The sequence below is a fragment of the Halichoerus grypus genome, chromosome 5, assembly GCF_964656455.1.
Source record: "Halichoerus grypus chromosome 5, mHalGry1.hap1.1, whole genome shotgun sequence".
Taxonomy (NCBI): Eukaryota; Metazoa; Chordata; class Mammalia; order Carnivora; family Phocidae; genus Halichoerus; species Halichoerus grypus.
The window spans coordinates 173,695,091-173,920,924 of record NC_135716.1 but is presented as its reverse complement, the minus strand read 5'-3'; the positions used below and the strand labels follow the sequence as shown (position 1 = coordinate 173,920,924).

Below are 225,834 nucleotides of genomic sequence, written 5' to 3'. Positions count from 1 at the left end.
GCAGGGGACCCCACAGCTGGGGTACATTTCATCCAACCACTTAGGGGGCAGCATGCGGGCGGAACCAGTCGGGGGCTGAGCCAAGCCGAGGATTCAATCATTCATTCGTTCGTTCATTCAATCTTTTCAGATCTACCACCCTAAAGACCAAGTTCTCCAGCCTCCTGGAGTCTCTTGAACCAAATCGCAAATATCTATCATTATTTTCTTAATGATAATAATAGCTCTCATTATTGAGCGCTTCCTATATGTCAGGTGCCATACATAGTTATTATCCCCATTTTACAGAGCAGGTCACTGAGACCAGAAGAGCAACAAGCCATCCCAAAGCACATGCTCTAACCCGCAATCCTACACTGCCGGCCTCTTGTGCATTTTCCCATTTGATCCTCTCCATAAACCTCAGAGGGGAGGTGACCCACAGCTTTGAATGCCTGTGGCTTTCGCTGTGTATACTTAATCAGACATGTGGCATGTTCCAGATTCTTCCAGCTGCATTTTTTGAATTGCAATTTAATTTTGTCTTACTAACTTTTGTGTTTTATCTCCTGTGTAAGCTTGAGGGCAGGTACAATCTTACAGGGACAATGGTTTGTTTGGTGTTCTCAGTGACAGAAGAGACACAAAGGAGACTTGGGTTTGCTCCGGGATGAGGCTGTGGTTGGTGTGTTCATCTGATGCTTTTGATTTGGTCTCAAGAGCAAACCCTCCCCGTGTTTCCTTCCCTCAACCACAGCTCCTTGCTCCCTGCCAAAATGGGTTACCTTTACAACACTCAGCACCGAAACTCACCTGTCTTAAAACCTTCCTCCACTTTGCCCAACCCAGTGTGGTCACTGTTCTTCACTCTTTGTTCTCTCAGCTCTTGGGGATTTTGGTCCTCTAACCTAAAGAATCAAACCCCCTTGGCCTTAAAGCAGGAGTTCCGGACCCCCCCACCCAAGAATTCATGACACTGAGATGGACAAAAGTTATATCTTTATTTTCACTAATCTCTAAATGGTATTTAGCATCTTCTTTGATCATGAGTGCAGGCAACCAGTAGAAGTCCCTGAAATTTTGTCACTAATAGAAATCAAAGATATTTTCCTATCAATAACTACGGTTACTGTAGATATCTCAAAATTCCATTTAAGCTATCACAACTCTGAAATTAAGATCGTATTAGACTCACCGCTAAATCTTATTATTTAACGTGTTAGTAAAGAAGCACATATGTTACTATATCACAAAATTTTTTAAAAATATTTTAGTAAAAAAATTTTTTTATTGTAATCCTAACACTGTTTTTTTTTAATTATTCTGAAAAGAGGTCCACAGGCTTCACCAGTCACCCAAGGGGCCTGTGGGACGGAAAGGGTTAAGAAGCCACACCTGGGGAGTGGCTGCCCTACAGTCCTGTTCCAGGAAGGATATGTCCTACCCAGCAGCATTGCCCTAGAGTTGGGGTGTCGGGGGGGAGGGGCACCCAGCCCTGTCCTGGACATTGGAGAGATTCAGACATTCCATGATCATCCGCTGAGCACTTGCTTCAGCACAGACCCTGCGCTAATAGGAGGCAAGAGTTTAAGGAGTCCCGGGAGAGCTAACGAAAACAACCAAAAAGATCCTCCTGTGGCGAGGGGTTGGGGGGGGAGAGGGGTGCAAGAAGGGATACCTGGCCTGGAGGAGGTGGCTGAGCAGAGACCAGAAGATCTAAAGGAAATGGGGGAAGTGGTAACCAGGCTGAAAGGAACTTCCAACAGAGTGGTAGAAATATGATATGTACCAACAAAATGGCTAGAAAATAGTGCTGTGGCCACATAGGAGCCAAAATGAGAAGCCATATGTCTTGCTCTTTGTGGGTAAGATGAGAGGGGAGGCTAACCTAATGTCCTTCTAATCAGGTAACCAACTGTCTTCATTTGCTCAGGACCAAGGGTTCCCCTTGATGCAGGGTTTTCAATGCTAAAACCAGAAAGTTCCAGGCACACCAAGACAAGCCCGTGGAGCTCTGGAGACTTCTGAGGCCAGAAGTCCTGGTCATCCATGTCAGCCAGATGGAGCTCGGAGAGCAGCAAGCCTGGAGCTCCCAGTTTACAGACAAGAGAATCAACGTCCAGAGAAGGGTAGGGACGAGCCCCAGGTCACCCAGAAAATTAGTGGTAAAGCTTGGGCTAGAATTTTGGTCCTACTCCCTGGCCAGTGTTCGGTCCTACCCCAAGCTGCTCAGTGAGGTCAGTGTTTCCATCCCCTCAGCCCTGGACACCCTCACCTCCCCCACCCACCATCCAAAGGGAATGCAGGTGGGTCCTCACCGGGTGGGGGGATCACTCACACAGACAAAGGAATATCCCCAAGAGGGATGCCAGCCTCCTTCCACCTGCTTAACAAGGATGGGTTTTCTCATCAGTGAAAAGGGCATAACTTTACCCATGAGTCCCTTTTTATAACCTCTGCCTCTCGTCACGGCAATCCTGCCTGCTCTGGCAAAGTGCTGGGGGCACACGGTTGCTGAATGAATGGCTAAAAGAATTAATAAATGAATGGACGAACAACTTCATTTTCCCCACCCCACTCCCCTGCCATTTCACCTGGTAACTACCCCTCAGCCTGCAGGTGCCAAACTCATGCATAAAACCTCTGCCCTCCCAGAACCCTCCAGGTCTGGGGTGGAGTGCTTCCTTTAGGCTCCATTAGCACCCCGCCTATCCCATGACAGCCCCAGGTACACTCTCTTGTCATTGCTGGCTTTTTCATCCGCATCTCTACCCCATCCTGCCCCAACCTTCCAACATTTGCCAGACCAACTTATATAATTCACTCATTTCAATGGATTTCAGAAATTTACCAAGTTGTGCAACCATCACTATAAATCCATTTTAGAATATTTCATCTCTCCCAGTAACATCCCTAGTGCCCATTTACTATTATTCCCTCTTTCCACCTCCTACCCCACGCAACCACTAATCTACTTTCTGTTTCTATGGATTGGTCTTTTCTGGTCATTTCATATAAATGGAGTCATACAATACGTGGTCTTTGTGTCTTGCTTCTTCCACTGAGCATCATGTTTTTGCCATGTTGTAGCCTTCCGGGATGATCATTCCTTGTTATTGACAACCTCTTTTTAGATTTTAATAGTTTGGATCCTTCGTTACCTTACTTTTCTGCACTTCAGTTCCTCAACTGGAAATAGGACCAAGTATGAATATTTCCCTCCCAGGGTGAGTGTCAGGGTTAAATGAGTTCATACATGTAAAATGGGCATGTAGTCAATGCTCAATAAATATTAGCTATTAGCACCATTAGTTTTTTTTCCATTTTGCTTATGCGCCTACAAAAAGCCCACAAATATATAAAGAGGTAGGGGGAAAAAGCGTCTCTCACCATCCCACCCAGGGACCCTCTCTGGCATCTCAGATCAGTGCTGCTGCAAGGGAGAATAAACTGCTCCCTCTCCCTGCATCCCCCACCCGACCCCCCAGGCTGCAGCTTCTAGAACATTCCCATCAGGTTTCTTCCTGATAAAACAAAACAGTGCAGTAAAACATGATGGCACAGAAGAAAGGGAGTGGCTGCAAGCCCCGTATGATGCTGCAGGTGAAAATTAATTCTTTCAGCAGCACAGGCAAATTCTTGAGATGTCCTGTCTCTCCTCCCAGAAAACAATAATGACAACAACAGCCAAAAAAAAAAAAAAAAGAAGAAGAAGAAGGCTTGGCAGAAGGGCGACTCTGGCTGGGCCCATAGCAGCAGCACGTTGCGAGGCCTCATCCCTCCTGGGCACCTCCGGGCTTATAAGCGGCTTAAGCTGCATGTTGTCTCGACAATTATTCTGGGTGGGTTTGCCTTCCTCGAAAAGGGCGTGGGTTTCACCACCGTCAGGCGCCAGAATGTCCCACTGGCTGTCCAGACAGCACTGATCTTGGTCAGCAGCCTTGGGGGAGCCCGGTTGCTTCCAGCACCTTCTCCAGGCCTGTCTCATGAAGGCCAGCCTGGGCTGTATGACAGTGGGGTGATGAGGAGGGGATCCAGAGCCAGGCTCCATCGATTAACCCTGTGACCGTGGGCAAGTCACTCAACTGCTCTATGCCTCGGTTTCCCCCTCTGTAAAATGGGAGGGTAGTAGTTCTCAAGGTTACTATGGGGATTAAGCAAGTCCACATGTGTGAAGAATTTAAAGCAGTGCCTGGCACGTATAAGCGCTAGCTATCGCAAGCCAACATTCCCTGAACCCCCGCCAGGCACCATTCTAGGTGGTGATCCGAGCTCCTTGTGACAAGAAATCAAGGCAAGGGTTGCAGAGGCCTAATCGGCACCACAATGGATCACCCTAGGGGGAGCCATGACTTTGGGTGGCCCTCACTTCCAGGCTTTACTGACTGACTCCCATGTGACAGACATCTGTCGAGCATCTCCTTTATCCTATTACCAAAACTCCATGTGTTAAAGACCCTTCTTACAGATGGGGAAACTGAGGCTTTGGGGGGGGTGGAGGGGCTACCCAAGAACACACAATTCACGGCAGAGTTACACTTTGAACCCAGCTTTGAACTCCAAGTCCTGTCCATGCCTCTCTGGCTATAGCTCCCTCCTCAACAACTCAAAGGAGGAACATGCCAACGTAGACCAGAATGGTGAGCTGCTGAAGGGATTTCTGCCAACCTATTCCACACTGGAAACCTTCCAACGAGTGGAAAAAGGCATAGAGAATGGAGGTCCAGGGGCATCATCAAATGAGCCCAGAGCAAGGCGGAAAGCAACACCATGCACTCCTGCCTCTGGGCCTTTGCATATGCCGGTTGTTCCTCCGGGAGCACGGTTCCCCTTTCCTACTGGCCAGTTCTTACTTACCCTTCCAATTTTAGTTTGATGGCACCTCTCCTTCTTCGTTTGCTGTCTCGTTTTGACTTTGCATGGAGGTTTACCTTACGTTCAATAACGTGCACAAATATGACATGTCCAGCCCAATGCATTTCTTCACGTGCACGCCCCAATGAACTCGCCCCCCAGATCATTGTCCACACACCCGAAGGTTCCCACGGGGAAATCAAATTCTCACTTTTCTCACCATGGATTCCCTGCCAGCCTTATGTAAGTGGAATCACACAGCACGTTTTGGGCTTCTTTTGCTCAGTCTCATCTGCATGAGATCCATCCGCATGGCTCTGTATAGCAGCATGTTGTTCTGACCCTTTGCTGTGTAGCATAGTGTGGGGTATGAGCACATCCCTAGTTATTTATCCTTTCTACTGCGGATGGACATTTGGGTGGTTTGCAGCTGGGGGCCTTTCAGGGTAAAGCTGTATGAATGCTCTCATGTATGTCTTTTGGTGAACGTGGGGGATGAGGCAGGGGATGGGACCGCTGTACCACAGGGCATGTGCGTGTTTAGAATTCGTCCATACTGCCAAACAGCCTTCCAAGCTGCCTATGCAATTTATACCCCCGTCGGCAGTGCTTGAGAGTTCTGACTGCTCCACATCCTAGTTCATATTTACTACGGTTGGTCCTTTTCATTTTAAACTTCCTGGTGAATGTGAAAGGTAGCACTGCCCCTGCAAGCCATTCTGCACCCCCCAAACCAGATTAGGGGGCTCCTGTTCTTCCCCCATGCGGGTTCATTTGTCTGTGGGCTTTCCACCAGTTCACTGTCACCCTCAACACCTGGAGGGAGGGCTCCTTGAGGGAGGAGAGGACACCATGTATGTATGGGACCCATTGCTCCTTCAGGAAGGAGAAGCCAGACCCCGTCACCCCAGTCCCCAGCCATTCACTGTGTTTGAGGGCAGCCAGAAGCCCAGGCCTGGAGGACGCAGGGCCCCTCTCTTTCAGGGGCCCTAATTAATTTCAAGCCCAATGCGCCAGGAGATGGCTCCTTACCGGTGTGTGAGACCAGACCTCTCTGAGCCTCAGTTTCTCCAGCTATCAAATGGGAAGGCTACCTCTGCACCTTAAGGCTGTGGCAAGAGCGAACTGAAATGCCACCTATTGGTCTTTTGGTGAATGTGAGCTGGGGTCCCCGGCTGGGGGGTGGCTCTCCGAAGTCATTCTAAAGCCTGCAGCGTCTCAGAGGAGACGCCTCTCCTGGCTGTCTTCTCATTACCAGAAAGCTTCATCAAGTGCCCAAGTGCACAAAGCGACTCATCCATCTCTGCTCAAAGAGATGGGTCCCTGATGTCAAGGACCAACAGCTACCGAGAGCCTTCTCCCTGCTCCCCGTGCGGCCTCTCACTCATTCCTCATGCTCCCCTGCTCGGCTCAGTCCCAGCAGCCGAGTCTGCATGCAAGGCCTGGTACGATGGCTTCATGTGCATCATCATATTCTACTCCAGCCTCGTCGATTTGGGGGAAGGACCACCATTCCCCTTTTACAGATGGGGAACCAAGACTTGGAGAGGAGCAGCTAGATTCGTGCCCCCTTTCCAGGGCCCGGAGATCATAGGTCTGAAACCTTAGGTGGGGTCCTTTGTGGATACTGCATTGCCCACACCCACATTAGGGAGTGGGGCCCTGCAGCCGCGTGGGGGACCAGGATGAGTGGATTGTTGCAGGGAGGCCCCTGGCAGTTCCAGAAACCACAAGGCAGGGCAAGGAAGTCCCTAGCCCCCTGGGGTCCGTCCTGTGTTCTCCTCCTCCACCAGCTGCTTTGCCCCCATAAGCAGGGGAGCAGGGTAAATCTGCACTCACCTCACCTCTGACTTCTGGTCTGCAATCAGCTACGTCACGTGTCAGGGAAAGCCCTCACAGTCAGGCAGGGCCGGTCCTCGGTGGCCTCGTGGACCTATTTCTGCTGAAACAGATGTCCCAGCAATGGGGACACCTCCTGGGAAGTGACTGCAAGAATGGGGTGAGTCAAACAAAGGCCTTCTTCCCGGAGGACTGCCCCTTCCAGTACCACAAAAGAAGGAATGTGTCTGAGCTCATCCCGGCCCGATGACAGGACCAGCTCCCTAATTGTCCTCAGCGCAACCTCCAAATGACTCTCTGCAAAAGTCACCATGTCAGCCTTGGTAACTTCCCGGATGGCTGTTTCGTAACTGTAGGGCCTCAGCCAGCCTTCCCCCGTCTGCACCTGCCCTGCACCTTCCAGCCCACGGCGCATCCATAAGAAGAAATACGCAAACAATCCAGAGGCCAATACACACTGGTATTTATCGGCATAGGAAGGGGCCCCCCATTTAGCACTGAAGTGAAGAGGCACATGATAAAACACTATAAAACAGACTTTAAAAAGTGTTTATTTTCTGTCTGTGGGGCTGTCTCTGTGTATACACAGAAAAAAAAAAGTCTGTAAGGACATCCCAAAGGTCAGCCGATGGTTCTTACCTCTTAAAAAAATACCATTGTGTATTTTCTGAATAATGGAACGGTCGTCACAAAGCTCTGTGCCACAGGGACAATGGTAAGCACTTCATCAGTATTCTCTCATCTAATCCTCACATTGAGACGACAAGGTCGGTAAAATTCTTTCCCCATTTTGCAATGAGCCCGTATTGCTCTTATAAGGAGAAAATGGAAAACCATTTTCACTCTGAGAAAGGAATTGATTGCATACAGCGAAATAAAAGGCACAGGGCCAAGTAGGAGATCTAGAGACGCGTGGGTGTGGCCCTTGGCTTCAGGAAGATTCCAGCCCCAGGTATCTAAATAACTAGAATCCTAGTTCGCATCTGGTAAGTGGGGCAAGAGAGGCAGGGGGCAAAGTGTTAAGAGACCATGGAACCAAAGACATAGCTTTGGGGGCAATGGAACAATTTATTGAGCACCTGCTACGTGCCTTCTGTTGTGAGCCTCTTATTTCATTTCAGGCTCACAGCGGCCCTCGAGATGGGCATAACTCCTTTCATTGCCCTCACAGGAGATCCAGGCTCAGCGAGGCTCCAGAATCTTCCCAGAGCCGTGAAGCTAGCAGCAGAGACTGGATCTGGACCCCTGCCCCCAAAGCCAACACCTTCTCTCCTACTCATACACCCCCACCAGCCAGCCCCGGGGCACGTTCAGGACAAAACAGCTTTTGGGTCCAGACTTGCTTCATAAGTAATATTTCCACAGCAGCAGAGGCAACAGAAGGCAATTTTCTCTGCGGCCTCTGTTTTCTCATCTTGAAATTGGGGGCAGTAATACCTACTTCACAGGGTTGGCGTGAGGAAAGGGAAATCCAGTGTATTACAAGGCAGAGGCAGCCGAGATAATTATGTGTGTAAAGCATCTTGAAAGCATGTCTGGTGTCAGGGGCTCTAGACTCAGGCTGCCTGGGCTTCGTCACCTCCCTGCCACTTACTGGGCCACATGGGGCAAGTTACTCAACCCTTCTGTGCCTGACTTCCTTCATTTATAAAGTGAGGGTGATAATGTAAGTCCCACCCTCATGCTTGTGTCAGGATAATTAAATAAGGGAACACACATAATAGGGATTCAAAGCAATGCCTGCCACGTAGTAGGCACTTTAGATAAATAGCTGTTATTATTATTGTTGCTGTTTTGTACTCCAAAGACTTCTGAAGTCATCAGACTCCGATCCTTGCTGTTGGGGCTTTTAAAGGACCCTTTTAAATGAGAGCACCCCTGGGAAGGTTAGCAACCACCACTTTCCATCCCAACCTCTTGGAGAGGGGCAGGAGATGGTGTCACAGGGAACAATGGGAGACAGAGGCTGGGGGGCCAGAGGGGCCTTGGAGGACAGAACCTCTCCGAGGAGAGCCTCATTTAGGAGGAAAGACCGCCATTTAGCACCTCACCCAGCCCAATCCAGCAGCTTGACCTTGGGCAGAAAATAGTAATGATGATAGCTGACCTTGCTGAGCAGTTGTTATGGGTCAAGCACATCGCTCTGCTTTACTCGTGCAGGAAACCATTTAATCCTCATACCGATGCCATGAGCACGTGCTCAGCTCCCCATTTTACAGACGAGGACACTGAGGCCCAGGAAGCTCATACAACTTGTAAATGTCACACAGCTGATTTATGGTCCGGCTAGGACTGCACCTTGGACTCTACAAAGTCCCCGTTCTCTCTCGAACCCCACACTCTGTCCCTTTGACTTTTCCCCCTGACGCAGTGGATGGACATACACCTCCCTTTATCCCCTTTATGCACGTGAGAGGTCCCCCACACATCTCTTGCATTTGGCTACTCCTGAGTTACGTCCTTTAGAACAACCCAGTACACATAAGGGAAGTATCTTCCTAGTTCTGTGAGTTGTTCTAGTGAGTTATCACACCTAAGGAAGGGGTCATGGGAACCCTCAATTTATAGCCAGTTGGTCAGAAGTACAGGTGCCCCCCAGGACTTGCGATTGGTGTCCGAAGTCGGGGACAGTCTTGCAGAACTAAACCCAGAACTCCCAAGTACTTTCATGTCAGAACTGAACTGAATTGTTGGAAGCTTAGCTTGTATCAGAGAATTGCAGAATTCCTGTGGAAAAACCCCACACCGCTCAGTGTCAGAAATGGTGTCAGAAAAAAGACACCACATCATGAAAAATTTAAAAAGTGACGGGAAGAGGCGCAAGGGGCTTCTGGGGGCCCTCCGTGCCGTGCACTCTCTCTTGGCCCGGCTGGTGGTTACCCAGCTGCTCGCCATGTGACGCATCACTGAGCTAGTGGATCGCATGTTTCTGTCTATCTGTCAGCACCTCAGAACACATGGTAAGTCCCAAAAGCTGTTTTTTAACTTTTTTTTTTTAAGATTTTATTTATTTATTTGACAGAGAGAGCACAAGCAGGGGGAGCAGCAGAGGGAGAGGGAGAGGCAGGCTTCCCGCTGAGCAGGGAGCCCGATGCGGGGCTCGATCCCAGGACCCGGGGATCACGACCTGAGCTGAAGGCAGATGCTTAATCGACTGAGCCACCCAGGCGCCCCTGTTTTTTGACGTTTAACTATCCCAGTCAAATAAAACACAGCTAAGGGCCAGATCCGGGCCCCGGGCTGCAAGCTGGCAGCCCCTGAGTTAGGTATGTTCTCCCAGATGGAGAGCTCCCGACCACCGAGATGACAGGGCACACCAGGGAAGAGCTAGCAGGACTGGGATGGGACCTCAAGAGCTTGTCTGCTCTAACCCTTTTCTCCTGCACACAAAGTATTATTATCCCCGTTTTCCAGATGAGGCCACAGAGGCCCAGAAACCTCCAACAAAAGGCCACATGTCAGAAGCCACCAGCTTACCTGGGGCCTTAAAATTCCCAACCACCTGACTGCTGTCTCATCTCCTGAGCCTCCAGAAGCCCTAAGTAGTCTCTGCCTGGAAGGGGCCGCTGGGGTCCCGAGGCTGTCCCACTTGGCTTTTTCACCAGGCCTAAGTTGCTCTTCTGAACTTGACTTACCCTTGTTGCAATTTTAATTCTTATTTTATTTTATTTTATTTTTTTAAAGATTTTATTTATTTATTTGACAGAGAGAGACATAGCGAGAGAGGGAACACAAGCAGGGGGAGTGGGAGAGGGAGAAGCAGGTTCCCCGCAGAGCAGGGAGCCCGATGTGGGACTCGATCCCAGGACCCTGGGATCATGACCTGAGCCGAAGGCAGTCGCTTAACCAACTGAGCCACCCAGGCGCCCTAATTCTTATTTTAGAGATGCTTTTAAAAAGATGCTCTGAGGTCTTTGGACACTGACATCTCATCACCCACCATTACTGTGATTCCTATTTTATTAACAATAATAATCCCCTGCTCTGGACATCATCTTGTCTTCTTGGATGATTCAAAACAGTTAGTAGGTGTTGACTCGCACCCGATGGGCTGGTCCAAGGCAGCATTGTTCTCCCCAGAAGGTCAATGACTCCTGATAAGTACTCAGGACCATGCTGCCCAGCAGTGCCCAGCACCACCACCAGGCACTTAGGAGACCACATCAGGGCTGGGCCATACGAGACGCCGAGGTAAGTAACATTGGCTTCCATAATGAAGTACCCTCCTGTTCATTCCTTTTCCACTTTTGTCCTGAATTTGACCAGAGAAAGTCTCAGTCTTGTCCTCTTTTGTCCTTGACACCTCTCCTGAGCTCTAACAAAGACAGAACAGGCCCCCCAGGGCTGGATCCAGTGAGAATTTAATGATGCCCGTTCGCTTTTTAAGGCTATTTTTACAGTCGCCTCCTATTTATGTTAAGGGGTGTTGGTGTGAGGGAAAGCTTCCTTTTCAGATAAATTTAAGCAAGGAAAGGGTGAATCTAAAGAAAGTATTAAAGAAAGCATAGTCTGGGTCAGGGTTGGCAAACTGGGCCCGCGGGCCAAATCTGGCCCACTGCTTGTTTTTGTATGGATCACAAACTGAGAATGACTTTTACATTTTTAAGTGGCTGGGGGAAATCAAAAGAAGAATACATGATAAACACCTGGGATTCAAATTTCAGTGTCCATACAGTTTCATTGGCACACATCGGTCCTCATTCATTCTCATTTTGTTTGGCTGCCTTCACGCTACGATGGCAGAGCTGAGTAGTTACAACAGAGACCAAAGAGCTCGCAAAGTCCAAAATATTTGTTATGAGACCCTCTACAGAAAAATTTTGCCAGCCCCTGGTGGAGGTGATTGGCCGACACAGCAAAGATCCTCGTGATGGTACCAGACTGAAAGAACCCCTCATCTGAACTCTGGGAGGTTACGATCATTTCTTTCCACCCATTTTACAGATGAGAAGGAAGCAGGCCCAGAGAGGTTTAGTGACTTGCCTGAGGTCTCCCAGCTGGGAAGCAGCAAGCTGGGATTTGAACCCAGGGCAGACGGCAAAGGGCTTTAGGTAGGCAGGGCTGAACATAACATATGCTTTGCTGATCTTTCTTTCCATACCTTCTGCCCCGCCATCCTATCCACAACCCCAGAACACACCTGGTACTTTTGTGCCTTTGCCCATATGCCTCTTCCTCCATTATGAACGCCCGGCAAGACGGCGCCCCCTCTAGGAAGTCTTCCCCATGGCCCATCCCTCCCAGACCCAGGGCAAGCTCCCTCCTCTGTCCTCCCCCCACTTGCACCTACAAGGCCGTGGATTATTCATCATTTCCTGACGATATGGCTCACTTCCCCGAGCTCAGGTAAGGCCCCTGGAGGGTGCGGACTGTGACTTATACAAAGAGCAAACGATTTAGCAGGACAGGGCAGGCCCTCCGTGCCTAGAGCCTGGTCTATAGCCTCACCTCACCTCTCCCCTGCTTATGCTTTATGCTCCAGCAATACAGAACAGCTTGCAACTCCCCAAACCCATCATGCTAGCTCAGGCCTATCTACTTATGCACAGGCTGTTCCTTCTGACGGGACACGCTCTCTACCCATTCTGCATCCAACTCCTATTCATCCTTCAAAGCCCCAATCAGGCATCAGTATGAAGACCGCTGTGTTTCCCACTCCTACCCCCAACAGTGCAGGCTCCCCTAGGCTGCCTCCATGCCCCCACTTCTGGGGAGGCTATAGAGGGGGAGGCTTGGAGCCAGACAGCCTGGGTTCAAATCTGGCTCTTCTCAGTCCTAGCTCTACCATTGGACAAGTGACTGAGCCTTGCTGTGCAGCAACAACAGGAGTGGGTCAGTGTGAGGACTGGATGACAGAATGCCTGTGAAGCTCCTACATACAGTAAGTGCTCAATAAATGCTACCATGACTGCACTGTCATTATAATTGGCAGTTTCTTGGTCCCCCGCCCTCCAAGTGTCGGGGGTCTGTGGGTGTGGGAACTGGCTCTCAGTGCTTAATGCGGCAGCAGGTCTGGGCTAAGTACACAGTAAAAGCGGGCTCCCCCCACCTGTCCCTCCTCTCCTCCACCCCAACCCCTGCTCTCAGCTGAACAAAGTGAACTGGCCTGGGGATGGGGTCGGGGAGGGGTTGGGACTCCTCCTGCCCAAGTACAGCTCTGCTTTCTCATGGGGAGGGGGGCTCTCTGACCTGAAACCTGGGGCCCCAGGCTCCAGGGCCAGGCCAAAGGCTGCCCTCACAGTGGCCCTTCCAAATCCGAGGACAGTACCCAGTAAACACGGTTTATGCGCCAGGAAACAGATTGAGAGGCTTGCCCTGTTCACAAGTCAGTGGGACCTCAAAGGAGGCCCAGGTCCTCTACTGAGAGGGGGTTCCCCCAAACCATAAATCTGTAGAAAAACAACCCAACCAAAGACACGCCTGGATGGTGTCCTTACAGCTGGGCTCAGGCCCCACGCAGCAGCATGCAGAGCGAAGCAAAACCTCCCCAGTAAAGCCAGACTCCCCATAAGTCTAAACGGAAAAAAGCTGGGTCCCTGCCAAACAAGGCTCTGGGAAAGGCAGAGTAGTGCAGTGACAAAGAAGGCAGGCCCTGGTTTCAAGTTCGGACGTCACAGCTAATGGCTGTGTGACCTTGGGCAAGTCACTTTACCTCTCTGAGCCTCAGTTTCCATCTCAGTCAAGGGAGGCACAGAGCCGCTGTGAGGATAACACCTGGGAGGTACTTTGCACACAGTGCCAGGCACCAAGTAAATCTTCAATTCATCCAGTTCTGTCTTCATCTGGAGAATCCCTCCCTGGGCCTCAGCTCCTTCCCCGACAGGACCTCCCTCCTCAGAGCAGAGCAGAGCCGGGGGAATGGACAGCGCCCTTGGGAGCAGGATGGGGACGGGCCAGCTGGGGTCACGAGGGTCAGCTCCATTAGGACCGTGGTCATAGCTAGTGCTTGGGAGTGCTGCCTTAGACCCCATATAAGGATTCACTACCTGAGCCCGTAGTTTCCTGGAAAGGTCATCCCAGGAGATGCCGGCAGGGGAGTGGGGAAGGCAACCAGCTAAGCCCTGGGCAGCTAGAGCTCAGCACGAATGGGGCAATTCTGGAAGCCAGTGTTGACCCCGCACTGAGCAAGGCAGGATCTTCATACACCAACCCGTGGCTGTCATTAAGTGTGTTGGGAAGAGGGGTTCATTCCCCAGCACATCATGCCTGCTGTGGATGCGGCAGAAGAAAGCCCCAGGCAAAGAACTGAAGGGGCCGGCAGCCTGCAGTGGGGCCAGCGTGCTCTGGCGTGGTGAGGGTGAGGGCCTCTGGGGATAGCCACTGCCCCAGCTGCGAGCGCCTACTCCCTTCCAGGCACTCGGTGCCCTCTGCAAGATTTCTCACTCAGTCCCCCCGCAGCCTTGCAAGGTGGACATCATTATCTCCCTCCCCTTTTCTCTCTCTCTCTTTCTCTTTTTAAATTTTTTCTGACTTTCCATTGATCACAGCAAGGATCCCTCCCCTTTTAAATAGCCTTATCAAGGAATAATTTACACTCCACAAAATTTGCCCATTTTAAGTGTACACCTCAATGTATTTTATTATATTTACAGAGTGGGACGCCGTCACCACAACCTAATGTTGGAATGTTGTCCATTTACAGTCGCTCCCCATCCCCCCAACCAACACCCCCCACCAGCCCTAGGCAGTCACAAATCCATGTTCTGTCTCCATAAATTTTTCTCTTTGGACATTTCACATAAATGGAATCATACACTGTGCGATCATTTGGATCTGGTTTCTTTCACCTAGCGTGATGTTCTTGAGGTTCATCCATGTTGTGGATGCTTCAGTATTTCTCTTTTTTATTGTCAAATAATATTCTGCTGAATGGATATACCAAATTTTGCTTTTCCATTCACCAGCTGACAGACATTTGCATCATTTGCATTTTTTGCCTATTATGAATAATGTTGCTGTGAACATTCACGTATAAGTTTTTGGGTAGATATAGGCTTTCATTTTCTTTTTCTTTTGTTTAAAGATTTTATTTATTTGAGAGAGAGCACAAGCAGGGGGAGGGGAGGGGCAGAGGGAGAGGCAGACTCCCTGCTGAACAGGGAGCCCGACGTGGGGCTCGATCCCTGGACCCTGAGCTCATGACCTGAGCCAAAGGCAGACGCTTAACCGACTGAGCCACCCAGGTGCCTTACTTTCATTTTTCTTAAGTAGATACCTAGGAGCGGGATTGTTGGGTCCTATGCTAACTTCATGTTTACCATTTTGAGAAAATTTTTTCCAGAGAGACTGACCACATGGGACATACCCACCAGCAATGCATGAAGGTTTCAATGCTGGACTCTTGCCCAATGGATGTGAAATGGTATCCCATTGTGGGTTTGGTTTGCATTTCCCTAATGACTACAGATTGGTTGAGCAGCTTTCCCGTGCTTATTGGCCAGGTGTATGATCTTCTTTGGATGTATATCTATTCAAATCATTTGCCCATTTATATTAATCGAAGTAGAGCTGACATACAAGATGATACTAGTTTCAGACGTACAACATTGTGATTCAACATTTATATACATTCCAAAATGCTCCCCACGGTAAGTGCAGTTACCATCTGTCACCCTGCAAAGTCACTACAGTATTACTGACTATATTCCCTGCACTGTACTTTTCGTCCCCATGATTTATTTATTTTATAACTGGAAGTTTGTACCTCTTAATCCCCTTTGCGCATTTCACCCACCCCCACCCTTACCCCTCTGGCAACCACCAGTTTGTTGTCTGTATTTATGGGACTGTTCCTGGCTTTTTCCGTTTGTCCATCTGTTTTATTTTTTTTGATCCCACATATAAGTGAAATCATATGGTATTTGTCTGTCTGACTTCTTCCACTCAGCATAATGCCCTCTAGGTTCATCCATGTTGTTGCAAACTCCTTTGCCTATTTTTAATTAGCGATGTGTCTTCTTCATCATCCCCCTTTTATAAATGGAAACCGTGGCTTTGAGAAGCAGAGCTGTCGCCCACAGTGCTACAGCTTGGGGGTGACAGGCCGCCTGACCCCTAAGCTCTGCCCTTGGCAAATACTCCAGGCTATGTCCAGGTGCCCATTTGACCTCATTCCCCAAAGGCATGTTTGGAGCTGCTGGGAATTGAGCATTTGGTTCTTTGGAAATGAGGGGCTGGGGGACCCCCCCACATATTTCTTACCTTTAGAAAGCTACGATTCCCAGAGAGAAAGGTGCTTCGCTGCAGCCCATGCCCCTCCCCAGCACAAGGACCAGGTGCCAGCACAGCCACCCTGCCAGGTGCTCGGAGTTTGAAGATGTGTGTCATGGACCATGAGGCTCCACCCTGCCTGCTCCCCGCTCACTCCCTCAGTCTCCCCTTCTGCTTCCCTCTCAGCCCTTCACTCGGGAGTCTGGCCTGCTTTCTCCTGACCTCAGGCTTTGGCTCTGCTTCCTGGCTAATGTTCTTGTCGCTTCCCTACAGTCCAGTGATCCCACTAATGGCCCTCTGGGTAACACCCCTGCTGGCCTGACCCAGCTCTCCTCTAGAAGCCATCAGTCTGTCCTCTCAGTGGATACTGTCTTAGCACCTGCTCAGTGCAGGATGCCAGGGACACAGAAAGGACAGGATGCGGTCTGTGCCCTCGATGAGGTGGACAAGGCAGAACCATAAATGATTGCTAGCCAGTGAAGTTTTGTGGGCACTGTAACGGAGGAGAAAATTCTGTCCAGGGAACCGTGGGGCGAGGATCAAGAGGCGGAAGTGAAGCCCACTCCCTGGGCAGACTCATCTTTGGAGGGGAGCTCGCTGTGGGTGGGTGAGGCAGGGAAGGGCGTTCCAGGCAGCGGGAACAGTAAGAGCCAGGGCAGAGAAGTGTGAGATCTGTTTGGCGAATTTCAAGTAGCTCTGAGTTGCTGGGGTGTGAAAGGAAGGCCTGGGATTGAGTGGAGCTGAGGTCATGGATGACCTTGAATGCCACACAAAGGAGTGTGGAGCAGCGGAGTGAATGAGTGTTTTAAGCAAGGGAAGGACATGGTCAAATCTGTGCTTTAGAAAAATACAACCACGCTGATCAGTCTCTCATTAAATTCAGCCTACCAACATCCAGGGTGTTTTGTGCTGCTGGACGATCCATTCCATTCGAATTCCCACTCTCATAGATGATCATGTTACACCTTCTCTCTCTCATAGCTTGGACACCTCCTCCCCATCCTCCTTCTCAGCTGATGACCTTCCTTCCTATTTACTGAGGAAGCAAAGCAACCGGAAGAGATGGCCCACACCTATCCATCACCTCATTCCAACCTATTTGCCTCTGTACTCTGCATTCCTCGGTTGCTATAAGTGAGCTCTCCAGCTATATCTGAGCCCCATCTCCCCTCATGCCCTGGACCCCTTCTGCTCTCCCCCACACAGGACATTGCCCCATGAACTGACCCCTGTCTGCTAGGTCATTCTCATCCCCATATAAATTTCTACCCCTCCTCAACACCATCACCATCATCATCATCATCATCATCATCATCATGATTATTACTTTGACCCTACACTCCTCTCCAGCTACTGGCCCATTTCTCTGATCATTTCCACAGGAAAATTTCATAAAAGAGTGGTGAATTTTTCTGCAGCCACATTCAATGTAAAGAATTGAATCAATTAAAAGGAGAATCAAACTGGGGTGCCTGGGTGGCTCAGTTGGGTCTACTCTTGGTTTTGGCTCAGGTCATGATCTCACGGGTCATGGGATCGAGCCCTGTGTCAGGCTCCATGCTTAGCGGGGAGTCTGCTTGAAGATTCTCTCCCTCTGCCCCTCCCCCAACTCATGCTCTCTCACTCTCTCAAATAAATAAATCTTAAAAAAAAATTTTTTTTAAAAGACAATCAAAATGAGCAAGGAAAAAGAGATTATAAAAGTGACCATGGAAATTTGAAAAAGAGCCAAATAGAACCTCTAGGAAAGAAAAATATATTGAGTGAAATTGTAAACATTAATGTCTGGATTAAATAGTGGATTACACAGGGCTGAAAAGATCATCCAGGGAAATGGAAGCTATATCTGGGGAAACTGCCTAGAACTTAGCACAGAGGGACAATGTGATAAACTATGAAATAAAGGCTAAAGACATGGGGGCCAGAGGGAGGGTGTAACACACATGTCATTGGTAGACTGAAAATAGCACCCCCCCAAAAAAAGATTTCCATGACCTGATGCCTGGAACCTGTGAATGTAACCATATATGGCAAAAAAAAAAAAAAAAAAGGTCTTTGCAGATGTAACTAAGTTAAGGGTCCTAGGATGCAGAGATTATCCTGGATTATCCAGGGTCCCTAAATGCAATCACATGTGTCCTTCTAAGAGGGAGGCAGGGGAGATTTGACAACACACAGAAGAGAAGTCAGTATGAAGGTAAGCAGAGACAGGTTTGAAGATGCTGCCCTTGAAGCCTGGAGTACAATGGCTGCCAGCCCAGGGCCACTGGTGGCCACCAGGAGCTGGAAGAGACAAGGAGTAGATGGCCACTTGAGCCTCCAAAGGAAACATGGCCCTTCTAACACCTTGATTTCGGCCCAAACATACTTATTAAGGGGTTTTGGCCCCTAGACCTGTGAAAAAAATGAATTTTTGTTGTTTTTAGCCACCAAGTTTGTGGCTGCAGGAAATGAATACAATGGGAGAAAAAGCAATAATCAAAAAGATAATAGCTAAGAATTTTTCAAAATTGATGAAAGATGTGAATCCTCATGAATTCAAAAAGCACAATGAATCTCACTCCAGATAAAAGTTCAAATCCACATCCATATAGAACATAATGAACCTACAGGAGAGCATGGTCAAAGAGAAAATACAGTCCAAGAAAAAGAGATTTACCAACCAAAAAAACACAAGAGTTTGTGGACAGCTGACTTTTCAACTGTAACAACTATAGCCAGAGACCAAGGGAAAATAACTATCAACTAGAATTATATACCCAGCAAAACTATCTTTCAAGAACAAGGACAAAATTTTCAAACAAGCCAATATTGGGTGTGTTGACCACCAATAAAGCTTCAACAAAGGCACTTTTATTTTTTACTTTTTAAAATTAATTAATTTTTTTTTAGAGAGAGTGAGCAAGCAGCAGGGGTGGGGCAGAGGGAGAGGGAGAGAGAATCCCAAGCAGGCTCCACACCCAGCATGGAGCCCAATGCAGGGCTCAATCCCATACCCCTGAGATCATGACCAAAGCTGAAATTAAGAGTTGGATGCTTAGCCGATTGAGCCACCCAGGCGCCGCACAAAGACACTTTTAAATATGTAGCTCAGGGCACCTGGGTGGCTCAGTTGGTTAAGCGACTACCTTCGGCTCAGGTCATGATCCTGGAGTCCCAGGACTGAGTCCCGCATTGGGCTCCCTGCTCAGCCAGGACTCTGCTTCTCCCTCTGACCCTCCCCCTTCTCATGCTCTCTCTCTCTCTCTCTCAAATAATAAATAAAATCTTTTAAAAAAATGAAGATATATCTCAGGAAGAAGGAAAATGATCCCAGATGAAAGGTCCAAAATGCAAGACAGAACAATGAGAAGAAAAGAGAGAACCATGCAGGTAAATATGAATAAATATTAACTATATAAAATATATTTTTGCACAAATCCATTTTCACTCAGTGCAGTTCCAAATGAAATCCCAACAAGGTGCTCATGGCATGTGACAGTCTCTTTCTATACTTTATAAGGAAAAGCAAAAGGCCAAAAAGAGCCAAGACATTCCTGAAGAATTACAAGGTGTACAGTTTGGCTTACCAGGTATCAATACGCACAATACAAAGTGATTGTTTAGACTCGTTTCAAAGCATTAGTAATTGGAGTGGTGTGGGTTTGGCTCAGGATAGACCAGTGGATCCAACTAGAGATTCTACAAGCAGACTCAAGCATAAATAGAAATGTGATCTAGAAAAGAGGTGGTTTTGCAAACTAAGGAAGAAAAGGAAGCATTCCCTAAATGAAGCCAGAATGGTTGCTTATCCACCTGGAAAATAACTGAAATTGGATCCTTATTTATATAAAATCAATTTTGGGTGGACAAAAAGACCTAAATGTGCAAGGCAAACTCTTGAAAGAAAATATAGGACCTCAGGGGAGGGAAAAGTTTCTTTAAAAAGACACAAAAAGCATACACCATAAGGAAAAACCTGGATACATTCTCCTATGTTAAGAATAGGAACTTCTGTTCACAAAAAGTCACCACTTAGAAAGTGAAAGGACAAGCCACAGATTTGGAAATGATGCTTGGAATGCAAGTAATTTACAAAAAATTAGGACCCTTATACATAAAGAGCTCCTAAAGAATCAATAAGAAAAAGACAACATGCTAGAAAAAGGACTAAAGGACATAACCAAGCATTGCACAGGCAAGGAAACAATATTGCCAATAAGCATGAAAAGACTCCCAACCTCAATGCAAGCTGGTGCAGCCACTCTGGAAAACAGTATGGAGGTTCCTCAAAAAGTTGAAAATAGAGCTACCCTACAACCCAGCAATTGCACTACTGGGTATTTACCCCAAAGATACAAATGTAGGGATCCAAAGGGGTATGTGCACCCTGATGTTTATAGCAGCAATGTCCACAATAGCCAAACTGTGGAAAGAGCCAAGATGTCCATCGACAGATGAATGGATAAAGAAGATGTGGTATATATACACAATGGAATATTATGCAGCTATCAAAAGGAATGAGATCTTGCCATTTGCAACGACGTGGATGGAACTGGAGGGTGTTATGCTGAGCGAAATAAGTCAATCAGAGAAAGACATGTATCATATGACCTCACTGATATGAGGAATTCTTAATCTCAGGAAACAAACTGAGGGTTGCTGGAGTGGTGGGGGATGGGAGGGATGGGGTGACTGGGTGATGGACATTGGGGAGGGTATGTGCTATGGTGAGCGCTATGAATTGTGCAAGACTGTTGAATCACAGATCTGTACCTCTGAAACAAATAATACAATATATGTTTAAAAAAAAAAAAAGAAGAAGAAGAAGAAGATAGCGGGGGGGGAAGAATGAAGGGGGGGAATTGGAGGGGGAGACGAACCATGAGAAACGATGGACTCTGAAAAACAAACTGAGGGTTCTAGAGGGGAGGGGGGTGGGAGGATGGGTTAGCCTGGTGATGGGCATTAAGGAGGGCACGTTCTGCATGGAGCACTGGGTGTAATACACAAAAATGAATCATGGAACACTACATCAAAAACTAATGATGTGATGTATGGTGATTAACATAACAATAAAAAATTTTTAGAAAAAAGACTCCCAACCTCATCAGGAATGAGAGAAATGCAAGCCTAAAACCTCCATAATATGCCAACTTACACCCACCAAATTGGCACCAATGTTAAAGTCTGACAACACCAAGTGTTGTCAGGACTGTGGAAGGATGCAAGCTCTTATGCACTGCTCGTGGGAGCATAGATTCATACAGCCATTTTGGAAAGCCTCTTCGCATCGTCAGGTCAAGTTCAGATGCACACACCTTACTACCCAGCATTTCTCTTCCTTTGTGCCTCACCTGGAAACCCCTCCATGTGTGCGTCAGGAGATGTAATCAATGCGGACGACAGCAACACTGTGTCCATACAGAGGAGAATGGATTGATGATTTGTGGTTTATTCATACAAGACAGTGCATTACGGCAACAAAAACGAACGCATCACAGCTGCACTCAACAGTGTGGGTGAATGTCACAAACAAACGTGCAACAAACACACACAAGCCCTGTAAGAAGATGCCATCCAACGCCATTTCTCTGAATTTCAAAGGCACACAAAGCTACACAATATATTGTTCAAGACTGCATCCCACTGTGAGAAAACTGTAAAGAAAAGGGTAAAGGAACGATAAATGCAAAATCCAGGGTAGTTATTGCCTCCAGATGGGAGGGAGAGGAAGAGCTAGGGAGACACATGGGGGAAGCTTCAGGAACTTGTAATGTCAGCTCTCCCAAGATGGATGTGGGTGTATGAATTTATTAATATTATCATTGTCAACATCATCATTATTAATATTTCACATATAAGGCATGTTTTATGTGGATGAAACATTCTTAATTTCCTTTTTTTGTTTTTAAGATTTTATTTTTGAGTCATCTCTACATCCGATGTGGGTCTCGAACCCACAACCCCGAGATCAAGAGTCACATGCTCCACTGTCTGAGCCAGCCAGGAGCCCCTGAAATGTTCTTAATTTCAAAAAGGAAATGCAACTACCACACCTAGACACCCATACTCTGGCAAACGTGAGGATGGTGTGGACTGCAGACTCAAAACGACGGGGGAGACCTGCCATGAGGCTGTTACCTCTCCGGGGTCTTGTGAGTATTACGTGAAATCACGAATGCTACAGTGCTCAATAGAATGCCCTGCCCATGATCAGCTCTATGTGAGTCTTTGTTCTTATGGTGATGATGAGTGCGTGGCTGGGGTGACGTAGCGGGTACAGAGGGAAAAAGGAATATATCTGAGAGATCTTTGCAGTTCAGGGTGACTGCAAAGTGGGGGTCAACAGTGATACTATGATTTCATGGCACTAATGAATACTCTTAGTATTTGCAGAAAACCGAGCAGGGACCAGCAGAGGAGAAGCAGTTGGGGGCTGCAGGGGTGATGGCTGTTCTGGATGCATCTTTGAATCATGTGGATGGTTTGGGGTTGCTTTTTTTATTTTGAGAGAGAGAGAGAGAGAGAGAGAGAGACAGTGTGAGTGGGGGAGGGGCGGAGGGAGAGTGAATCCCAAGCAGGCTCCATGCCCAGTGCAGTCAGACACGGGGCTCAATCTCATGACCCTGAGATCATGACTTGAGCCAAAATCAAGAGGATTCAGACGCTTAACCAACTGAGCCACCCAGATGCCCCTCAGGTTGTTTTTATTATTATTATTATTATTACTACTACTACTATTATTACTGAGGTGTAATTGATACATACCATTATATCAGTTTCAGGTGTACAACATAATGATTCGATATTTGTATATACAGCAAAATGACCATGTGAATGATTACTTTTATCAATATGTTGCATGCACTGGACCAAAGATGGGTAGATGGGGAGCTCATATGAAGGATGGAGGGTCGAGGATTTTTTGGAGAAGCTGTCCCCAAGCCCGTCCTGGCAGCCAAGTGCACAGTCCACAGCCACTCCAGTCCTCAGGCAAACTCTGGAGAGTTTACTGGTCACCCCCTGGGCTCAGCGCAGAACGCTTCTCTCACATGGCCTGGTCTTTACCTCTTAACAATGCCTAGAATCCTGTCTGGGGAGGCATACACGCTGTGTGTGGTGGCTACACTTGGAGAGACTCTGTCTTTGTGGGCCTCAAGGGAACCTGACTCCTGGCCTCCCTCTGAGGCAGAGTCTTTGGAGATCCACCCAGGGACCTTTGCCCCCATGGTTAACCCTGACACCGTTTCCATAGTATTCTTGTCACTGAAACCTCATATCAGTTCTGGGAGGGACTTCAGGGGTCTCCTGCCAGCTCTGCCTCTGAAGACCAATCTGGACAGACTTACATGTCCTCCCTCTCTGAAGGTTTCCTGTGAGGAAGACTCCACTGATTCTCCTGGGAACCTTTTCTCGCTTTGAACAAGAAGCTCGTCTTGAAAAACCTTGAGGCAAAGAGGACTGTCAGGAACATACTGTCCTGTTCAGTCTGCAATGCTTTCCCTTTCAAGGAAGGCAACTGGGCATTGCACACTAAGAGCTTGCCAGGGCACCTGGCTGGCTTAGCTGGTAGAGCATGTGACTCTTGATCTCAGGGTCGTGAGTTCAAGCCCCATGCTGGGTGTGGAGCCTACTTAAAAAAAAAAAAGGAGCTTCCAAATCACCTTAACCCATATAGTTTCCTAATAAAATTCCCCTAAATAAACAACTGGACAATTGTATAAAGAGGTGCTTAGGGGCGCCTGGGTGGCTCAGTCATTAAGTGTCTGCCTTTGGCTCAGGTCATGATCCCAGGGTCCTGGGACCGAGTCCCGCATCGGGCTCCCTGCTCGGTGGGGAGTCTGCTTCTCCCTCTCCCTCTCCCTCTGCTTGTGTGCTCTCTCTCTCCTTCTCTGTCAAATAAATAAATAAAATCTTTAAAAAAAAAAATAAAGAGGTGCTTAAAAGTTTGTATATAATAAAGAAAAATTAGAAATGTGTTATGTGTCAACCATAGAGGATTTAAATATGAAATGGTAAAACCCAGCAGCATAAGACAATGCATTAAAAAAAAAAAAAACTTGGCTTGGGAGAATTTTAATGGCATGGAAAGATATGAAGTGTAAAAAAAAAAGCAGGTCATAAAATAGTGTGTTTAATAATAGAGTCATATTTTTAAAGCATGGGAAAATACAGGAAAGATTTGGAAACAAAGACCTTAATAATGGTTACCTTTGGGATGTATTATTATAGGTATTTTTCTCCCCTTCATTTTGCATAACTGCATTTTCAGAGGGTTTGCAATGAATATGTGTTTTTGTTTGAACTTTTTAATTACACCAGTAATGCACGAAAAGAGACTCATGGGGAAGCAGTCAAGGAAAACGCCTAAGGCCAGCATCATCTTTAACCCCCACCCCAGTGCCCATCCCCTCCCATCAGTGACCGCTGTGAGCAGCTTAATGTCATTCCTTTGAGTCCTTTTTCTGTACATTTTGCATGGATATGTATGTACATTTAGAAAGAGGCAGCATTCTTTAGGGTTTTTTTTCTTTTTTTACATAATTGGCCTCCTAACGTAGGAACTGTACTGATAGTAACTTACTTTTTCACTTACCCGGTGTGGCCTGGAAGAGCTTTTGGTAAAGATAGCTCCCTCAGTCATTCTGCTACGTGGTGTCCACTGTATGGAAGGACCACAGTTTGTCTACCTATCCACAACTGGTGACTATTTAGGGTGTTGGTTTACAGTTTCTGACTAATGGAAACACCACAGTGCTGTGAAGATCCCAGGCCATGCTTACAAGCATGCAGGTACATACATACTCATTTCTTAGGGGAGATTCTAAGAAGCCGAGTCTATGGTCATGCATATTTTAAATGTAAATATATAACCCCAAAGTACTTTCCAAAAATAAGATTTGCCCGGTGGTTTTCCCACTAATGGTATTCAAGCTACCTCTCTCCAAGTCCTTGCCAACAACACGGACATCATCCATTTTTTTACTTTGTTGTGTATTCCTTCAATGATAAGGAAGAAAAGAGGGTTATCAAAGGTCACCCCATTTAACCTCTCCACATGGTGCTTGACTGGGTCTATAACACAGTCCAAAGAGTCCACCAGCCTTTCGTGCCCACCTTAAATACCCAGGAACACAGTTTTGTCCCCTGGGCCCTGGCTGGTTGTTGTCGTGCATCATTGCTACGTCTGAAGGCAAGGGAAGGAGGGCCCATGGGGCTGTAGAGAGGGCAGAAGTTCCAGAAATGTGGAAATCATCTTCCATCACCACACACAATTCCAGCATGATCCAGTTCTACCTCCATAAGAAATGTCCAATCTATCCACCTCTTCTGCCTCCATCATCGTTCCCCACCCAGCCATCCTCATCCAGCGCATGAACCCCGAAGTTGTCAGCCATTGTCCCCCACGTCCACTCGTCCTCTCAATTCTCCAGCTTGTTCTCCATCCAATGGCTAGAGAAGTCTTTCTTGACATGTAATTCAGACATGACTCCCACGCTCAAAAGCCTCCTGGAGCTTTCTGCTGGACTGGGGATCACATCCCAGCCCCTTTCCTGGCCATGGAGCCCTGCACCAATGGATCCCACCTGCTCCCTGACCCCATCTCCTCTGCTGTCCCCCTTGCTCACTGCAGCCCGGGCACCCTGGCTCCCTTCTACTCTGCATAGACCACCCCCTAGCTCCTCCATGCCTCAGGGACCTTGCCCGTGTGTGCCCTCTGTTAAGGACCTCCTTCTGTCACTTTCTTCCCATGCTGGCCCCTGCCCATCTTTCAGGTCTTGACTTAAATGTCACACAATCTAAGATGGGTCTTCCCCATCTTGTTCTACTTTTCCATCCTTCGCCTTCACAGCATCTGTCACAACCAAAACTCAGAAGCGAAGCTGTGTGTCTGTGTCAGGCATTTCAGGTCCATCTTCCCACCAGCCTGGGAGCCCATGAAGGCAGAGACTTCCTCCCTGTATCTCTAGCACCAAACACAGTGCCTGACACATACTACATGCTCAGTGAGGAATGAATAAGTGCGTGAATGAATGAATGAACAGGACATCCCTGGGAAGATGGGGGAGAGACAGCCTGGGTAGCAGGGAGGAACAGGAGAGAAGTAAGGAGGTACAGAACATGGGAGGTTCCAGCGAAGCCTTGGTCAGGAAGCAGCCCGGGGAGGCAGTGGGGGCCTGGAGATGACTAAGAGGAGAAGCATCTAATGTTACTTTCCCATTGTTTGCTGTTCTGTGATGCAATTCTCCCCGTGAGCCCAAATCTCAATAAAAGCCTATGCTGCTCAGGTGAGTGACACCTTGAGAAGGGAGTTAAAGGAAAATGGGCTGCTCTTGAGTCCACGTGGGGTGGAGAGAAGAAGACAAGTGCAGGAGGTGACTCAGATCCGCCCCCGGAGAATCCTTGGTGATTTAGGCCGGGTGTGGGGACGCCACAGGTCCTCATGGTGGGGACTCACTGACAGGAAGAGTGACCAACCCCACATGGCTAGAGGAACCTTGTGATTCCATTTTTCTATCAGATTCACCATCTAAAATGTCAGAGGAAAAGAACATTAGAAAAAAATCAGAAAGGACACCAAGAAAGGAGGCTTACTCTTCTCAGCAGGAGAGGTGGGCAGGCAGAGGAACAAGTCTGAGCTTCAGACTCAGCAAAGTTTGGGGTTCAGGTGCCAGGTCGTCCTCAGCATCTCCATGTCCTCATATGTAAAGTGGGCATGATAGTCATCGTTGACATCCGGATGTGGGAAGATTGCAAGAGATAACAAATCTCTACAGCACTTGGCACCACTTGCTGCGCTTTTCCGAGGGCAGGCACGAGTCCAGCACCACCAGCAGGGACCTTGTGTGTTGTGTGTGTGGAGGGTTGGCTTCCCAGACTCGGGAATTGGGACTCAGGACCTGGGCAGTCGCATAGGACCCCCCACTTAGGGTCCTGCACTTGTTAACACTCTGCTTTTGTGCCACCATCTTGAAATTCTTAATTTTGGATGAAGGGATCCTGCATTTTTGTAGTTCATGGGGCTCCACAAATTAAATTAGGTAGCAATCATATGTGTGTGTACGTGTGTGTGTGAGAGAGAGAGAGAGAGAGAGCATACAATGGTGAGTGGAGAGGAGGATGCTGTGGGTGCTCAATGAAGAGATGGTCTCATCAACAAAGCGATGTTAACTGATGGCCAACACCCCAGCCAATATCCACCCCATGGTCCCGAGCCAACCCCACACATCAACGAGCTGAGACTTCACCTAACAATAGCCCCTCTCAGTTCCAAACATCAACAACCAAAACAACCCCTCCTAGCCTTTGGGCTGTTACCCAAACACCCCCACACCCACAGGCCAAGGCTCAACACCCAGCAGCACCAGGTGTGGGCTCCCTGTGGATTTTCCCAAGGACTCAACCAGCCCCAGAGGCTGTTTGCTGGTGGTTTCCATCCATGAGGCACTCGATCTGCTCATTCCCACAAGCACTTGCCCCACACCATCCTGTGCACCCTAAATGATGCATTTACCACCCTGTCGCCCCTCGGCCAGATGGTGAGCCCCTTACGTGCAGGAGCTGGGCCAGCCTCATCTCCATGTCCCAAGGCTGGGTGCAGTGCTTAGGACACGGAGGTGTTCAATAAATGCATACTGTTTGCTGATGCATTTATGCACTCATTCCAAACACATTTATCATCCAGTGGCAGGGATGGTTACAGACAAGAATAACATAAAATAAAGGAACACTTTTTACAGCCTGAGCAAGAATTTGAGCCTCGATAAGATTTGGACTCCCACTTCCTTAGTACTGCTTCCTAGGTCGCTGCTCACTGACCTGCTCAGGACAGGGCGGGTGTGAGGTGGAGTGGAAAGCCCTTGACAGAGTCAGAAGACCTGGGGTCTGCGCCTGCTCAGCTCAGTGCCGTTGAAGGGCCAATCCCTTCCCTGGATGTCGCTTCCCTCTGTCTGACAAACACATCGTATCAGGGTGTGCTGTTCAATATGGTAACCCCTTGCTTAAAATATGACTAGTGGGACTTGAGGAATTGAATTTGAAATTGTATTTATCTTTAATTAATATGAATTTTAAAACATATACAAGTCTTAAGTCATTGGAGAATTCTCAAGTACATTTGGAACAACTTGGGTATTGGAACCTACTTTTTTCCATTGTAAATTTGATAAACTCTAAACACAGATCAAGTATTTCTGGGGAAAATTTAGATTTTGGACTAAGATGTTCTGTAAGTACAAAATACAGACTTTGAAGACTTAATAGGAAAAAGGAATATAAAATATCTCTTTAATGCTTCTCATATTGATTACCTTCCAATGATACTTTAGGATTTGTAGGTTAAATAAAATGTATTATTAAAATTAATTTCACCTGTTTCTCTTTTCTTTTCTTTTTGTTTTTAATGTGGGTCCTACAAGATTTAAAGTTATATTTGTGGTTCACGTTCCACTTTTGTTGGAAAGCACCGAATTAGGGAATCTCTGTAGGAATTCCCTAAAGAATCTCCCCCCACCCCGCCCCACTTCCCCGTTTTTTAATATCCTGATATTCTACAAATCTATGTCCTTCTAGGGCTCGGTAATCATTAAATTCTGTGGGTTGACTTGTCCGGCATTACCCGCCACCACACACCCTGCTCTTGTGTGAGCACTTTGATTTTCCAATGGGAAATTACCTCTGGTAGACCCATTTTCACACCAGCTCCAGGGCTCCTCATATGACCCAGGCCTGGCCAATCAGAGAAGAGCACCCTCCCTTTGCCCACAGTGATTGGGTCAGGGATGACACATGACCACCAGGCAGAACCAATGAGACTTCATTTGATGGCAGGAGTGGAAATGAACCGGCTTTCCCCCTGAGGTGAATGGAGCAGGATGGAAGCTTCGATTTTGTGCGTCTGAGAGAATGGCCTGCCTGACAGGAAGCCAACATAGAGAGAAGGAGAACTAAGAGTGAAGACAGTCCAAGTCTTGCACCTAAAGCCAGGATCTATCCCTGGACTTTTCGGTTGCATGAGGAAAGATGTCAACTAGATTTGGAATTCTGTCTCCTGAATCTTGAATAACACGTGGACACTTACCCCCTTAACTCCAGACCAAGTGATCACGTTCAAAACCACTGGGCTGCCCTCAGCCTCTCAGCCTGTCTTACCATGGGCCCCAGCCTCATCTCCCCTGGCCACTCTCTTACCCTCCCCTCAGCTGCAACAACTTGCAGTGACAGGAACCAGCCCCACTTGTCCCCTGGCATTGTCCCATGCTCTTCCACTGCTCGGAACATCATTTCACTCCCCACCCTCACCCTGCCCCCTACCTCACAGGATCTGGCAAACTCCACCTCTTTCAAGCCTCAACTATTCTTGTCAAGGTCACTGGTGACGTCTGTGTCGCCAAATCCAATGGTCCGTTCTCTGTCCAACTCTTACGCAACTTCTTGACAACATTTGACGCAATTGACCATTCTTGCCTTCTTGAAACCTTTCTCTTTCTCTTGGCTTCTATGGTACCTGTTCTCCTTCTATCTCATTGGCCACTCCTTCTCAATCTCTTGATTCGTTCATTTATTCTGTCATGTGTTCCTTCAACAAATATTTGCTAAGAGACTACTACTTGTTAAGTCCTATGCTAGACATTGGACAGTCAACAGAACAAAACCCTGCTCCAGGGAGTTTACATTCTAGGGCATTCTTTATCGATTCTCCACCTTTGTTCAACCTCTAAACGTTGTCATGTGCTGAGGCTCACCTGGGAACCTCTTGTCTTTTCCATCTTAGCCAGTCTCATGGCTTTAAATTCCATCCATGTGTTGATGACTCCTAAATGTCTATCCTGAGCCCTGGCTGTTTCCCCTGAACTCACGGATCCAACTGCCTTTTTGATTTTACCTCTTGGATGTTCACAGGCTGTCTCAAGCTTCACATGTTGAAAACAGAAGAGTTTATTCCCCCCTCTCTCAGCCTAAACCTGTTTCTCCACCTGCCGTTCTACATCTCAGTCAATGGCACCACCATCCACCCAGTTGCTCAGGCCAAAAACCTAAGAGTCATCCTGATTCCTATCTTTTCTTCTTGCCCCACATCGAATCTATCAGCAGGTTCTATCAACTCTACTTCCAAAATGTACTCTGGAACTGTCCACCTTTCTCTATTTCCCCTTCTACCACCCTAGTCAAGGCCACCATCACTCATCCTGGGACCACGGCAATGAACCTCTAACTGGTTTATCCACTTGCATTCATGCCCATCATCCCCATCTATTCTTCACACAGTAGCTAGAGTGATCTCTAAAAATGTAAATCAGAGCATGTCACTCCTCTTCTTAAAACCCTCCAGTAAACAGCGTGGGAGAAGAGCTTTGCAACATTTATAAAAGACAATGGATTAGTAACTCGAATATATAAACAACTTCTACCGATCAGTTAGAAAGAGACATCTTTGTGGGAAAATGACAAGGGATATGAACAGACAGTTCTCAAGAGAAGAAACTCCCAAGAGCCAATAAATACGAAATTACATGTTTCACCTCGCTAGTAATCCTGGAAATGCAAATTAAAGCGAGTTACCATTTTACACCCAAAACATTGTCAAAACCTTAAAAGGCTGACAATATCAACTGTTGGCAAAGACATAAAGAAATGGGAACTTTCGGACGCTGCTAGTGGGAATCTAAATTAGTACATGAACTTTAGAGAACCATCTGGCAACTTCCTGTAAGGTTGAAAATGTGCACACCCTTCAACCCACTGATCTTCCATTTCGGATTCAGCTGCAATCACAAAACAGGATACAGCCTAAAGGCCCATCAGTATGAGAATGGATAAGTATATGTGCCATATAGTCCTCAGTAGCAGATGAAGATAAATTAATTCAACAGTTATCAAGCATTGTCGGATGAAAAAAAAAAGGCAGCTGTGAAAAGAAATGTGCACATTGCTTTCATTTATACAAATTTAAAATTCTGAACTTTAAGAGAAACAGGGCTCCCCAGCAAAATCCTAATCCCTACCCTGGACCCCAAAGCCTGTGTGATACGGCCCTTGCTCGGCAACCTCGCCCATCCCCCACCACTCGCTAAGCTCCAGCCACACTAGCTTTCTTTCACGCATTCTTCCAGCCCTATATTTTCACAGCCACCCCAGGACCTTTCTATTAACTGTTCCCTCTGCCTGGCACTTCCCCTAAAGTGGGCTCCTCCTCACCCCCAGACATCCCTGTGTTCATTGATTTGTTTGCTTCTTTATTTTTTTGTCTTTCCCCACTAGACCATAAGTTCCAGGAGAGGAGGGACTTTGCCTTTTTCTTTGATGGCATATCACCAATGGATGGCATTTCATAGGCGCTCAGGAAGTGCTTGCTAAATGAGTAAGTAGGACTTCTCCAGGCAGTCTTTCCTGAATTCCTAGACTAAGGAGCATTCCTTAACTCTGCATTTCTACAGCCTCCTGGCTTGGCTCTCTCAGCAATTTTCCCACTATGATTGAGGAATTCTTGATCTGAGGTTCTTGAGTGGATGTCTGGGGAATCCGCAAACATCCTAAAATTGTAGGCAAAATTTCATGTGCGTGTGCTTATTACATTTCCTGGAGGGAGGGGAAGTTTCTTTATTTTCGTCATGTTCTTAAAGAGGTTATGCCCAAACACACTAAAGAGTTGTCATGGGGCGCCTAGCTGGCCCAGTAAGAAGAGCATGTGACTCTTGATCGATCGCAGGGTCGTGGGTTCGAGCCCTACATCGGGTGTAGAGATTACTTAAAATAAATAAAAATTTTTTAAAAAAGAGTTGTCATAACACTGCTGTTTCAGTTGGGTTATAATTTGACCAGGTCTTCTGGACTGTGGGCTGCTTGAAGGCAAGTCCACCACTGTTCCCCCAAATGCCAGTGCAAGAATCTCGGTGAGATCTGGAATGAATAAGTGAATGAATGCATACTTTTGGAGCCTGGATACCAGGCTCATATTCACTCTTGGACCCTTTGGCAGCCCAATCATCGGGAACTGGAACAGACTGGAAAAGACGGGGAACAGAATGCTGGCGTCAGAGCCAGGAAGGCTAAGCGCCCAGATGGGCAGGACCCTGGATGCGGCAGTCCTCTTGCTCATCTGGAGCCCAGCAGTGCGGATCCGTTACAGGTTTTAGTCAAGGCTCAGCACTGGCTGCGCCCTCCCTCAGCCCCCTCCCACACCGGAAGGTGAGCTGGGTTTGGTCTCAGGGGTGTTGCAGCTGAGATCAATGCAATCTTCAAGCTCCGTTTCCCCATGGAAACCCCACAACAAGGCACCAAAACAGAGACCAAACCCTTCCTGGAAACTCAAGGGATGAGGAGGGGTGCCTCCTTCACCGGTAACTTAGGAATCTAGAAATTCCAGTGGGGCCAACTGGGAGACAGGTGTGGGACACTCGTTCCATATAAAGAAATCCCAAGCTCCAAGACAAATCCCTGTTTGCCATGTGGCCAGAGCCCTTCTCCAAAGCCATCCAGGGGCACATGCTTCCCTGAGAAGTTCTTGAATGAAGTCCTCAGGTATCATGAGGAATATTTAATAATGCTACTGGCTACAAATGATTGAGGTCTTCCTCGTGCCAGGCCTTGTGCTACATGATCTACCTTTTACAAAATTTTAACTGCACAATATCCTTATGAGTCCCATTTGACAGAAGAGAAAACTGAGGCAGGAGAGGCCAAGTGGCTTGCCCAAGGCCCCTCGGCCCGCAAGTGGCAGAGCTGAAATTCAAACTGGTCACCTGATTCCTATGACCTTAACCTCCACCCCATTTATGGAGCCCATCTTTGGTCCCTCAGGACTACACCTGATTACATTCAGGCCTCACAGCAACCCTGGCAGGGGGATCGCCATTACTTTCCCCCATTTCACAGCTGAGCTGCCAGAGACTCTGAGAAGCTAAGTAATATGCCCAAGGCCACTCAGCGAGGAGAGTAATGGCAGAGACCCATAGGGGTCTGACTCCAACATGCTCGCTCCTAACCCCTGCCTGGAATGCTTCCCCCAAGGAAGGCTGGGCTAGTGTGGCCACTCTCACCTCCCCACCCTGCGCCACTCCAAGTCCAGAGTGTAATGAAATCATTCTCGAGGTAGAATTGCCAAGACAAAAACCAGCGGCAAAAACAGTGACTGGCAATGTATGAATGAACAAATGAACTAATGAATGTTGAATGAATGAATGAATAAATGAATGAATTTCTCCTGATGACATTCTCCCCTCTCAGAAGGAACAAGTCTTTAATTCCTGCCAGGACAGGCAGACCCAGGTGCCCACCAGACATTCCCCCTGGGGCAGGGGACCCCCCTCTGTGGTGTGGTATAGGAGACAGGCTCACATGTGTTCCTGGAGAACCCACCCTGTTGTCTGCATAGTAATCCCCAACCCTTCATGCCCAGAGCACGCTTGCACACAGGTTCTCATGAATTTCTCCCCACAGCCACCAGGAGGGAAATCCCACGCTCCCATTTTATAGGTTGACAATCCTGCAGCTCAGAGAGGGGATGTGAGTTGTCCCACATGAACAGGTGATGGAGTGGGGGGCTTCTCCTCCAACCTGTCCCTGTGGATCAAGATCTGACTGCAAACAGCATCAGGGACAGGATTATGGGATTGCCAGAAGTTTGTCCCAGATCCACAGGCCAAAGATCAGGGAGAAGCATCTGAGTCCTCACTTACAGGAAAATGAAATAGAAACAAGCCATTCCAGGGGGTGTGTCCAGAGGACCCAGACAGCACAACCAGGCCCAGAGGACTCTCTGGTGGGGTCAGGCCAGAAATCAAGCAAACCAGGGCCACCACCCAGGGCTGGCAAAACAGGCACCAGCCCAGCCGGAGGTGGCCCCAGGAACTGGGGGCAGAATCAGCAATGGGCCCTGGCTCATCCCTCTTCAGAGTGCACAGTGTCACCCTGGATGATGGGCGGGGAGGGCAGAACGTCCCTCTAGCATGGGCACAGTTCAGTGTTGCCCTGCACTCTCACGCCAGCCCAGCCAGGCTTGGCCCAGCCAGGCCCTCACTAGATGGCGGAGCACAACGGCTCTCTCAGGCAGGCAAACAATTAAGCCCTTTCAGGCTGAAGGTGACGAGGCTGGCACTTGCTGTACCTCTGTTTCTCACTGGCTCCTGCAAGTGAATCACTCGGATTAATTGACCCTAGGAGCAACGAACGAGGAGCAGGTTTGAGCTCTCGAGCAGATAGGAAGCTGGGTCCCAGGCACCCCAGCACCACTGCTGCTGATGGAGAGGAATGAGGTGTATGCTTCAGGGCCACAGAGACACCCAACAGTGTCATAGATTTGTCACTGACTGTGGATCAGAACTATAGAAGGTTGGGTTCACAACATCATGGAGCATTCAAGAGCTACCGATTGTTCTAATCACAGAGCCACAAAAAGCCAGTGTCCCAGTACCATCAATTATAAGCTCAGACTCAGCAGCTGGGGAATCACAGACTTCCAGGACCATCAAGCCATCAGTTGCAAGAACCAGCTCTTTAGAGCAAGAAAAAGCATTAGAGACCAACCTGTCTGAGGCTTCCTTTGGAGGTGGGGAAACAGAGTCAGCTGATTAAGGTCACCTAGCTAGGGCAAGGGCCCAGACCTCATCACTCCCCATCCTTGCTCCATTTCCAGGGAAAGTGGGCAAGAGCAGCAACAGTCTGAGTTCCTGGACACTCCAGAACCTGCCCCTTGGGGAATGGTCTGGCCTCACTCTGGGGGATCATGCGACATTGTCAGGGCACCTGTGGTCAAGCCCTTCCATTATGTCAAGATCTGAGGCTTTGTGAGCTCTAATGTCATGATGATGTATTTGGCAAGTCTGGACAGGCTTGGATTGTTGTAACCAATCGCTTGGTCTCCTGCCTAATAAGGGAGAATTGTGCACCCTCATGATTTTACCTGGGAGTATGCCTACTGTTGATCACACAAGGGAGAGAGCCGGTCCTCCTGAGTTTCAGCTTGGGATACCCATTACCTCATCAGGGTCACTTCAGTTCACTGCCACACAAGGAAAATCAGCCTCACTTCCCAAGGGCCTATCATGTACTAGATTCAGAGAAGCTACTAAGAGAGACTCTTAGAGAGACATGGCCCATATAGTCCATTGAGTCACATATGTATGTGATTATAAGTCAAGGCAGAGTATGATGGCATAAAACACAAAAGAGACAGAAATTAAGAACTTCATGAGAGAGGGGTAGCATTTAAAGAGCCACTAGAGAGCTTTTCTTTATATCAATTCCTGACTTCTGCTTCTGGATGTGATATAGTAACAAGGATTAAACTTACCTACCCACCCAAACAACTAGAAAACTGATCAAGATATAGGAAACAACTGTTTTCCAACAATTAAAAACAAGCATGGGAGGATGTGATCCCTAAGAGAAGAGAAACAAAAGAGGGGAACCCTTGCTTGTCCTGGTTTTCTGCATGGAGTCATATTCCAGACCAGGGTTCCAGGAGAGGGATCCCAAGCAGACTACAGTAATCTTGCTGATTTGAGGATTTGGAGATCGGAGTTCAGGCACCCAGCTAGAAGCTGTGCACCAAAGTTCTAGAAAGGAGAAAGCTGTGTCCAAAAAGAGCTCCAGGAAGCTGCAACTGGCCTTCTGGAGTTGTTGCTAAGTAGTAGGGTGAAACTCCATGATACTGGGCAAAGAAAAACTAGAAAGTTGCAAGCTAAACAATTCCCAGAGCTCACACGGGACAGGAGGCATTTGAGTTGCAACCAGCCAGAGTGATGAGAAGTCACTGAAAACCTAGAACATTGGGTGAAGACTTGGTATATGTCATGCCTTAGCTGTAAGCTGAGCTATCCCTAGAGTGAGGGCTAGTCCAGACCAGTTATAGCAAAGCTTAAAAACAGGCTTCAAAGAGAGCAAGCTGATTTGTAAGTAACCTAGTTGCCTGTTACAACAAAACCCAGCACTCTTTAAAAGAAGACAACAAAATTGAAATCCTCAACTACATAACATCCATAATGCCCAGCATCCAGTCAGAAATTACTAGATATGCCAAGAATCAGGAAAATGGGACCCATAGCCAGAAGAAAAATCAGTCAATAGAAATGGACCCAGAAGTGACAGAGATGATGAGATTAACACACAGAGATGTTAAAATAGTTATTATAATTGTGTTGAAGTATTTAAAGAAAAATATAAGCATAATGAGGAGAGAAATGGAAGACATAAAAAAGAATCAAATGGAATTTCTAAAGATGAAAAATATAATATCTAAAACAAAAATTCGGGCAACCCTCTCAGGTCCCCTCCCTCTTTGGGAGCTTTGTACTCTTACTCAATAAACTCTACTATTGCTCAATAAACTTTGCTTTGCTGCCCACCAAAAAAAATAAAAATAAAAATAAAATAAAATATTCATTAGATGAAGCTAACAGCAGATTAGGCACTGCAGAAGAAAAGATCATTGACCCAGGAGATACAGCAATATTATCTATCTAAACTAAAGCACAACAGGGGAAGAGACTGAGAAAAAATGAACAGAGCTTAGTGATCTGTGATACGACATCAAGTAGTCTATCATGAGTAACTGAAGAGGGAGAGGAGGGGGGTTGGAGAGAAACAGAAAATATGTTGGGAAAAAAGATATCTGAACATTTTCTAAATTTTCTGAAAACTATAAACCCACAGATCCAAGAACTTCAAAGGGAAATCCCAAATAGAATAAACATAAAAACCCTACACCAAGGTAGATCGTAATCAAATTACTGAAATCCAGTAATAACAAGAAAATCTTAAAATCAAAGAGAGAAACAACCATGTTAGTCACAGAGGAACATGGTAAGAATTAAAAGACTCCTGGGGCAACTAGGTGACTCAATCAGTTAAGCGTCCGACTCTTGATTTCAGCTCAAGTCATGATCTCAGGGTCGTGAGATCATGCCCCACGTTGGGCTCCATGCTGAGTGTGAAGTCTGCTTGAGATTCTCTCTCTCCCTCTCCCTCTGCTTCTCTCCACACTTGTGCTCTAGATAGATAGATGATAGATAGATGATAGATAGATAGATAGATAGATAGATAGATAGATAGATAGATAGTTAGATAGATAATAGATAGATAGATAGATAGATAATAGATAAAATCTTTAAAAAGAAGGCTTCTATCAGAAACTATGCAAGCCAAAAGACAATGGAACCTCTCTAAGCACTGACAGAAAAAGTTCTCAATCTAAAATTCTAGGTTTCCAGCCACAATATTCTTTAAACAATGAAGGAGAAATAAAATCTTTTTCAGAAAAACATAACCTGAGAGAATGTGTCACCAGCAGACCTTCACTATAAGAAATAGTAAAGGAAATTCTTCAGGTGAAAGGAAAATTATACTGGATGGAAACTTGAATCTACACAAAGTAGATTTGTCAATTTCTTTAAAAGATAAAAAAATATTAACAGTGTATGCTGGGGTTTACGATGTATGAAATAGCAAAATGTATGCCAACAATAGCAAAAAAGGACAGAATAAGGAACGGAAATGCACTGCTGCTACAAGTTTCTTACGTGAGCTATTGTAGTGGATTTGTCTTGGGTCAACTCAGCTAAGCTGTTCTGGGAACTCTGTTTCCCAGAATTCCTCTCCCTATATAGTTCCAAGTTAGTGTGGGTCACAGAAGACATTTTGTGCAACATCTGGAAGGTGGAATAAAGCAATTGCCACTTGTTTTTTTCTCCCCCCACTCAAAATGTTGGTACAGGAAGAGTAAGTGCAGTTCACACACTCTATCACTTAACTGCTGGGTCACCTTGTCGTCATGAAGCAGGAGTTGGAAAGACAACTCCTCTACCTCCTGCCAGATTGTCCTTCAAGTTTCTCTGATCCCTAGACTAGGTGTGTTTAGCTAAATGATGAAAAGCCCCAGTTTCTCCTATAGGTCATTCACATCATTGAAGTTGGCATCTTAGAGGAGATGAGAGATGATATGTGGCTGCTGGTTTGTTCCTGCTCTCACCCACTCTTGCCCCACATTAAATCCATCTCCCCTTCCCAATTTCCCTCCCTTCAGTCTGCAGTACACCAGCACCAGACACAAAGAAAAGGGCCTTTTATAGATTGTTTAGCCAGCTCCATATAATTATATAAGGTCAAATTCCTAAAATAAATCCCACATTCTAGATCATTCCCAATGGTTCTGTTTTCTGGATCAGACCCTAATAAATATGGGAAGTAGCATAATATTATGTAAATATGATGTGATAAAGTAAGGTGCATTTAACTAACCCTAAGCATCCACTAAAAAAAATAGAAAAAAGAGACAGAGCGCCTGGGTGGCTCAGTTGATTAAGCGTCTGCCTTCAGCTCAGGTCATGATCTCGGGGTCCTGGGATCGAGCCCCGAGTAAGGCTCCCTGCTCAGCAGGGAGTTTGCTTCTCCCTCTCCCTTGCCCCTCCACCCCCCCATGCTCTCTCTCTCTCTCTCAAATAAATAAATAAAAATCTTTTAAAAAAATAGAACAAAGACTGAAAACAAAATGGAATAAAAAAATAATTAATCCAAAAGAAGCCAGGCAAAGGGAAATTAAGGAATCAAAGAAGAGATGGGACAAATAGCAAGCAGCAAGATAGTAGATTTTTTTAATAATTTATTTAATTTTATTTAGATGAGCATCCTTTTCTATCATATGTGTTATCAGGTTTTTTATTTTAATTCTAGTATAGTTAATATACAGTGTTATATTAGTCTCAGGTGAACAATATAGTGATTCAACAATTCTGTGCATTCCTCAGTGCTCGTCAGGACAAGTGCACTCCTTAATCCCCATCTCTCCCATCCCCCCACCCACCTCCCCTCTGGCAACCATCAGTTTGTTCTCTATAGTTAAGAGTCTGTTTCTTGGTTTGCTTCTCTCTCTCTCTTTTTTTTTTTCCCCTTTGCTTGTTTGTTTTGTTTCTTAAATTCCACATATGTGTGAAATCATTTGGTATTTGTCTTCCTCTGACTGAATTATTTTGCTTAGCACTCTAAGAAAGTAGATTTAAACCCCATCTTATTGATAATTACATTAAATGTAAACTGTCTAAACAGTCCAATTTAAAGACAGAGATGGTCAGACTGTATTTTAAAAGCAAGGCTCAATTACATGCTGCCTAAGATAAATCCACTTTCTATAGAAAGATAAGTTAAAAGTAAGAAGATGAGAAAATATATAGCCAGAAAACACTAATCGTAAGAAAACTGGCTATATTAACATCAGACAAAGTAGACTTCAGAACAAGGGATATGACCAGAGATTAAGAAGTATTAATGAGAAATGGATCAACCAGTCAAGAGGATATAGCTCCCAGATATGTATGTCCCTAGTAACACATCTTCTAAATACATGAGGCAAACCTGGCAGCCCAAGAAGGAGAAATAGACAAACCCACAACTAGAGTTGGAAGTTTTAACACTCCCATAATTGAGAGGACACGTAGGCAGAAAGTCAGCAAGGATAAAGAAAACCTGAACAACCCTTTCGACTGACTTCCCTAATTGACATTTAGAGACCATGCCACCCAACCACAGAGTAGACATTATCAAGGGCACACCAAGATACACCAGACACTGGCCCATAAAACAAGTCTCAATACATTTCAAAGGATTGGAATCACCACACTGATTCTGGAGGGGAAAAAAATGATAAGGGGGGGGGGGTGCCCAAGCTTTTTTTTTTTTTTTTTTTTTTCAAAGAGAAGAGAAACTTTCTATATAATGCAAATGAGTCATCTGCTGCTTACAAGTGATAGCAATGGATTACTGCTGTGTGTCTTTAAACTGAACTCCTTTCAAACTAGGCCATGAGTCAGAAGGGACGCCCAGGCCAGTAGAGCATGTTGTTGAACGTCTGGATAACTTTTCAAAGGGACAGTGCTGGTCATGGTGGCTTGAGCCGAGCAACAGGGCTGTAGATAGCTGGTGGCCTAAGCTCTAGTGCTCAATCCGTCTCCTCCATTTCCTCCTGGGTGTCCCACAGGCCCGTGCGTCCCAAACCAAGCCGACCGCAGGTTCCCAGCCCCTCCTCTTTAGCCCTCCTTCTCAAAACTGCCGCCTCTCCCGCATTACCCATCTCAGTTAACAGCATCACTGGGAAACTTGTGGATACCCCCGGTTTTGCTTTCTGAGGCTTCAGCTATCGGCGGTCAGTTGCGGTCCAGAAGCAGGTGACCCTCCTTCTGATGTTTTATCAGAAGGTCAGCAGTCGCCTAAAGCTATGTCACATGCCCGCAGCGCTCACCTCGCTTTATCTCATCACGCAGGCATTTTCTCATCTCTCGTCATCCCAGGAAGGGTGAGTACAGCACGATCAGATATTTTCCAGGAGACAGACCACATTCCCGTAACTTTCATTACAGTATCTTGTTAGGGTTGTTCTATTTTATTTTTGGTATTGCTAATCTCTTACTCTGCCTAATTTATAAACTAAACTTTATCACTAGTATGAATGTCTAGGAAAAACCATAGTTTTAATTAAATACTGGTTCTATCCCAGTATCCACTGGAGATCTTGGGACACACTGAGTCCTTCTCTAGCACTGATCTCTCAAACGCGTTGTTTTTCCCCCTCCCCCCTCCACTGCCAAATCCAGGGCCCCTTCCCATCCCTCACCTTGTTCTCCCACACCTTCTGACTTGCGCTAGGACTTCTGCTTTATTCTGCTTCCCATCTATGCTATGCCCTGCACATGAAGGGAGGCTCAGCTTCTTTGTTTTCCATGTTTTAAAAGTCACACAATGATACATCTTTCTCCCAAGAAAATATTTAATACAGGCAAGCAAACCCAAAATAAATCATTTAATAAACAGAAGTAAAATACCATCACGCAATGATAACCACTGTTAATGTTTTGGATGAACACCCTCCCAGTGCTTTTCTAAACACTCTTTTGTATTCTTTACAAAATGGGATTGTTCTAGACTACTAGGGTGACCAGGCGCACCCAGAACACTGCCTGTTTTTGCACTGAAGATCCTGCATCACGGGAAAGCACTCAGTCATGGGCAAATCGAGATAGTTGTCACCCTGCAATTTTTTTTTTTTTTTTGCTTCCAAGGTTAATAATATACAACTATTCTTCATTTCGATGACTGCAGGGATACCAGCATGTATAAATGTCATGATGTCTTTTAAAGGTAAAAATCCACTCTCTTCCACTTACCCTCCTTTGATACACCCCAAGCTCCCAAGTGGAGGAAGGATGCATTCCAGGAAATACATGACAAGAGCCACTGGTTCGAGGGAGAAAAGGTACCAGAATTTCTATTTATATGCATTCTCTTTATCTCGTGTTTTATATTTTCCTGTTAGGAAAACTGGACAGCCCTGTGCAGAAAAATGAAACGGGACCACTATTTTACAGCACACACAAAAATGAACTCAAAGTGGATTAAAGACTTGAACATAAGACCTGAAACCATGAAACTCCTAGAAGAAAAAACAGGCAGTGAGCTCCTTCACATCGGTCTGGGTGATGATTTTGGGGAATTTGACACCAAAAGCAAAGGCAACAAAAGCAAAAATAAACGAGTGGGACCACATCAAACTAAAAAGCCTTTGCACAGCAAAGGAAACCATCAACAAAATGAAAAGGCAACCTACTGAATGGGAGAAAATAGTTGCAAACCCTACGTCTGATAAGGGATTAATATCCAAAATATCATGCAATTCAAGAGAGAATAAAAGCAAAACAATCCAATTAAATGTTTCTCTGTGTGTGTGTCGTACATGATGTATTTGCATGGTAGCACACGTGCATAATTTTTTTAATAAATAAATGTCCGTTTCGTGGAGATTTTTTTCCTTTATTTCAAGCATGATCCTAGAAGTTGGGGATACTGGCCTAACTGATAAAATATTAGCTCTTTAGCAGTCCTGGAATACTCAGCAGAGTGAAGGCTCTGCTTCCCCTCCAGATCCATCTGCCACCTACCCCACCCCAACCCCGCGAGCCAGACCAAACCCCGTGTGTTCCCTGGACATCCACGTTCCCCCTCCTCCCTTGGAGGGAGGAGTCCCCCCCTCCAAGCCGATTCACAAGCTGTTCCCCCCGCCAGAGTTTCTAGGCACCCCACCCCCTTCACCTCCTGGCAGATACACATGTCCTTGTGCCTCCACACCCAGATCAAGTGACACCTCTGCCGGGAATCCTTCCTGGACGCACACCCCCACCCAGGCTGGGTGCCCCTCCTCTTTGTTCCCATGGCACCCTGAGCTTACCTGCACAACACTGACCACATGACTGTAATTGCCTATTTATGCATGTGTGACCTCCTCAAGTTTGGGGATTGCCCTTCAGATCCCAATCCCGGGTCGCTGCCCAGCCCAGGGCCTGCCACATTCTTATCTCTTAGTAAATGATGACAGAAAAAACGAACGATAGCAGCAAACATGAATATTGCACCTTGTAACTGCCAGGCACTGTTTAAGAACTTCATACACGTTAACACACTGGACACGAAACCCACCCCCAAGGCAGGTATGTGGTCTCCATTCCACAGATGGAGAAAGGGGGCACAGAGAAGTCAAGCAACTTGCTGCGGACAAATAACTTGTCATTGGCAGAGCCAGGGTTTGAACTCAAGCAAATCAGCTTCAGAATCCATGCTAGGGACCACGAGGCAAACTGCTCAGTAAAAGAATGAACAAGCAGAGGGAGGAGGGAAGGAACACAGGAATGAACAGGTACACAGAGGAACGAATAAACAAAGGGCATCAGGAGACCATGCCCAGCCTGCTTTGCAGACATCAACCAGCTGCTCTTTTTGTAAGATGTCGTTGTGATTTTTCCAAATGTTGGTTGGTGCTTAAGAAGGTGCAGAATAGCTGGGCTCCTCCCTCCTCACTCTTTTCCTGGCACCAACCAATCTTTCCTGTCCTCAATATTTCCTCTGTAACAGCATGCAGGGTGATGAGCATTTGAACTGTAGGATCATCGAGTGTTAGAGCTAGAAGGTGCGGTCCAGCTCTCCATTTTGTAGATGGAAAAACTGAGACCCAGAGAGGCAAAGCGACTTGCCCGAGGTCACACAGCAAGCTAGGGGCAGAGTAGAGAGTGGGCCTAGCCTCCTGTTTTCTATTCTGTTTCTCTTTACTAACCCACCTCTGCTCATTGCTTTAGACTTGTCAGGCAAAAGGCAGGGGCCGCTGTGAAGTCAGGTGGGCCGGGGTCCCGGGTCCCAGCAGCCAAGCCTACTGGGTGTCATGCCAGGGGAAGACAAACAGGCTGTTCTAGTCCTCTCTTCATCCCAGGAGGAGTCTGTTTACTATGGTAACAGCCTTCTTAGCTCAGCCAGGTCTCTGGTTTCTTGTCGGACAGTGCAGGGGGTTAAGGTCTGAGGCTCTGACAAAACCAGCCTCCCTGGGACCCTGGCATGCCCTCCCCTCGCCCGGAAGCCTGCCTGGGGGAAAGGGGGAGGCGTGTGGAGCGCCGTGGGGCAGAGGCTCCCCTGCCGGGCGGGGAAGACCACTGGGACACCAGGACCCCGACGCCTGACACTGGCTGTCTGTGATGCCAGGACCGGGACTCCACGGCGGCCGGCCAGCTGCTGGGAGCCGGGTGCCACACTTGCTCTTCGTACCTTCCCGCTGCCCAAAGCGCTCAGGATAGGACGCGTCGCCTCCACCTTACAGAAGAGGAAGCTGAGGCCCAGAGAGGGGCCGTCCCTCGCTGAGGTCACACAGACGTCCAGGGCTCTCCCTGCCCCCCAAGCCAGGGTGCTCCCCTCCGTGGGAGGCTGTAAAATGATGACGGTGAAGGCAGACTCTGTCTTTAGTGCGTGTCTGTGTGACTCGGTCCCCACAGCACGCCTGCCCGGACACTTGCCTTGGCTGATTCCTCCCCATCCTGGACACCAGCTCGAGGGCCCTCGCCTGCAGGCGGCGGCATGACCCCTAGGCTGGCCCAGGGCCCTGTCCTGGAAGCCACGGCAGCCTGGGCTCCCAGGGGCAGGAACTGATCCCCCAACCCCCAGCACTGACATGTTTGTCGAGTGAACAAATAATTAAGTAGATTACTTAATTGCCAGGTAATCTTTAGCTCTGTCTCACTCAGGGGGCATGCTGAAGGCAACAGCCCACTGTTAAGCAGGCGCCCCTGTTCCACCCATTCCCCCCCTCCCCCCCTCTGACCTTCATCCATAGCCTCACTACTCAGATCAGCAGCATCAGTATCACCAAGAGCTTGTTAAAAATGCAGACTCCTGGGGGCACGTGGATGGCTCAGTCGGTTAAGCATCTGCCTTCGGCTCAGGTCATGATCCCAGAGTCCTGGGATCGAGCCCCGTGTCAGGCTCACCACTCAGGGAGGAGTCTGCTTCTCCCTCTGCTCTTCCTCCCTGCTTGTGCTCTCTCTCTCTCTCTCAAATAAATAAATAAATAATCTTTAAAAAAAAAAAAAATGCAGACTCCTGGCACTCAGCCAAGAGGCGGATGAACATTAGGTATCATCAAGCCCTATCGTATTTGAACCTTCCACCAACCTTCCTCGGGGGCTGTGTCATCATCCCTCTTACTACAGACAAAGCTGGGGTTCTGGGAGGGGAATAACTTTCCCCAGGTTGAACATCCAGGAAAGGAGACAGGTGGGCTTCAGATCTGGGCTTTGTCTCTCTCTGGAGCTGATGAATACTGATGCTCCAGGCGGCAGGAGGAGGTAGAAAGCCTACATTTATGGAGCATCCGCTACCTGCAAAACCCCTTGCTGGGTTCATCTCTCGTTATCTGCCTGACCTCCTTATAAAGTAGGGGGTTTTACATTCTCATTTTACAGGTGAGAATATAAGGCTCAGGGATAGGAGCGGACCTTCCCAAGGTCCACAGCTAGGAGACAGCAGACATGGGATGGCATTCAGCTCTGTCTGCCTGATGTCAAAGCCACAGGCTGCTCCCGGCCCAGTGCACATGGCCTGTCAGGGTTTGCTGACTCACCGCTCAGGCTCCCGCCTGTCCAATCTCCCACCCGAGAGAGTCTGCGGCCCTGGGTCATAATCCGCACTTCCTTCCCTTTCCTAACCCTCAGCCTTTGGCTTAATCATTATCCAATACCGACCGAACAGAACAAGCAGGAACACATGCCGATCAATGGGTCACCAATGTGTGACATCACCCCCTCAGTGATTTTTATCAGCTGGCAGGTGCCAAGAATTCCAGAAACGGCCTTGGTGCCTTCCTAACTTTCTTACTGCAGGTTCTGCTCCACCTGATCCCAGATGTGAACCTCTGCAGCAGGCTGGGGTCCGAGGGAATGCCTTATGCCCCGTCAGTGGACACAGGAGAGTGGGACCATTCCCGGGCCACCTCTGTCCCTCCAGCTGTGAGATCTTGGCAGATTTCTACCTCTCTGAGCCTCAGCTTCTCCATGTCTGAAATGGGTGGCTGATAATCCAACCTCCCAGGCTGTGAGGGGTTCATGGAAGTGGCTGGGGGTCTCCACAGTTCTCTCTGCCTGGATGAGAACACAGCCGGGGACTGTCTGATAGGTTGGCCAGGTTCATAGGCATGGATTTGCTTGAGCAGCTCTCAGGGGCAAGAGGTTGTTTGCAAAAAGAGGAGGGAAGATCGGGTCAGTGTGGGTGCCCTGGGAGGAGGTGGCCCGGCAGGGGCAGACTGTGCTGTTCGCAGGGACCAAGACGTGAATGGAGCAGTAAGAGAACCCTTACCCTCCTTCTGCCGAGAACACAGCTCCATGGGCGCAGGGATGGGGGAGCTTTGGGAAATAGCTCTTGGCATGAATTTCCACATTCCTGCAGACAGCACCGGCCAGGCCCTTTAAGTGACTTCAAGGACAAAAGACATAGAGGGGTAGAGGACTGACCAAAAGAAAGGACAGACAGATAGATGGGCTAGTGGTGAATGGAGCAGGGTTGAGCACCCAGGAGCCCTGGGCCCCCTGGCAGGGTTCTGCAGGGTCCAGACGCCCCAAGGAGCAGCCAGCAGCCAGGCCCGCTGTGATCTGAGTGGGTGCTATGACCTCCAGCCCGTTTATACACCAGGCAGGAGAGACAGGTTCCAGACAGAAGAGGGAGGGCCGGGCCCCTGGATACACAGGTAGCCAAGCCGGGCCTGTGGGCTCTGAGCCGTGCAACCTGCTCTCACCCCACCTACCCTCTCCCAGACCTGGATGCAGGGCAGAAGGCACGCCCAGGGGACCCCAAGAAAGTCCTTATAGAGTGAAAACCTCTTGTGAGTCAACCAGAGCCCAGCAGTCCAGCTCATTCATGGCAAAGGTATTTTCGGTTCTATTCTGCAATGTCTCTTACTGGCCTGAGGTGAAGTCATCGCTGGTAAACACTCTGCCTTGCGGTAAATTTCCTCTGAACTTTTTATTTCTGTTTAACCCGCCAGACCTCGAGGGAAGCTGGCAGCCTGTAACAGGGCATAGGGTGCCAGACTGAGTCAGAGGCCGGGCTTCAAACCCCAGCCCCGCCCCCGTCCAGCTGCAGGACGATGGCCAACGCGAGTCCCATCTCTGGGCCTCAGTTTCTCCGTTTATAAAATGAAGTCACTATGACATGGATTGTAGAAATACCCAGCACTACACAATCCTTCAAGCAACAGATATTTATCGAGTGCTTTCTATGCGTCAAGCACTGTGGTGGGCACAATGGAGATTGTGGTAAGGAATCACACACACATGCACACAGACACACATTCTCTCTCTCTCTCTCTCTCTCTCTCACACACACACACACACACACACACACACACACACACACACGAGTCAAACGATGCCATAAACGAATATTAAAATGCGGCCGTGATTAGCGCCGAGCTCTATGGTGCTCTAAGAGCCCGTGATGGGGGCTGCACCCAGCCTGGGGTGAGCAGCAGCGGGACAGGGAAGACCTCCCAAAGGGGCTATGACTGAGTGGGAGATAGGAGATATGCCAGGCAAGGAGAAGCTGTGAGCGAGCCTCTTAAGAGAAGCTGAACCTCGGCCGGTCCCATGGGAGAAGGGCAGCATGCCTTCAGCACAGGGGTGAGGGGTGAAGGGAGCACAGATGTCACGGGGCTGTGGGCACAGGAAGGCCAGAATCAGGACGGAGCCTGCAGCCCCTGAGGGCAGTTTCCAGCTCTCATACTCCAGGCCAGCACCTCCCCAGTGTTTTCAAGTGGCCTTGCAGAGAACAGCATGAAATATCAACGGATCAAACTTAATTTGGGGCTAAATCAGACGCCATTATATACTTGATGATGGTGTGGACGAAAGGCAGTAGGTAGGAAACCTTGTAACTGAAAATACTCTCTCCCTTACTTTAATTTTTCTGTGATTTGAAAGAACCCTATCATGATTTGATTTCATGATAGAAAACCTCAGCCCAGTGCATAGAACAGCAGGAGTCCAGTAGGAGCCCAGCTAAACTCAGCCCCTGCCTTCCTAGGACACAGCCTGCAAGGGGCCATCAGGTGGTGCCTAAGAAGGGGCAGAGGAATCCTTGGGTGGCTGCCCAAAGTAGGCCTGATTTCATTCTGAGAGCACAGGAAAATTCACGTCCAGGAGCCTGGCAATACTTGTCTTATAAAGAATACACTGCTTAGAAGAAAACATAAGGGGGTAAGCCCCTTGACATTGGTCTTGGCAATGATTTTTTTTTTTTTTTTTTTTTTTGGATTTGACACCAAAAAGCCAAGGCAACAGAAACAAGAATAAACAGGTGGGACGACCTCAAACTAAAAGGTTTCTACAGCAAAAAGGAAACCACCAGCAAAATGAAAGGCAAACCCACGGAGCACGAGGAACTCTCAGTAAGTCATACACCTGACAAAGGGTTAATATCTAAAACGTACAAAGGACTCACACAACTGAATAGCCCCAAATCCCCAGACAATCCGATGAAAAAATGGGCAGAGGAACTGGTTTGACATTTTCCCAAAGAAGACATGCAGAGAGCCAACAGGTCCGTGAAAAGGTGCTCGACATCACTCATCATCAGGGAAATGCAAATCAAAACCACAATGAGCTACCACCTTGCACCTGTCAGGATGGCTACTATCAAAAAGACAAGAGGTAACAAGTACAGGCCAGGATGCAGAGAAAGGGAGCCCCTCATGCTGTGTTGGCAGGAATGTACGTTGGTGTGGCCATTATGGAAAACAGAGGGAGGTTTTTCAAAACGCTAGAGATAGAACTACCCTACAATCCAGCAATTCCACTTCTGGGTATTTACCCAAAGGAAATGAAAACAAGATCTCAAAGAAAGCTCTCCCATGTTCATCGCAGCCTTATTCACAGGAGCCAAGATGTGGAGACAACCCAAGGCTCTGTCGACAGATGAGTGGATAAGACGACATAATGTATGTATGTATACACAATGCGAAAGAAGGAAAGCCCGCCATTTACAACATGGATGGACCTTGAGGGCATCATGCTAAGTGAAACAAGCCAAACAAGGAAAGACATATCTTGCATGGTATCCCTTGTATGTGAAGTCTAAAAACAAAATGTCAAGCTCAGAGAACAGAGAGGAGAAAAGTAGTTGCCAGGTGCTCAGGGGTGAGGGAAATAGAAAGAGATTGGTAAAATGGTACATATTCTGAGCTCTAAGATGAATGAGGTCTGAGAATCTAGTGTCCAACATGGTGAATGTAGTTGATAACACTGGATCATATAATGGAGATTCTCTAAGAGAGTAGAACTTAAATGTTCTCACAATACACACACACACACACACACACACACACACACTTAGTGATCAAGTGTTAATTAACTGGATGGGAGGAATCCTATATATATCAAATCATCACGTTATACACTTTAAATATCTTATCATTTTATTTACTAATAAGGCTGAAAAACAATCTGCCAAATAGTGACCTCGCATTGGACAGGTTTTGATGCTTAGTGCTTGTCATCTTGACCCAGGGAGAATCACCAGGAAAGCCAAGGCCATCTGCTTCCCCCTGGCATTTCCAGCCTAGCATTTAGCACAGGGAGGCCAGGGCTGAAATTGCATGATCACTTTGTGAATATTAAATATTGAATTTTTATTGCTGTCTTTAAAAGATTGTAGTGCTTTTACGGGAAGGGTGATGTAGATAACTCAGGTCTCTCTCTAAAAAGAGTTGAACTATGGGGTAGAGATGAAGACATTTCTCCCTCTTCAATATATTTTCTTTAAACAAGCATGGTCAGACAATATCATTCCTTCTAGAGGCAGAGAGATGGAGGAAGGAATGAAAAGCAAAGCAAATGCACTCAAGCATCTCTGAGCACCCTCACTGTGCCCAGCCCCATGCTTAGTCTGGGTTACCCAGAGAATAGCAAGTCAGTCATCCGAGCTCTGAGATAACAGTAAGACAGGACAGGTGCAGTCAGCAGTGAAAAAAGACTCTGGGCAGGGCACGTGGTCCACAGATGACCCTCTGGACACAGGTGACCTGGCTTCCAACGCTTGTTCTTCCTGTTTTGTCGTTTGGGCAAGTTCCCACTCTGCTCTGAGTCTTAGTTTTCTTGGCTGTGAAATGGGCCACCAATAGGTGTGAGTATTGAGTGAGATGAGGTATGCAAAGAACTCTGTCCCCAGTGCAGCCTTCAGGGGTGGAGAGACAAATGTGGGCTGTGGGCTGTGGGCATCTGGGGAGGTTTCTCCTGTGGGGTTGGCACAAGGGCTTAGAAGCAAGGGCAGGACTGAACAGGTGGTACTTAGTGCCCACTTCTATATACAGAGCCTACAGTTCGTTAGTCCTTGGTAATGGTGGTGGAGGTGGCTACTCCCTTTGAAGAGTGATTTATTTTGAATGAGAGCTGATCATAAACTTAGCCACTTCCTGCCTCAGTTTATTCAAACTTCAGCCAAGCCCTGGTTTAAATTAAGGTCACCAGGAAATGATTTCACTCCCATTAGCTTCATGTTTCACTGAAACCCATAAAGCAGTTCATGCACCATGGTAAAGGACTGGTAAAGGAAGCTAACTAAGGCCTGGTAAAGGAAGCTAACTAAGGCCCTTCTAGCACGGCAGACACTGGCCTGGGACTGCCATCTAACCAAGGAAGAAAATGGTGGGCAGATGCCAGAGGAAATCCGGCCACTGCGCGCACTCGGTCGCAGCAAGAAGCAATGAAAGCCAAAACTGAATCCGCAGCAGGGACCCCCATCATCTTTCCTGGTGCTTAGAATCATGGACATCTGCTGAAAGGGGCACAGATATTGCCACCTAGAAGCTCTTACCAGCAACCCTCCTGTTCCAAGATGGACAGAAATTTGACAATAGCTATCGGAAGACTCCTAAAAGTTCATGCCTTTGGACCCAATCACTTCCCCCATTTTAGGCCTTTTCCCTAAGGAAGTCATCTGTGGTCCTAACATAGTTTAGATACAAAGATCTTGACAGGAGAGTTCTTTATATTAGTAACAACTGGAAGAAATTAAACGTCCAACAATAGAATGGTTAAACAGAATTCGGTAGAGACACAGTCTAATGTTTCTGGTTCAGAAGGTTTTCTAATCATGACATGGGGGAAAAGAGTTGGTGGGGGGAAAATACACAAAATTACATATTTATAATATGACTCCGAATTTGTGTTTTCAACACTTGTGCAAGGAGCTCGTTTCCTTCTGCCTCGTGTTGCAATTAACTGGTTGTCTATCTGCCCCCAGACCGTAAGCTCCCTGAGGACCACAAGAGTGAACTTGTCAGTGGATTGGAAGAAAAAACAGATGGGTGCATGGAATTACTAGAAAATCTGAGTGGTTCATTTAAAAATAATAGTTAATAGTTTACATTTATTGTGTACTTACTATAGGCCAAATCCTGAACCAAGCTCCTCACACATTTCTCACTTATTCCTTACAACTATATTATGTGAAGGTGATGTGGGTTAGTTAGGTCAGTGTTCCCAAATTGTGGTCCCTTGGAACCCACAGCATCAGCATCACCTAGGAATTTGCTAGAAATCCAACCTCTAGAGTTCCCACCCTGACCTCCTGAAGCAGAAACTCTGGGAGGTGGGGGCCACCAACGTGTGCTCTACCAAGCTCTCTGGGGTGATTCGGATGCATGCTCAAGTTTGAGAAAGCTTGGTCCAGGGGTGACATGCAGCCTGCGTTGCTCAAGGACAGCCTTGGCGTTGAGGCTTAAAAATTGCATCCCAGCCCAATCAAGCTAAGACTGAAAGCAAGCCTTAGTCTGGCAAAGTCAGATTTATCAATCCCAATGAGGAAGAACACACACTGAAGGAACCGAACAAAAGAAAAGACAGAGTTACTATACGACTTTGGAGAAGGGCGAATTTAAACGATGTGGTGTTTTACCTCAAAGCAAAGCAGGACCATGTTGAGAGGGTCGACATCAAGTCTGGACTGCAGGTGGACCCAGAGTCCCGTCTCCTTGGAAACGACATGATGAAGACAGATGTGCGGTGATGTGTTCAGAAACCCCTTATCTGAAGCCCTATGCTTGGGCTGGAAATGAGGCTGCTTTTCTGTGTCAAAGTGACTTAGATCTTCAGGGCAACAGTGGGGCGTTTCATTCTTACCTTCCATCCTTCCCCCAAATTCCTGCTGATAAAATTTCAAGCAGCAAAGTTCCAGGGAGTGTGTGATCTTAGAGAGCAGTTTCTCAGCGAGTCACTGAAAGACATGAGTTGTTATGACATTTTACAGCTGCAGAGCGTCCTGCTGCAGGAGAATATCCTTTCCTGGTTCTTGCAGATGGCCTTCTCCCTGTCTGCCATCTCAGACGGACAAATGGCCAGGGGTCTGTCTTTTCTTGGTCCCAGCTAATTTCACTTTCTCAGCTACAAGGTGTTAAATGCATTAACACTTGTAAAGTGCTTAAACAGTGCCCAGCAGATAATTAACATAAACTATCATTTAATATCACATAAAATATAAGCTAATACAAATAAAATGTAACATATAAAATATGACATGTAATCAATATAAAGAGTAATTAATTAAAGTAGTCAGAGTTTGGGTTAGATAGAAAAAGGAGAAAGGGCTTTTCCCTTCCCTTCAAGCGAGACTGTGGACCCAGAAATCATCTCAGGCCTCTGATTGCAGAAACAAGAAGACTAGGTTAAGAAAGACCCTGGGTTCTAGTTCCCGGCATGCCGAGGAGAGAGAGAAGTATTTACGGAATGTCTGTTTTGTGCTGGGTTCAGAGCTGCCCCATTTGCCCTACAAACAGAGTTCTGTTACTGCCATTTTCCCCATGAAGGGAGGTTAAGGTAGTTGTTTAAATGCATCTGGCTCATCAGTGGTAGAGCTAGGATTCAAACCCAGCCATAGCTAGGTGCGGGACCATTCACAAATCACTTGCACTGTGGGACCTTTTGGTTTTCCATTTGTAAAATGGAGGAGATACAACAAAACAGTTTTTCAAGCTCCTTCTCATGCCAATGTTCTCTCTATAATTAAAACTCAGCACTGGTGGCTCAGTCGGTTAAGTGTCTGCTTTCACCTCAGGTCATGATCTCAGGGTCCTGGGATCAAGCCCTGCGTCTGGCTCTCTGCTCAGCGGGGAGCCTGTTTCTCCCTCTCCCTTTGTGTGCTCTCTCTCTCTCTCAAATAAATAAATAAAATCTATAAAAAATTTCAAAAAAATAAAACTTAGTGATGACTCCCCACCCCCAGAAAAAGGCCATAGGTGAACAGATAATGGTACAAGGATAGTCATCATGCATTTTTTTTATAATATCAACAATGGGAAATAACCAAAATGCTGAGCAATAGGGTATGATTAAATAAATTATAATATATCCAAACAGTGGAGTATTATGCAGCCATTACAAGTCAAATCATTGAAGTATATTATGAATAAAAAGATTTCATGATATACTGTTCACATATTCATAATATTTTGTGAAAAAAAGATAGTTTAAAAGCAGTGTATATCATCTACAGGTTCAATGGAATCCTTATCAAAATCCCAGTAACATTTTTGCAGAAGGGCGCCTGGGTGGCTCAGTCGGTTAAGCATCTGCCTTCAGTTCGGGTCATGGTCCCGGGGTCCTGGGATCAAGTCCCAAGTTGGGCTCTCTGCTCGGCAGGGAGCCTGCTTCTCCCTCTCCCTCTGCCTGCTGCCCCCCCTGCTTGTGCGCTCTCTCTCTGTCAAATAAATAATAAAAGTCTAAAAAAAAAAATTCATCTAAAGTTGCTGAGAGTAGATCTTAAAAGCCCTCATCACAAGAAAAATATGTTTATGTATGGTGACAGATGTTAACTAGACTTACTGTGGTGATCATTTTGCAATATGTACAAATATTGAATCATGTTGTGTGCCTAAAACTAATATAATGTTTTATGTCAATTATACTTCAATTTAAAAGAAAGAAAAAGAAAAATCCACTTATGCAAAATTTCAAGGGACCTGGATAGCTAAACAACCTTGAAAAAAGAAATACAAAGTTGGAAGTCTCACATTTCCTTATTTCAAAACGTACTGCAAAGTGATGGTAATCAAAATAATATGATACTGGCATAAAGACTGACATATAGACCAAGGGAATAGAAAGGAGAAATAAACCCTCACTTATCCAGTCAAATAATTTTCAACAAAAGTGCCAAGACCATTCAATAGGGAAAGTACAGGCTTTTCAGCAAATGGTTTTGGGAAAACTGGATATTCGCATGCAAAAAATAATAATAATAAAGTTGAACCCTTACTTAACACCACATACAAAAATTAACTGAAAAATGGATCAAAGACCTAAATGGAAGAGCCAAAATTATAAGACCCTTAGAAGAAAACATAGGGGAAAATCTTCACAACATTGGATTTGGGAATGATTTCTTAGATGTGACACCAAAAACACAAGCAACAAAATAAAGAATAGATTATATGCACTTTAGCAAAGTTAAAAACTTTGTGCATGAAAAGACACCATCAGCAGAATGAAAAGGCAATACATACAATGGGAGAAAATATTTGAAAGTTATATATTTGATAAGGGATTAATACCCAGAATATATAAAGAACTCCTATAACTCAACAACATAAAAACAACCTGATTTTAAAGTGGGCAAAATGAGCAGGCATTTCTCCAAAGAAAATATTACAATTGGCTAACAAGCACATGAGAAGATACTCAACATCGCTGATCATTAGGGAAATGCAATCAAAACCATATTAGATACCACTACATACCTATTAGGATTGCTATTATCAAAAATCAAAACATAACAAGTGTTGGTGAGGATGTGGTGAAATCGGACCCCTTGTGCATTGCTGGTGCAGCTGCTGTGGAAAATAGCGTGGTGATTCCCAAAAAAATTTAACGGAATTACCCCGTGATCCAGAATTTCTACTTTGGGGTATATACCCAAAAAAATTGCAACAGATATGTGTAGGCCTTTGTTCATAGCAGCATTATTCACAATAGCGAAAAGGTGGAAATATCCCCAATAAGAAACGACCCAAGATGGATATGCAAAATGTGGTCTAGACATACAATGGAATATTATTCAGACCTAATTGTGAAGTTCCACCACATGCTACAATACAAACGAAACTTGAGGACATTGAGCTAAGTGAAATATGCCAGTTACAAAAAGACAAATAATTGAATAATTCCATTTACATGAGTAGTGGTAGTAGAGTAGTCAAATTCATAGAGTCAGAAAGTAGGATGGGGGTTGCCAGAGGCTGGGAGAGAGGAAAATGTTTGGGTACACAGTTTCAGTTGGGGAAGATCTAGAAGTTCTAGAGATGGACGGTGGTGATGAGTATGCACAATGATGTGAATGTACTTAATGCTACAGAGCTGTATACTTAAAATGGTTAAAATGGTAAATTTTATGTCATGTGTATTTTACCACAACAATAAAGCATACATCAAATTATCCCATTTTTTATTTTTTAATGTATATGCTTAAATATATATGAAAGGATATATCTACAGTGTTAATGGCAATTATCTCCTCTTAGTAGATTGAGTGATTTGAGATATTATCTTATTTTCTAAATATTTATGATGAATTTGGTTTAGTTGTATAATAAAATAAAATCCTGAAAAAAATGCAATGAGCAAGATTTCTTGTAATATCAACATGAGGCCTTAGCAATTCTCCTCCATAGAAAACAAGTCTAAAACTGGACAAAGTTATTTTGCTAACAAAGCACTGGAAATGACCCAAGGCAGGTAACAACTTGACTAGTCTTTACTCGGGAAAAACTGCTACTGAGGATAGGAGGAGCAAATTGTGACCTTTATGCCTGGGGGTGTTTGGGTTTCTCCCAGCAAGGTCAGCAAGAAACCATAGCCTCACTGGCCAAAGGCAGTGGACGTGGTTGGAGGGTTGCCTATTTAACAGGGAGATTTTGAAAGTGAAAGAGCCATATGTGATGGCTAATTTCTCTGTCAACTTGATTGGGCTAAGGGATGTCCAGATAACTAGTAAAACATTATTTCCAGGTGTGTCTGCAAGGGTGTTTCCAGAAGAGATTAGCGTTTGCATAGGTAGACTGAGTAAAGAAGGTTGTTGTCCTCACATCATCCAATCCACTGAGCACCTGAACAGAACAAAGAGGCAGAGGAAGGATGAATTTGCTCTTTTTGCCTGAACTGGGACATGCATCTTCTCCTGCCCTCAGACCTCAGCACTCCTGGTTCTTGAGCCTTCAGACTCAGACCAGAACTTACACCATCAGCTCCCTGATTCTCAGGCCTTTGGACTTAGATTTATACCATTAGCTCCCCTGGTTTCCAGGTCTTCAGACTTAGACTGAATTTCATCACTGGCTTTCCTTGTTCTCCAACTTGCAGATGGCAGACTGTGGGACTTCTCAGCCTCCATAATTTGTTGAGCCAATTCCCATAATAAATCTTCTCTTATTTATCTGTATCTATATATCCTATTGTTCTATTTCTCTGGAGAACCCTGACTAATACACCATAGAAAGGCAAAGACAACAAATTCCCCACACATCTTAGGCTGAATGCTAAGCTAAGCATAAATGTGGAGAGCCCAAAGAACTCAGAGGAAATTGAAAGCCTAGGGACCCTTGAACACTTTCTCCCTCTTCTTCTTAGCTTACCTGAAACTAGAACCTTTGAATGAGCTCCTCAACCCACCCGGAGCTCAGATAGCACAGGGTTTAAATCCTCATTAGCTTGAGATGGCTGAGCATAACCTTTGCCCAATCATTGGTTGACCTTGAACTATCCAGACACAGGAGAGATCCCTATCGAGCCAACTGAAAATAGAAAAAAATAAAAAATTTTATTTTAGCAGAAACATTAACAGCTTCACACTGCAAAACAGTTTGTAGTTTGAGTCCAGGTAAGTTTTTGTTTTTGTTTTTAAAGATTTTATTTTTAAGTCCTCTCTACACCCAACATCGGGCTCAAACCTACAATCCCAAGATCAAGAGTCGCACACTCTGTGGACTGAGCCAGCCCGAGTTCAGGTAAGTTAATTGCTTAATGAAAAAAAAAACTAACAACTTCAGGAAAACCAAATAATCTAGAGTTGCCACAGCATATTATCCATGGTGTCCAGTTTTCAACCAAAATTACTGTACACAAAGAAACAGGAAAGTGTGACCCCCCCCCCAAAAAAAGCAGTAAGTAGAAACTGACTCTGAGTAAGCCCAAGTGTTAAATGTAGATGAAAAAACTCCAAAAAGCTATTATAAGTATGTTCAAAGAATTAAAAGAATATATATTCAAAAAATTAAGGGAAAATATACTAAGAGGAAGTGAACAAAGAGGAACTCTCTACAAAGAAATTAAAACTTTAAAAAATCAAACAGAAATTCTAGAGCTAAAAAGTACAATAACTGAAAAAGAATGTAAATCCACAAGATGAGCTCAACAGTAGATGTGAGATAATAGAAGAAAGAAACAATGAACTTGAAGATAAATCAGTAGAAATTCTCCAGATTGAAAACCACAGAGACAAAAGATTGAGGAAAAATCAACAGAATCTCAGAAATCTGCAAGATAGTATCAAGTATACCAACATGTGTTTAATCGTAGCCCAAGAAGGAGAGAGAAGAAAGAAGTGGGCAGAGAAATATTTGACATATAATGGCCAAAATCTTCCCAAATTTGGTGAAAAACATTGACTAATAGATGCTATTACTCAACAAGAAAGCTAAACACAAAGAGAGTCAAACCTAGATATATCGCAAACTGTTGAAAGACAAAGATAAAATCTTGAAAGCAGCAAGACAAAAATGATGTATCACATATAGAGGACTAATAACATAAGCAGCTGGGTTCTCATCAGAAATAATGGATACCAGAAGACATTGTAATGGCATATTCAAAGTGATGAAAGAAAAAACTTGTCAACAAAGAATTCTCTATAGGATAAAACTATCCTTCAAAATAAGGGTGAAAGAAAGACAGTTGCAGATAAATAAAAACTGAGCAAATGTGTTGTCGGCAGATCTGCATTACAATGAAAGATAAAGGAAAACCGAGTAAAAACTTTAAACAAAAGGGAAAAGGTAAATGCTACCTGATCCCGATCCACAGGTTAGAATGAAGAGCACTGAAATTGGTGATTATGTGGCATATTTTTTCTCTTGTTTTCTTAATTTCATTAAAAGATATATGACTGGGGCGCCTGGGTATCTCAGTCGTTAAGCGTCGGCCTTCAGCTCAGGTCATGATCCCAGGGTTCTGGGATCGAACCCCACATCAGGCACCCTGCTCGGCGGGAAGCCTGCTTCTCCCTCTCCCACTCCCCCTGCTTGTGTTCCCTCTATCATTGTGTCTCTCTCTGTCAAATATATAAATAAAATCTTTAAAAAATATATGACTGTTGAAAGCAAAAATTACCACACTGTTTATAACATATATAGATGTAATATATGACAACAATAGCTCAAAGGAAAGTAGGTGCAACTATGCTGGTGCAAAGTTGGTGGAAGTTAGTTATTATTAACTTGAATTAGATTGCAATGAGGTAAAGATGCATAGGGCAGTGCCTACAACAATCACCAAAAAACCACAAAAATATCAAAAAGAGAATTAAAATCATACATTAAAAGAATTATTTAAGACAAAAGTAGGAAGTACAGAAGAAACAGAGAAACAACTAAGAGAGAGAAAAGTAGAAAACAAACAGCAAAATTGCAGACCAACTCTAGCCAGGTCAGTAATACAATAAATATGAATGGGTTAAACCTGACATCAAAAGGCAGAGATGCTTTAGATTGGATTGAAAAGCAAGATTCAACTATATGCTTTGCACAAGAAAGTATAGTGATGGGAAAGGATGTTCCATGCAAATGGAAGCATGAGAGGACTGGACTGACCATATTAATAACCAACAGAATAGGCTTTAAGACAAGGAGTACAAGATAGGAGGTAACAAAGAGACAAGCAGAAATCAATACAATAGAAAACATGAAAAAAGCAATGAAACAAAGTTTGTTCTCAGTAAAAATCAATGAAATTAATAAAACTTTAGCTAGACTGATCAACACAAAATAGAAAGGAGTCACAAATTACCAATGTCAATACCAACTAACAAAACTGAATTGGTATCTTAAAGTCTTCCCCCAAAGAGCAGGTCCAGATGACTTCACTAGTGAATCCTATCAAATATTTAAGGAAGAAGGACTACCAATTCTACAGAAACAGGAAATACAGGAGGAAGAAACATTTTCCAAGTCATGTAATGAGGCTGCTATTCTCCTGATAGCAAAGCCAGACAAGGAAATCGCAAGAAGAAGAAAAAACTATATGTCAACATCCCCCATGAATATGGATACAAAAACCTTTAACAACTATCAACAAATCAAATGCAGCAATGTATACAAAGGATAACACATCATGCCCAAGTGAAGTTCATCCCATCAATGCAAGGTTAGCATAACATCCCGAAATCAATTCATATATTACAGCATATTATCGGATAAAGGAGAAAAATCATACAACCATCCCAATAGATGCAGGAAAAGCATTTGACCAAATGCAACATTTACTCTCAATATAATCCCTCAGCCAACTCGGAACAGAAGGGGGCTTCCTCAACCTGATAGAGCATCTGGCAAAAACCCACAGCTTGTGTCAGATTTAGTGGTGAGAGACTGAATGCTTGCTACCTAAAATCAGGAGCAGGGCAAGGATGTCTGCTTCACCACTTCCATTTGACATTGTGCTACTGCACACCCACCAGAACGGCTAAGATTAAAAATCAAACACTACCCCTGACTATACCAAGTGTGAGTGAGGATAAAAAGAAAATGGTACCCCGAGCATTGCTGGTGAGAGTGCCAAATGGTCCAGTCACTGACATATTTTCTTTTTTTTTTTTTAAGTTTTATTTATTTAAGTAATCTCTACACCCAACATGGGGTTCAAACTCACAACCCTGAGATCAAGAGTTGCACACCCCTTCCAACTGAGTCAGTCAGGCGCCCCTTGATGGGTTTCTTTTTTTTTTTTCTTTAAAGTTCCATTTATTCATTTGACAGAGAGAGACACAGTGAGAGAGGGAACACAAGCAGGGGGAGTGGGAGAGGGAGAAGCAGGCTTCCCACGGAGCAGGGAGCCCGATGTGGGGCTCGATCCCAGGACACTGGGATCATGACCCAAGCTGAAGGCAGACGCCCAACAACTGAGCCACCCAGGCACCCCCTTGACGGGTTTCTTAAAAAGCACTTTATCTCATGATCTAGTAATTCTAGTCCTAAGTATCTACCTGAGCAAATTGAAAACATCTATGTCCACGCAGAGATTTGTATGCCAATGATCATAGCCACATTATTCATAACCCCCCCCCAAAAAAAACGATCCAACCCAAATGTCCTTCAACAGGGGAACATGGAACAAAATGGGACATAGCCACCTGATTGGGAAAACTATTCAGCAACAAAAAGGAACAGCCTACATGATACAAGTTCCAAAACATTATACTAAGTAAAGAAACCAGGCACCAAAGATCACATACTGTCTGATTTCATTTATATGAAATTCTCAGAAAAGCAAATCTACAGTGGCAGGAATTACATCAGCATTAATCAGTATTTGCAGTGTTTATCTGCAAAGAAGCAGGAGGGAATTTGGGGGTGCTGGAAGCGTTCCAAACCTTGACTATGGACACAGATGCACAACTGTGCGTATTTACCGGAATTTGCTGAACCACCTGTTTAAAACGAGTGAAGTTTATGGAGTGTAAATCATACCTCGGTAAAGCTGTCAAAGAACATGGGACAACGAGCAGCACTCTGACCCATATCCACATCGAGCTCGACATGGTCACCACACACCACCGACCTCCTGGGCAGGGGGGCTGGGAAGGTGAGGGCCATGGAGACGGTGCCCAGGCCAGCAGGGCAGAAAGGCATGTGACCCAGTCACGGCGAAGCAATGCAGTGAGGTTTCACTAGAGTCCCCAGGGCTGTGGGCATGCCAGGGAGGGAGCTGTCAACCACTTCCAGGTGGGGACGGGCCTCCTTGGAGCCCAGGCGGTGGGGACAGTGGGGACAGTGGGGACATAACCCTACTGGCTCCTCTGTCCAGCACCGTGTCCCTCCTCTGCCCACCCACCAAAGCGCCAGGGTGCTGTCGATTCTCTTTTAATTAAAGTGAATTAAAATGAATCTTGCCTGGAGAGTTTCTTGATACCTCTTGGAATAATTAGGGTCTCCCCAGGGCATTGCAAAGACTGGATAGGGCCCATCCATCTATACCCTGAGGGCAGCTTTGGAGATGTCTCCTGGATTTGATCCCAGTGGGGAGGGCGCCAGGGAGGTAGCAAGAAGGAGAGCGTTGCAGGCGGAGAGAACCCCTGTCCAGGGCAGTGGGACTTGGCAGGCTCCAGCAGCTGTCCCCAAGTCCTGTGTGACCAGAGCTTAGTTAGCAATGACCTAAAGGAGCCACCAAGGTCTGGGGTGTAAACTGCCATTTCCAAGGGCAGAGCAAAGCCTTGCGATGTTATTCAGCTTCATTAGCATACATAATTGTCCCAAGGGTGTTGCTCTGTCCCCGGCCCATGGGCAACCCCTTGAGGGCGGGGCCTGTGCTTCACATGGTTTCCTTTTATGTCTGCAAAGGACGGAAGGAATGTTTATTGCAAGCCTACTGTGTACTTTATTGGCATGAGAGCAGGCAGTCCTTATATGGTAGGTTATTTCCTTATCCCTGTTTTAGAATAAGGAAGTTGAGGTCCAGAGAGGTGAAGTGACTTGCCTAAAGTCACACAGACTCTAGGCAGAGCTGGGATTCAAACCACCATCTGCCTTGCCCAAACCCCAGCATCGCCTCTAGTCCTGTACCAAGAGCTAAGAGCTGTTCAGAAATCCTGGTGGCGCAAGGGCATGGCTGGGCCTGGCCTATGTATCGGGCTCATTGGGCTGAATCCTAGCTCCCAGGAGAGGGGGCAGCAGGTAGGCAGCCTGAGGTCAGAGCCTCCCTGTCTACATGGCTCCCTGCCTCAGTTCTCCTGGGCGCTAAGGACGGGCATGCTCATCTCAGGCATGACTAAGGCTTGAAAAATGTACTGAAAGTAAGATCCAGTGACTAAGAGGAAGGAAGGGTGTCCTTGGCCTTACCTACCCCACACAGCCGTTTCCCAATTCCCTCTACTGTTTGACTGAGCTGATGGGAGGGAGGGCGGGAGGGAGGGGTGGGCCTGCAGGAGGCGGCTGCAGGAGCGGGGTATGGGTGCTAGAGCCTCCCAGCCTCCCTGCCTCCTGCCCTGCCTCATACCACCCAGCCCCTGTGAGGCTGCCCCTCGGGGCTCCCCTTCAGCCCAGGACAATGCCCAGCTGCTCAGCCTGGCATTCTGCTGCCCTGCTTTTCAGTTTCACCCCCCACAGATCCCCACCTCCCTACTTTCTGCTTCCCCCAAAATGCCTTTCCGAGCCCCATTTCATCTGGTCTTGGCTGTGAACATCCACTCCTGTTTCCCAGGTGTCGGTGTTTGACTCTTAAAATCCTCAAACAAGCCCCTTTGGTCACCAAACTGATCCAGGGCGCTCTGGCCCAGGCGGCTGGCATTTTGAATCACCTTGCAGAGGGCCTGTCCTGGTTCCTCGGTGCCTGTGGCCACTCCCAGCCAAGTCCTCCTTGGAACACCCTTCACCAACCCAGGCAAAGCCCGTCCTCCCACCCCATGACTTCTTGCCACGGACCCACAGACACACTGTGGCACTCAGGCCCAGGAGTCACAGTGACTTGTCCCTGGGACCGTCTTCCTATCTGATGATGAACCACTGGCTCACAGAAGGTGCCGGGGATCCGTCCGGACGTGGAAGGGAGAGCAGAGGGAGGGCTGAGCCCCGCACAGTGCCCAACCTACGTGTGGTAGTGAAAAGAAAACTGATTCCGGATGCCTCTGTTCGCTAAGGAGGAATTTAGCATTTTACTAAATTTTATGAAATTTATAAAATTTCAGGAAGGAAACACATAGCTGGGTTTTTTTACTATTACAGCTGTGAGACGCGCTCATGTGTTTTTTGGGTTTTTTTCTAGACCAAGGGTTGGCAAATGTCCTCTGTAAAGGGCTTAAATAATTTAGGTTTCAGGGATCGCGTATGTTCTCTATGGTATAACTCTTCCGGTTTTTGTTTGTTTTTTCAAGATGTAAAAGCCACTCTTAGCTCATGGGCTGTACACAAACAGGCCACGGACAGCCCGTGGTCCTCAGGCCACAGTTTGCCAAAGCCCGTTCTACGCAGCCCTGTGAGATACAGATGAGAAAGAAAACACCAGCCTGTAAACCTTCATCCGGAAATCACTGCTCCCCGCGATTGGGGTGTGCTTCACTCTGGGCTCTTTCTGGCCATGTCTGTTCCATATATTTGACAAAATAGGATTATATTCTACACCCTACTTAGGACTTGGATCTTTCCTTTTAACAAAATAATGTGGACGTGGCTGCACGCCGCTGACCATGGCTTGAGGACACATTTCTCACGGCCATGTGGTTCGGCGGCGTCTGAGCCCGGCCATGGCTTTGGCGTATTTACCAAGGGCAGACGATGTACTGCCTCCGAGTCCTCACTCCCCTTCGTAAGAGCCAGAAAAAGACAAATAAAGGGATGGATCTTAGTGACCTGGGTCCAAGGCTCCCCTCCCACAGCAGACGCGAAGATACGCTTCTGGCAGATGGTTTTATCACGTATTTATTTTCACCCACTTCTTTCCGGCGGCTGCTGACGAACAGAAGCAGCACAGACGGGCCCCTGCTTTGATCCCAAGGCCCGGCCCCAGGGAGCGGACGCGGTCAGACAGAGCAGGGAGCCCACGTGATGGGCGCCTGGGGACCGCGGCACAGTGGACCTCAGGCACAAGGCAATGTGACGGTCTTTCGGGCCAGACGGCACTGGCTCAGCCTGTCACCAGACATTGATCCTACACTGGGCAGCTGCTATTTATAAGCTCCTGGAGGGGCACCTGGGTGGCTCAGTCAGTTGAGCATCTGCCTTCAGCTCAGGTCATGATCCCAGGGTCCTGGGATCAAGCCCCGAGTCAGTCTCCCTGCTCAGCAGGAGTCTGCTTCTTCCTCTCTGCTCATGCTCTCTCCCTCTCAAATAAATAAATAAAATTTTAAAAAAATAGAAGCTCCTGGAGACATAGGTCTTCACTGTCTGGGTGGGTGTTAGGTGCCCTGGCAGACGTGGCCATGGAGGCCGAGAGATGGGAGTCTTCCATACGTTCTAAAGTACTCCAGTATTTGGAGGCGGGCAAGGGGAGACAGGGGGCTTTGCTCATGATTATAATACAGTCACATGTATCAACCGTATCCAGGCTTCACGCCACTGTGTTCAAGTCTCACACCAGCCCAGGGATCAGCCCACTTGGCAGGTGAGGGACCTGAAAGCACAGAGCAGTCAAGTTACTTGCCCAAGATCACACAGCCGGGGGCTGGGGGAGCTGGGCCCTGAACCTGTGTCTGACTCAGAAGCCGGTGCTCTCTCCCGCAGCACGTGAGGCCAGTATCCCATGGTGCAGTTGGAAGGCAGCCGTGGGAGGGGTGCTGCAGTGAAGTGGGAGGGCCCCGGGTTGGGGTGGGGGGACTGTTTCTGGAGCCCACCCACCCCTGAGAAGCAGGAGAGCTTAGGACGCTTCTGGGCCTGTTGACCTGAACCCTCATCTATCCAGCGGGAGCCTCCCACTCCCCTCCGTCCTCAGGGCGACAGGGGGGAGACACAGACCAGAGGGTGGGCCTGAACGCGTCGGGACACGTTGTCTGAGCCGACTTATGGGGGACATCGTGGACAAGTGTGGCACGGAGGCCAGAAACAACGGAAGGGCGGTGGCCGCTAGGAAAAGCACCTGCTGCTTCCAGGGACCGGGGGCCCCGAGCTCGCCAAGCCCATCCCCTCCTTCTGTGCCCCTGTGCCTCCTACTCCAGAACCTCTCTCTGCCTCCCCGAATGACCCTGACCGCGTCCGGCCAGGCTTTCTGCCACCTGTCTCCACCCACCGTCCACCTTCCCCACCCTGCCACCAGCATCGCTGCCCTAAAAACTGAACCGGGTCATGTCTCTCCCCTGCCTCTACTCCTCCCGTGGTCCCCGCTGCCCTGACCTGAGCTCCTTGGTGGGACAGAGAGCCTTCCACTGTCCGGGCCCTGCCAGCCCCATGCTCACTCCTCCCGGGCTCACCCTGAAAACCGCTCATGCTCCCCTAAACCTGTCTCTTGGCCTTTGTACGCTTTCCCTCTGATTGATGCTGTTCCCGCTGGTTAATATGCCCCCTCCCCCTTTCTGGCAGCCTCTGGTCCATCCTTCAAGACTCATGTCCGGCATCACCTTCCCTGACCTCTGGGCAGTCGGGTGCTGCTCCCCCCATTCCCTCCCGCGGCCAAGGGCAAAGGGTCCGGTGCATGGAAGTCTCCGTGCGCACACGTCCCCTGGCCCAGCAGGCACTGGGCCTTCCTCATCCTCACAGCCCGGTGCCCACATGGGAGCCCAGCCCAGAGTCAGCATCAGCCAACAACAGCTGACCACCTGCGCAGGGTCCAGGCTCACGCGACAGCTGGGGTGGAGCCGGGTGCCAGTGGGAACCGGGCAGGCCAGGCAAGAAGGTGCTTGTCTGAGCACCAAGCCGAGGGGTGACCTCACTGATGAGTCGGCCTCGCAAACACGAAGGTGGGGGCCGCCCTCCTAGGGAGGGGCTGCGCCTGGGACAGCTTTAACAGGCAAGGTGCATGCTTGGGGGCCAGAAAGCAAGGTGATGAGTCAGGGAAGGGGAGACGCCTTGCTTCCCTCCCACAAGTCCCTACTGAGCATATTACACTCAGGAAAAGAAAAAGAAAAGAAATAGGAGGGAAAAGGCTCAAGTCCCAGAGCTGGTGCTTTTTCTCGGAGGTAATTAATGATCACTCGTAAAGAATGGATGACACCATCCCTGGTTTGAGCCAAAAAACAAGAGCCCCAGGTGTGTGCCAGGTGGCAGGCCCCGAACCCAGCCCAAGCCCCCTGTGCCAAGGACACCACCCCGCCCTCCGGACCCATCCCTCGCACCCCATCCCGTCATTCCCCAAACATCTGCCTCCCTCCCAGCCCCCAGGGGGAGGGGTTTGTGAGGCCTCTATTCCTCCAAGGCCGACTCTGGCTTTTCTACCAAGATACCTGAAAATGGGGTTCAAATTGCTGCCTCTCACTGAGCCCCTGCGGTGTGGCGGGCCCTGGCGACCTGATTTTGCAGGTGGAGAAACAGAGACTGGGGTGGGGGCCGGGGACTCAAGGTTAGTGGCTGATCCGTGGCCGTGCAGGAGACAAAGGCCCTCTCTTTCAGCTGCACAACACGGGCCCCATGGCAGCGTCCTTTTGGAAAAAGGGACAGGATCAAGGGCTATTCCTGAGAGCCCCTTACAGGACCCGCAGTGAGGAGACGGGAGCTGGGTGGGTGCGGGCCCCGGGGGACGGCAGGTTATGACACAGCCGGAGGTGGTCAGGGTCTGCGTCCCACACAAAGTCACACCGGGAACTCTAGACCTCTAGAGGTCTGCCGGCCGCTACATCCTGAGGACCACTCTGCCTCCTTCCGAAGCTTCTAGGGGGACGAGAAATCCCTCCAAGGCAGCTTCACCTGCTCCTGGAGAGAGCCGGGCACAGACAAGCGTCTCTTAATGTCCCCCAGCTGAACCGACCAAAGGGAGCCTTTTGGTTGGGCCCGTGTTATGGGCTGAACTGTGTCCCCCAAAAAGATACGCTGAAGTCCTAACCCCCAGTATCTCAGAAAATGGCCTTCTCTGGAAATAGGGTCTTTATGGAGATAATCAAGTAAAATGGGGGTCGTTAGGATGGGCCCTAACCCAACATGACTAATGGCCTTCTAGAAAGAGGACATTTGGACACAGGTGCAGACATGCTCTGAGGAAAGATGTGATGGCCTCAGGGAGCAGATGGCCAGGTGCAGGCAGAGCCCAGGGTGGGGAGGGGGATGCTCCCACAGGCCAAGGATGCCCCAGGCTGTCGCCCACCAGGAGCTCTGGATCAGAGTGTCCCTCGGGGTGCTCAGAAGCAGCCCACCCTGCTGACACTTCTAGCCCCCAGAACTGTGAGACATGTGTTCCTGTCATTTCAAGCCCCCTGGTTTGTTAGAGCAGCTCCAGGGGATGAGCAAGCCAGCCCTGCAGGGAGGGAGAGAGTGACCCTGTGTGGGGCCCTTTGCTCCACCATCCTCAATTCTTAATAACTTCTGAACAAGGGACCCACATTTTCATTTTGCACTGGGCCCCCACTAAATTGTGTAGCTGGTTGTGTTTTCAGATCTCCCTGGCAGGACCCACCTGGTGCAGATATCCAACCCCCCCCCCCCCAAACCCTACAGTCAGGGCCCAGCTCAGCACTGGGCTGTGAATTTGATGGGACCCAGCCAGGCATGGTGGGGGGCCTGGGGGTAGGGGCCTCCTGACACCTCATTTCTCCAAGGACCTCTCCAGGATGAGATACTTCCATCTGGCCCTTAAATCAGGACTCCTGGGTTCTCTTGCCAAATCGTCCCAGTGGTGAGCCCAAAGCAAGCCAAATATTAGAGTTTGCAAAGCAGGTGGTCACTGGGAGCCAAGACTTGGCCACACATCCCAGCCCCCTCCCTACAGCACTGAGACCTCTTTCTGCTTTGCACTCACTCGGGTCACATCAGCTGGCATTTCTGGACCCCTCCCCGGAGTTCAGCACAGAATACTCAATACCTTCTGGGAGGTTGCCATGGGGTGTAACAGTCAGTTTCTATTTATTTCTTGTTTTAAAAGCAAACAAACCCTCCTGGGAGGCAGGTCACCTCATGATGGAGGAGTTTTATCAGCAGCCTCTGCGGAGAGCTGAGGGCTCTGTGCCTCACGCCCAGTTGAGCTGGATCCGCCCCCTTGACCTGAAGCCCCAGGCAGGGAGGGGGGGGGATCTAGAAGGGAAAAGGGGGCTGATTTTTCTGGGCTGTCTGGGTCCCGCCCAAAGCAATATCATAGATAATCACATGAACTCCCTGCAATAAAGCCAGGAAGAGATGGACAGATAAATTAAAGCCAGGATAATTGAGGCTCCCAGATAATCCCCATAGCTGACTTTAGCTCTGAATTTCACCGCACAGCAGCCTCCCACCCAGTGGCTGGTAAGAATTCCCCTTCTCACCTTGCCCCCACCTGGTGACCTCGTACAGTGGTTCTGGGAGGAGGTGAGGGGCAGGGTGGAGGGGAAGGGGAGAGGGTGACCCCGGTGGTGCTAGCAGCCCTGTCGTCCCCTGGCCCAGACTGTCTTTCTCCCCTCCCTCCCTGGCCGACTCCTCTGCTGCAAGCAATGCCTCCTCCAGGCAGCCTGCCCTGATAGGGCCATGGCCCACCCCACCCTGTCTGCTCCTCTGCCCCACTGCTTCACTGAACACACTTCACCCGGATTACTCATTTACCCGTCTTTCTTCCCGACCAGATGAGGCATTCTTTCAAGCCAGGGTCTTGTTGATTTAATGTTTGGCCTCTGTGCTTTGTTCAGGGCCTGGTGCAGAGGAGGGGGCATGCACCGAAGCTTCCTGGGGGAGCACAGGCGAAGGGGACGGGAGAGGAAACCAGAAAAGCGGCGAGGAAGGCCAGGCAGGAAAGTGCGGCCAGACGCTGAATACGTGGATGAAGAAAGGAACGAATGGGTTGAGGAAGGAGAGAAAGATCTCGGGGCCCGGTGAAGACACAAGCCCAGAGTTCACAAGGGTGGCAGCTTTTGTGGGCAGGTGACTTTGCCCTCACCCCTTTGCCAGGACCTCAGCACGATGGAGGCCCCCCTGGAGAGCAGCCGTCAGATCGTGACAGGTACTGGGTAGCCGCTGGGGCTCTTTCGGGCCACCCCCTGGCACGGAGCCTGTGCCAGCAACAGGAAGAGATGCCCCCCCCACCGCCACTGCCACTGGAACAGCTCAGACCGAGCAGGGCAGCCGTAGGCGCCTGGCAGGCAGGGCCTGGAGAACATTCTAGTGCATCTCAAGAAATTAAACTAACCCCGAGGGGACAGGCAGAGCCATGGCGGGGGCTCACCAGAGCAGGCTTGGCACACGAATATGGAACGATGCAGGTTGGCTTTGTCATCCAGGCCATGCTTGGGAATTTTGGAAACGACAGAGAAGTGATTATAGATCCCCTACTCCCACCAAGACAATTGCTGTTCTGTTTGGGTGCATTTCCTTCCAGCTCTTTCTACGTGTGGTTTTCCACACAAGAGAGAGCAGAGGCAAGGGATCCCCCACAAAGCCACGAAGGAGGAAGCTGTCCCCCCCCCCAGCCCCCATTGTCGGGCCCCACAGGATTCCTGCTGGGAAGCGCTCAGTGAGCCTGTTTGCAGGGTTGTGACCCTTCCCTTGTGGGGCCTCAGGGCTCCACCTGGCCTCCAGGCATATTTTCACAAGGCCAGTGAAAGAGTCTACACATGCACAGATGTTCCCAATCCTCTGGGAACTCAAGGACTCCAAGGAGAGAAGCGGGAGGGTTTCGAGGCTGTCCGGGGCAAATAAGCAGGGAACATTGCCTCTCTGAGGGTCTGCCTGCAACCCCCCCACCTCCCCATTCGTTCATTCACTACGTTGGTCCATCAGCCAGTCAGTCAGCAAACCTGGGGACCCGGAGAAAATTAATAGACTCCCTGCCCATTAGGAGCTCTTGTTTGAGGGAGGAGACAACCAACCAAAGAGATAATTACAACCAGGTGAGCTGAAGGCACCGTGGAGCTGCCAACCCCCGTGGCCAGGAGGTTCCCAGGGAATAGGGACTCTGCTTCGGTCCCCTGCCCAGACACCGGAGGGCGGGGACCCGGGAGGGCATCAGACCAAGGATTCCCTAAGGACAGTCCGTCACTGGGTCTCTCCCATCCGCCCAAGGATACCAGGGAGAGGAATTCTATAGAAAGTTCCTCAAGGTGGAAAGATGACCTACTCGAGCTAGCCCTGGCAGCTGGGACCACGTCCCCCCCTCACTAGAACCTTCACTTCGTGAGGGTGATGGATAGAAAAACACTGGATGAAGCTGGAGCACAGACAGGCATCCCTAGGCTGGGGATGAGGGCAGGGGCTATGCCTCCCCCAACAGACCGGGAACCCCTGAGTCAGGGGCCAGGCCTCTCCCATCAAACTGGAGACTCCTGGTTCAATTCAGTGGTTCGCGAAGGTTCTGCATCCAGGGTGTGCTTCGTGGACCCTCTTGAACCACTTACGTAGATGCCGATGGACCACTCACCTTCAGCATTAAGGCTTAGCGGACTCAGCTGAACACTTTCTACTTAGAAAACCCAGCTGGACTCTGCCATCTGAGATTATTTCGTAAACCGTTTACTCTATCACACAGTGTAGGAGATAACTTGCACTTAAATTTACACAAAGTGTCAATGACTTTGTGATACGGACTCACGATCTTGGGGTTAGAAGGAAATTTGGTGTTCTGTCCTCAAATGTGGGATCACCCAGAGAGCTTTCACAAACACCCCGTGCACCGCAAACCAACTGAGTCCGAATCCAGGGCGGTGAGAGCCAAGCATCCAGCTCTGACAAGCTCCCCGCCCGGGGAGTCTGCAGTGGAGCCCAGCTGTAGCGGGGTTCCTTCCCGATACAGGAATCACGGTTCTTTATTTATTTATTCCACAGACGTGTACGAAGCCCCTACTCCGTGCCGGAAACCAGGATTATCTTAACCTCTTCTAGAACAACTCTGTTGGTTCTCCGGCCTTTTTTTTTTTTTGGATATTTCCAATAATGGGGAACTCACTGCTTCACGTGGCAGATCTTTTCCCAAGAGCTGGTTTTTAGGGAGTATGTAGGGAAGGGAGATGTGCTGAGAAGGGCCAACCAAGATGTCTTGGGTCCCACTACGTGCCAGCAGTGGTGTGGGATACTTCGCATGCACCCCTTCTTTGAAGCCTGACACCCCCACGCAGTGAAGCGGGGAGTACAAGCATGGTGTTACAGAGGGGGCACCTCGAGCTCAGAGGAGCCAGGGACCAACCCAAGAGCACTCAGCTTGTGTGTGGTGAAGCCAGAGGGTGGCTTCGGCGGGGAGGTCAGGGCTAGCTGGCCCGACAGGGTGGGGAGCAGGAGGGGAGGCCAGGCATTATGTCCGGGTGTCCAGAGAGAACCTTCCAGTCTCTCATCCCCATATTCCAGGCACATTCGTGCCCCCAGTTTTCCTTCCCTCTGTCCCTTAGGGCTGGGAGAGTCAGTGCAAAGTCATGGGGACCCGAGAGCAGCTGCTCCCCAAGAAGTTCTACCCACACACAAAAGGACTCAAGTTGGGCAGGGCAATAGTCAAGCCAAAGGAATGACTATCTAATGGTATACTTGACTATATCCATCCTAGGCATCCAGCCTCAGCTTCCCAAATCATAGCCCAGAGGTGAAGTCCCACCCTGCCCACCCTCCCGAACGGGCACATCTGTGCAGCCGTACCAGCTGTTACCTGCTTCTTGTGTTCCTGCGGCGTGCCAGGGGCCCAGCCCTTACAACAGCCCCAAATGCAGGATGGATGAGCAGGCTCCCTTTACAGACAGAAACCAGGCACAGACAACTCCAGAGCCTGAGTTCTTGCCCACGTAGACCAGCATTTTTCAACCTGCAGGTTGTTACCCATTAGTGGGGTGTGAAATCAATGTAGCAGACTAAGAGCAGCATTTAAAAAATAGAAGCAGGGCGCCTGGGTGGCTCAGTCGTTAAGCATCTGCCTTCGGCTCAGGTCATGATCCCAGAGTCCTGGGATCAAGCCCCGCATCAGGCTCCCTGCTCAGCGAGGGCCTGCTTCTCCCTCTCCCACTCCCCGTGCTTGTGTTCCTGCTCTCACTAACTCTATCAAATAAATAAAATCTTTAAAAAATTTAATTAAATAAAATAAAATAATTTAAAAAATAATAAATAATAAATAGAAGCAGGTAGAAAAGAGTAAGAAAATATAGGGCACATAGCAAGGGAAGGCCTGCTTCATAAACAAGGTGTGTGTGTGTGTTGTATACCAGTTCGTGATGAAAAATATATTTTTTTACTGTAAGTTGTGATCAAATATTCAAAAGTCAATGCCCTACACTGTCATCTACATGACGTTACTATAAAGTGGCTTCCGGGGATGGGGTGACAACGTGCTCTGGGCACCCAGAAGTGAGGGCTCAGGAGACCACAGGGAGAGAGCACCCTGTTGAGTGCTTAGGGAGAGAGGGGGACCCAGCCGCCACCATCGGGGAGGTGAGCAGCGGCTCCCTCTGCCAGGAGCTGCCCGTCCAGATGTTCTGTGCTGTTCTTTCATAACCCCACCCCACCTGTTCTTGAGAAATCCCTCAGGAGCCAGCCTCAGGGGAGGAGGCCCACATTGCAGCATGAGGAGTGTGGGTTAGACAGTAGGAAGACTTTGAGGAGACAGTGTTGGAATCCAGAATGAGCCAAGTCAGAAGGGTGATAGAGCTTCCATCCCAGGACGTCTTTGGAAGCAGAGATGGGTTTCCTGTCTAGAACAGCATGGCCAGTGTTTCCCTCCGGCAGATGGGGCTGGTCGCAGGGCCTCTCAGAAATCACCAGGGCAGCTGATTCTCTGACACGATGGCCTAGGCCAGGAGCATGGAGGTGGTGTGGGCGGGGGGGGGGGGGGAAGGGGCAGCTGGAGAGGGACAGACAGAGCCACCGTGGCCTGGAGAAGACAGCTCTGTGGCCAGCCTCCTATCACGGGGTGCAGCCCCCCTCCCGCCTCCCAAAGCAGCCCACGGGGCGGGACTTGAAGGCCCAGCCCCGCCTTCGGAAACCCCGAAATTGAGCAAATCACACCTCTGAGCCGCCCTTGCCTTACCTGTAAAATGGGATAATGGCCTAGATCGGCAGGGTCCGGTGGAAATACAAAGTGAGTCACGGATGTCCTAGCAGCCACATAAAGAAGGAAAAATCAACAGGTGTAATTTATTCTAATAATCCATGTTGTTTAACCCACTATATCCAAAATATTATCAGCTCAACACATAGTCAATATCGAAAAGCAGTAAGATTTTTCATTCTTCATTTGTACTGCAACTTCCAAATCCAGTACGCATTTTAGACTTTGAACCCAGCTCAAGGTAGACGAGCCCCGGCCCCAGGGCCTCACAGCCCCGTGGTGAGTGGCCACCATACTGGACGGCGCCGATATGGAAAACCTCTAGGGCCTCCCCTAAAGTACCGTGACGGGATTAGAGGCCAGGCTGGGGTCCCTAGGCGTTTGCCTCGGGTTGAACGCCAGGGCCCTGGCCGGTCCCAGCTGCAGAAAGCCATTCAGGTGATGTGCTGAGGGCAATAAAATACCACTCAAGTAGCAATAAAATGGGTCATTGATTCTGGAATGACACAGACCCGGCCCGCTCCGCGGTGTGCTCTGGGAAAGTTCGTCATTGTCTCTGAGCCTCAGTTTTGCCATCTGTGAAACAGGGATCCTAACCATCGCGAACATTATAGAGCACCAGGCACGGGCCCAGCGTTGCTGTTCTAAGCCCTTGATGTATGTCAGCTCTTCGTCCAAGAGTCTGTCATGCAGCATCCTGATTTTGCAGGAGCCCGGAGGCACAGAGAGGTGAGGTAACTTGCCCAAGGCCACACAGCTAGCATGTGGCATTGTTAGGATCCGAGCCCGGGCAGCCTGGCTCCAGTTTGTGGGAAGAGCCCCTGGGTGACCTCCAGGCACCTGGGGCCCAGCTGGGTCATGACCGGCTGGGAGGCAGCCCCTTCTGAGCTTTCCTTGTGCCACCCCCAGCCAGAGGCTGAGCGGGGAATTCGGCTGAGAAGGCATCTTCCTCATAGCTCAGGAGCAGAGGCCTGTGTGGGTGGATGATTCAGGGTCTGAAGTGCCCGGGGTTGTGGCTCTGGGGGTGGTGGGTGGGCTGAGGGGCTGTGGCCTCGGTGAGAAAGGCAGCCCCACCAGTTCCAAGGGCAGGGCAAGGAGCCCCGTGTGGGCGTCTGCCCGCGTCCCACGGCCAGCATCTTCTGAGGATGGGGGCTGAAAGCAACCCCGAGGAGGTTGCTCAGAGGTCAAAGGGCCAAGAGCCTGGAAGCGCCCAGCGGTCTTGGCAACAACCCAGGCCTGGAAAGGAACACGGCATCTGCAGGAAGATACCGTCACTTGCACTGTGGGGCAGCTAAACAAAGATCGGGCCCAGACAATAAAGAGGCCAAAAGTCTGGCAGCAGGTGAGGCTGGATACAGCTGCTCTAAAAATCACCAAGCGCCCACCCTTCCCGGGCCCGCTGCAGAGCCAGCCCCACTCGGGGGGCTCAGTCCTGCCCCCGGGCTCCTCCCCATCACCCCCGCTCAAGCCCTGAGGCTCAGTCTGATTGGTCCTGCTTTGTTCACGTGTCCGCCCTTGAGCCAACCCCTGTGGCGGGAGAAATGGAGCACACGGATTGGCTAGTTGGGATGACGCGGTCCAGCCCTGGCGCCCCACGCGTAACGCGGATCTCCGGCGATCCGTGCTGGTGGGAGCGGTGAGCTGATCGCTACTCCGTCCGATTCTGGTTGCATTTCTACCACTGCTTGGCTAGTGACCTGGGCAATCCTTTCCCCTCTCTAGGCGCAGTGGACTGGAGCAAATCTTTTAAAACCTTGTTTTAGTTTAAAAGAAAAAAAATATATTTTTCAAAGTCTTATGTAAATCAGATCCAGATGGAGATGCTGGGGTTGAAGCCAGGATGGGGGAGGCAGGACCCTCACCCTCCAGTCCCTCCCCACAAGGGCCCCAGGAGCCCCCACTGTTCCCTCCCATCTCTGGAAGCCCAAGCCACTTGAGTCAACACGATCCAGGTTGGTGGACCTGCCCAGGTATTGTCCGGGGAAGCCTGGACAAAGTCAGGTGTCCTCGTGGGGTCTTGGGGTACAAAGGAGAGATGGGGGATCTGTGAACCCCAGTCGCACCATCACCCCAGCCCCCCTGCACCCTCAGCACCCTCGGCCCTTACAGAAAGCCCTGCCACTGACCGTGACCTCACACCGAGGCGGAAAGGGTGAGCCTGGCGGGCCAGGATGGAGAGAGGATGACAGCCATGAACAGGGCCGCCTTTGTCCTCCCAGTGTCCCCTGAAGGATGGCCCTCACCCCCTTGGCCACCACCTGGTCCCCAAGAGCAGGTGAGGCCAATGCTGAATTGCTTCAAAACAATAATAGAAGAGCGACAGCATTGCCCATCCTGGCAATTCCGTTTGTAAAGCATTTTCCTGCCCTCGGCCTCATTGGATTTTCTCAACAGCCATGAGAGGCGGCAGGACCCGGCTTCGGCCCTACTGTCCGAGTTGACGCCGAGTCCTCGGCCTGCGCCGGATGCTTCCCGCACACTCACATGTCACCTCACACAGTGAGAGGAGGCGGGCACTCCTGTTATCCCTGTTCTCTAGAGGTAGCAGAGCCAAGACTCAAACCCGGGTCCTCAGCTCAAAGCCATGTGAGGAGCAGCCGGAGTGGCTCATCTTACAGAAGAGTCGGCTGTAGGGTTCCGGTCGTCACATCCTTGAAGAACAGAACAGAAGAGAGGGGCTGCAGGGGAATCCTGGGGACAGAACAACGTCCATCTGACACAGAGATGCTTCAGGGAAGCAGATTGCGATTCGACCCGAGATAGAACACTGTGACACTCAGAGGGACAGAGGAAAGGGCAGCCTGGGGACGTGGGAGCGTCAGGGCCCCGGGTGTGTGCAGGCGGAGGCCGATCGGTCACTGGGCACGGGGTGACGGGCATTCCCGCGCTGCTGGGGGTTGGACGAACGTGGCCTCGGTGCTGGGGCTTCGAGGTTCCTCTCGATCACTGACCAAGCCCCCCGTCTCCAGTCTCAGCCCCGCCAACCCACCTCCCACACCGCAGACCAGATGAACTTTCGAACGCATCCCTCCGACCCCGTTGGCTCCCCGCATGAGTCCTGTGGCATTGCGCCATCCGCGCGGGTTACTAGTGCTGAGCAACAAAGTACCCACAACTTAGTGCCATCAAACAACCACGTTACTACGCTCAGAGTCTGTGGTCAAGCGCCGACCGGGCATTTGGGGAATGGCTTAATTCTGCTTGGTGATGTTTGGGGCCTCGGCTGGTAAAGCTGGAAGGCTGGGGTGACTCGAGGGGTGGGCCTGGGAACCATCTGGAGGAGTCTTTGCTCACACGTGTGGCTGTTGCTTGGTGCTGGTTGTCAGCGGGACCTCAGCAATGCTGTGGGCTGGACACCTACACATGGTCTCTCCCAAGTGGACTCGTTTGGGCTTCCTCACAGCGTGACGGCCAGGTTCAAAGAGTGAGTATCCCAAGAGAGCGAGATGGAAAGGCGTTTTTATGACCTCAACTTGGAGATCACAGAGTGCTAGACACAAAGCTCCACCGTACACAAGACTCCACCCACGTTCAAGGGCAGGGGACATAGACCCAGCATTGGATGGGAGGAAGGTCAAGGTCGTGTTGAAAGAAGAGCAAGAGAGATGGGAAATAGTGTTACAAGCCACCTCTGGAAAACCAGAATCCACCACACGTCACTCTTCAGTTGGGGTCCAAACCCTCAGCACGGCCAATGAGGCCAGTTTGCATCACCAGTCTCATTGGTCTTTGCACCTGCTGTTCCTTCTGACCAGAACAGCCATATGCCCAGCCTGCTCCCCCCCCCTTCACCTGGCCCACCTTCACTCACCCTTCAGGGCTCAATGGAGATGTCATCTCTTCCCAGGAAGCCTGCTCTGATCCCGGCCCCACCCCAACTGAGTTGGGGGCCCTCTTGACCGCTACCTCATCTGCCCCTCTGAGTGTACTGGCCTCTCTACTTGTTGGCCTCCAACAGACTGAGCCCCACAAGGGCAGGGGTGGTGTCCCCCCCGGCCATCTACCATTATATCCCCAGTGTGGGGCCAAATTCCAGCCCTTTTCTGGATCCTGCCAGTGGACAGCCAGCAGCCACCTCCCCCAGGAAGACTCGCCAGATTGTCCCAGGCGGTGCCAGGCATCTCCCCTGCTCTCCCACAGCCCCCTGAGCAGGTGTTTCGGAATGCCAGGATGAAAGGAGAGAGTTCCGCCCCCTGTTCCCAAGCCAGAGCTTGTTATTGCAGTAAAAGCAGCGGCAAATTACCAGGCAACTCGGAGCTGTAATGATTAAAACAAGGGCATTGTTCTCAGGGCTGTTAATTGCATACCTGAGGAGTGAGGCCCGCTCAGCCCACGGCTGTTAACCTGGACCTCAGCCACAATGCCAGATCCAGCCTGGCAGGGAGCCAAACACAGAGGTGACAGGGGCAGGAGGGGGTGTCTGGGAGCCAGGTGTCCCCACAGGGGTGACTGCATCCACCTCACCTGGGCACCTGTTGAAAATACAGATTCCCAGGCGCCGCCCACAAAATCTGTGTCTGGGGGTCCCAGGGCCCAAGAACCTGGACTCTTGGGAAGCTCCAAGCCTGGGGTTTCTAACTTGCCCCACCCTGAAGCCAGACAGAGCCCCACCCTCCCCTGGCCCGGCTCACTCTGAGAATGTGGCAAGATCCAGAATGTGACCCGGGGAGAGGACAGGAGAGGGAAGGTTCCCAGGAATCTGGGTCGAACCTTCCTCGTGAGCTGAGAGACCCGGGCAAGTCACCGCACTTCTCTGAGCACAGGTAGATTTACCAGAGAGCCGAGGGGTGCGTGAGCTCCCAGAGCTCCCAAGGCCAGGAAGGAGCCCCCACAAGGGCTCACTCGCTTGTGTGTTTGTATAATTTGCAAAAGCAAAATATTTTTGTATTCTTTACCTTAGCGTCCCCCTCGAGTTGTAGAAGCTTTGGGCCCCCTAAAAAAATGAAGAAAGTAATTTGGACCTCCCCAGGGTCCTCCTGTGGACCGTCCCGTGCGGATGAAGCGAGCAGCTGTATGCAAAGCTGCCGGCCAGGTGCCTGGTAGGGGCCCTCGGAGAAAGCATGGCCTCCGGGAGCCCCCCTCCCCTCGCCTGTAGAGTGGGGTGTAACCGTAGTGGCCTCATCACACGCAAGCGTTAAATGAGCTAATGCGGGGAAAGCCCCCAGCTCAGTGCCGGGCACCAAGCGAGGCCTCCGTTGGTGCCCGCCCAGGCTGCGCCGCCCCGGCCAGTGGCAGTGTGGGAAGCGGTGGGTAAGGAGCCCGGGGGCCAGGGAATGCGAGTGCTGCAGTCCTGCGCAGCCGAGCCTGCAGGATCGCGTGAGCATGTGTGCTTTTGAAACCCTGTTTCCTGGAAATGGAGAAAAAGGATAAGGCCCCCCCTTTTGCCAAACCCATTTAAGAACGGCCCTGCCAAGGGCTCCATGAACCCAGGTATGCTGGGACAGGAGTGATGGGAAGGGCCTTGACCTTGACTCGGTCTGGGAACACACCTGCTCCGAGGAAAGGGGCAGACACCCAGTTAGAAGATGCTGGAAATTTAGGGCAGGAGGAGAGCTTGGGGATGGGGTTTCATCCAGTCCAACCACCTTCTGCACTTCTCGTGCCATCAGCAATCGTGAATTAAAGCAGGAGCCCAGGACCCACAAGAGGCCAGATGACCACTGTCACTGATACCCATGACATTTTCTTAAAGGACTTCCTGGAGGAGGTGACTTTCAAGCAGGGAGGGAAGGGGCAGGGATGGGCAGAAAGAGAAGATAAGGCCAAGAGATGCAGGCAGCTTGAAAGACCTCAGCATAACTATGGACATTAGGTGAGCACGTAGTACGTCAGGATTTGCCTGAGTGCCGCACTCAGCCCACCTCCGTTTTGGAATTCTTTTGTTGTCATTTATGTATTTGCTTTTATACTAAGCTTGTAAAGCTTTGAAGTGATTGAAAACCTGTAGAAAATTGGCATGTATAAGAAGAAGAAGATTTTTCTAGAACCACTGGAGAGGAAGTCCCTGAGTAAGAGAGTAAGTTGTTCCTGAGGCCCCATCATTCCAAAGTCTTTAACGTTTACTTTCTACAAACAAGGACATTTCCCTACACAACCACAGTAATACCCTCAAGTCAGGAAGCTGACATTGACAACTTACTACCTTCCTTGGAATTAGTAAGTATTTTGTGACGACAGACTTTGAAACTATGTAAAGATCCCTTTCTTCGTCAGACTTTCAATTGATTCCCTTACTGAGTTATAGCAGTATGGACCCATGGCTTCTTACTGTATTCAACAGCTTACAATCCCCTATTACCATTGTTGGTGATAATAAACATAACCAGGGTCTGGGGGTGCCCCTTGAAGTGGTTCCTGGGGCATTGGGGCATGTCTCCATCAATCTCTGAGCATTTCCTTGCTTTCGGCCACAAGATATCCCAGTTGCATCCTGTACTTTCCCTTAGAATCAGCCATGTCTCCAAAGAACCCTGGTTCCTGTAGTGGAGAATGGTACATAAAGGCCAACAAATGGGTGCTAGATGTGCTCACTGCAAGTGGGAAGCTGCTGCTCCCGGGCCCTCTCCGCAGACAGAGCAGGGGGCAGGGGCAGGAAATCTCTCTGTACAGACACACACATGTGCACATACACACACGTGTGTCTGCGTGGGGCGCACCTCATGCACACATTTCAATCTGTATTTATTTCTGTATCTCTCACACTGAAAACCACGCATACACGTGGACACCTCAGATTCCAGTCTAACAGCACAGGGCTCATTTCCTTTCTCTCCCTTTCTGGACCTGCAGCTCCCTTCTCTGACGTGAAAGTCTGGCTTCCTTTATCCTTAGCATATTTACCAATTCGGTAACCAGTTTCCCACTGCTGCCCCCAACTCACCCCCTGGCCCCCCGCACATGCACGGGATGCCCTCCTCAACCCTCTCGCGCTCTGGCATCTCCTCGGGGCCACTCCCCCATGTGGACAAACTTTTACCCCTTTTGGGCTCCAGTACCCCCACTAGGCCAACCCTCCATGGGGTGGCCTTCTTGCCTTGGGCAGGCTCTATCCTCTGGACCACTGTTACCCCCATGGACGCTCTCCTTACCGGAGCTAGTAAATAGCAAAGCGCAGATTCAAAAGCAGGTCTCTCTGCTGCAGACCCTAAGCTCTGCAGACCCTAAGCTCACCACTGTGTTCTCTTCCAAGTCCTAAGGAGGAGCACACTTTGTCTCCAAGGGAAGTTCCCCAGCTGGAAATTGGAACTGGAATTGAGGACGCTCTGAGCTTCAGCCAGGACAGGTTCTCCTGGGGAGGGAGGCCAGGCACCTCCACCTCGAGCTGGGGAGGAACTCAGGAATTACGAGGCATCTGCCTGCCCGTGGCAGGTAATAAAAGCAGCTCCCCATTTTTTCCGCACTTCACAGTTTACAAAGCCCTCTGTAAACTCGCTGAGTCTTCACGCCAGCTCTAGGAGGGCAGGCTCAGCAAACCCGTTGTGTGGTCAGTGAAACCAGAGCTCAGACTGGGAAAGAAATCTGACAGCCGGCGGGTGTGAGCCCGGGAATCCACTGGACCCTTTGCACCTCCCCTCCCCCGGCACCCCACCGCTCCACTTCCCTCGGCCCTGAGCGCCTCCCGAGGACCCCCAAGTGTGGGGCTCCGGTCACAGCTGGCGTGGCAGGGCGGCTCTGTCCCTGCCCTTCAGAGCTCACCCTCTGGGGCAGGCCGCACGGGTGACTGTGGTGCCCACCAACGGTGGGGGGCTGGGCCCACACCCTCTCTTCCTAGAAGCCTGGCTGCCGACTTTCTTTAACCGGACCAGCAAACTAAGGGGTGATCTGTGTGTTGTGTGGGGTTATTCCTCGCTTGCCCCATTCTCCTCCGTGAATGCCAGGAGCCCCCAGGACAGACATCCTCCTCAAAGGGCGGGCCCGGCCCCAATGCAGCACAAAACCCCCAAGTCAGCAGGCCCGGGGCCTGGGCCTGCCGGTGAATGAGGGCAGCTCCCCCAGCCCAGCACTTGTGACATCGCTCAGGCCTCGTCACAGGCAGGGGGGCCGGGCAGAGGGGCGGCACACTCCAGCCCGCACGTGTACGGGGCCCCGCGCCACCAGGCTGCCTCGTGGGAGCCCCAGGGAGGCCAGGCTCAGGCAGCCAGGGCGACTCCGCGGGGCCCCTGGGAGAGGCACCTGCGTGAGTCAGCCCCACGCTGACCTCAGCACAGAGCCTCTTCCCTGGCCTGCCAGGGACACCACTCCCCACGGTGGGAACAGCCTTTGTCCCCCAAATTCCACGGAAGGGGCACTGAGTCTTGGCACGGTCCCCCTCCTCACAACCCCTTCAGAAAGCTGAATGCACCTCCCCAGTGCATCCTCTCCCCCAGAGCGGAGGACAGGGCCATAGCCAGCCCCGGGGCCATCCGAGGCAGACTCTGGCCCTGAGGGTCCTCTGGGGTCCCGGGAAAGGGCGGGCCACACACTAAGGCCCTCCACAGGCCGGCAGGGGGGTGCATGGCTGGCGGGGCATGGCAAGGCCAAGGGGAAGAGGCCTGTGCAGAGGTCCTTGGTGGCGCTGCCAGGGCCCATCACTCCCGCCAGACCTCAGTTTCCCCATCTGTAAAATGAGACTATTATTTCTGGCCAGTGGTAATTATTCTGTTCTACATGCAGCCATGGCCCACTTGTTGTTGGGGGGTGGGCATGTCAGGCAGGTAGGACTCCAGCTCCCACTGACACAATGTCCCCAGAGCTAGACCTTAGGGCTTCTCTTCAGATACGGGGTGAGGGTGAGTTTGGGGGGGGCACTTTATTTAGTTTGGCTGGAAAAGAATAAGGGATGAAAGCCACTGTCCTGGGGGAGCCTCCCACAGGCCACTCCTGGTTTCCTTCCCTCCTCCTTCCTACAGTTCCAGAAGATGGGGCTGGGGATAGAAATGAGTTGAGAGCTGCCTCAGTTTCCCTTAGGTGCTCGTCCTTGAAAGGCCAAATTAACCGTGAGGCTACTGGTAGAAATATCCTCAGGTGTCCCCAGTTCAATGCCAAGAGTACAGAGAGAACAGGATTGCGTTCCTGCCTCGGGGTTTCGGGTACCAGGGAGCTGATGCTTAAAGCTACAGTTACACCCAAGCCAGAGAGAGCTGGGACCAGGAGACAGCCAGACAGGAGGCCAGCTATTAACACACAACCAAGCGGATCCACCTGGCAACTTCGGAATGGGACAGGTGCCCCAGAGACAGTAAATCAGGGCGATGGGGTAGAGAGGACAGAGGGCAGCCCTGGACAAGTACCTGGGAAAGGCCCCTTTGAGGAGATGCCACGTGAACAAGCCTCGAAGGCCACAAAGGCGTCTATGAGGCTCAGGAGGGAGCGTGCATCACAAGCAAAGGCCCTGGGGTTGGAAAGGGTTTGGCTTGTTGGAGGAACAGAAAGGTCAGTGTGGATACAGCTGTCTCCTCACAGGCCAGGCGACCCCATTGCCTTTGGGGGGCAGCTGCCTGACCCCCCCATCCCCATCCTGGCACTTAGGAACATGCACCCAGCGAATTCTCAGTTTCCTCCATCTCCTGAGACTCAGCTGCCCTGACTCGAACCTTTGGATGCAGAGTCGTAGACGAGAATTCCTGCATCGTGGAGACCAGGGTCCAGGCCATCAGGGGAGGACCGTGGCCCGCACTCACGAGACTCAAGGGACAGGGAACTCAGGATCCTGGCTGGGTGGTTGCCTCCCTGTGCCCCCGGCCTGCCTGGCTCAGGTGCCCAGACATGTACCAGCCTCCACCTGGCGGGGACCCCGCCCTGGCAGACGAAGCTTGCCCAAGAGAAGGTGACGTCACTGCCATCTGGCCAGGGACCTGCTCGACTGAGAGTGATGGGTGCTGTCCTGGCGGTGGGGCAGGAAGAACAGGCTGCCCCCGACTCCAGAGGAAGGCGGGCTGAGATGCGTCAGATGCTTCTGTCACAGCTCCTGGACCTCCCGCCCTTCCCGGGCCTGTCCGCAGACCGAGGGGCTGTTTTGGGGCCCACGTCCGTGTCTGCCAGGAGGCCAGGAGCCAGGAAACCCTCGGGTTTTGCCAGCGAGGCTTTCTGGAGGACGAGGTGGAAAGAGGGCCAAGCTGGGGCGGAGGGAGGAGGAGCCCCTCTCTGAGCAGGTTTTACGATGCCCGAGCTGGCAGATGCCCTGGACAGGGATGCCACCGTGGAGACAGGGCGGAGGACTTGTGGGAGGCAGCCCCGCGGTTCCCACCCGGCAGGTGGCTCCGCCAAGAGCTCAGCTCAGCAGCCTCGCAGCCTCGGGAAGGGGCGGCAGTGTGTTCAGCAGGCACGCAGGTCTCAGGGTGCCCGGCCACGGGCTTTGGGCCGCACGCTCCTCCCGCGGGGTGACCCTGGTGCTCCCCCACACACACCTGCAATCCCCCATAATCCCGTGCTGCTTCTGACCCTCCCACCTTCGCCTCTGCTGTCTGGCCCGAAATGCGCTGCCCCTGCTGCCCCTTGCACCTTGGTCTCAGTCCTCCTAGTTGCTTACGACTCAGCCCAGGTGTCCCCTCCCTTTGCCCCACGCTCGTGGCCCCTTCCCGCCCCTCATGTCCCCTCCATCCTCCAACACGAGCCCTAGCTCCTGTCCACTCCCGGGCTCAGCGGACACCAAGCGGAAGGCGCCCCCGCCCGTGGCACAGACAACGCGCTCAGAAGACAGCGGTGGAGGAGGGAGTGCGGTGCTCGTGGGGCCGAGGGGCCGTCGGTCAGCTGCGTGGTGCCCTCCTTGACCAAGTGACCGACGGCATCCCTAGCGGCCGGGCCCTCGGATGGACGTGAGGGGCCGGCAGACACAGTCCCCGGCCTCAGCCGCGCCTGCCGGACGTCACGAAAAGACCCCGATCCAGCCGCTGGCCCTGCCCTCCCGTTTACAGGACATACCACGGTTAGAAGCAGCAGTTAAATGACCTTTCACAGATGCAACCAGACAAACCCACCCTGGAACGTCCTCCAAGACCACTGACCTGAACTCTTCGAGAAGCCACAGCTGGAGGGGAAAGCTGTCTGTGGGGAGAGCTTCTAGAATAAAAGTGAATTAGAAAAACAACGAAGGCTACGTGTGAAGAAAAGAAAAAGGCACCAGACTCTGGAAAGCACTCACTGAGCCCTGCCCTAAAGGTCCCTCCATCACCCCTAACTGGGGCCTCGGTGTGCCCAACTGTAAAATGGGGGAATGAGGCCACACGAGGCCATGGAAGAGCAGGCAGAGTAGGCGAGAGATAGAGGGTTCCCGAAGCAGAGGGCTGGGGCCGGAAGACCCTGGTGGCTGCCCAGGAAGGACTGTGGCACGCAGTAGGGTCGGGCAGCAAGCAGCCCCCCCAAGCTCACTCAGGTGCTGGGGACCGGGGGCCATGCCCGGAGCCAGGACTCCACCCCCAGGCAGTGTCCGCACCTCGCATCTCGTGGCAGCCAGGCCCCGCGTCCTGTGAACCGAGAGGGCACCGGCGGCTCCCCGTCACGGCCGCAGGGTGGTCGGTGACAGCACTTTGCTCAGCACTCAGCGGTCATAATCACTTAATCCTGCTGTTGGGGATCTTATGTCCTCATAGATGAGGGGACTCAGGCCGGCTGAGGCTGAAGCACTCTCTGTCCCTCCAGGTCACCGCCAGTCTGTCTGAGGTGGACAGCTGTCCTTCTGTCTGGCCTCCCGACTACCCAGCGTCTGAACCCACCTGTGAGTCTCGGGGCCCCGCCTCATTCCCCCCCGAAGCCTGTCCAGGCCCTCGCCTTCCCAGCCTCCCTCAGCCCCTCGGATGCCCCTGCCCAGACTCTGAAGCCAGAGCGAGGAGAAACAGGACCCTCGGGGATGGCCGTGGCCACGGGGCGCAGGCACGTCCAGTGTGGAGCGCGGTGGCCTACGTGAGCGGTTCTGTTAGCGAGAGCGCAGGAGTGAGGCGTGCCGGGAGCCCCAGGATGGACTGCGGCAGGCAGGGTCACTGCCCACCCGACAGCATCCCGCCCTGCCCTTGCTGGGGGAGCCCCAGGGACACTCGGGTTCGTCTGAGCCAAGCTCCTGACCCCTGAGACCTGAGGGAAAGCCTCCGGAGGCTTTCACAGAGGCTTCCCAAGAAGAGGACGCAGGAATCACACGGGCTGGTGTGACGCCTGGACCCCGCGGGCAGCCAGCCTGGGGGGCAGAGCCAACAGCCACGGCCCGCAGAGAGCCCGGCCCCTGACGGCCTGGCCGAGACGTGGGATCTGCTCCCCGCCCCGGGCCCCCCGCTCTGGATGTGCTGCTGGGTGAGACGGTGGGTTCCCCGAGCTGCCGGGCCACTGGCACTTACCGCGGGGGCCTCTCGGCCACTCCGACTCCCACAGCAACACCGACACCCCACTTCCCTGGTCACGGGGCTGTTTCCCGCAGCCCCCGGCCGGAGCCTGGCCACCACCTCAATGGACGGACCCACGGACACGCTGGGGAGTCAGACTGCGGGTGTTTCCCAACAAAGCGGTGCTCAGCAGTGTGACCTCTGGCACAGGATGGCTTAGGGCGTTAGGGACTTCGGGGGGGGGGTGTCAGTCCCCAGGCCGCCTCACTTCTGTAAGGCACCAGACCCCCCATCCGAACCAGGGCTCGGCCAACATGTTCTGCAAAGAGACGGATGGTAGTATCTGGGGGCTCTGTGGGCCGCGTGCGGTCTTCTGTTACATATTCTGCTTTGTATTTCTGCCAACCTTTTTTAAAAATATACAAACGATTCTTACTCTCAGGCTGTGCAAACGCAGGCCAGATGTGCCTCGCCCCCCAAAACACTTCTTGAACTCATTTGCCACGTTCGGCCTCTGGGACAGTAAGAAGTTCTTCATGACGGCCCCCCACCGGCCCGGCCACCTGACGTCTCCAAGACAGAGTCCGGCTGGGACCAGGACGGAGGTCAGATGGCAAAGGGGGAAATGACTACAGACCGAGGCCTCAGGTGGACTTGGACTCAGATCCCTGCTCTGCTGCTTCTGATCTAACAGGGCGGCCTCAGTTTCCTTCCCTGTGGAATGGGGATGACAAGAGTTCCAGCCCCCAGGGTGACACCCCGTGAGCACTGACCCCGGGACGAGGCACAAGTTGGCTGGCTAGAATGAAGTGGGGAGGCGTCCCGTGGCCCCATCCGTCTGGGGCCTCTGCTCTGCCAGCTTCTTGATGAGGCGGCCTGCCCCACGGTGCCGGATACCCACAAGCCTGTGCAAGTCCCACCCCTCTTGGGCCTCAGTTTCCCCAAAAGTTGCTAATTGGACAGATCTCTGTGCACCCTCCACCCTCCAGGAGTTCATAAAACGAAAGCCTCCGTGCACGCGTCTGCGTCCTGGGCCGGCAGCTCCCCCAGGCCCAAGCAGCCCGGAGCAGCACAATGCAGCCCGGAGGGCAGCCTGGCCCGGCGCCCAGCCTGCCCGTCAGGTTCACAGCTGCCCCAAAGCACAGAGCCCAGACTCGGCCCTACAATCCTCCCGAGGGTGCTGGGGAGATCCCGGGGGTTGGCGGGCTCTCTCCTTGGACCTGCTACCTCCCCCCGGTCCCCTCTGGACTCAGAACACTTGGGCGACCATCACCACAGCCTCGCCCCACACGCTGGGGGACAGCCAGAGTAACCGGGGAGGGGATGGGTGGCTCCCGGCAGGGCCCCATGAAAGGCTCCTCCAAAGCCTCCGTTCCCACATCAGGGAGACGCTCCTTAGAACCCACAACTCGTTGGCACCTGCTCTGTGCCGGGCACTTGGCAAACACGGTCACCTTTATCCTGGGAGGCAGCACTGCTGATCGCCTTCACGGGGGCCGTAACTTGAGGGCTGCAGGGTGAGGCCGGCAGTTAGCCAAGGTCACATGGCGTACAGGGGGCAGAACTGGAACCCAGCGCCGTCTGACTCCAAAGCCCTTGAACTCCTCTCCTGCTGCCCAGCCCTTAGAATTGGAAATGACCTTCAACATCATCATCCCCCATGAGGCGTGCCTGACGCACAGCAGCCGTCGGATGCCTCCGATGACAGGAGACTCACTCCTTCCAAACTGCTCTTGGCCCTGATGGCCGCTATTTTCCTTCAATGGAACCCAAACCACGTCTGCGGAAGCCCCTCCTGGGGGGTGAGTCATTCACAACACCAACAACTCACGTTTCCAGAGCCTCCCCTCTGCCAGGTACTGTGCAAGCACCTTCTCGGTTAACCAGAAGAGGCACGTTCATCTTACACATGAAGAAACTGAGGCCCAGAGAGGAGAAGGGCGTGGTCTAAGTCTGCGCGGCCAGTTGAACTCGAACATGACCCCAGAGCTGAGCAGCTTTGGTGGGACGGAGAAGGGTGGGTGTGCTGGGGAGGGATGTGGGGCCAGCCCATGGGGTCTCTGCAGAGTCTGGTGAAGAAAGGCCAGAGCTCAGGCTTCTCGCCCCTGCCGGCCCTGCTCACCACACTTCAGGAGGAACCTCTTCACCAGCCCTGGTGCCCCTTCCCCTACACTCCAGGCCTGTCGATCTGGCAGCTCTCCAAACACACCAGGCTCTCCCCAGCTTCCAGGCCGGGGCACCTGCTGCTCCCTCAAGCCCACAGTGATCGGGATTTGCATCTGGGACTTGTCTCTCCCACTTCTGTGGGGCTCCCTCAAAATCAGGGCCTGGGTTAGCTTAAATTTGTGTGTTCGACAACCACTTGAGCTAGAGCTTCCAGGCTTAGCAAATATAAATGCAGGCCGTGCAGTTAAATGTGAATTTCAGATAGAGAAGGACTAATTATTTTAGTATAAGAATGTCCCAACTGTTGCATGGGATATACTTATATTTTAAAAAAAAATAGTCCTACACACTAGTTAGGAGATACTCATACTGAAAGTTTTTCGTTGTTCATCTGAAATTGAAATTTGGCTTGGCACCCAGCATTTCCTCCCGCAATCCTTATCAGAGCGCCCACTCTGGTGAGGCACACCCCCACCCCACAGCCTCTATTCCCTCATTTTATCAGAGCTACTAATGCCCACCTCCATGAGTGCGCCCATAATAGACGAGAGCGTTGGGTGCTGAGTGCAGCCCTGCACACAGCAGGCAGGGAAAAGCAGAGGAAGGGAAAAGGGAAGGCTCGTGGGCCCAGTCCCTGTGGCCTGGGTCCCCCGCCCATAAGTTCGCTCTCAAGGAAGCCGGAGCCCCTCTGGCTACTGGGAGCAGGGAAGGAGGGAAGGATTGGTGTCCTGTGCTGTGAAAAGAATCAGCCCACTGGCCACCACTTCCGGATCCCGGAGAGGAAACAAAGTGTCTTTGTCCTGCTGCATGCAGTCACGTTCCACGGGGCTGTGACCTCATCCCCAGGAACGTGCAGATTCCTGCCCCACGGAGAGGCCGGGGCTGAGGGTAGCCATGTGACTGGGGACCGGGCTACCGGCCGCTCGCAGTTCCCAGGCCCAGCACTCAGGCCCCACCAAACAAAAGCTACCTCCTCATGGCCCTGTTTGCCCTGGCATTAGGGCCAACAGGGCCCACAGATCCGCCCTGTCATCCCAGCCAGGAGCGTGTTCCCAGGGCCTTGCATCCCGTCTGTCCCGCCCTCGGCATGGTTCCTAGCACACGGCCACCCCATCTGCCTGTGGGCACTTGGCTGGGCCCTGGCTCCCAGAGCTGTGCCTTGTGTGGGGAGCTGGGCGGATCTGACCAGATCCATGCCCAGACCAGATGGGGAGCAGGCCCAGGTGAATGAGCAGGGCTCCGGCTGGCTGGACGGCGGCAGCATCCCCCTTAGGGGCCGTGCAGCCTTGGGCAAGTGAACTCACCTGAGTGAAACAGGAAGAACAATAGTAACCGAGGTCAAGATCATGTCTGACACAGTGCTTAGCCCGGAGCAGATGCCCAGGAAATAGGAGTATGGTGGGATCCCCAAATATCTAAATTTGTGAACAGCCTGATAGGGATCCAGCAGGAGGCCTCCTGTGAAGACCGAGCAGGCTAAGGGACAGTCGAGGCAGATGGGGTGACAAGGACACTGGGCAAAGGTGGTAAAGGGACCTGAAAGACAGAGTCCAAAGAGCAACCAGTGAGACCCTCGAGTCCCGTCTCCTTGAATCCTGCCCACACCCAGAGTGCCGGGCCCTGGGGTGGGAGTTCTGGGCCCACTGGCTGATTGCCCTGTGAGCTGGTCCCCAGGCTAACTTTGGTCCTGTCCCAGCCCCCTGGCCTCGCCCAGCTGTTTTCTTGCTTGGGATGTCCCAGGCACTCATCTCTCCTGCTCCCGAGGGGCCAGGCCAACCCCCTACCTGACCTCAGGCGGAAGCATGGGGCCCGTTCCAGATGCTGAAATTCATGGGCTCTGCACCCCACTGGCCACTTTCCTTCCCAAAGAGAACGCCCCCTCCTCCGAGCCCATCACCAGTCCCTCTTTCTTGTTGTCAGCCAATATGTGGAAACCATTCTTCAGGCACTCGAGATGACAGGCCAGGAGTAGTCCCTGAGCCTAAATGCCCCACACCGTTGGCCTGGGATGTGGGCCTCAGGCAAGCCCCTCTTCCACTCTGTGCCCCTGAAGCTGGCAAAGGGGCACAGGTGAGAGGTAGGAGGATGCCAGCCCTGACCAACGGCGGCTGGGCACAGCCCAGGGGTCCTCGGGGTGGGGAGGCAATGCAGAGGGCAGGCGCCTCCCCTCACTGCTGCGCCCCCGTGCCCCGCACCTGGCCAGGCCTTGCCCAGCCGCTCCAGGCTTCAGGGAGGCCAAAGTGGGCGAGCTGGCAGCCCACGAGGCTCCAAGATTCGGCAACAGACAAGGCCAGGCAGGAAAGGGAGCAGCGCCCGGGGCAGGGACTGCAGAGCAGCAGAAGCAAACAGGAGTCACCAAAGCAACGGGCCCCGGTGCAGCTGTGGGGCTGGCGGGCACGTGCCCACGCGTGCCTGCGTGTCCGGGCTGAGCATCCGCCCCGGCAGCCGAGCCACGAGGCAGGCAGCCTCCCAAGGGCCCCTGATCTCGGCCGTCTGCGATCCCCTGACGATCAGCTAAGGGGACCTGTGCCTGGGCCGTGCTCAGTTCTAGGACCTTCCACGGCACCACTTGACTTGCCGCTCACTCTCCGAGAGGACGCTACCCGGCTCACAGCAGAGCTGGGCCCTCTCCGAGCCCCGGCGCTTCCCCACGACACCACACGGCCCACAACGGACGAGAGAGGAGAACAGCACGACGACCACTGAGCTCACGTGACAGATTGCTTCGGTCTTGGGAGAGGCTCTCTTTCTAGCTGCCCGTGCCGGCAAAGACCCCTGAGGGCTTCCCCCCGGCCTCGGGGACAGGAGGGAGCAAGCCAGGTCCCACCGCCCGGCCCCCCTCCACACCCTCATCCTCCTCAGAGCCGCCCCCAGCATCAGCACCCCCAGCTCTCTCCACGCCAGCAACGCTCTCTTTGGCGAAGGCGCGACGGAGGCGCAGCAGCCGGTTCTCACGGGCACTTGGGCAAGGCTGGTCTTCAGCCTTTCTCGTCCAGAGGCCGTCCTGCTCCCTCCGCTGCATCTGAGCCTCGACAGACCAGTCTTGAGGCAGAAAGAGGGTCGAAGTGGCCTAGAGAAGCTGGAGGAGTGGGTCCTGGCTCGTCCCCCATCTGCTGTCCTCTCGGTGCTGCTGGGACAGTGAGAGACAGCAAGCGCACAGCAGGGGCAAGGGTGTGGAGTGGCGGCAGGGGGGCGGCAGGTGGGCGGGCTGGGGGGCGGAGCCGAGGCTCCGCCGTAGAGGTGAACGCACGAACCGGAGTCTGAGTAAGGCAGCGTCGGCCTGAATGAAGCGGACCGCACAGGGCGGAGGGGAAGCAGGGAGAGCTGTGAGGAGGCTCCTGAGTCAAGGGTGCAGCTGTGGTGACAGGTGGCCGGGGGTGACAGAGAACACTGTATTCTGAAGCCAGAAAGCAGAGTGAATCTCCCTATCAGGCTGGTCCGCGGTCCCCAAAAGGGCCCGCCTGGCCAACGCAGCAGGGACTGCCAGGAGCCAGACAGACCCAGTGCCCCGCTGGGGTTGGCCCGTTACAAGCGGGCGTGAGGACGTGGCGTGGGTGGGCTAGAGGGGGGAGCACGCTGACCCGGTCACCCCACGATCGCCCTGCGTGGTGGCCACAGCCCCGCACCGCCACCCGCCCGCTCACCTTCACCCGCTCCTACCTAGCACCCCTCACGGGAACTTGGGCTCTATGAGGACAGAGACGACACACCGTCACGCCCTCAGCACATGCCTGGTGCCAAGTGGACATAAAGACTCGGGTGCACAAGTCAGGTAAGGGAGTGGAGACATCTCTGGAGTCCCACCAGCGGCTCCTGAGGCCCGGCAGGCAAGACACTCCCTCTGGGGGCTGTCACCTCAAGTACAAGGTGGGTTAACACGTAACCTGCAGGGCCCATGTGGGAACTACGTGCAAAGGACCTGACCCAGGCCCTGGTTCTCAGCAAACATAACTGGGGGCAGAGGAGGGGGCCTCAGGAAGAAGGGGCCACCCAGCCTCCCACATAGCCCATAACAGAGAACTGAACTCGGAAAGCCCGCCGCCAGGAGAGACGCGACAGACTGAGGACGCCAGAGGCTTTAGCCATTTCAGGAGGGACATGCCGACTTCCCTTCTCCAGCTTTGTTGCTGAACACAGATGAGGGGCTGACCACCGCAGCCATGACCCCGCACTGCCAGTCCGGAACCGTCTGAATCCCCCAACCAGGGCTGCCTGCTGAGGAAGACGGGGCCCAAGAAGCAACGAGCCCAGAAGACAGCTCGGGGCGGGAAGGGACAAAGTGGGTTTCTGCCTGGGATCCCTCGACACTACGGTCAGGAGACAAGGGCTTGGGGGGCACAGTGCTCTCCCTGGACCAGCTTACGCTCCCGCCTGAGCTCTGCTGAAGGCGCCACCCAGGGACTGTCGCAGGCCTGTGCGGCCCCCACGCCAGCAGCCCATCTGGGACTGCGGCAGTCACCGCGAAGTGGCCCAGGCAGACACCGGGAAAGCTGTGGCGGTGAAAGAGGCTGAGGCGTTTGGGCTGGAGCCAGAATTCCCCGAGGCCTCTGCAAGAAATACAAAAATGAAGGGCAGAGAAAAATAAACCAACACCTTGCAAGGAGCTTTGGCAACTCCAGCTCTGCAGGCCAAAGGAACAGGCTGTGGATAAGCTTCTGCAGGCGCCCTGTCAACACTCACGATGCCCTGAGGTGTCACTGTGAAGGTGGCTCAGCCTCCAACGATGCCGAAACAGCAGGCCCGACACCTGGTAAGCAGGGGTCATCCCGACTGTCTACAAAGGCCCCTTCCCCCACTCTCCCTTCTGGCTTTGCTGTCCCCGATGAAGCCATTCCAGTCTCTCCCCGCCGGGATGTTACGGAACAGCAATCCTGCACACGAGCGTGTACCTGAAACGGGCCCTCAGAGACCACCGGCCAGTGGGAGGCGAGGGGCAAGAGCGGGCGTGAGCTTGCGGTGGTCAGTGTGAGAAGCCCGTGTCCCTGAGACCAAAGTCCTTCATCCTCCTTCACTAGACACACTTGGACCTCAGCTGAGACCCGGAGCTTTGCTAAAGAAAAAGGCAAAATCACGTAGACTGAAAATGAATTCATTAGTAAGAGCAGCCATTTCCTTACTACGTGGCAACAGAGAAGCCCACGGATGGACCCCGCAGTTGCCGACGGTCCCATCTTACGCGTGAGGCTGTGGAGACACGCGAGGTGGTCGAGCCGGCATCTGAGCAAAGGAGGGAGAGCCCCTCCCCAGAGTCCGTCGGTGCCCCAGAAAGCCCCTCGTCCAGCCCCAACACCGACGTGCACTTGTGCACTCGGGCACACACGCTCTCGCATGCCAGGGCACCAGCTGGGCTCTTGCCACCAATCGCCTTTGTCTCTCTGGCCAAGGCCCAAGCAGGACACTTCCGCCTGCCTGTGGCCATCCGGTCAGGGGCTCTGAGGGAGGGACACCGAGGCCTCCTGGACATGCAGGTCTTCTAAAGGGGCCCAGAGGGACCTCCCGTCCCAGATGGTCCGGCCTAAGGAACCAGCCACACAAGCTGGGCATCGAGAAAGAGGTGGCGTCTTCGGAGAAGCAATTGGCAGAGCGGCGCGCAGGGAACAAAAGACGGCCACGAGCAAGCTCCTCCTCCCCGTGAGGCCACGTCTGGCGCAGCCTTGCCCTACAATCTGGGGAGAGGCCCTTGCGGGTCTTGCTGCCTCGCTAGCCACAGGGCCACCGCCCACGAGCACGGGAAAGGGGCCCGCAAGGCCCCCAGAGGCCGCTGCCACCGTGGTGCGGGGCACAGACCCGCCGGCGACGCCTGATCCCAGGCCCTTTCCTGCACGGCTGCTGGGAAGACTGGAAGCGTGCGCGCACGCACACACAGTAACACGCACACACGTTCTCTCTCTCTCTCTGGAGCCCGGCAGAGGGCGGCTCAGGAAAGGGCAGCTATTCGCTATTCCGGGGCTCAGATGGCCCCGGGCCCTCTACCTAACACGGCGACCCTGAAGCAAAGTCGCCAGAGGCTGTCTGACACACAGCGAGCAGGAACGACAGGCGTCCTCACTTTGCCGTGCCTGCCTCCGGCCGGGGACTGCAGTCATCAGCTCTGCGAGTCTCTGGGTTCCAGCTCTTAAGGCCAAAAAACTAAGAGAGGCCAAGCGGTCTGTTTTAGGAAAGCTCAAGCTCCTCAAACGCGTTGCCCCAGCTTGCCGGCCGAGAGCAGACAGGCTCCATCTGGTACCGACAAGAACGGCGACTCGGATACGTCAGTCTTCCTGTGCTCGCGCCAGAGAGGGCCGCGCGGCCAAGGACGGCCAAGGACAGCGTCTGGCCAGGGGCACCGAGGGTGGGTTTAAGCAGCAGGCAACACCTTCTCTTTCAATGTGTACTCAGTCATTCGTTTATTTCTCAAGATGTGCACACTTGTGTTGAGTCGGCCAGGACAGCTCGTGGCTCCTAGGTATGTACAGGTCCTTCCGTGGCTTGGGTTACAGACAACTTCATAGCTAGTGCACCACACACACAAGATAAAACAGGAAGCCTAAAAACCCCAAGCCACTCCAAGAAGACATGAGGGGGGGAGGGAGGAGTGATGCCGCAGCGTCCCGTGTCGGGGGAGTCAATGCACAGGAGGGAAGAACACAGAGGATGGAAGGCAAGCTAGCTTCGGTCTCTGCCAACGGCAGCTTCTGTGTGCTGTTCAGGGGATTGAGTTCAACAGGTCCTTCAGGAAGCTCTCGGGATCGGTGACTTCTGACAACAGGCCTGGAAAACAGGGGCGGGCAGAGGTCCTTAGGCACGGGCATGCACAGCCCCCAGCCCCAGAGTCACGGCTGCCCCATCTGCGCAGAGAACACGGTATGCCCCGACAAGCTCCGACATGGCCGCCCCCTGGGGCAACAGTCACCGAGCAAGCACTCTCGTTCTGTCAGAGGAGTTAGCTGCATTCCAGAACTGGGCGCCACTGTGTGTTTAAAGGCGTTAACATGGCAGAGGCCGACCCTACGGCCGCCTGGGGCAGAGGTCCTAACCCAGGTCCATGGACCACCGCAAGGGGGGGCCTCCAGTCTGCTGACACTGAGTGCGAAGTGGAGGGGTCTTCTGAGGGGGGAGTCCACGGCATTCAGCCTATTCTTGGAGGAGCCAGGGCCAAGGAAAAGCTAATACCAGTGGCCCCAAGGGCTGGAAGGAAGAGAACAGGGTACTAGGCCCCTGGGCTCAGCTGGACTTCATTCCAACCACTAGTCCCAGGGCGCCGAGTGAGCTGTCAAAGCTCAGGACTCTGCTTCCACAACTATCGAATGGGGACAGGAACATGTCCTGGTTCGATCACTGTGGGGATTAAATAAGGCCATGTATGTGAACGTGCCAGTGCACGGAAGCTCAGTGGCCGCTGTGGCCCCCGCCCCTCCCTCACCAAGCAGGGAGCTCCCACCTCACAGCCGTGAGTGGTTAAGCCCGAGGCCTGGTGCCATCCGCTCTGAGTCCTCCCCCAGCATCCACGCCAGTGGGGGGAAGGCTGCGCCCATCACCCCGTGCTGGCTTTGGAAGGTGTTTTTGCCCTTGCACTTCAGTAGGGTGTGTCTGATGTTCTGAAATTCTCTACCAGTTTAAACAAAGTAATAAAATCATGCTGTAAAAACCGGACCCCGGAGTGAAGCCACAGAGGCCCCCCGCCCGTCAGGCTCCTGCTCTCCCCGGCTTCAGGCCGGGGGCGCTGCCACCAGCTGCAGGGCGGCCGGGAAGCCCCGAACCGAGATGGACACCTTCCTCCCCTGACACCTCTTCCTCTCTTACTCAGACTCTTCCGTTCCCACTCACAGCCCAGGTTCAGACACCCCCAGAGCCCTGGTGACAGGCAGAGCGCGGCACCGAGGACATACGTACACGGGCCACCTGCTCTTAGGCAGGGACCATTCCTGGGGAGAAGCGTCAAGGCCAACAGTTAAGACACTGAGCTGAGCAGAGCCAACACAGGCCCATGACCTGCTCAACTTCCACAGAGGCCACCTGAAAGTACAGCCGACCTGGAAGTCCCAGTGCACATGGGGAACACTCCGTCAGGTGGCGCTGAGCTGGGAGGAAAGCGGAATTCCCAAGGAGCATGGCTCCAGACCTCTGAGAGTAGGGTTCCCAGGGGACAGCAGATGGGAAAATGCCAGTGGAGGCTTTCTCTTGACAGTGGGATTTGACTTCTTCCTGGCTTTTTTCCTGGCTTCTTCACCCTTCACAAAAAGCAGGAGCGGGGCAGGCCCTGTCCGCTCGGCCTTGGCTCTGGCACCGCCCCACCCCCACCCCCCAGGCCGGCAGCGACCAGGCTCTGATGCACCAGCACCCGCAGCCTGACGGGGCCCTCACGTTTGCAACCTGCGTGCGTTTTCCCAACCACCTCCCCGGCTGTCAGCGGGGCTTGCTGATGAGATGCGAGCAAACTCTAACATGTTTGCAAGGAGGATGACCAGTTCGTTGTACACAGCATCTGTCGCCGGGAGAGAACTAGGAACTTCCTTCTCACCAGCTGTGGGATGAGGGACTGTCCAAGGGTGTCCAAGATGCTCTTTGCTCTGTTTTCATATTTACCACTTATTTTTAGAATCAGAGTTGAACTCTTCCCCATTTCCCCAGGGTAGCTGTGACATAAAAAGTCTCAGTCCCCAAGAGGCAGGAAGAAGGCAGGTCAGCTCCACGTGAATTCTCTGAACTATCATAAAAAGTCAGGAATTTAAAAGAGGCTCTACCCATTTCTCAGGTATGCCCCCACAGGAAACATCTAATCTCCACAGCCTCAGTTACCCCATCTGTGAAGTGGGGGTAACCAGAATACCCGCCTCAAACACGTGAGCAGCACAGGGCCTGGGATGCAGGAAGTCCCCGCATGTCCCAGCTGCTGTGCTTACTACCAGGGGCCTGCTGTTTACATCTCTCTCCCAGACCTTGCTCGTGTGTCTGCTGCTGTGAAGATGAAAGCTAAGACCGGCCCCACTAAGATCACATGGGTTCCGCTGGAGAAGATCTTTGAGAGATAAAACCCTGACACTGACCAGCCGCATCGAGGAACTCCGAGAAGGTCTCCACTGGCATGAACTCCTCCTGGAAGGTCTTCAGGGCTTTGTCAGCAGCTTCGTAGATGGGCATGTCATTGTGGCGGATGTATTCCGCTAGAGAGCAGGACCAGCCTCCCTCCGTGTTACTGGTAGGCACCTTCTACAAGAACCAACAGGAGACAGGCCCGGGGCTGGATTACTTAATGCCTCAAGTCAGTCAGGCTTTGTCAGTGCCAAAAAGCAGCCCTCCTCCCTCCCCCCACATCAAAGTTTCCCTGGAGGACGTGTTTTGCTTCTAGGAACAACAGAGTCTCGTGTCATTCCTCTGGCAGCCCCTTTATGATGCACCATGTGATGTGACCTCCAAGCTATAAGAGACCACTCTTCCTTCCTGCACAGGTCACATCGGCATTTCTCCAGGAAAGGCACTCTCTCACCATGCTTCAGCTGAGCGGTCCCACTCAGACCATAAAAGGAACCACCCCCACACCCCAGAGTTCTCTCAAGGCAGAGGGCAGTGTCCCTGTGAGCCGGGCTGGCGTGAGTCACACTCACACGAGGCAATGCAGGTAACCCAGACAGAGGGGACAAGAGCCAACAAGGGGGGCCTCGGAGGGAGGTGGGCCTGCAGCAGGCCTGAGACCGGGTGAGAGGAGCGGCCTTGGCTGCAGTCGCACACCACACACGGAAGGCCGTAAGCCGGCGTGCGGATCCCTTCCACAGGAGGTGGCTCGTTCGCGGTGAGCGGCCGCGGAGCAGGTTCAGCGCCAGGAGCACTGAACTTTCACACGCTCGCAGAAACCAGCCGAGCTTCCAGTGGCTTCCCTACCTTAAACATGTTGTAAATGAGATCGACGAGGGCCCAAAAGAGAAGGGAAGAGCGGTAGGCAGAATAGTCCTTCACTGCCTTGTCTGTCAGCCTGGAAAAGAAAATCCGATTGCATGCCCATGAAGACCCTGGACCGATACGCACAAGGACAGAGCAGAGCAGGACGGTAGCAAGGCCAGAATCACATTAATCTGTGCGCCACTCCATTCCCTCCACCTGCCTATCTTGTCAGAAAAAAGCAGCTGTGGGCAAGAACCTCTGAAGCCTGGACAATGATCCATGAAATACTCATCCTTCGTACAGGTGAATCAAAGCCTGGTGGACATAAGGTGCACGTGGCAACCCAAGACCACTGCCTTGAGGACACACCAAGGAGTCCCATGTGTCCCTGTGTTCAGCCCCCACACAAGCCCTTGGACTCGCTGGGACCTCATAAACGAAGCGGGAAACAAGGTTCTCCCTCAGTCCGGACATTGCCCCCAGGAGAATTTTCACAAACAGTCAGCAGACTCAAGCCAGCCAAACACAGGAATTTGGCAACCACGGGCTGTGTTAGAAAGACAGCGAGCTGTGGGGGGGAAACTGGTGCTGAGCAAGAGTAATATCTAGGATGGAGGGTGCAACCGACACCTCCTAAATCCTGGGTAATCCTAGAGCTGCCACCACACCCCTCTGCCTCTGTCCAGGACCATCTCCACTTAACCCAGTAATTCAGTGCAGGATGAGAGGCCAGCAGGCCCTCAGAATGCTGGGGGCAGCCTGTGACACCGTCCCCTCTTGGCAGACACTGCTGGCGTGAGGAGCGATGACCCTAAATCACGGTGGTAAAGCCACTGTGAAATAGCCCAGACCCCCCTCTGCACCGGCAGTGAAAGATCCATCCTAAGGTTCGGCTTCTACCACCCAAGATCTACAGGAGGTTTTATCTGCACGCTGCCCTCACATCTGCAGTAAGTAAAGGCTAGATGAAACCTTGTCGTGGAAATCCTGTATCTTACCACACGCTGGAACAAAGCCCGTAACTAAAGGGACTAAAATTTAATATTAAAGTGTATACATGTAAGAATCAGCAAAATGAGACAGACAAAGAGGTTATTTATCACAGAAGCCAAGACTATCCTGTATGGGCCTCAAGCAAAGGGACTGATGAGCAGGGGATGGGCCATCCACCCCTACATCCAATAAATATAAATTCATTAAACAAAAGTAAAGTAAAACAATAACGAAGTGAGACAATTCTGTTTGCTACGATACTCTTCCTATTCCCTCCCTGCACCCCAATGTCCTCCAAAGCACCCACTCTCTCCACGGCCCTGCGTGGAGACTCTGCAGCCTTAGGCAGGCCTGGGGGTAAGGGAGGCACACAAGACGCCAGATAAGGCTCTGATGGAAGCCTAGAAAGTCCCAGGCCTAACTACTGGCAAGTTCCTGGCAGAGAAACCCTTCTTCAGTGTAAGAGATGCAGAAGGTCAGATTCTCTTGTGCAAATCCCTAGATTTTGTATCGGCTACTGCCTCCCACCCCATCATGGACTCGGGACAAAGTCTCCTGCCAGGGACACCGCCCAACCTCCAGGAGGACGCCCTCTGAGCGTCCCTCCAGCACAGTCTCTCCTTGGAGGGTGTCCCAAATACGGGGCTCACACCCGGCCCCTCCCCGGCTCGGGCCTCCACCCCACACCAGGTTTGGTGGCTGCTGTGCTGTGGTAAGCAGGAATCGTGAGTGACCTGCCCAACTTAATTATTTCAGGCTAATTAGCAGAGGTGACTAAACCGCCACAGAGAAAACAGCAGCTCGGGAGCGAAGCCCACACGGTGTTCCCGCATCAGCTGTGGCCCCACGGGCTTCTCCTGAACCGCCTGGGACCGTGCCGTGTTCTGGTCTCCCTGCTGAAGGCAGAAGAGCTCCCGTGCCTTCAGATTTCACACCTGCCACTGAGAGCCAGCGCCCCGCAAACAGCCACTTTCTGTGCCACAGAAACGGGCTGAGCCTGCCTTATCAACAACCTGGTATCTTCCAGATCTAACTTTTGATTTCTAGCAGCTAGTTCAGCATGAATGCTTTGAACTCTGGGAAACACTGGAAGGGGATAGGTCTGGAATTTGGGGCAGGGGTGAGGCAGGAAGCTGACAAGACTCGCCCCCTCCTCCTCGACACAAAGCAGCTGGTACTGGCCGGACTCAACAGCAGAGCCCTGACCTGGTCTCTCTGAGGGTGGGAGGTGCCTGGGACCAGCAAGGCAGGCTAAATCAGAGCTGGTGGACGCGAAAGTACCAGGTGTGCCAATCCAGGCACACGGCTCTTCCCCCCTTGGTCTGTGCCTCCTTGGTCTGTCATTGTCAGGGGCTGGTAAGCTCCTCCTCCGCTCCCTTGTTGGCCTGCAAATGTGGAAATGTTCCCTCAGATCCGAGCAAAGGCAGACAGACGAGCACAGATCTTCCACTCCAGGGAAGCGGCAGAAGCAAGCTGAAAAACCTACAGCCTACTCTGGAGCCCAGGACACGCAGAGACTGTGCAGGGCCACCACAAGCCTAGAGTCATGCCCATGGAGTCCATGCAATGTGTGGAAATCCGCGGTCATCTCAAAGGGCTTCTTGTTGTTTATAGTTGTTTCTCTCAAGATGCCGCCCATCTGACCCAAATCACAGCACAAGGTCATGAAAACAAAGATACTTCCTTCCTGAAATGTCGTTCCTTCTTTGGGACATGTCCACATGAACGGAAGAAAGGCTCATGGAACATGGGGCAGACGGGATAGGAATGTGACCAAGGAGAGAGATAATGAGCTTTTCGTGATCAGAAGAGAAAATCCCCAGTGCAGCCATGCGGAAGCCTTCCCAGTTAATGGCCAGCCCAGCAGAACTGGGAAAAGCCAGTTACCTGCCCTAGCTCCCTCCTGGCCCTAATTCTTCTCATCAGTATCTTGCCCTGTGCCTGGCTGGCTGCTTCTCTGAAATCTTCCACACACTGAAGCCTGGCTCCACCTTTCCAGTGGCTTAACACGAGACCCAGAGGTAGCCACGCACCTGCCAGCCATTGGGCCCAGCCTCTCAGCAGGGCAGACTTGAGATGAGAAAGGGCAGAAGGGACTGAGTTGAACGAGCAGGCCCTCCCTTAGCACACATGGGGAATACACAAAGCAGACACCAGGCAGCCCGGAAGATGGTACCCCGAGGCAGAGACTGACCTGGTGGCCCCCCCTGGAGCCACTGCCCGGGCCTGAGAGGTCACCAGCAGCCTCCGCAGGATTTCCACACGTGTGGCTCTCCACTTCTCGGGGGGCAGGATGTGGAGGGCCAGGACTGTGAAATAGTGGGGCCCATCCACTTCAAAGGCACTCTCCACCCACTTCTCCTTGGGCTGCTCCAGAAAGCCCTGGAGGTTCTTCTCTTCTCGGGAAGTTGCTCGGGTTCTGGAACAAAAGGGTCACGATGAAACCAGGGTAGAAGCAAGGCACCAGCAGCAAGAGGGAAGGACATTTGGTCAATTTCTCATCTTCTTTTAAGCTTCTAGAATGCTTAGATCATGGAGCACGGCCACCCACTCTTGACTACCCCTTCCACCCCCTCCCCGAGGGCTGCAGCTTCCCTTCTAAGCCCTTCTTGGTGGCATTTTCCTTGCCCCCACCCCACCCCCCATTCAGCTCTGACAACTTGCTGGCTCTTGAGCCCCCTGCATATGGCGGGCACACTCACAAATACTCCACCATCAGAGTGTCCTAACGACTCTGGAAGGTGACAGCTGGCACCTTTTTACCATGATAGCTGATGCCTAGAGAAGTGCAGTGACCTTCCCAAAGCCAGCAGGTCCGTAAGTGAGGGAGCCAAAGTGAGCCCAGATTCTGACTCTGTGAGCCAGCCCGTGTTCTCGCTTGGCCCACGCAGTCCTCACAGCTAGGTTGTCTGCGCTACGTCCACAGCGGTCCCCTCTCTGGGCGCTCCGTTTCTGTGTTTCCCTATGTGTCTGCGTCCCCTCCTCCATTACAACAGCTACTTCTGGGCAAGCACGGCTCCCTGTTCTCCCTCTTGCCTGAAGTGTGAGGACGTGATCACGAGCCTCACTACCAGGCACCTCTGGGAGCATGAAATGGATCATCTCACCTAACCCTGACAACGGCCCTAGGACAGAGGTACTACCCCGATTCCACAGAAGGGGAAACAACAGAGAAGAGGAATTTGCCCAAAGTCACATACTGGGGAGGAGAAGAACTGGGCTTCGAACCCCGGCAGCCTGGATGCCGAGCTGGGCCTCCGCATTCTCAATCCCCGTGAACGCCCCCCGCCCCCCAACCCCCGGCCACCAGCTTCAGCAAGTGGCCACTGGAACGGCACAGGGACACCACTGGAGACCTTCCTGATCACATACTCCTGACCCTATAGCCTGAATGGTGCTCTCACAACAAGGGCACTTGATGCCCTATCCTCATCCTGTGGGAGGAGAAGAAAACAGGACCCCAGTAGCCACAGGGATGGAAGTCCCCAGGCCTGTAGACAGCACTGGCAGACACCGGACCGTGGGAGGGGATGGACACCCTGCTTCCTTCCGCTCCTGAAGAACAGACACGGATGGCACAGATGGGCCCTTCCCAACTTGACTTTCCAGAACGGGGAGTCAGAAGTGCTCTACCACTGCAGCACATGCCCACTCTGCTCCACTTCAGTGCGACCAACTGCCCGTGGACCCAATGTGCCACCCAGGCCCTGCTGGGACCACACTCACACCACAGTGGAGCGACCAGCTAAGGGAGCGGCCGGTGGCTGGGCAACAGTGCCTCCCCATGAAGCTCCAGGTCAGCTTCTCACTGACCGAGACAGCCACGGCACAGCGGACTCCCACCCTGACCAAGGGACTCGAGCAGGAGTTACTAGTCCCAGGCACCTGAGAAACCCAGGGCCACCCGGAGTCGCTGGCTCCCTTCTGCCGCCTCTGCGGGGCTGCGTTTCCCCTGGAGTGGAACAAACCGCTCCGCCTCACAGCTGCCAAGAGACAGGTCTCCACAAAGCCAAGCGCTCTGTCAGAGGCCCCACAAACACTGGTAATTAGCACCGCTCAGGGCTGCAGCGGTCTGGACAGTGGGAACACTGGTGCTGTCAGGATGTGCGTGCTTCTTCTGACGGTCTCCACAGCTTAGCAGATGACGTCACACACTGACAGAGACCTGCCCATGCACCTTTTTAACAATGAGGGCTGCGGTCTGGAGGTCAGCCTTCTATCTCCCCGGGAAATGGGAGGGAAGGGAAAACAACACTGTTGAAGACAGCAGACCAGAAAGGACAAGAGACAGATTGTCCTCCTGCCTCACCCGCCTGCAGCGGCCTCGGGCGGACTGCACACGGCCTTTCAACAGCCGGCCAGTTCCCTGCCCAACGCAGGTGTCAGACTCCTGTGGGAAAACAGGGCCTAAAGCACAAAACTGTGCAAACTAAGAGCTTAAGTATATTAAATATCCTAATTTGCTTTTATAAATCTGAGCCGAAATGAATGAATACTATTCTCTACCCTAAGTGCTTCTTTAAAATTACACTTTTCGTTATCAGACTAACTACTCCATGCGGGACAGTTAAAATAGATAAAAATACAAGCCCTCTCTCCTCCTGGCTATCAGCTGACTTTCTCAGATAATCTTCAACACTCCCTGCCCCTCAACTTGCCAGAAGCACTGTTCACTAGAAAGGAAACAGGGATGGCAAGTCCAGTCCTCCATTTATGAGGAGGGTCCCTGGTTCTGCCGCAGTCCCTGGTTGTGAAACCCTCTCCCGTTACACCTTGTGCGCTTGACAGTGACTGTGTGCAGCTCTGACCCACGGCCTCCCCCATCCAAGAGCACCAAGTCCCGCGAGGAGTGGAGGCTATGTGGCAGTGGAAGCTAAGGAGGTCCTTTGGTGGTCTGGCCTCGACCACTTCCTGCTCCCCTCTGGGCTGAGAGTGAGTCCAAGGACACAGCCTTCGGCTGCCCACGGCGGGGGATGGAACTGTTCTGGAAACGAAGTCACCTTTAGCACCTTATTCTGTGGGACTCCAAAAAGCCGCAGATGAACATGCGTGCTTCAGCAAAGGCTACCTTAGGTCAGCCCTATGTTCCGAACGAACGCGGGCAGACATGAGAAAACTGAGACCACGCTGGGCAGAGGGGCACAGGGGGGCCGGCCGGACGCTGCCCAGCGGGGCTGAGATACTGACGTGTTCAGGACGTAAAGCACAGTGTGAATGATGTACGGGATCAGGTGGATGTTGCTCTCCCGGCCGCCCCCACCAGTGTCGGCGCTGAATGACTGCTCCATGGCGAAGCGCAGGAAGAGCAGCTTGATGTCGTGGATGTTGAGCTGGTACGTGGGCTCCCGCTGGCCCGTACATTCCTGGAGGTAAGTGTTGTGCCTGGGGAGCAGGAGAACAAAGGCCGTGAGCAAAGCAAGTTCCCTGGGGACAGCCCGGCTTGGAAGGCAGAGCCCCCTCGGCTGGCATGGCCCAATGGTGGCAAAGGCCCTACAGGCAGAGGAGTGAAGGGCCAAGCTGAGGACGGCCATGGGCGCCTGCGTGAAGATGGGAACAGGGGACATTTCCATTTCTGCCGGGATGGAACGAGATGTTCTCCAAGCTCTGAGGTGAACTCGCCAGTTTTGGGGGGCCCACTTCCTGATGGACAAATGTCATAAAACGTATCGTGGCCAAATCTGGAAGTACATCTTGGAAGAAGAAATGTGGAAGGTATTCATTCTGACATGGTGATCTATCCGTAAGAATCTTTTCAACCTCCAAATGAAAGGTATTTTTCTACATCAATATATGCCACCATCAGTCTGGGCTCTGCCTGACAGTGCGACCTCAGGTAATTTACTCGACCTCTCTGTGCCTCAACTTCTTCATCTGGAGAATACGTGTAGTAACAGCACATGTAAGCATCTCAATACATTGTCCATCATCATTACTGCCAGGTACCTTTCCATCCCTGGGCCGCCTTTTTTTTTTCTTTTTTTTTTTTTAAAGATTTTATTTATTTATTTGTCAGAAAGAAAGAGGGAGGGAGAAGCGCACAAGCAGGGGGAGTGGCAGGCAGAGGGAGAAGCAGGCTCCCCGCTGAGCAGGGAGCCTGATGTAGGACTCGATCCCAGGACCCTGGGATCATAACCTGAGCCGAAGGCAGATGCTTAACCTACTGAGCCACCCAGGTGTCCCATCCCTGAGCCTTCTAATAGGACATGGGGTGGGGCACCACTCCCCAAAGCACCGGCAAGAGTGGGGACCTCATCAACTCTACTCTGGATTTGAGGACGAGGGATGCTTGAAAGGAGCCTGATATTCCCCATGCCACTGAGCTATTTGTGTTATTTAAACCTCAGAGGCACACACTGCAGAAGAGAAATCTGGGAAATGTTGACTTTGAGGACACAGTCAGGGTTCTGTGTCTTATGCTCTGAGATCAACAAGGGAGAAGAGGGAGCGAATAACCAGAAGTTCCACATGATGCACCAGACACTCAGGGTGCTGGTTTCTCGCAGCCGAATTCCTCCCTCTTCCAGACGCAGCTTCCTTGACAGCACGCAGAGACCAGGGTTCCCAAGGACAGTGACAGGCCTCCAGACCGAGCTGATCACGGATATCCCCCCCCTTCTCCTGGCAACCCCCTTTTCTGCCCTGCACACCGCTCAACACTCACCTTGCCAAGCAGGTGGCAAAAGCTGATTCAGGGACGTGGGGCCCCCAGACCGGAAGGAGCCCATTGCACTTAGTGTTGGCGTTCTGAAGGGCAGCACTTTCCCACTCTTCCCGGCCACGAGCCAGCCTGGATTGGGACGAGAGCAGGGACAAGTGACCGTTGGAACTGATTTGGCAACCGGGCACCTAGACGAGTGGGGGTGGAGAAGGGTTTGCTAATACTAAGGAAAGACGTTAGCCCGTGCAGCTGACTCCAGAGAGAATTAGCCCTCTCTATTACAATATGGTAAATGCCAGCTTCGCTGCTTCAGGGAAGCAAGGCTGCTTTCTCCAGCCTTAGGCCAAAAGCCAAGTGGATTTTCCTAGTCATACGGCACAAGTGGCTCTTGGGTTTAAGGCAGGACACCCTACTCCCCTGAGACGAAACCCTCAGTTGGCATCTACCCCTCCCAGTACAGGGTCCTGGGCAAGCTGCCCCTCCCCTGAAGCGACACAGGCCCAGACGGAAGCACCTGCGGAAGCAGCCTACGGAGGAGCCCAGGCCTACCTGACAGCAGCCAGGTGGCAGTCATAGTGCACGATGTTGAAGTGGGACACGGTGCTGTAGCCCTGCTGCTTCCGGGGCTTGTTCTCCATCTCTTCCAAGGCTACCCGCTTGGTGAAGGTGTAAATGCCCAGGACTTTTGTGGGCTGCAAAGACACCAGAAAAGGAGGAGGTGAGGTGAACCTCAAGGCAGGCTTTGGGAAGAGGCGAAGCAGAGGAGAGGGGACCCGCAGGCCTCCCCTCCCGGGAAGGAATGCACTCAGAGAGGGGGTGGTGGATCAGCACCTTGGTCTCTTGGTTAAGCACTTGGCTGGGCACAGCCCCAGGGAGACGAGGAACATGGGGAGCAACCAAAATAAAGCAGATGCTGTGCAGATAGGAAAACAGAAATGGAAGCCTACACTGTCACCCTTTTTTTTTGCTGCTTTATTTATCTGAAAAGGAAGAATAAAGTGCCTTCCGGGTAAGTCACTTGCTTTACAACACTTATCAGGCTGCTCCCAGGAGCTGGTGCCATAGTAGGACTCACGAGGCTTGTGGCCCTTCAGCAGTGTGGACGCTAAGCAGGGCATTCAAGCTGGAAGGGAAGAGGACGCCTTGTAGGCCTTCAGGGGAACAAACGGGTCACTCGCTGCTCTGCTCCTTTCAGTCATAAATCTAGTTTGGTAGACGTCCTGATCTTCCCCCAGGTATCCTGGTTAACAGCAGCATGATGTATTTGTAAAAGCCCCAGGTCTGGAGTCCGAGAAGCCTGGGCTAGAATTCTGGCTCTGCCACATGACCCTTGTTTTCCCATCCATAATTTGGGGTTCTGTAGCTTTAGAAACAAAATTAGAGAAAGCTCTGGGCACTGGGACTAGTATACAGAAGGAATCCAGTGAGTGGTGGTGTCAAGGATGGTGGTAGTGGTGATGGTGATGGTGATGGGGGTGGTGGTGGTGGTGGTGGTGGTGATGGTGATGGTGATGGGGGTGGTGGTGGTGGTGGTGGTGATGGTGATGGTGATGGGGGTGGTGGTGGTGGTGGTGATGGTGATGGTGATGGGGGTGGTGGTGGTGATGGTGATGGGGGTGGTGGTGGTGATGGTGATGGTGATGGGGGTGGTGGTGGTGGTGGTGATGGTGATGGTGATGGGGGGGGTGGTGGTGAAAACTAACGTTCAGAGCAGTCCGCCTTCCCCTCCCTTTAGAGAGGACAGCTGGCCCTGACACACCCCTCGACACCAGCCCATCTAAGAAGGAGAAGGCCTGCAGAAGGCCACCACTGGCACAAGCGGCCAGGCTGCGCGTCAGGCCCAGGCCAAGCACTCTACCTGGAACTTGTACCCTTCCCTGCAGATGCAGCATGTGAGGCCCGGCTCCTCAATCAGCTCCTCCATCTGCTTCAAGAGCGCCGTCTTGGTCACGACCTGGCCCTTCTCGTTTGTCTGCAGGGGAAACCCAAGTGGTATGTCAGAAGGTGAGTTCCACCCACCCCCCACCCTAGCTTGGGGATGCTCGGGAACAGGGCTGCCCGTCCACAGACACTAGACGGAGGATGCATGGAAAGGAAACCTCTTTAGGTGGTTTCCAATGAGGGTAAAGACCCAGATTCCTCTGCTTTCTCTTCCTGCAGGCTGCCATGCACCATCAGAAAAGCCCCCTTTCTTTGTGCCAGCACTCCCCAGTCTCAGCTGCCAAGGGCTGTTGCATTAGGATTCACTTTACGGTTCGCATGGGAGTTCTAAACTGCTGACACCCAAGCCTGTGCTCTGGAGAAGACACTCGTAGGACTATGGCTTCCAACGTGCAGCAATAAGAGCAGACTATCACGTCCAACAGACGTGGGTTCAAACTCTTGTCCACCTCTTATTAATCATGCACCTTGGCCTATTTCCTTTGCTTCTCAGCCTCTATTACTTCAACCAGAAAATGAGTATAGTAATATCACCCTCACAGAATCACATGAGGGCTTAAATAAAATCTTACGAGCAAGGTGCCTAAGCATAGTGCCTGGCAAATAGTAAATTCTCCACGAGCAAGTGTTATCATTATCATCCCCACTTTTACTGTTTCCGTGAATCTGTTAAGTCATTTAGCCTCTGAGTCCCATCTGCGTAGTGGGACCATAGTCACAGCTCTGAGGGTTGTCAGGAAGATCACAGAAGGTAAAGCGCCTGGGCACAGTGCCTGGCACATCTAGTTCCCTCCTCCTCCTCGCCAGCCTTCACCCCCACCATCCCCAACCCAGCTCTGACCCGAAGCACAGCTATCTCCTCCTCAAGAGCATAGACAAGAACGTGGAGACTCCCGGACAGTGGCTTTACCGTCATGCCCAGGGTGCCCAGAGCCTTCTGCCTCATTGCCATGGCCATGCGCTTCTTCTCAGCACGGGTCTCCCTGCGGGCAGCATCGATCTTCTTGTTTACATCAGGGTGCTCCCGCAATGCCTCCAGCAGGTTCTCTGCCAGGGTCCCAATGCCCTCATCGCTGGACACCTGCTCCAGTTTATGTAGGTTTGTGATGGAGTCTGTTCCGATCAAAACCTACCAAGTAGAGACCAGAGACATACATGCTTCCAGTTAGGCGAACAAACATTCTATCCAGGAGCTTATAGGTTCAGAAAACTCAACAGACTGTACTCAATCTCATGTCATCTGTTCAGTTTCAATCAAATCCTTTGAATTTGTGTTTCAAAAATTTCAACAAATGGAGGAGGGCTCGACTCTGTCACTGACCTTTGACCAGTCACTCTGCTCTTTGGCTCCAGTACCCCTGTCTATAAGAGGGGAATAATGGGGATGCCTGGGTGGCTTGGTCGGTTAAGCGTCGCCTTTGGCTCAGGTCATGATCCTGGGGTCCTGGGATCGAGCCCTACATCAGGCTCCCTGCTCAATAGGGAGTCTGCTTCTCCCTCTCTCTCTGCCTCTCCTCTGGCTTGTCACCCACCCCCCAAATAAATAAATAAAATCTTAAAAAAAAATGTTGATAATGTCAGGGTTGCGGTGAAGATTAAAAATTAGTCACAAATAGGGACACCTGGGTGACTCAATTGGTTAAGCGTCTGCCTTCAGCTCAGGTCAGGACCCCAGGGTCCTGGGATCGAGTCCCTCATTGGGGTCCTTGCTCAGCGGGGAGTCTGCTTCTCCCTCTACCTGCTTCTCCCTCTGACAAATAAATAAATAAAATCTAAAAAAAAAAAAAAAAAATAGGTATCACCCAGAAACCCGTGCTTGAGATGGCTGGCAGTCACTACATGACAGCACCACATTGTCGACACGTGTGGGAGAACAGAACACGGAAGGCAGGGCAGGCCTGACAATGCTCTCCAGGTGAGTGGAGAAGCACTGTACCACCAAAATCCCCCCACCCCCTGGCACAAGTGTATTAATGCTAATTACTACCATACGTATTTGACAATAAATGGCAAACAATAGAACCAACTTGTAATGTGAAAGCTCAGCGCTCAACTAAGATCACTCACCGGCTCATACACCTGCCCTCAGAGCAGGTACACTTCCAAGCTGCACCTCAGCAAAACTATAGGTCATCTCACATCTCCTGATCCTAAATGCTGAGCCCACAGTGCAACAGTCTACAGAACTACTGCGCAGATACGCCGACCTCCTCACGCTGGGTGGTAGCTGCATGCGTGTGCGCACACACATCTGCAGGAAGCCATGCTTTACGTGCTAGGGGTACAAAGACCCGACCCTCCTGAAGCTTACACTCTAATTGGGCAAGCAGACACATGTCAACAGTCTGACAGAACAAGCCCTCCTGCACCTTGCTTCAAATCCCCTAGGTTTCCTTCAAGGGCACCACCACTCTCCTGTCGCCCAACCCAAAACTGAACAGAGTTCTTGACTCATCCAGCTTCTTCACCCCTCATGTGCAACCAATCTCCAAATCCCATTCATTCTGCCTCCCAGACCACTGCTGAACCCACCCACTGTCCACCTCACATGCTAGCTCAGCTGCCTTCACCTCTTACCTAGATTATGATAAGAGGCATCCAACCATCTCTACTAGTGATCTGTCATCTCCCCTTCTTCCAGTTCATGGCCCGGTCATGGCCCTCGGCAGAAAATGCATACTCCTCTCTTCGGAGAATGTGCCCTGGATCGGGGTCAGCTCTCGCTCCACCTCCCCCCCACCCCCACCAATCCCCATGCAACTGCTCCCAACCCCCGAGCACTTCTAGCATCCTTTGGTTCCTGAGCCTTAGCAGGTGCCATACTTTCTTCTAAAGCATCCTCCTTCCTTTGGCCCCTTTCACACTGCACTTATCACCTTCACACTACAATTACCGGGTACATGGCTATATCTTCCACCAGAGAGTGAGCTCCCAGAATCACAGGCTGTGACCACCCTGGTCTCCAATGTCGCCTCAGCCTAGCACAGCTCAGGTACACAACAAGTGCTAAAAAAAATGTGTTGCTAGGAAGTGAATGGTCACAAGTGTGAATGCTGAGTTCCTAACTAAATAAAGTCTTAGTCTAAAGAAAGTAATTTGACTTAGTGACTACAAAGAAGCCTGGAAATCAGCTGACCCAGGCTTGGCCATATCACAGCCCCACTCCTAGATTCACCTGCATATAAAACAAATGTTACAGGAACACAGAAACTAATATACGTGAAGACTCCCATGTAAGAAAAATTATCTCCACAAAGGTGTGCTAATTATGACTATCCCCACTGAACTGAACAAAACTTTAAAACAAGAGAGACACAAGAATCCTATAGCCAAGCTACCCTACCCTACTTTTGGAATGAGCTATCAGAACCGATCCCCAAAAGAGCACGTGGGATTACATTCGATGCAGAACACCATACACAGAAAAAAAACAGCCCCGAGGACTCTCAAAACTCAACATTAAAAAAAAATCCTATTAGAAAATGGGCAAAAGATATGAACAGGAAGGTCACTGAAGAAGACACACAGATGGAAAGCACACGGAAGGTGTACAGCACCGTTAACCACTAGGGAAATACAAATTAAAATCGCAGAGAGGGGGCGCCTGGGTGGCTCAGTCGTTAAGCGTCTGCCTTTGGCTCAGGTCATGATCCCAGGATCCTGGGATCGAGCCCCGCATCGGGCTCCCTGCTCAGCGGGAAGCCTGCTTCTCCCTCTCCCATTCCCCCTGCTTGTGCTCTCTCTCTTGCTATGTCTCTCTGTCAAATAAATAAAATCTTCTTAAAAATTAATAAATAAATACAACACCATCAGCTATCAAAGTGGATAGGAGCCACCAAATGCTGATGAGGATGCAGGGACAGTAGCTCCTCAACGCACTGCTGGTGAGAATATAAAATGGGGCAGCCACTCACTCTAGAAACCAGCTTCGCAGTTTCTAATAAAACTAAATCCACCACTACTGTATAACCCAGCAACTCCATGCCTAGGCATTTATCCCAGAGAAATGAAGATTTCTACACATACACAAAACAACTGCACGTGAATGTTTATGGCAGTTTCATTTGTAACATCCAAAAACTGGAAACAATCCAGGTGTTAACGGGAGAATGGTGAGGCAGCCTGTGGAATCCACACTATGGAACACTAGTGAGCAATAAAAAGGAACAGACTACCAATACACACAACCTGGATGAATCCCCAGAAAATGCTGCTGAGTGAAAAAAGCCAACCCGAAAGGCTACATGCTCTCTGATGCCACATGTAACATTCTTGAAGTGACAAGATTATAGCCACGGAGAGCAGATCAGGGGTTGCCAGGGGTTAGTGCCAGGGCCGATGAGAAAAAAGGGAACAAGGGGGATCTCTGTGATGACAAACTGTCATGAATCCTGACTATATCAGTGTCCATATCCCAACTATGATACTGTACCCACGTGGTTTCGTATGATGTTACCGTCGAGAAATGGCTACATGAGATTTCTCCTTAACAAGTACAGGTAAACCTACAATTATCTCAAAGTGAAAAGTTTAATTTAGAAAAACTCCAGCCTGGCCACCTGTCTGGGCCAGTGAGGATTTGTGAGGGGTACCAGATACTCCAGATCAGGGATGAGCAGCAGAATGGAATGGTGGGTCTCTCTGAGGACAAAGTTTCCAGGTGCCTGAAGCAGAGCAAGAAATGGTGGTGATGGTACTATTAATGTCCCAAATGACCCCAATGACGACAGCCAGAAATCAAAATTGTTTTACACTCTGGCCAGCCATACCTTCAGTTCAATTGCTGCTCAGAGGACCCATGAGATAATAAAGCCCCATATAAGAATGCGTCGCGGGAGGAAGTCAGTCACTATACTTACTCCTCTCCACACAGAGCTGAACCACATGACCTCTGAGAGTGCCCTCTACTCCAGGGGTCTTACATGCTAGCGGAAGTCACATCCTGAGGCTAACTAAGCTGGTTCTCTTCATTCAGCCACTGCAGACTAGAGCGTGTGGTTCCTTCACCATACATGTCCTGCTTCCAGAATAAGGTCCATAGGCATGCTGGCTACTCACTCACCTGGGTGGCAGGGTGCTGGACGGCCAGCCCCCGAAGAAGCCTCAAGATAAATGGCAGGGCTGGGCGAGATAAGAACTTTTTCCAGATGTCAGCATCCAGACTGCAAAGGAAAAGAAGCTGATTAGCAGGCCAGAGGAACAAAGCCTATCTAGAAACCAGCTGTTGATTCTATTCTGGCTTGTTTAAACATGACCCTTCAAGAGGGCCATCAAGAATCACAAAGCATCACCTAGCTCAGCTAGGCAGCCAGACAGAAGTGAGTATTCTGAACAGAAACCAACAAGCTGCCTCCCGTTCCCAGCCCCAAAGGACTCTGAGGTGGCTGAGTCGTCACCTTGATAGTTTCCAGAAGGGGAGGGAGACATTAAGGAGGGCCAAACGGGACTACGTGAAGCTTTAGGCCACAGCAATGAAGGAGAAAAGGAACCAGAAGAGGGAAGAAAAGCAGCCGCCCCGACACAACTGTTTCTTACTTCTTGGCGCTGGGAATGTGCTTTTTCATATAGTCCAGCGCACTCTGGGTGATTCCCTTCTGGAGAATCAGATCCTTTAGCTGATGCCCATTGCTGCTGTTCTTGATGCCAGCTGCGATCTTACAGAAGCAGTCCAGGAAAACCTTATCATCGCCACTGTGGTCTTCATCATACCTGCAGCAGAGAGCAGAGCCCCAGGGTGTGAAGGAGAGGACACACATGTATCACGTTGTTCTCTCGGTTAACGATCTTCAACAGTCTACAGGATCAAGTCTAGACTTCTTGGCATGACACGATCCTGCTGATCTGGTTCCTGCCATTCCTCCTTACCTGCTACGTCCCCCAAACTCCCAACATTCTCTCACGTTTTCATGCTTTTCACACTTGACTCTCTCCATCTTGTCATGCCCCTGTTCCATCTCACCAGCCCCTTCACTCCCCCTGCCGAGCCAACGTAACACAGCATACTGACTCCCCACTTACAATGAACCCCTTAAAGGCCAGACACATACACAAAAATTTAACAGAAACTGTGGTTCTTCCCCTAAGTCTCACAGAACTAGCTCAGAGTATTGGTGAGGACCCTCACGTAGCCATCTGAAATCCAAGCACATACTTGTCAAAGTTACAGTATGGCTTGAACCGCTCCACCAAGATCTGCATTTTCTCCACCTCGCCAAAAGAAAGGTACGGGATGATGCGCAGCAGGCCCTGGAGCACGCTAGGGTTGGAGCGAACAAAGGTGCTGTTAATCTGATCCAAGAGCATCACAAGCTGATCTTTGTCACCCGTCAGGAGGAGATTGCCCTGCAGTAGAAAAGAGGACAGAAGGCTCAGTAACAGGGTCAGGACTTTGGTCAGCCGATATCTGAACCCCAGATGTCACCCACTTCCATCAAAAGCAGCCCTAGAAAAACTGTCTCAGCACTTCCTGCGGAATAATGAACAGTGTGAGTTCCACTCGATACTAGTTTCTAAGTTTCTGTGTGGCTCTGTTCATAGTGTCAGGTACTTAAAAATGTTAACACAAACTCCCCTCCCTGAAAAGAACGCAGGCTGCCTGATACTCACTTGGTCACACCTCTAGCCAAAACATTGAGTACCAACAGGGACAGGAGGAGGCAAGGGTGCAATCAGTGGAGAGAAACTGAACCAGGGAATTGGAGACCCAGGTTCTCGGCCTGATTCTGCCAGCAGCCAACTACGGAACACTGAACGGCTCCCTTTACTTCTCTGGGCTTGGAGTTCCCTCAAGTGGACAATGAGGGGCTGGGCTAAGGCCCTGCCTATCAGCTGGAACATGCCAGCATTCCATTAATGAGCAGCTTGTGAGTGAAAGAATATCCTCAGCAGCTTCGTTTCCTCCGAATCCACAGACTTCGGGCTTCAATGCCGTCATGTCACCATTAGCGGAGCTTTGTCATTTCTATGACCAGAACATGTTCAATCATTCTTGGTGGACACATCTGGACACACAAACAAGACTGCTGCTGGCAACAAGACACAGTACATGCTCCCGGTGTCTGCAGATGGACAGACTGGCCCCACGCACCTTGTCCTCATTCAGGGGCTCAGCGTTGGATTCATCCAGAATGATCTCCATGATGCTAAGCACCTGCTCGGCCACAGCTGCACCACCACTGTCCTTGCTTTCTTGCTCAGCCACCAGGGCCTGTCGGAGGAGACCCAGTTACTCTGGGAAGAAGACCACAACCACTCATTGCTGATGGGATCTGTTCCTCACCAATGTCCTTCATGGCCTTACTGCCTGAGACGTGTGTGTGTGCGCGCACACGTGCGTGACGTGTGTGTGACGTGACGTGTGTGTGACGTGTGCGTGTGCGTTTGTGTGTGACGTGTGCGTGACGTGTGCGCGCGTTTGTGTGACGTGTGCATGACGTGTGACGTGTGTACGCGTTTGTGTGTGACGTGTGCGTGACGTGTGTGCGCGCGCATTTGTGTGTGACGTGTGCGTGTGACGTGTGTGTGTGTGTGTGGAGAGAGACAAGTGTGTGGACTTCCACAGACAATGAAATCGTGCTGTGTGTGTGTGTGTGTGCGCGTGTGTGGAGAGAGACAACTGTGTGGACTTCTGCAGACAATGAAATCGTGCTGTTCCAGATCTCTATCTTGGTCGCCCTGAGGACACTGGCATTACTTCTCCAACACTGTGCAGTCTGGACTGTTTCACAGACTAACTTCCTCTTATCTCTGATCGGAACTCAGGAAAGGGACCGGGAAAGCTCCTGCATGTCCTGGCAGTAGCACAGAGGTGAGCCAGCAGGAAGAGACCATTTAAATGATCCATGCCTTGGGGCCAGTGAGCCAGACAGAGATAAAGGGTTTGAAAAGGCCACAAACCCATTTCATCTGAGCCCAGAGCTGAGATGCCCCTCCCCCTACCCAGGACTTCTGAGGCTCACTCTATCATCTGCAGCCCATACTCCTTACCAGGTTTAGGGTCCCCAGCATGACATTCAAGGTGTTCATTTCCAGCTTGACCAGCTGCTGTCGGTTGACTTTCACCTTCACGCAGTAACTGAACAATTTCAGGAGCACCTGCCAAGAAAAGTCGGTCAAAACCCAAGAGGCCATCTTAAGAGTATAAAACGTGGGGACAAGCAAGAAAGAAACGTCTGAGAGGGGTCACGTACAATCAGTAGGTACTCTTCCCGAAGTGCAGAGAGAAGAAAGGAAAAGTGTTTCTTGAGGGGACATGGTAAGGTGGGAAGGATCTCAGGCCAGACTGGCATTTTAAAGAGCAACATTCTCTGGCAATAGCCTACGTGGGCTTGGCATATCTCTACCATCTCTAAAACTATGGCAATGACACCAATTCCTAGTGGAACGGGTGACAATCTGTTGTCCCAGGGAAATTCCAGTACTAACTCAGACTCTAATAGTAAACAGAAAGATTCCAAGGCTCATGGCCTGTGGGAGCTCAGAACCATGTAGATCAGTTATTTATTTATTTATTTATTTATTTTTCAAGTAACACTTTTCCTTTATCAAGACATGAGTTTGTTTTTTTTCTTTTTACATTTTCAGATTGTAATTCTTTTAACGCTTTTTTTTTTTTTTTAATTCTTCACATAGGTCATTTAGGACACGATTACAATAACACACGTTCTCATATCCTCTGGAGCTGAAAGTAACAGTGTAATATTTATGGTGCCTTTGGGATCCTCTACTCCTTAGGAGATAGATGGATGAAGACCCAAACAAGATCCTACCAAATAAATAAAAGAACTACCTAGAAAATCAGTTTAAAAAGCAACAGTAGTTAATAATGGACTCAAGTGCAGTTTTGCGGGCAGACAGGCAGGCACTGGCCCCACAGGTGGCTGGAGACATGTGGCCGAAGGCTGCCAGCGCACTGGCTCTGGTGGGGAGGGGCCAACGGGGGGGGCACCCTACGGGACAGAGGGCTCGGGAGGCTGCCAGGCCCAGGGCTGCCTTGCCCTGGCCTGTGGCACCATGCCACCCTCTTAGGCTTACATGGCACAGTGGCCACAAGCTTCTCTCCACAGGGGCCACTCTCAAAGCAGAGGGCTGCTCCCTCCTTGTTGCCCCCAACTCACAGTGAGAAGGTGGCGTCCCTGCTTGAAATCTCTGATCCCGGCCAGTCTGTTGAGCATGCACTCCAGGCCCCCACACTGGGCCATCACACCAGCCATCTTATACACTTCCTCTTCATCTTCTTCTTCATCTGAGGGAGGAGGGAAGCCACACAGAAATGACAGGGAAGGGAAGGATGGAAATAAAACAGATAATCCTTTTCCGGGCTGACCACTAGTTTCCTCTTTCTTATCTCCAAGAAAAGCATAGCAATAGAAGGGATCAATACTGGATATTAAACTATGAGACTGGGGGCGCCTGGGTGGCTCAGTCATTGAGCGTCTGCCTTCGGCTCAGGTCATGATCCCAGGGTCCTGAGCTCCCCGCTCAGCGGGAAGCCTGCTTCTCCCTCTCCCACTCCCCTTGCTTGTGTTCCCTCTCTCGCTGTGTGTCTGTCAAATAAATAAATAAAATCTTTTAAAAAGAATAAATAAACTACAAGACTAAAGCCAATTACAATTATTTATTCAAATATATGAAAATACAAGCACCACCACCACCACAGAAAAAAAAAAAAAGCAAAAAAACCCCCCCAAAAACCTAAACTAAAAATAAATCTGAACTCAAGTTTGTTGCTAACTGCACTTTATTTCCCAAGTTTGTTATTGTTGTTGTTTTAACTCCTGAGGGGTCTAAATCAGGCCATAGATGCCTGTACTTTTCCTCAGTTGGAGAAGTAATCTCCCGTCAATTCCAATCAGAGCTACAGGACAATGTGTGTTCAGAATACCCCTAAATCCCAAGATGTGAACCACTCACTGGCCCCAGACCCCCCACCTAACGCGCAGCAGTGTCTGTGGGGAGGGCCTACCTGTGGTGGAGTCCAGGGACTCGATAAACTCCTCGGTGGCATCACCCAACAGCCCGCGCATGCGGTAAACAATCCTCATGGGCTCTCCCTGAGCAGAGGCAGGTAGACAAAGGTGCTTGTAAACAGGCCCAGAAAATGCAAAGGACTCAACACCTGGCCTTGTTCTTCTATTTCTCTACAAGGTCTTACCCACAACATCTAGAATCCAAGCATACTGCAACTCACGTAGGGTAAAGGAAGCTAATCTTATGCAGTGTCTACTATGGGCCAAGAGTGGGTGTGAACCATTTTATAAACACATTCTCATTTAATTTCATTAAAACTATACGTAACAACGATAATCACTATTATGTATTGAGTGTTTAACTGTGCTAAGTTCTATGCTAATGGAGCACTTCACATCATCCTCTTACACTAGGTTAAACAGCTTTTTCAGAGTTATCCAATGATAAGCACAGTCTAATCCCAAGCCTGTGCCTCCTTCAGGAGCACAAATTCTAACCAACGGGGACCACTTCCCAAAGAATCAGGACAAGCAAGATCAATCAGATCAAAGAGCTTTGATTCAAGACTCAGGAATCAAAAGCAAGAGCATAATCCAATCCTGAGGTCTTCACATAATCACATAATAAGGAAAGGGTTCTTCCAAAATTACTCAAGTTAAAACCTCTAATTTGATGGAGTGATTAGAAAGAAGTCTTTTGCAAACTTTACTAGACTGGAGGATGGTGACAGGTCACTATACACCGGGTACTAAGTTAAGCACTCTCCCATCTACGTTATTGTTATTTTGGAATTAAGAAACAGGGGTCTGAAGTCACCCTGTATGAAATAAAGTTGAAGAGGAGGTACCACATTAATTCAAGTTGACTGCCTCTAAGCCCACGCTCAGCTTCAGGAGAGAAAACCCTCCTGGGAGAGAACCTGTCAGAAAGGCCGCTTGCAGAAGTATATTCCAAGCTATCGGAGCCCAATGGGAACTTAGAGAAAGAACGGCCGGACAACAAGGGCAGAAACAGAGACACAGAAAACAGAATAGGCTCAGGGTGCCTGGGTGGCTAGTCAGTTAAACGTCTGACTCCTTGATTTCAACTCCGGTCATGGTCTCAGGGTCGTGAGACAGAGTCCCGTGTCAGGCTCTGTGCTCTGCGTGGAGTCTGGCTGAGATTCTCTGTCTCCTTCTGCCCCTCCCCCTGCTCGTGCGCTCTCTCCCTTGCTCTCACTCTCTCTCAAATAAAATCTTAAAAAAGAAAAAGAAAACAGAACAAGCTCTAGTCAGCAGCTAAGGAGACAGGCTGTTTATCATGGAAACAGAGGGGTGGAGTAAAAAGGCAAGTTGATGAAGGCCCTATAAAAAGGTACCACAAACTCTGGACTTTGCCAGAAGAACCCCTCAGTGGACTGAGTGCTAATGTGAGAGGCGGTGACCCTCAACTTCTTCCTTGCCTCGGAGTACAAAAGGGGAGCTGCCCATGGATGCTCTTTGGGTTCCGTACCCCCATTTCTAAGGACAGCCATACAAGCTTGGTCCTTATTTTTTATGTGCCAGGGATCAAATCTGTACCATCTGTTCGGATACTCAAGTGTCAGTGACGAGATCACGGGATGGGGCACCTTCTGTGCGGACCCCTGCCGCTGACAGCACCCACTGACCAGGATTCCCAGCACAGCGGAGAACAGAAAGGAGACAGCAAAAATACGTGACAGACTGAAGGCCAAAACATACTAGCAGACACGACCAATTTAGTGTCTCAAACTCTCCAGAAACATGTGGGACTAAATCAGAAAAGTTTACCGTGCTTCAAGGGCACGCTGGCTCGCCATTCTTCAGTTACTTGTTTGACTCACTGACTAAAAATTCCCCAACAAAGGGATGCAAAGAAAAGGGAAGAAAGGGAAAGAAACGGAGGAGGAGGGAAAGGAAGGAACAGGGGAGCGAGGGGAGGCAAAGAGGAGGGAGAGGGGAAGCAGAATATCTGAGACCCTTAGGAGAGGTCAAACAGTACTGAGGGGGCCAAAGGACCAGAGGGCCATGTTTCCTTCACTTCCCTCTCCCCGCCTCAAGAACTGCCTGTTTGCATCTCAATTCCCCAGCTAGTCACACAGGAACCATGCTCGCTCCTTGACACCACCACTGGAAAATGTTCTAAGTGAGCAGGCCCCTAAAAAGCAGAGAGCTCATCTCGGTCAAGAGATGCCCGTGTATAAAGGGCACAAGGCAGCAAGCACCCCCCATCACATGCTTCCTCCGACACTGCCCAGCCCGGCTGCACACAGCCAGAAATGCTCATCCTCCCCTGAAGCTCTTCCACCTCTGGTCAGATACCTCAAAAGGAGGGCAAGGCCACCGGTTTGCTCCACAACCACAAACAGGGAAGCCCAGCTGTGCAAGCATGGTTACCAACTGGGTAGTGACGATTAACAACGGCTCCTCCCGGTACAAGTCCGCCTAAGTCAGAAAAGTACAACCCCACCTCCAAGCGAGAAAACAAGCACATACCTCATTCGTGGTACACCAGACCTTCTTGTAAACCTCAGCCACAGGAAGATCCAAACTAATGATCTTATTGTTCACTAGAAGCTGAACAGCAGAGGAAATGAGGCTGTTATTGCAAACAATTATAAGGCAAGGACATTTCAAGATCAAAGGGCACTTCATAGCAGTGGTTCATAACTCATCATTTTTGTGTTCTGGGCCCATCGCCTCCCCGTCTCTAAAAACTGCACGTGTGTGCACAACACACAGAATCTGGGACACAATTTCAGAGGCTACAAGCACCCTTAACCCAAACCACGGACTCCACGTTAGAAACTGCTGCTGAGGACCTTCTCCTACCCAGAGTCCCTCTCAGGCTCTGCCAGAAAAACCATTTTCTCTATTTCCCCCAACACGCTTTCCCACCCCTAGATGACAAGGCCAGACCCTGGAGGTCTGCCACAAGGTACTAGATTACAGGGCCAGAATCTGCACAGGGGCCACCGTGCCAGTTTTAGGGAGCTTAATTAACTTGGAATCCCTGGGGAAGTCTCTGTCAGAGCAATAAGAATAAACTCCTACTCCGTGACAAGCAATAGCCACTAACCATTTGCTTACCGCATGCCAGGCATTGGGCAGAGCCCTTTACAGGTAATTAACCTTAACACCAGGTAAGGTACATAGGTGGGAACCACTGGCCCCATTTATAGAGGAGGAAGCTGAAGCAAACTACCTGCCCAAGGTTAACTGGCTACTAAGCAGGGAGGAACGTGGATGTGACCCCAGCCCGAGTTCTTAACCATGGTGGCAACGTCCTATGCTTGTTACCTCCATCCCGCTGTCGTCCTCCAGGAGAGCCACCAAGTCACAGTCCTGGCAAATCTTGTTCTTTATATCCCTCATAAGTGGCCCAATGCCTGGCTCATTGCTGCTATATGGGTTCCCGGGCATCCTGCCCTGTAAGAAGTCTTCTTGTTGCGGGTCCTTCTCCAGGGTCACAAAGAATTCAGTGACTTCATTCTCCTCCTGAAGGACAGAAAGAACAACGCACCGGCAGGAATGGCATTAAAGACACCATAGAGGGACGGCAGAGGCCTTTCAGATTTAGACCATCCTACTTTGTTCCATGGACACCGAGAGAACATACACTCATCCAGCCTCTTACACATTTTAAGATATAAACGATAGGAAATTCAGGGCTGATTCCAAATACACTTCAAATAGTCTTCAGTATCAAGCATCTCCTCTGAAACTCAAGGGTGGAGGAGGAGAAAGCCTACCACAGTCAGCACGTGGGCAACGTAACAAAGCCGTGTTACTGAACCAAGGGGAGGGGGGGCTTTCCTCCCGCTCACCTCAAGTGATGATAACCCATCTGCGGCCGGACGACTCTGGCACTAATGACCCCTACGTTGAGAGGAGGGTCCCTCTATCACATAATGCTCAGATGCGCCTAACCCCAAAGACCCTCATCGTTAACTGATGACGCTAATGTTTTTCAGCTTTCGTCTTTGGGCCACACCATGCTCTCGGATAGCTAGGCAAGGGAAACACGCGCGCACGCACGCGCACACACACACACATGCATGTGTGCACGCACTAAACACAGGTGGAGGAAGAAGGAAGAGAGTGAGCATTTCTTCTCACTCTAGCTCCATATTGCTTCTTTCATAGCATATTGAATGGGTAAAGCAACAGGATCTTAGCAATGGGAGATTAGACCCCATTTTTAAGACTGACCTAGACCTTAAATCTAGGAAGTAATACCAAGAAATGTCATCAGATTTCCCATCATTAGGAGTCGGAAAACTAGGAGACTGACTCTGTGTTTGTCAGTGGAGCTTTCTAAAATGTTGACCAAATGACCCACAGCTGGTCCGACCGCCCATGACTGAGAGGCTTCCTAGCAAAATGAGACACACACACACCCTGGGAGGCACAGGAAGAAGCACCGCTTACAGGATAAATGATGCTGCAGAGCCTCTCAAAGATGAACACAGGCGTCCTGTAATCATCCAGGTTGTAGCGCTTGGCTGTCTCAATGCACACAGCCATGAAGGCCTTGGTTTCCGATTCTGTACCTGCCAGAAATCAGTGGCCACGTCAGTTAGGAGAGAGCTTCACACACACAAACCCCGATGAGACTTTACGTGCACAGTCACCAACAGGTTCTTCCTTCTTGGTAAATCTGCAAATGCCCTACGTGGCAGTATCAATATTTCAATTAGAAACTTGAAGCTAATTGATTTGATGCTTAGACCACATTCCATTTGAAAGCCCCAGCACCCAAGTCAACACAGTGTATCACGGTTAGCTGTGCACACCTCTTGCTTCCTCTCCAAATGATCACCTCCTTAAGGAGAGGAACTATGCTTTACTCAGCGCACATCCTCTTGCCCAAAACAGGTACTCCAAAATGTCAAATAATAATCCTAATTGTTTTCCAGGAGAATCAAAGGGAAGTCATATATAGCTTTAAGCTTCAGTCTTAAAACAATTAGGTGGACTGCCCTCTACAAGCCAGAGAGACAATTCCAAGTCATAGGAGAAGGAAGAAATATGCTTCAAAAGGGTCCAACTATGGGGCACCCGGGTGGCTTAGTCGGTTGAGCGTCCGACTCTTGGTTTCAATTCAGGTCATGATCTCAGGGTCCTGGGATCGAGCCCCATGACGGGCTCTGGGCTCAGCGCAGAGTCGGCTAGAAATTGTCTCCCTCTCCCTCTGCTCCTCCCCCTGCTCGTGCTAAAATAAAATAAAATCTTAAAAATAAAAAAGGGCCCACCCAAACCAGCTCAGCATGGCATGATGAAAATACATCAGAAGGGCCTCCAAAGGGGCGCCTGGGTGGCTCAGTTGGTTAAGCGACTGCCTTCGGCTCAGGTCATGATCCTGGAGTCCCTGGATCGAGTCCCGCACCGGGCTCCCTGCTCGGCAGGGAGCCTGCTTCTCCCTCTGACCCTCCCCCCTCTCATGTGCTCTCTCTCTCTCTCATTCTCTCTGTCTCAAATAAATAAATAAATAAATCTTTAAAAAAAAAAAAAAAGAAGGGCCTCCATGTCTGGCAATATGGCAGACTACACTTCCTGACCTACTCCCACTCCTCACCACTTAAAAATAATGTGAAATACTGAATAACATTTATCAGTGAACTGCCACACTAGCAAAGATGAATCAAAAACCAAACACCAGGAGAAATTCAGAACCTATGGAGGTTAGCAAAACTCCGAAGTTGGTATCTGAGCTTTGGTTTCCACAACCTGCCAGGATTTGAGAGCTAGATGCAAAGCCCCAGGTCTGCCAAGGTAGAGAATCCAGTGGGGACCCCTCCCCCACACACAAAAGTCTAATGCCCCAAAAGAGCTACACCATGTCCTAAGGGTCAACTAGAAATAACTCTCCCTTTCCCTGAGGCAAGTCACTGAAACAAAATTGTCTTCCCTTACAATCTGGCATTGAGTAGAGGGGGGTCAGATCTCCCTTGAGAGAACTCCTAACAGGCTGCCCTTCACAGGGGTTTGTGGCTCAAAATTCATACTACCTAAGAGGTCTGAGAAACCTGAAGCTCAGAACTTCCTTCAAGACCATCCCATGACAGCAGTGCCCGGAGATGCTTTGCAGAAGCAGTCACAAATCCTCACTGGAGAAACCCATATTTGGCTTGGCTTCTAAAGAATTTCCACAGAGGGCGCCTGGGTGGCTCAGTCGGTTAAGCATCCAACTCTTGGTTTCAGCTCAGGTCGTGATCTCAGAGTCTTGAGATCAAACCCCATGTCAGGCTCTGGCTCTCAGCAAGGAGTCTGCCTTTCTCTCTCTGCCCCTCCCCCTGGCTCACACTCTCTAAAATAAAAATAAGTTTTTTGGAAAAAAAAAAAATTCCACAGATAAACCCTTGAAACATGACTACATGAGCTCACACTCAAAAATCACAAAATACAAAAAAATTTAAGGCTCCAGAAGCAAGAGCTGGAATAACAAACAGCAGAATCAAATGGATAAGTATTTCAAGCCTTAGAATTATCAGACACAGAAATGTTTGCTCTTCTTGCAAACTACAAGATAAACGTTTGGGAAGTGTGAATGAAACACAAGAGACTATAAAACCTATAGAGAACCACAAGGACTCAACAGTTAGACTAAAGAGCTAACACAGTGAAGAAAAAAATGAACTAAACGAAAGAACTGAAGAAACCCTCCGGAGTCAGCAGAAAGAGACGATGAGATGGGCCCCGTGACGGAGCGGTAAAGAGAGACGGAGGAGAGGGTGGGTTCCACAAGGATGATAGAGAGATCGGGGCAAAGGCAAATGAGGAAATGATGGCAGAGAATTTTCCAGAACCAGCGAAAGATACCAACTTGAGGACACATACTTCCTTCTGTTCTATAAGCTTAATATAAAATGTCTAAATGGGGGACACCTGGGTGGCTCAGTGGGTTAAGCATCTACCTTCGGCTCAGGTCATGATCCCAGGGTCCTGAGATCGAGCCCCTCGTCAGGCTCCCTGCTCAGCGGAGAGCCTGCTTCTCCCTCTCCCTCTGCCTGCTGCTCTGCCTACTTGTGTGTGCACTCCCCCACCCTCGTCAAATAAATAAAGTGTTAATTAGATAGATAAATAAATAAGTAAAGAAAATAAATAAATAAAATGTCTAAACAGACTGAGCCCAGCTCTGGAATTTTACAGCTCCAAGAACCAGAGCTTCTCTCCCACTCTCCTCAAACGTGGAGAGACGCCTGCCACCGGCCTCCAGCAGGAACGGCACCCCCGCTCCAGGCCGCTGGGCGGCGCTACCTGTGGTCATGTCCTCCAGCATCTCCAGCAGCATGTCCTGGGTCTCGTCGATCAGCTTGGTCCTCTGCACCACCAGCTTCCGCAAGCACAGGTACCCATTCAGGACAGTACCTACCAAGCGACTCTTAAAGTGTCTTTTGATGGACTCCACCTCGACAAAGGAGGAAAGAAGCCCTGTGGGGACAGGAAAAAGCTGCTGCGAGGGCTCTGAATGAGAACGAAGGCAAGGAAGGTCCACGTCTTCCAAAGGTTATGAGCAACTCCAAAGCAACTTCCGAGCACAAAGCGGGTGCTCAAGGAAGTGAACTGGTCACCGGCTAACAGGGGCTCAAAAATGTAAGCCCACCCGAGACGGGACACCCAGAGCTTACATATGTACAGAGTCAACACAAGAGGGAACAGTCAACCTCCGCACCCCAGGAACCAAGGTCAGCCCGCAAACTAGACCCAGGGTACCTAAGGGAAGGGCCCGGCAGCTACGTCTACCTGTGAGACTTTTGAGGGCGTAGCCCTGCTGCAGGTCAGTGCTCAGGGTGGCCTCCTCCAGGGCCAGCAAGCGGGCGATTTCCTACATGGGATGACAAGCACAGTCAGTGACAGCACTGCTGACATCAGCCCCCTCCAGCTGCGGTCCAGGAGCCCACAACATCAACCAGACGCTCTGCAGTCACCATTCTGTTCCATGACCTCTTGAGCTGGACCTCTGCAGGACTCCTAAGAAGCCGAGGGCAGTGCCAATGACGTTAAGGGAGGGCTTAAAGACTCAGAATGGCCGAAATGCCCCCAGCAAGTTGTTACCTCCTTATGATACACAGAGCCACAAAGATCAATTTTTTCCAACAAATATTTCTTCTCCGCAAAGAAGGGTAGCACAAAGTCTACATCAGGGGACTATAATGAGAGCAGGACCGGGGAAGGGCTCTCCTGAGCGGGGCGGGGGGGGGGGGGGGGGGGGCAGCTACCTTGGTGATAAGGTTGCCCACGTAGGGCAGGACTCCCCGAGCCGCCAGATAGACTTTCCAGTGGGCCGAAGTGATGAGCTTTTGGTAGAGAGCCAAGTACTCAGCGGCACACTCGCCAGCTATGCTCAGCTCGTCCAAGTAGCTGCCCCGAGAAAGACAGGACACCGTGAGAACGCAGCTCCAGGGGCTCCAGCAGCCCCCCTCTGCTCATGTCGTCTGCTGTCCTGGGCTCCCCCTTCCTTCTGGGCACCTGAGAAAACCCCAAACTTCCCCCTTGGGAACTCCCCACACGTGGGGACGACCCAGCGCACACAATAGGAGCGTGATGCAGTGATACCCACTTGGATCAACCAGCACCAAAATGCACAGTGCTTATCTGGGCAGCGAGACTGTGGTTTTGAGCGGCTCGTGGAAATGGCAAGTGTACCACAGGGTTTAGTGGCTGATGGTATGCGCTTTGGAACCCCACTGCCTGGATTTGAATCCGGCCTTCAGCAGACAAGTGCCCCAGCCGCGGCAAGCCCAGGCCACCGTGAGGGTGAAATGTGATGGCACAGGCTGCGTGTGCCTATGCTCGTCAGACCTCAACGGCCGCAAGCTGCCAGCGCCCCTGCTCTGCTACCACCCCCAGCACGACCACTCACTCAGCTTCTAGGCCTTTCCTATTTCTGTGCTTTCCACACAGCACGGCATGGGTACGGAGCCTGGTGCCCTCCATCATGGGTACGGAGCCTGGCTGTGCCCTCCATCACCCTGACCTCCGGACCCCCCCAGGAACATGGGCAAGGCCGAGCCCAGAGTGTGAGCAGTACCTGGTGAGGAGGTCGAGGACCTGCTGCTTGCGACTGGGAATGGTGGCCAGAGCTTCCACGATGGTGCAGGCTGCCTGGCGCGCGGCCTGCGTCGCCGGGGTGAAGAGCACCTGCGGGACACAGGCCAGAAGCCCCGTCTCAGGTGACGGCTGGTCTTGCCAGGTCCCCAGCAGGGCACAGTCCACCGCCACCCTGCCAGAAGGCCTCTGGGCACCTCTCCGCGGAAAGGTTAAAGGTGAAAAGCACCAGCTAATGCCAGATGCGACTGTGGCTGCCCGGGAACCCCCTATTTCATGGAAAGTTGTTCCCTCAAGCAATCTGGAGAAACCACCTATGATGACTGAGCTAAGAAAACAAGCCAGCAAGTACTTTCCTCAGCACAAATTGCTGTTAACTCTATTCTGAGGATAGCTATATGTTAAACGCTTATAACCTCATAGTGTCTTTCTTGTCTTGTATATGAATGGACCAATGGATGCCCTGAATTACCTTAATCCTTCACAAGGTTCGCTAGAACAGAGAGGGAGAGGGCAGCAGGAGGTAGGGATGACAGAAGGAGAAAAGGGAGGGGTGGCACCGAGGCTTAGTTCTGGTCAGTGGCCAGGGAGGAGAGTGGCAAGCCCACCAGCTTGATGAGAAAGGCACAGAAAAATCCTGTCTTGACCAGTGTATCACACTGCTGGCTGCAACCAAGCACCTCCCTCTGCTTCCTGTCTGGAAGGAAGCAAAAGCAGAGCGGACACGTGGGGAGGAGCAGAAACTCGCTGCTTGGCATGGGGGGCTGGGGCAGCGAGGAGAGGGCCGAGGACGAGCTCACTCACTTGCCGCAGCCAGTTGTTATGGCCCAGTTTGAGATCCAAGGGGGGGGTCCTCTTCCCGCGACGACTCAGGAACTGCTTCCATCTCCACACGTACTTCTCGGTCAAATAGAGGTGGCGGAGCTCTGACTTGCTGGGGGATTTCCCATTGCCATCTATCCCTGGCAGGCACAGGGACGCAGCAAGGGGTAAGGAAAAGGAAGTGACAGGAAGGGGGGGATTGTAGGGCTGTCAGGACAGGGGTCAGGGGACCTGACTTTCCTAGTCCTGAAGAGACAAACACACCTCTGATAGGAAGACATTTCTTCCAGGCTTCGTAGGATGCTTTGGGGTCTCTCTTGAGCCACAGCTGAGCCTGGGCATGGATCTCATTGCAGTACGGCTTAACTGTGGTGAGGGCCTCGACGGGGACATCCTGCAGGGGGAAAGCCGAACAGGGTGGGGAGCTTCAGAGCACACCTGAGCTGGGCTCCAATACAATGGCACGGACACCCCAGAGGAACATATGCAAAAGCAAGAAGATCAGAAGGATCAACATTCATATCAGTTATGTGTGTTCCTGTTCCAATATGTGTTCCTGTTAAAGCATTTTGGCCCCATTTAGTTAGAGCAGCATTTCCACGCTGGACTTACGGTCACTGCTTTGTGCAGGATAAGATGTAGCTGGCTTCCTACAGACCATCCTTCGGCCGCAAACACCAGGTCCTATCCCAAGCCTGACTCACAGTTTCCTAAACGTCAATCTTCAAGGAGTCCCTGAGCAGTCTCCAGAATTTTAAGAGCCGTTACTGAGCAGAACTAGTGTGCAGAGCAGAGGGACCCACACAGCACTCTAAGCCAGCCGTTCTCAAGCCTTTTGGCCTCAGGACTCCTTTACAGTCTTAAAGAAATTACTGAGGACCCTAAACAGCTTTTGCACGTGTGGTTCTATATCGATATCTACCATGTTAAAAATGAAGCATAAGAAATTCTTAAAATATTTACTAATTTCATCTTAAAGAAAGAATTAAATCCACTACCTATTTACCTAAATGACATTTTTTATGTTTCCAAAATAAAAATTATCTAAAGGAGTGGCAATACTTTATGTTTTTGAAAATTTGCTTAATGACTGCCTTAATAAGACAGCTAGACTCCCCAACCTGCTTCCGTGTTCAAACTGCTGGGAGATGTTGTTTGGGTTAAAGTACATGAAAAAACACCCAGCTGCACACAGATACATAGTTGGAAAAGAGAAGAATGTTTTAATAATCTTCTCATTTAATTGCGGATTTCTTCCTTTGATTTTACTTTCAGCAAGTTACAGGTTCTTAAAGATTGGCTGTTACATGGAGACTAAAATCAATGGATAAACTTTTCAGAGTCCGTTAAACACTAAAACTCATCTTTTACCCGTGCATGATTCTTTAGCATGTGCTGGTCATTCAGGAAATACTGGCTCACTGAATTATGTCAATTCCTCTGGATGTGACAGGCCCGCTTCATTCATTTTTCAAGAAAATGTCTGCCAAACACCCGATTCTGAATAACCACAACTGGCCTGGCGCACATTTTCCCAAGCATACAGGGGCTCCGTAAGAAAAGCAGCTGGCTCAGCCTGCATCTGAAACAATCACCCGCGTGCTTCAAGACGAGCACCGCACTTCGGCGTGCAGCAGGAGCACTCTGTGTTCTTCCACACTGTCACACTGAGTATTCAAAACATGAGTACCCCAGAGTCAAGATTTACTAATATTCACTTGTGCTGTTTCCTCAAGGATGCCCTTGAGACAAAGGGCACGGCAGTGGGGAGCCCGGCTAAGGGTCGCTGGGAGCCGCTACCTTTCCCACTGGGGCCCCGGTGGCCTCACCCACCAGTGACCTCACCCACCGGTGACTGTGTGCCATCAGCACCAATGGCGCCAGACCGCTGGGGGCAAACAGGGTCGTAGGAGGATTATGAACCAGACGTCAACCTCACAGATTCCCCAATAGTCTGGGGAACACCCAGGCACCTGGGAGCCCAAATTTTGAGAACTGCTGCTTTCTCTAGGCTAAAACTAAGCACGGTGCAAACATCGACACTGGGCTCCAGTGCTCAGAGGGTAAGCAACTCTGCAAATCTGTTGCCTCAGGAAAAAGTGATGGTTAGGTGCAGATGGGGTTCCTCTTCAATCAAGGACTGTTTTTATCTGCTGAGAACTAATTCTGTAGGGAAATAAACCTCATCAAAGGGAAGAGAGATGGGTTCCCTCAGCCCTGCCTTTTCTAAGGACTATCTAGGAAGACGGGAGTCAAGGAAAATGTAGTCAATTCTTCAGGATCCAGCTTCTTCCCTAGTGCTTACCACTCAGAAAGCAGCCTTCCTACACTTTTGAAGACTCTGTTTCTATCGAAGGACTCCATCAGGAAATGGAGCAGGGGTCAAATGGCCCAAGAACCGCAGAGAGGTAAGGTACAGAGAGCCTCAGGCATGGCCGAGAGGAAGAATTATGGCCGGGGTTTTCCACAAGCCAGTACAAGCAGATGAACCTGGGGCTCAGCTATCGTTATTTTAAAATAAAAACTTGGCTTTCCTCATTCACTTAATGATTCACTGAGTGGCTATCATCTGCTAGATATTACACTCTGCCCTGGACATTAAAAATATTTCTAAACTGGGGCACCTGGGTGGCTCAGTCGTTAAGCATCTGCCTTCGGCTCAGGTCATGATCCCAGGGTCCTGGGATCAAGCCCCGCATCGGACTCCCTGCTCACTCAGCTGGGAGCCTGCTTCTCCCTCTCCGATTCCCCCCCGCTTGTTTTCCTTCTCTCGCTGTGTCTCTGTCAAATAAATAAAATTAAAAAAAAAAAATTTTCTAAACTGACGTCCCTGCATTCAAGGAGCTCACAGGCAGCCTAGCAGAGAACTGGCTCTTCTAAGCAGCAGCTCGCAGAGAGGGCAGACCCTACGCAGAGAAGACTGCACGCAGCCACAGCCAGCGTTTATTACGGACTAACACGAGCCAGGGTTCGGTGCATGGGATCCGCATCAATTACTGATTCTTCACAACACTTCCATGTGTTGTGTTCTCATTTCAGAGACGGGTAAACTGAGGAGCCTGAGTTAAGAACTTGCCCAAAGTCACGAGGTGAGTGAGAAGAGCTGGGATGTGAAATCAAGAAGTCCACTTCAGAGCCTGGGAACCTCACCACTGCGCAATGTGCGTAGGCCACGACACACGGACAGCAAAGAACACTGTGCTTTCTGGGAGCCTGCAAGTCCTCCAATGCGACTGGACAGTCCTCCAGCAAACCACCCTGTTCTAGGCTCTTGTATCTTCACATCTATTTTACTCCTGACTTTCCTCTGAGAAACCTTCCTTCTCAAAAATCCCAACTCCTGTCTACTGAGCTATGGCAAAGGAAGCATTGGTGCCCTCCCACGGGCAGGCTGAGTGCAGGGTAAGGCAGAGCCTTTCACGAGGCAGGACACTGTGCTGGCCGGGGCGGGAGGGGGCCGCCGTCCTGCCCTGCCCTCTGTGATCCCCCGCCCAGTACCTTGTTCTTCTTGCTGGTTGGAGCAGGTGGTTTAATCAGCTTCTGCAAGATCCGCAGGCACATGAGGGTAATGTTCTCCACAACCACAGGAGTCTTAATGTTCACAGCCATGAGGAAAAGGCTGAGAGCTAGGGATAGGAAGGGCAGGCCAAGTTGCAGTCACAGAGCACCTTGTACCTGGCTCCAGCAAGGCTGTCCATGGTGGTTGCCCCGCCCCGCCACCTCTGTGGCTAGGACAACACCCAAAGTCCCCACCCCCTCTCTGAAGAGCCCCTAACCAGATGTGGCCTAAGCTCACCACAGCGTAACCGGAGTTCCCAGCAGCTGTCCTCCTTCGAGATGGAATCTGTCAGCAACAGCATTTCATACTGAAGGCTGCTTGCCTAGAAGGCCAACGGGAGGAGATATGAGAAGAGGAAGGTCTGCAGGTGAGACCCAGGACTGGGGCTTATGTCCAAGCTCTGCTCAGGGGACTCAGATCAAAGATGTCTGGGACCCGGTGGCACCATCAGAAAGAGAAAGGAGTTGGGCGCCTAGGTGGCTCTGTCGGTTAATCGTCTGCCTTCGGCTCAGGTCATGATCCCAGGATCCTGGGATCAAGTCCCGCATCAGGCTCCCTGCTCAGTGGGGAGTCTGCTTCTCTCTCTACCCACCCTCCCCTGCTTGTGATCTCCCTCTCTCTCAAATAAAAAAATCTTAAAAAAAAAAAAAGAAAAGAAAAAAAAGAAAGAAAAAGGAGAAGTGGAGACCCCTGTCCTCCAACCGGCCAACCACCCATTTCTCTTCTCTTCTGAGGCTGGCTCTGACCTGGGACAGTCATTTTGGGTGAGAACTCTGCAGACTACTGCTCCTTCCCTCCCCAGCCACCCCAGGGAGACTGGTAGAAAGAAAGCGAGGGAATGCAGAAAGAGAAAGAGGAAGGAGTCAAAGGGCAGTTATCTTGCTCACTAGATCAGGATTGGCCCAGTGGCCCTTCAAGGCAGTGGAGACTTTGCCAATAATCAAGTCGTTCATTTGCTGGGTGGCTTCTGGATTGTCTCTGGAGAAGCAAAGAAATAGAGTCCTGTTATCTACCACTGGCTGTGTCCCTCCTTCCCACCTGAAGGAGCGCAGAAAAAAGGCACTCAATGCCCAGGGCCACCTGGCCTCCCCAGGGGCCTGACCACAAGACCAGCCCCACGAGACCCGAGTCTGTAACAGAGTGCCCATCGCAGCCACCTTTCCCGCAGCGGTCACCGAGGAGAGAGCAGCACCAGCATCCAGGAGATCCCCTCCCCGTGCACAGCCCAGGCTGCAGAGCCCCCCGGCGCTGCCCAGTACACCGAATCCTCCAACCTCCGAATCCGACATCCCCCTGCCAGGATGGGTCATGACGCTTTCCTCGTCTTCTCCATCTGCCTCTAATTTCCCTCCCATGAGGTACCCACATTTCCTACCGAAGGCCCACTGTAACAACGTCTGTATTAGTCATGACGACGTCAACTGTACCAGGTCACTTTCTCGGGTCCTACCCCATTCTGAATAAAATCCCAAGTCCTTACAATGGCCTAGATCGCCCAGCATCTGGCCCCCAGCGACCCCTGGTTCTCCTGCCCGTTTCCCGTGTGGCCTCCTTCACTCCACTTACACAGGCCTCTAGAGCTCCCGCTCAGTCCCTGGCACAGCCCTGCCTCTCACTCTCCCACATGACGTGTCCTACGCGTGCAGCCACAGCTGAGACATCTGCATGGCTCGTCCCCTTCTGCAAACACGCCTCCTCAAGCATCACCCCTCGGAGGTCTTCCCCGGCCATCTCCCAGCAGTAAGCCCTGTTGCAGTCGGGGCGCCACCCCCGCTGTACCTCTCTTCACAATCCAATCTCCTGACAGACACCGGACTGTGCAAGTATGCTTCTGCAGGTCTCCCCACCTGGACTGCAGGCTCCAGGAAGCAGCGACTCTGCTCCATTTACTATTGTGCACTCGGAGTCCAGAACAGTGCCTGGCATTCAGCAGACACTCAAAAAACACCCGCTGAGTGAGTGAATGAGCAATACAGCAAGAAATGGTTACCGATCACCTAATGTGTTCTGGAACTTATGCCACACACTCAATAAATCCAGGTCTGGCGACCGCATCAGCACATCCTAAGTAGTCAACAAATACGAGTTATTGCCCACAGGAATTATTCCATCCCACCCTCACCATAAGCCTTTAAGGCATTTACTATTATCAGTATTTTTCAGACGAGGAAAACCTCAGCTCAGAGAAGTTAGCTAAGCTGTCCAAGGCACGGAACATCAGACACCGAGCCTAAGCTTCATCTTCCATGTGAGTCTGGAGTCCAAGTGCCCAGTCACTTCTTTCTCCTCTCACCAGAACCCAGAGACTGTTCAAGAAACCTCACTGGAACCAACAAAGTACAAGCCAAATATTCTATTTACAAGGAAACCTGGTCTCAAATGTTCACGGAGTTCACTCACCCAGACCCTGGGCATCTCTCCCTCTTCCTCCCTTGTAATAAGTTAGCTGGCCTGTCTGGCAGCGACAAACACCACGCTTTGTACCCCAAGCTCCTAGCATCACTGCCACCACCAACCCCCGAGCTAGCAGGAGTTACTGGGCCCACAATCCTGGTGCAGGCTCTGACCGAGTTAGCAGGCACATGAGCTGGCGGACCTCCTCCCGCATGGCTGCAGAGCCTCGGCGAAGATTGTAATCAAAGAGCTCCCGGATGAGGCCCTGGGAGACGAGGATGTGCCTCAGGGCCGGATTGGTGGCCAGGGCCCGGAGCAATGTGATACAGTGTTCTGTGACAGCCGAGGCGCAGCCATAGCACTTAGTAGAGGATGTGTGGCCACAGCCCAGGACGGATAAGGCGCGATACTGGCTGGCGGTAAAGGTGGGCTGCACAGAGGTTCGGGATGATTTGGTGGCTGCTTCCCTCTGCTGCAGGTCATATTCCAACAACTCTTTGCGTGAAGCAAAGACTTTCTAAGGAAAAAAAAAAAAAGATAAAAGAAAAACAAATTAGCAACTAGAAGGAAGAAGAGAAAGTTAACTGGAAATCAGCTTTGGTCTGAAAAACTACTTTACATGCATTATTATATTACAGAGCAGAAAGCTGAGGCTTAGGAGAGCTGGTTTGCCCAAGGCCAAGTGGCAGAGGCAGAACTCAGCCCCTGATCACAGGCACATGTCCTGAACTCCCATGTAATGCTGTCTCATAAAGAACAAACACAAAGATTAGCGGCAAAGGCAATTCTGGCGGCAAGGACCTGGCGTGTCTCCGGCCAGCCTCCCGTCCCACGGACATTAGGTCGGTAGCACTGCACTGGCCGCCCGGCCCACCCTGGTTGACTGGCATTGGTGTGCCCTGCCCTTCCAGCCTACAAACACAGCATATCAGAAAGAGAGGCAACAGAACCCTGACACCCGGTTTTTAAAACTAGCAACCCCTCTACTAAAAGATGGGTCGTGAACGGGCCAAGGAAAACAGATCTAAAATAATCTATTACCCTCGGTCTTCTGGAACAAATTCAGGTCTCTGCCAACCACGAGAAACTACAGTGTGAGAGAAGTTATACGGCGCAACCACCTAGACCCTGCCTTTTCAGCCAGTCGGACAAGGGAAACCCAAGACTCCCACTGCTGGAGGGGGGCAACAGGACTGCTCTGAAAACAGCATGGGAAACGCATGACAGAACACTCTAGAGTGGCTCCCATTTCTCTACCTGGATGATTTTGGAGAGCTCATCGAAAGAGTTCTTGCAATCCCCACAGTACTCCTGAGCCAGCTGCAGAATGTACCGATTCACGCTGGCTGAAGTGGAGCTGATGCTCCCGGACGTCCCCGAGTCATCCTGCAACCCAAGAAGCATGCTGTGAGTCTCCTGCTTCTGACCCAGAGCCCTCTCCACGTGCCCCTCTAGCCTGGGGTTACCTGTGGCTTTTCAGGGGCTGCCTCGTTCACTTTGCAGAGCAGGTTCTCCAGCTGTGGCCGGTGTCCCATCAGCTGGTGATACACTCGGTCAGCTTTGTCCAGAAGCGTATTGATGTTGGAAACAGCCTGGCAGGAAAAGACAGGGGAGTGTGTGAAGGCTTTTCCTTGAGTGATCCCAACTGCTAACCATTTCCTGAAACATTTCCTACAGGTCAGATGCTGTGTTTCATACATTCGTTATCTATTCCTCACAATAATCCACGGTGTTGGTGTGTTATTTGTAACAACATATAATATACTATATAACACAGCATATACATAAGTATGCAACGCTGAGAGAAATCACTGACACTAGGTCACACAGCACTGAAAGGCACAGCCGGAACTGAACTTCTGTCCCTTCTGACTCCACAGCTAAATGTTGTCCTGCTTCCCATGCTGCTCCTAGCAGCAATCCCAAAAGCTCCTCCCGACTTTGACTGTCACCTAATCCCAGTCCCACCACACCATGCAGACTGAGAACCAGCCCCTGGATAAGCTAACACTGAGGAAAGGCCAACAGCTGTTAATATGAGATATCTGTGGAACAAATGCAAGGCACTCATCCGACTTCTTTCAGCCGTCCCAAAACTAAAGTCATTTGTCCCTGGAGACATTCTAGTTCATTACCAACCAACACTTCTCTGAAGTCCTATGAAAATCACATGTTCCAATATATCCTACACCATTATTTGCTCCCACCCGAAAGCCGTGCCCTGAAGAGAGTGCTGAGATGAGGAAGACTCAGAACAGAAGGGAAAGCATACTGCCCTCCACCAGCCCTGCTGCCCAAAGCTCAGAGCAAAACTACTGCCCTGAGTCTAGGACGGATGCAGCCTCACCTTCTTCCGGTCTTCTTCATTCTCAATGGGATCCACTGCACAGCAAGGCTTGGCATAGAGCATAAAGTCGAAGCGAGCGTATTTACAGAAACCACAGGCATTGCAGAGAAAGGGGTCCTTTTCATCGTAGTTGATGGACCTGAAGAACCAAAGTGTTTGGGTCGGGGGGACAGAAGAGGTTGGGGCGGGGGAGGGTGACTGAGTGCCACACGCATTGTCTGGAACTGTATCCGGATGACAAGAGGCAAGGGTGACTTACACAACCAGGTAACAAGAAAGGAAGACCCGGCACTAAACCGAAGGACCCCCCCACTCCCAGATTACCACGGGACAGGCACGTGTGCCATTCTTCCCGTCCCCACCTTCCAGCCTGGGACTCCACAGACCCATAACCCTCCAATTATGCTGAGGGCAGCAGACACTGAAACTGCCCACACTGAGACTCTTGCAGGGGATACAAGGGACATGCACGGCCCTGGCCGGGGCGCCACTCGCTCCCTCACCTGCACTTGTGACACTGGTAGACGTTCTCTCCGCAGTTGCCGCAGACCCCCGGGTTGGCGGGGACAGAGGCGCTGCAGCGCGGGCACTGCAGGGTCTCTGTGGAGGCCTGGTAGTTCTCATAGAAGTCTGCAAACTCAATCATCAGGTTGGAGGCCACAATGGGCAAGGGGAGGTCGATCTTCACCTCTGTCTGCCCGGGGGTCAGCTGAACCTTCTTGGCCTTGTGCCAGCGGGCCGGCCTAGAAGAGACAGTGGTAGCTAGAGCGGCGGAGGGCCTGAAGGCCACTCATGTACCCCTCGGTGACTGCGGTCTGAGGAGACGAAGAGCAAGACTGTCCCCCCTGTGCGTTCTCCTAAGGCAGTGAAGTGGTTCCTCTAAGAGGAGATGTGGCAAGTAATAGCAACCTAATTCAAAAAATATTCTCTATAAAAAAGGATATAACACACAGTGCTTTAAGGTGTTAGGTAATTTTCCAGATTCTAGAAAAAGTGAAGTACATATCAAGGGAAGACATTACTCCAAAAGTATGCCACCCTGAAGCCTATAATCCTAAGATGTGCCGTGTACCACATGCCAAGTAGAGAGAGAAAAAGAAAAGGCACGTAAGAATTTAGAATAATCATGTTAATTACAGGTAATATTTACTGGGCACTCGCTATGTGCTAGGCTCTATTCTCAGCCCTTTACATACACTAAACTCATTCTAATCCTTAAAAAAAACACCCTGAGAGTAGGCTCATCTCCACTTCACAGTTAAAGAAACCAAGGCTGTAGAACTTCTCCCATGTCCAGAGACAGGAGGAGAGCTGGGGTGTGAACCCATGGTCTTGTAGCAGAGTCGGAGAGTTTCACCAGCTGCTGCGCTGAGTCTACACAACAGAAAATCCTCCTCCTCCAGAAGGGAGTGGGTTATCCCAATGAGCAGCTTCTACTTGCAGATCACCAATGTGAACTGCTCCTCAAAGGAAGAAAACTTCCTGCAGACAGAGCAAACAGAGCTCCGTGTGCTGATGTGGTAAACTCTGGCTGTATTCTGCCCCTCAGAATAATACCAATACCTCTGCTCCGTGCAGAACAGCACCTTACTATTCAAGCAGCACCTCCCCACGTCCTCTGCCCAACAGCAATGCCTGAGACTTCAACAACAGTGCTGTCTCTGGAAGTCAACCCTTTACCCCACGCCAATGCCTTCTCTGGCCCACATATGACATGCCTCCATTCAGACGCTGGGATACACGAGCTAGAAAGATCCATCACTAGCAGACATAGAGGGAAGGTGCCATGTAGAAATGGAAGGACCGTGCGCCAGAGAAGCTTCTTGATACTGCTGGCTCTGTGAGCAAATAGCATCTTAACCCAAGAAATGACAACTTCTTCCCAACACAGCTGTTACGTAAAACTAGAAGTGCCCTAATAAACATGGGTAGGAGGAGAAGTCTGAAGTCCCCTAACTCAGCTTCCCCTCTCAAGGCAGGCTGTTGAATTGCTTCCTTAGGCCCCATGGGCTCCACTGGACAGGATTTTAAAAGAACCTTTGTCAACACCCTTAGGAACCGTGTTTCACTTTTGTCCCCAGTCTTGACTCCACTAGGTAAGAGGACATACCAGGCCTCTAGAGACGTGCTGCTTCACCCGATTCCAGCCATCAAAGCCAACAACTGGTGTTAAGCCCAAAAGCTGCCCCTCCCCAAACCTGAAGGGCCCATACTTGTTTTTCAATTCCACGATGGCCTGCACGGTTCGGTTGTTGTAATAGAGGTTGATGGTCCGCACCATCTTTGTCCGTTTCAGGTCTCCAATTTTCACCGTCACTTTGCTGATAGTGTGGCTGCCGATGAGCTTCACAACCTGCTGCGTGGTGGTGTACCGCGTGTCCACTTTAATGGAAGACAGCTTGATATACTAAACACGGGAGTACACAAAACCCTTTATCAGTTCAAGGCCACTGGCTCATCCTGCCTTCTTCAAAACTGATCACTGTAACCCACTCTTCATCCATGGATGAAGTTTCTATTTAAGGTGGTTAAGTGTGGCAAGTAAGCATGCATACCACTGGGGACCGAACACCTAGGTGGCCACACTCAATCTCTGGAAACAAGAAACCCACTGGCCCTGCAAGCCGCACGATCACCCATGTTAAAGACGGCACTTACACAAAACGGCACCTCTGGATTATTACACACCAGGCAGGGGTCGCTCTCCAGGTAATAGCCATCAAATTCCACTAAGCCAGACAAGGTGCTAAGGAAGAAACCAGTATCAGCATAAGGAAATCTTCATCTTAGAAAGCAATCGAGCTTCACGAAGAAGCCACGAATGAGCCATGGCTCAATATTCCCTAAATCGAGCCCCACCCTAGTTAAGAACACAGGGGAAAAGTGAGAAATCCCAACAGGGCTTAGAAGTCACAGGAAAGGAATTTCAACCAATCGACCCTAGATGTTTCCTATTTCTGAGCTGTTCTGAGGTCAGAAAAATCCTAAAAACTGACAATAAAATCTGACTCCAAGAAAAGTCACAATTTATTAAATCATTGAATTGTATACTTAAAATAGGTGAATTCTGTGGTGTATATAAACTACACCTCAATGAACTTTAGAGGAAAAAAAAAGAACAGTCACTATTAAACCAGGGAAATAACAACTGCTTGCTTAACTAATAAATACTCTCTTTCAAAAGTTTTTTTTTTTTTAATATAGCCATTTTCTGTAAACTTACCTTAACCTGATTTAGACTTAAGACACTTTCATTATAGACATTCTCAAATGACTGCTTACCAAAACCTAATTCAGCAGCTATATTTTGAGTACCCTGTGTGTGTAAGGCCCCAGCCATGAGGGAGGGGTTCAAAGACCAACTAGACAGAGGTGTATTGATTCTTATGTAAGAGCCAACCCATGTGGAGATAGCAACTGGGACTGTTGCTGGAGCTTCAAACGGAAAAAGCAGAACAAGCTCACTTGTAAATGTTGGAGTTGGGATGGTTGGTAAGAATATGGTTTTGGGTACGCAGAATCTCCACAGCCTTCTGTGAATATTCCTTCAACTGAAACAGAAGTCAATAAAAGACCACAGTTAAAGCCCAAGGGCAAGTCTTACTGGACTGCTATCCAATACTAACTGCTGTCTAGCTGATGCTGCCCAAGAAGCACCAGACTTCTCAGCCCCCACACAGTCATACAAAGCTGGGCCTAACTCCTACAGGTTTCCACAATCCTTGTGACAGCCATCTTTTCAGACCCTGTGGATGAAGAGAATTTTTATTCCCATGGAAAAGTCATGAAATGGTTATCCAATTGCAGACACTTCTGGGGATGTCATCAGGGCTGCCAGGAAAATGGGGACACCTTCTTTCCTAAAGCAACTTTAATGGGTTGCATTGTCCTCCCCACCTGATCTCCTGCTCGCAAAGGCAAATTCAGCCTGTACTTATTTGCTAGTGTATGTTATCTGTGTGGTACACATGTTGGCTGTGCTTAACATACATCCAAAGAGATTTCACATGTGCACCACCTATGCGGGTTGGTCATATTCTTAACTCAAGAGAAAAAAGGTCAAATAAGGTAAGTTAGCCCCTCTGACCATACATCGATTGTTACCTTCTTTTCCGTTTGTGGGGTTTTCAAGGAGAAATATCCTAGTAGGTCCACAAACTGGGCAGCCTTACGACCGTAGGCTGGGAGTTCTGGCCATATGGACCACATCAGATCTAGCAGGAGTTCCTGTTGAGATTTGCTAGAGTTTCTGTAGATAAAGGACAGTTCACGTTACCAAGAAGCAGAAAACCCTGAGGTCCCTTTTATTTATCAACAAGGCCCAGGTACTGCTTCTACAGATATGTCTATCTCCCGAAAACTAGGGGTTAAGTTCAAATCATTTTGCACTCTTTCAACAGTAGATCCTAACAGGTATAGCTCAGTCCTTTCCTATCTTCAGAAGGTGGCCTGAAGAGTCAAGCCTGGTCACTTCACAAACTTCTAAACACAGCCCTCTCAGGCGAAAAGCGATCATCTCTTGCTTAAGACATCAGTTTAATGGCTAAAAGCAGATAACCAGATGAAGACATCTGTTAATAGTCAAGAGGATCCAGGCTGATGTAAATACTGACACTGTGACTGTGAGTGTGCAACACAAAGCAAGACAGAACTACATCAATCACTCATCTCCTGGACCCATGCAGACCGTCAAAACGTAGCCGGGGACCCTACCTGTAGATATGCAGGGTCAGACAGTGGGCCTGCCAGCGCACCGAGGAAGAATTGGACTCTAACAGGAAGCAACGCAGGAACTGAACCAAGGTCTCCTTATCTGCAAATTTGTTCAGCTGGTTCACCAGAGCTGTGCACAGCTGGTCCTCCTGGCTGCCTGAGCTCTCACCTGCAAGACCAGGGAAGAACTGAGGACTGGAGAGCAGGAAGCGTGCTCTAGGGTCTCAGAGCCAGTGCTCCCAGATGAAGAGGGAGGGAATTCTGTCCACTTCTGAAAGTTTCTTCAACTAAATGGTTCTAATTTGAAAACAACTTTCACTGGTTTATTGGAGAACAAAGGCCAGCCCCATATGAGACACGTGATAATCATGCTACAAAAAAAGCACAGGATAAAGTGCCAACACAGGCCTGACAGTGAGCATACACACAGCTACCCTGGAGGAGGCATTTCCTTTCAGAGCTTTGCTACCCAAAACAGCTAGCTGAATAATTAATCGGGAGAAGGTAAACCACCTCCACTACTCTTCACCCCTATCACCCGACCCAGGCATCCAAGGACCATGAAAAGCAATGAAGCAGGAAGGCTTTTGCCTTTCCAATAGTAAGGAGTCAGCTAAAACAGCTTCCATACGCAGAGCATTTAACAATTTACAAGGCACGTTTACAAGCATCGTTTGATGCCGACAACCTCTCCACACGGCAAGTGTCATTTATTATTTCACAGAAAAACAAACTTGGCTTACTAAACTGTTGAGTGCACTTTGACCTTTCCTTGGTATGGGAAGCCACATATTCAAGGTGTAACTGACAATGAAACCAAAACTAGACACTGGAGGGCATCGGAGTTGTAGGTCCTAGATCGGAGTAAAAGCCCTTTCTGAAGAGCAGCATAAGCCACGTGATCCAAGAGAAATCAGAACACCTCGCCCTGGTCACCAAGACAAGAGAGTGACACTTACCCTCTTTCTCCTTTTCCTTTTCTTCTTTCTTGCTCTTCTTCGTGGACGACTTGGACTGCGTCGTGGCCTGTCCAGAGCCGGCCGCCACAGGTGCTGCGGACGAGGAGGCACTCGAGGAGCCGGCTGAGGTCGCCAGGGCGGCGAGGACTTTGCTGCCGCACAGGGCACAGGACAGCAGCTGCAGCAGCACCGGGGACACCCCCTCGTCCACCAGGAAGCTGACTTGGAGGAGGAAGTACAGGACGGCTGCCGGCAGAGGAGACGGGGACGCAGCTCAGAGACAAATGCACTGGACGGACACGTCGCGGGAGCCGTGTCTGCACCTGGCCAGCACTGCCCCCTCCCCACCAGCTTGCATTCCCAGTCCTCTCTGCCAGATGCTGCCCAGAACTCCCGTCCTCTGCAGAAATGACCTGGTAAACATCCCAACAGCTACCTAAAGATCGGCTCCCAGCCCCCACTTCAACTAGGATGATTCTCTAGACTCCACAGGCTCCTCTTGTCTTTAGACTCCTACTCTGTGCCCCCATAGCACCCCACATTTTATCTATGACCCTTGTCGCGCCGAAGGTTTGACTTGTCTTCTTAGCTAGACAAGAGTTCTATCTAGGTGCCTTGCTCAGAGCCTCATCTCTGGCATCCAGTTCAGCGCTTGGCACAGGGCAGGCCTCAATAAACAGCTCGCAAAGAGACGAACGAATGAACAGCCACCGGAAGTCGCTGCACTGCTTACAGTCGTCTTTGATGCAGAATTTCTGCCAGTTGATGGTTCGCTGGGCAGCAATCTCAGCACAAGCCTTCAGGTGCTCCATCTGAAATGGAAACCAATCGCCAGAACTGAGTAAGGCCACCAAGCAGCCCGCACCTACCACCCTGCAGCCTTGAGGGGTCTGTACGAGGCTGCTGACCAGGTGCCCCAGTGAACCTGGGACCAAGGCCCACACTGCAGCTCTTACTGAGCCTCCTCCGCTCAGCTCCCACCACACAAATGCCCTTCATTGGCAAGGGCCCTTCACACCACTCAGTAACACAGCAGGAAAGCTAGGCCATGATGGGAAACTACAACCCAGTTTACTCTCTTTTGTTTTCTTCCTCTCTTCCCGGTTTACTTCTTTCTTGTGAAAGCACGACAGTAAGGACACTAGTTTATAGGAGTGTATAATACTGAAGACGTTCTCGTCTATAGGCTCCCATGCAATATATTGTTTGCTTCCCCGAAGTCCGAACAATTTATCTTCAGACACATCATTTCTTTAGTATTCAAGGACAAAAACCAGAAGTTGGCAAATTCCAGGTCGACCCTGTCCATATGAGCCAGTAACACAGGTAAGAAGCCCAAGCCACTCCTCCCCATAATGGAGGAACCACTACCAGGTGGGAGTGAGAATGGTGAGGGGGAAATCGCAGATCCTGAAGCCAACTACACTTCATATACAGCATTATGGATCCACCCTGAGCTCAACTGTGGCCAGGCCGTTCTCTGAATACGTAAAAGCCCGGTACTCCTCCATCCTATTGCCTACCTGGCTGAGCCTCATCACATGCCCTCTCCCTGCCCCACCGTGCCCCTCGCCCCTCGTACCAGGCTGATGAGTGTGTCATACTGCAAGGCAGAGCCTGAACTGGCTGTAACCACACTTGCCCGGAGGAATATCCCCTGTTCCTCCAGCAGCTTCTTGATCCCACGCACGTGGGAGTCCAGAGTGTGCAAGTCCCGGAGCTGGCGGTACTTCTCCTTTGACCCACAGATGAAGAGCAGAAGTTTGCGGACTTGACGGCGCACAAACGGAGTTTGCTGGATCATCAGGTACTTGAGAGGAAAGGCAACACCAAGAGTCAATGACTCAGGACCTGTGCCAGCAGCAGCTCCCTGGGTGTCATGAACTGTTACTAAAATGGGTAAGAAACACACACCAAGCAATCTCCTCACGGCCAAGCTAGACTCCGGTGAATTCAGTACTCATTAAGGAGCCGGGAGAAAGCAAGCTGTCAAAGAGGGGAAAACAGCAATATTCCCGCTCCCCTCCTGGGAGTCCTTGGGAATCTACAGGGAAGCTGGCCTCCACTCCAGCCCACCCAGAATGAAATGGTCCAGAAAACAGATTCATAATCTTTCAGGTCAAAGAGGTGGGGAAGAGGCTGGGCTGTTCATCTATACAACCCGAAATTGTCATTTGGGGTTTGCTAACAGGTCATTCTTCCCAGAGTTAATCTCAAGCTTGCTGTGACAGCGTGACTACCGCCCCTCGGCTGCCTCCAAACCCACCCCACCGCACACTGTACTGCAATGGCCGGCCCAGAAGTGTGCGAACTACACTGCTCGTCTGCCGTCAGGGCCTGCCAACAGGGAACAAAAAGGGACACCAGAGGGCGCGAAGAAAAAACACCGGCTCCTTCCTGTCTGCTCTCCTGGCAGCAGCCCTTCGCTCTGACAGCCTCCACCAGCTCTTCGGTTTGTTCAAGGACAAACCAGTACGGCTGGTTCTAACCATCAGCTTCTTTCCACACTTCCAGAATCAAGCGCATCACTCCCCCTCAGAGCTCCTGGGGTACCAGAGGCAGCAGCCCCTCCGCAGGCCGACTCCTCTTCAGACACATGGCTGCCGGCGGCTGCTGCCCGCACCTGCGGTCTCTGTTTCAACACTCCCTGTTTTTCTCTTTGGTTCTTCAATGGCCCTCCAAACAATTCCCTATATTAAAATCTCTCTGTAATTGAACTAGTATGTTTTCTGTTTTCCAGACGGAGTTCAAATTATTAAACTCGTCCCTTATCGTCATATGCGGAAAGAGTCAAACGCAAAGAATCAGAAACTAAAGCCATGGCCTGTTGTGACATCCATCTTCCACGGCTTCACCACACAGTACACCCGGGGCAAGGCCCACCAGCGTGAGTGGCGCTGCTGGGGAAAACGCTCCCTGAGGGTGAGGACGGAAGGGGGCCATAGAGGCCGTCAGAGCCAGGGTGCCTGGGTGGCTCAGTCGGTTAAGCGCCTGCCTTCGGCTCAGGTCGTGATCCCAGGGTCCTGGCATTGAGCTCTGAGGCGGGCTCCCTGCTCAGTGGGAAGCCTGCTTCTCCCTCTCCCTCCCCCAACTCGTACTTGCACGCACATGCACGCTCTCTCTCTCAAATAAATAAAATCTTTTGAAGAATAAGAAAAAAGGCCATCACAGTCGAGGTGTCCTCTCCTTGAACGGCACATGGCCTGCGGCCTTCGCTTACCTCCGAAAGAAAGTAAAACCACGAATGATCAAAGACAGGAGGTGGGATTCGAGAGTTGGTGTCGGCAATCTTCTTGATTTGGTAAGGAAGCCTCAGGACCATCTCTGTCAGAAGCTGAGTATAGGCCTCAAACACATCAGCAGCATGACCCTAGGGGAAGAACATGTGTAAGGACCTGTGACGGACAGTTGTCCACAGCCACAATTAGGAAAAGGGCTAGTTTACTGCTCATTAGGCATAGCTTATATTGGAGCTGGTAAATGGTACCTTTCAAAGCTGGAGTCATCACAGCCTGACAGCTTGGTTTAAACCCAGCAAGGCCCCAGGCTCCGATGGACACAGATCTCACTTGTCTTAAAAGTTCCAAAATTTCACTCTGTGGGTTTTGACCCTGAACTGGCTGTATTCTGCTTACACAGAAATTAAACTTCTAATGGGATAAACAGTGGTGGTGAAGGATTTCTGACTTCCTGTGAGAGATGCAGTCTACTCCCCTAGAACCAAAACCTTCTGGGATAATAAGAGATATTTAAATAAACCAGGGTGGTGGCTCCTGGGTGGCTCAGTCAGTTGAGCAGCCAACTCTTAATTTCAGCTCGGGTCATGATCTCAGGGTCCTGGGACGGAGCCCCACTTTGGGCTCCGCACACAGAAGGGAGTCTGTTTGAAAATTCTCCCTCTTCCTCCGCCCCTCCCCTCACCCGCATGCGTGTGTGTCCATGCGCATGCGTGCTCTCTTTCTCTCCCCACCTCTCTGAAACAAATAAATCTTTTAAAAAGAAAGAAAGAGACCAGGACGGCCAGATCACTTAATGCATATCCCACAGAGGAGGAGGAGCTGAGGGGTGTGAGGATGGTGGAAGCGGTAGCTATCCTGCAGGCCGCATGGTGCCCTGGGAAGAGCCTGCAAGAATTTGGGGCACAACATGTCCCACGTATTCAATCACCAGTTACTCATCGGGTCTTTGCCAAGCAACTGGGGGTGCAAACAAGGGCAAGACTCCACATGTGTACACAGGGTGCTCTGGGGACCTGGGGAAAAGCCATCTCTATCTGACCTGCTAGCAGGAAGTGCATGTTGGGGAGGGTTTTCCCAGGACCCAGTGTGTGAGCCGGGTCGTGAAGGACTAGGAATTAGCTTAGAGGGGAAGGAAGTAATGGCAGAGGGAGAGAAGTTCAGGAGGACAGCAAGCAGGAAGGCAGTGTGCCACGTCTGGGGCAAGGCACAGGACGGTGGCTGCGTGCCGGGGTGCGGTCGTGACACAGCCAGGGAGCTAAGCAGACAGCTGGGTCCTCAAAGAACTCTTTGGCCTAAAAGTTATAGAAAACCAGCAAAGGGTTAAGAAAAGAGAAGGACATGATGCGATTCACGTTTTGTGCCTGTTCTATCCCTGTCTCAGTCAAAGCAGCTGGGAGCATGCAGCGAGGAACACACTGGTGCCGCCACTCAGACGCAAACGTGCAGAAACGGCAGGGACGACAGACAGGGACAGGCCCCAGGGCACTTAGCACGGGGCTTGACTGCGTCAGGTCACCCAGTGCTCCCAATGACCCTACACAGCAGATCCCGTGTGGAGCCTCAGTTTCCAGGTGTGCAAACCGAGGCACACGAAAGCCGCACAGAACTTGTCCGAGCTTCACAGCTGGTAAGTGGGAATGCTTGTTCCTGACTCACCTGATCAGAAAGATTATCTTCTAAACTAGCTCTCTCAAGGGCCTCTGATGACAGCAGGGGGAGTCTCTGACACACACACACACACACACACACACACACACACACACAACACACACACACACACAAGGACATGATCCACCTCTGACGTCACCCTGTGCCTGCTCACCTTTTTCTAAGGAGCTTAACATGAAAGGACAGACCAGTCTGATTTCATTCATTCAGTTCCTCTGCTTTACACGTTGTCAAGAGTCTGAACCCCAGCAGAAGGGTGGGAGAAGTGGTTATTCACTAAACTGCACCGAGATCAAAGCCCCCCAAGGCACTCGGTCTGCCTCCTGCAGCTCCCTGCCCTTGGCTCCTTCAGCCCTACTCACAGAGGGCGAAGAGGAGAGTGCTCTGGAGGAGGGCAGGAGCGGTCCTTCGTCCAGGGAAAGGCCTCACCTTCACATACTGACGGAGGAAGAATGGGCTCATGTCCGGTGGGGATGAAGTCGTATGTGGTTTCAGCAACTGGCTGGTAGCCACGGGCTCCTCGTCGTTCTGCTGGCTCTTCCAATACTCCAGCAGGGATTTGAGCACATGCAGGCAGTAGTCCACAGCACCGGAGCTCAGCAGGGCCGAGGCTGTGGCGCTGGAGATGAGGGAAGACGACTGGGGGGAAACAAGGAGGAGGCCAGAAAGGCTTGTGAGACCGTTGGGGGCAGGAGTAGGAAACTCCCCGGCGGTAGTCTCCAAGTGGGTCATTGGGGGAGGGAGCTCGTCTCTTGAGTTAGAAGTCCCCCAACTAACTCAAACACTCCCCCCAACTCTTTCCAACAATGGCATGGTAAGAACCAACCAACCCCAGGTCCCAGCTCCACTCGCCCACACACAGGTGCGAGAGGCCAAGGGGGCAAGGACTGGATAACCTTTCTCCTGGGACGGGCGGGTTTTCTTCTTCGCTGGGCAACTAGAAAAGAAGCCCATTTCAAGAACAAGAGAGAAGGGGCGCCTGGGTGGCTCAGTCATTAAGCGTCTGCCTTCGGCTCAGGTCATGGTCCCAGGGTCCTGGGATCGAGCCCCGCATTGGGCTCCCTGCTCTGCGGGAAGCCTGCTTCTCCCTCTCCCACTCCCCCTGCTTGTGTTCCCTCTCTGGCTGTCTTTCTCTCTGTCAAATAAATAAAATCTTTAAAAAAAAAAAAAAAAAAGAACAAGAGAGAAAACTTTCCACTCTAAGCACTTTTCAGCAACCCCACCCTCCCGGTAGGGGCTCTCCCCACCAAACTAGCTTCTGAAGGAGATGGGGTAAGTGATCACATGAATAAAAAGCAGGAGAAAAGCCACTGTAAATAAAACCATTAGGAGAGCCTTGCAAATCCCAGCAAACCCCACAGCTCATAAGCTCATTAAGATTGGATGCAGTTCAGCCTCCATTCCTACCTTCTCTGCTTTGTGTTAATCTCCTTTCCACCACGCACACACTGCTTTCTCTCTGCTTTATTACCATACCTTATAGCAACACACAGTAGGGGAATCCTCTTAGCCACCCTGTGCCTTGCAGAATAGTCCCCTCCTTTCAATAATGGGAACTTCCAAACCCTGTAACCCCTCCAATGGAGGGATTGCTGGAGAAGATCAGGGCTTGGAAGGGATTCTGAAAAAGGTGGTGGCTCTGCTCTTCAAGAGGTGACAGCTTAGAATCTTTCTCCTCTGAAGTGACAACAGCCTATTCTAACTATCACCTCTGCCCTCAGCCCTAGCACCAACCAGACAATCCTCTTACCTTTCCCCACACCCATGTGCTCAAAGCAACAGTACCTCACAGATGGAAGACTTGGATCCGGATTTGGTGCGGGACATGAAGACACTCAGGAGTCTCATTACTACCAGATGGACTTCATTCAGGGCACTGCGCTCATTCTTCCTGGAGACATCCTGTAGGCAGAAGCAGAGCCCAGAAGCCCACGCTTACTTTAAGCTTGAGGCGTCCTCTCAACAAGGTTCCCTCCAGCCTATCAGCACTAACTGTTCCTCACATGGAATCAGAGTCAAAACAGGCACCAACGCCCCCAAGGACTACACCCGGATTACCTAGAGGCCGATGTGCTTAAAAGGCCGTATTAAGATACAAACAACTAATTTATTGTTTTCAGCTTAGGGAGCTACAAAAGGTCCGTGAGGACAGGGACTTGGTCTGTTCCTCATTTATGTCCAGATCCAACAGGAGTCCTGGGCCAAAGGAGGCCCTGCCAACATTTTTGTTGAATCCACAGAACTGGAGCCCTCAGTGGGTGGTTATGCCCAAAACTAAGTGAAGTTCCTCTAAGAGAAGGATGACAAGCTGTAAACGGACCTCAGTCCCTGTTTCTCACATGGCAGGACTCTCCAATCTTACCTTTTTGTCCATGCCCAGTTCAGCAATTAGCTGAGAGAGCAGGTTATCCAGGGCCCCCTTGTCTTTCTCATCTTCTCCATCCAGATCTGTAGTGAGCATCAGGATGACCTGGAAGTCAACAGAGAGGTAAAACATGAGCTCCAGGACCCTAAAGACGACTCCAAACGCAGGGGGTTCAGAAGAAATCCCAATCTTCCTGACTGCCCTGTCAATCGTAACTGCAATCCACGAGAAGGTCCTACATCCCAAGGTATCCGAAGTTTAAGTGTCCAGAGTCAGAAGTGTCAATTTTTGGCATGTGCCACACTTGGCATCACAAAAAATGTTTTGCAAAGAGTTTGCAAAACGAATTGACTAAACTACATTATAACCAACCAAAGTGGCTTGACAGAGGACAGTGTGCTGTGCTCAAAAGTAAAGAACTTTCTGCCTAAGAGGAAGGCAGCTAGTGGGAGAACAGCTACCAGACCACATTCCAACACGGTGTTAATAAATACTACACACTACGAATCTCTGGGGCAGACATTTGCTCCTGGCTCTGTCAATAACTAGCTGGATGACTGCAGACATCTTTTTAAATTCTCTGACCCTTGGCCTTTTCATCTAGAGAGTTAAGGGCTATAACTTGCAGTTCAAAACTGCATTCCATTATTCTATGACCTAACACCAACAAAAGCCTACAGAGCCTCTAGAAGAGAGATGTGAGCATGCTGAAGGATGGTCCAACCATAATGTGACAGACCCAGATGAACTGAGGGATACCTGCATGTACGGGATGGCCCGGACACCTCCAACATTTCGTAACTGGGGCAAGGTTTGCAGTAGTCTCTCCAACAGCATCAGACGGACCATGTGCAGCCTAAAAGGCCAAGGAAAATACATGAGATGTGAGCTAGTTCACAACCACTAACCAGCTGAATACAGTTCTTTCCTCCTGCCACCAAAGTAAACAAGGAGCCTACTGCTTAGAAACAATCCTACCATTAGCAAAATGTTCAGAAATGCCTATTTGGTAACACCACCAACACAGAAGGAGCAATCTCGCTCTGTTAAAAGGAACAAACTAGTCCAAAATACAACTGATGGCCCTGAAAGCCTGCTATGGGAAAAGTTAATATTTCTCAAACAATCAGCCCTAGTTGTTCTCAGCAGCAAAATCAAACCTTTAGTAGTGCACTCTATGGCCTTTTCCAACACATGGCCACATTCTGCCTCCAGGCATTATCTTCTGGGATTCCTCCATATACAAAGTCTGCAACGTCCGGTTGCACAGTGACCCAGTCCTTTCTTTTTCTTGCTTCCCAGAAGGCCTGGCACTGCTTTACCCTCTCAACTCGCCTACCATTTTTCCTAGTGAAAAATTCAATCTCCACTCTACGCTTTCCACACTGGACCCATGAGTTCTCCCGTATATTCAACGGGGCACTAACTAAGCCTTCTTCATCTGCAGATACACAGCTGGGCTTCCCTACTAAATGTGTGCCTCAAGATCTATAGTGAATATGCTGATTCAAGAGAGGACCAAAATGAAAATGAATTAATTAGGGTCCTGTTGACAATCTGGCTGGCAGTCTCACCTAACACAATCTTACACAGATGAAGAACACATTTGCTGAATCAATTAATGGCTTCACTCTCATAGTTTTGTAAACTGTTCTTGCTTCATTTTACTTTATAGACTGTGTATAACAAACCACAAGCCTACATATGCATAAAAAAGTGATTTTCCTGTATTACATATCCTAGGAGATATCCAGAATATTTTCAAAACATTAAAGTTTGAATCAAAGTATGGGGTCTTACTTGATCAATAAATGCCCATGATTCCAAAAGTAACTCAAAGGAATGAGCTAATAAAAGTCCTTCAGAATACGGTCGCACATAAAAGCTCACACATACATCCAAAGAATAAAGCAAGCTGCATAGGAACCACAAATGAATAAGAATTGCTCAGGAATGTACAAGATATAGCAAAGAAAAGTAATAGGATGGTAGCAGTTCAAATTTAGCAGTTCACTTTATACTTTCAGGATAAAACACAGCAAGCTTTGAGATGGATGAAAATCTTCAGATTGGCAGAACATACTTGTGAATACACATGTATGAATGAAAAAGTCAACAAAATGAGCAAAGTCTGGACCCGGACCAAGATGTTGCCAGACTATTGGCTTTTCAAACTCTTAGAATCTAACAAAAAAAGTAAACCCTATACCAAAAATTACAATTTCCTTTTCTTTAGTGACTTAAAATAAAAACAAGTTAGTTATTATTATTATTATAAACAAGTCATTTAACAATTGCTCGATTAACTTATCCCTGACAAAAAAAAGTTTGCTTAAAACCACTTTAGGGGTGCCTGGGTGGCTCAGTTGGTTGTCTGCCTTTGGCTCGGGTCATGACCCCAGGGTCCTGGGATCGAGCCCCACGTTGGGCTCCCTGCTCTGCGGAGAGCCTGCTTCTCCCTCTCCTCCCCACTCCTGCTCTCACTAGCTCTGTCGCTATCTCTCTCTCTCAAATAAACAGAATCTTTAAAAAAAAAAAAAACTTTATAGACTTCTATTACTAACATGGCTAGGTTACCTAAAATGGCCCTCCTAAAAACACTAAAAATCCTAAGACAGAACATCATTTTAGAAGCAATGCTGTGTCTCAAGAAACGTGAAAGGATTGCAATCACATAGTATGTTCCCCAACCATAGTAAATTAAACTGTAAATTAGTAACAGAAAAATAATTAGAAAATCCCCAAAGGTTTGGAAATTTAGCAACACACTTCTAAATATCCTACAGGCCAAAGATGAAAATCAAAACAGAATTTAGAAAACATTCTGAACTGAAGAGCAATAAAAATATAACACACCAAAATCTATGCCAAAGCAGACTTTAAAGCAAAGCACAGAAATATTTAGCTTCAAATATGTATTTAATAAAATCAATGATTTAAGCTTCCATCTTCTTAAGCTAAAAAAAGAACAAAGAAATCTCAAAAGATAATATAAAAGCTTATTAAGCAGAGAAAGAAAATATTAACAGTGGAAATAAAACAGAAAGCAGACATAAAACAGAAAAACCAAAGCTAAAAGTCAGTTCCTTGTAAATAAAGTTGGTAACTCCAAGGAAAACCGACCTTTGAAAAAAGAACACACCCATAAGTTACCAACATTAAAAATGGAAAAAAGTACATCACTACAGACCCTTAGGACATTAAAAGCATGATTAAGAAAAAAAAGGTCATGGGAGCTCCTGGGTGGCTCAGTTGATTAAGCGTCTGACTCTTGATTTCGGCTTAGATCATGATCTCAGGTCGTGAGATCGATCTTCATATCTGGGCTCTGTGCTCAGTGTTCAGTGGAGAGTCTGCCTGAGATTCTGTCCCTCTCCCTCTGCCCCTCTCTCCTACCCATGCGTGTGCATGCACTTTCTCTCTAAAATAAATTTTTAAAAATCTTAAAAAAAAAAAAAAAAAGATTATGAACTTTATGTCAATAAAGTCGACAACTTAAATAAAATGAACAAATTCCTTGAAAAGCACAACATACCAAAACTGACATAGGAAGAAACAAATAATTCTGTATCATTTAAAGAATGAACCTGTAATTTTAAATCTTCCTTTAAAGAAAGTCCAGACCCAGATGACTCCACTGCTGAATTTTTACAAGAATTTATAGACGAAATAGTATCAGTCTCACACGAACTCTTCTATTTTTTTCTTGCTTCCAAGAGTCGGACACTTAACCGACTGAGCCACCCAGGTACCCCTGTATTTGTGATGTTTTCTGATGCCTGCTACTCAAATAGATCTTAAGAAGCCATAAATAATTAAGCACAGTGATTTTTTTTTAAAGAAAAAAATATTACGAGATATGGAAAAGAAAACAAGATGGTTAAAACATGGATGTAAGTAGAGTCCCAGGAAGAAAAATGACAGAAAATGAAGCCGAAGCAGTATCTGAGGAGATTAACAGATGAGCATTTTCTAGAATAAAAGACACTAACCCAAACATTCAAGATTCCCAAAGACCACTAAGCAGAACAAATGTAAAGAAATCGATCCTGGGCGCCTGGGTGGCTCAGTTGGTTAAGTCACTGCCTTCGGCTCAGGTCATGATCTCAGGGTCCTGGGATCAAGCCCCACGTCTGAGTCTCTGCTCAGCGGGGAATCTGCTTCTCCCTCTCCCTCTGCACCCCCCAATTGTGCATGCACGCACACTCGCTCTCTCTCTCCCTCTCAAATAAATAAAACTTAAGAAGAGAAAAAAGAAATCCATCCTAACTGTATCCCAAAAAACAATGACAAAGATCTTATAAGCAGCAAGTAAGGACACTATTTTCAAAGAAGCAGTGGTTATGATAGCAGGTGACTTCTTACTGGCAATAACAGTGGATATCATTTTCACTTTGGGGGGAGAAAAACTATCAGCACAAAACTGTATACCCATCAAAAACGTGTCCACAAAATGTGAGCTGAATGAAGACATTTCCAGACTAAGAAAATCTGCTCAAAAGTAGTGGCCCTCCCCTAATGGAAAATCTAAACGACGCATTTCAAGAAGAAATGATCCCAGACAGAAGGTCTGACATGCACAAGCAAATGTTGAACACAGAATGTGGTAAACATGTGAGTAAATCTGAACAAACACTGACCACGTAAACTACATGAAATAGCAACAATACCTTGAAAGCTTCAAAGGCCTTTTTTTTTTTTAAGATTTTATTTATTTATTTGACAGAGAGAGACACAGCGAGAGAGGGAACACAAGCAGGGCGAGTGGAGTGGGAGAAGCAGGCCCCCCGCTGAGCAGAGAGCCTGATGCGGGGCTCGATCCCAGGACTCTGGGATCATGACCTGAGTCGAAGGCAGACACTTAACGACTGAGCCACCCAGGCACCCCAGGCCTTTTTTGAAAAAGAATTAAAACACACAAAAATAACAGCTTAAAAATTGATAAGAAGGGACCAAGTCTTCTAAGGTCCTCTATATTATGCAGGAAGAAGATGCAGCTGTGAGTGAACTTTAGTTTTGGGTAAGTTAAATGTACATGTTGAAATGAACAGGATAACCACCAAAAGACTGGAAACAGTGAACAACCTCCAAACATGGGAGGGAGGGGCAGAGAAAAGAAAAGGGATGAAAACATAGCAAATCGACCCAAAAGAGGACTGCAAAGACAGAAGGAAACAGAAACAGGCAAAACAAATAAGCAGCAGGAAGCAAATGGTAGGCATAAATTCCAATTCATCAGTAATGAACACTAATCACAAACAAACTTAACTGTGTCAATTAACAAGCAATGGCAGACTGGATTAAAAATGTTTTAAATAAATTCCAAAAAACAAAAAATCACAAAGACCACATTCTCTGAACACATGGAATTAACCTAGAAATCCTGTTAAAAGAGAGAAAAAAAGGTTAAGTAAAAACCCCTTTATGGGGCGCCTGGGTGGCTCAGTTGGTTAAGCGACTGCCTTCGGCTCAGGTCATGATCCTGGAGTCCCTGGATCGAGTCCCGCATCGGGCTCCCTGCTCGGCGGGGAGTCTGCTTCTCCCTCTGACCCTCCCCCCTCTCATGTACTCGCTCTCTCTCATTCTCTCTCTCAAATAAAAATAAATAAAATCTTTAAAAAAAAAAAAAAAAAAAACCTTTATGGTAAGATGTTAAAAAACAGATTCCAGGGCGCCTGGGTGGCTCAGTTGGTTAAGCGACTGCCTTCAGCTCAGGTCGTGATCCTGGAGTCCCGGGATCGAGTCCCACATCGGGCTCCCTGCTCAGCAGGGGGTCTGCTTCTCCCTCTGACCCTCTTCCCTCTCGTGCTCTCTGTCTCTCATTCTCTCTCAAATAAATAAATAAAAAATCTTTAAAAAAAAAAAAAAAAAAAACAGATTCCAACAAAATATCATCACTTATTGGAGCCAGAGGTTCCCCCTCATCCAAGAGATGTTCCAAGAAATGAAGTTGAAACAGCAGGAAACGGAGTATGGGAGACACTCCCTGATGTCCTCTGAAAATGTCTCATGAATGACAGCTTCAGTGACCTTTTATTTGGATAGAAATCATTGAGTCCAAAATGCTTGTTGATGATTTCTGCACTGCACTAACGTGATAATCTTGGGCCTCAACAAATTTAACAAACATTAGATCACAAATATATTTCTCTAGTCTCCCCTCTCCGTTAAGACTATGTGTGCCCCACCAATCCAGTAGCAACCACCAGAACTTCTTGAAGGGGATGGATTAGGATTTTATAGGTTACTTTCAATTTGCCAAATGCCCTACCACTGGTATCTCCAGACATAGATATGTATTTGCTCTTGTCTTAATTCTCTGTTACCTTGTAAACGTACTGAACAAGGAGCCATTTCTAGCATATATGTAATAGCTAATCACCGGTGAGCCTAGAACAGTGCCACTTGTAACAAGAATGCTATGAAGTGGGTTTATGGGTAATGACGAAACAAGAAAGATCTGAGCAGGAGAATACACATTTTCACGACAATCACTTTACAGTGACTAAGAGAATATTGGGGGGGCCTTAAGAGAAAAACCACATTCTATTCTCTCTGCAGTTAACTTGATATAGTTCTAATCAGGACGAAGAATACAGATCTAGAATGCTTCCTAAGATCTTGAACCGTTTCCTGAGTTTATTAACCTGTATATTAAAAAAAAAAAAAAAACACTATTATCATCACTCTACCTCCTGCAACTGATCCATCACCTTATTCCTGAAATACTCTCCCATAACCTCTTGACTGCAAATGACCCAGTCCTAACCTGTTGCTAGCGTGGACATCTCCTTCCCCTTCCCCTTCTCCTTCTCCCTCGGAGCCATCTCCCTCCTGGTGTCCGGTGGTGGTGCTGATGGCGCCAGTGCTTGAGCTGACACTTCCTGGTCCAGCTGGGTGCCCCTCCACTGTGGCATCACCGTAAGCACTGCTCCGGCCGGATACTGAAGGGAAATGGTTAAAAAAAAGTATAAATCAAATCCCCAAGCATGACAGAATCCAATGCACTCTGAAGTCAGCAATAGTTCAGGGACGACTGTTAGCTTCAGAGAATTTTTTCTTCTGTGTGAAGAAGAGAATAAATAAGGACTGAATTCAAGATTTTGACCCCAGAGCACTATGTAAGACTCTGAGGGCAGCTACTCATCCTTCTACGGTATGTAAGATCCACCTACAAGAACTATCTCTGCTGCTGATAAATTTCCATCTCCTAACCCAAGGGAAATGTACATGATGGAACTCTAGGAATTATCAGCTACTCAACACCTTCCGTAAAATATTTTCTGATCTAATTTTTAACCACAGGCTGGTTTACAAGGTCAAACCAAAATGGCATGCCTCCTCATTCCACAGCCCCACTGCCATCAGCCAGCAGACTGTGATGGTGGCCCGCTATGTTAACAGAAAGATTGCCTGGGGCGCCTGGGTGGCTCAGTCGGTTAAACCTCTGCCTTCAGCTCAGGTCACGATCCCAGGGTCCTGGGATCAAGCCCTGAGTCAGGCTCCCTGCTCAGCGAGAGCCTGCTTCTCCCTCTCCCTCTGCCTACTGCTCTGCCTACTTGTGCTCTCTCTGTGTCTGTCAAATAAATAATCTTTAGGAAAAAAAAAAAGAAAGATTGCCCAACACAGCTTCCCCCAACAGAGGGGACAAAAGCCACAGTATGATGGACTTCAAGGTCATACCATAACTATTTTAGATTACTCCTGATTTGGGATAATGCACATCCTTGCTTTCCTCCAGTGAGACACAATTAAAAACTGCCTGTAAGATGTTCCAACACTAACCACCGTTGTGCCTAAGCTCTTATCACTAAACATTTGAAACTCCGGTGTTGAGGTCAAATGAATTCCACCAGATGTTCAGTGAGCCCTCAAAAATTCCCTTTGCTGACACCAATCCCAGGAGCCAGGCAGAGATTCCTAGTGCGCTCCCGCCCCGGCCCAAGGAGATCAGGACCCCAGCCATATTACCACTGTGCTCGCCAGCCACCGAGTCCACGGCGCTTCCCCCGCTCTCCGAGCCCACGCTACCACCATGGTCGGCAGGGGAGGTCCGAAGGGTGGAGCCGTCAGTTGCTGCCGTGCTGCCCTCGTCGTCCGAGGCTGGAGCTGAGAGAGTAACGAGAGCTGTTACAGGTAAAAACCCCTCCTGGGGGCGACAGCATCAGACCACATAGCGCAGAGGACACAGTGCAGTTTATATATCCTGTCATCGAAGGAAAAAGGGAAAGATTTGCTTTGCTGGTTCATCACCAACAGGAACAAACACTATACACGGTGAGTTGCAAACGATACTGAGACAGAGGGAAACCCCAGTGCGCTGGGCATTTCCTTTGCCGCTACGCTATAGTGCAAGTAGACAGCGCAGAGATCCAACGAGAATCTATGATGTGGACGCTCAGTTTTCTAGCTAGAATGCCTCACGGCCACCATTGTCTAGGTGTTACTGACACCTGCTGAGATCAGAAACTACCCATTACCATTCAAAGCACGGGACTCTGAATTTTAATGAGACTTGTTTTGCAATCAGTTAATTTGTGCTTATGTTAGGAAACCACTTATCATGAGCTCTTGAATCAACCTTGGTTTGTTGGTTGGTTGGTTTGCTCAGGTGGTCCAGAGGGGAGCTCATGGGGAAATTTCACCCCTCCTCATCCTCCTCCTCAGACGCTAAGAATGAAGCAAGGAAATCCCCCAGAGACAGCCACAGCATCCAGGATCAGGGCTGAGCTGAGACAGGAGGACAATGCTGGATGAGATACATGGGGGAGGAAAGCCAAGACAGCCACAGAGCACAAGAGGAACACAATCAGCCCAGCACGACAGCCACCTCCAAGCCTGAGGAGACCGCAGCTAACGAGAACTGAGAAAAGCGACACGCATGGCAGCAGATGAGAGGGGACAGCCTATGTCTCCCTTTCTCTTCTACCCAGGGTAACGCTCCCAAGAGAAGAGAAAGAAAGGGAAGAAAGGAAGAAAGAAATACAGGGAAGCAGCACTCGGGAAAACTCTAAATCAACCCTTCCATTCCTCAGGACTTGATTTTCCGGGGGATTATTCAGGTGTTCCCTCCTTCTCTATTTAGTCCAACTCTCTACTCAGGACATTTTTTTTCCTTTATCAGATCAGCAGAGATTGAGCGTAAAGACAAAAGAGGTCTAAAGAGTTCCTATGAATTTTAAGTGTCCACACACCCCTACCTCCCAAGCTCACAGCCCTGACAGTGAGCCACGCTGACCTGAAGCAGGACTCGGCTTCTTGCAGCTTCACTTTTATTTGTAAATGAAGAGAAAACAGTACATGGCATGAGCTCTCTCTACTTCTTGTCTCCCTGCTCCTGATGTCTAAAACGTCCGGACTCTGGTGGAGAGCCCTGAAAGCTGTCACTGCAGCCCTACAGCTGACCACCCTGCAAGCCGCTCTCTCGGCCTCTCCCTGGGAACCAGCAGGAGCCAGGCAGCATGCAAAGTGGAAGGAAGCAGAGCCATGAGCGCCTTTGCCGAGCTGCAGCACTGTGCCCTCCGCGCCCGCATTTCTAAAGCAAAGGCAGAAGCAGGAAGTCCAGAATGGCCTGTCAAAGCAGCTGCCCGTTCCACTCTCACAGCACTAGAAACAAGGCCAGAGGGTCCTGGGGCCCTGAGCCGTGCTCCTTGCCGTGGACAGTTACCTGATGCTGTGGTGTCAGAGAGGGTTCCTGCGTCCAGAGAGGAAGAGCTGGGTGCCTGGCCGGATAGCCCCAGGCTCTGCAGGCCCAGGGCACTGCTGCTGCTGCCTGGGAAACAAGTGGAGAGTGAGCACAGCATTCCCTCCAGACCCCATCCACAGCACTGCTTTGGCCACCTGCTGCCCTCGGGAGTCTAAACTCACCAGCGTGTGACCCCCTCTGGCCTAGAGGAAGTTAATCAACAGCCACCACTGTCTACCCACCAAGTTTGGTTACAGACACGGTGGAAGGCTTCCTTCAACTCAGGCAGGACACAGGCTGGAGGAATCTAACGGATTTGGGAGGAAAGAACCCCAAAGACCAAACTAGCGGAAATGAGGAGATGGGCTCCCAGACGGCAAGTCCCAGCACGTCCCCTCTCACTCTCCACCTGTGTCTCTGAACAGCTCTCGCCCAGATCAACCTCTCCCCAAATCTGGGGACAAGCTAAGTCAGCTGGGTATCAGTAACTGCCAAACCCTCTCTGCTGTGCAAGGCCACCGGGCGGCTCTGTTCCTGGCATTGCCTTCTACCTTGCTGGTCCTGCTGCAGGCTCAGGGCAATGGCTAGTTCAACCATGGTCTCGTCATCTGCATCAGGCGGGATGTCCAGCATGGGGGGGAAGCCCTCTGCGCCTGCCAGCAGGGCCTCCAGGGGAGAGGGGTTGCCATTGTTGACATTTTCGGCTGTCTCCAGCACCATCGACTCAGACTGCAGAGAGAAAGCTCTGTCAGTGTCCCATGGTAAATGGCAGCTTTTTCAAGTCCACAGAATGAGAGCCGGAGGGGAGTTGTGAAACTCTTTCTCCCCTCTGCTGCTGCCAGAGACTCACCACCATCTCAAAATCTCCATGGTCCACCTCACTCTGTTCCTGGCTTTCCTGACGGATGTGACCACCATTCGGAATCCCTGATGACTGCATTTTCTCGTCTGCGTCATCATCGTCATCATCATCCTTGTCTCCTGAGTCAGAGAAACCCCAGTCACCTGAAGGTGCCTATTCTTTCCTCCCTCAGCATGTGGTGTGGTAAGTCACAAGGCAACATAAACCCAAGACAAGCTACCAGTGAGAGCCCTGTGCTTTAGAGGGAAGCCTTATCCTCCCACTTCCTGGACCTAGCGGAATCTGGCAAGACGGGGTTGGCAGTGACAGCTTGCCCCCTTAGGAAAACACTTTCCCAGCAGATGACATGACAAAAACAAAAACAAAAAAACAAAAAAACGAAACAAACAAACAAAAAAAACCTTGGATTCCCAAGAGATTTCCAAGGGCAGAGAAATATAAGACCAGTAGGCCCCATGAGCTCCCACCAACTGCCAGGAGACCTTGGGCAAGACCGGGAAAATAATACACTGGAGATGTTTATCTGTGATGTCATAGCAGCTTGGAGTATCATTTCGCTCCTGTCCAAAATAACTGGGTCAGTTTAGTTGTTTTCCCTTATGAGAAGAACCAGAACTGAAATGTAAAACCATCGAATGGAAACTTAAGGACACCACTACAGGTCCTGCCCAGGCTGGCTTCTGTGTTTAAGTGTGAAGCCCTTCTAATAAAGGAGAAGTCAGGGTTAGACTCTTAATTGTCAGAAGAGGGTGGAGCCCTCACCACTCACTGGGTTGTGCGGTTGTGAAAAGCATGAAAGCATGAGACCGTGGCCTGAAATGGAAACATCAACTCCCTGTACTCTAGTTTCTTGCCACAGAAAAAAGGCACACATTGTTGCCTAACTCAGGCTTACGTCAATTAATGATATTCAGGGAAGATTATCTGAAGATCACCAAGTTGCACACATTCCACTAGACCTGCAACTGTACCGTAAGGAAGCCCCAGCCACATGTGGCTAGTCCAAGCGGAGATGTGGTTTTAGTGTAAACTACCCTAGATTCTGAAAACTGCAAAAAAAATTTTCAGAGAGGAAGATTTCTTGGGGCACCTGAGTGGCTCAGTCGGTTAAGCATCTGCCTTCAGCTCAGGTCATGATCCCCGGGTCCTGGGATCGAGCCCCACATCGGGCTCCTTCCTCGGCAAAGGAGCCTGCTTCTCTCTCCCTCTTGCCCCTGCTCGTATGCTCGCTCTCTCACTCACTCTCTCTCTCAAATAAATAAAATCTTTATTTAAAAAAAGGGAAAATTTCTCATTTTTCATACTGACTACACTTAAAATGATATTTTTTATATACCAGATGTATTTCTCTTTGCTCTTTATAACATGGCTAATGGAAAATTAAAAATTATGTTAAGTGACTTGCCTTGGAAATTTCAACCAGAGCCAAACTAAGTAACCAGAGAGTTACATAATAATGCTGACATTCAGATACTTTGTAAAACTGCTTTTACTAAAATGTTCAGTGTTATGCCCTTGACTTGTGTGCAAGTATATCAGGAGGGAAATCTCTTGTGATATGTGCTATCAAACTGACTGTAGGTTAAGTCCACTGGGGCTACTACCCCTTGGGCAGCAAAGTGGACCCTTAACAAAGAGTTTTTTATGTCAGGAAAAATGGCTGTTTTTTGTCTGTGGTCATGTGATTTTTGTGACTGTTCTTATTTTTGCTATAAGCTCTTGGGATCCTTTCAGTCAAACAGAAGATCCTCACTTAGCAATAATGCAAGACACATTAAGAATTGCATGACAAATTTTATGCACTCGGGGCGCCTGGGTGGCTCAGTCGGTTAAGCGTCCAACTCTTTTGATTTCGGCTCAGGTCATGATCCCAGGGTCGTGAGATGGAGTCCTGCATCAGGCTCCGTGCTCAGCTGGAGAATCTGCTTGAGATTCTCTCTCTTCCTCTCCTCCTGCCCCTCTCCCTGCTCATGCACACGCACCCACACACGTGTGTGCACTCTAAAATAAATAAATCTTAAAAAAAAAAAAAAAGACATTTTCTGCACCCTTGGCTTGCTTTTATTATAATACCTTTATTTTCCTATGGTCTCAATTTTATTTTTTTTAATTCTACTTACCATATGCATTTTTAAGTGCCACCTTAAATTTTTTACGGAATAAGGTAGGATAAAACAATGGATACATAAAAGTTTCCAGGACCTTGGTCCACATGAGCAATACCCCCTAAGGCTACACCTCCCTCTCCCCGACCCCACCCAGACAAGCCTAAACCCAGACCTCACATTACCCATTGGAGTGTTGCTTCGAGGGGAGGAGGGCAAGGTCACATGTCTCCGCTTGTTCCTGGGCCTTAGGACTCGAATTAGAGCTTGTTTACAAGAGAAGCTCACAGCAGGATCCTGAGGTTAGGGGGGGGAAAAAAAACAACCAGCATGCTTAGGTTTTAGATTATTCATGAAACTGTCTATAAAGGACATTCTTTTTTCGTCAATCACTGACACAGATGCGAAGGACCAATCTATCTATTCTCACTTGCAACCTTGCTGACCAAGTTCAGTGTTAATCCCATTTCCTGACATGGTGTAGGTAAGACCCATTCCCCACATCCCTGAATCTCAGTTCCTGGTAATGGACTGGCAGATCATTTGCTCCTGAAGTCACACTGGCTCTCTACAAATGGATTTTGGCTTTTCGTCAGAAAGCAGGCTCATCTTAGCTATGGGCTAAAATCAGTACTTCTAACGCTAAGCTTCTACGACACAGTCACTGAAAATAGATCTTGTTGATGTTCATTCACACACTCATTTAAGTAACACTAATTTAGCACTAACTATGTAGCAACCACCAGTACATTCCCCTGGGGATTTAGCGCTAAACAAAAAAAACAAAATCCATCTCCATTTCAAACCTTTCCCTTGCATGGAATGAGTGAGATCATAAAGATTTTACTGACATTCAAAAGTCTTACTTCCCACAACCTTCCTTTAAAAGTCTATTGTATTTCGGGGCACCTGGGTGGCTCAGTCGTTAAGCATCTGCCTTCGGCGCAGGTCATGATCCCAGGGTTCTGGGATCGAGCCCCGCATCAGGCTCCCCGCTCAGAGGGAAGCCTGCTTCTCCCTCTCCCACTCCCCCTGCTTGTGTTCCCTCTCTCACTGTGTTCTCTCTCTCTCTCTGCCAAATAAATACATAAATAAAAGCTTTAAAAAAAAAAGTCTATTGTATTTCATTAATTTAACAAACTTGTTTTTAAAAAAAATTTCTAGACACTCCCAGACCAATACAAGATTATCTGGGGTTGGAGTAATACATACAGGACACAGTAGCATCTGCATGTAGATCTTGGATGCTGTATTAATACAGTCCAGCTCACACGTACAGTAGCCATGAATGATGTCTACCAGGGCATTGACGGTAGCTTCAATATGAGTCAGGCCTACAGGGGAGGAAAAGATGGTAGGAAAACTTCTAGCTACTTGAGAATCTAAAACAAAAGTGCAAATCCTTATCCCCACATAAAGGTCAAACCAACAAAAAAATGACAAGCACACACACCCAGCAAAACAGATGAACAAAACACACATACAGAACGTAGGTTATCAGCATTATTCGTGATTTGCTTTATTAACAGTCTCCTCATCTCCCAAACTGTCTCAAAAGCCTTTGCAGATATCCTGCATCACAGAAATAAGGAGTTGTCTGCTCTTGGATATCAAAAGACGGGGCAGAAAAGTGTGAAGAGCTGAGCAGATTGTACTTGTTCCCCACAGTCCCCAAACCTTAGGTGATGATAAACTTGGCCTCTGACCTTCCTTTTAGGTTGACTGCTCAAGCAACCTGCAAACACAAATGAGCACCAGGGCTCACTCTACTTCCCTAGGTTGCTATTTGGATCCTTATACCTTACTACTTAAACTTTGGATAGTGCGAAGTCAGATGCCAAACACAGGAGTAGCTTAGAAATAAAACAATTCTCAAGGTGATGCTTCACTTTTACCTTCTGAAGTGGCTTTGCCCAAGCTTTCAAAACACTTTTAAAACAATTATAACTACCACCAAGGATACACAGAAACACAAAAATGCCTCTTTCTGTGAAATATTCAACCCCACAGGAGGAGCTACAGTACAAGAAAATCCCACTTCTTTGCCACACTGCTAAACTCCTGTATCTGGAAGAATGCACTGATCTTCCATCAATTCTGGAAGAGATGGATGATGAAGCTAAAGGATAAGGGTTTAACCTGTTCAAAGACAGAACTTAGATCGGGCTTCAAGTATCCCTTTAAATATGATACCTGGCAGGCAGGCAGGTGCCAAGAAGGCATTCTTGGGTTTGGACGCGTGGAGTTTCCAGAAGTGGTTCACCAGCTGGGTGATGAAACTACAGCAGTCTCCTTCCAGCTGCTTCTGAGGTTCTCTCCCCTCATCTACTCCTTCTAATAGAACAGGAGAAAGAAAATGATTAACGATGGTAAATCTGACATGGAATTTAATTTGTTTTAAGGTTAACTCAGGTCAAGGAAGCTTGCCTGGGGAGGGAGTTTCAAGTGGGGCCCCAATCAATATGCCAACTATCCCTAGACTCCAGCAGGCACATCTAGGAAAAAAACAGTCTGGGAAAGGAATATCACAAAAAACATTGTATGTTAGAATTAAGTAGAAAGGGGAGCATTCAGGATCTTTACAGCAGACTCAGAGATTTCAGGTCCAACTGCTCAACTTCTAAAAACTAGGGAACATCTGAGATTTTCTGGCATGATTCCTGGATAAGAATATTAGGAGAAGGAACCAGACAATGACAGCAAATGGGAGCATGTAATTAACAAAACCGTAAAGGCATCAATAAGCTGTATTCAATAAGGCAAAACAAGTTAGGTACCCAGCCAACGTGAGGAGAGAAGAGAAAACAGAATGAAGCTCTGGAAAGCCCACTGCACATGTTAATAAAACACTGGCAAAAGAATAGCATGAAAGCAAGAATTGATCCTATTACTTTAAAGCAACCAGGGCCCAAGCTTAGCTTTGCCCTGAAGATCCTAAGGAGGTAGTTACTTCAGAGACAGATTACATCTGACATCCAGAGCACTAAATAAACTCAAGATTTTCCAAAGGGTAAGCACTGGAAAGAGTATTTGCTTAAATGGTACAATCTAAACGTCAAAAGCCCTACAAGGTACGGAGACAAAGAGTAAAAGCCAGCTCAGAGAATGCAGTCAGGCGGAGGCCAGAGACAACAAGAAGAGGGTGAAAGGGTATAAAAGATGTATCAAGCAGATTTCAGGACCACGACCACAAAGGCCAAGTTCACCTGTTTCCATCGGGGGCAGCTTGGACTCCGTAAAGTGGACAAGGTTGTTAGGGCGCATGATGGCAATGGAGCGAGCTGTAATCACCAGCCTCTGGAAGACCTCAGGGTCCAAATCCTTGCCTTCTTTGCTGGATGTGTTGAGACACTGCACAGCTTTGCTCAGCAAGGCCTGATCCTGTAACAAAAGGATCGCAGAGGATGAACCAAAAGCAAGGGCTGGTTGGACACTAGAGCAAAGAGGAGAGGACAGCTAGCAGGTCATCAGGATGGCTACCTCCTCTCAGGAGAACAGGTTAACTACAGCCAACTACCTGGAACAAGTGTTCAAAGCAGTCCAGTAAAGGTAAACTTCTTAAATCATGAAACATTAAAGGCACAAAATTCGAAAGTCATTAAGTGTCGAAGTACGATAGGAAAATTTGGAACCGCCCAATTCTCCAGAACTGCAACATCCCAGATGACTTTGCTAGAGCAGAAGAGCCGTTTCTCTGCAAGTTCCTACCGCCCAAAGAGTCTGTTTCTAAACTTGCCATTCCTCGAGAGGTTCGGCAGGTTAAACTTGCATTTCTCAAGCTTCTGGGCTGGAGGCACAAAAGCTCACCGAGGCGCCTGGGCTGCTGTTTCTTCCTCGTGGAACTCACCAGTCACCTCTCCCATCTACAGCAACTGGCCCAACCTACTGCCTTCGGCCACCACTTTCAGTTATAGGTGAGACCGCCCCCCCACTCCCTGCGCCCCCTCCCCTGGCCCCAGATTTCCCCCTCAGAATCTCTCCAACAGCCATTCAGCAATTTCCTCACAAGCGAGGACACCTCGCTTTCCAGGGCTTCTAAGTGAGGGCTGTGCCACAGCTGAAGGAAGGATCTCCGTGATTCCCCTGCCCACGCTCTTCCAGAGAAGCCACCCAGTTTTCTCTTAGACCTTGCTGATCCTACTAGTGACAAAAAAATCAATGCAAACCAGGGGCCCGTTAGTCGGCTTATCCCCAGTTTTGAGGGGAGTCGTTCATTTCTCAGGAGAGACTTTAGACAGTGTGGGTCTCATCTCAACGACTTTACTGTGTGCTCCTCGCTTTCCGTTTGCAAGGCCAACTGGCCTGATTCCCCATCAGTACCAAAACTTGCGCTTCTACAGAAGGCATCCAGGGAGGGAGCGATTACCTTATGGCTGTGATAGGCTGAGCGGCTGGTGTGCAAGCTGGCCAGAAGGCTCTTGGACTGCTGCTGAACGCTGCCAGGTGCTGGCAGGGACAGCAGCAGAGTGGCCAGCTCCTGAGCTGCGTTCTTGTTTCTCTCCTGATGCGGAAGACAGCAAGGTTATCGCTGACCCCACCAAATCCGTGCAGAACCAACTGTGTACACTCTGCCCTTCCCCTTTCCTCTTTTCTAGACCACCAGCGCCAGGTTATGCAATGTGGACTGCTAAGAGCAAAATGAAGAATTTCAGAAATTACAGTCCTCCCACAATACAAGAGCAGGAATCGAGTCCCAGTTTACGACTCCTGGAACAGTGTTCTTTTTGCCAGCACTCGTCCTAACCTATGAAACACTCTCACAATGGATCCCCCAAAAGTAGGACAGGAGGCCTTAAGCTAGAGACTTCTCCGGAGCTTCTTTGCAAATCAAGATTATGCTATAAATATTCTTTAGCTGCAAGGCCTCGGGCCTCTGACAACTCCACTGACTTCCTGCCTCTTCAGAAAGCTCCCATGCACTTTGAAAAAGTCACTTGCCTTCTCGATGATTGGGCCAACAGCAAAGCAGCTTTCCAGGGCTTCTAAAGAACTCACAACCAGCCTAGGGAGACAGAAAAGCTGGCTTGAGTACAACCACCACCCTTCTCTCTGGTTGTGCTTGAGCCTGTGCGAACTATAGTCAGGGGGACCTTGGGGACAGCTAATGAATGCCAAATACAAAATCAAAGCACAATAAGACCTGCCACAGGCACCATGCATAACGTTTCCTTGTGTTACAGGCCAGAAGAAACCTGGCTCCCACTTGGAGATCAACCTGAGGCCACGTTCATAATCCGTAACTGAAAGACAGGGCTTTTCTTCCTCAAAGCAGATAAGTGTGCTTCCTTCTGCTGCCTGTGGCAGGGATCACTGAGAGGGGCTTAACAGTCTTGATGCAATGGGACCCAAAGCTCAGGTGCCCATAGATCAGGAGACAAAAGGATACACAAACGGAAAGGTTAAAGCCATCTTCTTATACTGGGAAGGTACGCATTCTCTTTTACTTACATCTCCAAGAAAATGCACAAAGGCACTTCCTGTGAATCCCTAAGTATGGGGAGAGAACAAACTGTGTTTTCAGGAGCATGCCAACTGCCAACATTCACGGGGTACAACAGAGCATCTTTAGAAAACTGAGCCACTTTCTCCTGGGAAAGGAACCGGAAACCCAGCTGTTGAAAGGCACCTAGCAACATGCTCCTCAGGGCTTACTCCTATGAGTTTACTGTGGTATGGTAAAAAGACCAACATCCTGATGCCGAGGCTCCCGGCACAGAGGGAAAGGTATGGAGGAGGTAGCTGGACAGAAAAAGGTCAAGGGGTAGCGGAAGGCAACAAAGAGGGAGGGAAGAGGGGCCTGAGGCATAAAACGAAGTTGGATGAACACGCTCTCTGCTGGCTTGTCAGATGCTAGGATTTCCCCGTCATCCCACTGCCCACGGCCGCCCCCTTCTCACCCACTGTGGAGAGGAAGTGGAGAGGGACAGGGTACAGAAGAGCGAGCTGGGAGGTTCTGGAGCTGCCACCACCAAGTGTGCACGTACAACCCTCCACATACTCCACTCTTACACGGGATAGCTCTGCAGCCATGCAAGGACCAGAACAGAAAGGAGCAGGAGGACTCTTCCGCAGCAAAGCCACACCATTGGTTACACGGCTCTCTGACACACACTCACCCGTGCAGAGAAAAGAAAGAGGGCATACTAACCGGTCCAGCTTGGTTAGGGACTCAGTTTCAGAACTTGGGGGAGAAGCGAAGGGAAAAAAAAAAAAAGGAAAAAAATGTGAAGCTCAGAGAAACCTAGAAACACATCCTAAGCAAACAATATAAGAATAGGGGAGGGGGAAAAAAAGAAAGAGAGAGAGAGAGAGAAGGGAGGGGGAAGGCTGCTGGTGGGAGGCAGTGACTTCAAGCCAGGCTATTCTTCTGACTTACGATGTAAGAAACTCAGCGTCTTACATCATGAGTCGCCTTATCTACCGCGGCAAACCAGCAGCCGCCTAGCACAAAGAAGCCAAGCGCGACGCTTCAGAAGGCCCCTGGGGGGGAGCCCGGGGAGGCTCTGACCTCCGCTGCACGTGCAGCAGCCAGTGTCTGGCCAGCAGCGCCATTACCACCTAAGAGGCCGCTGCAGAGAAAGAGAAGATGATGACATCAGAAGGAACGGGAAGATTCTCCCCTCTAATCTCAACAAGACTGGACCCAAATTTCTAATGCTGGCTTAAGCATCTCCTACTCCACAGCCTCTGGCTCCTCCAAAGGACGCCTGAGCATTAAGAGAAGGCACAGAAGCCCCCAGGCAGACTAGAATCCCATGGCTTGGAGCACGCTGCCAGGCTCTGTCTGCGTACTAAGGAGACACAGGCAGTCGGGCAGCTGGGGGACAACCTGAAACTCACAGGCTACACTTGGGGCAATTTTGAGAAGCTGACTCTCTCAGGACAGGTTGTGCCGGGAGAGGGGAAAATGGCAAGGACGGGAGCCAACCCCCACCGGCGCTGGTACCTCTCCAGGACTGTTCCACTGGTGGTGGCAGGGGCCCCGGAGTCGCTGTCTCCAGTGCCATTGCTCTGGTTCAGGTTGGAAGGGCAGATGTTGCTGACAGAGGCAGAAGGGAACTCTTCCGGGGGCTCGTCGGGCCAGCCAAACTGCTCTTTCGTCTTGCCGTAAATTTTCACAGCGTCGATCATGGTGACACCAGCCGGATCCACCGAGGCCCCAACTGCAACAAGTAAGAGAAGCTCTAGGAAGCACATTCTCTACAGGGCGAACGTGACCACCACCAAAGCGAAGAGCAGACTAAAGAGGGCAAAGTAGCAAATCCCACCGATTTTTGTCACGGAGAAACTTTGTCTCCTGAGACTCGAACAGCACTTGGACCCTGTGGAGATGCTGACTGCATGTGAAGCAGTCCCACTGACCAAAGGCCTAGGAAGGCCAGCTCTCAGAAGAGCCTCTGAGCACCACGGCAGGACCCCTCTGGTGCTCTCGGGGCACTGCATCCCACAAGCTCCACCCCCTAGGGAGCTCTAAGCACCCCCTTTGTTCAAAACACAGACCATCATCATTCAGTCTAACAGCAGCTATTTCTAGAAGCAAGAGCATCAGACAGGCGGCCAGTAAATGGTAGAGAAATACGCCAGGCTCGTGAAAGGCTCAGGGAGTTGTTTTCTGAGGGTTTAAAGAATTCGACAGCTCGGCAAGGCCAGGCGCTGCTACACAACCGTCTCTCGGCGGCCTGTGACCGAGGCCCTCATCTGTGCTTTCAGAACACCTGCTGCTCTCACGCGCTGAGCCTGCCTCCTCCCTGCCCACTGACGTAGGCAACCACACCAGCAAGGCTGAGCCTGCCCCACAGAAGTGGACGTGGAGGCAGGGTCTGCCCTGTCTTCACCCCTCCTGTTCTTCGGCACACCCCTCTCCTGCCCATCTCCAGTGAAGCTCAGAGCTTCAGGGTGGCAGAGACCACTGAGCAGCAGAGAGCAGAAGGTTCCCAGAATACCGAAGCGCCACACAGAAGTGAGAAGGGCACGCCATGCCAGGGGCTGGCGACTCACTGAAGAGGTTCAGTTTCTTGTCGGCCTGCAGGGCTTCCTCTCTGGTGAAGGGGAAGTCAAACCAGCGGGAGCGACTCAAGTTAAGCTGCATGGTCCTGCCGAAAATCTCAATGTAGGACGGGGCCCGTTCAATGGCCTGGGTCCCGATCTGGATCCGCATGCCTGTCATCACCATAGTGCTGTTGTTGTTGCTAATCTCGATGGTGAAGCCACCAGGCTGGAGGGAGATAAGGTCCAAGTCAGACAATGAACACAAGTTCTTTGGGGCAAACTTAAAACCCTTTGTCTGCTGGCGCCAAAGTGCGTGATCCCAGAGAAGTCCTTTACCCTCCTAACTCTTTGGTAATGATTTGCTTACTTCCAAGGACAAGAAAAGAGAGGCAAGGAATGGGACAGTGTCCAGTTTCAAGCTACTTTCTCCCTATCACTAACCACCTCCTGCTGCTAATGTTGGAACAGAAGCCCTTCTGTGTGGAAGTTTAGAATAGCCATTAACTCCAGGGACCGCTTAAATAGAATCCAAGGATTAGTGACTGTAAGTATAATATTTCACACCTGCATTCTAAGAGAAGAGGTGTTTTCAAACCACACTGTTCAGGAGTCCTTCTACCCAGGTACGGTGCCCAGCCCAGCACGGTCCTCACCTTGGTGTTGGCCACGTACATGCCAGTGGAATTCAGCCGGTGCTTTATCTGCTGCGCATTGTAGACTTGCAGGAGGTCATTCCCACCAAACTCCACATCCGTCAGCTGCTGGTTGTGTTCAAAGAAGTCAATGGGGAAGGTCACCTGGCTAGATGTGCGGGTTGCTGTGGGGAACAGGAGCAGCGGACACAGAGCATCAGTAAGCATGTCACCCCACCTCTGCACCCACCCCCCTGGGAAAGCCCCTCCCGACTGATTCTGCACTCCGACGCTCTAACCTCTTCCGGACAACCGGGATGTCAAAGTCTGTATCAGCGTGATGCCTGCATGTGGCCCACAGTCCAACAGTCATCATCCCTAACCACAACTCGACCCAGCGGGACAAAGAACTCAGGCGTGGTATTGAATACAGTTAGTAACAACAGGTTCCCTCACGGCTGGTTTATTGAAAGTAAACAACTCAGAGGCACCTGGGTGGCTCAGTCAGTTAAGTGTCTGCCTTTGGCTCAAGTCACGATCCCGGGTTCCTGGGATCAGGCCCCATGCTGGGCCCCCTGCTCAGCGGGGAGTCTGCTCTTCCCTCTCTTGCTCATGCTCTCTCCCTCTCTCTCAAATAAATAAAGTCTTTTAAATAAATAAAGTGAACAACAGAAACTTCTTTACAGGAGGATGAGCTGCATCGTTACCTCAAACATGGATTCTAAAACAAATCTGTCACGGGATGACCCCTGCAAAGGTCTCTGCTTAGCCAGAGTCACTCCATTCCCAAATTCAAGCCTCCACACCCTGAAGAGTCCTCTATCAGTGAGGAGCAAGACTCCCAGCTCAGAATCTACGATGGGTTCTTCACTACTTGGTGGGAAACTGACCAGTGGAAACAATCTATCGTCCACTGGTTCCATGTTAGACTTCACATCAGTTAAGCCATGTTCCCCAAACCCAGAGAAAAATCTCTCCAACAAAATCCATGAGATCATTCTTTCCTGGGCACCTAAGAACTGCTGACCTCAAGTGGAGAGCCAATGAGTGCTTGCCATTTGTACGTCAGGTCTCTAAAAGCCACAAGAACACTGTTGGCCTCAGGAAACATGACATTGCTTTGGGGAAATTCACGGCACCTATCTCTACCTTTAAGAAACAGGCAAGTGGGAGAGTCACCATTTCTTCACAGACGTTTATCACCATCTGTTCCGAGTCTTGTCTAGAAGACTGCCATCCCCGCTCCCCCACCATCTTTTGAGGAGGGGCCTTACTGATGGTGGCTGTCTTGCGCTTCCGAACAGGCTTCATTATACTGATGACACTGCTGGGCTGTAGGGATGGCTGGAGCCAGTAGGAGGTGTTCTCCACGTTGGCCATGTAAATGCGCAGGCTGCCGTCCTCACAGAGCAGGATCATCGTGGTCCGCTGCTGCTCGTTGCAGGCCGTGTGCCGAATGGCAACCATGTCTTGGATCTGGCAGAGGAGACAAAGGAGGGTGTCAGGTCCCACAACTAGAGATCAGAATCTATAGAAAGAAGGTAAGGGGGTGCAGACGAGCGACAGAGAAAAGGCATCTAGGAGAAAACATCTTTGATAAGCCTTTTCTACTGAAAGGGCCGGGGAAGGGACACAATATACAAATGCAGAAATACAGAATCAGACCAGGTTCACAGCCAAGTGATGGGAGCATCTGGCACTGACCTTTGCTTTGGCAGGCAGAGTCTTAATCTCTTGGATAAGGAAAGTGTCTGGTTTGACCATCACTACCAGTGGCACACCTGTAGTCTGCTGGACACAGCACACCAAGCCAGGGTGGTTCATCACCTCGGACCACTGGCAAAGGGCAGGAGACGTCTTACTGCCACCATTGGAACTGCAGACAACAAAACTGGCCACAGTCAGGGTGTCAGTCGCCACCTAGTCATCCTTTTCTTGACTTAAAGGCCATACTGACCAAATACCTGACTCCCAGAGCAATTTATGTGCCCAGGGACTTGAATTACCTACGAGTCTCAGCTCTATTCTGAGCCACGCATGTACTCTCACATAACCACTCTGTGCCCCCCGACAGGAGTCCTGGTTTAGAAATCTCCTCTGCTAGCTCCCAGTGTCTGAGGGAAGAGGTGGCCCAATGTGCCTAGAAGTCATCCACTGCATGGAGCTGCCTAAGGCTCATGATCCCTGGTCCTATCAAGCATCTCCAAGCACATCAAGTTCTGCGTGAATGATACCCCATTTGATTTCATCTCCAACCAGGTAACATTTCACAACACAAAGGCCAGAGAAACAGTGCCTACAGCACTTTTATGGCTCTTCAATGGCAGACAGGAAAGACAGGAAAGCAGCCTAAGCCTCTTCTCCCTAGCTCCCTAAATTAACACTCACCACCTCACTCACACCTCTACTATCCAGACACCGGATGAAAGCCTCTACTGCCCCCCTCACCCCCGACCACGCCCCCACTGCTGATACCATGCTGTGTTCTGATCAACTACCCCAGCAGGGAAACTTAAAGGGCACTTTGGCCGCATGAGTGTCTAGGAGCAACTTACGCTCCCTCCTCAAAACTCAGTTATCACCCTAAAGTCAGGTGTGCTGCCTTGACTACAGCTTCTTCCTTCTGAGTGACAGTGGTCCCCAAACTACCTCCTACAGCTCGGGGTCTGCACCATGGAGGACAAACCATGCAGACAACCAACCTACCAACACTGGGCACCTCTTGCCTATAAAAGGGAGAGGCCCACCAGGGCAAAGTAAGCTTCACCAGATTCCTAACAGACGCCAGTACTGGGCCAGAGGAGTCTCCCACTGAACACGGGCACCGTGGAAGCTCAGCGTGAAGCACTCCTTCCCACCTTTTGATGTTGATGGAGAAGAGCTGCAACACTTCCAGAGTTGTCCTGCTGACGGTGGCTGCAAATGATTTGCCTTGACAATAGCTGAAGAACAACATCTGCAGCACATGGGAGTAGTAGACGGACACACCGCCACCAGCCACCTGGCTGTTACTGTCCTGTCGGGGCAAAGATACAACACTTGCATTAACCTCGCGTGTTGTCTTCGGGACCAGCAGCCAGTTTTGCAGGTAATTAGTTTTAAATCATGACTGTGGGCTCTCATAATCTAAGTCGTGCGGGTAAATCTTAGAAATACCATCAGAGTCAAGGAACTTCACAGTGCATCAGTTTGGTCCTAAAGTACAAGAGTTTCTGCTAATAGGGAAAAAGTCAGAGACCAAAGAAAAAAGAAAAACAATAGAGGAGCTACTAGGCTAATCCATCTGGAAGAGGAGAAAGCAACACCTTCCCAAACCTTCAGGTCCTCATGGTTGATTTCCAGCACATTAGTGACATAGAAGGGTCCCTGCTGGGCACTGCTGGCCTCTTCCATGAGCTGGGTGTAGATATAACCAGCTGAAGACATTATAACAATGATGTTCTTTCCCTCCTCGTTGAAGAGGAAGGTAACATCTCTTATCTTCGAGCTTGGCAGGAGAAAGTAGAAGGTCGGGCTCAAGGCATCAACAGACAGGTCATAAATCTGCAGGACAGAAGGAAGGGAGATCTAGTTCAGTCTCACCCCCAAATCAATCTGGCGAATCCAAAGACCTGCCATTGGTGAGTAATGGGTATTCATTCTCCCTCCAACAAGCGTCTGCAAGTATCAGGCACAGAGCATACAAAGATGAGTTATCTTTTTTTTTTTTTAAAGATTTTATTTATTTATTTGACAGAGAGAGCGAGGGAGCACAAGCAGGGGGAGCAGGAGAGGGAAAGGGAGAAGCAGGCTCCCCGCCAAGCAGGGAGCCCGATGCGGGGCTTGATCCCAGGACCCTGAGATCATGACCTGAGCCGAAGGCAGACGCTTAACCATCTGAGCCACCCAGGCGCCCCAAGATGAGTTATCTTTTAACTCTCCCTCAAGGAATGACTAGGGGAGAGATATGCATCTACATATTCTGTGACAAGTACAGGAAAACCCATGCGCTTGGGGGAAGAACCCAGAAACAGGGGGAGAACCAGAAACAACGTCATATTGCCTACACACAGAAAGCTCTAGCTCAGCACCATAACAAAAGGCGACAAAATTAGGATTGCTTACTTTTAATTTCTGGGAGAACTAGCACATAATGGAGATCAGACATTCTGGATTTAAAAACAAAACATTTCTAGGACCACATCATCCAAGAGCAGGAACTGTACCTTGACAAAGTCTGCAGTGACAATCGCTAACTCGGTCTGTGAACCAGGTAACCACACCGCTTTGATGATGAAGTTGCCCGTTGCCAACTGTGGGTGCAGCACCAAGTGATCCGAAACAGAGCCTGAACTACTGAAGGTCAACACGTGGCAATCCTGGACAGGGTTTAAGGAACAGACTGGTTAAAAGATGGCGGGAAGTAGAATGACTCATTTCACCTCTCGCAAGTCTTCCCTGACATTCCCTGCCTTCAGATAGTATTCACACTGTCCAGTAATACACTCAGGTTCCGAGAACACACAAAAATCGTTTCCAATACAAGAAAGATCTGCAAGAGCTGGGAGAAATTCAGAGAAAGATTTCTTTTATATTCCAAAGGCTTTTAGGTTTTAATCTTAACGGTGAGAACGAGAAAGCGGCGCTGAGAACAGAGGAAAGAAGAGGATCAGGATCTGTAGCGCAAAGTAATCAAACCTGGATCAGATTATTACCTTCAGCCCACACACGGCCAGGTAGTCCTCCTTGCAGGGATTCCCAGTGAGGCTCAACACAGTAAAAGGGACAGGGGCAGAAGCCAGGCGGGTCAGAGTCAACTTCCTTTTGCTGGAATCTGCTTGCTTCAAGAGTGCAGAGAGCTGCAGAACAGTGATCTGCAAGGGGACAATCGCCACTTTATTCTTTTTTTTTTAAGATTTTATTTATTCATTTGAGACACAGAGATACAGAGAGAGAAAGCACGAGCAAGGGGAGGGGTAGAGGCAGAAGCAGGCTCCCTGCTGAGCCAGGAGCTGAACATGGGGCTCAATCCCAGGACCCTGGGACCACGACCCGAACCGAAGGCAGACGCTTAACCATCTGAGCCACCCAGGCGCCCCTTGCCAATTTATTCTTACCCCCATCCTCTTAGAGGACACAGAGTCCAACAAAAGCTCCTTCAATGGGGTACTAGTCCATAGTTAAAGTCTCTTAGGAAAACCCTCTCTTTCTCCCAGTGGAGAGAGATGGGATCCCTTCATTTCCTCCTTCCAGTGACGACAAAAGAGAGGAGTAATGAAACCAGCTCCTCTTTATACACAGTTCGTGAAAATAATTACCCACTCCCTATGTACTATCATCCTTTCTAGTTTTCTGTACAAGTTTTTGTTTTGTTTTGAAGTATTTTAGAGGGACCTTATAGACTTATCAGATTCCTAGTTTGTTTTCCACTTAAGGTAAAGTTAAAACAACTTCACTAGTGATGAAGAAGCCAGAATACAGAAAAATGTTGAGATACGTGCCACCCTTCCAACTTCTACTGGTTCTCTAAAACGACATAAGCTTCCCTGTGTCCGTAGTGGGCCAGGAGGACAGGAAAGAACTAAATAAGGAACACTGTGTCTTCCCATGAAGACGCTTATTTCTTGGCTTGTGCCCTGCCTCCAGCATGACCAAACCACACCAAGCCTGGGAGCCACGCTGTCCTAGATAATCGCTAGTCATTATCTTTCCCTGAAGGCTCGAAGGATAGGTTTTGAGTAAGAAACTACTCATCAGAAGCAGCAACTTTGTTCTAGTCACATTACTTCTAAGTCTAACCAATGAACTCAGAGTTGGAGTAGAAAAGCTCATTGAGCTCTGTCCTGTAAAGCATTCTTGGAACCCAAAAGATCTTCTCCCAGAGGACCAATCTGAGTATAGTCATCTATCTGTTTTGTTTAGCACTTAAGACAAATATGACCTAAAATGAGTAGGAAAGAACTAGAAACCCACCTTCCCTTTCTCATGGCTGACAGCCAAATGCTGGCGGCGCCCATGCGGGGAGGAGAGCACACACATAGCCACCCGCCTGAGCACATGGGCGCTGATGAGCTGTCGAATAGTCTGGCCCTGGTCACCACTGTAATTCATCCGAACATTCTCAAAGGCGCCTTCCTGGGAGCCTAAGGTGGGAACCTGGCAAAGAAGGAAGCAGAGAATAGGCAGTAGTAAGCCAAAGAGATCAAGTGGATCCATCCACTATTCATGTGACCGAGACACTGCATAACGCAGTCATTCAAACCCAACAGATTTCAGTCTAATCCACGGACAGTTAGGCAAGCCTCTCAAAGTTATTTTGTCAATGCAATTAAGAACAACGTAGTGAATGTTTCACAAAGCTAAATTTAATTAATACAAAAGTACTGGCTTCTTAAAATATTAAAATGCCCTTTTTTTTACGTCAAATGACGGTGATAACAGAGGGAATGTTTTTCATTGATCTGACCTGGCAAAACTGAGTCGGCAACTTTATGGATCCCCAACACCACCCCAATACTTATTCGCTTCATCTTTAACAGCTCAAAGTCTAAAAGCCACTACTGTAAAACTGTGACTCATTTTTACTAAAATATCAGAATATCTGTATGTACATGTGTTTATTTCTGAGGGAATATTTTTCCCTTAAAAACAGTTTCTTTATGAGATCTATTCCTATACCTCGTTCATTTGTACACTTTCCTTTCAGAAGCACAGACACTTTAGGCTGGTTTCCACTATTTCACACCATTGCTAAACCTGACAGGCAGAACACACCAGAACTCCTATTCTCAGTGCTGAGCAGTAGGTTTTAAAGTGGATAATGACTTACAACTTCTAAGCCATTTCTCATGAAGAACTAGAGTTACCTGAAGGACTATAAGCAGAAGACGACAAATATGATTTTGCAAGCCAGTGGGACCTGAGGTGTCCTACTTTATATACGGAAAAAATTTCTAACTAGTATAATTGCCCTCAGATGTTGTTCCTCACATCTTGGGCGTTCATATATTCTTATGAACTGAAAGGGAACTTACTCACTGAGTTGGCCCAAAGGACCTTTTGTGTGTTCCTTTGAAGACACACCTCACACGTGGATCTCCCCACTGGCTAGCTAGGGACTGGCTGTCCTAAGGATACTCTTCAGAGCATCCAGCACACCTTGGCATCTCAGCAAATGTGCTGCTCTTGCCACACTCACCATCAGCTGATCTGTCATCTCAACCACCTTGTCCACGGTATGCAGCTCCCGGAGGGCTTGCTGGGCCCGGCTGCTACTCCCCACAGCTGAAGCCTGCTGAAAGTTGGTCTGAATGGCGTCCATGAGGAAACTGAGCATGTCTAACACGAGAGGAGCGAAGGAGAAATTGGCCTGAGAAAAATCCAAATACACAAGTGAAAAAAAAAAAAAGAAAGAAAACGGGTCATACTCATCATTAATAAATCTTGCCAATAACTACCTTCAGAATCTAGAATCCAGCTTCCACACTTCCAATTTGATATTCTAGCCATATCTCTTCCTTTCGATAATATTGGAATCGTGCTACGAATTCTAGAGCAATCTTTCTAAACCAGGAATCCCATGTAGACACCCTAATGCTAGAATACACCCATCACACAGGATTAGCTAAATTCTCTCCTATGCATCTAAAATTGTTCTGGTTATGTGCCATCCTTGAGAAAACTGAGAAAACAATCATGTAAATGACTTTCTGTATTCTGTGCTTCAGATGAGAAAACACTGGCCAAGGAAGGTGTTCTAGAGTATTACACAACTAAAACAGACGCTCCCTCAAACCCCCCCATTGCTCCTCAGTCCCAAATCCCTCCCTGTGAGGCAGGGGCTGACAACAGGCCCTACTCAGATCTGTCCCGTGAAAATGAGTAAACTCAAGAGAAAGGACAAAGCGTCCCTCAGCCCCACTAGGGGCGTTGCAAGGAGAGCCTTGCGCATGGCTCGCTCGGGAACCAGCTGGCCCGGCTCCGCACTCCACCCAGCGTCCCAGGCACCACCAGAACCCCCACCTGGTTCTGCAGTTCCTCCCGGCAGCCCTCCACTGTACGGCACAGGCTGCTCTTCTTGGGCTTCTCTTCGTCAGCAACCTTTCCGTCGCTGATGGTGACCTTGGCCTTGTCCGCTGGAGATGTGCTGGTGTGGCGCACCAGACTCTCGGAAACCCTGGGTTCACTCTGAAAGGCTGACTCCTTCATGGTGGAGCTCATGCCACTGCTGGGAGTTCGCTTCACCAGCGCCTAGGGACAGAAAATGTCAGAAGCCCAAAGCTCGAACCACAAACACAGATGAAATGCTGCCTGAGATCTTGGTGGGAAATGCAGACCCGGAGGAGAAATCAGCCAAACATTTAAATGATATCCAACCGCCTGAATTCTGATCTTCATGGTACCCACCTAGTAGCTAATACTTCGCCACTCACAGCCACAGGTCTTAATAACAACATCTGAAACTGTGGCAGGTCTTAGAAAAAAAACTGCAAGATTTTTAAGGACCCTGAAAGTTCTAACATTTTAAGTGAAGTGGCTTAGGCCATGATCAGTGATAGACCCAGAACTTACTCCTAGACCTGGGCTACCACGAAGGTGACAAGGCAATTTCCCAGTTTGGCTTCAGCATTCCCGTGTCACTAACGAGTCACCCTTCCTAGCCCAGCGAATGTTCCAAACTCTCACCAAACAGCTGCCATCTTCCTTGGCTCCACAGTCACAGAAGAAGGAACCATATTTGGCATAGGAAATCTCATGATCCTTGTGGCACACCTTGGCACAAACTGTGCACACACCTACCCCATCTACCATTTTACAGGTGTGACAGTGGTACCTACAAAGAACGAGAATGAGTAAATGAGCCCAGCTGCGCCAACAGTCCAAGGCCCAACAAATCCTCCCCTGAAAGAATGAACTACTCTTACCAATGCTGATTCATGAATTCTTTCTGAGTGATCGTGAAAGTGCAGAGTTTATTACAAAGAGAATCTTCATCCTTCAAAGATAATAAATCTTTTTAATCAGAAATATACCCTCTACGCAGGCCTACAGAGAATAAACAGTCGATTCATAAATGACCAGTAAAAACTTACCCCTTGAAATTATCTGCAGGCTATAAACGTGCTACAATTCCAGGTGAGAGCTTAAGGTTTTATGATTAGGAAAAAAAAAAAAATCTAGGGGTGCCAGGGTGGCTCAGTTGGTCGAGCATCTGACTTAAGTTTTGGCTCAGGTCATGATCTCAGGGGCGTGGGGTCAAGCCCTGCATCAGGCTCAGTGCTCAGCAGGGAGTCTGCTTGGGGCTCTCTCTCTCTCTCCCCCTCCCTCTGCTCCTCCCCCTGCTCATACATGCTCGCCCTCACTCTCCCCATCTCTCTCTCAAATAAATAAATCTCTAAAATAAATAAATAAAAGAAATTTTAAGCTTTCTCTGTAAGAGAGCTCACACCATTCCCATGAAGAAATCATCCCTAAGACTCCATTTAGGATACAAACACTGAAGAACTGCAGAGTAAGTGACTCTGCATGGAAGAAGCCATGTGCTTATTAAACAGTCCCTTCCCTAAGAGATCAGATCCCTACAGCTTACTCTGCAGACCTGGAAAATCAGTCTGGCATTAGTCATATAAAGTGGGAGAAAGCAGACAGGAGTGGGAGAGTTTTGAAGCTCACAGGGGCTAGAAAAGAGGGCCAAAGGCTTGTTAGCATGAGCTCTGTCAGTGGCAGTCAGCCGTTAATAAACTGGCATGGTTGCCTGGATGATGATGTGGTACTTACTGAATCCTCAGCCTGGGAGTCTTCCTCTTCCACTGCCAACTCCTCCACCCAGTCTGAGTCCACCTCAATGGCCCGCTCCTCCCCATCCACCGAGAGGTGACTTGGGCCTTGACCATTACTCTGGCTCAGGGCATTGGTGACATCGGCCAAGTAAGACATAATGTGGCACGTGCACTCCAGGACTATCACATGCTGGAAGAAAAGACCACCATCACACCACAGAAACCAGTTCTCCATATGTGATTATTGTGTACTATGTTTTCTCAAACTCTCCTCAATAAAGCTCAAGATCAGAGACTTCGTATAAAAGCAGACAAAAAAACATTTTAATTACCTATTTCCTCAGCTCTGAGCACTGTGACTGCATGTAGCAGTTAATACATTGGGCTGAATTAATGTGATTCATTCATTCTCAAGCACGAAAACAACCCTCTACAAAATGTTGTAAAATGAGGTAAAAATGAAATCAGGAAAACAGAGTAGAATTGGAGGCAAAAACCATTCAAGAAGAATGGTGGTTGCCAGAGGCAGAAGCAGGGGGTGGGTGGAGAATGGATGAAGGGGGTTCAAAAGATACAACCTTCCGGTTATAAAATAAGTAAGTCACACGGATATAATGCACAGCATGGGGACAATAGTTAACAATATATTGTATTGCATGTTTGAAAGTCACTAAGAGAATAGGTCTTAAAAGTCCTCAGTACAAGAAAAAAACATTTTACAACTATGTACGGAGGCAGATGTTAACTAGCCTTATTGTGGTGATCGCTTCACAACCTACACAAACATCGAATCATTATGCTGTACACCTGAAAATAATATAGTGTTACATGTCAAGGATACCTCAATATAATAAAAAGACTAGATTAAAAGTATGAATGGGCTCTCATTGGCTTTTTTCCTACCAACAGCATTTTTTTTAACCATTAGTAAAAGACATTTACGTTACTGGGTTTTAAATTTATGCAGTAGGGAGGAATAGCTTCAGAAATCAAGCGAAATTTTCCAGCAAACCACTGCTCATGTTTGCCTAAAATCCCAGGAGCCTGGCATCAAGGCCTCATATTTCTAAGTTCCTTCCCTAGGCGCTCTGACAGTTCAGAGCTGAGAGGACAAAGACTAGCAAGAAAGGAAGGAGACATGAATGGTGCAGTGCTGGGTCTCAGAGGTCAGTTAGCTGCTCTTAGCCACCTCTGTCAGGTTCATGGTGGGACAAGGGGAGGAGAAGAATGCCTGCATGCAAGACTTCTGTCAGTTTAAAACCGTTCTTCACAGCAGTGACCTGAACCTTCAGGTAAATTAAACAATTCTAGTAAGGGGACTAGAGCAAAGAAGTCAGTCGGTGACCCCATATACCACCTAGTCAGAGTACCCAGTTCCAATGCGGGAGCAGGAGACAATTTTCTACAGCACACCAATGTCTAAAAAACAGCAAGAATTCACTAGGTTTTAAGGATTCAGCTGGATGTTTTTTGTTTACCCTGTTATTTCCCCCCATCACTCCTCACAACCCAGCAGAGGCCCGAGGGCATGCAGTTCACGTTACAAACTCCTAGGGCTTTGAAACTGTACCCAGGCTGGCCAAGGCCAGAAGCCAGTCAAACGGAGAGCCTTCTATGTGATCACAAAGAAGAATCATCAGTCCCTGATTGCTGTCATGCTGCACTTTGCTTACCTTTCCATGCATTACATTGGCATTCAGTTTTTCAACCACATTCTTCTGTGATAGGTATTTCTTGCTGTCCCAAAGGAAAAAAAAAGGGGGGGGGGGGACAGGGGAGACACAAAAATCATCTAAGGAACCAAAGAAAAGGAAGCAGTTTTCATGAATCCTGCAACAATTTGTGACACTGGGAAGCAAAGGCATGCTTAGAAAACACTGAGGTGTAGGTGCTCTGGTCTTATCACTGACACTTGATACACTTTCCCTAAGACTTCTCCTAAGGATAATGAACAGGAAACTCTATAAGAATGTAACAAAGATTGAGTCTCAAGTGAACAGTTACAGACTACTCCCTCAATCCCCAATAAAAAGGTAGAGACTCAAGTTCTTTTATACTCACTCCAAGCTACAAAGAAAATAACTTGTAATTCATTATCTATCCCCCTTCTCTCTAAGAGCAACGCTGCACCTATAGATAGGCCCCTCCAATTTCATCATCTTACCATCTACTCAGCCAGTCCACAGCAGCATTGTGAAGCTGAAGATGGCCGGCACCTTGACCTGCACTGGCCAGTGTGGCCATCACAACCATGAGTTCAGGGAAACCAGTCCCATCACCGTTGGCCAACATCTCTGTCGCCATGGGGATCAGGGTGCCCAGAAGCACAGCACACACACCTTCCCCAACTTGGCTGGTAGAAAAGAAACAGCAAATTAGTAAGTAAACAACAGGAATCTGACTGTACTTCTAAATTTATAAAAGTAAGAGACATTGAAAATTAAACATTAAATACATGACTCTCCCCACCCCCTTTCTCCCCACTCCATATATATGCACCCAGTTTTGGACTTCAGCTATTAGAGCACAGAACATTCACCCATGTGACAACTGACAGGCCCAGTCACTGCAAAGTTTTTCCACAGGAGAAATTAAGGAGCTCTACTAGATTCCTTAAGTCTAGTGAGGGGAGCTCCGGAGTCGCTCAAAATGCTAAGGACCAATGCCTGAAGGAAAGAACGCCGCAAATGCTGTCAACATTCATCTGGGGCTCTTAGGGACACGTGACTCAAATGCATGTGTTCTACCTGTTTTCCCGAACGATGTACGTAGTCAACAGCTGCAACAGCTGCCGGTTCTCCTGAATCACATCCAACTGGTCAGAGTCTTTGGGGGGCGACGCAGTCATGCGGGTGAGCCAGGCCTGGAGGCGCACGGGCTCCACGCAAGCCAGCTGTGCCAGAGAGCCACAGAGATGCAGAAGGCTCGGGTTTGGGCTCTTCTCAGCTAGGGACAGACCGAGAGGCTACGGTCAGTGACGGAGGGTGAGGGACAGGAGGGAAGGCGCCGACTAGGAGCCAGGAAAGGCTTCGGGCAAGTTTCCAACTGCCTTCCCAACTTCCTTGCAGGGATTCTCTGCACTTGTTACTCGGTAGTTATACTTGGGCAGAAGATATGCACAGTATTAGCTGGACATCAAAGTTCCCGTAAGAAGATTACTAAAAGCTGTCACTCACTCAGCTGGAAGAGTTTGGTGAAGAATTTCAGAACTCGGTTACAGAATTTAGCAGAGAGGTTCTCATTGGCTGTTGCCATCATGATTTGCACGAGTTCTCCACTGGGAGGCAGAAGGAGTAAAAAAGGGGAGAATCACATTAAGGCTCATATAAAAAGGCATCCGCTTCTATTTCTTCACGATGTCATCTCCCCTCAGGGGACTGGTCACTTGTCAGTCAACGACACCAGGTGTTCATGAAATCAACCCCTCATCAATAACCTGAAGGACCAGCAATTAATCTAAGTCCTCCCCCCGGTACAAACACCTAAAGCAGGCTTTAAGTGTTCCCTGAGACAAAAATACCTAATGCTTTCAGGAGACATTCAAAAAATGTTCACTGAGTAAAACAAAATACGGCTCACCTGTCAGAGAAAAATTCCTCCATAGCTTTACGAGCCTGGCTGCTCTCCAGTTGCTTTTCCAAATATTGGAGACATTCCTCCAAGATGGATTCATCCAGTCCACTGAGGATCAAAAGAAAAATTAACTAGCAGAAATAAGGTCTGTTTCAATGTCTTCCTAATATTGATTTTTAAAAATCCGAAGTTTATGACTAAACCTTAAGGACAATATTCAATTTTTTTTCAAAGCTTAGCATAAGGTGCGCCTGGGTGGCTCAGTCAGTTAAGCATCAGCCTTCAGCTCAGGTCATGATCCCAGGGTCCTGGAATCGAGCCCCACATCGGGTTCCCTGCTCAGCGGGGAGCCTGCTTCTCCCTCTCCCTCTGCCTCTCCCCATGCTTGTGTTCTATCTCTGTCAAATAAGTAAATAAAATCTTTAAAAAAATTTTTTTCAAAGCTTAGCATAAAGCCTGGCTACACAGGAGGTCAGTACATATCTAACACATTAAACTATAACAAAACGAAAAAGTTCCTAAAATCTTAAAGGATATAGTCAATGGCTAAGAGTTCAAAGAATCATTGCTGCTGTTTCAAATTATAGACAGATAAATAGGAAGGAAAGAAGGAAGGAAGAGGAAGGAAGGGAAGAAGGAAGGATGAGGGAGGGAGGGAGAGAGAGAGGAAAGAAGGAAGAAAGAAAGGGAAGGGAAAGGAGGGAGGGAGGAAAAGAAAAAAAAAGAAATGCTTGATGAAACTCTGGAGTCAACAACAAAAAGCCAGCAATGTCCATACTTGGACCCTTCATTAGTACAGTTCTCAGTGGGACAAAGCTGCAACTCACTCTGCTGCTCTTAAGGACTCGCCCACATCACTACGGCCTAAACTACCAAAGTCAAACAATGGTTTGGTTTAGGTAAGTCCCCACCACCCATCTCAGAGGCATGGTTCTAAAAATATTAGAAATTCTACGAAGCTCCTTTGTACAGTTCATTACATCAAGTAAGGCGCTTGATAAGCATCTGTTCAATTACTTAAAGTTTCCAAATCTGAACCATTTAAGCCTTCCACTTTCTCAACATTGATTCCTAACAATCATAAAAGCGGATTCCAAATAACCTTTCGTGCATGTCCACAAGAACATAAAATGAACACAAGTACAGAACTGTCTGTTAAAAAGCACAATAAGCCATTAATTAATGACATAAAGAAGACAGCACTGGTATATTCGGCTGCAAGCAGCACGAGGTCACGGGAGCCTGACCACCCCCTCAATGAGGCTCACCTATCGGGATCTGCATGATTGGCCAGAATGTTGTAACAACCAGTGATCAGTTTCTCATACACTCGAGCCAAGAACTCCTCAGACTCCGCAGGGCCCAGGATGCGCTCCAGGGAGTTGCTACTGATCTCAGCGACGCTCTCAGTGCTCGACTCCAAAAGAAGGGGAAGAAGGGTCCGAATTACCTGTGGCGGGTTCATCTCATCGGACCAACTTCAGCAAAGAAAATGAAACCATGTTAGTGCATATACTCCTGCCACAAAGCTGCAAAGGCAAGGATAGGGCAACTCAATCATTTACTGAGGGAGGAGGGCTTTTACTCCTGTCTTTTTCCCCTTGATATTTTTTACATACAGTGTAATCATACAACTTCATAATTTTATTTTTCATTATTATATCAGAAACAAAACAAAAATCATTCCACATGAGAAGTCCATTTATTAAAATGTTAAATTAACAATATAAAATGTACTTTGTAATATTCAGAAAAGAAAATTAACTGAAACCTAAGCTAGAAACCCATCCCAGACAACTTTCGTAGAACTGCCAGGAATCTGGATCACTTTTAAGGCGATGTGATAGAGGCCTTCACCCGGGTCCTACATACAGGAAGACAAAGCAGTGCCTCCCTGGCCTGCCCCAGGCCCCACAAGAGCAGAGGCTAACTCCCGCGAGGATTCTGGAGATGCAGGATTTGAAATCTATCACTGCCACCTTAAAACTCCAACCCAAAGCACCTCAAAATTACAGTATGATTTAAAGCCTGGATGGCCTTTTCTGCCAGAGGGGAGGAGGTATTCTGCTACCTTTCACATCACATTCTAGATTAATGCTCACAGTCCACTCTGAAACAACAGACTCTCTTTGCTACAGAAGCATACAAGAAAAGCATTATTACACGATTATAAACTCCATCTTCCTTTAGCTACGAAGGAACACAGAAATAGAGCACGCAGGGCTCTGTAGTAGATACTCACACAATAAGATCTCCGGTCAGCCTGACCAGTGAGAGGAGGGTGTGCTTCAGAGAAGCAGCCAGGGGCAGACTTTGGCCACAAAGAGTCCCCAAGTGAGCAGCCTGCACAGCACTGATGTAACTCTCCGAAGGGATGGTGTCATTAGCAAAGGCATTGCGCTGAAAGGAAGCAAAACAGACATGAATGGACAGACCGTCTATCTAGCAGGGATAAAAATTCTCACGTGGGGGGAAAAGAACCCAGTGGCATAAACTAAGACCCACTGAGGTTTCTAGACAATGGCTCTACTCAGTATACACTATTACTCATCCTGGGAAGGAAAGTGGGGTAGAGCGAAGGAAGCAGTTAACAATTTTTAGTTAGTACAAAGGTAACTTAAAATTTAAAAAGTTAAAGGGCGCCTGGGTGGCTCAGTCGGTTGAGCATCCAACTCTTGATTTCAGCTCAGGTCATGATCTCAGGGTTATGAGATGGAGCCTGCTTAAGATTCTCTCTCGGGCGCCTGGGTGGCTCAGTCAGTTGAGCGTCTGACTCTTGGTTTCAGCTCAGCTCATGATCTTAGTAAAGTCATGGGATGGAGCCCTCATCAGGCTCCGTGCTCAGAGCGGAGTCGGCTTGAGATTCTTTCTCCCTCTCCCTCTACCCCTCCCCCTCTCTCTCCTCCTCTCAAAAAACAAAAAGCTTTTTAAATGTTAGTACAAAGTTAAGATACCCAACACCAGTTTTCAAATAATTAGAATATATTCTACTTAACACTAAAACTACTATCTCTAATAATTAAGAAGGAGGTGTATTTTGCAAAGCATTAGAGTCTCCAATAAAATATCTTCATTATCCTTCCACTATAGCTCCGGGTGATGTAAACAGAGATCACAATTATAAAGCAGGGATAACAAGATTACAATGCTTGACTTTCACAAAGAACTGTGACAAGGGAATAATATGTTAATAGAGGTAATTTGAGCAGAGCAGACACAAAGGTCAAGTGAACTGACAGGAGACTCCACAGTCTTCCAACAGCCTCCAGAACCTGAAAGCTACCCTAGAAAACTATGACAAAAGGAGCAGGTTCCTGATATTTTTCCTAAAAAGAAAATGAAAACAGCTCACATTTACTGAGAATTCAGGAGCCAAAGACTGTGCCAGGCACCTTATATTTAATACAATTAATCTTCACATCCCAGTATTAAAGAGACAAGGAAACAGAGCGAATAATAAAACGGCTGTCTTATAACACAGTAACACAGATTTCTTAACAAAACAACCACCTGGGTACCATTTGGGTAATTCAAGCCTTTGATTATCGATTCAACCATAGCAAATATATTGCAGCATACCAAGATCTCTTGCAGTTACTTTCAGCCTAAGGAATAAGAACAGAACACAGAATGGCTAGCGCTCCACATCCCTACTCTGAGAACAGACACTCACCCAGGATCCGATGTTGGGAAACTCATTGGTGTTGATGTTGTTCCAGGATTCACACACAGCCTGCACCCAGGATGGTAAATTCTGAACCAGTGTGGGACCTGGAGGCGACAGGAAGGACGAGGACTCATCACAAGCGAGAAAAAAATGACACATACTATTTTAAAGCCAAGCCCAAATGCAGAAAGATACACCATTGCCCAAGCTGTCAACATAATTACTAAGATCGCTTAGATGGATCTTTCAAATAGCAGTACTACATCCAAGAACTAGCTAATTGCTTAATAGCTAACAATGTCAATTATAAGGTTTTCATTTCCCATCACAGTCACTTTCTAATCTCGCAAGTAAAGACGACACCTGAGAAAGGGATACAAAGCGGGAGCATGTCACTACAAGTCAGGCTAAAATCACTACTCAGCGTCTGTTACACCTTCCACAAACAGGTAGCACCTTAGTCTCTTCTCTCAAGACAAATCTGAGGGCAGGGATTCTTTTTCTTTTTTTAAAGATTTATTTATACATTTCGGAGACAGAGTGAGAGACACAGGTGGGGGAGCAAAAAAGAGAGAGAGAATCTCAAGCAGACTCCCCGCTGAGCACAGAGCCTGACACAGGCCCGATCCCACCACACGGAGATCAGGACCTGAGCCGAAATCAGGAGTCGGACGCTTAACTGACTGAGCCACCAGGTGCCCCTGAAGGCAGGGATTCTTAATGCGCATCAAGAACAGCACTCCAGGAGCGCCTGGGTGGCTCAGTCAGTTAAGCATCTGCCTTCGGCTCGGGTCAGATCCCAGGGTCCCAAGATTGAGCTCCACGTTGGGCTCCCTGCTAAGCGGGAAGCCTGCTTCTCCCTCTCCCTCTGCTGCTCTCCCTGCTTGTGCTCTCTCGTGCTGTCAAATAAATGAATAAAATCTTTAAAAAAAAAAGAACAGCATTCCATGAAGTAGGAGAATTTAATTTCCAAAAGTGTGACTATCTGAACACTGAAAGGGCATTTAAAGCTTGCAATTCAGGAAAATACAAACGGCTATAAATTGATGGGATAATAACTGCTCTTAACTCCAGTCCTGCTCAAGTCCTTTTGCTTCCCCAGCCTCCATTTCTACCAGATCATTCCTAACATGGGGAAGAGGTCTGCCCAGCACGAAGCAGCAGCTTGCTAATCTCCCTGATCTCCATAAATGAAAAGGAGAACACAGGCTAATGCTTTAGAACCAAATGACTGGTTTGGATCCCAGCCTCCACATCCTGCAAGACGTAGGATCTTGGGCAAATTAACTTCTCTAAGACTTAGTCTCCTATGGAGTAAAAGGGGAAAATAACACTTCATAAAGCTTCTGAGAGGACTGACAGAGATAAACCTATGTCAACGTTTGATACACAGAAAGGTTCCAGTAAGTGGCAAATGTCAGTACACAGGTAGACAAGTGGTAGGACTCGTCCTACCAGTGGTAACAGCATTTCAAAAAGCACATTCACTTACCCAGAGTGTTTGCCTTGCACCTACTAGAGCCAATAGCCAAAACAGCAGCAAAGCCATGCAATTTCTCCTGGGAAGGTTTTTCAGTGGATCCTTCTTCATTAAAGTTCTGCAGCAAATAGGCTCTGAAGAAAAAAATAGGGGATACATGAAAGCTGAAGAACCTACTCCCATCATAGTTAGAAGAAACTGCCCTAGACAAACTGAAACACCTGTACCTCGGTTTCCTAATCTACTAAATGTAGTTGACAGTACCCGCCCCTTTGTGATCTCGTAAAAATCCCAATGGGTAGCTATTTTCCAAAGAATATTCCATCCTCTGAAATGTCCCCAAAACACAATTCTAGGACAAATGAGCTTGGCAAACATTGAACACTATCTACCCACCTCCCCCTGGTCTTGGAAGATTGGCAGTGTATATACTGAAGGCTCTGAGAAGTACAGTCCACCTTTGAACAACAGGAGTTTTAACCGCACAGGTCCACTTACACACAGATTTTTGTCAATAAGTAAAATACAGTACTGTGAACATATTCTGTCCTCCTTATGATTTTCCTAATAACATTTTCTTTCCACTAGCTTAATTGTAAGAATACAGTATATGATACAAATATATACAAAATATGTGCTAATAGACACTTCCTGTTATCAATAAGGCAATTACTGCAGTTCAGAAAAATACAAACGGCTATAAATTTAGAGGGCAACTACCACCCTTAACTCCAGTCCTACTCAAGTCCTTTTACTTCCCCATCTGGTCAACAGTAGGCTCCCAGTAGTTATGTTTTGGGGAAAACAAAGTTCTATGCATATTTTCAACTGCATAGGGGGACTGGTGCTTCCAACCCCACGGTGTTCAAAGGTCAACTGTTCTATACTTTTTCAAAAGCAGTTCACCTGTATTTACTCAGGACTTCCCAAACTTACTTGCCAGGAATATTTATTAACAGCTTATTATATAAAGAGTTGGCCTAATGGGCCAGATTGGAGCCTAGAAGCTCTCAGAGGGCAGGGACTTGGTCAGCTTTGCTACTGCAATCCCCCCGGCACCTAGAAAAATACCTGACACATAGCAAGCTCTCCCATTTGCTATTCATGCCTATTGCTCATGTATCGTCAAGAACTGTGCCTCCAACAATAGTCCTCGCTCTACTTACTCCAAGACATTCAAACTTAGGCTTTAGTTAAGCTTTACAATGACCCAAGTCCCTTTTAGCATAAAAGCTCCATAGAACAGGAGCTGAACAGTGAAATCCTACAGGGACCAGAGAAAGTAAATAAGAGTAAAGGGGCCCAGTGAGAACAGCTACACGGGGTAGCCATTCCTCAACTCTGGTGTGCTAATGTTACGTGCCAAGTCAGACGCAGTTTTGCCAGTTCTTCCCACGTAAGAAAAGCCATAAATTTTGTTTTGTGAATAAACTCCCCATCTTTATACACTGAACGTAGATTCCAAGTATTTAAACATCATGCAGAAGTAGTCTATAGGGCGTGCAATTTGCAATGTGTATTATTTTAGAAAGGACTGGATTTCAAAATAATCCCCGACTCATTACAAAATTTCTCTAACTACCTACATGAAATTTAAAAAGCATTTAAAGCTTCATCTCAGTGAATGACAGAAATGACATGTTTGGGGAAATTTCATTATCTTTCCTTGTATCCTACAAGTTAAATGCTACAAAATATTTAAAGATTTATAGAAATCAAACTTCTTCTTGGCTCTTCCTGAACTATTTGAAAATTCTCTCATCAGGCATCCCTTTCTTTATATTAGAGAAAAAAACATTTTACCAAGAGAGAAAAAAACCCTGAGCTGACAAAAAGAAAAAAATGTAAGATTCTCAGTCCTTAAGGATCTGCACAGTGAACAGTACTTAGAACCACCAAGCTCAATTTGAAGAATTTTCAGGCTTCTAAAGAAAGTAAACAGCCAAAGGATCTCAATTCCCCATTTCCAACATCTGCGGTCAGGCAGCCCGTCACACCTAGTGAATGATGCATAGGTGTCAATGAGTTGTAGAGTGGCTGGAAGCAGGTTCTTGGTGATCTCAGAAGATTTATGAGGATCGGTCTCGGCGGCCATCTTGGAAAAATGCTCATCCAGGGAGACCTGGACCTTCGAAATGGCAGCATCAAGGGTGTAGATGGACTGCAGACTTGGAATTTCATGGAGTTGCAAGATGGTGGTATAGTCGATGCTACAGAATGATGAGATCTTTAAAAGTACCCAAAATATTAATTAGTTGTGGCAAAGGGCTACGGCAAAAGCTAAATCCTGGTATTATGGACCCAAAACGAACATACCTGTCGAGCAAAGTATTCCTCTACAATTTCAACATCATACTTCACTGAGCTACATTTGGTGGATGCCAGTTCTAGGAGAGAACCAGCATGTTCCGCCTTCATGCCCTGTTTGATAAGGTGATCCTGTTTGGACAGCAAGAAAAAGTGTTCAGATTATTACAGATAGAGTCTAAAGCTTTCATTACCCTTAAAAACTAACAAGTTCCCACAAGTACAGAGCATGGTGGCTTTGGCCACCCCTCGGCAGCAAGCCCTGTGTGACACCGTGGTACCTTTATCCAGTTAACATAAGAGCTGATGCGGAGGCGGGAAGACCAGCGCAGGGTGTGTAAGATGTCACATTCACTCATCTCAGGTGAGTTCATAGCCAGCTGGTTCATGTAGGTCTTTGATGGTGGCAAAATCCCCAGGATCCTCCACAGTATCAAGAAGTAACACTGAAGGGCACAGGCCTCCTGGAAGAAGCGAAAAGAGTGGTCACAGCAGTGGCACTTGGAATCGAGTCACGAGCCCCCAAACAGTAAGAACCATTCCAAATACAATGTTTAAAGCAGACTGTGTGCAGTCCTGACCTTCAACTAAGATCTGGCTTGCAAGTCTGCTCTGCAGGTCTTTGACAGAGAATATATATAATAACAAAGCAGGGTCCTAGGATTGAGCCACACGTCGGGCTCCCTCCTCAGCGGGGAGCCTGCTTCTCATTCTGCCCGTCCTGCCCCCCTCCCCGCTTGTGCTCACTCTCAATCTCTCTCGCGCGCTCTCTCCCAAATAAATAAAATCTTTAAAAAAAAAAAAATACTGAAGTATCAGTCAGTTCTGGAAACAGATAATTCAGTAACTGATTAGATCCCAGGAAGAAATTTCTGGTAGAACCGCTACCCAATTATCAAACACATTCCAAACTCTTTATAATCAGCCTGGGCTTCAGTGGTCTTACCAAGGCCGTTACGTTCTTGTTTTCCTTCCTCCTGACGGTATCAAGCTGGGATCCGGCTGCAAGCAGGGATGTCAGTGCAGTGTAAAGCTCATCATACTTGACAAGCTTAGAGAAAAGAACATCACATGCCTAATATCGAGAGGAAAAAAACTTTTCTTATTTTTTTGAGATATTTTGTCTACTACCCATACACTATCATTTAATCTCATGACTGACAAAATAGCTCATTCAAATTACAGGTAAGAATTTCTCCTTGCAGCAAGATTCCCATTCAGGGACCTCTCTCAGTTTATGGACTATTGTGAACACACAAGGGCAGGTATTAGAATGATGTTAACTATTTTTTCCATTAAAAATATCTGCATGTGAAGATGCTAACAGAGACAGGAAGAAGGTGCCCCTACGGCAAAAGTAGAGCCCAGCAAATAACATATTCCTACTAGAATAAGTTCAAATCCTAATACAGGCCAAATTCCCTCATTACAAAAAGCAAGTCATTCCCTTTTCCCCTGACAGACTGATTTTGGTGGAAACCATCTGACCCACATGTAAAATGGGGTTTTAAAATTCCTGGTACCACAGAATCGAGTCGGTTCAAATCATCCTCTGAGGCTTCTGGGGACAGGACACAGTAGAATCTGGGTTGTGGGACAGCATCTGAAAAACAGTGGGCTCGTTAAAAGAGTGGTTTAATTCTCAACTCTGTTTAGCAATTATAAAATGTAAAAACTAAATAAACACTTTGGACACCTGAAGACACAAACAACCTTGGCACTACTGACATTTGGGGCCAGGTAATTCTTTGCTACAGTCCTGTGCACGACAGGATGTTTAGCACCCTCCCCGCTGTGACAACCAAATAGGTCTCCAGACATTGCCAAATGTCCCCGCATCCCTAGTTAAGAACCACTGCTCTAGGGGCGCCTGGGTGGCTCAGTCATTAAGCATCTGCCTTCGGCTCAGGTCATAATCCCAGGGTCCTGGGATCGAGCCCCACATTGGGCTCCCTGCTCGGCAGGAAACCTGCTTCTCCCTCTCCCTCTACTGTTCCCCGTGCTTGTGCTCTCTCACTCTGTCAAATAAATAAATAAAATCTTAAAATAAAAATAAACAAACAAAAATAAACACAAGAGACATTTCATCAAAAGAATGGACAACTGCTCCACACCACAGAGAAGGTGAGAAACACCACAGAGAAGGTCATGGCTCCCATTATTTTCTGAACAGTATCCCACCATGACCCAAAAGGAAGTTTAGCCTGTGGGCTAGAACCACATTCCTATAGAAAAGTAAATGTAATCACTCACAGTGGCAGAAATCCATGTACTGCACTCTATGAGCAGACACAAGAATTCCTAATTCTTATGTCTCAATGTTGTTTTGCTTTTTGTTTTTAAATCAATGTGGGGGGGCACCTGGTGGCTCAGTCGTTAGGCGTCTGCCTTCGGCTCAGGTCATGATCCCAGGGTCCTGGGATCGAGCCCCGCATCAGACTCCCTGCTCCGCGGGAAGCCTGCTTCTCCCTCTCCCACTCCCCCTGCTTGTGTTCCCTCTCTCGCTGTGTGTCTCTGTCAAATAAATAAATAAAATCTTAAAAAAAAAAAAAATCAATGTGTGATATGTGACAGTCTATTTCCAAAAAGGTTCTGAATCCCTTGGTATTTGCCACCTATAGGGAATAGACTAAATCTTGAGGAGTCTCTAGCAATCTCCAGCACCAAATTCACTCCCCCCAATGAGAACCAGTGAGTCAGCTTCTTACTGACAATCTTCTTTCTGACCTGATGAAAAATGCTTAGACCAGTTTTCTTCTACTTCTTTGAACCCATGATAGAGAGGGGTGGTCGCCCGGCGGCTGTTGCTGTCCTGGGATCCATTTGCCCACCCAAAAGGAGGACTCAGCAAATTATGCTGCACCTTTTAAAACACAAATACTCAAATTAAGAAAGATACCTAGCCACATTCCGCATCTCACTGCAGGTGTGATAACTCGTCAATATATCAAACCTTGGGAAACTCACAAACCAAAATAAAGTTTTGACGTTTCTGTGACTTCTTTGGGGAGCATCTTTTTGCCAAAGTATAATGGGAATAGGGCTCAAGCAAACATTCTAGGAAATGCTGAATAATCCTTAACTGGCCTTCACGTCCTCATGTTGGATCCCTATAACAAAACAGTTTACTAACCCATACAACTTACTGCTCAACTATCATTCAACCACTAACAAATACTCAGGGAGGGCAGATGCTCAGGGCACTGAGCTGGACACCAGGTAAAGTGGGTTAATTCAAAGGACACCTGTGAACAGAACCTATAATCCAATTTTCACAAAACCATCAAATCAAATAACCTACATTTACTGCTCCTGGCTAAATACAAAGCGTGAGCGCACACACGCAAGTCCAGTAGTCTTCCTAAGATTAATCATAAACCTACCACAACAAATGTCTAAAACCTAAAGTGAGCAGGTCATTTTACTTTGGATCATGGCAACTCGAGAAGAAAAACACTCTCGGGGCACCTAGGTGGCTCAGTCGGTTAAGCGTCTGCCTTCGGCTCAGGTCATGATCCCAGAGTCCTGGGATCGAGCCCCGCATCGGGCTCCCTGCTCAGCGGGAAGCCTGCTTCTCCCTCTCACTCTCCCCCTGCTTGTGTTCCCTCTCTCGCTGTGTCTCTGTCAAATAAATAAATAAAATCTTTAAAAAAAAAAAAAAAAAAACACTCGATAACAGCTAGTAAAGCAAAAACAATGTGTTCATCTGTACCTGCTCAAACAGATACACAGGGGCTTTGGAGTACTGATGAAGCAGATAATCAAAGATCAGAAGGAGGCGAGCCAGGATGAGAGGCACAGAGCGCGCCTGCGCATCCATGCTGGCACTCAACTCCTGGATGATCTGCACAAAAAGGGTCAGTATGGCCCGCCGGCCTTTCTCAGTGAAATTGTGAAAAATGAGAAGGAGCAGCTGCAGGTGTTCTACATTCAAATCTTCCGTCTCGTTGGGCACCACCCCTTGCAGGGCATTCTGCTTCATTGTCGACAAAAACCTACCGCAGAGAAAAGGAGAAAGTGTCTGGTGAAAGAAGTCCGAACATCCCCCAAGATTTACAATGTCAAGGGCTGGAGGAGTTAAGCTTTTTAAACCCAGGCATTAAGATAACAAATCAAGGAAGACAAAAATCTACACGTAAAGAGAAGATTAAAAACTCAACCTTGGCTACGAAAAAGGTAAATTCGGCCACAGAATATTCCCTGTCGACTGTGGCGGTAGTGTGAACACCCACTCTCCCATTTCTGACCATGAAAAGAACTGTAAGCTCCCCCAAAAGGTGGCTTGTTTTTTTTAATTAATAAACCTGGACAGTTTTATAAACTAGAAACAGTTCAATTACTTTTCCCTATAATTTGACTCTACAGCTTAATTTGTATTTTGAGAGTTTACACTACAGGTTAAAAGCACTGCATGATAGCACTCAAAAATAACTCAATGTACTAAAAAGCAATAAAAAATAAATTATACTATTCAGAGAATTTGTCTAAAGAGCTTTTATGCAAAAAAGGAATGAATGTAGACAACTGTTTCCATTGCCTTTGGCTAATTTAGGAAAGAGATTTGTGTTTTAATAAGGGTTTCCCTCACCCCATCCCCCTATGCTCCCCCCTCACCCCCTCCCCCACCTCCTGGCCTTTTTGCAAGATTCCACCAAGAAAAATACAGTGGGACTTTGGCATTCAAGGAGGTTTATGACTCCTCAAATCCAGCATTAGAGCTATTTGATCATAGTATGGGGAAGAGAAAAGCAAAGCCTTTTAGGAAAACAAACTGCTTTGAAGACTCTTAACCATGTAAACAAAAATGGCAAATATAGGTCCATCTAAAGAGGATTTAGATGATTAATCTGAGCTTCCCCCAAGTAAAATAGTTCTTTAAAAGTTGTCCAAAAAAGACTGCAAGTCACCCTGAGTGGTTTTCATGATGAAAGCAAAATAACCAAAGACAGAGTTGGCTTCCCTGTTCCCGGTCTTTCAGAAAATCAGGTCAGGATAAAATTGGCTATGTTCAGGATTCAGGTTCTGTCTCATAATTGCAACCATATCCCCCATGTGCTAAGGGATGATTTTGTTTCCAAACCATGGTTTAGGTACTTCTGCTTCTTAAACAGCACATCTTCCCCCAAAGCCATCAGAAACATACTCCTCCGCCCTCACCACCGTACACCCTACCATCAGATACCACCTCAGAGCCCCAGGCTAACTACAGAGAAGTCAAACAAATTAAAAAAGCACATAACCTTCTCTGCAGGGCTTCTCCTGGAGTTCTCTTACCTGTCCCAAACTTTAAGGCATTCAGGGACATCGGGATCACCTTGAGCGCCGGCTTTATGTTGCCAGATGAGCAAAAGGCGTGAAAGCACAGAGAGGCTTTGAGGGTGAATGTACAAGGGCCAAGGGCCCTCAGAGAAAGGTGCTACTCCCAGCTGCTGCAACAGCGTGTTCTGCCAGGAAAGACATACAAGAGACCATTAGGAAAAAGACAGAAAATGAGGCCAAAGGTTACCCACGAGCCCTAAATGTTACTCTTTAATGCTGGAAGAGTATTTTAAAGAGCACGCGGAAATTCAGATTTAGACATAGTCTGGAGAAAGGTCATTTCACTCAACGAACAGGAAAAAAGGAAAAATTACTAATCAAACCCCATTCACAACCATAGCTAATTAGCGTCAGAACTGGGGTCCTGACACTAAAGGAGAGATGCACGAGACAGCAGAATCTGGATGACAGTCCAAACGAGCTGACAGTTTTTCTTTCACAACCAGTTATATACCTCAAGTAACATTCAAAGTGGGGAGGTCCTACAACTCGTAGGTCCAGCCGCTTGTATTTTCTTGTAAGCCTCTGCTTAGGGGCAGAGAAAGTCTGCCTCTGCGATGTCAAGGCACCCCAAATTAGTCAGGGTTGTCTGCCTCCAGTTGTAGCATGTCTTTCAAATGAGCTTGACTTGCAGCTCAGTTACTTAGCTGCAACTTATCTTCTCAAACACACACACAAACTGTGCACGATGCCAATGGAAAACCAGACAAAGGCCTGCTTTCTCACTTGGCTTCAGAAGACACAAATCACAGTTACCTCGGGATACAGGATAAATTTCTAAGTCTGTCAAATTAAATTATATTCTTATAAAACATCCCAGAGGACCCCACTCCTTGGAAATAATTATTCAAAATGTCACAGATATCAAGAGCAGTTCACACACGTACTGGGTGGTTATCACAGGCTAGCTGCACACATACTCCACATGAAATGCTCAGAGCTATAGCATTAGGTGGGTACGTGCTCCATTTTACTGATGGGGAAATAAGAGCTCAGAGTGGTTTAAGAACACGACCTAAGCCACATGATTCCCATGTGTCCTAGCCAGGTTTATCTCTAAAATCTGCATTCTTGGGCGCCTGGGTGGCTCAGTTGTTTAAGCGACTGCCTTCGGCTCAGGTCATGATCCTGGAGTCCTGGGATCGAGTCCCGCATCGGGCTCCCTGCTCAGCAGGGAGTCTGCTTCTCCCTCTGACCCTCCTCCCTTTCATGCTCTCTCTCATTCTCTCTCTCTCAAATAAATAAATAAAATCTTTAAAAAAATAAAATAAGGGCGCCTGGGTGGCTCAGATGGTTAAGCGTCTGCCTTCGGCTCAGGTCATGATCTCAGGGTCCTGGGATCGAGTCCCGCATCGGGTTCCCTGCTCAGTGCAGAGCCTGCTTCTCCCTCTCCCTCTGCCACTCCCTCTGCTTGTGCTCTTCTGTCTATCTCTCTGTCAAATAAATAAATAAAATCTTTAAAAAATAAAAATAAAAAATAAAATAAAATAAAATAAAATAAAATAAAATCTGCATTCTTAATCATTATGCTCCACATAGGCTTAAAGACTTTTCTCAATTCCTGACTCAAGGAAATAATTCAAAAACATTAACATGCCTGAACTACATCAAAAATATTACCTGTAGCACTCCTGTAATAATAAAAAAAAATTTAGAAAAAAATCTTAGTGTTCAATCAAGGAACATGCAGCCATAATAGTGACAACTATAAAGAAAAAGGTAACAATTTTTGAAATAGTAAAATTTTAAAAAGCAGAAAAAAGAGATGTATAGATGTTCTGATCTTAACTGCAAAACTGTGCAACTATAATATAGGGACTAGAAAGAAAACATGGAAAAATGTAAATCATGAATTTGGTGGAAGGATATGTTATCGATGTCATATTTTTTTGAGAGAGGGTTTTTTGTTTTGTGTCGTTTCAGGCCTCAGAGCCCTAAGAAATGAGCGAACATTCCTCAGAACCTGGTTTTCCCCTATCCACTCCAACTCTCAGTAGCCCTAAGTAAGGGGACCTGACTTTTTAAGTAAAACTGAGCCACAGCACCCCCACAAAGGCCTGGCCTGAAGCATTCCCTCCAGCCCTCCGGTGCCCTGCGCCCACCCTTGCTTAGTGCCGGCACTCCTGGACTTTCTGCCTCCGCCCTCCCCATTCGGGCCATCTTCCAACCCTCTTAACTGTTCTCGTGACTTCAACAGCTGCCTCTTAGTGGTTAATTCCCAAAGCTCCATTATCAATCCTAATTTTTTTTAGGATTTCTTATTTGAGAGAGAGAGCGAGCACGAGTGGGAGACAGAGACAGAAGGAGAAGGAGAAGCAGACTCCCCACTGAGCAGGGAGCCCGATGTGGGGCTCCATCCCAGGACCCCAAGACCGTGACCTGAGCCAAAGGCAGACGCTTAACTGACTGAGCCACCCAGGCACCCCTCAATCTTAATTTTTTAAGAACTGAATTTCAGACTCACATTTCCAACTACTTTCTACATGTCTTCACCCCACTGGCACCTCAAAATGTCTTCCTATTTAAAATGATCTTTTTAATAGTAGTAGTGGCAACTATTCTAACTAAAAACATTGATAAAATACACAATTCTTATATACAATACTCATATACAATGCCATATACAAAAATATACGGGGCGCCTGGGTGGCTCAGTCGGTTGAGCGACTGCCTTCGGCTCAGGTCATGATCCTGGAGTCCCAGGATCAAGTCCCGCGTCGGGCTCCCTGCTCAGCGGGGAGTCTGCTTCTCCCTCTGACGCTCCCCCCTTTCATGTGCTCTCTCTCTCTCTTTCTCTCATTCTCTCAAATAAATAAATAAAATCTTAAAAAAAATATATATATATATACGAACTGCTTTTCTCATTGGACTGAAAGGGCTATAAAATTCCCCATCCTGACAGGAAGCAACACAATCCCATGGTAACACCACAGTTCACTGCCTTTAGCTTACTCCTTCATGAAAAGAAAGCCTCGCACTCAAGCTCTACTGCACAGTGGCTTCCAGGCTGGCCAACCACAAGGGACTGCAAGTTGTGTGGGTAAGTAGACCTGGCTTGTTTTTCAGAACAAAGAGAAAACGGCACAATGTGCCTCATGTAGCTTAAGAACCCAGAGGATCATTCTGAGCAAACCTGCAACCGTGAGTAAAAAGAACCCGAGCTGACTCAAACCTAGGAGTGAGCTCCCTACACACTCACGACGGCTCCTCTACCACCAAACCAACTCTCCTTGCTGACATCCCCTTTCTATGAAAGACAACAGCACCCTTCTGGTCTCATTTGGGTTGAAAAGGCAGGCAGTATCTCAGGTCCTTCCTATCCATGTCCTTCACCCTGGTCAAATAATTTCCCATGATCTCTACCGCGGACCCTTTATCCACACTGTATCACCCACCCCCTTTCCTCATGATCCCAAACTAATTCAAGTCATCTGGATTTCTTCAGTGCCTGCAACACTCCCTGGCACATAGTAGGTGCTCAATGAATACTCAGTGAATGAATGAGTGACCTAGACCACTACATAATATTAAGTTATTATACTCCTACACGTAATAGTAATAAATGTAAGACAACAAATATATTAATAACAAATATAACATTAAAAACAATAGTAATAGAAAAAACTCATAAAGATAGCAGCTAATCTTTAGTAGGAACTAGTACTATATGCCAGGTGTGTGTCTTATTTTTACTTACGTCATGATAAAATAATGTAACATAAAATTTACCACTTAAATCGTTTTTAAGTGTACAGTTCCGTAGCATTAAGTACATAGACACTATGCAAACATCACTACCATCCATCTCCAGCACTTTTTTATTTTTCCCAACGGAAACTCTATGCCCATGAAACACTAACTCCCTGTGACATTGTGATATAAGAAGAAACACATATTTGGTCTCTGTCCCATTTCTGGCACAGAGCTCCTAAAAATCTTGTCATTTCCTGACAGGAGTGAGAAGAACGTATTTTGCTTTTCATAATAAGCCCCTTTCAATAACACCTGTGTTTATGATAATGAGGCACCTAGACAGCTTCAGGATGGGGGCTGATTGCCAGGGGAACCAACCACATGATTAGAGGGCTGGATCCCCAACCTTTCAGCTCCATCCCCAACCGCGGCTAAAGTTTGAGTTAATCACCAATGGCCAACAGAGCAGAATGCCAACAGAAAGCCAGACAAAGCCTGCTTTCTCATTTGGCTTCAGAAGACACAAATCATCTCAGTAGACTGCTATTAAACAAATTTGAAAGAACAGAGAGGCCATGCCAATCAAGCGCATGGCCTTTTAGGAGAAAGTCCTCTTCCCAAGATGTTCATAAGTCTTCTTCAATAAATAGGTTTTGATTTCTTCTATAAGTAGAGAAAGCCTAGCGGTCTTACTAATTCAGAACCAGTTTTTTATTATTCTGACAGGTTAAGAAAGTTTTTATGATGTAACTTACATTTGTTTTCTTTCACAGACTGGGCTCCATTTCATTTACTTCCCTTAAAGGACGCTGTGTATGTCTTGCAATGCAAGTCAGACACCTTGGATAAATAACTTTGTATGTGGGATGCCTGCGTGGCTCAGTCAGTTAAGCGTCCAACTCTCGGTTTCAGCTCAGGTCATGATCTCAGGGTCATGAAATGGAGGCACGTGTCAGGCTCCACACTATGTGTGAAGCCTGCTTAAGATTCTCTCTCTACCCCTCCCTTTGCCCCCCACCCCCCACCAAGCACACATGCACTCTCTCTCAAAAAAAAAAACTTTGTACATGAATCCAGAGAAACAATATCAGTAACAGATAGTTAAATTACACTAACCATCCTTCACTTTCTTCCATCATAGCAATGAAATTTGAGGGAAGAATTTAAAGTCCCATGTTTGGAAATGGAATGAAGAGGGAAGTTTGATAATTTGCTCTCCAAAAAGTCAGTGGTTATGGGCAGCCAAGTTGCATGTCCACACAAGGTCTGGAATTATTTTTTAAATGCTAAGAGGGCAACATCATTACAGGAATCTTAAGAACTCTTATTCTGTACAGGAAAATATTTCTTCCCCCATTATTTGGACAAGTTTAGGCAGGAAAAGGCCAAGTCTATGAACTTTGAAACTTCCCTAAATAAACTTAGATCTCAGCAAGGAGCTGATAACTTTCGCAGGACATCCTGACCCTACACAGTCTGAGAAGGTGCCACAGGCCATATGCTAACTGAAGCATTTTCTTCTCTTCATCATAGATAGATCAACAACTTTACCACTCAAGTTATAGTCCCTTTCCTGGCCAAAAATTTTTTTAAAGATTCATTTATTTGAGAGAGAGCTAACGCACACACACGTGCATGTGCAGGGGGAGGGGCGGAGGAAGACAGAGAGAGAATCTCAAGCCAACTCCAAGCTGAGCATGGATCCTGACACGGGGCTCGATCTCACAACCCTGAGATCACGACCTGCACCAAAACCCAGAGTCAGACGCTCCACTGACTATGCCGCCACTGACTGCGCCCCCAAAGCAAATTTTTTCAACTAACATTAGGTACATATAAATAGGTTTTATAATTATCTTTGTAAACGATAAAATAAATTTTTAAGAATTTTTCAAATAACTTAGGATAGTAAGAATCAAGTTTAACCTTCTGAAATAGCTTCCTAGAGCCTGTCCCTTTGGGGGCAAGTGCAAACCCCTGAATTGTGTCCTGGTTCTGAGAATCCACTGAAATAATCTTAAGAATAACAAAAAATTTTCACAACAATCTTCGGCAAACTATTGGAGAGATCTACCAAATATAAGTCTTCTAAGGGAAGTGAGGGGTAGCTGCACTAGGAATCTGCATTTATTAAACAAATTCCCCAGGGATCTTTATGTAAACTAAAACACTGAGAATCACTAACTGACCACATTAGAAAAATTATTATCAAAATACGACACTGTCGGAGCACCTGGATGGCTCAGTCGGTTAAGTGTCTGACTCTTAATCTCAGCTCAGGTCTTGATCTCAGGGTCATGAGTTCAAGTCCCACGCTGCACTTGGGAAAAAAAACACGACATGGTCAAATGTTGGGAGAAAAAGTGAATCCACAAATGTGACACGTTGCTGATGGTAAAACTTGGTGCAGCTTTTTTTTTTTTTTAAAGTAATCTCTACACCCAACATGGGGCTCAAACTCACAACCCCAAGACCAAGAGTCACATGCTCTATCGACTAAGCCAGCCAGGCGCCCCATCAGTGCAGCTACTTTAGAGAGCAAGTCTGGCATCCCTGCTTACAGTCACATACTCAGTATCCTACTAATTCTACTCCCAGTTATCTGCCCAAGAGAACCCCTTGTTATGCCAGGGGACAGCAACAGCTGGAGTAACAACAAACCCTGACACAACCGAAAGGTCCACCAGTGGGAGCAGAGGGGAGGTAACAAATTGGTACAGTCACAAACACAACGGGATAGCATGTAACAGTCAAAACAAAAACTACAGAACCAGCAAGAGTATAGATGAATCTTGGCAATATAATGCTAAATAATATTAAATGAAAAAAGAAAGCCTAACAAGATTATATAGAGCATGGTATCAATTACTATAAAACTAAAAGTAATCAAATAGTTTGAAAATTTAAGGAATATAAATGTAAAAGTAAATATACATATGAAACTAATGAAAGGGGGAATCTGAGATACAGGATTCAAGACATCACCTACTAGTGAGGAGAGAAAACCCTAAGATTTTTAAGGCCTACCATCAAGATCCTAGGCTTTATTCTGGTGGTGAGTCTGCAAGTAGGCATGTATCTGAAAGCATCTACCTCCTGTAATTTGAATGACTCTTTTAAAACACACATTTCCAGGGACGCCTGCGGGGCTCAGTCGATTAAGCATCTGCCTTCAGCTCAGGTCATGATCCCAGGGTCCTGGGATCGAGTCCCACATTGGGCTCCTTGCTCAGCGGGAAGCCTGCTTCTCCCTCTGCCTGCTGCTCCCCCTGCTTGTGCTATCTCTCTGACAAATAAATAAATAAAATCTTTAAAAAATAAAATAAAAATAAAACACACCATTCCCAACATGGATTTCTTAGATTACTAATGAAGTTAAGCATTTCCTAGGACTGTTAGCCATTGATATTTCCTTTTATAAACTGCCCTCTTGTCTATTCTGTCCACCTGTCTACTAGGGCAGTCATTAGGAGCTGGTTTTGTAGTTTTTCCTTTGCTTTAAGCTCACTGAAAGACTTAGGGATAAAGAACACATTTTCTCTTTCTTGAAATGATCCTGATGGGGCAGTGGGACATACTAGAATAATCTCTCAAACTCTTTCCAGTGAGGGGGTTTCCACCACAAGCCATGCTCCTTTACAACTGGAACACTACAGCCTACTGGGAGCGGACACAGACAGCACTTGGCCAAAGGTCCCAGTGCACACAAACCTGCAGGTTGGGTGACTGAAGGTCAGAAGTTACCAGAGAGTGGTTGAAGTGATAGAGAGCAGCAGCAAACTCTTCATCTGATGAACCTGGAAGGCAAATAAGGACACTGATTATTCAAGCAGCCCCTGATGCATCATACCGCCCTGGCAACAGTCAAATGCCACTGGGGAAAAAAATCCACCAGGTCCCTATCCTGTCTACTGACCCTTGAGTCCATCTTTGTCCACCTCCTTAATGATGCTGGCCAGAGTGGCCATGTGGTGTTCTGAAAGAGACACACTCAGGTAGTTTCGGATAAAATTGTTCCGCGAGTTCAGCATGGAAGAAGTGATGAAGTTCAAAATGTTGGAAGCCAGACCTAAGAACTAAAAAGAACATAAAGAACCTTATGTCAGGGCCATAAGCCCAGAGTGCCTCCAAATCCTGAATATAAAGAGAAATAAAACATGCCCACAGATATGATGCAACAGATGCAATGAATTAAAGAGTCAGATTTTAAATCCCCTACAGTGGGACAAAATTTAATTATGATAATCTTTCCCACATAATTCTACCAGTTACACAAAATGGCACCAGTTGAACACAACAGACTTCAGAAAACACCATGTGAAGACAGAGGCTCTTGACAGACAGACTTGTTTCTGTCATTCCTCTAAAGGCCCTGCATTTCTTCAGCTCAAGGACATTATTGAAATAAGGAATTCTGAAGCCTGTATGATCATTATACACACACAGAATTCCCAGCTCTTTACTTCTCTCTCAAAATGAAACTGAATTATTGTGTAAATGTTTTATGTCCACAACCTGGACTAGACTAAGCTGTAAGAAAGTGTGTTCCATATCTGACTTGTTTTACCGATATAGCTTTAGAACAGCGTTGATAGATAGTACATCTAGAAATGCTGCTTGAACAAATAATTAGCAAGCACTTAACGATGGCCCACACCTATGCTTTAATTCTTCACAATACCCCTAAAGGCAGGTACAATCACTCCCATATGACAGAATACAAAATTGAGGCTTGGAGAATTTTAGAATCTTGCCCAAAGTCTCAGAGCCAGTAATGGTAGAAGAAGGATTCAAACTCACTTCTAACTCCAAAGGCTATGTTACTAACCCTCAATCAAAGAAATAATACCAAGAGTACAAATCATTTAATCAAACACCATCAGTACACTTAAGTGTTAAGTAAAACCATCTAAATGTTACAGTTAACCCAACCTACAAAATGTTTTAGTTCAAACGATCTGCTTTTCACACCCCTTCTCCCCATCTCTCCTTCCCCTAAACCTCAGAAATCCACTCTTACCAGCTCAGGATCTTTGCGACTAGCCAAAATGTTGCCCTTCTCACCGGGGGCCTGTTTACTGGGGCTTTTAACTCGAGGAGAGCTCTCCAGCGGAGGGGGCGGGGGAGGAGGTGGAGGTGCCACTTTCTCTTTACTGGGGGAGATGGTCTCCTCAAACCATTGCCCCAGAATAGGCTCACTGTCATCATCTGAACAGAGAAAAAAATAAAAGTAATAAAAATAACACATTTTTTACAAAGTTTTTAGTACATCTGCTTTGTGGAAGTATCTACGTCAAAAGGAACACAAGGATATCTTGATTTCAGGTGGTAGTTACATGGTTGCATAAATCTGTCAATACTCATCTAAATGTACACATAAAACAGGAGCATTTTATTGCCTGTAAGTTATACCTCAATAAAACTGGTATTTCTTAAAGGAGCCCAATGAAGAAAGAGACAACCTCACTTTACTGGCAACAAGCCAAACATTTTGAAAAACAAATTTGTTCTTGCATATCAGTTTTAAAGCCCAAATTAAGAGCTACACCTTTCACAATATTATACATAATTCCCCCAAACCTGACTATAAAGAACCTGAGACATTTCTCTTATTCAATCTCTCTCCAAACTAAGACAGGAGGGAATGTTCACTTTGCCCTGTTGTTCACTGCAACAGAGTCTGGAGTTCCTCTCCCTATATCTCCCCAAGCCACACATCGATGGCAACAGCCAAACCCAACCCCTCTCACACAACCTCTGGAGTTGCACTGGGAAAGCTCAGAACAGAGTTCACCAAACAAGTCCACACAAAAAGAGGAACTGAGGTGTATTCTGATCTTGGAAGGGAAGGGCTGAAAAGCAATCTGGGCTGAGAGCAGTTTCTGTCCTTCAGTCTCCACAGCTCAAATTACTCGTAATAACATGTCACCTTTAAGGGCACAGAAAATCAAGATGCACGCTAGGCAGGTGAAGATGGCAAACAGGACACGAAAGGAAGAAGCCACGGAGAGGGGGCGGGGGGAGCTTCCTGTTGCACTCTGACACCTGTCTCCTGGGAGACCGAAAAGAGGCCTCTCTACCTTGGCTGCTGTCCTCCTCCGTGCTGCTGAAATCATCCTCATAGTAGGTGTTTGAGTCGGTCGAGGCGCTGGCATCGCTGCTCATGGAGCCCTTTCTCTGACGCTGCAGGACACAGGCCTAGGAAAGCAGCAAGCTTTTGTAACTGCTGGTCACAAAAACGGAGCCACCCTACTTCACCTCGTTCACCACGTGAGACATTCTCTCCGTTGCCCTTTCCTCTCGTCTAAATCCAAGAAGTCCTCCTAACAGCGCCCTTCCTCCAGGGCTCTGATCACTTTACCCCACCAAGGCTCTCCAAAGCCAAAGCCGTGAACAAGACCTGAAACACGAGTGTTTCCAGAGTGCCCTCTAAGTTTCCGCATCAGCAGGACAACTGTCACAAAGCACCAAGCAGCCATACGTGTCACAACGCTGCAATCACCAGATTCAAATGTGTGCAATCATTCAAGAATTCCGTTCATTTTCAAAACCACTACCACAACTTTTGAGTTTAAAAGGTCACGGTATACAATCTTATTCATTTTGAAAGGATTATATAAAATCCTCCCAATTCTCAGCGGCGTGACACCACCCACCTTTCTGTAGGAGGTTGAGAGCAATGTCAACAGCAGGTTCGTCAGTGGGACAGAGTCAATCAACCGCTGGATCCTCTGGATGGAGGTGCTCTGGGCCATAATGCTCAGGACCGCAGGGGGACCATCTGTCTCCCAGCCCTGAAGGGAACCGTAGCAAAAGAGAATTCATGTCCTCCAACTGAGCAGGAAGGAACAACAGGAGCGGAGGGTTCAAGGTAGCTTCCCCAGAAGTGAAGCCAGCAATGAAGATGCTGACCCCGAGCACAAGCCCTCACCTTGTGCAGAGCTTCCACTTGCAGGTCTTGAAAGAGAGAGCTTAACAGCTTGACAGCATGGTTTGCCAATATTACTGAGAGCACCCCAAATCCCTGGTGCCTACACGAAGAAAACGGTAAACACAACAAATTATAACCTCAAAAACAGGGGATCTTACCATTTGGGGCCTAGACCCCTTTCAGAATCTATGGACCTTTTCCCAGAAGGAAAAAAAAAATGCACACACAATATCTGCATGTAATTTGAAAAGCTTCATCTCCCTGAAGCCCACTCATATCCTGCCTCAGGATCCACAGGCTTCAGGTTAAGAACTCCAGGACTACAAGAAAGTCTTCCAAACACATGGCATTTTCGAATTCAAACTATCAGTTCGAATCTACTGGTTGATGTGAAAGATGCTGACATTCAAAGGTTGGTTGAACTTTTTTAAGTCATTCTTTTGGGATGCCTGGGTGGCTCAGTGGGTTAAGGGTCTGCCTTCAGCTCAGGTCATGATCCCAGGGTCCTGGGATTGAGCCCCACATCAGGCTCCCCTGCTCAGTGGGGAGCCTGCTTCTCCCTCTCCCTCTGCCTGCCACACCTCCCGCTTGTACTCTCTCTCTCAAATAAAATCTTTAAAAAAATTTAAAATTAAAAAAAAAATAAAAGTCATTCTTTTCAGAGAGCTTCTGGGCTGATGAACACAGGGAGATGAGAGAGTGGTACGTGTTGGAGGGCAGGGATGCTTCACGTTCTTTCCCCGCACCTTGCCCTAGGTATCTCTTCCATCTGGCTGTTCCAGAGTCATAGCCTTTTATAAGAAACTGCTTAACAATTAAGAAAAAAAAAAGCCATTCTTTTGAGGAAAAAAAAGGTAAAAATCACCAACTTCTATAAAATATCTGGCCACAAACCAAAGAGAATAAAAACAAAGTTTTACACATTAAATGTGAGTAAAACTTTCTTTCGGTCCAAATGACCACAGGACAAAGAATTAGTATACCTAAATATATGAAGAGCTCATGTCCATCAGTAAGAAAAAAGGACAAATACCAAAGAGAAAACTGGGGCAAAAGACACAGATAGTTACAGTCGTACTCACAAAGAAATACAAGTAGGAGCGATGTAATACATCTTTCTCCTTTAAGATTAGAAAAACATGAAGATTAATGACAGCCGCTGTCAAAGAGGACCGGGAGAAATGGGCACATGCGCACACACAGCTAGTGAGAGTGCAATCAGAACAGTCTAGCAAAACATTACAAATTTTTACAGAAGTATGCCCTTTGTCCTAACAATCATACTTCGGGGAATTTACCCCAAGGGGATAATTAAACAAGTTCACAAAGATTTACATTTAGGAAGATTTATCAAAGCACAGTTTATCAAAACAAGAAATTTAATATAGCCTAAATTAAGTGTTTCAATAGGGTAATTAGTTAACAACGGCATGTTTATACGGTGGAAAACTGCCAGCCATTAAACACTCACAGTGAATCCAAAACAGCGCCCCTGAAAAGTTATCTACAATATTTTCTAACGGCGATCCTGTTCTGTAAACATACAAACTTACATACGTGCACCGAAAAATGTCTGGAAGAATGTTTTACCAATTTGGGTGGTAGAATTTGGGATGACTTATTTTCCTCCTTCTTATGATTTGTAACTTATACAAGGTACAGGTTTTCCTTTTAAACGTCAAGAAACAAGACCCTTTTTTTTTTTTTAAGATTTTATTTATTTGACAGAAAGAGCACAAGCAGGGGAGCGGCAGGCAGAGGGAGAGGGTGAATGAAGCAGGCTCCCCGCTGAGCAGGGAACCCGATGTGGGACTCGATCCCAGGACCCTGGGATCAAGACCTGAGCCGAAGGCAGACGCTTAACGACTGAGCCACGCAGGCGTCCCAACAAGAGCCATTTTTTAAACATAACTGCTACTTTGAAGGATAGACCTTTTAGCATCCTCCCGTTTCCTGCTACAGTGCCAAGCGTGAAGACAGAAACTCACAAAATCATAAACTACTATTCTCTCTGGAACACGCTTACCTCTCTTCTTTGCCTGGTATCTACTATCTACCATCCCAACATCTATTTCAAATTTCAGCTCATTTAACACTTCCTCAAGGAAGCCTGCCTTGATTTCTCTGACCAGGTCAAGTACCCTTATTAGAATACTCTCTAGATACAATTTGACATATCTCTTCAGGTCTCTCAGAAATGTGTCTTTTTTTTTTTGGTACATCACAACATTCCAGAACTGACACAGAGCCTGGGACAGAGAAGACACTCAGTGAATAATCTGTTGAATGAGGTCCAGAATTTAACTTCCTCCTTGAACTCCAGACGCCCATACCAACTGCCTACTCAACATCTCACATAGAGAGAGATCTGACATCATCTCAAACTCAGCATGGCGAAGATGAAATTCTATACTTCTTACCCTTCCTGCCACCCAAGCCCTAAGCCAGTGTTCCGTCTCCATAAATTATACAACCCAGTTGCTCATGCCAAAATATTGTGATGTCATATTTTTCACACTCACTACCTAAGCCATCAGCAAATCCTGTCAGCTGTACCTTCCAAACACATGCTGCTTTGACCTCTTCTCTCTGCCTTTCCCACCAGCACCCTATTCCAAGTCCCTTTATCTCATTTGGAATAATGCATTAGCTTCCCAACTACTCGCCCTCCTTCCTGCCTTACACCCTGCAATCTATTCTCCTCAAAGCAGCTGGGTTCTCGGGTCACTAATAACTAATAAATCAGACCAGATCACTCCCCTGGGGAAAACCCTCCACCACTTACAAATTAACACTTGGCCCTTGGAGATCTGGCCTCTGGCTACCTCTCTGACCTAACTTTCTACTACTCTCCCTCCCCAAGAGCTCCAACCAGCCACACCAACTTTGCTGATCCTTAAAAACGCCAATCATACCTCCACCTCCAAACCTGAACAATTCTTCCCCCAAAATTTCCATGGCTCACTCTGTCACCTCACATATGTTCTCTCCATCTTATCTTTAGAGCCCATTCCTCGCCATCCTAATTAAAATAACAGCCCGTCACTCTCTAGCCCCTCGCTCTGGCTTATTTTTCTTCACAACACTCATATGAGAATCCATCGTGAACTTATTAGTTGCTCCAATGAGAAAATAAGCTCCATAAAAGCACAGATATTGCTTTGAATAGTGCTACATCCTCAATGCCTGGAGAGAGCCCAGCACATGGTAGGGACTGAATGAATAAATAAAATCTAGAAATGCCTGGGCTTAGAAAATAAAACCTCAAACCACATGGAAGTCCTATCTCTAACTCCTCTCCAAGCAAGCAGGGCTTACTGTCCAGACTTCGTCAGAACGGTAGCAAATGTTTTAGGAAGCAAGCCGGGAACAACTGACAGACTCCTCCTTACAGATTAAACGTGCAAGTAAAGTAATTAAATGCAAGTCACACCAGCCCATTTTACAAAACAGAAACATTTTTTTCTGATTTGAACCTCATAAAAACCCTGAAAGATGTATTACACATTTTCCCCCTTAAAGATAAGCAAACAAGCTCAGAAAAAATAAGCAATTTGTCCAAAATCACACAGCTATGATGTAGACAAAAGAGACTATGATCATCACCTTAGTTGTTAAATTTAACCAGGTATGCAGGCAAATTGTTCTACTGATGTGAAGATGAGAGGGGTAACCCTAGCTCTCCAACAACATAAAATGGCAGGGACACAAAACAAAACATGAGTAGCAATCGAGTAGACACGTACCCTTTCCCAGGTCCCAGTTTAGGAGAACCCACTCCCTCTTTTGTACGAGAAAGGATGTCTCTGACTCGGAGTGCAGCCAGGGGGTCTTTCTCTTTCCCCTTATCAGCCAAGGCAGTAGGACTGAGGTTCAATATGAGGAAAAGGCTGTTTAACAAACACCAGGCACCCAGCAATTGGAAGTTCTGATAGTGCTGTTGAAAAAGCACAGAAGAAAAGTATGAACACAGAGATCTTACGAGCTATGAAACAGGAATGTAGCAGAGACACCCTTCTTACCTCTCCACCAGCCCGCCGGGAACTGCTGATCGCTTGTCCAATCATGTCATAGATTTCAAGCTGTCCAACATCAAACATACACAAAAATCTGAGCAAGCTGACCTACTTCATTACAAACCTTAATCCCACCCAAATTAATTTCGCTTTAAGAATTAAATATCCTCAAGGCACTTTCTAAAGATAGGATTCCATCACACTTTCCTTGACCATTACATGGTGTTGACTCCTCATTATATTCAGCTCACGGGTCACCTTCTCAGAGATGTCCCCCACAAACAATCTAAAGCAACACAGCCAGGCCCCCATCAGATCACAGTACAAAACAGGGACTCATCCTACACACTCACCATTCTTGGAGACTATCTCGTGTACTGTAGGTCTCTACTCAAAGTGCACTGACACACAGCAAGCCCTCAGTACACGTGCAGACTGAGCGACTCATCTTTCACACGGTCCACTGCCACCACGAAGACACGGTGCCTTCCACAGAGCCAACCATGTGAACGCCCACCTCTTAGACCTGCTACCAAGGGGAAGGGATGGAGAAGACTCCACATCCTTTCCTCTCCCTGGAAAGAGTGGACCTGGCACTATCTCCTCACTGAACGACAGAGGCCCCCGGGGCCAGGCGACCTGGCTTACACATTTCTGGACGATCGTAGCCGCGTCGCTCTCATAGTCCTCTTCTTTGGAGCTTGTGGACCCCGTCCGCACCTGCTGGGCACTACCCACATGCAGGATGGCCATGCAAGTTGCCACACTCACACCTGGGGGCGGTGGGAGAGAAGATGCACAAATTCCAATCATGGCACAGTCCCAGGAGTCAACCAAAACAGAAACAGAAAACACAACCCACCCCCAAACCATTCCATGATTTGACGACTGAGAATAATGTCCACAAGAGCAAGACTAGATAGTGTTATCATCCGGTCCACCATCACACTCTGAAGTATTTATCTGAATGAGCTGAACACCTGCATCCACGTCAAAACCTGCACACGAGTACTTACTGTAGCTTTTTCCTTAACTGCCAACAATGAGAAGCAACTGAGATGCTCTTCAACAGGTGGATGTACCACAAACTACAGCACACCCATACAAAGAATATTATTCAGCAATAAAAAAAAGGCGAGCGATCAAGTCATAAAAAATCAGGGAGGAAACTTAAATGCGCACTCCAAGCAGAAGAAGCCAGTCTGAAAAGGCGACATACTATATAACTGATTCCAACTTTAGGGCACTCTGGAAAAGTTAAAACCATGGAGACAGTTAAAAAGATCAGTGGTTTCTAGGGGTGGGGGTAGGGAGAGCGGGATTACTAGGTGGAGCACGTGGGACTTCAGAGCAGTGAAACTACCTTGTGTCATAGTGATGATGAATAGAGGACATTATACATTTGTCAAAACCCACAGAACCGTCTAACACAGAGGAAACCCTGACGTAAACAAAAGACTTCAGATAATAGTGTATCAAATCCTGGGTTCATCAATTATAACAAACGTACCGTAGTAATGCAATACGTGAATAATAAAGGAAACAGGGTACTGGGGGGAGAGGGTAGGTGGGAACTCTGTATAACCTGCTCAACTTCTCTGTAAACCTAAAACTGCTTCAAAAATAAAATCTATTAACTTTAAAACATCACAAGATGTCTTTCCATTTTTCCAAGATTGTGGGGAAAAACATTCCATGTTTGGTATTCCTCAAAGACACTAAGGCCAAATCCCTGTCTTTACGTCAAATCCCAGGCCATCAAATTTCAACAACCCAAATCTGGGATCTTTAATCCAACTAAAAAATTTTGAGGACTCTTTAACCTGAGTACTAAGTACACTGAGAGCCATGTGATATTCAAGAAATTCCCTAAAAATTAAAAACCCCAACTTAAAAACTGCAAAAATCAAAGGCAGAGAACAAGGTAATAAGCACCGGAGATGAGCTGAGGGAGAACACATTTTCCCATTATCTTTAGCTTTTTCTTCCCACTGCTGCTGCCCTAGCTCAGGCTCTTACAGTGTCTCGCCTGAATGACTACAAAAAATCCTCCTAACAAAGCTTCCTGTCTCCAAATTTCCCCACACCAAAATATCCTGCACACTGCTGCTTGAATATAGCTCAGAATTTTCAGTGGTTTCTACTGTCTATAGAACACGGTCCAAATGACTGAGACTGCATTTCTAAGACCTCTGTGATTGTGTCCTCCTTTCTCTCCGGCTGTACAATACCCACTAATCACATATCCTCTCCCCTCACCCCTTCCCTCCATATACATTTATACAGTATGTTCCCCCAAACTCTAGGATACTTTGAGTCCTGCTTCTGCCTCTTCCTCAGGAGAGCCAAGCTGCGATCCTACCTGCCCTATAGGTACATCAACAGAACTCCATCATTCCTACTGTTTTACCCAATTAAAAGTGCCTTCCTCTTTCTATCCCTATATCCCAGATGTTCAAAATAAAGCTATTAAAAGAATGTAGGGAGGGGCGCCTGGGTGGCTCAGTCGTTAAGTGGCTGCCTTCGGCTCAGGTCATGATCCCAGCGTCCTGGGATCGAGCCCCGCGTCGGGCTTTCTGCTCCATGGGAAGCCTGCTTCCCCCTGCTTGTGTCCCCTCTCTCGCTGTCTCTCTCTCTGTCAAATAAATAAATAAAATCTTAAAAAAAAAAAAAAAAAAAAGAATGTAGGGAGATGATCAACCTCAGCAATTTCTTGGTGCTCCCCAGGTCAGGTTGCCAAAGCTGTTCAAATCCTCACTTAGAGAACCAAGTAAACATCAGAAATTGTTATATCTTCCAAGACATACAAAGACTACAGTATTTAAAACCAAGGATCAGTGAATTGGGTTAAAAAGTCACTGTCACAATAACTTAAAAGAGAGTAAATAGCAGCTGTCAGTCCCCACTCTCAAGGCAGCATGAGCAACAGGAAGAAAGGAGACTCTGTGGGAACATGAAGAATAACATCTGTTGTATTTATCAATATAAACAGATACCACCTGTTCCGTGAAGGCTTCCTCAGATGTGCTCCCACAGCAAGACTCCATCTCTCCCTTCTTTGTGAACCCAACTACTCTACACTTCTCTTATTGCCTTTATCATCTCCTATTGTATATCATTCCATGTGGTCCTAACTGTTCTCAGTGTAGGATCCTTGAGGGCACGGACTACATATTGTTTATCTCAATATCCCAACAGCCCTTGGCATTTTGCTTTTCATACAGGAGATTATTTACTATTTGCACATACTATGAAAGCAAATATGCATATAACGTGCCACCAGCTGTGAACAATGGGATAATTCTCAAGATTCCTATGGAGACCTCATTTCATCTAGATGAGACATCAGATGATCCTCGGGGGTAAGGGGGAGAGAGCAGAGCACTCAGGAGGATCTCATGGTTTCCAGAAAGTACACTTGTGCTTAACTGAGAAAATGAGATCAGACATCATAACCTCTCACCTGCATACAGACAACTTAGGCTGAGGACTGTCACATCTTGCAGACGAGAAGGATTAAGAGGTTCCAACACGGGTAGAGAAAGGGTATCCAATGCCATGGTTACATCAATCACCAGTGAATGAAAACTAGAACATGACAGAGAAGGAGGTTAACCAAAGCGTCTGTTTGAATCCCTTGCTTCTATAATCTGATAATTAAAGAAAGTCGGCATGCCATAAACTATCCAGTTTCTCTCTTTTTGAGAGCAGCATTAGAAGGTAAAGCATACACTCTGGAGCACCTTACCCATTGCGAACAGCAGTGGCATCTGCTACTGTGGCCGGCATGATGAAGAAAGAATTGGCCAACACTGCATCTTGAAACCGATTGATGTAGCGCAGGAAATAGGGCAGGTTCAAACACACACGAAGTAGCTTCTCTGAGCCACCTGCATTAATGACAAGGCTCGACCTTACAAACAGGCCCCTGGCTGCCGCTTGATTCTTTTCCATTTACAGAATTTTTGAAAGCAGAGAAACCAGCTCTATGACGACAGTTAAGAGTCTTACCAAGCTCTTGAAGACTAGCCACATTCTGAGCTATAAACACATTCTTGGTTTTGATAGCAGAGGCTTGATCTGTGGATGACTGCTCATCATTTTCTCCTTCAGCCTAAAGAGAAACAAAGGATGTGAGAGGCCTATCATGATACCATCACCCACCAACTGCTGCCCTGCAGTTCAGAATCTAAGCAAGTGTCCAAACAAAGCAGAAGTTCTATGGATACTCTTCAGACTTCCCAGGTAATGAGGGGGGAATCCCTCTCTAATGCTAGGGAAAATACAAGTTACTGTCCCAAGAGGAGGAAAAAAATACACAGCTTGAAGATATATATATTCTACAACTAACAGAGAGTGTGATGCCTTTTACAGAAAAGTGTACATGTTCTTTGTATCTGTTTATATGCACTGAGAAATTTTAGAAGAATGAGCATCAAAATAGTATCAACAGTGGACAGAAAGTTAGGGGAAGTTTTGCTTCTTGTTTGTTTGTTTGTATTCTTCTATTTCTTCCTACCTTAGGCACATACATCATTTTACATCATAAATGTAAGATACATTTGTTACTTTTTTCTAGTATTATCATCTCAAAACCCCCAAGGGATGAGGACATTTGCCTGGAGTAACTCACCGGAGTCTGTGGACCTACGGGTGGCGATGCTACAGTTCTAGGGTTGAAAACCGACGTCAACTGGTTCAAAAAATTCATCTGTACCTCCTTCTGCCTCAGCTCTGGGCTTACTGGTGAGGCCAGCTCTTTTTGATCTTCCACTGTAAGTATAAAACCAAAAACAGGGATGAGCAGAGTGCCACTAGAAGCCAAAGCAGGAAAAAGTTGGCCAGGGAAGTAGCCAAAGAACTCGGTCTGGCAAACGAAGGCTCACCATCTGAGAGTGTCTTCACCGTTTGCGGCAGCTTGGCTGATTTCATCATTGCTGTAAATGTGATAATTTCAGTCCTGTCTAGTCGGCTACAGCCAGTGCACAGGCCCTTGATGAGGAGAATCAAGTGTTTCTGAAAATAAAACAAATTCAAGTATGTCTTTCAGAAGATACTACTATTTTGGGACTTTTCACTGGCACAGGGCCAAATTTAGGTTCGTATCAAGAACTGAAATTAGGGAACACACTAAAGCAGAGATCACAAGCTGATGGTCCTCAGACCGTATCTGGCTTGCCAATTTGTCTTATTATGCTCACAGTGTTGTTGTTGGATTTTTATTTTTTTTATTTGAAGTTATAGCTAACTTTTTAAAACATGGAAGGTTCAACATACAAATCCAGATTTCTTATCTTTCGCAATAATTCACAAGACACAGCAACTGAGTCTCCACCCCCGCCTGCCAACAATCAGCTGGAGCTACACGGTGATTGGCCCTTTATAGCTGGGTCAGGCACCCTTTTCAACTGGCACACTTCACCCATTTTATGTTACTTGCCTGACCCCTGGAAACGTGGAAGTTTGCAATCCTTGCAAAAGCCTCTGCAGCCCTCTAAACCAGAGGCTGGCGAACCACAGCTCCAATTCAGCCCACTGCCTGCTTTTGTAAATAAAATTTACTGGACCACAGCTACACTTGTTCATTTACGTATTGTCTGTGGCTGCTTTCATACTACAAAGGCAGAGTTTAAAAAATAGAGACTAGTTTCAACAGGAACCAAATGGTCAGCAAATTGTTCACTATCTGGCCCGTTACAGGAAAAGTTCACCAACCCCTGCTCTATGCCACCCCTGTCCATCATTATTCCACTAGTCTGTCACAGTCCTACCTCAAAATAAGGGCCACAGATGAGCCCATCACTCTCACCTGGGACACAGCACAAGCCTCATCTGGATTCTCCAGACGCAGGAGAGAAAACTCGATCAGGACTTTACAGGCCGCTGCTACCGATTGAAGCTGGTTCCGGGGAACTGAGAAAGGAATGGGCTTCACTTAACCTCAGACCGCCATAGCCTTGGTCAGCCTCACGGTCAGTACATCTAACCAGACAACTCCCAAGCTCCGTGTGTCCAGCATTCCCAGCACCATTCCATGACAACAGTCATTCAGAACCAACAATCCAAGGGCCAAACAAAGGCATCCTGGCACTGATAAACATACACTGCTACTAGATCAATCTATCTTACATTTACTGGAAATTCATTGTAATAGGAAATACATCACAGTACGTACGAAGCACTTCAAATATATTAACCCACTTAATCCTTAAACCAACGTTCTGAGGTAGATATTTTTACCCCCTCCCCTTCCTTTTCGTAACGGATAGGGAAATTACACCAGAGAGAGGTTAAATGACTTGCCCAAAGTCACAGGGCTAGAATCAAATCCAGGAAGTCTGGCTCTAGAGTTCACACTCTTAACTACTAGAATATAATACCTCTCCTTTCCCACAGGTTCTAAATGCCTTTTACAAGAGGCTTCCTACACAAAATTTCTTCAAGCTAAGTGAGTCCTCCATCAGTAGCCAGTGCCTACAATAAACAGCACTGCACACGACGGTTATCCAGCAACCCTATAGCTTCCTTTCATTTTACTTGCTTAGCAAACTATTTGAAGAAACAAATAATTAGAATTCTTTCAGAACTTTCTGAGTTAGGATTTTTTTAAACAAGTAAAAATGCAAAGATTCAGAAATAGTGGAAAACAAGGGTTAAAAAAAAAAAAGGTTTAAAAGATGGGGAACTGAAATTGAAATCCCTTGACATACCAGAGAATACAAAAGGAGAATTTACTTTCTCACCAAAACCAAATAAGGAATAGAGCCTTCATGAGTGGCCCTGAACCTCAGATCAGTATCCGCCCATCCCCCTCAACCCCCAAAAATTAACACATTAGTAATTACATGTATGAAACCAATAAAATGCTTTTGATTAAGAAGGTACAAGTTAACATAATGGGTTACAAAGCAGACATCCAAACCAAGTACTTTTTAAATCCCTCTTGGTTGGTCTAAGTAACGGAACTTCCAGAGCCTTATCAGACTGATAGCGGTCTCTACTGTTGGGTGAACAGGTTAGGAGTGTTAAAATACAGACTTCATTAACAACCTGTTCAGACACCCTAGAAAGAGGAGACACAACCACCCCCCATCCCCAAGCCCTCAGAAGGGAGTGAAAAGAGTGGAATACTCACTGAGGCTGCAAACTGTTGTAATATAGTGTGTGGAAAGTGCAACAAAAGAGGAGTAGAAGGGCTCGTACTGCTTCTCGTGGTGCAGGATTTCAGATTCACTGCAAAGAAAATAATTCAACTAGCATTTATTTAGTGCTTCCTATCCGCCAGATACCCTACCCCTTTACAGGCATTACCATACTTAATCCTTAGAGCAGCCCCACTTGGGAGGCACTGTTACCATCCCTATGTTCAAGATCAAGAAAGTGAAGGTTAGCAAATTAAAAGCAAGCACCTTGCTCAAGGTGTCAGGCTTAGGGAGTTTCAAAGGCTAACAGGTAGGAAACATCTTCACACTCACTTAGAATTAAAGAAGTACAAGTTAAAACATAACAGGATGCCATTCTGTCCTTCATTACTGGTTGGCAAAGACCAAAAGCTAATAATGTCATGTGCTGGCAAAAAGGGAGTAGACCAGAACACTCAAAATACTGTTAGTGGGAATACAAGTCATCGTAACCCATGCTGAAGACCAAATAAGACCAGTCCATAATGCAAGAATCAACAACTCGGGGAGAAATCACCTGATCAATGCTAAAACCCAAAATTCACCAGGTATCAGAGTCTTCCTGTCTCCCCACGCCCCCCAACCCCCAACCAGGACATAGCTAGATCACAACAAATTCAGGGATTTTAACCATATCCCTTATCTTAAGCTGAGGAAATGCCCTCTTCTGTGAAAATCTGGAGCCCAACTGTCTTAAAGCTATACATGTATGTCATTCTAGCAAATCAGATGCTAATCCCCAACCCCTGAAACAAGAAGACAATAAAAACAAAATAAAACAAACTGTATCTTATTAAATGGAAAGAACAGAAGGCTGTGGCTGAACAGTTTCCTCAGTGAGTTAATTCTCCAAACAGAAGTATCAGCCTAGGAAGGGAAATGTACACAGTCAGGATCTCTCCACTTGCCAAATCAACACAAGAGCCAAAAAGACAAGTTCAACACTGGGGAGGTGCCAGTGTGAGTGATGAATCACCTCAAATAGCACTTAAGAGTCTGGCATTGCAAACACTCTGCTATGTGGGGATTTATCTAGGATAAATGGGGATTTATCAAAGATCAGTTCCTTATCTCGGAATAACTGCTTTACCAAGAAAAAATATTTATGGAGCATCTATGATGTGCAAGGGTCTTCCTGACCACCAAGGATCATTTCTATTTGTCAGATGGACAAAAAAGAGGAAATAAAAACCTTTAAACACTAAGTAACACTCAGTTTCTGGTGGCCATCATATTGGTATAAGGTCATATCCTACTCAGTAGAAAACTCCCTACTAAATCTCCTACTTCCACCTCATATACTTAGTTGTTCCTTCATTCCACCCTTGTATTTTCTTAGTCATTGTTCTAAGGTTTTTCCACCCTGTAATTTGATGTATTTTACTGAGTCATTTACCTTCTCTGTTTTATTTCAAAAGTTCAGAGCTGCTTATCCCCATGTTTTTCAGCTGAACGGGCTTACCAGAACTAAGAGAAAAACTGCCCACCCAAAGGATTCTGTTGTTTTCATTTCCATTCAGATAATGAAATACATCCAAAATACAAGAATAAACTCATTTAATTGCCTGGTTCAATGTTGCCCCTTTGTGATTTTCCTGCCCTAGAAATGCACAACTGCCTCATTCCAATAAAAAAACAAGAATGTACTTTGGGGAAAGATGGGCATTGGCATACAAAAAAATGGAGCACTCTCAAGCTCCACTTAACAGTTTGCTTAGGGCAACTAAGGATAAACCTGGGGAAATTAATCTGTAAAGACTTGGAAGGAGGGAGTAGACATGTGGACATGTGGCCCAAAGGACAATACCATATCTCTTGATTTTAAAGAAACAAGTGTGTATGAGTTACCTAATGAAGACTTGCTGCCACCCTCATTCCCCAAGAATCTGAAAAACACCAAGATACCAGAAGACGCAAAGAAATGGAAAAAATGGGACAAAAGGCAAGAAGTTAGGTAGGAATGGGGAAGAATGAAGAACTGCAGGAAAATATAACTAGAGAAAGGAAAATAAGACTTATAGGTAAAAATATCTCTCTCCTCTGGGCGGTCAAGCTATCTTCCTCAAACATCTGCTTCTTCTAACAAACATTCCAACCACAACACCACTGGGGCTGAAATACTGCTGAAAGACAGGGAATCTGAAACATTTATATCCCATACAAAATAAATGTGAGCCAGAGTACAAAGGGAAACAGCAGCTACACAGCCCAGTCACAGAAATCCAATTTGACATGTAAGTAAAAAATAACTGGCTCAGGTCTGGAAATATCTGCTTTTTTTAGGAAAAGGTGTAACTCCAAGAGGACAAAATAAAAGACTACAAATTCACCTTCCTTCTCCCCCTTAGATACCACACTATTTATATCTTTTTTCTAAACTATGGAAACTCCACACACTCCTTTCCCTTCATCAGAGTCATAAACCCCCAAGAACAGAATCCACTGTGCCTGTTTCATGACACAATCAGGAAACAAGGAAGCATAATGAATACAATTAAAGAATAAAAGCATTAAAAAATATATGCTTACTGAACATCTGCTGTATGTCACAGAGTAACACACGTTTAACCAAAGAACTAAAAGCTTTCAGATACCTCCTTCACTCTTGACAAACTTGTGGTGAATGTGACACTAAGACATTAACCAGCCATGAGGACTAATCTCACAATTACACTCTATCACTTGGTGGCAGGCTTTTTTTTCCTGTAGGTCAATCATGAACTTCTGTCCTACAGCATGTAAATTCAGAAGACTGACATTAGTGTATCCCTTTCTCCCTTTCAAGATATTTAGGAAACGACCGAACACTATCTAATAGAGATTTTCTAATAGCTTCCACCTTCCCAAGTAGGTCTCTCTGGCCTAAATTTTACCGAACACCTAGGAGGCAGAGGCTGAAAGAGATTTATCATTGAGGAGGCCAGGACAGCCTAGGAAGGACTGGCTCATGGGAAAGAGGCATTTTTTAAAAATATTTATTTATTTATTTATTTATTTATTTATTTATTTATTTATTTTGGGGGGGTAATCTACAAAGAGTCAATCAAAGTGTTCAATGACAATCATGGACACCAACATATCTTACACAGAGTTAAATCTTTTTTTTTTTTAAAGATTTTATTTATTTGTTGGAGAGAGTGGGGGAGCACAACAAGCAGGGGGAGCGGCAGGCAGAGGGAGAAGCAGGCTCCCCACTGAGCAGGGAGCCCGATGCGGAACTCGATCCCAGCACCCTGGGACCATGACCTGAGCCGAAGGCAGATGCTTAACTGACTGAGCCACCCAGGCGCCCCTTACACAGAGTTAAGAAAGTAATTCTGTATTTGATGGTACCTTAAACCATAAGGTTACATTCAGCAATTATACTAATTAATCCCAAATATGGCATGTGCTCCATTGAGCTAATTCTAGCTCCATTTCTGGTCTGGAAAAGTAAGGGCACTGTAAAGATTTTCAATCCTTACTATTAAAAGACATACTAGCTAAAGGCCAGTAGAAATGAAAATGCATTTCTTGTTAAGTAAACTAGGTATGTTTTTCTTTTAAAAATCGAAGGACATTTTTGAAACTATGCTTCCCAGTTTACCCATGTTAATCTATTCCTCCTTTGTTTCATAGTTTGGTTACAAAGTCAAACTTAATAAACAGGATCTAGACCTAGAAATTGTTATCTACCTTTTCTTCAAACCCAAAGTTCAATTCCAACTATAAAGGTATGAAAGACTAGAGATGGCAAGTGGACTGGTGGAGCACGGAGGAGTCTCAGGGCAAGTCATCATCCCCGAAGGTCAAACAGGGAGGAATTCAGTGGATGAGCAGGCTGTCAGATAGGAAGGAAGAGCTGGCAAAGACGGAGCCAGGACATCTAAAAGGGAAGCAGAGAGTAGTAGATTGCAATAGAAAAACAGGTCTCTGGAGGCAAGGGAGAAAAACATGGCAGTCATGATAACAGAAAGGGAACCCCAAATGGGAGCAGCAACCCCAGAAGTAAAGTAGCAGCCTAGGCACCTAAACCTTACCTACAAAACAAAGCCCACCCCAGCACCTGTATAGTGCTGACTCTGACCTGGTCCTGTATTCGATGGCCATAACTCTATATTCAAGAAATACTTCCACAGTTCTGACACCCTCATTTCATTTTTTTTAAAGATTTTATTTATTGGGACGCCTGGGTGGCTCAGTCGGTTAAGCGTCTGCCTTCGGCTCAGGTCATGATCCCAGGGTCCTGGGATCAAGCCCCGCATCGGGCTCCCTGCTCAGCAGGGAGCCTGCCTCTCCCTCTCCCACTCCCCCTGCTTGTGTTCCCTCTCTCGCTGTGTCTCTGTCAAATAAATAAATAAAATCTTAAAAAAAAAAAAAGAATGGTTTTTGCAATTTTTATATGGCTGAAAAATAATTTTTAAGACTATGTTGTGACACGTAAATATATGAAATTCACATTTTAGTGTCCATAAATAAGATTTTGGAACACATCCACACCCATTCATTTATGTATTGTGTAAGGCTGCTTTTGCTATACAATGACCGAGTTGACTAATCCACACAGAGAATGTACAGCCTGCAAATATTTACTCTCTGGCCCTTTACAAAAAAAAAAAAAAAAGCATGCCGACCTCTGCTCTATACCAAACTGAACACTAGTATGTTTGGTTGTTTTTTACTGTAAAGAACTTGTAAGCCAGGTATTCTGAAAACTTTTCTAGGATCATATTCCTCTCATAGAGCCTAAAGAGGACGTATAACCAGCTTTCAAAGTGAATTGAGCAACAAAACCAGAACCAAGACTTCGGGGATCTTGCCTTACAATAAAAGTGTTTGTTACTAAACACCCATTAGTTTGGATATCTTTTCTAAACCGTGAAGAGTTCTTACTAGTATCTACAAACACAGGCAACTCTTGATTACCTCAGGGTGCAAGAGAGGGCACTGTCACTTATTTGGCAAAATTCAAACCTAGTTTGATGTATTTGGCTTTGGCTCCTTCTACAAGCTGGACAGAGTTGCTAAGCCATTATAGTTTTAAAAAGATGGATCTGGAATACTGGATGAATGGGAGGGTGTCATGTCCATAAAAACATAAAAGCAGGGGTGCCTGGCTGGCTCAGTGGGGCATGCGACTCTTGATCTTGGGTTTGAGAATTGGAGCCCCACAGGTGTAGAGCTTACTTAAAAATAAAATCTTTGAAATAAATAAATTAATAAATAAATAAAAGCAAATATTCTAGAGTGGAACACTGTCCATCACAAGTCACGTGATGAGTATAATGTAGGAAAAATACCACAGAACCAAATGTTTAAAAAGTTAAAAAAGAGGGGCGCCTGGGTGGCTCAGTCGTTAAGCGTCTGCCTTCGGCTCAGGTCCTGATCCCAGGGTCCTGGGATCAAGCCCCGCATCGGGGTCCCTGCTCAGCGGGAAGCCTGTTTCTCCCTCTCCCACTCCCCCTGCTTGTGTTCCCTCTCTCGCCGTGTCTCTCTCTGTCAAATAAATAAATAAAAATCTTTAATAAAAAAAAAAGTTAAAAAAGAGGCCACATAACTTGAGAGCAGTATCTTGATACTTGTTTACATCTTTAAAACATTCCTGGCTTAATAATTATATAGGAAAACCCATCTGTAAAGTTAACTGTGAAATGACCAAACACAGCCGATATTTTATTGTAACTTCAAAAAAAAAAAAAATGTATCCAAAGCATCACAAACCTAACAAGAGGCACTAACAAGAGGCACTACAATAAACAATTTGTCAAGTCATGGGCCTCCCTTGAGTAATAAATAGCAATTTCTAACCTTCTGGATAACATTACGATATACCCTTGTTACCTTTGTTCGCAAGAAGCTAAAATGACCCAGTCAGCAATTGCAGATTGTTGAAGTAAGGTTTGACTAGTAAAATAAAAGTGAGACTGCCTTTAAAAGCACGTCGACCATTAAACCAATGAAAGGCTCCTCTGAGCAAGGTTAAGTCAGGAAAAGACAGGCATTCGATATCATGGCATTGTATGAACACAACTATCACGATCTAAGAACTCTGGACAAAATGACAAAGCGATTTAATACCAAACCAATAAATGACCCCGTTTGTAAGAGAGTCTGAAGATACTTTATCGTGAGAGAGCGCGCGCAAGCGAGGGCACTGTTTCTGTGGGAAAATGACCTCAGACTAACACTGAAATGGTTTCACCAAAGACCGTTACAGTAGCAATATACATTAAGTGCAACCTGAAAAGAGAGTCCTCAGTGGTCACTAGTGGCTTCAGTCACAGAAACAGCACGTGCCCCCAGTGATTACAGCACCACTGAAAGACCGTTATTAAATTATGTGGCACATCTCCAATTTAAACCCCAGGCTCCGCTCTGGCCCAGGCTAGGGGGATGAGCGCGGGCAAGAAATGCAAACTCATCAGTGCTTTGACCTTAACACAGGGGGCAGCCCCGGGGACATTCCCCTAAGAGCGCGAAGCGTCCCAAAGTCACTCCCAAACGGCTCCGGCCACGCCCTCTCAAGAGGGCGTCCTCAAAAGTTTTCCTCGGAAGGGAAATCGAGGCACAGGTAATTTACATGGACCGGCGGAAGGAGCCCCGGACAAGCCCTCGTCTGCCTGGATCGGGGAGCCCCGAAGCCGCGGCTGGGGCGGGGGTCGCCAAGCAGCAGAAAGCGGCCTGGGAAGCGGGTCCAGACGATCCGGCACGACCTCCCCTCCCCCTCCCTACGCCCGCCTCGCCGGGGCCGCCGCCCGGTACCTCTCGATGACTGAGGCCACCAGCTGCGGCAACTCCTTCATCTCGAAGGCGGAATAGGACGCGGACAGCAGGGGCCGCACCGCCACCTCCCAGCCCGGGGTTGTGTCCGCCCCCGTCGCCGGGGCCCCTGGCGCCGACGCCGGCGCCGCCGCCTCTTCGCCGCCGCTCGTCGCCATCTTCCGTCGTACTACTGCGGCTCCCTTCGGGGGCTTGCCACCGGCCCAGCACCGCCTCCCGGGAGGGGGCGGAAGTGACGCAATCTGCGCGTCAGACTGCGCGACGCAGTCGCCGGGCAAAACACGCGAAGCGCAGGGCGGCCTCCCTCAGCTCTCAGGAGAAGCGCGGCGCGGCGCGGCGCGGAGGCCGGCCGGAGGAGCTGCGCCTGCGCAGGATTTACGCCTTCGGAGGGGGGCGGGAGAGCGCCTGCGCGCTGGGAGTCGTTCCTGAAGGTGGGAGCGATGGGGCCTCGGGGCATCGGGGAAAGGTGAGTTGGGATTTGGTTGAAGTTGGCAAGACCAGGACAGCGGAACAGGCTATGCATCTGCGCATGTAATGGTCCCGGCCCGAGACAGCTAAGGACGAGAGTCGGATCACTCACCCGCTTCCTCCTCTCCCGAGTGCCCCCCACAATAGTGATACCACAGCGTACATAGTCTACAAAACTTTCTACTCCCCACGCCACCTCTCGCTATGACAGTCACTAGTCTTACTTAATTCTGGCCCAAATCCCTCTTGTGTTTTCATTACCTTCACTAGTAATATTACCAGCTCGCATTTTACATTGCTCTCTGCAATTTGTCCCGGCAGGTTGTGTTTTCCCCGTTTTTCTACCAGCAAAGAAAGAATGTTAGCTTTAATAACGGGCTTTTTGCCGATATAGCGATCTGGGTTCCAGATCTAAGAGGGAAAAGCAGTTTGACTTGACAGTTGACTCAAGGAAAGGCATGCGTGCTTCGAAGACATTCTTGGGGAGTGGTAGGTGTGTCAGTGGAGGACGTCAAGCCCTAGGCCCTGTGACCCACAGCCCACCTAAATAAAGACATCTTCGCAAGAACTATGGACGGTTTGATAACCCTGAAGCCCTGAAATTCTTCCCCAAGTGTTGGAGGACCTCCTTTTGTTACCCGCGTAACTCATGAATAAATTGGTACCTGATGATCGATTTGCACTTGTAGTAAGAAAAGAGCTATTTTACATTAGGGATAAAATGCAGTCAAGGTATTGACTCTTCGAGGAAAGTCAAGGTATTGCTACTCTTGGAGGAAAACGTGTCTTTAATAATAACCGTGGAGATTTTCCTTTATTTTCTCAGGGGATAATAATGACAACAGCAAGTTTCTTAAACATAAAAATACAAAAAGTTAAAGACCGAGAAAGAAGCCTTTCCATAACACAGTAATTATTGCACTAGTTTAAGATACTGAACCAGGCCTAACGGAGAAGGCTTAAAATTTTAGAGTGGCTCTTGGGACATTCGTTTTATTTTACCCAAGGACAAAATTAATCTGCAGAGGTTCTCTTAGAAAGGTTTCAGGAAATAATAGAAGATCAAATGTTCCTGCCCCCCTCCTTCCCCCTCCACCTGCGGCTGGAAGAGAGAGAGTAAAAAAGTCAAATGCAGAATATCACAGGGAAATTTGCTCCTGTATGTAAACTAACATAACTTTTTAATATTTCTCGCTCATAGATTTGGAGAAAGCAATCCAGGTTAAGATCTTTCTTTACAGGGGTGCCTAGGTGGTTCAGTCCGTTAAGCATCTGTCTTCGGCTCAGGTCATGATCCCAGGATCCTGGGATCTAGCCCCATGTCCCGCTTCCTGCTCAGTGGGGAGCCTGCTTCTCCGTCTCCCTCTGCCTGCTGCTCCCCCTTATTGTTCTCTCTCTCTCAAATAAATATTTTTTAAAAAAAAAAGATCCTTCTTTATAAATACCACATCAATTCCAGTATTGGAGATTTGTTCTTATGTTGCTACAAAGATTTGGAATGGCATCTGCATTCTAAAAAAAATTTTTTTAAATAAGCTGTGCTCCCAACATGGGACTTGAGCTCAGGACCATGGAATCAAGAGTCACATGCTCTACCAACTGAGCCATCCAGGTGCCCCTCTACATTCTAAATTTAGATAAGAAAGGAACACAATAAATGGGGACTAAAAAAGACTTCTAAAGGAAACACAAGCTTCTAATACTCTAGTCCAGAAAATAAGATAGAAACTAAAGAGTAGTAATTTTTATGAATTATTAACTGAAGATTTAAAATACTCGTTTCCTTCTAATAGCCCAAGTGGCTGGGGAAGGAACTAAAATTTTAAAACTTACAAAAGAGAGACATATGATCATATTACAAGAAATGCAGTGAAAGAAAAAAATTAAGCAGCCATGACTGAATGGTATTCAAGTGGGGATTCAGACTAGGAGGAAGTGTGGAGAAACCGGCAGGGAGTGAAAACGTTCTATATCGTGACATGAGTCAGGGTTACATGAATATACACACAATATTCATTCAACTATATACTTACGATGTATTCACGTTAGTTAAAAATTATACCTCAATCTAAAAACGAGGACCTGGGTAGCTTAATCACTTAAGCGTCCCACTCTTGATTTTGGCTCAGGTCATGATCTCAGGGTCATGAAATCAAGCCCCCCCATCAGGCTCTGTGCTCAGTGTAGAGCCTGCTTAAGATTCTGTCACTCTCCCTCCACCCCTCCCCCCCTTACTATAAATAAATAAAATTTTAAAAATCTCTTTAAAAAAATAAAGTGAAAACAACAACAAGAGGTCATTGTCACTCCACAAACCTCAAAGCCAGAAATATTGGCAGTTTTTATTTCAAAAAAATTCCATCTGATAAGAGTTGCTTGAAATAAATCCTAGTAGGTATTG

The 225,834-nt window shown here is 48.5% G+C and overlaps 1 protein-coding gene and 1 long non-coding RNA gene across 9 annotated transcripts; one reads left to right on the top strand and one right to left on the bottom strand.

Annotated features, from left to right (window-relative positions):
• Nucleotides 1-91,546: 91,546 nt before the first annotated feature.
• Nucleotides 91,547-223,157, bottom strand: UBR4 (ubiquitin protein ligase E3 component n-recognin 4). Of its 8 annotated transcripts, none has more exons than XM_036115527.2 (108): nucleotides 222,948-223,157; nucleotides 216,161-216,258; nucleotides 214,835-214,938; nucleotides 213,912-214,041; nucleotides 213,659-213,798; nucleotides 213,037-213,139; nucleotides 212,774-212,915; nucleotides 212,489-212,613; nucleotides 209,674-209,798; nucleotides 209,032-209,091; nucleotides 208,756-208,946; nucleotides 205,010-205,109; nucleotides 204,735-204,872; nucleotides 204,159-204,276; nucleotides 203,099-203,286; nucleotides 201,995-202,154; nucleotides 201,790-201,875; nucleotides 194,341-194,510; nucleotides 192,779-193,061; nucleotides 191,794-191,929; nucleotides 190,590-190,669; nucleotides 190,013-190,141; nucleotides 189,348-189,530; nucleotides 189,076-189,198; nucleotides 188,757-188,986; nucleotides 186,772-186,893; nucleotides 185,286-185,383; nucleotides 183,855-184,012; nucleotides 182,881-183,090; nucleotides 181,619-181,720; nucleotides 181,216-181,316; nucleotides 180,787-180,985; nucleotides 180,204-180,392; nucleotides 179,713-179,776; nucleotides 178,038-178,229; nucleotides 177,185-177,255; nucleotides 176,946-177,093; nucleotides 176,283-176,510; nucleotides 175,459-175,629; nucleotides 174,234-174,416; nucleotides 172,976-173,134; nucleotides 172,487-172,639; nucleotides 171,597-171,824; nucleotides 171,140-171,297; nucleotides 169,986-170,157; nucleotides 169,556-169,757; nucleotides 168,303-168,466; nucleotides 167,659-167,875; nucleotides 166,607-166,823; nucleotides 165,809-165,841; nucleotides 164,599-164,662; nucleotides 164,027-164,161; nucleotides 162,867-163,041; nucleotides 162,088-162,171; nucleotides 161,854-161,994; nucleotides 160,873-160,994; nucleotides 159,846-159,957; nucleotides 157,544-157,674; nucleotides 157,245-157,422; nucleotides 156,676-156,780; nucleotides 154,980-155,135; nucleotides 153,778-153,952; nucleotides 147,768-147,864; nucleotides 147,006-147,113; nucleotides 146,429-146,545; nucleotides 145,073-145,282; nucleotides 142,957-143,106; nucleotides 141,319-141,546; nucleotides 140,470-140,548; nucleotides 139,737-139,982; nucleotides 138,778-138,946; nucleotides 138,169-138,313; nucleotides 137,530-137,615; nucleotides 136,723-136,810; nucleotides 136,278-136,471; nucleotides 134,568-134,807; nucleotides 134,065-134,203; nucleotides 133,184-133,309; nucleotides 132,975-133,103; nucleotides 131,891-132,234; nucleotides 130,211-130,301; nucleotides 129,561-129,645; nucleotides 129,263-129,390; nucleotides 126,029-126,158; nucleotides 125,747-125,904; nucleotides 124,926-125,035; nucleotides 124,114-124,255; nucleotides 123,638-123,719; nucleotides 123,152-123,325; nucleotides 120,323-120,444; nucleotides 119,192-119,389; nucleotides 118,388-118,468; nucleotides 115,888-115,975; nucleotides 115,040-115,167; nucleotides 113,910-114,017; nucleotides 113,011-113,130; nucleotides 112,075-112,265; nucleotides 111,459-111,632; nucleotides 110,986-111,085; nucleotides 106,834-107,052; nucleotides 105,841-105,954; nucleotides 104,532-104,674; nucleotides 103,986-104,111; nucleotides 102,512-102,706; nucleotides 99,519-99,743; nucleotides 96,332-96,422; nucleotides 95,500-95,662; nucleotides 91,547-93,223 (listed from the first exon to the last, which is right to left on the bottom strand). In XM_036115527.2, exons 1-108 carry the CDS (start codon nucleotides 223,121-223,123, stop codon nucleotides 93,159-93,161), a joined length of 15,681 nt encoding a protein of 5,226 aa, XP_035971420.1. In that variant the 5' UTR covers nucleotides 223,124-223,157; the 3' UTR covers nucleotides 91,547-93,158. The 8 variants fall into 8 exon arrangements, with proteins under 8 accessions (XP_035971420.1, XP_035971421.1, XP_035971422.1 ...); XM_036115528.2 differs by having other exon boundaries at nucleotides 154,980-155,117; XM_036115529.2 differs by having other exon boundaries at nucleotides 154,980-155,111.
• A 70-nt stretch (nucleotides 223,158-223,227) lies between these two features.
• Nucleotides 223,228-224,115, top strand: LOC118550447 (uncharacterized). Its single transcript, XR_004924561.2, has 2 exons — nucleotides 223,228-223,431; nucleotides 223,755-224,115. It is a non-coding gene; the product is annotated as an uncharacterized LOC118550447 (long non-coding RNA).
• The last annotated feature ends 1,719 nt before the right edge of the window (nucleotides 224,116-225,834 follow it).

Coding starts and splice junctions, on each gene's coding strand:
- UBR4 (XM_036115527.2), bottom strand. CDS start 223,123: ATGGCGACGAGCGGCGGCGAAGAGGCGGCGGCGCCGGCGTCGGCGCCA. Junction 194,511..201,789: donor TTCAGTCACCCAACCTGCAG/GTTTGTGTGCAC, acceptor CTTTCCTGGCAG/AACACGCTGTTGCAGCAGCT. Junction 145,283..146,428: donor CCAAGTCTTCCATCTGTGAG/GTACTGTTGCTT, acceptor GTTTCCCCCCAG/TCGTCTTCCCTCATCTCCAG.